Source organism: Neovison vison, chromosome 12 (genome assembly GCF_020171115.1).
Source record: "Neovison vison isolate M4711 chromosome 12, ASM_NN_V1, whole genome shotgun sequence".
Classification (NCBI taxonomy): Eukaryota; Metazoa; Chordata; class Mammalia; order Carnivora; family Mustelidae; genus Neogale; species Neogale vison.
In genome coordinates, this window is record NC_058102.1 from 85,252,870 (window position 1) to 85,514,015 (window position 261,146).

Genomic DNA, 261,146 nt, shown 5'->3' on the forward strand with positions numbered 1-261,146 from the left:
TCAACCCCAAGTCTGGAATCGCCTTCACCTAAATAGACCAACAGATAGGTAATAGATAGGTAGATGGATGGATAGATAGATAGATAGATAGGTCTTCTTGCATCATCTAGAAAAAAACCCATACAGTTCCTGACCCAGAGATGGGCAGAGAGAAAGGAATGAGGGTGTCTGGCAACTGGGGATGACATAGAAGAGGAGAACAAAGCAAACAAAGTCCCTCTTGGGCCAGATCACTTCTCACCCCATGCCTCACCACCAAGCAGGAGGTGCTTAAGGGTGTTTGTTCTGCCGCCCAGGGTCCTCTTCCTGGATGAATCAGGCACAGGTCCAGTTCCAGGTTGATACCTACTCATGCCGACACACTCTGTGTGTCATCTGGTTAGAGTCCAGACTGGAAGACTGGGCCTGGGACTCTGGGATCAGTAGGCTGGAGGGCAACCCAAGGTTGAGAGGAGCTACGTAACTGTCTACCAGCCCTGCCCCTCAGAGCCCTGGCATGTTAAGGAGCCTCTCCCCTAGTCAGAACTGTGGAATATACACAGCTTGAAAAGCCCACTGATTATTCAGGAACAAAAACAGTCTAAATAAGGCCTCTAGGAATTAGGAATTGGAGTAAAGCTGATCTTGGGCGAAAATGAGAGCACCCCAGAGTTTATCATTAGGTCCCTTCTCCTTTTCAGGCTTAGCACCTCTGGAGCTTGCTCTGGGTTTTGTCCCATTTGAGCTCTCTCTACCTTCATTGCTGTCCTACCCAGGCATGCTTCCCCTGATGTAAAGGATGTTTAGGGACGCCTGGGTGTCCAGGTGGTTGAGCATCAGCCTCCAGCATTGGTCATGATCTCCAGGTCCTGGGATCAAACTTCACCTCAGGCATCCAGTCAGCAGGGAGTTTGCTTCTCCCTCTCTCCCCCTGCTTATGCTCTTTCTCTCAAATGAGTAAATTTTAAAAATCTTTAAAAATTAAAATAAGAGGGCTCCTGGGTGGCTCAGTGGGTTAAAGCCTCTGCCTTCAGCTCGGGTCATGATCCCAGGGTCCTGGGATCGAGCCCCGCGTCGGGCTCTCTGCTCAGCAGGGAGCCTGCTTCCTCCTCTTTCTCTGCCTGCCTCTCTGCCTACTTGTGATCTCTGTCTGTCAAATAAATAAATAAAAATATTTTAAAAATAAATAAATAAATAAAATCTTTTTTTTTTTTTTATTAAAGTAAGAATAAAAATAAATAAATAGGGGCACCTGGGTGGCTCAGATGGTTAAGCATCTGCTTTTGGCTCAGGTCATGATCTCCATTTCCTGGGATAGAGGAAAGTCAGGCTCCCAGCTCAGCGAGCAGTCTGCTTCTCCCTCTCCCTCTGCCTCTCCTCCCTGCTCATGCTTTCTCTCCCTCTCTCTCTCTCTGTCTCAGATGTATAAATAAAATCTTGAAAAATAAATCAATGAATAAATAAAGGGTGTTTATAAACTTTTCCCCGACCCAAAGGGACAGACCTCTAAGAGTGAGCTTTCTAATGCGCACTATAGACTGGAGAACGGAAGGTATCTTGAGAATACAGCCTAACCTGTGTGCCTCTTGTCAAATCCTGTGGCATCCAGTCCAAACTACTTGGTTGAGGGCTCTGGGACTAAGTGTCGCATGGTCCTCTGCTCATCTCCTGAGACACCCCTTCCTAAGGGAATCTTAGAGTAGTAAGACTCATCTAGGGGCCACCATAACCTCCACTCCCAGGCTCTCCGGAAGTTTTTTCCCCCACTTCATCTCCAAGGCCTCATTCTCAGCCCTCAGATGATATTCTGGCTGTAGAGTTTGTCCTCTTCTTGCCCTTTTCCAGCAGGCTGACAGCCGCTCTGAACTGCCCATAAGTACACTTTGGGAGAGTTCCAGGAACAGCTGTAAGATTACAGACTGCCTCAACCTGGTGTCCTTTCCCTCAGCCTGACCTTTTCCTCCTCTTCTTCACCCTCAGTCTCATCTGGACTCAGTTCCGGAGCCCACATCCTCTTAACACTTAACTCGGTTAAGCATCCATTGGACCCCAAACCCCAAAGACTTTAGCCCTCTTTCTCCCCCATGTTCTCTACCAGCCTCCCCCCATCCACCCTCTCCACCAGCCACTCTGAAGAAACATTCCATGGAAGTGAAAACTGTTCCCTGCCACCCAAACAGCTTCCTCTGGCTTCTAACAAGATTGCTATTCTGGAGCTCCTCTGAGACAGGAATTCTGGGAGGCTGTGCTAACACTGATTCCTGCCTGGGTGGCTGTGTCTCAGGGCATGGCAGCAGGAAGCCTGAGCTATGAGATAAAGCAGCCCCCATCATGGTTGATTTGCAAGACAGTTAGTGGGTCACGTGGTTATGAGTTGTGGTGGGAAAAGAGATGTGTATGTATGTCTGTGTGTGAGTTCAGAACGCAGCGTGGCAACTTGAAGAGAGAACGGAGTCAAAGTTCAGCAGGTGTGGGTTTTGGACCCTGCTCCGCCCTTAACAAGCTGTTAGGATGTTTGCCTAAGTCACTTCCTTCTCTGGGCTCATACCTTGCATGTAAGTGAAGGGTTTGGGTTGAAGAATGGGGTTCTTAGCTTTCCTTTCTCTTCCTTCCTTCCTTCCTTCCTTTCTCTCTCTTTCTTTCTTTCTTTCTTGTTAGACTCCCTTCCCTATGTTTGTTTAAACCTTTCCCAAGTCTCTTTATTTAAAAATCCATAACCAGAGTAATAAATTTACAAGGTGGCTCTTTACTATCAAGAAAGAGGTTATACTTGAAAACCTTATCCTAAAGTGGAAGAAGCTGGGCACAGAAGACCACATATTGTCTGATTCCATTTGTGTGAAATATTCCGAGTAGATGGACTGAAGAAACAGCAGATAGGTGAGTGGCTGCCTGGGGCTATCAGGATCAGGGGAATGGGGAGTGACTGCTACTGGATTCAAGGTGTCTTTGGTGGGGGGGGTGATGAAAATCTAAATTTGATTAGGTGATGGGTGCACAATTCTATGAAAATACTAAAAACCACTGAATTGTACAGTTCAAATTGGCCAATTATATGGTATGTAAATCATATCTTGATAAATCTGTTCCTTTAAAAAATAAGGTTATAATCCCAAATCTTTTTTTTTTAAAGATTTTATTTATTTATTTGACAGAGAGAGATCACAAGTAGGCAGAGAGGCAGGCAGAGAGAGAGAGGAGGAAGCAGACTCCCTGCCGAGCAGAGAGCCCCATGCGGGACTCGATCCCAGAACCCTGAGATCATGACCTGAGCCGAAGGCAGCAGCTTAACCCACTGAGCCACCCAGGCGCCCCTATAATCCCAAATCTTATTCATATAGTCTCCTTTACCTTATTTTTTTTTAGAAGGCTTTCTGGGTGTGTGTGGAAATATTCAAACATTTAAAAAGAGAGAAAGAAGGGGCACCTGGCTGGCTCAGTCATTAAGCGTCTGCCTTCGGCTCAGGTCATGATCCCAGGGTCCTGGGATTGAGTCCCACATTGGGGTCCCTGCTTGGTGGGAAGCCTGCTTCTTCCTCTCCCACTCCCCCTTCTTGTGTTCCCTCTCTCACGTGTCTCTCTGTCATATAAATAAATAAAATATTTTTTATAAATAAAGGGGAGAAAGAATAACACAATGTATCCCTATGCACCTGTTATCTAACTTCAATAATTACCACCATAATCTTGCTCCATTTATTCCCCCAATCCACCTCCCCCCATTACACCTGTACTAGCTGACTTCCAAACATGCATTAGACATTATATCGTTTAATCCATAGATATGTCAGTACTCATCTCCAACAGCAATGTGTTAACATAACCGTGATACCATGATCACAACTAAAAATAAATAACTCACTCCTTAGTATCATCAAATATCCAGTCGGTGTTACTATTTTCCCAACTGGGTCATACATTGATTTAATCTAAAACGAGGCACACAAGTTGAATCTGGTTGATATGGCTCTTAAATGTCTTCTATTTCATAGGTTCTATCTCCCTTTTTTCCCCTTGTGATTCATTTGTCGAAAAAAGCAAGTTGTTTATTCTACAGTGTCCTCCAGATTTGGGATTTTGCTGATTACATCTTCATGGTGTTGTTTACATGTAGTAAAGCTCCTTATGTAGCATCCCAAAACACAAAGTCTTATGTAGCATCCCAAAACACACACAAAAAAAGATGAAAAACTAAACATCTCTGGTTGTATCAGAACAGAGATGTTGGAGTGGGACTCAAAGATGAAGAACCAAAACGGCTCTGGTTGAATGAGACTGAGGGACTTGCAGTGGGGCTCAGTCAGTCTCCCCTCCCCAAACTACAGGGGACTTGGTTTAAAAACCACTAGCCTGGATAGGATAGCATGGTGTAGGGTGTGTGTGTGTGTGTGTGTACCACAGGTTCAAAGCTCAGGACTGCCCTATCTTTTTTTGGCTCTGATTACTCTGATAAATTCCTTATCTGGGACAGTGACATAATACACAAAGGTGTTCAGGGTGATGGCAAATTCAAATTCACTCAGACTCTTACCAGAGGGTATACAAGCCCAGTCTTTCTCTGCCCAGGGGATTCTTACAAAGAGCTCCCAGGCAACCTGCCACCTACAACCCCTATGAGTATGGCGGGACAATGCCCTTTCTCTTTCTTAAGGGGACCAGAGTTCCCCTCATAGGACTCTGGTGCCCTGTTCTTTAGCCTAAAGCCAAAACTTCTCATGATCTCAAAGATCTCTGGCTCCAAGCACTGGGGAGCCCCTGACCTTTGGGCATTTTAGCTGGAGCAACCCCTGGAGTGCTAACCAAGTTTTAAAGACTCAGTGCTTGCTTCAGAGAGTTTACAGATAGATGTGAGGCAGAAGAAAGCAAGACCTCTTTGGGTAATTAACACCAAGTGCGGTAGGAGTAATGAGGAGGGAGGGTTCAGATCTGGTTACATTATCAGGAAGGTGATAGAAGAGGGTCTCAATTCTTTCTAAAAATATTTTATGTATGTATGTATGTATGTATGTATGTATTTGAGAGAGAGAGAGGTACAAGCAGACTCTGAGCTGAGCATGGAGCCTGATGCGAAGATCTGTCCCATGACACCAAGATCATGACATGAGCTAAAAACAAAAGTCTTAACCAAGTCAGACATTTAACTGAATGAGCCACCCGGGTGCCCCCAGGATCTTGATTCTGATATAAGACTGGTGAGGGAAGAGGAAGGATGCAGGCAAATACTAAGTCTCCCAAGGACTGAAGAATCCATCCAATTGACCGGAAGGATGAGTCAGGGTAGGGAGTGGGGCGCTTTGCCTGAGAACAGGATTAGGAAAGGAAATCTGGTGCTAAAATATCATAAAATGGGGGCTGGCTCAGTCAGAGGAGCATGTGACTCTTGATTGTGGGGTCATGAGTTCAAGCCCCACATTAGGTGTAGAGATTACTTAAATAAATATAAACTTTTTAAAAAATTAAATAAATAAAATACCATAGAATGCACTTAAAACCAAAATATAGGAGTCTGTAGTTTAAAAACATTACATATGGGCGCCTGGGTGACTCAGTGGGTTAAAGCCTCTGCCTTCAGCTCAGGTCATGATCTCAGGGTCCTGGGATGGAGCCCTGCATCGGCCGGGCTCTCTGCTCAGCAGGGAGCCTGCTTCCTCCCCTCTCTCTCTCTCTCTGTCTGCCTCTCTGCCTACTTGTGATCTCTGTCTGTCAAATAAATAAATAAAATCTTTTTTAAAAAAATTACATAAAGTGTATACCTATATGTGGCTCCTGATTCTCAATGCCCTCCAGCCAAAGACCAGCAACAGTGTTGGTGGAACAAAGCTGGGTGTAGGGATTCATTTCAACAACGGGAACACGCACCGTGGTGGAGCTGTGGGCATCCAGGGAAAGGGGGGTAGAAAGGACCTGGGATTTGGACTTTTATTTGTTGTTTTAGGGAGAGATCAAAGAAGCGAGGCTTTGCTCTGTTATCAGAAAGCTGGGGAATTCTGTGATTGGGAAATTTAATACATCTTATGAGAAGGTGGGAGGGGTACGACTGGGCCAAAAGTGGGATGGGTGGAAGAAAAAGCAGCCACTGCCATGGGCTGGGATGGGGGGTGTTTGGTCATATTTGTGGCTTGGACAATGTTCTTGTTTTTGTCTGAGTTTGGGTGTGACTACAGGGAAGTCTTGTTTTTGACCTAGCATGGTGAGAGAATGGCCTGGTTTGATGGTGATATTCTGGGAAATTGTTTATGTTCCCCGGGAGAAAACCGAAGCCAAGGTGTGAGTGCCAGGCCCATTCCTGGGGCTTTTCCCCTTCTCATGCTTTTCTGCACTCCTCTTCCTGGGAGCTGGGTATTGTTACAGGAGTCTGGTGAGAGACGAAGGAGAAACAAAAGGAAAGAGGAGAATTTCCCAAGAAAACTTTCTAGAGGAAGTAGAACTAAGCTAGAAAGTAAAACAAGAATGAGATGCTGAAGGGGTCAGGTGGGTTCCTGGGTGGCTCAGTTGGTTAAGTGTCTGCCTTTGGCTCAGGTTATGATCCCGGCGTCCTGGGATCAAGCCCCCATCTGGCTCCCTACTTGGCAGGAAGCCTGCTTCTCCCTCTGTCACGCATTCTCTCTCTCTCTCTCTCTCTAATAAGGAAATAAAAATTTATTAAAAAAAAAAGTGGGGCCAGGGTATAGGGAATATTCTAGGGGAATAGGGTAGCTTGGAAGCAAGAGATAGAAGTCTGGAAAGAGGACCTGGGAATGCATGTACACATGTGTGTGAGTAAAGATGTACATGGGAGGCGAAAAGACACACACACAAAGTTCTGTGAGCTGGACTGAGATTTAGGAGGAAGGTATGGGAATGGCAGAGGGTGGGGCAGTCGGGGAAATGGGAAAAAGTCTGTGTTCTGTCTGGTTCCAACCTGGCTGGAGGAATGGAGGAGCAGAAGGTAGCCAGAGGAAGCACAGCTATAACCAGAGCAGGCACTTGGAGCGGGAGACTGGTGAGACCACAGCTGCAGGCCTGCCTGCCTTCTCTCGCCATCACCAGGGCTGGGGCAGGACCGAGGTGGCCACTTGCTGGGTGAGTAGTAGGGAGGCCTCGTGCCGGGTTTGGGGGCCAGAATCCTCAGGGAGGAGAAGACCTCAGGAACATGAGAGTGAGCTGGACGAGGGCAGGGACTCTAAGCCAGACCTACTGTCAAGCCCATCCTCCCATGCAGCAATTACCTTGGCCTCCTCTGCTTCTCTCCGCCTTCTTACCACCTCCCTGGGGAGCCTTACCTGGGTTCCTTGATCTGGTCCCTCTTGATCAGGCAAAGATGGACATAAGTGTAACTCCCCTCTACCTCTCTCCATATATCTTATCTGCAAAAGTGAGGCAAATGTGTTCTGGCAGGAGCTCCAAGGAGACTGTTGTATCTCTACATGGCTAGATTCAAAACAAAACCAAGAAACTACATAGATCATGGCCATCCTCGGGTTAAGCCTTCACGTGGGGTCCGGTTCACCTTGAATGAAATCCAAGTTCTTATCCTGGCTTCTGGAGCCATGCATGACCTGCCCCTGACCTGCCCTTGCCCCCAGCTGGCCTCCTCCCCTGCAGTCTTCTTCCCTCCCACTATGCTCCAGCCATACTGAATTTGGTTTGATTCCTCCAACAATGGCTTTCCAACTTTCTGTCGACAAGTCACAGCCAGTAATAACATGTTAATCACAACCCAAAACATATACACACTCATGCTTATATACATACCCATTTATGTATATATACACACATAGATAGTGCACAGACTCCATTCCTCCTTAAAATGTGCCAAAGCGTTTACTTTGGAAATTAGGTTCAGGCCTTTTACTGCTCTCCCTGTGCCAGGAATTCCCTTCTTGAAGGTCCCAGTTGGTACCTTTTCATCCCTTAGATCTCATGTTTAGCGTCACCTACCCAGAGAGGTCACTTAGGCTAAAGTTGCCATGCAATCATTCGCTTTCATGTTCTCTGGCATTTGTCACTACAATATTTTCTGGTTTATGTTCTTTGTCGACTGATTTTCTTTTTTTTTAACTGCTTGTCTTTCTCCTCTGTTCTGACAAGGTGCGGGGGGAGGGGAGTGCAGCTGAGCCTTTTCCGTGAGGTTCCTGCCTTTCCCTGGGGCCTTAACAGTGCTGGGATCATAGCAGGTGCTCAGGAAGTATTTGCAGACCTGAAGGAATGACCCAATCAAGACCCTTTCTCCCTTTGGGCCCTAGTATTGTCATCTACAGAATTCGAACTTGGACTTGCTCTCTGAGAGCCCTTATAGTTGTACCTACAGTCAGTCTTCAAGGACACACCAGAGAATGCTCTCCAGACAGCAGGGTCCAGCAGGGAGAGAGGAAGACTGGAGGGTCTGATGGTCAGGCAGTCACCCGTCGACCTGCAATCCTATGTCCCACTGAAGACAGGTCCTTACTTCCAGGCTGGCAAGAGCCAAAGGTAGAAGCCCAGGCGCCAAGCAAATGATGAGAAGGCACAACTGGAGGCAGGCAGACACAATGAAACCAGCCCTGTTGGCTTCTCTCTGTGTCCTGTGCTCCACCTGCATCGTCTCACTCAGTCCTCAGTGCTCCGGGGGCAGAAGGGGATCGTCAGCATGCTGGCTCCGGAGTCAGCCAGGCCACATTCCCGGCCTGACTCCCACACCTCCAGAGGCAGCACAGGTAGGAGTGCTGGCTGGAGCCCCTGGCCTGCCTGGATCCAAGTCCGGACCCTCACAGTCACTAGTCATCAGAATCTCTAGTCATGGCACCTTGGGTAGGTTACCTGACCTCTCCCCCAGCTTTCTTTAGTATTGCAAGGCATTACTGGCCTTACCTCACGTTCTTTCCAGGCCTCCCTATGGGGTGCAAGTCTTAAGTGAACTGGGAGTCTACATGCAGCCCACCTTCCACCTGCCCACAGGGCCCCGCCAGCCTCCGGGGCAGGAGCTTACGGGAGCCTGGCCTCAGCGCTGGGTGGGTTGAGGTCCTGTCCAGGGCACAGCGCAGTCTAACTTGTGACCTTCCTTAAGCCTTGACCTCTGGGAGCCTCAGCTTCCCCAGCAAGGACTTTGGATTTCCTGAGCCAGAGGTTTCATCCACAGCTAGGACATTCTTTGTGGGCCAGCCTCAGTCTCTCCAACCCTTCCATTTCCTCTTCCCGAAGGAGTCAGGAGAGTTGCCAGAGAGCCCCAAAGGCTGTTCTTAGGAAGCCTGTCCTTCCCTCTTCCGGTTTTGTGCGGACTGAGTGAGTCCCTTTCTCTGTCTCCCCAGGCAAGTTCTCAGCCCTTCCCACATCTTTCCTTCACAACTTCCCTGTGTCACCCGTGCCTTCTGACACTGGTGGCTGCTGGGAGTCCATCCAGGTGACTCTGGCTGCTGGGAGAACTGAATTGGGGGAAACAGGGCTACGAAACAGCCCTGCGTCCTGGGGGTCCCTCTGTTGGGGGAGTAAGAGCTTCACCATCGAGGCCTCTGCCACTGCAGGGCACTGCGCTGGGGGCTCTCCTCAAATTATTGTGCTGAGATCTCTCTGCAGCTGTCCTAGGTAAAATCGGTTTTCCTGAGGATGAAGCCTCAAAATAACCGGGGGAAGAGGGGTGCCGGTCCCTAGCTCCTCTGATGCCCCAGCTCCTTCTTTGAATCAGTGGGACCAGCCAAGAGCTGCCTGGATAGAGTTGCCTCTTCCGAAGGGAGAAAAAAATGCAACAGTGGGGGAAGTTTCCAGGAGGGAAGCAAGATAAAAATATAACCAGGATAAAAGACCCAGAGGCACGTACAGTTCAGAATTGCCGTTACAATCTGCTTTGATTGGTGCTGAAGGGGCGGGAGAGGCAGAGTGATGAAAGATGGGTGGGGTAAGTCTGGGAATTTTCAACTGAAGGTAGGGAGGTAGCTGCAGGAGGTTGAGTTGAAGACCGGTCAGGGGAAACAAAGGCCCCCACCCTCAGGCCTGCGAGGAACCCAACCATCAGGAAGGTGTTAGTGTGTGAACTGTGTTTATTTTTTCCTAAGTCTAAAAATACAGTGAAAAGGAAACACACACACACACACACACACACACACACAAAACTAACCAGAAATGGGGAAAAGTGGTCAGAGCCACGGCAGAGAAACCAGAGGCAGGAATTTCAGGAACTGGGATCTCAGTGACCGGAGCATGGAAATTCCAACCCATGACGAGTTCAGGAGAGCAGCCAGCTTCCGATAAGAGTCCTGTGAGCACTTTCCAGAAGCCCTGGGTGGGGCAGAGAGGGAAGCCAGCCCACCGTGGCTTGGGGGGAGGTTCATGCCTCCCAGGTTAAGGACCTGACACCTTGAGGGCTATCAGTGTGGAGCGGAAAAGCTGTGGGGGTCTACCATTTCACCATCTCTCACAGTAACAAATACTCTTAACAACAGCCCCTTACTCATTGCTCAGCGGATGCCACCAAGCTTGAGATACGAAACCCCTTTACACATGAGGACCAGGAGGCACAGAGAGGTTAAGTAATTTGCCTAAGGTCTCACAGCTGGCAAATGGCGGAGCTAGGGACCATTTGGAGCTCACAGATCCCTTTTGTGGATCTGATAGAAACTGTGTACCCAGTACCCCAAAAAAGGCTTGTAATGAACTTCTATACAACATTTTCGATTCACTTCCCTTCAAAGAGCCCCTGAACCCATTCCACAGTAAAGCAATGGATAGTAGGGTCAATGTCGAAGTATCAGCCACCCCAGCCCCAACCAGGAAACAAAGCAACAGTGTACATGCGGGAGGGTGCCCACCGCCCCTCAGAACCCCCGCTATCCTGGGACCTGGGGTTTGCCCTCGCTGGTTCACAAGGTCTCCCCAGCCCGCTCTGGTTGGGGTGGGGACAGGGGTGGCAGGTGGGAGGGGGCGGGCTGGGAAAGCTATAATGGGCTATGCGGAGAAGCCAGAATTGTGCTGTGCTGGAGGACAATGCTTCTCCTCACCCCCTCAGGGTATCCTTTTCGGGTAGAGATTTGGAACTGCCTGGACTAGAAGAGATGAAGGCCTCCTCCCTTAATTAAATGCCCAGGGGTTGCTATGGAAACCAGAGCTTCCAAATCCTGGCCAGACAATGGGGAGAGGAGCTGCCTCCCGCCCAGACAAGTGAAGCTATAGGGGCCTTGCTGGGGACAAGATTGGGGGCCAGAGGGTGAGAAAAAGGGGGTGCCAGCAACGAGCTCAGGCTCTCCTCTCCCTGGAACTGTGGGAAGGGGCCTCTCAGAAGCCAGGGGTCTGCCTGAGACAAGGAGGGGCGATGCTCCTGGAAAGGGAAGGGAGTGGGGGTGGGGAAGTGGGAGCCAGGCACTACCCAGAACTGAACACCTCCTTTGTTCCCAGAGGAGAAAGCCAGCCAAGTTGGTAAACAAAAGGAAGAGGCCAGAGGGCAGACGGCTAAGTGATAAGGCCTGGAACTGTGAAAAGCTGAGTAATGGAGCCTGACAGAGGGAGGGGAATCTTGAGTCCCACTGAGACCGGTAGAAGGTTCGCACACGGTGTCATTCTGACGCAAAGAGTCAGCAGAGCTGTGTGGGGCCCACAGAGACACACACCCTGCAGAAGCAGCGTGTGCCAAAGCATGATGGGGCTTTGGTGACACTCAGACCCCCTATGCCCTTGTCCCCCTAACTCTCCTCTGGAGTCCCCTCTTCGAAGCCATCCTTTGGAATGCCTCTTTAGGATAGCAGAGGACTGACTGTCTTCACCGTCATCAGCTTGGACTCCCTTCCACATATGGGAACAGGGCCGGCTGGCTTCAGGGACTTTAGCCTGTCACCTCAGTGGAGGGGGAAGACCCCCATTCTGAAAACATGACAATACACATCCCCCATCAGTGTTCCTGTGCCAGGCACCATGCTGAAGGCAACAAGCAATCTCTCTTTCATGCCCCCTCCAACTCTGTTAGGTAAAAACTACCGTCCTCCTTAGAGAAAGGAGGCCTAGGGGAAGTTAGATCAAGCCAGCAGGTCTCAACAAACATTAAGTGCAGAGCTGAGATTTAAACGGAGGTTTGTCTGAGGTTTGTCTGACTAACGCCTGTGTGCCTTACCACTTTCACCATCTTTGCTCCAAAAACCTCTTGGAAACTTCTCTGAGCAAGCCCACTCTGTTCTCATCCCTTCACTCTCCCACTCGGTGTTACCTAAATACTTCTATAGAAGCAGTTCCCAATCCGTAAGCTGGTTATCTAAAGGGTTTATATATAACTTGGCTGTTTGGAACCCAAACACATTTTTCCCAGAGAAAAAGTATTAAATGGGTCCAGAAAGACCATTTGACCCAGAACGAAGCTGACAATGGTACATCTAGTTCAGGACTAGCCCGGGGCCCCAACCATCCCTAATAACATTGTTTCCTGGGGAAATACATCCCCAGTTACACTGGGGAGGAAGAAACAGCTCTCTTTTCTCACTTTCTCCTCCCTGTTCCCCCTTATCCTGCTGGCCTTGTATTCCAGGTGGGGGTGGCTGGGGAGGATGATAATAATTCATAAATCAGGCTACATCCTGTGTGCTGACCAAAGGGGGTGTTTCTTGAGAAAGGGGAACAGGGTAGAGAAGGGCTAAGAAACTGGGCCTACCAAAACTGAAAGAACTGTTTAGGTGACCCAGAGAAGGATCGAGGGCAGAAGGAGTGAACATGATGGCTGCCTGCAGCTCTGTAATACAAAGACTATCTTGATTGTATCCAGCTGCAAAGGGCCAAACTAGGACCAAGAAGTAACAAGGAGTCCAATTTTTCTTTGATAAGGAAGACTGTCTAACTATTGAATCTCTTCAAAAGTAGAACGGTCCTCTTGGTGACACAGTGAGTTCTCTGTCACTGGTAGTATTCAAGGAGAAGGGAGAAGCATCAGACAAGTAGGCCTCTGAGATCCCTCTAAATTCATGAACGCATTAAGCAAAACGTTACAGAGTATCCCTGTGTGCCCAACGCGATGCCAGGAGCATGGCTTCCAGTGGAGAAGAAGAAGGGATCCTTGCCTTCAACGAGCTCATAGTCTAATGGGAGAGTCAGGCATTAAACGAACAATCGGATCTATCATGTCAACTGATGACATGGGTGATAAAGGAAAATAATCTGACACTACTATGAGACAATAACAAAAGAAATCTAATTCAGAGGTTGACTCCCAGAAGGCCTCTCTGAAGAACCCACAGTGAGGCTGAGATCTGAAGGATGAGTTGGGGGGGTCAGCCTGGGAAAAGTGGGGACAGTGCGTATGCTTGTCGGCAAAGTGTTCAGGGCAGATTCAAGAGCAAGTAAGAATGCCCTGGGGCAGGAAAGAACAGTGTGATGAGAAGCTTGTGAGTGAGGAGAGAATGGGAAGAGATGAAGTTGACAAGAGAGAAAGAGACTAGACCTCCTAGGTCACAGTAGGAGTTTCCATTTTGCCCAGCCCCTTGACCTTCTTTCTTAACTCCTTGCCCCTCCCTCTCCAGTTCTGGATCCCCAGGCCTTGGTCTCCAGCAGCTCTCCCCAGTTGCAAAGCCCCACCATTCCCCATAGCGTCTCCCACTGCCCTGGGCCCTCCCACATAGAGGGTGCTCCTTGTACTTTCTCAGTGTCCTAGGAGGTGCAATGGTGGAATTCTCATGGGTCTTATGTGGGAGGCCGGGGTTCAGTTGTTTGGTTTTTTTTAAAGATTTTATTTATTTGACAGAGAGATCACAAGTAGGCAGAGAGACAGGCAGAGAGAAGAAGGGAAGCAGGCTCCCCGCTGAGCAGGAAACCCGATGCGGGGCTCCATCCCAGGGCCCTGAGATCATGACCTGAGCCGAAGGCAGAGGGTTAACCCACTGAGCCACCCAGGTGCCCCCCGGGGTTCAATTCTTAACTCTTGCAATTGCCTTTTCTCTTAAGAGATAGCATGGTTTAGTTGTGAAGAGCCCAGACTCTGGACCCAGGCAGGCTGGGTTCAGACGGTGGCTCTTTGCCACTTACTTGATCTTTCCAAGTTACTTAACTGCTCTGTGCCTCAATTTCTCCATGTGTGAAATGGGGATGATGATCATGCCTATCTCCTAGGTCATGAGTTAACATTTAGTAAGTGTTTAGGACAGTGCATGGCATGTAGTAAGCACAATATGAGTGTTTGTTAAGTCAAATCATTGGCAATAAATGATGGCGACATCTGCTTCTCTGTCTCATTCCATGCTCTCCCAGTCACCCCGCCCCACTCTCAGACCTCCAGCCAGGGACCAAGCCTACTGCTCTCTCTCCTTCTCTGCTTTTCTAGCTATGGCTGTCTCTGGCCACAAGTCTGGTACTTTAAAAAGGAGGCAGAGCTGAGTTCATTCCCACCCAGCCCTGGTCACCCGAAGAATAAAAGGTGTGCGGAATGGTAGGCTGCAGTCAAATGACGGTGCACTTGGGACTCCTCCCAGCCTTTTCCCCATCCAGCTGTTTTCAGAAGCTGAGGGTGTTCTGGGTACACGGAGTATATCACTGAGCCCCATTTCCTGGGCCTGGGTCTGATCCCCAAAACTGAACTTAAAGCTCCTCCCACTGCTCGCCTATGACTCTGTCTTCATTCCCAGTGTGCCACTGACCGCCCACATCGTCACTGCCGGCTTTCTTATGCATGTCCTTGAGGGCCACAACTGTCCCCTTTTCTCTGTTCTACCCCTAAACTGGCACTCATCCCTCCAGCCTCATTTCTTTTTCTTTCTTTCTTTCTTTCTTTAAGATTTTATACATTGGTGAGAGAAACAGAGAGCACAAGCAGGGAAGGGGCAGGCAGAGGGACAGGGAGAAGCAGGCCCCCCACTAAGCAAGCAGCCCATGCAGAACTCAGTTCCAGGACCCTGGGATCATGACCTGAGCTGAAGGCAGACTCTTAACCCACTAAGACACCCAGACATCCCCTTCCAATCTCATTTCTCTCCAGTCCCCCATCTGGCATGTCTGGGCCAAGCCACACAAGCCTGCTCTCAGAGTCTCAGGACGGCTGTTCAACCTCCTTGGGACCTTCCCATGTGCTCTTTTCCCCTGCCCAGTCTTCTTCCTCAGGTCTTTGCCTGGCCAGCTCCTACTCCTTCTACGGGTCTCAGCTGCTTCCTCCAGGAAGGCTTCGGTAAGTCTCCTGGTCTAGGCCAGTGGGTCTCCTAGCATCTGGATTTCCCTGCTGTACTTTAAGCATCCCTTTACTTTTTTTTTTTTTTAAAGATTTTATTTATTTTTTTGACAGAGAAGGATCATAAATAGGCAGAGAGGCAGGCAGAGAGAGAGAGGAGGAAGCAGGCTCCCCGCTGAGCAGAGAGCCTGATGCGGGACTTGATCCCAGGACCCTGAGATCATGACCTGAGCTGAAGGCAGCGGCTTAACCCACTGAGCCACCCAGGCGCCCAAGCATCCCTTTACTTAGCTATGTCTCCCACTAGCCTGCCAAACTCAGGCTGGGCAGAGATCATATTTATCTCATCTGCTATTGGATCCTCAGAGCCCAACACAGGGCCCATAACAGACAGGAGCTTATGCCCTGGGGCCCATGGATGAGCTTCCAAGGGTTCACAAGGCTCCTCAAATCATACGAAAATGTTTATGGATCCGTACTGTGTCCTTCCTGGGAGACAGTCTGTATTTTTTATCATAATCTCAAAGGACAGGTAACCCCCTTCTCCAGCCCCCACCAAAACAAGGTTGAGAACCACAGAGTAGGCAGCAGTAAACACTTGTCTTTGATTGCATTCATCCATCCATGAATAGAGTTGTTGATACTCAATGAACAGTTACTGAATGGATGACTATGCCTCCACCTCGGGGTTGGGGTGTTTCAAATATGTTCAACGGATCCAGTCCAACCTCAGAAGAAACCTTTGCCAGTCCAGCCCCTAACTCCGTGGCCTCAAACATCCCTCCCGCCATGGGGCCCACGGCTTCAGACCAAAGCTCCAGTGGCCGGAACCCATCTCCAGTCCCGACATAACCTACTGCGCCTTTGCAGCCTGTCGCTGAAAATAATCGTGGCGAGAGCAGGGGGGCAGGGGTGGCGGAGGAGAGGACAGAGTCCTGTAGGAACTCTGAACGAGGAAGACTCTGCCCCCTGCCGGCTGCCTTTCTCCCCTTCAGCGCCGCGCAAAGAATGAGGTCAGAGCCCGAAAGCCGAGAGTCAGGCAAAACATTGCAGGCGGTGGAGAGGGTGGGGTTGTGGGTGTGTGGTGGGTGGTTTGAGGGGTCCCCGGCAGGGGGCGGCCCCCCACCGGGCAGTCTTTCCCTGCAAAGGAAGGCTTTATTTTCCATCGAGGCAAGGCCAGCGGCTTCTGCTTTGGAGCTCTCACCGCTTCCCTTCCCAAGGGTCCCAACTTCTCCCAAATTGGGAGTTTGGGGAGGGCCGGGGGCGCTGTGGGGGTGGAGGTTCTTCTAGAACTCCAGTTCCTCCAGTCACTCGGCTTTCTGAGAGATCCATCTTCTTTCCCGGAGCCTGGCTACTGCCGACACCTTTGGATCCGGAGCCAATTCTCTGCATCGCCTGCCTACACTTGGCGTGGGGGTGCACCAGCCTCCCTCCCGGCATCACCATGGAAACAGGAGCCTCTGCGTCCATCCCAGAGCTGATTTGTGAAGCTATGAGAAGAATCTGGATTGGGGTGGGGGGTGGACGGTGCAGAGGAAGGCCAAAGAGATAACGTTCACAGAAACGGGAGAGGAGGAGAGACCTGGGCGGGGGCGGGCAGAAACGGGAGAGGAGGAGAGACCTGGGCGGGGGCGGGTTTGCTTGATCCGGGTTATTAGCATACTTTGTGCCCTGTGAGGAGAGGCATCTTCGTGGACAGGCCATAAGTGCAGTCGACTCCTGGCCCACTGGTCAGTCCCAACTGACCAACCCCTCCCCGTGGGCCGGGCAGTCCTTCCTAGAGGGGTGAACTCGGGTGACTTACTTGACCCCCTAAGCATCACACTTCTCATCTGTAAATGTAAAATAAAAATACTAGCAGCACTTAATTCTGCTAAGTGCTGGTAAGTACTTCTGGTAAGTACTTCCCCGGGTTATTGCAAGAATCCAATGAGGGGATGCATATACAACATTGCAAACAGTTATTACCACACAGTGAGTACTCAGAAATATGGTTATTGTTGTCCATGTCTAGCTATCATGTGTGTCTCTCTAGCTCAACCGGCAACCCTTCGCTAATAACACCTTAACACTTTACAATTTTCGAAGCGCTTTCACACCATTCTTTCATGTCCCACCTCCATCCTGAAAAAGAGAAAAGAGCTTATTCTCCCCACTTGGCAGACAAAGATGCAGATTAAGAGTTTAAGCTTGTCTAAAAGCTCAGCTCTAACCTGAGGCTGTAACTCAGGGTTCTTGAAAGCCTGAGTTCATTGCCCTATTCACTCATCTCCTGTCTGTGTCTCTGTGCCCAGGGCAGGGCACATTGCTGACACTGAGCCTGGAGCAGGAGTCTCAGGGAAGAGCTTATCCTGGAATGTAGGCATTGGGTTTGACCCTGAAGGAAGCAAAAACTCTTAACTGAATCTGTAATTTAAAACAGTCCCACAAGATACCTGGGTGGCTCAGTTGGGTAAGCCATGGCCTTCAGCTCAGGTCATGATCCGGGAATCAGGGATCGAGTTCTGCATTGGGTTCCGGGCTCCACGGAGAGTCTGCTTCTTGCTCTGACCTTCTCTCCTCTTATGCTGCCTCTCTCAAATAAATAAATAAAATCCTTATATAAAATAAAACAGTCCCACAAAAGGGGAGTGACTGCCAATGGTTTGGGGTTCTTTTGGGAGTGGTGAGAATGTTCCCGAATTGATTGTGGTGATGACTGCCTCACTCTGTGAATGTACTAAAACCCTCTGAATTGCATATTTTAAGTGGGTGAATTGTATAGTATGTGGCTTACATCTCAATAAAGCTCTTATTTTAAAAATTCCCACAAGGGGCGCCTGGTTGGCTCAGTGGGTTAAGCCTCTGCATGGTCTCAGAGTCCTGGGATCCAGCCCTGCATCGGGCTCTCTGCTCAGCAGGGAGCCTGCTTCCCCCTCTGTCTCTGCCTGCCTCTCTGCCTACTTGTGATCTCTGTCTGTCAAATAAATAAATAAAATCTTTAAAAAAATAAAAATAAAAATCCCCACAAATCAAATACCAGGCCCTGAAGTGGCACTAGTGAGCTCCACCAAATATTTAAGGGGAAAATGCCAATTGAACACAAATTCTTCCAAATAATAGAGGAAAAGTCTACTCTCTTCAACTCATTTTATAAGGCAAGCATAACCTTGATATCAAAACTGACAAAGACATTATGAGAAAGGGAAATTAGATTCCTGATCACAGATGCAAAGTCCAATAAGCAAAGTCTTCTAATCATTTATAGTATAAACACTTATGATTGCCATTTATTTTTCTTTTTTTTTTTTAAGATTTTATTTATTTATTTGACAGACAGAGATCACAAGCAGGTACAGAGGCAGGCAGAGAGAGAGAGAGGAGGAAGCAGGCTCCCTGCTGAGCAGAGAGCCCGATGTGGGACTTGATCCCAGGACCCTGAGATCATGACCTGAGCCAAAGGCAGAGGCTTAACCCTCTGAGCTACCCAGGCGCCCCAAGTAAAAAATCTTATTTTTTTAAAAGACTTTATTCATTTGTCAGAGAGAGAGTGCACAAGCAGGGGGAGTGGCAGGCAGTGGGAGAAGCAGGCTCCGCACTGAACAGGGAACCCGATGTGGGACTCGATCCTACGACCCTGGCATCATGACCTGAGCTGAAGGCAGATGCTAAGCTGACTGAGCCACCCAGGCATCCCTATACTAGACATTTATAAAAAGAATAATACATCATGATTATGTTTACCTCAGTCAAAAAATGAAGTTATTTTACCATTTGAAAATCAGTGTAATTCACTGTATGAACCAAACACTGAGAAAAATGAAATAAGTGTGCCCACATATATGGACACTTGATTCATGACAAAGGAGACAGCACAGAGAAATTGATGCAGAAGAGTGGTAAAATTCCACATCCATCCATGATTTAAAACAGTCAAATATAATAAACTAAGGAATAGATGAAAAGTTTCTTCATTTGATACAGAATAATTTCAAAGTCCCCATGACCAAACATCACACACTTGGCAGTGAAATGTTGAAACTTTTCCCTTGGAGGTCAACAACAAAATGCCCCTATCATTTTTCTATTCAATTTTGCTTGATGCTGTCCTGGAGGTCTTAACCAATGCAAGAAAAGGGCGTAAAAGATTTAAGGAAAAGGAGAAATAAACTTGTCATTATTCACAGATGATATAATTGTGATATAGAAAATCTACAGAAACCTACAAATAAATGAAGAATTAAGAGAGTCCTTTTAGCAATATAGCTGAATATAAGATCAGTTTCCAAAAATCAATGTTTCATATAAATCAATATATCAGCAACAAACAGGAAAAGTAAGTTATAAAATATACCATTTACATTTGAATTAGAAATATCAAATATCATAGAATAATTCTAACAAAATATGTTTAAGACTTCTAATAGGAAACCTATATAATAATATTAAAAGAAATTAAAGAAAACCTAAAGAAATCGAGGGATATATGATGTCCAAGAAGTGGAAGACTCAATATTATAAAGATGGCAATTCTCCCTCAACTTATCTAGAGATTCACTGCAATGCCCTGTAAAATACCAACAGGTTGATACTGACAAGCTGGTTCATAATTTTACATAGAGACTCAAAAGGCCAGGAATAACCAAGACACTCTCCAAGAAGATGTGAGTTCTTGGTGTAGCATATATAAAGACTTGTAACAAAGCTATCAGGATTGAGACAATGTGGTACAGGAATATAGAAACAGGCCAGCAAAATAGAACAAATAACTAAAACACAAACCCACATATATATGGACATTTGGTTTATGATAAAGGGGACAGTGCAGAGTAATGAGGAAATATCCCTGAGGGATATAGAAAATTACAATATGCAAAAATCAACTTCAGGTGAATTATAGACATAAATGTAAAAGGCAGAACAATAAAGCCTCTAGAAAGTAAGGCAGGAAAATATCCTGAAAACCTTAGGATAAGGAAAGATATATTTTTTTTATTTTTAAGATTTTATTTATTTGAGAGAGAAAGCACAAGAGTGGGGAGACCCAGAGGGGAGAGACAAGCAGACTCCCCGCTGAGCAGGGAACTCTGACACAGGACTCCATCAGATCCAGGTAAAAGGCAGACACTTACCCAACTGAGCCACCCAAGCACCCTGGGAAAGACATCTTAAACAGTATACAAAAGGAAATGATAAGCCTATAGAAAAACACCAGTACATTTGCCCACATGAAACTTTTAAAATATTCTGTTGGCTAGAAACAAGCAAAACATAATTAAAATGGGACACCTGGCTGGCTCAGTTGGTTAAGCCTCGGCCTCTGGCTCAGGTCATGATTCCAGGGTCCCGGGATCGAGCTCCATATCCGGCTCCTTGCTCAATGGGGACCCTGCTTCTCCCTCTCCCTCTCTCTCTCCCTCTGCCCCTGCTCATGTGCACTCACTCTCTCTCTTTCTCTCTCCCTCTGTCAAATAAATAAACAAAATCTTTAAAAAAAATTGAAATATGAAAAGGAAAAGGGTTAATAACATAGTACATGAATTAAACTTTGTAAAAACGAAAAGAAAGTGCACAGAGAAATATACAAAGGTGTTGAATCACTGTATTATACACCTGAACCTGATATAACACTGTATGCTAACTGCATTTGAATAGAGAAGGAAAAGAAAGTGAAAAGTTCAGCTACAAAGTAGAACAAATTTGGAACACATATCCTGATAAAGGACCTCCCTCTGGTATATAAAACAAAGTATTACAAATCAATGAGACAAAGACCTAAAACCCAACATAAGGGGCACCAGGTGGCTCAGTGGGTTAAGCCTCTGCCTTCAGCTCAGGTCATGATCTCAGGGTCCTGGGATCAAGCCTGCCTGGCATCCACTCTCTGCTCGGCAGGGAGCCTGCTCCCCTACCACCACCACCACCCCCCCCCCCGCGCTCTCTGCCTGCCTCTCTGCCTACTTGTGATCTCTGTCTGTCAAATAAATAAATAAATAATCTTAAAAAAAAAAAATAACATAAAAATGAGCAAGAATTTTGCATGGCTATCCTGCAAAATTGGATGCCCAGACGGCAAGTAAACAGTGGAAAGGGTGTTTGACTTCATTAATCATTAAGAAAATACACACCCACCAGAAACACTCAAATTAAAAAGATTGAAAATAACAAGTGCGGGGAGGATGTGAAGCACCAGGAACTCTCATACACTGCTGGTGGGTGTAGAAACTGACACAGCCACTTTGGAAAATAGCTCAGTCTATTCTGATGAAGTTTCATGTGTGCACAGTCTGTGAACCGGTGTTCGTACAGACTCATAGCAATACATGCACATGTGCCCCCAAGGAACATGTATGAGAATATTCCCCATCCCATTATTTGTGACAGCTCTAAACGGGAAACGACCCCAATGTGCACTGACAGCAGAACAGGAACAATATACAAGTCATATAAGCTTATTGCTTTTATTTACATACATTTCAATAAAAGGCAATACCACACTACAGCTTGTTGACTACTAATCTGGGGACTTCTTAGCCCCCATAAACACATGAGTCAATTTCCTTTTTTTTTTTTTTAAAGATTTTATTTATTTATTTGACAGAGAGAGATTACAAGTAGGCAGAGAGGCAGGCAGAGAGACATAGGAGGAAGCAGGCTCCCTGCTGAGCAGAGAGCCCGATGCGGGACTCGATCCCAGGACCCTGAGATCATGACCTGAGCCGAAGGCAGCGGCTTAACCCACTGAGCCACCCAGGCACCCCGTCAATTTCCTTTAATAAATCTGTCATGTCTCTCTCTCTCTATCTATCATTTATCTAATCTATCTCTCATTGGTTCTGTTTCCCTGGAGAATCCTGACTACTACAGATTTGGGTTGGTAGTGGGAGTGGTTCTTGATGAAGAGAGCTTTAAAGCTGAGTTTTCTGAATTGGTTCTGGGGTTTCTGGAATAGACTCTCTAATCTGATGAGATATAAAGACACTCATGATTCTGTTTCCATTGATAAAGAGAACACTGATCGTCCAGGGCATGATCTGGCAAGAGAGGTATGCAAAATATTACCACTGGATGTCTTTTTTTTTTTTTAATTTTTAATTTTTTATTAATTTTTGAATTTTATATATATATATATTTTAAAGATTTTATTTATTTATTTGACAGAGAGAGGTCACAAGTAGGCAGAGAGGCAGGCAGAGAGAGAGGAGAAAGCAGGCTCCCTGCTGAGCAGAGAGCCCGATGCGGGACTCAATCCCAGGACCCTGAGATCATGACCTAAGCCGAAGGCAGCGGCTCAACCCACTGAGCCACCCAGGCGCCCCTTAAATATATATTTTTAAATAATTCACTGGATGTTCTTAATCAACCCCCTATAAGAAGCAAGGACCTGGGTGCTGTGTATATGATACTCTAACATTTTTGGCAAACTAACAAAAATAATGACATTAGCTTCTTGCTCTGATTGTTACTGGACAAATGAGGAAAGAAAAGGAAGAGCTTAGAGATTCAAATTCTGAGCTCAAGTGCCACATAAGTGACCTCTAAGCTACTACGTGTGTCCTCAAAGAGCCCCTCTCTCCTCTGGCAGCAGGGTGGACACGGCTGAAAACCTAACACAGATTCTCATCTGAATTACAACACAACTTGAACTCCCAGTCTCCCAGGGTGTCTACTGTTAAAGCAAGGCAGTGTTTGGCAAGGAATGGGATCTTCAAAGCTGGAATGGGGATGTGTGGGAAGGCCCTGATGAAGGTGTGGTCATTGAGCCCCTAAATTCCAACAAGTCTTCAGAAAAGGCCTCTCTATCCCTGTGGTATTGGCCTCCCTATCCCCCCATCTGAGGAAATTGACCTTGCATTTCCTGAGGAACCGGGATTGGCCTCCCCTGAGGCAGTTGTCATGCAAGACAAGGCCTATTCTCTTCAGGACACACATGCACCACCCCTCTTTGCTTCAGGCTTATAACCAGACTCAAGTCCCAGCAGGTCCCTAAAGGTGAGGTGCAAAGTGGGTCCCACAACGTGTACTACATTCCAAAAGAACCACTTGAGTATTTTAATTTATACTGACAGAAATTTAGAGAACATGTGTGAAAATGGATATTAAGGGTATGGTGTAATGATGGAGGAAACATTCAAGTTGGCTCTGGCTCAGTTTATTGACATGAGCTCATTAAGCACGGATTCTGCAATTAATATTGCTTCCTGGGAGATTAGAAAGGATTTTAACAGTTTGACTGGTTGTCAGAAACATGGACCAGAAGGTGACCCACACTGAGCAAGCTGAAAATGCCAGCCCTGACTTGGTTTCACGTAGAGAAAGGGATTCAAAGGGTTAGGAGAACTGGAATGTTAGGATGGAGTTGTCATTTAAGATCTACTCACACATATCGGGACGGTTCGGATGACATAACCTTCACCATGACTGCGGAGGGGGTGGGGGGGATAGAAGTTGTGACGGGAGCGTCAGCATCCTTATACAGCTTTGTGATGGCTCTTCTCTGTGGGCCAGACCTTATGGTGGGAACGGCAGTCACCAAATTAGTAAAACAAAATGAAATAAAAGTAACTGGGTGTGGTGAAAAAATAATGAATACTGTTTTTCTGAAAATAAATAAATTGGGGAAAAAAAAAAAAAAAAAAGTAACTGGATCCCAGGGCGGCCGACACCAAGTGGTTGCCCTCAACCACCAAAGGCAACATGGGAGCAGTTACTGTAATGGACAGCAGAGTCAAAGCAGAAATTAAAACAGTCTGATTTGGCGCCCCTGAATGACTTGGTCAGAAGAGCACGCTACGCTTGATCTCAGGTTCATGAGTTCAAGCCCTGTGTTGGGTGTAGAGATTACAAATAATAATAATAATAATTAATAATTGTGTGTTTTTAAAAAACACACAACAGTGTGATTTACAAAGACTTATGGCATTGGCTAGTTGATCATGGTGAGATAGAAGTGAGATAGATAAGAGGCTTACTAAATTCTCACTTGATCTATATGAACAGAAAAGTTCTAGGCCAAGTGAACAAAATTCTAATCTGAATCACAAAATCAGAGTTTCCAGACTTGAGCCAATGGATAGACCAGTAATCCCCCAAACGAAGGGGAGGTTGGGTCCTCTTAAGGGAGGACCCCAGGACACTGCCAAAAATTTATACTGTTAATCTTTCTCCTAGCCTTCCTCCCCGCCAGAACCAATGGCCTTTTATCAGGGTAACTGTGCACTGGGGGAAAGGAAATCATCAGACTTTGGGGGAACTACTGGACACTGGCTGGGAACAGACACAAATTCCAGGAGACCCAAAATGTCGCTGTGGCCCACCAGTGACAGTAGGGGTTTATGGAGTTCAGGTGATCACAGAGTTTCAGCTCAAGTCCAACCCACAGTGGGACAATGGGTCCTTGAACCCATCTTATGGTTAATTTCCCAGCTCTGGATACCTAACTGGACTAGATGCAATCGGCATTTGTCAGAATCCCCGGCTTGCTTCTCTGACCCATGGAGTTAAGGAAAGACCAAGTAGAAGTGACTGGAACTGCCTTTTCCTAGAAAAATAGTAAACCAAGAGCAATACTGCACTCCCAGAGGGATTACAGAAATTAGTACCATCAAGGGTTTGAAAGATGCAGGGTGGTCATTCCTACCACACTCCTATTCAACTCATCTATTTGTTCTGTGCAGAAGACAGATGGCTCTTGGAGAATGACAGCAGGTCATCCTAAGCTTTACCGGGTCGTGACTCTGTTGTAGCTGTTATGCCAGATGTGGTTGCATTGCTTGAACAAATTACTGTGTCCTCTGGTACCTGGTGGGCATATGGTGATCTGGCAAATGCATTTTTCCTCCATGCCTATCAATAAGGACCACCAGGAGTAGTCTGCTTTCAGCTGGCAAGGTTAGCAATACACCTTCACTCTCTTATCTCTGGGCCTTACCTCCAGGCCTATATCATAATCTAGTTCACAAGAATCTTGATCACCCTTTGCAGAAAAGACAATCTCATGCTTGCAGCCTTTCCACTGCTGCTCAGCCACGTAAGAATGGACCTTGGGCCTGCAACACTTCCTTACCCAGAGCTAAAGAGCCCACACAGCCTGTGCTAGACTTATCACCTTGTATGGGAATATCTTTGCTTGTTTCATACTGTGTGTACTCCTTTGTTCTGCTGAAGTGTGAATATCAGTGGCCCTCAGGCATGCCCCCCAGCTGTCAGACTCCACGGGTGAGATGGGGAGATCCTTCTACTATGGTGCCATGGGGTACACGTCAGTCAACTGCCCTGCATTGGCTTCCAGGAGGCACCTGTTAGCCTGGGGGACCAAAGCCCATGACCAAAGCTGAGCTTGTTCTATATCTTCTCTCTGCAGAAAAAACATCGTTTCATCCAGTGCTTGACTGCATTGTGTTTCCTTGGTGACTCTGACACCCAGATGCAGTGGGCAGAAGTGTTTGGATTTCTGTTTCTGGTGACTGGCACTGTGATGATCTTTGCTAGCCTCCATGTCATTGGCACCATCCCCTGACACTGGTAACAAGTTCATATTATTCTGCTTAACACCTTTTCCTTCCACAAGATACCACACTTGTCCATTACATTGATGACATCATACTGATCGGATTTAGTGAGCAACAAATAGCAACTACTCTAGAATTACTGGTAAGACATTTGTATGTCAGGGACACTTGGGTGGCTCAGTCTGTTAAGCATCTGCCTTTGGCTCAAGTCATGATCCCAGCGTCCTGGGATCAAAACCCGCATGGGGCTCCTTGCTCAGCGGGGAGCCTGCTTCTCCCTCTTCTCTTTGTCCCTCCCCTGCTGAGCTCTCTCTCTCTCTCCCTGACAAATAAATAAAATCTTAAAAAGGAAAATAAAGACATTTGTATATCATAGGGTGGAAAATAAATCTGACCAAAAATTCAGAGGCCTTCTACTCAGTGATATTTCTAGGGGGTCTAGTGGGATGGGACATGTTGAGATATTCCTCCCGAGGTGAAAGATAACTTTTCCCACCCGGCCCCTTTTATAACCAAAAAAAGGCACAACACCTACTTGGGCCTCTTTGGATTTTGGAGGCAACACCTTCCTCCTGTGGTTGTGTCATTCTGGCCCATTTTCTGAGCGACCAGTAAAGCTGCTAAATTTGAGTGGGACACGGAAGAGGAGAAGGCTCTGCAACATATCAGACTGCCGTGCAAGCTGCTCTGTCCCTTGTGCCACTGGATGTGGTTGATTTCGTGGTGCTGGAAGCAGCAGGTCAGACCACATGCTGGTCAGACCACATTTGAAGACTTGGTCAGCCCCCTCTGGGTGAACTGCAGCAAAAGCCTTTAGGATTTTGGAGCAAAGCCTTGCCATCCTCCACAGATAATGACTCTTCTTTTTCAAAACAGCTCTTGGGGAGCACCTGGGTGGCTCAGTCATTGAGCATCTGCCTGCTCAGGTCATGGTCCCAGGGTCCTGGGATGGAGCCCTGCATCAGGCTCCCCCCTCGGCAGGAAGCCTGCTTCTCCCTCTCCCACTTCCCGTGCTTGTGTTCCCTCTCTCGCTGTGTCTCTGTCAAGTAAATAAATAAAATCTTCAAAAACAAAACAAAACAAAAACAGCTCTTGGCTTGCTAATGGGTCCTAGTAGGGACTGAGTGCTTAACAAAGGACCAAGTTACTCTGTGACCGGAGCTGTCCATCCTGAACCAGGTGTTAGCTGACCCACCACGCCATGGAAGCTGGGCGTGTAAAACCGCATTCTGTCCGCAAATGAAATTGGAATAGATGAGACTGGGTCCATGTGGGCCCTGATGGCATAAGTGAGTTACGTGGAGATGGGGCCCAACTGCCCCTGGTCCCCGTGGTGCTCCAGCCTGCACCCCGTCCTCCGGGGCACTTCTCTGGGGTCATTTCACAAAGGAAGAAAACACTAGGGCCTGGCTGACAGATTATTCGGCACAATACGCAAGCACCACCCAAGAGTGAACAGTTGTAACACCACAGTCCCTTTTAGGGACGTCCCTGTAGGACGGGGGTGAAGGGGAAGCCTCCCAGTGGGCAGAACTGTGAGCAGGTCTCCCGGTTGTTCACTTTCCTTGGAGGTAGAAATGGCCAGATGCAGTGGGCTGTGGCTAAGGGTTGGCTGGATGGTCAGGGACTTGGAAGAAACATGGTTGGAAAATGGTGACAAGGAAATTTGAGAAGGTATGTAGATAGGTCTCTCTGAATGAGAAAAACAAAAAACACCCACAAAGAAACAAACAAGCAAACCCACGAAGACAGCGGGTCTCGGTCTCGTGTGAGTGCTTATAAAGGGCAGCCTCCGCAGGAGAAGATTTTAACAATCAGTGGATAGGATGATCCGTACTGTGGAGACCAGTCAGCTTTTTCCCCCAGCCACTCCTGTCATCCGCCAACGGGCTCATGAACAAAGCAGACATGGTCGCCGGCAACAGAGACCAACACTGGGCCCCTGACATCAGATCATTCCCTGGGCTGAGCAGGTTGATTACACCAGCCCTCTTCCACTGTGGAGGGGGGATAGGTGTTGACTCCGGCTGCAGATTTGCCTTCCCTGCCCATAATGCATCTTACCCAAACTACCATTCACAGACTTGCCATCGTCGTGGTAATCCCCACAGCACTGCTTCTGATTACGGAATTCACTTCAGAACAAGTGAAGCATTGCAACAGGCCGGTGCTCATGGAAATCACTGGTCTTATGTTCCCTACCATCCTGAAGCAGCTGGTTTGAGAGAACAGTGGACTGGCCTTTTGAAGACTCAGTTACAGTACCACTTAGGTGGCAATACCTTGCAGAGCAGGGGCAAGGTTCTCCGGAGGGCTGAAAGTGCTCCGAATCAAAGTCCAACATGTGAGGCTATTTTTTCTGACAGCCAGGATTCACAGGTCCAGGAATCAAGGGGGCAGAAACGGGAGTGGCACCAAGAACTATGATCCCTAGTGAACCACTAACACAAATTTTTGCCCCTGTCCTGTGCTGGCTTAGAGGTCTTAGCTCCAATGGAGGAATCCTTCCATCAGGTGACACAATAACGATTCCGTTGAACTAGAAGAAGTTAAGACTGTCACCCAGCCACTTAGCGCTCCTCATGCGACTGAGTCAACAGGGAAAGAAGGGAGTCACTTTGCTGGCTGGGATTGGTCCTGACTACCAAGGCAGAAATTGCATGACTGCTCCACAACGGAGGTAAGGAAAAGCATGTCTGGGATACAGGCGATCCTTCAGGGTGTCTCCTAGCATTACTATGCCCCATGTTTGGGTCAATGGGCAGGACTACTAATGGCCCAGTTTCTTTAGGAATGAGAGTCTGACCAACAGAGATGTTTGCTGAAGGCAAAGAGAATACAGAATGGGTAGTGGAAGAAGGTAGTTATAAATTGTCAGCTACAACCACATGACCGTTACAGAAATGTAATTTCTGTAATTACAGAACTATAATTGTCATAAGGGTTCCTCCTTGTTTTGCTATGAATATGTGTATGTGTGTGTGTATAAAAATATCTTTGTTTTCTTTTGTCTCTTATTTCCTTATCACCATCCTTAGTATCCTATGACTTTATATCATAGTATTTAAGTATTATATCTTGTTATTGTCTTTATTTGGAGTTTAAATATAGTTTAAGAAGATGTGAACTGAGAAAAGGTAGACCTGTGATGATTAATTTTCTGTTCAACTTGACTGAGCCACAAGGTGTCCAGACATTTTGGTCAAATATTATCCTGGGTATGTCTGTGAAGGTATTTCTGGATGACATTAACATCTGAATCAGTAGACTGAGTAAAGATTGCCTTCTATACTGTGGGTGAGCCTCAACCAATTAACTGAAGGCCTGAATAGGAAAAAAAGTGCTGAGCAAGAGGGAATTCTTCCTGTTTGACTGTTGAGCTAGAATATGGTCTTTTAAGGCCTTTGAACTCAGACGAAAACATCAGATGTGTGTGCATGTACATACATCCTATGGGTTCTGTTTCTTTGGAGAACCCTAATGCATCATTATATCTCACATTTAAAACAACTTTATTGGAGGTGCAGGATGGGGTAACTGGGTGATAGACATTAAGGAAGGCACACGATATAATGAGCACTGAATATTATATAAGGCTGATGAATCATTGACCTCTACCTCTGAAACCAATAATACATTATATGTTAATTAACTGAATTTAAATTTAAAAATAATAAATAAAATAAAATGATGTTTTTTTCATTAAGGACTTTTTGCATTAATTTAGATATTCAAAATATTGCATTAAAATTGTATTTGTCAGGTACCTGGGTGTCTCAGTCCAGTAAGCATCTGCCTTTGGCTCAGGTCATGACCTCAGAGTCCTGGAATTGAGCTCCTCATCTGGCTCCCTGCTCAGTGGGGAACCTGCTTCTCCCTCTCCCTCTGCCTGCCACTCCCCCTGCTTGTGCCCTCTCTCCCTCAATCTCTCTCTGTCAAATAGGTAAATAAAATCTTTTTAAAAAAATAAAAATAAAATTGTATTTGTCTTAAAAAAAAAGACTTTATTGAGGTACATGTTGCCTATCATATAATTTGCCCCTTTCAAATATCAATTCAATTCTTTTTTTAAACCAAATTCATCAAGTTGTCCAACATAAATCAATTTTATTTTCATTTATTTTTTAATTTTTCTTAGAGAAAGAGTGTGTGTGTGGGAGAGGGGAAGGGCATAGGGAGAGGGAGAGACAAAAAGCTTGATCTTATGACCCCAAGACCATAACCTGAGCCAAACTCAAGAGTTTGACACTTAACTGAGCTACCCAGACACCCCCATAATTCAATTTTAGGACATTTTCATCAACCCAATATAATCTCTCATGCACATGTTGTATTAATCTCTCCTCTCCCTCTTCCAAGCAATTGGTAGTCTACTTTCTGACTTTAGCTTTGCCTTTTCTGGATATTTCATATAAATGGAAACTTACAATATGTGGTCTCTTGTATGTGGCTCCTTTCACTGAGTGTGTTTTTGTAGTTCATCCACGTGGTAGTATGCACCCGTAATTTGTTCCTTTTTATTGCATAATAGTATTCCATTGTATGAAAAGAGCATATTTTGTCTACCCATTCACACATTGGTGGACACTTGCGTTTTTTCCAGTTGGGCTATTATGAGGCATGCCGCTAAAAACAGTTCTGTGCAACTCTTTGTGTTGGATACGTTTCCACTTCTTTTAGACAGATATGTAATGGCGAAATTGCTGGACCACACAGTAAATTTCTGTTTAACATTTTAAGAAACTGCCAAACTGTTTTCCAAAGTGCCTACACCATTTTACATTCCCACAGCGAAGTGTGAAGGTTCCCATTTCTCCACATTCTCTTCAATATCTGTTATTACCTGTATGCTAAAATATGGACACTCTATGAAAAATAACACCCCCAAAAAAGTTTTAAAATGTTCAGTGAGGAGGCTACCTTTATCCAGGTCAAACGACCATCTCTCAAAAACTGACTGCAGTCCTCCAGCCAGCAGAGGGCGCCCCAAGCCAAGGTCTCTCCTCCTAGCCTTTCGCAGCGCCATCTTAGCGAGATCTCGTTGCTAGGAGACGTAGACGCGTCTTTGGGCTCCAGACCCCAGCCTCACCGCTGTCCCAAGTTCTTTCTCTTGTGTGAGGACTGAGATCTAAGGTCCCACTACCATCCAGGGGAGGTTCCGCAAGGCCCTCTCTGGGGGCGTTTTCCTCCTCCTTCTTCTAAAGAGGACCAAAGCGGACTAGGATCCTCGACTAGCTCCAGTCCCTTCGCCCCCGCTATGGCTAAGAAAGGGAAAAAGGCCAAGTTGCCCCTGTCCGATGAGGAGCAGCTGCTTCTGTTTCAGCAGAAGTTGCTGGCAGAGGAGGAGATGGCCAAGAAGAAAGAAAGGCTCCTGAGCCAGTTCTTGAAGGTGATGGCTTTCTGCATTACTCTCTGCCCAACCCCACCCACTCCCTGCACGGCCCTGTCGCCTGGACCCTCTCGTTGTGGCAGCCTGTGTTCATGCTGGCCTCCCCTGCTCCGGAAATCTTGAAACCCAAATATACTCAGATTTCTGGCAACACTGTTTGGGGAGGAGGCAGTCCTTTGTGAAGCACGGAGTGGGGCAAGAGGCTGACAGTCACAGCTGAGCCCCAGACTGGGACAAGAGGTGTTATCAGCTGTCTGAGCTGTCTGAAATTCTGATATATTCCCTAGAGATTACAAACAACATCCTGCTCTGATGTCTTCACCTGAAAGAAATTCACACTTGCCCTCCCTAACGTGCCATCAGGCTGTTCCTGTCTTACTTCAGACCCTCCCAAAAACAAGAACAGGAACTCCCTGAGTGTTAGTCATCAGGAACTTTGGTCTTTTATGAAAAAAAAAAAAAAAAGACAAAGGGTAAGGTGTCAGTGACAATCTGTGACCTTGTTTGTTTTACCGTAACATGGCTTCATGCCTGACCTTCTGGGGGCGTATTTATTCCTTCACACAGGACAAGTTGGCCAAGGAGGAGCACAATAGTGCTCTGAACCTTAACAAGATTAACACACAGTGGAGAACCGTCCTTAGGGAAGTCAAGACCAGAGAGCTTCATAAGGACATTGAGATCCTCAGCCAGACATTTGAACGAGTGGTGGACTGCAAGGACAGTGTCATCAAGGTAGGCACTCTTCCCAAGGAAACACTTAAACCTGGCTGCCTTGATCTCTTAATAGAATGGGCCTACTGAATTAATTTATTAATCAATTTTGGGGGGAAGAGGGGGAGAGGGATGGGAGAGGGGCAGAGGGACAGAGAGAGAGAGAATCTTAAGCAGGCTCTATGCCCAGAGTGGAGCCTGACATGGGGCTCAGAGGTCTTTCAACCCTGAGATCATGACCTGAGCTGAAATCAAGAGTTAGACGCTTAACCGACAGAGTCACCCAGGCACCCCTAATTTTTTAATCAATCTTAAAGCCCTTACAAGATGCAGACTGTAATGAAGCCAGCATTAGTAATGCCAGTTTTCACTGAAATGAAAAGTGGGCTCCTGGGCTGTCCTCCCTCTCCCCTGCTTCAGCGTAGCCATCTTCCTTGGTCATCTACCGCCTGAAACCAGCGCTATACAATATTAGAGTTGCAAGGCACAGCAGACGTCACCCAGTGACTTGAACTTAGTCTCGCACCTTCACTTCGATATGAGAAGACTTGGTTCCAGAGAAGGGAAGTGGCTTGCCCAATGTCACACAGCCAGTCAGGAAGAGAGCTGGAACGAGAGCATGAGTTTCTTGATTCCTCCTACTCCAATGCTTTAACCAAACTGTTTGGCCTCTTTAATTCAAGTTCACTGGCCCTGGGTGAATCTGAGATATCCATGGGTAAGGGCTCTCTAAGCATCTCAATCACAGCCATATGCTCTTGGGAGACCTTCTTTCACCTATTTTTAACCTCTGTTTACCACTCCTCCTTAGTCTTTTCAATCTTAAAACAACAACAGAAATCCCACAGTAACAGCAAAATATACCTTATCGGCCTGGCATGGCCCTATTGAAAAGACGCATCTCTCCTTCACACCCTAACCCCTGAGGGAAAAAAATTTCAGTAGACCTGGGCAAGCTTTCAAGTGATATATATTAAGAGTCCCCAGATTTGCAAAAACCACTATATATTAGAATTCCTTACCCCACTCATCGTACATTATGGCTTTTTAAGTGACTTCTTCAGCCCCTTATTGGCAGTTATCAAATACTTGAGGAGAAGAGAACCAGCAGGGTTCATTTAAGGACACTGAGCTGTGGCCAGTCTCACCCTCCAGCCAGTTAGCTTCCAGCTTTGTAGCTAATGCTGCCGGTCCCCCCTTAGGAAAGTCACACACTGCTAATTAAGCGCCTTCAGGGTCATTCCTGAGGAACCGAACCTACCCGTGTTAAATGTGCAAATGTTAGCGGTCTTGCTGACTCTTGCTATCTCCACTTCTTCACTTCCTCTGGACCCTGAATCCCACAACTGCTTTCCCCTCTTCCCTAGGAACTTGCTCTGGTAAAGACTACCAGGCCCGAATCACAGATACTTTCCATCATTTAGTCTTCATCTAACCCGAGTCCTCTGTGGCATGGATACTTTATTTTATTTTATTATTATTTTCTAATGTATTAGAGAGAGAGAGGCCCCGAGCGGGGGGCAGGGAGGGGGCAGAGGGAGAGGGCCAGACAGACTCCCCTAGGAGCAAGGAGCCCTACATGGGACTCGATTCCAGGATCCTGAGATCACCACCTGAGCCGAAGTCAGAGGCTCAACCAGCAAAGCCACCCAGGTGCCCCTGTGGCACTGACTTTCTTATTCATGCCCTCCTTGAAACTCCCCTTTGGTTTCCATGACTTCATTCTTTTCTGGCTTTTCTCCTGCCTCGGGAATATATATCGAATCCTCTTTGTGAGTTTATCTTCCTTTCTTCCAATGCCTGAACTTAATTTTGCACGTTTCTGAGTCTGGCCATCTCGCCCTTTAACCACATGTCTAGGGCCTAGACAGTCGTGCTCATTACCCTGACTTAACTTTTTTAGATTTCATTTATTTATTTCTTTTAGAGAGAACACGAATTGGGGAGAGGGGGAGAATCTCAAGCTGACTCCTCACTGAGTGCGGAGCCTGACGCAGGGCTCAATCTCACAGCCCTAGCTGAAATAAAGAGTCAGCTACATAACAGACTGAGCCACCCAGGTGCCCCTCATTACCCTGACCTTTAATGCCACTTTTATATCAATGACTTCCAGGTTCTCCAACACCAGCCTGGATTTCTTTCGCGAGTTCCACATCATTCTATTCAAGATTCCTAGATATCTGTTCCGTGCTGTTGCATTGTCCTCCAACCAAGCTCAGGAGCTTCCTCTTCCCTGGCCAGGCCCAAACCAATTTTTCCACAATCTGGTCTTCCTTACACTCAATTCAGGTGGCCAGTGCCATTCATTCACCAAACCACTCAAACACAGAAATCTGGGAATCATCCTAGGCTTTGCTTCCATCCCTGACTTCTGTTCCAAGTTTTGTATAAATCCTCTGCTTAAATATTTTTCAAAGCTATACTCTGCTCTCCTTCCCCACTGTCCTGCTGCAGGGGAGACCTGGGCATCTTCTCTTACATGGACTGTTCCAACAGTCTCCTATCTTCCAGCCTTCATGCCCAGCCACCTGAGATGACACAACTGTTGACACAACTACCAGGATCATCTTTTTGGAACAAAAATCTGATTCTGTTATTCCACTGCCTAAATTTTAGTGGCTTCCCACTTCCACAGGAAAAAGTCCACAAACTCCAGGGAAAGGACATCAAAGCCCTTCATGATCTGGCCTCTCCTTGTACCTTTCACACACCCCACATTGTTTCTTTCTTTTTATTTTATTTTATTTTATTTATTTGACAGAGAGAGATCACAAGTAGGAAGAGAGGCAGGCAGAGAGAGAGGAGGAAGCAGGCTCCCTGCTGAGCAGAGAGCCCGATGCGGGACTCGATCCCAGGACCCTGAGATCATGACCTGAGCCGAAGGCAGCGGCTTAACCCACTGAGCCACCCAGGTGCCCCCCCACTTTGTTTCTTACCTGTGATTTTGCACATGCTGTTCCCTCTATCTGGAAGTCTCTCTTCCCCATCTCATCAGTCTTCCTGGCAAACTCTTAACTCCTTCAGGAGTGCTACAAATGACATCTGTCCTGTGAAGCCTTCCATGGTGCTCTTAGTCAGACTCAGGCATTCAGTCTTTTATATCCCATTGGCACTGGTCAGTCATCAACCTCATAGCAATTTCCAGGTTATACAGTAAGTTTCTGTTTATGTAACTCCTTTCCTACTGCAAGACTGCAAGCTCCTTTGGAGGGCACTGAGCATGTCTTTTCATCCCCAAATCCTTGGCACCCAGCACAGTGCCAGTAATGACAGGTTTAGTAAACATTGGATGAGTGAATGAAGAGGCTTCCATTATCAGCATCTATCTCAAAAGATCCTATTTCATACCAAACATATAAGGTAAAAGCTAGCTCTGTACAGAGGTTGTGGTAGTTTACAGTGAGTGTCTCAATGTGTCTGATCATGTAGGCATTCACTAAATCCTTTTTTGTTTGTTTATTTCATTTACTTTTTTAAAGAGATTTTATATTTAAGTTACCTCCACACCCAACATGGGGCTTGAACTCACAACTCCAAGATCAAGAGTTGCATGCTCCACCGAGAGAGCCAGCCAGGCACCCATTTCTTTCATGTTAATTTTAATTTGTTTTACTTTTTTGAATAGGTAATACACTCACATTATTCAAAATTGAAAAGATAAAGTTATACAGAGAAAAGTGCCCTCCCACTAGTGCCTTTCAGCCACGCGGGGCCTCTCTCAATCATTGTAGTTTCATGAGTAAACCTTTTTTTACACAAATGGTAGAACTACATACTGTTCTGCCCCTTGTCTTTTTCAAACAATTTATCCTAGGGACTATTCCACATTAGCCCATAAAGATCTTCTCTTTTTCTTTTAATAACTGCATCATATTCTATATTGTAGTTTAACAAATACTTTGTATTCTGTATTTCCTAGATTTTGGTAATTAAATCTAGAAGGTTGGAGGTGTTGTATTCTTCCATATTCTTCCATCAACCAGGGACATATGTCTGGTTATCTCTTTTTTTTTTAAAGATTTATTCATTTGAGAGCAACCAAGCATGGGTGAGTAGGGGAAGGGGCAGAAGAAGAGAATCTTCGGGCAAACTCCTTGCTGAACGTGGAGCCCAGGGGTGTGTGTGGGGGGGCTCAGTGGCACTATCCCGAGATCGTGACCTGACCCAAAATCAAGAGTCAGACGCTCAACTGACTGAGGCACCCAGGCACCCTGCCTGGTTATCTCTTTTTGTGATGTTAGTAGCTGTTGATTATCCATTAATTCATTGGGGGTTGCAAAATGCTGATTTTTAAAAATTAAAATGTAATGTATTATTAGCCCCAGGGTCTGTGAATCACCAGGTTTACACACTTCCCAGCACTCACCATAGCATATACCCTTCCCAATGTCCATAACCCAACCACCCTCTCTCTACCCCCATTCCCTCCACAACCCTCAGTTTGTTTTGTGAGATTAAGAGTCTCTTATAGTTTGTCTCCCTCCTGATCCCATCTTGTTTAAAATACTGATTTTCTAATAGTATCATTCCTTTTTCATTTATTAGGTTGAATACTGCTATAAAGAGATACCTTCTGTCATTGAGCATTCAGTTACCAGGAGGTATAGTTTATACAATAAAGGCAGCATAAATACTTGATTATTTCTTTGCCCTTTATACACCATTAAGGAAAAAAAAAACAAACAATGGGTTGTCTGGTATTCTCAATGGTAATTGATTTTTTTAAGTATCCTTATGAATTCATAAACATAACTGATATTATTCAGTCCATTGTAGTTTTTACCCTTATCAATGCTCACATTGCCCCCTTTCTGCCAGTGAAGTGTTCCAGTTATCCAATACCGCATAACATGGCATCCCTAAATTAGTGACTTAAAACAACAATTTATTTTATTATTTCTCATGATTCGTTGATCTAGTTCACCCGCTTGGTGCTCGCTTGCTGTCTCTCCTACAGTGTTCAGTCAGATGTCAGCTGGGGCTACAGTCACCTGAAGGCTTGACTGGGCTCGATGTCTAAGGCGGCCAGCGGTTGATTCTGTCAGCTGGCAGGGAGTTTAGGGGGGGCTGTTGACTAGAACGCCTTAATGTGGCTCCTCTCCGAGCACTGCCCTGCTCACACTGTGATAGCTGGATTCCTGGAGGGAGTGTCCCAAGAACAAGCATTCCAAAGGGCAGGAAGCAGAAGCTGCCAGGTCCCATAAGGGCTATGCCTGCAGCTGGAACAGTGTCACTTCCACCATATTCTCATGGTCCAAGAGTCACAGCATCTCCCCACATTCAAGGAGACAGAAGGAGAGAATACCTCTTGATGGAGGAATGGCAAGGTCATGTTGCAGAAGACTGCAGGATAGCAAATATTGTCATGCCCATCTTTGGAAGATACAATCTGCTCCAGTGAGACACTTTTCTTGGTTTCTGAGTTCTTCTGACATGACGCCATTGGTCTTTCATAGCTGCTCTGCTATCTTGTACGAGATACCTTAGGTTCTACTCGCTTATGTTCTGCCTCAGACCTTGGAGCAGCCATTTCTCCAAGAATCCTCAATCCCTTTTATTATTTTTTTAAAGATTTTATTTGACAGGTATCACAGGTAGGCAGAGAGGCAGGCAGAGAGAGAGGGGAAGCAGGCTCCCCGCTGAGCAGAGAGCCCGACTGGGGGCTCAATCCCAGGACCCTGAGATCATGACCTGAGCCAAAGGCAGAGGCTTAACACACTAAGCCACGCAGGCGTCCTCCTCAATCCCTTTTAGTGGTAGCCTCATTGTTAGAAATATCTTTTGTCCCTAGGATACTGCCTGGCTCCATGGGGTCCCATGATGTCACTTATACTTTCCAATCATGAGTAGGAGAACCAGCCCTCCTAGAGCCAGAGAGCTGGCATTAGGAACTCGGGGGAAATGCCATTCACGCCATCCAGCTGAATACACTTTTATGTTCCCGTACTGATGCCATTCAGCCAAAATAGGAACTCTGTTTCTTACCCAGTCTTTAGCCAAGGACCTGTCGGAAGCAGAGGAGCAGTACGCCCATGCCCTGCGCAGCCACCTGCACAGCATTGACCAGCTCTTAGCCCTGCAGAGACGCCGGCTCCGTCTCTTAGAGGAAAGCTACAACATGGAGCTGGAGGCCCTAACCAAGGAGTTTGAGACCGAAAGGTATGGAGGCCTACAAGGAAATCGGGGATTGAGTCCAGGAGGGGATCCAGAACCTGTGTCAAGGAGCTACCTCTACGGAGGCAGCCAGCAACCTGGAGCATCCCACCTTGCTTATGACACGACCCCCACAGAGAACATCCAGAGTTCCTTCTGAACTAACGCAGGTTTAAGCTCGTAGCCGTAGCTTCCCTATGCCCGTGCCAGGTCTCTCCCTCTAACACCCTCACCACCTACTTTCAACTATCAAAATCCAACCCATCTGGCAGGGGACAGGGAGGGGAGGGAGACCTCTCACTATAACCTTTTATACTTCTCTGCTTTTCGTGTCATATGAATGTATTCCCTGTTCAAAGATGAAAATGATCTTATTTACTCTTTCTGACCCTAATATGAATAGAGCCTACCCTCCCTCTGTGATCCTTCAAGTACCTAGGAGTTTGTACCACTCATACAGTTCTACATACTGCGCTGAATGGTCGTTATTGGTCCATAAGCTTTATCCCTCAGAGCAGGGACAGTGTCTTATCTCCTGCAGGAAGACAATTATTGATCAGCATGAAAAAGAGATTCACTACCTACAGGATGTCTTCATGGCCATGGAGCAGAACTATATAGATTCTGAGTATGAAAGTAAGCTGGAGTTCCAGAGCATGTGGGATGATCTCAAAAACAAGGTATGGAGGGAGAGTACCTGGGCAAGAGCTGGGAGAGAAGGGAGAGAAAAATGCTCAAGGCCACTGGAGGGCCTACAGACACTTAACCAAAACAACCAAGAATATGCCTGTATCCCTACTGCATTTTGTAATTTTGTAGAAATTAGCTGGGAATACTATTCCAAAATGTCAAGGAAATGCACTTTAGAGCTAAAAGGCACCAAGGAGATCATCTGGATTCACCCTGTGATTTGCAGATGAACAAACTAAGGCCCAAAGAAGTAAAATGATCTGCTAAAGTCATGCTGCTGCACTGTGGTAGAACCAGGAAAATCCAGGTCTGCCCTTGTCCCAAAGTGCTTTCCACCATCCTAGAGGCTGCAAATTTAGGTATCCTGCAGACCTGGGTTTGAGCATGGGTTTTGTTTTGTTTTGCTCCACAGTGTTTTTTAAATTTTTAAAATAAGCTTCCTACATTTAAAAACTGGGAAATTTCAGTGGTGGCGCCTGGCTGGCTCAGTTTGTAGAGCATAAGACTCTTGATCTCAGGGTCATAAGGTCAAGCCCCATGTTGGGCATGGAGCCTACTTAATTAAAAAAAAAAAAATGGGGTCCCTGGGTGGCTCAGTTGGTTGGGCGACTGTCTTCGGCTCAGGTCATGATCCTGGAATCCTGGGATCGAGTCCTGCATTGGGCTCCCAGCTCCATGGGGAGTCTGCTTCTCCCTCTGACCTCTCCCTCTCATGTGCTCTCTCTCTCTCAAATAAATAAATAAAATCTTAAAAGAAATTTTTTTTAAACAAAACTAAAAATGGGGGAAACCCATAAAACCCCAAAATTTTAGCTTCTCTTGGAAAAAAAAAAGATCTGGTAATACTGGGTCCCATTTCCAAATGGGGACACTGGTGTGGAGCTGAGCAGATATGTTCTGCACCACCCCCAAAGCCCATGAAACATTTCTTCTCTGGTTCACCACAGGCCTCCTCCTCTAGCTTACAGCACTTATTTACATCATCTGCCTAGTCTTTGTAGGCACTCTCATTGGTGACCTCTGCACTGTACTAGGTTATAAACCATTCAAGAGGGGGAGGGTGCTGGAGGCAAGGCATCCAAGCACTGGCTATTTTGGTGCCACTTCCTAGAATCTAGAAGAGAAGCATTTTCTAAGACTGCAACTGGAGAACATAGTAGAAGACCTGTGGAGAAGGTTCCAGGAGGCACTCAAGAATTACACCGATGCCACAGAAGACCAAAAGATTGCCTTTGAGACTCTGAAGGTGAAAGATGAGAAGAGCTCCAAAGAGATTGAAGCACAGATGAAAAAAATACAGAGACTACAGGTGAGTGCAGCCAACTGGAAATACTCACTGCTTTCAGTGCTCCATTATCCCCTGGTCATCTTCTCCCAATTTCCACTGGACCCTGTCACTGGTTGGGGAAAAACGAGATCCTTGGATTTCAGTCCCCAGATTGTCCTTTTACCTGTCTCATTGAAGGCCTTTAGCTCATCAAGGGTTTCCTCCTACCTCTATCCCTCCAGGACTCCATAATTATTTTAAAAAGCAAGATCATGATGCACAACCGTGAGAGAGAAGAACAGAACCAGTACCTCCGTAAGGACAAGGAGCTGGTCCTTGCCCAGCTGCGAAAACTTAAAGCCCAAAGGACTCAGGCCCGGGAACTATCACAGGAAAACTTAGTCAAACTCACCTTGGAAAGTAATGCCACCCTCAAGGCCCTGAGAAAGATCGTCAATAAGGTAACAGGGGAGAGGACAGTCAAAAAAAACAAAAAAACAAAAAAACAAGGAACTTGGATCCTTGCAAAGTGAAAGGGGTTTGAGAGAGGTAGAGGGCTTTCTCCTGCTTTCTGCCTGCATGGATGTCTGGACTACCTTTTGTCTTCCATGTTCCCTCCCCTCTTATGTTTTAAATTAAATGAATAATGAATTTGCTCAGACTGTAAAGTACTTGGAATAGTGCTTGGCACGTAGTAAGCACTCTGTGTTAGATGCAGTCATTACTCTAGTCTCACATTTGGGTGAATAGCTTCCCTGGGTTTAAGCAGGGGAACCACCTCCCCTATTTCCCCTCCCCACCCCATTTCCTAATAAAAGGTCTCTTCCTGCTTCTGACAGGGTGAAAAGATCCTGAAACTTGCTGAAATATGTAGGAAGTTTGAAACCGAGGAAGAAAAAGTGCTGCCTTTTTATTCAACAGTTTTGACTCCCGAGGAGCAGAAGGAGATAGAAGAAATTTACCCAGAGGAGCTTACTGAGGAGCTCACAAAGGTAAAAGATCCTAGGGTCCTGGGGCCACCACCCGAGGCTGGGGATCACGGGCCATGGGGACTGCATTTGGGAATGGGCCTCAACATGCACCTTTCTCCACCCTCAGGTGATAGTGAACTACATAGGGATGGAGAATTTCTGGAAGAGGTACAACAAAGTGAAACTGGAGCAACTGAGCCTCCAGCACAGACATGCCCAGTTGTCAGAAATCAATAGGAAGCTGCGGGAGATGCTGAAGCAGTACTTGGATGGCATCTCAGTGAGTGACGAAGTGCTAAGCCAGCTCAACCCACTCTTTATCGTCAACCATCGCAGTAACTTACCCCAGCATTTGTCCACACCTACCACCCAGCCAGGTGACAAACCACCTCCAGCCACTTACAACATCATTGAAGCAGCCCACGTGATCTCCCACATCCTGTGATAGAAGGAGAAGATTGCTTTTCAAACCCCAATTTTTTGAAAGAACTGAAGACCTTGCTATTAAAAATTTCCAAGAGGGTTTATGAGCTCCTTCTATATTCGCTATATTGGAGAACGCAGTCTATTTGGAAGATACTAGGAATACAGTGGCCCCAGAGAGTGAAGAGAATAGCCAGGCAATTATCAGGAGGCTCGCTGTTCAAGAAGCACTGCTTCTTTGAGTTCTGGGCACTAAGAGGGCCAGAACCCATACCTTTGGGATGTAGAGATCCTACGGGAACATTCAAGTGCAGGTCCTTGGCAGTAAGTTAGGACAAGAGGAGGCAGGGGAAGAGGTGATCCAGAGCCTCCAACCACCCCAATGTCAGGCAGGATCCAACTCAGAATGCCTTTTTCCCCAGCCCTTTCCCTCATTCCCACTTACAGAAGTAGCCTCAGAAAGTATCAGGTGAAGAATCCAGAGAAATTTTTAAAAATTATTTATTATTTCTTTTTGCTCTTGTTTCGTTTCTCTTCCTTGAGCTTCTTTTTGGAGACTTTAGGTCTGTTGGCCTTTTTGTATAGGTGATACCCAATGAGGCCCAGGAGGGCTGGCACCATGGCCATGCCTACCAGAGGCAGAATGCCCTTCACCAGCTTTTGCCAGTAGTTGGCTCGGATCAGTGCAATCAGCTCCACATCAAACTGCAGCACTGCATCCGCTGAAGGCAGAGAGGAGGCGAGGGTTAGAATCTCTGCATTTTATCCAGGGCTCCGAATCTAAATGAAAGCAGGGAGGGCAGGCCACACAAAAGCAACAACTACGAAGGTGGCAAGATTTAAACATGGTGAGTTCCTCTAGACAAAAGCAGAGAAGGGTTATGTGCAGACTCTACTGATAGTTATGTTTACCCCAAATCTATAAATGTGGCTTGTGTTCAGTGACAAGTCTAAGGACAGGAAAACTCTGTGGATCTAAGACATACAGGCTGTTCTCCATTGGTAAGTCCGAGAACCCCTCTACCGAGAACTCCCATTTCCAAATAGCCACATTGACAGAATCTTTGCAGAGCTGAAATGAACTGGCTTTAACCTAGACATTTTAAAATGTTACCAACCAATGAGCCCATGCAATGTGACTGTTAGAAAACACAGATGTTTCATCACAGAGGAAGGAGGTGGCTTAAGAAGTAAGGAGCAGGTGAATGAACAGGAGTGAGTCAGGGGAGAAAGGCAAATACTAGAAAGGGGGAGGTCGTAGAGCTTTGGGTGAAAGAGCTTTTCTTTAGTCTCATGACCCTCTTTGCTGTTCTTCCTCTAAGTTGGAACTAGGATAAGAACTTTTATCCTAATACTCTGAAGTACAAAACATTTTAGCTAATAGAACATCTGTTATAACCCAAAGCAAGAGATCTGCATGTTGGGAAATCTTTCCCAGGACCTGTTGACAGCTTTTAAAGTTATAGGGTGGGCTTGGCTTTTTTTTCTTTTTAAAATTTTTTTAAAGATTTTATTTATTTATTTGACAGAGAGATAGAGAACACAAGTAAGCAGAGTGGCAGGCAGAGGGAGAGAGACAAGCAGGCCCTTTATTGAGCTGGAAGCCCGAAGCGGGCCTCAATCCCAGGACCCTGAAATCATGACCCAAGCCAAAGGCAGATGCTTAACCAATTAAACCACCCAGAAACCCCTGGGCTTGGCTTTTAAAAGTTGTTTTTTGTTTTGCTTTTTTTTTTTTTTAAAGATTTTATTTATTTATTTGACAGACAGAGATCACAAGTAGGCAGAGAGGCAGGAAGAGAGAGGAGGAAGCAGGCTCCCCGCTGAGCAGAGAGCCTGATGCAGGGCTCAATCCCAGGACTCGGGGATCATTTCCTGAGCCAAAGGCAGAGGCTTCAACCCACTGAGCCACCCAGGTGCCCCTGTTTTGCTTTTTTTTTTTTAATTACTTTACTGTGATGATTTTTACTGCCTCTTCGTGGAGGCTGAAAGGAGGGGTGGAGATGTGGTGAGAAGCCACACCAACAGCACAAATGACACGGGTTGGAGTTGTGGAGAAAAGGCATGAAAGAGAGCTAGCAGAGGCAACAGACCCAAGTGGCTCAAGTCAGTATTTCTTCCCTAACAAGGTGCTATCTGCCAGAGGGAAGCCAGGGAGCCTTAACGAGTTCTATGTGTCTAGTCCCTATTGGTGATCTGAAAAGGAAAAAAGCAGCAGCCCTACAGAAGGAGGCCCCAGCCATCCCTGGCCTTTTCAGCAAACTGGATTTAGACTATCTCAAGCCCCAGACAAAGCTCTGAGGGACTGGGTACTTTGACTGCCTGACAGAGAGGACTAGACAGATTACCTGGGATAGACGGTGGAAATCCCCGCTTTCCATAGGCCAAGTGAGAGGGAATGATTGCCCTTCTCTTCTCTCTGAGGGAAGGAATATGAATCATAGCTGGGGTGGGATCAGGTGGGCTAGGAGCCTCAGTCCATCCTCAGCCCCACCAGCAACACACTCTGGATATTCACCCCAAATGATGAACTCTCCCAGCTGAGCACCAAACAGGTTGACCAGGAAAGGTCTGTCCCCCCACATGCCTCAGCTCCTCCAACAGAACCCACAGCCAGAGAGGCACAGTGGCTCTGGATGCCCTTCAGGTTCCCAATGACCTGGACCTGCCCAGTGCAAAGCCTTTATCACACATTCTTCTGCCTCTCTGAGGAGCAAGGACAGCAAAGTAAGCCTCCACCCATGCAAAGGGGGTGCCCAAGCCCACCCCTGCCCTGATACTCACCCCACACACATGTCTAGAAGGCTCTGCTCCAGACCTTGAGGAAGAAGACACAACTGAAAGGAAGCTACCTACATCCCCCAAAGCCCAGGAGAGGAGAATCAAACGCTCCCTACGACCTTCAACTAAGCTCCCCACTTCTCAAATCCCTGGTCATCCGTGGGGTGTGGGCCAAAGGGAGTGTCAGAAGCCGGGTTTGAACCTCAGGAGGTGACTGGTATTGTCCTGGTGGCATTTTCAACGTATTTTAGGGATTGAGGAGGCTAAGAAGGGCTTAGGTCAGGAAGAAACAGAATGGGAGGCGCAGGTCACATACCTGGGATCACCTGCTTTTGGCCAAGTTCTATAACCAGAGGATCTCTGGTCAGGGAAGTGTCAATAATGCGTCCATCTACCAAGCTGCCCTGTGGGGAGAGAGCAGCAGGAGCGCACACCTCGCAGGGCACCACACACCTGGGCCCCGGGGCAGCGGCGGCAACCCCCTCGCAGCTGCAGCCCAGCATTCCCCTCCGGGCAGAAAGCAACAGGAAGCCCCAAAGGGCTGGCGCTTCTCGGAGATCTCCCCACCCTCCGCTTCTCTGAGCCGGGGCGGAACTGGCGGAAAAGCTGGGAAGGGAAATGGGCAGGCAGGAGGCGCGCCCCTCCCCCCGCCACGTGCTCGACGACCCCGGAGCTCCAGCTTCACTCCCGAACTGCTTGCCACGTGTCCCAGACAGCGCTGACGTGTTCCAGCAGGGCACCGCCCCCTCCCGGGCCCCGCCCCGCCCCGCCCCCCCCCCCGATCCCTCACCGTGTAGTGTATGTGCAGCGTGTCTCCAAAAGCAGCGGGCTCCGCGCACGGCTCGGGGGGCTCCACCTGCGAGCGGACTACAGGAGTCACGCAGGCTCCTCCAGAGATTCCGTTCCCGCCCCGACACCCAGCACTCCCTAGATCAGTTCCCGCACTCGCTCTCCTCCCGGCTCCCAGGTTCGTTCCGATCCCCTCGTTCCCCACCAAGGCCCGGCCGCCGCAGCACCGGGACACCCTCTCCTCACCAGGGTCTCCACTTGGAGGGTCCGGACGGGACTTTCGGTTTCAAACCCAGCCTCAGCCCGGCACATCACCCCACTGAGCAGCAGCAGCAGCAGACGGAGCGGGAGAAGTGAGGGGCGCAGGGTCATGACTGGACGCGGGGCAAGGCACGGGGCACCAGGACAGGCTGCTCCGGTGACGGCGCCTAGGACAGCGATTCCCTTGGAGCCCAGGCCGGAGTGGACGGGACGGGGCGGGTCGCAACGCGCCAGCTCCTCCTCCAGCAGCCCTTCCGCCACCTTGTCCCCACCTCCTGGAGGGAGGCCGCCGGGAGCCCTTCCCTACCCTCAGAGATCGGGAGGTCGCGTTTTAGGATCCATCCGTTGGCCGTTCTGTCCCATAGCGAGGGGGACTGGGTCACTTAATGGCACCCACTTACGATGACCTATTGTGTGCCAGTCACTTTTCTGTAATCCTCAAAGCCACCCTGAAAGGTAGGCATAACTGTTTCCATTTTACAGATGAGTTCAGGTTAAGAAACCTGCCCAAGGTCTTCTAGCTAGGTGGCGCCAGAGACAAGATTCAAACTTACGACGGCCTGAGTCCCGCCTGTTGGGTCTTTTGGTTTTTCCTCTTTTAAGATACAGGTGTCTTCACACCTGTCCTGGCAGTGTCTGTTTGGCCCAACCCACCCCAGCGGTTGTTAAAGAGGGCACCCCTGTCCCTCTTCCAGCCATTCACCTTGAATTCTGGAGGTCACAGGAGGCAGGGAGCTGTCTTGTATGCCTGTTCTTTGGAAAGATAATTTCAAACAACCAGGAGCTATTTTCCTGCAAGGATGGGGCGAATCCCTGATCTTTTCCTCACACCGACCTATCCCTCCTCCTTTATCAGCAAGCTTGTAAAAAGGGCAACTTACGACCTTTTTATGTTTATTTTGCCCAACCTAGGGCTTGACCTCACCCCAATATCGTCTCAAGCTCTATAGACTGAGCCAGCCAGGTACCCCCAAGGACTTCAATTTCTTAAAGGGGTTTTAAAAAGTGTTCCGGGCAACACAACCAGTCCCCTTTTGTATGATTTAAATCCTCACTGCCCACTCAGGCCATGGCACCTGAATTCTGCTCCCTCCAAAAGTCATCATTAAGCTCAGTCACCAAATTCTTGTGTCATTTCTTGGTCCCTGTCCTCTTCAGCATCTCTCTCGTATTTGATGCCCTCCCAAGCTCTAGATACAACTAACTGCCTGCTGGGTATCTCCACCTGGGTGTTTGACCAGTACATCAAATCAATACACCCAATACTGTACTCTCATTCCTTTTTTTCCATCCATCCCATCTGTAACAATCTAGAATTCCCTCCCGATTTTCTGTTTCTGTTAGTGGCTCTGCTGTTAGCATTCTCCTAAATTCTCCTCTCATTCATACCAGTCTCCTTTGATTTGTCCTTCCATCACCTCTCCAAGCTTTCCTTCCATTCCCAAGGCTACTACCCTAATTAAGCCATTACCTCTTTGGAATTGTTGAAAAAGTCCCCTCAGGAGGAGGGGATTTCTAGGGATGATGGAATGCTCTATATCTTGATAGGGAGGTGGCTAACATGGGTGTAGCATTTGTTAAAACTTGTTAGAACTATATGAGAAGATCTGTGCGTTGCACTGCACAAATTATACTTCAAATTATACTTCCAATTAAAAAATAATAATAAACACAAAACTACATTTTCAAGTCTTCCTCAAAGCTGGATAAGGCCATGTGACTAAGTTCTGGCCAGTAAGACATAAGCAGAAGTGTTGGAAATATTGTCCTGGACTTCCAGCAAGGCCCCTTAAAGAAAATTAATTCAGCTAAGAAGTGTGTCATTGTGTGCTCCTCCTCCTCTCCTCCAGCTCCTTCCCTTCCTTTGTTCTGCTGCCTGGCATATAGATGAGATGAATTACACTCTAGCAGTCACATCAGACCATGAGGTGACCATGAGGATGAAGCTATGTGCGAGGACGGTGAAGCAAAAAGAAGTCTGAGCCCTGGGCGCCTGGGCGGCTCAGTGGGTTAAGCATCTGCCTTTGCCTCAAGCCATGATCCCAGGGTCTTGGGACTGAGCCCTGCCCAGGGCTCTCTGCTCAGCATGGAGTCTGCTTCTCCCTCTCCCTCTCTCAAATAAATTAATTTTTAAAAGATCTTATTTATCTGTCGGAAAGAGAGCACAAGCAGGAGTGGCAAGCAGAGGGAGAAGCAGGTTCCCCACTGAGCAGAAGCCTGATGCGGGACTTAATCCCAGGACCCTGGGATCATGACCTGAGCCAAAGGCAGACACTTAACCAACTGAGCCACTCAGGCATACCTAAAGTCCTTAAAAAAAAAAAAAAAAAAAAAAATTCATCATCTAAGCTTTGATAACCATAGAGTCACCATTCCAGTCCTGGACTGCCTACCACTTTTTTTCTTTTAAGATTATTTATTTGCGAGAGTGCACACAAGCAGGGGGAGCAGCAGAGGGACAAGCAGACTCCCCACTGAGCAGGGAGTCCAACCCAGGGCTCAATCCCAGGACACTGCGATCATGACCTAAGCAGAAAGCAGATGCTCAACCCACTGAGCCAGCCAGGGGCCTCCACCAGACACTTTTTAACTAAGGTAGAAATGAATTGCTACCTGGTTTTAAAAAGAGAGAGAGAGCACTCTAAGCCCCCCAATCCCTAGCGTCTCCCTACTTTAGCCCATTCTGTACACTGCCGCTATCTGCTCAGCTCCAGTTATGGAGCCTATGGCCCCACACTGCCCAGCGAGCGAATAAAATTCAGACTCCATGACATGCCAGTTGAAAACTTTTATCATCTGGTCCTAATCTGCCTTTCCAAACTTGGCTTTTATTCCATTAAATTGAAGGCCTTTTAATGACAGCAACCTCATCTTTCTCATTTCTATATTCTCGTTGCCTAGTATAGTGTTTGATACATAGACAGATTGATAAACATTTATGAACTGACCCAAATCCTCTTCCTGCTCACAGACTATACTCTGACATCAGATGAACCTGCATCAATATGTTTCCATCTCTGTGCCCTGGCTCATGCTGTTCCTTCACCTGTCATGCTTCCTCCAAACCAAGCTCAAATATTACTTCCTCTGTAAAGTCCTGATTCCCTTATTAAGAAGTCACTTATTTCTGAACATTCAGCACACTCTGGGGGACATTATTACATTTTCCTTTGTGTTGCTGTTGTGTATGCCCCACTTTTCCCTATCTCCAAAGAGCCAGCTCACTGATGGCAAGGACAAGGTTATGATCATGCCTGGAGACCCCTCGGTACTAGCTGTACAATACCCCCCCATAACAGATTCTAGACAAATGTCTTTTATACTGAATAAGTATTATGCTATGCAATACTTCCAACAGAATTAAAAATATCTAACTATATTGGGGTGCCTGAGTGGCATAGTTGGTTAAGCAACTCTTGGTTTCAGCTCAGGTCATGATCTCAGTGTTGTTGAGATCAAGCCCTGAGTTAAGCTCTGTGCTCAGCATGGAATCTGCTTGAGATTCTCTCCTTCTCTAAAAATAAATCTGTAAAAAATACATATATAACTATACTAACTTGGAAAACCTCCAAGACAAATGTATGTGTGTATGTATGTATGTGTGTGTGTGTATATATATATATATATATATATATATATATATATATATCTCCTTATGTTAAAAAAAAAAAAGGCAAAATAGGGACAAGATTAGAGCCTGGATGGCTGAGTTGGTTAAGTTCAGGGTCCTGGAATCAAGGCCCACACTGGGTTCTTTGCTCAGCGGGCTCTCCTCCCTCTGCCTGCTGCTTCCCCTGCTTTTGAACTCTCTCTGATAAATAAAATCTTTAAAAAAATAAATTTTTTATAATAATAATAATAGATATGAAAGGAGTACACTTATATTTTAATCCTTCCCCAAGTGTGTGGAGGTATATATATATTTACAAAAGAAACTACCAAAAGGAGGCACACTAAGCAGCCATGGGTGGTTACTTTGGGAATGGGAGTGAGAAAAGTAGAGGGGGAACAGGTTTCACATGTTGCTCTGTATACTTATGTATTGTTTGGATGTTCCACAATGAAAATTACTTTGGTTACAAAAATAAATTTTAAAATTAAATAGTAAATGAATGAACACAATATATAGTAATACAAGGGAATGTATGGGAGGTGTTGAATGAGTTGTGCTAATGAAACTAAAGGAGCGGGGAAGAGTCTTTGTGATTAGAGAGGTCATGGCAGCTTTGCAGATCTTAAAGAAAAATGGTATTCTTTAAAAAGTGAGAAAAAGGGGCACCTGGGTGGCTTAGTGGGTTAAAGCCTCTGCTTTCGGCTCAGGTTATGATCCCAGGGTCCTGGGATCGAGCCCCACGTGGGGTTCTCTGCTCAGCGGGGAGCCTGCTTCCTCCTCTCTCTCTGTCTGCCTCTCTGCCTACTTGTAATCTCTGTCAAATAAATAAAATATTTTTTTTTAAAAAGTGAGAAAAGGGGGGCACCTGGGTGGCTCAATGGGTTGAGCCTCTACCTTTGGCTCAGGTCATGATTTCAGGGTCCTGGGATCAAGCCCCCATTGGGCTCTCTGCTCGGTGGGGAGTCTGCTTCCCACTCTCTCTCTGCCTGCCTCTCTGCTTTATTGTGATGTCTCTGTCAAATAATTAAAATCTTAAAAATAAATAAATAGAAAAAGAAAAAGGGATAAAGGCAGCAGGTCGGATATTTGGGAAAAATGAGTGGACAATTTTGGTTAAAGTAATGAATTCAGGCAGAGGAGCAGAGATAGTTCGAGAATGAAGCAAGAGCTAGTTGTGGAGAGCTTGAATGTCAGATGAAAGCAGCAGGAACCCACTGAAGGTTTCCGAGCAAAGCTGTGACCATGCGCACTGGTGTGTGGGGTGACTGGAATGGTGTCATGAAGATGGAAGGCTACTGCCCAGTCCAGATCTGACACTCTGTCAGGAATGGGAAGGGGAAGTGGAGGTGGAGTTGGGGCAGGGGGTAGATAGTGGGAATCAGGCAAAACTAAGACAACACTCTCACCCACAGAGGGCTGCGCAAGCCCACCTGAGCCCAGAAGGGAACAGGAAGGAAGGAGCTTTCTCCTTGGATCAAGTTAAGAGGAACCTGAAGGCCAGAGAAAGGCAAAATTGTTCCGGGAAAGGCAGGGGAGTTGGCACAACCCTGACTGGAGGCACAACTTTGAAATCAGAGGGCCACTCCTGGAAAGGCCTCCACCTTCAAAGGTGTCTCTATCAGCGAGAAGATGAAACTCTACCACAGCCCCCTGGACTCACAGGGTACCCGCCAGGATCCAGTTTGGTCAAGGACAATGATTTTTATTCATTCATCAAGGCTGAATGCTTATTACGTGCCAGATCGTAAGCAGGGCACTGCTTTCTAAATATTTTTAATATGTTTACTTTTAACAGACTGTTAATAAACAAAAAGCCTGTGAGTCAGCATATGTAAATCTGGATCCAAAATCTAATGTTGCTTTTTCAAGGGCAGGTATACCTTGGATGACAAAATGTTTTCTTTTTAGGTATGGTTATGCCCTCATTCAGCCCACTCTCTTCTGCAGCTTACAGCCAAAGTGACACACACAAGCAGACACTCACCTTCAAGCCATGATGGTGAATAGTCCTGACCCAAGTTCCTCACTTCCAGACCTTCAGGCACTGCATTGCTCCCTTTCCTAAGGTTTGGATTTCCTCAGACTTAACCTTCTCTTCCCTTTGCTCAGGAACTTGGGGTCATTCTTACCCAATCCCAGCAACCACAGCCAGGAAACCCAATTAGATTGAAAACCTTTAGAGGAAGGCAGGCCTCTGGATCCTATCCCTACTTACTCTATCCCTCCAGTTAACCAGGTTAGAACGTAGAGAGCTGGACTTTGGCCTTCCTATCTCCACACCCTTCAGAACTGGAAAAGAAGTGTTCCTAGTATTGTGACTACCTGCCCAAAGACACCACGCTGTGCACCAAGCAGCAGCAAAGGGGTATCCCCCCCACAGTTATTCCCCAACTCTCACTGCCCCACGTGCTGCACTATGGATATCCCAAAGGATTTCAGAGCATCCCAGAAGTGGATTGCCAGGTCTCTCCACCAGGACAGTGGTTAGACTTCCTTCTTAACACAGGTCTGGAACCATAAAAGGTACTAAGTAAGTACCTGTCAATTTTCTGCTCTGACCAATCTAGGCACTTGAACTAGAAGTGATGCAGTGAACCCCCAGAGCCTTCAGACCTTATACCTCAAGTCTGAGAAACTCCTGCATACCACACTCATTTTCCCTGTCACTGTCCCCAAACTCTGAAATGAAAGCGACAGTCTGTCCTCCACCCCAGCCAGACCAATCCAAGGCTTTCCACTGGCTCTCTCTAGGCTCATGTTGGAAACTCCCTTGCCCAGAATATTCTGAGGTAGATCCTGGGCCCAAGTCTTCTGTCAAGCCATAACTGAAGAGCTATTCAAGTTCTGGGCAGATATGGTTGCTATTTGTCCTAAGAGCTGGATGCTGAACACTTATCTTCCAGGTTAAGTCTCTCCCTCATCCTACCATGTGCCCCTAAAAGAAGCTGAAAAGTTTAAGCAACAGCCACAAGGGACTGTGCTCTGACATCAGATGATGTCAACTCATTCCTGGCACCTTAAATGGAGCACTGAGGGGCAAAATGGACTAGGTCATCCTCTTCAGGAGTCAAAAAGACACCCACTGACCTGCCATCCAGCTAAAGTCCTCTCCATTATCACTATCTTACGATGGGCTATAGTACTAGAAAGAATATGCTTATTAATGTACAAATAAAGCACTTGGTAAAGGTGTTCTTATCAGTAATTGTGAAGTCACCAAGCAGGACTTTTGAGGAGCACAGACGTAACTGAATACAAATGATTTTCTTCACACTGGTACTTGGGGCTCTCAAACTTACTGTATGCCTAAATCCTGTCTCTTTCCCATAACGTCAGGATTGGAAGGTCTCTGTCTCCAAAGCTTAAGAAAGTGGTGAGAGTGAAGAACGCCTGCCTAACTAACCTAGCCTTCACCCACCAAAGGAAGGAGAGAACCATCTCTTTCTTTTCCTAGAGCCAGACAATAGTAGCAGGAGAGGAAGAGATTAGCGGCAGGAGTGGGCTGGGAGGGCAGAGGCTTGTCCTTTCCCTCAGGACACTTTGGAATCTCTGGATGAGGCTTGGCATCCTGACAATGGGGAACTGCATGCCTGAAGCAGAGGTGATACAGGGCCATAGCTGTAAGGAGGATCAAGTTCATTACACTATCCAGACCTTTACCCTTCATGTTTACTCACTGCTAAAGTCCAGAAATAGTTGGGTGAGGGGACTCCAATCTATGGATGAGGGAACCCTGTTCCAACTAGAAGCCCCTGATTGCACAGGGCTGGGAAGATCTGAGAATGGAGGCAGGGTGGGTCACTCCAAGTTCAGGGCCCTCTAGCCACTGAAGTCCCTAATGACTACCAACAGGTGATAAATAAGGCTAAGAATAGGATGAAAGCCTTTATAACTAAAAGAGCACAGTCAAGAAGCCTTCACATTTGGTGCCCGATTCATTTAGTCTCCCCTTCAAAGTATGATGGAAAATAGTAAGCAGTGTAGAAATAAGCCTAAGTCCCTCCATAACCTCACTCTCCCCCTGTCAAGTGTACCCTTTACCCCTCTGCTGAGAGAAGGAGCAGTCTAGAGAGAGGAACCAGAGATAGGAATACCCTCACGATTAAAATACTGCCCAATGGCTGCTGCACATCAAGGATGAAGGTCTGCTCCAAAGCTGCATAAAACAAGTTTAATTTCCAACCAGGGTCACAGTCGTCGTGTATCCCACATTTTGGGCAAGGAGAGAGAAGGTGAGTTATTAAACATATACAGTCTACATTCCAGAGGGGGAAAAAAAAGAAGAGAAAAACCAGGACTGCAGTTACCACTGTAACACCACAAAACAAACTTCGGAGGGGAGGGAGGCAGAGGGGAATCTCTAGGGGAAAAGAAAGGCTGTAACAGAGGAAAGCATAAAATTAAATCTACCAGAGGAGAGTGTGGGAGGGAGCAGGCAAAAATGGAATGAGAAACCCAATCCAAAAAGAGCTTTTAGGAGAATGGGACTGTAGCAAGGACCACCCCTGCCAAGGGCCTAGCAGCCAAGGACACTACCACGATCACTTACTGCCCCCTGCTGGATGGATCCTTAAGCAACACCAAGGCAACCTCCAAGGCTGCTGCCTAACACCCTCAGGCCCACTGGTCTCTGGAGCCCCCCAAAACAAGGTAGGGGTGGGCCTTAAATAAGAAAAACATAATTGGGACTGCCATCTAACTAGGGACGGTCAGACTGGGAGGCAGGAGAAGAGGCAAAATCCTCAGCTACTGAAGAGACCAAGAGTGGAAAATCCTAAGTAGGAACGAAACAAGGAAAGGGGAGACAGATAGGCAACAGCAGTGAATGAGTTGAGAAGGCAAAGGAGGCAAAGGAAAGAATTCAGGAGGGGAGAGGCAACAAGTGCAGGAGCAAAAAAAAAAAAAAAAAAAGAGGGAACAGAGGCAGAGGCAGAGGCAAAGGAAAGGGGCGGGGGAATGCATCCACGGGGTCAGGGGAGTGAATACATGTTAAAATGAACTAGAAGCTCCAGCACACCTCTCCCCTTACCCCTGCCACCAAATACACACATGTGCACGCACACACACACACACACACACACACACATACACAGGCCTAGAGATCAGGAGACCTGCACACTTCCACTGCATCTTGGGTAAACAGTACATCACTAAGGAACTGGCACTGAGGGAGACACCCTTGGAACCTCTCTTTCACAGTTCAACCTGGAGTAGGGTGGGGGTACTGATCTGCCTGTTGTAGACAAAGGTGGCAGGAAGCCTGGCCCCATGGGTTGGGCTTGGGACAGTCCTTCTGGGAAGGGGCCCCTCAGCCATGTTGTGGGGGAAGGAGCGGACAGGGGGCCTGGGCCCGGACCATAGCAGAAAGGTCATGGGCGGCTGTTTTGGAGCTCAGGGCGCAGCCAGCACACACGGGAGCCCACAGAAAAGCCACGGCTTCATAGAAACCGCAAAGTCAGGACCCAGGCCAGGACCTCAGGGACAAGCGCCCCCTGTAAACAGAGAGACGCAGTAGCAGCAGTTTCTGAACAACTACATAATGGTGGGAGGACCCTGAAGACCACTACATCCCACCAGCACCAACAACTACTTCAGAGTTCTAATTTCCTCCACTCCAAGCCTCAAACTGATTCATGGGAAGGGGCTGAAATGGGCAGAAGAAAACTGTTGGGGTGGTGTGAGGAGGGACAGCAGGATAGTCTGAGGGTCTAAAAACAGAAAAGAAGATTTTCAGCCTTCAGCACATCCCAGACTAGAAAAAGAGAGAAGTGGAGAACAGGGGAATTGAAACTGAGGCCTGCCATGTCACCCCCACTCCCCTGCTCCCCATTAAACCACCCAGCCAGCCCTGGTCAGGTCAGCAGGACTACTAGCATGAGGACACTCTGACAAAGGAGAGATGAACCACCCAGTCCCCGAGATCAGAAGATGAGGAAGGGGGGGCATGGGAAGGCAAGAGTAGACTGATCCATGCCTCACCTTCTCCTAACAACACAAAAGGATGAAGATGGAAAACCTGAGGCCCACCCGCCCCGTGCCCTGGATCCCAAACATACCCCATGGTCTTGTTCCCCTTCACCATCCTCCTCACAGGCTCCTGAGGAACAGATCTAAGGATGAGGAGGAGGATCAGCTGAATACTGGGCTGATAAGAGTGAGTGGGCTCTTCTCTCCTTCCCACTGGCAAGGCAGGGCAGAATGGCATCTCCTTGGGAACAGTCATCTAGCTATAAACACCACCCCCCTGCCCTGAACGGGGTGGAGAGAGGGGTACAAGAAAGATGGTGGTGGAAAATCCATCATCTGTCCTATCATCCAGAAAAACCTACACACAGAGAGGAGAGGAACCAGTGCAAGACTGCGGCAGCCTTCCCTCTACCTTCCTGCCTCTACCTTCTTCCCTTTATCTCACCAGCATGGGAGGGGCAAATGATAGACTGGAGTGGGCAGTGTGACCTGGCCCCCAGCACTGAGTCTCACCCCACCCCTCCACCCTTCCCCCTGCATATACATCTCTCTATACACGTATATACACGCGCACACACGCACGCACACACAAAGAGAGGCCCGTGCAATTTCCATGTAGAACAGGAAGAAAGGGGCAAAGGAAAGGAAGATGGGGAGTAGGAGAGGAAGCGGTGGGGAGAGGGAAGAGACTGAGATGCCAAGAGCACAGCAACCAGAGCCAAATGAAGTGAACGGAGAGAATACCCCACCCCACCACCCCTCCCAAACCCCAGAGGATGGGGGGGCCACCCATGAAACCATAACAACCTTGTTTTTGTTTTAAAGCCGATAAATTGGAATGATTCATCATCAGGACAGCAACTGGGGACTGGTCATGGACAGGGGAGTGGAGGAAGGGCAGGGGGCAAGGCTCTTGTTGGGCATGCGAACATGATACCCAGGGCCCTGGCCACACTGGCAATGGGAAGGAAGGGGCAGGGCTGGGGCAGGGAGACAGTAGGTGCGTCAGGGGTGGGTAGGGTGGTCGGATAGGGCTGTCTGGCTCTCACTTCTTGTTTTTGAGCTGATTGGCCAGCCAGTCCAGGCCTTCGTACAGCCCGTCCCCGCTGGTGGCACAGGTGGCCTGAATGTACCAGTTGCGGTGACGCAGGGAATGCAGGCCCAACTTGTCTGTGATCTCAGCAGCGTTCATAGCATTAGGCAAATCCTGGAGCACGAGGGAGACACACAGAAAGGAGGCTCAGGATCTTTCAAAAGCTTCTAGGGCACCAATCTACCAAAGCAATGTGTACCAGCACCCTCTCCTCCTCCTTCATTGTAGGTACCAGAACCCAGGTCCGAAAAAGCTGCTATGGTTCTATCCCAGAACCATAGATCTATGCGCTAAAGGTCATTCCACTGGGGAGCTGCAAACCAAATATGGGGTTGGTAGAAAAGTGAAGAGGTGATTCAGACTGGACAAAGAATCAGGTCTGTCTGACTGCAGGAGTGAGGGCAGTTGCAACAGGAAAGATAAAGGAGGGATCTGAGGTATCTCCCACCCCAAGCCCTGAGGACAAAAGTGATGCTGACTAAAGCTGGGTAGGGGACAAGAAGAGGAACATCAATAAGCCAGGTAATCATAATCCCCCCACTTTCAAAACTCACAACACAGTCACAGGGCTTCCCCTACAGTCACAGGGAGCCCCAACACCCATGATTTCCATAGCCAGGCTGATCTCTCTCAAATCCACGGGTAGGGAAAAGTCTCACCTGTTTGTTTGCAAAGACAAGGAGTACTGCATCCCGGAGCTCATCCTCCGCCAGCATCCGCATCAGCTCCTCCCGGGCCTCATTTACTCGCTCCCGGTCATTACTGTCGACCACAAATATTAAGCCTAGGGAGGCAGAGCATGGGCTGCATAAGACAGCAGATGAACTCCCCTCATCCCTACCACCAAATGCCAACACCACTCTCTGTACACCCTCCAAATATGTGCTCCCTTTCCTCCTGTTCTCCCACCTCTAGGAGCTACGGCAGGGTGAGGACTGGTTGGCTAAAACCAAGAATCACGGCCACACCTTCTGCTCACACCAAACCAACCCATGCCCAGCTGGGCAATTCGTATGCCGTACCTTGGGTGTTCTGGAAGTAGTGTCTCCAGAGAGGTCGAATCTTGTCCTGGCCACCCACATCCCAAACTGTGAAGCTGATATTCTTGTACTCCACTGTCTCCACGTTGAACCCTTGGAAAAAAACAGACAATGGCAGTGGACAATACCCCTGCAAACAATACCCCAGTAGTTTGTTTCTGTTTCCCCCAGCACAGCTGTGATCCTAGCAAAGGAAAGAAAGCTAAGGCTTCCTCAGGCCTAGTATCCCCTGACCTAGTAGCCTAAAGGCCAAAAAGAAAACCTTAGAGAAAAAATGGAAGAGGACCAGGAGGGCCAGTTAGGAGGTTCACAATCCCCTTGGTAACGTGAGCTAACCTCCACTCATTCTGTTTTTGCCGCTCCCTCCTGCAAAGAAATGACTCAGCCCCACTCCTGTACCTCAGTCATCACAGTCTGCCGCAGCTAAAATGTGGGCCTTGGGAAACACAGTGAGGGAAAAGTGAGCTGAGTGAAATAAGTCAAGCAGAGAGAGTCAATTATCATATGATTTCAATTATTAGTGGAGCATAACAAATATCATGGAGGACAAGGGGTGTTAGAGAGGAGAAGGGAGTTGGGGTAAATTGGAAGGGGAGGTGAATCATGAGAGACTATGGACTCTGAAAAACAATCTGAGGGGTTTGAAGTGGCGGGGGTGGGGATGGGAGGTTGGGGTACCAGGTAGTGGGTATTATAGAGGACACGGATTGCATGGAGCACTGGGTGTGGTGAAAAAATAATGAATACTGTTTTTCTGAAAATAAATAAATCAATTTAATTTAAAAAAAAAAAAAAGTGAGCTCTAGTCCTGGAGGCCCAAATGTAGAACCAGTGGACAAAGACGATCTGGAGCCCCATCTGGAAGACAAACGTTCTCCCTCGCACAGGCAGGTCTTAACCAGGATCAGGGCCACTGAGGATCTAAACTGAAACAACTCCTGGCCTCTGGCAGGAACATCAAAGCCTTTCACCCTCTTTCTAAACAACACAGAGAACAAACTAGCTCAGTGCCTGAGGGCAACTGTTCAGTGCCAGGCTGCGGAAGTTCCCGCATCAGAGAAGGCCCCGGGAGGTGGGCAAATGGCAGCCCCAGCACCTGCTAGTAAGCTAAATAACCATCCTTCCCTGAATCCCCCAAGTTGCATGGACTTGCCTGGTGGCCAGGTGGGGGATCTAGGAATAGGCCCTTGCCTGGCCCAGCTGTTGGCATGAAAGCCTCCATCTAAGCTGTGTCCTTACCAATGGTGGGGATGGTGGTGACGATCTCACCCAGTTTCAGCTTATACAGGATGGTGGTCTTCCCTGCAGCATCCAAGCCCACCATCAGGATGCGCATCTCCTTCTTCCCAATCAGGCTCTTCAGAAGGTTTCCGAAGATATTACCCATGATCACAGCAACCACTTTCTGAGGACAGGAGGGCTCAAGTGCGGGCAGTGGCAGTCTGGTTTTGGCCCGGGCCCTGGTATGGAGAACACGATCCTAGGCAAAGAAACACATTCATTACCACCATCTGCTAGTCAGGATTTCATGTAAATGGGATTTGTCAAAGTCATGGCTGAAATTCATAACAAGCTATGAAAATCAAGTCCCACTCAGACATATCCTGAGTCTTTGGGAGCAGAAACAAAGCCGTGAACACTCAGGACACCTGTTCTGCCACAATGTACCTGTGGGACTTTGGATGAGCTTTTCTCCCTATCCATATCTGCCCCTATAAATGGAGGGGATTGAACTAGATGACTTCTGAAGTCCCTTCAATTCTCTCACTCTATACCATACAAGGCCTTGCAAGACCATGAATGCCCCTCCCTCCCCCAACCTTACCCTGAGACTCCTGGAAAGGCTGAAAGAGGAAGGAGCAGATGAGGAGTGGCTCTTTGTGACTCCTGACAAAGTTCAGGCTTGTCAGGTTCCCAAGGTCCATGCTCAATCAAGAGACTCCACTTCTTCCCTTTCTATCTGCCTACAATTCCATCTTCCTTCCACACACCAAAATTAATCAGGAAGAAATAAGGTCAAGCTGTGCCCTGTTCATACAACGGAGCACCTAGGCTAACCCTCACTCCCAGGCTCACTGTGGCCTATCCAAGGAGAGCTCCTCCACATTCTCACCTGCAATGAGGCAGTCACCTCACTCCGTGCCTCCTCCCTAACCCCTTTCAGTCTATTCCCCATATAGCAGCCAGACTACTTTTAACACCAAAATCAGGTCATGCTGCTTCTCTGTTCAAAACCCTCTCTTGGCTTCTTATCTTCCTTTCAGTAAAATCCAAAGCTACACCATGCTTACCAGGTCCTGACAATCTGCATTCCCCTGCTTCTCTCCTACTACTTTTCCCTTGGCTTACTCCACTTCAGTTTCCCAACACTTTCCTGTCTCAAAGCTTTCATACTTGCTATTTGCTCTGCCCTGAATATTCCTCTCCCAGAGAACCTTCACAGAGTATCCCCTCACTTCCTTCAGGTATCCACTGGAGGATCACCTTATCAACGAGGCCTTCCACAACCACCTCTAACACACACACACCACTCTTCACCCCATTTATCCCACTTCATTTTTCTTCATAGCATTTAGCACCACTGGATACATCACACATTTGTTTCTTGCTACACCATTTTTCTCCTACTACAATGTCAGCCCCTTATCTACTTTATTCACTGCTGTGTTCCCAGTACCTTGAATAGTGAGTGCCTGGTACACAGCAGTTGAACAAATGAACTCAAACTTCCAGGGTCTAATACTGACCTTACTAAGCAGCTCTCTCAGATGGACTGGAAGCTTATGCCTGATGCATACTAGGATCTTAACTAAGATCTGCAGAAAATACAAAGATGGCAGTAAGAAGCACTATGAAGCTACAAAATGCCCATCTTCCCACCCCACCTATTGCCCCCAAAGACAGAATCCTAGAGTCACTCATTCCCTCTCCTCCTCCCTCCCTTCTCTATGGCACAAGACAGCCAGAGAAATGCATCTCTGAGACAATGAAACAGGGGTTCAGAATCGCCCATGCCAGCCAGTTCTCTGTGCCTGCAGGAGACATGTGTCAGCGGGCAGCTTATTCAGCAATCACCATATGCCAGCTGCTGGCATTCTCTATAGAGTCTGGGAACTAGAGGCACACACACACACACACACCCCAAACCCAGCAGGCGAAGGAACAGGTCAAGACAGAGTGCACCCAAACCCAAGAATGTGAAAGGTGGATGGGGAGGAATCTGGTTTACAAGCTAAAGCATGGGGGTTTAGTGGGAGCTGAGCTGTTTTCTCAAAAACTATTTCAGTTTTGTTTGTTTCCTATTCTACTCAGTTTGCAGCAAATTCCAGACTAGTACAGAGGAGCCAGATCGACAGCCCCTGGAGACCAAAGTACTAGTTTGTCCAAAAAACAGAAACAATGACTGCTTATGGAGTGTTTCATCTTCAAAGGCCTTCCCAGACATCCACTAATGAGCCAGGCGTGGTGCTTCTGGTAGGTTCCTCAGATGAGCCCTGCCCCTGACCCAGAGGGCTCACACCCCAGGGAGAGGACCTGGCTCAACCCTAGGGCTCAACCTCAGCCAAGTCGCCCACTAGCCATCCTCCCTGCCCATCCTGCCTAAACCCACCCAGGCAGGCAGATCCCGGAAGATCCCTAGGCAAGAGGGGACCTCTGCCCAGCTAATAAGATCAGATTCCATCAACCCTGGCAATCTGTAGTAGTCAGACTTCTGGTTCTGCCACCCTCACCTCCAGAAATTTAAACCTTCCCCAAGTCTTCCTGGTCTTTATCTTGTTTCCTACTCAGGTCTCCTCTTCTCCAGCTCCAGATGATACTTTGCTTTAAGGCTTTGGTAATGGGCTTTGGCCCAGGTTTCCAACTGAATTTACACCTCGCATTTATCTTGCTGTCCTCATGAATGAAGCAACTGCTGACTGAGAGATTACCAACTGCAAGTGGCTGACAAATACCCCTCGCCCCAAAACATGCACACACTGTCCTCTGGTTTGCTTCTCTGCTAAGCTAATATGCTAACATCTTGGTTCAAAAGCCGATCCCAGTGTTATAGTCACTTCTCTTTCCTGGCATGTCCCTGAATTATCTGAGCCACTCATGTGGCACATACTACCTCATGGAGCTTTCTCTCTCTCTCTCAGAAGTCTGTACATTTACTGTCTCTACAGTTTAACTGTATTCTCCATGGGCAAGGACTATGCTTTTTACTTATTTTGGATCTGTCCCCACTCCAAGTACCAAGCCCTCTATAGCAGTTCAACCAAGCACATGGGCTAATTTGAGCCTCCTCTGAGGATGTCCCTATCATTTCCTCTGCGCTAGCAGTACTTGGTCTCTCTGTGTAATGCACAGCTGGTTTCTATGATATCCTGTCAATTCTTGGTCATCTTCCACACCATATCTGACCCCACGACTGGTTTGGAAACACCACAAAAGAACTAGAAGACCAAAATCGGTGGAATTTTCTGTCATTGAACACGCAATGGGACTGATGGATAACTGATGAAATGCCCACGTAGTCACTGCATGTCCTCTGGCGGCAGCGCCACGCCTTGAAATTACTGGACATTATGACTCCTCTTTAATATAATCAGGAACTGGACTCAGATGAGCATTCCAAAGTGGATGTTGGTTCTCTTGTCCTGGCCTTCTCTGTCCGTATCACCAGCTAGCACGTTGCCTCTACCACGAGGATGGTGGCAACTTACAGCTTTGTGTCACGAACACACCTCTTGGGTTATATAGCCAATTTTCACGTTCACCCATACTGCATTCCTAAAAAAGCTCTGGGAAGCAGCATGGCAAAAAATAAATAAATAAATAAACCCTGGATTGTTTCCCTATGTACTGCACAGCCTCTAGTTACTCTCTTCTACCACAGATGGCACTCCTGTGTCGATAGGGCAAAATGCCAGGGTTCCACGGGCTGTGAGAAACCAAGAATCGGCAGTCAAAACTGAAGATGAGTGGCTTCAGATGAAAAATGGGCTACGGCAATATCCCTATGATGAAATGTATCTCAACATTCTATTTTACAGCCACAAACTTTGTTATCGCTGGTACAAATAACAAGAAGAGCTCCTAAAGTGTGTTCCAGCACAATCTGTGTGGAACACTGCAGGAGCTCAATCAAGCACACTGCCTGATTTAAGCTTCATCTGAGGATGTCCTCACTGACGACAGCTTACCGCCCCCGAGCTGGTCCTCCCACCCCCTCAGAAGAGGCAGGCTGTTGCTGGGACTGCTCAGCCATCCTGACCTGCCTTACTCTCCAGGTGATTCTGAGAGTCACACTCACTCTGCCACACACAACACCCCCCCACCTAACTCTGCTGGCTGACTCGGGCTTGCCTCCGATGACACCTACCTCTCAGGGGACTTCTGACCTGGCACCTATTCCTCCTGTTTAGGCTACACGGGTCCAGGGAAAAGGAGACCAAGGTCTCTCAAACCCTCTGCTGCCAGGCAGGGTGCGCTAAAAGCAGCTTTGTTCCCAGACCATTTTCACACTGAGATATCACTAATAGAGATGCTATTTTTAGTAAAGCCAATGGAGCAGCCCAATAAAATATAAGGAAACAAAAGCAGGTTCTGCCCGTATTTAGTTTCCTTAGCACAGCTGGCTTGTGACCTCTATAAACTTTCCAAGTTTTTGTCTCAAGAGCACTGTAATCACAAGCACACAAGAACTAATAGATTAGAATCTCAATGACTTCTTCTGGACTCAGAGATTTCCCAAACCCAAGAAATAGCTTCTGATGGCAGCTTCCATCCATTCACTAAGCAATTATCGAGTATACAGAAATAGGGATAAAAAGAGGAAGACAGGGTGCCTGGGTGGCTCAGTGGCTTAAGCCGCTGCCTTCAGCTCAGGTCATGATCTCAGGGTCCTGGGATCAAGTCCTGCATCGGGCTCTCTGCTCAGCAGGGAGCCTGCTTCCCTCTCTCTCTCTCTCTCTGCCTGCCTCTCCATCTACTTGTGATCTCTGATAAATAAATAAATAAATAATCTTTTAAAAAAAAAAAAGGAAGACAACTTCTGCCTTCATGAAACTCAGTCAATGAGAGGGAAAGACTAGCAACCAGAGAATTACAGAACAGCATGAGGGTTAAGTGTAAAATAAGCACATAGTATTATGGGGACAGAAAACTAGAGCAATTCATCAAGACTGAGGGCTAAAGGGCAATCCCAGACACGATTCTCCAGTCACCCTTGAGCCGACTCCCAACAGAACAGGAAGTAATCAAACAATAAAGAAGAGGGAGTGGGGAAGAGGGAACAGTGTGTCAAAGGCATAAAGACTTGAATTAGAGGCAGCACTTTTTACTAGCCAAGCCAGGTGCAGTTGGAGTCAGTTTATTTGGGTGCCACATTGTGAGTAAAAGGAAGTGACCACAATGGAGAGATAAGAAGGGACTAGATCATGAAGAGCCTTAAAGGCCACACTGAGTAACATGATCAAGTATGTGCTTTAGGAAGACCATCCTTTCTGAGTACCTAGCTGACTCAGTCAGTAGAGGATGCAACTCTTTTTTTTTTTTTTAAGATTCTATTTATTTATTTGACAGAGATCACAAGTAGGCAAAGAGGCAGGCATGGGGGGGGGTGGAGAGCAGGCTCCCCGCTGAGCAGGAAGCCCAATGTGGGGCTCAATCCCAGGACCCTGAGATCATGACCTGAACCGAAGGCAGAGGCCCAATTCACTGAGCCTCCCTGGCGCCCCAAGGATGCAACTCTTGATCTCACAGTTGTGAGTTCAAGCCCCATGCTGGTTCTAAAGCTTGCTTTAAAAAAAAAGGACCATTCTGACATTCATTTAGGGTATAAATTAAAAGGAGAAAAGACTTGAGGCAGAGAGCCCCTGTGGGAGGTACAGTAATACAGCTGAGAAGTCAGAAGTTCTTAACCACAGATGGCAATAAAAACAAAACGACAGATTTGAAACATCAAAACAGGGCACCTAGGTGGCTCAGTCAGTTAAGCTACAGCCTTAGGCTCAGGTCATGATCCCGGAGTTCTGGGACTGAGCCCTACATTAGGCTCCCTGCTCAGTGGGGAGTCAGCTTCTCTCCCCACCACCCCCGTACCCAGCCTTGCGCATGAGCAAGCTCTCTTGCTCTCTCTCTCAAATAAGTAAATAAAATAATTTTTTAAAAAAAGAATAAAAAATAATTTTTAAAAAAAGCCATAGTGTTTTGGATATTCCAGGCTATAGTTGTAGGCATTGGAAGAGCCATGGAATATCAGGAGATGGAATGGTTGTAAGCTGGTCAGTTTTAAGAATAGGGCAGCTTTGGTTAGAGGGCAGTGCCACGGAATGTTCCACAGAAACAAATGAGTCTAGTTTTTATCTCATCACTTTTTAATCTGGCCATGTATTCTGAAACAGACCAGATTCTCTGTTCTGACTCACTTGCTGGTTGTCCACAGAAAAAGAGCTGTCCATGGGAAAAGCCAGACCCTGCCCAGGTGCTTGGGCCTCTCTAAGCAGACAGGGCAAGTTTGATCCTTTATTTCTTGATAATGTGGCCTCCTTTCAGGTTCTTCTGTACTGAAGTCATCTCAGACTAGAAGGAAAACTGGCATGATTCTGGCCTGAGCCTAAACACCGTTAATTGAGTTAAGCAGAGCCTAATTTTAATTAGATATGTTTTAATTTGTAAGAATATCATCAACTGTCTAGTAGCTAAGTCTAACAGATATCTCTCAGGCTTTTTAAGATTTTATTTATTTGTCTGTTTATTTGAGAGCGAGGGTATATGAGGGAACTGGAGGATGGGGGAGGAAGGAGAGGGGGAGGGAGAGGAAGGGGGAAAGAATCTCAAGCAGTTTCCACACTGAGTGTGAGCCGCAGTGGAGCTCAATCTCAACCCTGAGATCATGACCTGAGCTGAAACCAAGAGCGAGACTTAACCGACTGAGCCACTTAGGTGCCACTTTCAGGTCCTATTTTAATTTGCCCTTTCTACAGCCTTTGACTTTCCTGCCCTTTGTTTTTGTTTGTTTCTTTGTTTTTCAAAGATTTTATTTATTTATTTGACAGAGAAATCACAGTAGGCAGAGAGGCAGACAGAGACAGAGATGGGGGAAGCAGGCTCCCTGCTAGCAGAGAGCCCTATACGGGGCTCAATCCCAGGACCCTGAGATCAAGACCTGAGCCGAAGGCAGAGGCTTTAACCCACTGAGCCCGGTGCCCCCCCTCCCGCTTTTTTTAAGGTTTTTTCCTCATTGGTATCTATGCTGTCTTACTGTCTTGATGTCCTTTTGGCCACTCTGGTTGCTTCTTATTCTCCTTCCTGGCCTTCATTTTTGCCCACTGCTTTAAATGTTGATGTGCCCCAAGTTTCTGCCTTTGGCCTTTTCTCCTGTCCACTGTACTGACTCACACTAGATACATCAGTTAGAACAGCATCAGTTGCAAAAGACAAAAGACGCACCTGGGGCTTCAACGACATGTAAATTTATTAAAGCATATAGCTTGAAGTCTAAGTAAAATAAGCCAGACACAAAAGGACAAAATTGTATGATTCCATATATATGAAGCATCTAGAATAGTCAAATTCATAGAGATAGAAATAGAATGGTGGCTGCAAGGAGTTGGAGGTAGGAGAAATGCAGGTTATTATTTAACAATTACAAAATTTCTTGGGGCACCTGGGTGGCTCAGTGGGTTAAGCATCTGCCTTCGGCTCAGGTCATGATCCCAGGGTCCTGGGATCGAGTCCAGCATCGGGCTCCCTGCTCAGTGGGAAGCCTGCTTCTCCCTCTCTAACTCCCCCTGCTTGTGTTCCCTCTCTCACTCTGTGTGTGTGTGTGTGTGTTTCTCTCTCTGTGTCAAATAAATAAATAAAATCTTAACAAAAAGAAAAAAAAAAGAACAATTACAGAGTTCCAGTTTGGGAAGATGAAAAAGTTCTGAAGATAGATGGTGGCGATGGTTGCACAACAGTGTGAATGTACTTAATGCCACTCAACTGTGCACTTAAAAATGGTCAAAATGGTAAATTGTGTTATATATATTCCCCTACACACAGGAATCTACAGCTAGAACACTTGGGTTGTTGTTTTATTTTTTTAAGATTTTATTTATTTATTTGACAGAAAGACATCACAAGTAGGCAGAGATGCGAGCAGAGAGAGAGGGGGAAGCAGACTCCCCACTGAGCAGAAAGCCTGATAGGGGCTCGATCCCAGGACCCTGAGATCATGACCTGAGCCGAAGGCAGAGGCTTAACCCACTGAGCCACCCAGGAACCCAACACTTGGTTTTTTAATCTACCAGCTTTACAGCATTATTAAGGACCCAAATTTTCTCCATTTTTCTGCTCTGACATCCTAGAGTTCTTATGTCTGTCTCTTCATGCTCTCAGAATCACTCCAGCATCTCACTCTTCTACATAAACATCTGAAGCTGGAAAAGAGAATGTTGCCATACGTCTTTTTTTTTTTTAAGACTGAGGAAAACTTCCTCAGAAGCTCCCAGTAGACATTCCCCATATCTTATTGGCTAGAATTAGTACATGACCATTTGTGACTCAGTCAATGGCAAGGGAAATGGAATGCCCACATCCCTTAGGGCTGGGGAAGGGTATCTTTATGTCCCCCTCCCCAATACCTGTACACATTGGGGTTCTGTTAGAAGCAGGAAGGGGAAGAATGACTCTTTGGGTAGATAGCCAGTTAACTGCTGTCATCCTGATCTTGGTTTCTCTTATAGCTTCAGTTACTATCTGTGCAGATGATTCCCAAATACCCAGCCCAGACTTTCTCCTGAGCTCATACCTTAGCACCTCAAAATCCAAGTTTAATCTAAAAAATTATATCTTTGGGGCATTTGAGTGGCTCAGTCGATTAAGCATCTGCCTTCTGCTCAGCTCATGATCTCAAGGTCCTGGGATCAGCCCAGGGAGTGTGGAGATCCCTAATCAGTGGGCAGTCTGCTTCTCCCTCTCCCTTTGCCTCACCCCCCTTTGCTCATCCTCATGCTGTCTCTCTCAAGTAAAATCTTTCAAAAATACAAAAATAGGGGCGCCTTGGTGGCTCAGTCATTAAGTGTCTGCCTTCAGCTCCCATCATGATCCCAGTGTCTTGGGATTGAGCCCTTCATCGGTCTCCCTGCTTGGCGGGAAGCCTGCTTCTCCCTCTTCCACCCCCCTACTTGTGTTCCCTCTTTCCCTGTCTCTCTCTGTCAAATAAATAAAGTTCTTAAAAAAACAAACACAAAAAATAAAAACAAATACCTTCAATCTCAGATCTGTTCCTCTTGTAATTCTTGGCTAAAGAAGTGCCACCAGATCACCCAAGCCAGAAACCTGGGAATCATCTTTGACTCATCTACTCTTCCTTCCTATATTTAATCAGTCATTAAATCCTGTGGATTCTACTATTTTGATGTTTCACTATGCTTTCTTAATTACAAAAGCACTGAAATTCCAGAAGTAGTCATCCTAAAGCCCTAATAAATGTTGCCCCAATCTGGCTCCCACTTCACAGGTCAAAATGGAGCTGCTGGTGGTCAGATGACACAGGATGCTATGGTTTAGACAAGGCCCACCATTACAGAGCAGTCTAAGGATTCAGAATACAGGAAACTGACTAGCTTGGGGAATAACAGTTACCGATTACCCCTCAGCACCTCAAACACACTCCTACTCTAGGATTTAGTATGTTTTATTCATATTTGTCTGTTTTGCTTTCCAGAGCTAAAAGTTCCCAAATAATGTGCCTTTAATGCATTACAGGTCTGTCATACATCCCATCAGTACTGGATGGCTAGGCAGGGCTTAAGGTGGCTAAAGCCCAAGGGCCAGTCATCTAAGGCTGCAAGAACTATGTCTGTCTCACTATTACCATTTTCTGTTTATGCCATGATGACAAAAAGTTGAGGAATTACTTCCCTAAACTATGAGCCCCTTGTCAGCAGGGACCATGCCTTATTCATGTTTCATGTCCCCAGCACCATTACTAATCTGTAGCTGGTGACTAACATGCTTGCTTTTGAGGAGTATGGTTCCACTGATGGTGGTAAAATATTTCTGAGCTCGAGGAAGACAGTATTCTATAGGTGATCCCTGATCCTTTTCTTGTATCTGACAAACTCGAGAAATGGTTGCTATGTTCTCAGAGCTCTAGGGTTCCTTAGATGGGATTCATAGGCTTGGGGATGGGGGTACTATATAAGAGGCTCTAATTATGCTCCTCCCCTCTACACCACCACCAGAGCAGCCCATTTTTATCCACGTAACATATCAGACTTCAAATAAGACTTTATATAAGGTAACGTTTAATTGCTTTTACAGAAGAGTTAGAGGGGGGTCAAAAACCACTACAACAAAGAGCAGATGTTCTCTTGCATCCTAAATCATGCTAAAGTTTAAACATCCATGCCTGACACTCTAGTGTAAAAGCTCATAAAGGAAAGGTTATAGCAAGCTCTCATCAGTAATGAGGAGGTCAAGGGTAGGATGAGATCTGCTACACCCAGTCATCTCACCTTTCTTCAGGAATATGGTGATAATGATAATGGTGGATCCATGAAATCCCAAGCCATGTCCCTTCTGGTCCGTATGGCACAGCAGATCCTTTGTAAAAGTCCTATGCAAAGCTCTAAAACGTTTATGGAATCCCTACCTCAATCAGGTCTTTCCCAGACTATAATGCAAGCCTTCAAACATCTGTGGAACTTCTGAATGCTCCCCATGTCTTTTCAGTATCAAAAAGCTTTCCTAGCACTCTACCTGTATTTGCGACAGATGCTGAAAAGGTATAGCAGATAGAATTACACAAACATCACAATTCTGGGCCTTAATACAGTACATTCTGAAACATACTCAGAGGCAGACATTTAAAGGAGATATGACTAAATGAAAAGAGTGGCCCAGGAAATGGAGGATGCTGAAATACTGAGTGAGACCTAAGGTAAAGGGACCCAGGAATTTAAATCCCTGACCTAGGTCAATTAGAGTGCTCTTGTACAAAAGAGTCAACCATTACTTCAATCATGCTGACTTTCCTTTTTTTTTTTTTTAAGATTTTATTTATTTATTTGACACAGAGAGAGAGAGAGATAGCACAAGTAGGCAGAGAGGCAGGCAGAGAGAGGGGGAAGAAGGCTTCCCGCTGAGCAGAGAGCCCGATGGGGGGCTCAATCCCAGGACCCTGAGATCATGACCTGAGCCCAAGGCAGAGGCTTAACCCTGAGTTACCCAGGCAGCCCTCATGCTGACTTTCTAACATGAACACTATTCTTGAGCCCCCATGTCCTTACCCTGCATCCAAGTTGATGGTTAAGGGCCCCTGCCTTGCTCCAGCTTCACCTCCCACTCAGGCAGCAGGAGCTGCCTCTGTGAAGCTGATGCTGAAAAAAGATTTCATTGCTCATAAGCCTACGACCAGCAAAGAAAGTCATGGCAACAATCATCCCTCTACACAGGCGGCAAGTTACTCTTTTGTCAACCTCCTCTCCTTTGAGGCAGCCCTGAGTGCTCATATTATTATTACTATTATGATGATGATTATTAATAGCAACTAACACTTATTTGGGGCTTACTATGTGCTTTGTATGGTACTAAGCACTTTACACAGATTATCTCATTTAATTCACATGCCAATACTATGAAGTAGGCACTATCATTATCATGTTCTTTACTGATGAGGAAAATGAATCTAAGGGAGGACAAGTAATTTCACCAAACTCATAAAACTAGTAATTAGCAGAGGCAGGATGTGAACCCAATTTTGTCTGATTCCAAGGTCCACCTCTGAAAAACCACAACATATTGCCTCTAAATTGACCCACAACAAAAATGGTGAGGAGAGCCAAAAACGGTGATATGCTTTGAGTCTTGGGCTGCTTGGCATCCATTCTTAAACGTGTACGGGAAAGCAGATTCCACAATTTCCCTGTTATTTACTCAGCTTTAACAAACCTGGTTTTAAAGAAGTTCCTCCTTCAAGCAACAAATCCCACCCACTACCCTCTGAGTCCATTTCCTCTTATTATGACTCCAGGGCAAAAGAAATGAACACACACAATATGATCCTTGTGCACTTGAGACTTCACTTCCACTCTTTCCAGCCTGCTGTCACCCCTCCTTTATATTACATTCAGTTTAATAATAGCAGCTACCATTCACTGGCACCAGTTCTGTGCCAGGCACTACATACATACATTGGCTCTCTCCTCCGTGATCTCCAGAATTTCAATTTTGACAATACTCTGAAGGACTTAACATCTGATGGAGAACCCTTTGCCCATGATGGGGAAGTAGGAGATCTGGGATTTCAGATAGATAATGACTTTGTGTTCTAGTAATATTTTTCTTTATGTGTCTTAGTTTCCATTATCCAGGTCTGTACTGTGCCTCTTAGGAAGGTGGAGAGACCAAGATTTCTTAATTACAATGCCTAAGGGCCTTTGTACCCTCACTCAGCTATCTCCAGGCACTCTCCCTGACAACCAAACCACCTTCTTCTCTTTCCTTAAACTTTATTCCAAAAGCTCGTTGAGTTCACTCCATTCACATCCTGTATTCATCCTAGGGCCTACTGTTTGTGTTAGGCACTGTGGGAAATACAACATAAAATCCAATCCCTGCAATCAAAGTGTTTCATCTCTTCGGAAAAACAAGACTTACACATAAAATTTTTGATGATGCAAGGTAATAATTCTATGCTGTGGGGCACCTGGGTGGCTCAGTTGGTTAACTGGCTGCCTTCGGCTCAGGTTACCATCCCAGGGTCCTGAGATCAAGCCCTGCATCACACACTCTGCTCAGCAGGGAACCTGCTTCTCCCTCTGTCTCTACCCCTGCTCATGCTTTCTCTATCTCTAACAAATAAATAAAATCTTTAAAGTAATAATAATAGTAATTCTTCTATGCTGGGAGGCAGGAAGCATGTAAATGTGTGATACACAGGGGACCCTTCCCAGCTAAATCCAAGGTCAATGATTCATTCTGTGAAAAGGTGACCTCTGTGGATCAGTTTCTTCCTTAAAATGAGCTTCCAGAGACATGTTATTCAAACTCAGCTCTAATGGGCAAAACCCGATTTACTGCTCCACTCCAGTCATATTAAGTGGAGACACTTACCCCCGAGAAGCTCAAGACAAAATGGCAGCAAAGATGGTCACCAGCTGATTAAGGCCAGTGGAGAAAAGTATGCAGAGACTAGATTCTTTCCTGTTGCACTGACCAAGCAATCAGACTCCTGCAGCAGATCTCCTAGCCATAAAACTTTCATGCCATAGACCAGGGGTGACCCAATCCAACAGCACTGAGGTAGGTTTTGAGTTACGCTTCTCCCTCAACTGTATGACCTCACTATTTCTTCTCATTCCTGACCACATACCACACTCCTCCTGGCCTGGTCAGAGGGAGACCGGCTGTAATAAAATCCAGAAAGACGGGAACTCCCCCAAAAGAGGAGCGATCACTTTGCTATGCAAGTGGCCCGGGTTAACAGGGAACTCCACCTCCCCCTCCTTCCCTCAAACATTGGTGTAAGCAACGGCTCCATTTTCTGTTCCGGGAATCCTGGTACTTCCTAAAGAAGAATGCGGATTGGAAGACACAAACTCAGAGCCAGCGACAAGCTGCTCCCTCCTCCTGTGAGACCGCCCCCGCTTTGCCTGGGGCAGGAAGGCACCACCTCTGCTCTCCTAGCAAAGATATGATCTCCCCCTCCCACCCCCACCTTCTGACTCTCCTCCGCCCGCTCCCCACCTGCTGCCCTCATCCCAACGTGCGGTTCCCAAGACTCAAAGCGCAACCTCTACTGGAATAGTGCCCCTGGGGTGCCCCACTAGCTTGCCTGGCAGACTGATGCCTAAACCCCCTACGCACTCCTGCCCCACGAAGGGAGTACAGGGTGTCACTGCAGCAAGGCTCCGATCTCCTAGTACTAAGGTGGAGCAGGAGAGAGGATAGGAAAAAGCGGCATTCCCTAGACCTTTAACAGGAAAACGATACAAAACAGTCATCTCCGCCCCCGCATCACCTTCCTCCGGACTGTTCCTCCACCTCAAGCCCGACCCCCAGTAAGGCGGGTCCTGCAGGCGAGGGGAACCTAACTGCAGCCTGGGTCGCCCCCGCGTGCGAGGCAGAGCACAAATTCGTGTGCGCCCCCCACCCCCACGGCAGCTCCGCGTCCTTCAAATGTGGGGGCAGGCGAGAGACTGGCCCGGCGCCCCCTCCCCGAGCTCTCGGGTGGGAAAGACCACACCGCTCCATGGCCGGCTGTTCCGGGGGCGGGGGGGCGGTGGTGTCTGTCTCTTCAGCCCCCACCCCAAGCCTCTCCTCTACGGGGACCCGCCTTCCTTCCCCAGACCCTCACCTGTTCCTGCTCCCAGCTCCGCCGCCACAGCCACCGCCTCCGCCCCCGCAGGTTCCGCTCTGCACTGGTTCCGCTCCCTCCGACTCCCCCACGCCGATTTCGGCAAGGCTGCTCCCCTGGCCCCGCTCCCCAGCTCCCTCCTTCCTTTCCTCCACCTAGCACCGGAAGCCGCGACGGCAACGGGAGCTGTGCGGCGCCCCCCCACCCCTAGACCGGGATACTTCCCACCTCCCCGATCGCGCGAGAACTGCGCGGTAGTGAGCGGCAATTCTCGCGAGATCCATCACCATGGCAGCCGTTGCAGCAGAGGCAGCCGGGTGCTGGAGCTAAAGCCTGGGCGGGGGCGATGTGGGGGCTGCAGGTTGCGGGCGGCGGAGGCGGGAACCGGGAAGTGGGGATGAGGCCGTGGGCACTGAGGTGAGAATTCCAAGCTCCAGGACCATGCCTGGAATTTAAGGACCGGAGCTGCATGCTGGCCACACTGGAAGAGGCTGGGCGGAGAGGCAAAACCAGGAGCAGGGTATGAGTGCAGAGCCCTTGCTGTGGCCTACCCTGTTCTTCCAGACCAAAGGCTTATTTCTTAACCCTGGCTAGCTGCATCTCCCTGAGAGCCCTCGCTGCATCACTGTTGCTACTCACTCCTCCCAAGCTAAGGCTAGGTTACTCAGGGGTCTAAATCAGGAGATCCTTTCCCATGGGGAAGAAGAGAGAGAGAGTGATGAATTTAAGAGACTGAAGGAAAAAGCTGTATTCTGGTCCAGTTAGGAAGTCGGAAAGTGAAAGATAAACGGTGGAAACCTAATATTCAGAGGTATGGCTTGAGGGAGTGTACCTACATGACTATGACTTTTAGTATCCCAAAGAAAATGAGAGACTACACCCATGTTTCTCTACTCCTGCCCAGCCCCCACTTTCCTTACACTCATTTCTGCACCTGATCTAGACATGCAGAACTGCCTTGAAACAGTCTCTGCTATTCTAGAAGAAAGGCACTGGTAATACTAAGAAGAAGGTTCTTTAAGTGGCCTCTCTCCTCAGTGTATGGGAACGTATAGCTCCTCCCTAAGGCTTAGGCCAAAATTGTTGCTTTTCTGTTTTGGGTTTTTGGTTTTGGTTTTTTTTTGGTTTTGGTTTTGGTTTTTGTGGGTGTTTTTGTTTTTGTTTTTTGCCTTATTTCTTGTCTCTTTCAAGAAGAACCAGGTATGGGGCACCTGGGTGGCTCAGTCATTAAGCATCTGCCTTCGGCTAAGGTTATGATCCCAGGGTCCTGGGATCCAGCCTAACAGGCTCCCAGCACTGCCAGAAGCCTGCTTCTCCCTCTCCCACTCCCCCTGCTTGTGTTCCCTTTCTCACTGTGTCTCTCTCTCCCAAATAAATGAATAAAATCTTAAGAAAGAAGAAGAAGAAGAACCACCACCACCAGGTTGGTAAATAGAAGAAGAAGAAGAAGACGACGATGACGAAGAACCACCAGGTTGGTAGATAGCCACACTGTGTCTATCCCTTGTCCCCCATCAACCCCTGGTGTATACATTCATCACTCTCTTCCTCTTATCCCAGTCTGTTTTCTCTGTTATTTTAATGTGGAGAGTAACTACACCCTAGAATGTGAAGCCAAGAGGACCCTAATTTAAGATGGTGAGGGAAGATCTGGATAACAAGGAGCATGTTTATAACATGTATATGTCCTGGGCTGTTGCTATTAAGAGGCTTTGCCCTGATAAACTCTGTGTTGTAAATGGCAGAAGACTTCTTCAGTTTTATTGCAAACTATTGGATCAGGCCCTGGGATACTTCCACATGTACTCTTTCCCTTTCTTTTCCTAAAATTTTCACCCCACCAAGTTATGCCCCTACACCAACCACCAAAATTATGCTTTGTGGGATGCCTGGGTGGCTCAGTCATTTAAGCGGCTGACTTCGGCTCAGGCCACGATCCCAGAGTCCTAGGAACGAGTCCTACAAGGGGCTCCATACTCCACAGGGAGCCTGCTTCTCTCTCCGCCTCTGCCTGCCACTCTGCCTGCTTGTATGTGCTCTCTCTTTCTCTCTCTGATGAATAAATAAATAAATAAAATCTCAAAAAAAATTATGTTTTGCACTCCCCCCCCCTTCACTAGTGCCCCAACCATGCCAACATGCCTTTGGAAAATCTGACAGGAGGTAAGAATTCAATGTTCCTGCCCAAGACTTGTAGATCCTCTCGGGGTTGGATCTCAGGTGTTACAGAAGGATGGAAATGGTGACAGCCTAATATGGTTAGCAGCAAGTACCATGACATTTGAGTCAGAACTGATGGATGGAGGGTGCCAGGATGGCTCAGTTAAGTATCTGCCTTCAGCTCTGGTCATGATCCTGGGGTCCTGGACATCTGTCAGTCTCCCTGCTCAGTGAGGAGTCTGCTTCTCCCTCTCCCTCTGCACCATCCCTTTCCCCACTTATGCCCACTCTCTCTCTCAAATAAATAAAATAAAATAACTGATGAAAATCTCCCAGCCTTTCTGTCTTTCACCTGTCTAGAGTCTGGAGTCTGCTCCAGCATGACTGGGTGTTTTCCATTGAGCAGAGATAGCAGAGGTGCTGCCTAGTTGGCAATAAGCCAACCACTGCCACTCCCCAGCTTCCCAGCCACTTGAAAAGCTAAGGGAAAAGAGCTCATCCAGAGCTGAAAGAGGCCTAGAGGCCTCATCAGTCTTTCTCCCTCTGACTGTCAGTGGAGCTAAGTAAAAGCTGAAATTGTAGCCACCCGCTCTGTGGGTTGCACACTCCCACTCTCGTCACTGACCCCAGGCCTGGGTCTGAGCCCAGCGCGTGTGCCGGGAGCAGGGTTGGGGGGGGGGGTTGGCCTTGCTGACAAAATCCATTTGGAATTTCTCAAGGTTGTGGTTTGGGGCTTAAGTTTGCCACAGAGTGTGTGTGACGAAAGAGAAAGCTAGAAAGAGAGGGAGCCAAAGGGAATACAGAGGAAGGAAACAGGAAAAAGCTGAAATATTCTTGTTGTAATGCCATCAGAGAAATGAGAAATTCCCATTCTGGTTGCTCCTTAACATTATTCTCTCTCATATCCTATGCCCATTCTAGCTGCATCCCCTCTCTGCCCTATACACGCCAGGCTTAGTCAGTGACTGAAGTAAGGATGAGATATCTTCCCGCTTCCATCAGATTTCCAAGTCCAGGACTCTTAAGTGGAAATTCAGGACATAAGATTATGCCATAAAATACTGGCCTAACCCAACATTCCTCAAAATGCCCTTGCCACCTGAATAGCAAAATCACCTGATTTTGAGGGTAATTTGGGTAGCAGATATACCTATTGCCTAGAGAAATAGAGAAAACCATTTCTACATTCCACGGCCAAAGAGATGACCTGTTAGAGGCAGCATCTTGCAAACCCATAAACATTTAGTAATTTGTAAAGTTCTGAATGTGTGATGCCTGTCCCTTTTCTGAATTGAATGATAATGCTTTTCAAAGATACTGGGGTAGGAATAGATTATAATTGTTTAAAAATCTGTTTTCTCGGGACGCCTGGGTGGCTCAGTTGGTTAAGCAGCTGCCTTCGGCTCAGGTCATGATCCCAGCGTCCTGGGATCGAGTCCCACATCGGGCTCCTTGCTCAGCAGGGAGTCTGCTTCTCCCTCTGCCTCTAGCCTGCCACTCTGTCTGCCTGTGCTTGCGCTCTGTATCTCTCTCTCTCTAACAAATAAATAAAATCTTAAAAAAAAAAAATCTGTTTTCTCGGGGCACCTGGGTGGCTCAGTGGGTTAAAGCCTCTGCCTTCTGCTCAGGTCATGATCCCAGGGTCCTGGGATTGAGCCCCGCATCGGACTCTCTGCTCAGCAGGGAGCCTGCTTCCTCCTCTCTCTCTGCCTGCTTCTCTGCCTACTTGTGATCTCTGTCTGTCAAATAAATAAATAAAATCTTAAAAAAAAAATCTGTTTTCTCTAGTTTTGGTTATCTCCTAAAAGATAAAGGAATTATTTTGCTAAGATTAAATGCAGAAGAGCTTTGAATAAGGAAGGACAAAATACATATGCAAATAATTCAGTAGGAAAGCATGCTGGTTTCCAGAGCAAAGCACTCCCTTTCTGAGCTCTGGAATCTCTTTTATATGTGTCCCATTAGTCTTATATCCCCCTCCCAAGTTCTCTGATTTGGAGCCATAAAGAAAAGCACCTGCTCTTTTGGGTCCCAGCTTAATGTTGAGATCCGCTCAGGACTTGAAATCTCCAGAACAGAGGTAACCACATGCTGTAGGCAGAGGTCAACAAAGTACAGCCAGAGAACCTAATCTCACCCAAAATCGGGTTCTGTGAATTAAGCCTTGTTGGACACAGCCACACCCATTTGTTTATGTGTGGTCTATGGCTACTTCTGATTCACAACAACAGAGTTGAGTAATTATGGCAGAGTTGAGTAGTTGCAACAAACCCCACAAGCTTAATACAGCTGACCCTTGAATGACACAGGTTTGAACTGTGCAGGTCCACTTAATACGTAGATTTTTAAAAACAAATACCTTACACTACTGTAAATGTGTTTCATCTTATGATTTTTTTTTAAAGATTTTATTTATTTGACAGACAGAGATCACAAGTAGGCAGAGAGAGAGAGGAGGAAGCAGGCTCCCTGCTGATCAGAGAGCCTGATGTGGGGCTGATCCCAGGACCCTGGGATCATGACCTGAGCCAAAGGCAGAAGCTTTAACCCACTGAGCCACCCAGGCGCCCCTCCTTATTATTATTTTTTTTAAGATTTTTAAAATTTATTTGACAGAGATCACAAGTAGGCAGAGAGGCAGGCAGAGAGAGAGGAAGGGAAGCAGGCTCCCTGCTGAGCAGAGAGCCTGATGTGGGGCTGGATCCCAGGACCCTGGGATCATGACCTGAGCTGAAAGCAGAGGCTTTAACCCACTGAGCTACCCAGATGCCCCTCCTTATGATTTTAATAACATTTTCTTTTCTCTAACTTATTTTCTCATAAGTACACAGTTTATAAAACACGTGGCATACAAAGTATGTGTTAATCTGTTAATGGACTGTTTCTGTTATTGGTAAGGTCAACAGTAGGCTATAAGTAGTTAAGTTTTGGGAGACCCAAAAGTTACATACAGATTTTTGACTGCTTAGATAGTGGGGACACCCCCAAACCGCGGATGTTGTTTAAGGGTCAACTGTTTACTCACTATCAAGCCCTCTACAGGTAAAAGAAAAAATGCCAACCCTCGTTCTAGGGTAAGGACCAAAGTGAAGTCTGGAGTTGAAGCACATAAAAAGTAAATTGGGCTTATGTTTGGATATCCAGCCCCTACCCCCAACCTCAAAGTACCCTCTGGTTTTTCACAAAGAGAGATGCCAACTGAATCACTGAGGACCATTTCAAATCCTTTGTGGAACTAGGCAGGATACACGTAAATAAAGTCATTGGGTGTATGAGGGTAGAATTCACCTGGAAAAGAAGTGATGGACTGGGATCGCAAGTGTGAGCAGAAATAGAACCACCTGAAGCCACTGGTCCAGTAGTTTAATTTATTTTAGTTACAGACAGAAACCAAGAACAAGTCTCAGTACAATAAATTATCCATTCCCATCCCTCCTGCGAAGGAACAAATAAAAGGCTCAGAGAGTCTTAGGTAAAATTCTTCCTTTGGAGGGTTTCCTTTAACATCTGAATGGGGGAGACAGTTTTCCTAAGGGCCTAGACAACTCTCTGAGGACTCAAGGGAGAGCCCCCTCCAGCACTCTGTCCCTTCCCCAAGAAAAACCTCTACCACTGTCTCCTATTCCCCCACAAGAAGGCGCCCAGGCTGCTGTAGAGGAGTTTGGGATCAGCAGATAGGAAGGAGTGGTATCCCCGGTACAGGTCTATGGCTCCACACAATGCCTGGGGCTATTCCTCAAAGGAGAGGAGTGGTCAAACTACAAGGACACCCCAGCCAGAAGGAGTAAGAACCAGAGCTAAAGGGACTCCAGGATTGGGGAGAGGGAGACAATACAGTGCATGTAGTCTTCGTTCATTTCAGCTGTTTGAGGAGGCCCTCCTATCGTGGGGGAGAAGGCTGCACATCACAGACTCTGCCTGACCCCCACCACCCCCAGAGCTGCTTCCAGGCCGATGCTTTGAGCTTCTAGGAGCGGATATTGACCCTGGCCAGAAATCGGAGCAAAAGGCTGAAAAGGCGCTCCTGCCCTCTGCCAGCCCTGCGGTGAAGCCGCCCCTCACTTACACACGTTGACCCACTCTGTGACCTTGCACTCGTCGCACAGCACGTAGCAGCACCAATGGAAGCGGCAATGACAGCGCTCAACTCGCGTCTGCCGAAGCATATTGTGCCCACGGCCGCAGCACAGGCTGCCGCAGCCGTCCAGCAGACCGCTGGTCTTGTTGCATGCCCGGCCCCGAGTGCCGGGGGAGCCCACGGTAGGGTCTCGCTCACAGAAGTCGGGAGACTTCTCAAAGTAAACCAGCTCTCCCGAAAGGCGACGGGGACGCAGGCGGGGTTGGAAGGCTCCGGAGTTGCGGTTGTGGGTATCGATGAAGACGGCCCGACCCAGCCGCTCCCTCAGCGCTGCCCCCACCGCCCGGAACTCTGGGGCCGCCCTCCAGCAGGTTTTGAACTGGCAGCTGCCCGATGTGCCGTGACACTTGCATTTCCGCTTCAGGTTTTCAGTTACCACCTAGAGCGCCAGGGGTGGGGGGGGTGGGGGAGGAGAGGTGAAGGGAAGGGCAGCAAAGGGGCAGGGCACAGGGGCACAGCAGAGGGGAGGGAACAGAGAGCACAGGGAGGGGGAAATAGAGGCGAGAATGATCATGGAATATCAGAAGAGACAGGGCACTGCAGGGCTGGCTAACAGCTCAACTCTCTCATCTTCTGCTGGGAGGACTGAAGCCAGAGCAGAATGATTTGCCCATTTTTAATCCCTAGCCGGGAACAGAGACTCAGCTTAGACAACTAGATGTGAACAGAACTCAACTCCAGTTGTCCTGAGTCGCCATCCAGTCCTCTTTCCAGAGCGAGCACTAAAAATGAGCACCCTTCCCGTAGGAAGGCAGCTGTGATAATAGCTACCCTGTAATGAGCACCTGCCAAGGACGAGGCACTCTGCCCAGTGCCCTATTTGCTGGCTCACTCTTAGTCACATCGTTAAGGTGGGTATCATTAGATTCTTTTTACAGATGCAAAACTGAGGTTAAGTGACTTGCTTGAGGTCACTTAGATAGGTGAGTGGCCATCCCCCACCGCGGCCCGTCCTCCTTTCTGCCTGCGAAGCCTCTCTCTTTCTAGCCAGGCTCAAAAGCTAAGGAGACTCAGGACAAGTTGCACACACATACCTGTCGCCCCACCCTGTTGTTGTGGATTCGCATTCTTGCCTGGATGTCCCGGGGAGCTTCCCTGGAATCCAAGAAATCCCGAGAGAACTTCTCTCCAAAGTCCATGTCCTGGTTACAGCCACCCCATTCCCACGTGTCCTGGGGGCCGGGGCTGGGACCTAAGACGGGGCCAGGGCTGGGCAGGGAGTGGGGGAAACTCTTGCCCCGGGACAGAGCCTGCAGCTGCAGCAGCTTGGCCCTCAGCCGGTCCTGCTCACCACTGCCCTTCCAGCCGCAGCCGCAGCTCGCTAGCCTGCCCAGGCTGCAGGCCGTAGCGACCGCGTGCATGACCCCTGCCGCCAGCATGGAGAAGGAAAAAGCACTCTCCCGAAAACCTGGGGATAAAAGGGTATGACGGAGGCATAAGGTTGACAGGCAGCTGGAGTGGGGAGGTGGAAGGAAATAAGCAGCCACCCTTCAATTCCGGGAATTCCTAACTGAATCCTGACCCTGTCATTTACCAGCTGCATAATTTGGAAGAAAGTCACAGAGAAGGAAGGGAGCGGAAGCACGGAGCCTCAGTTTCCTCATTTATTAAGGGAGGGGCTGGCTGAGATTGATCTCTGAGCCCCAGCCTCCTTCTGTAAGTCTGGGATTTTCGGGTGCAGATGAAAGAACTAGCTGGAGGGCAAGAGCCCTAGGGTTGGCAGGTGACTGAGAGGGAGTCCCCGAGGTCTTTGAAGAAGTGATCACTGAGTTCTACATCTGAAAGCTTTAAAAATTCCCCAGCCCAGCAGGGAGCTTGGGTGGTGGGGTGAAAGCAGAGACTTTCAGGTTCTTTTTTTTTTTTTTTTTTAAGGGCCCTTTAACAAACCTTGCTCCACCACCCCAAAACCCCAAAGCACTGGAGCTATGGCACTATCCTTCCCCTTTCCAGTTTCTGGTTTTCTATTTGCCCTTTAAGACTGCCCTTCATGTTTATTCTAACCTGCTATATTACTCTATAAAATGATGGGGGGGGAGATGGGTGCAGGGTGATTTTCCCTGAGGCCCTCTTAAAATGTTGGCATCTTTGTTATGTTTTGGGGGTCACAGAGGCTCAAGATGACAAGCTTTTCCCATGCTTCTCATTTGGGGGGGGTCCCTTACTTCCTTTTAGGTAGGGGCTTTCTTGAGCCCTGAGAGGATGAGACACAGCACCTCCTTAGGGGCCGGGCCTCTCCCACCCCAGGATGCTGGGTTTTTGGCCCAGCCTCCCAATCCCCCCCAACCTCAACCCTCCAGGGGTGAAGCTGTTTGCACATGTCTTGGGAATTCCCCCGCAGATGGCAGCTGCCTATTAACCCTGTAGTCCCTGAAGTACTGCCCCCACCCTCTAGCTGAGCCCAGAATGGATCTTCACTCCTCCAGGGAGGAAACACGGGCATGGCCTGGCAAGAGGCAACGATGCCTTCCAGACCATACCTCCCAGACCAGACCAGCAGTGACCTGTTCTTCGCCCCTCCAGCCGTTCCTCACCTGCTCAGGTGAGAGCCACCTGGGGCCCCCACAGCACAGAGGAGGGGGCTGCTCCCCGGCTTCAAAGCCATCAGGGTCTTTGTTCCCAGCCTCTGCTCCTGGGAACCCCAGCAATTAGGGGAGTAGGTTTAACCCTTAAACGGTTGGGGGCGTCACCCCACCCCCGCTGAGGCTCTGGGGACACCAGCCTGGGCTTGTCCAAGGAGAGGGAGGGGGGAAGAAATTGGGGAAGGGAATGAGGGGGATGTTTGAAGCTTCCAGGGCTGGGGGCATCTCTGGCTCACAGGTGCAACCCAGATGAGCCCGGTGGAAAAAAGAAAGGGGGGCCCTAGGGTAGGGGAACAGCGACCCAGCTGCCTTGCCGGCAGCACGCAGGTGGAAGTGAGGCGCAGGGACCCAGACGGGTGGCCAGGCCCAGCTCTGTGGCTCCTGGGTGTGTGGGGGGTGGGTGGGGGGAATTCCCGGAGAGAGGCCCCTCCTGGAGTCGTGAACCGGTCTCTTCCCGCCTCCGCTCGCCTCGGCCTGGCCCCCACCCCCGGCCCCAGCGGCGCAGACCCTCCGGCCCCGCTCACCGCGCTTGAGGATTGCGCTGTGGTGCGGCAGGCGGCCGCCGCCCTCGAGAGCGGAGCAGTTCCAGCGCTGGTCGCGCAGCTGGTGCTGACACTCGTGGACCGCGATGTGCAGACCCTGAAGTGCGGATGCCGTCACGTCGGGGCTGCGCAGGCAGAGGCCCAGCTGCCGCTTGCTCAGGCCCGACAGCGTCAAGCACACGGTGTTGGCGGTCAGCGGCGGCTCGCCAGGCAGCTTCAGGCCCAGAATCTCATTGCTGAGGGCCCTGGGAACGCAGAAGGCGTTTCGGGGGTCTGTGGTCCAGGCCTCGCTCCCCCTCCGACTCCTCCCGTCCTAGGTCGGTGCTTTCAGCCTCCGGCTTTTTTTCGTGGCCAGGGTGACAGGGGGGATCTGCTCACCGACTGCACAACGCCAGGAACAGGAGACCCGCAAAGCCCGAGGGCGGAGGCCGCGGCCGGGGCTCCTCCGGCATTTCGAACCCCGGGCCCGAAGGCCCCGGTGGGAAGATCGATCAGGGCCTGCGGGACAAGGAGATTTGGGGGCTTCGGAATAGGGTGGGCTGGCCCCGAGGCAACCAAGGATTCCTAACTCACCAGTGCGCTCTAGGAACCCTTCTCATCTCTCCCCAAGCAAAACAAGAAGAATCACCCCTAACTCTGGACCCTGGAGGAAGAGTCTGGTTGTCGCAGCTGGGGCTTAGGCAAGAGCCACTGGAGCTGGACCCAGCCAGACACAATGCCTGGCACACACACACACTCAAGTGCAAACTCAGACATAACTGACTCACAAACACCACTCCACCATCTTGCCACCGCTCCCTCTTTGAGGGCCCCACGACTGGCTTCCCTCACCCAACAGAGCGAGGCTCTCAGGGCTAGAGGGCGGGATTGGGGGGGGCGGGATTAGAACAGGGTTCTGCACCACCTACAGATGGCGGGGTGTGGGGGAGGGTCACCTTCAGCTGCCGTCGAGGGCAGGCAGCTTTGGTGAGAGGGGTGGAGGAATGGGTTCCCAATCCTGCTCTACCCACTTTTTCCGCAGTCGGGAGAGAGGGGAGGCTCCAGGTGCGCCAGACAGGGAGGAGACCTGGTTCCCGCCTGAAAAGGACCGCGGCGCAGGCTGAGTCCTCTTCCTCCTCATCTGCCTTTCCTAACTAGTGTTTCCCTCGTCTGGGATGCCCGTCTGATCCCCGCGGGTCCCAGGCTCGTTCCCCACCCCTTTACTCCCTCGTTCAATGCCATTCTGATCTGGGGATATTCCTTTATTTGCTGTCTTTATCTCTGCCAATATCCCGGTCTCTCTCTGTGTCTCCATGCCCCAGTGGGCGGATGCGTGTCTGTCTGTCTGTCTGTCTGACTGACTATCCGTGTGCCTGTCTCGCCCATGTTCGTGTCCCTGCCCTCCCTGCTTTCCCGGCTCCGATTACCTGCTGCTCTGGTGCGAGGTGACTACCGGCAAGGTTGGGTCGCCTGGGCTCGGGCTTCTCAAACCGTGGGGAGACTGCGTCGGGTTCTGCCCCTTCGGCAGAGCCGCATTCTTCCAGGGCAGGGCCACTCCTCTTCGCTGCTTCCCCAGCGCCGCCGCAGCCGCCGGGAGGAAGGGAGGGAGGAAGGGAGGGAGTGATCGAAAAAGCTAGCGAGCGGTCTAGCAAGGAACTGGGGGCTCTGGCTCTACTCAACTCGTGCCGAGCTCATAGGCAGCTCTGCTGTGGCTGACAGAGCTGCGGCCCCTCCCCAAGCCCCGGGCATCCCCACCCCACTCCTCGCACCCCCCGCCTTGACCCAGGGAGCGCAGGCGCTCCCCCTCCTCCCAGCCTACACACACACCCTCTCCCCCGACGCCTGGGTTCACGCTTGGCCCCACTGAAGGGGGTGGTGACCAGAGTGCCTCTCACCTGCTCTGGGTAGCCAAGTCTGCAAGGACGGTGCAGTGCCCAGACTAGGGAGACAGGACTCTGGTCCCACGTGGTCATTTCTCTTTGCCTCAGTTTCTCCACCGAGAGCTGGATGGCTGGTGAGTGCCTCTGACAAGATGAATACGGAGCAGGGAATCAGCTTCCCTCCCTGGACAATGTTGGGAAGAGCCCTCAGCGACAGAGCGTGCCTCAGAGCACTCAGAGCCAGCAGGAAAAGCTCCCTTCTGGGTGGCTTGGCCTCCTCCCACCTCTGAGCTCTGCGCCTGCCCCTTGGGAGGGGTCAGACTTGGCCTCAGAGTTCGGTCCTAGCAAAGGCTCGGGTAGCCCCAAAGATCTCCAGCTTTCTCCTATGCTTCCCTTGGCTTATAGGCATCCTTGCCCACAGAGTTCTCCTGCCCCATCCCGAGATCCCAGCTCTGCACTAGGAGTGGCCCAGATTCTTGCTCCAGGCTTTCAGACTTGCTTCACATGGAACGAGGAGGGCCTTGGGATCCCAAACTGAGTCCAGCCTGAGGACAGCCAGGGAAAGTGTCTGATCTAGGGGTGCACAGACCAGAGCAAACCACCTTAGGGAGCTCCAGTGGCAGTGAAGGGGTTAGGCGTCACTGCGCTCCTGCCTGACTCACCCTCCCAGCTCTAACCACTGCGGGCTATTTTTGCCAGAGAGGGGCCCCAGGCTTCCCAGCCGCCCCCCGCCCCTGCCAGACCGCAGCCCAAGGCACGACTGGCCCCGCGCGCCCGAAGCTGGCACGTTGACTCAGAGACAGGCCCCCTGGGGAAGCAGAGCCACGGGGCCCGAAACCCACAGCCACAGTCATCTCTTCCTTGGTGGTGGCCTTGCAGCTCTTCTGGGGGCAGTCAGCCTCTGGCCTATGCTGCTGCAGGGCCTGCCCTGTGCTGCAGGGGGCACTGCTGTCTAGGGGGCAGAGCAGCCCGAGATCAGTGACATCCGTGGTCATATTATTTATTGACCACCTTTATGCACCAGGTCTCCAGCGGGCTGGGAGGTAAAAAAAAAAAAAAAAAAAAAAAAGCGCCATGGTTCCTAACACTGGACAGCTCTGGTGGCTTTTCTTTGCTTTCTCATCTCTGGGGGCAAGGAAGGTAGAAATAGCCCTAGAATTCCTGCCTCTCCTTCCTGTTCAGATGCCAAGACCCACACCATGTGTGGCTTTAGAGGCCACTAGAATCTGCAAGCTCTATCTCAGTAGCTTTCATCCTTACACCTGGATTCAGTGACCTTGTCCTCCTTCCTGCATGTCAGCCTGGGACTCCACTCAGTTCTCCAGAGGAAGGGGATGAGGTTTCCTATGCCTCTCTTCTCCCATGGACATTTGTATTTTTCCAGGTCTCTGGTTTTTTGTATTTCTCTCAGGTTTCTGATTGTTACTTCTGATTCCACCCTTGTCAGACTATAGAACAGTCAGGTGTCAAGGAAGACCTAAGGTCATAACAATTACCCTAGACTCCAACTTCTCCGTGGCTCCCGGGTTCCCCAGGCTGGTCTGTCACAAATCCAACGACCCACACTCCTGTTCCCTCTCCATGCAAAAGCCCAGCTCTGGGACAGGAGGCCACAGGCAGGCAGACTGGGTGGCCTGAACTGGCCCCCAGTGCCCTTGGCCCGACCGGCTGGCCTGAGCACTGACCCGCAGGCGGCTGGAGGGTGGTGGAGCAGGCGGGGTCTGGAGAGGGCTGTGGGTACACACCCATTGCCTAATACCCCAAGCACGCGGCCAGCTCCAGGAAAGGGGAGGGGCGGGAACCAGAGAGACCTTGACAGGGGTTGGGGCCATGACAGGAGGGGGAAAGTGAGGGGCTGTCATTACTTTGGGGAGGGAGTGGGAGCAAGCTGGTCCCCGTTCCCCTCAATGAGAAGATTGGAGTCTGCTTTCCCACCATGGGGATGTAGCAAGAACAAGCTGGGAAGAACACTGGGGCCCTGGAGGGCGGGGGTCAAAGAAAAGAGTGGGGGCCCTGGGAGATTGGGGGAATAGAGCAACTGAGGCGGCCACGAGAGCAGAGCAAAGGCTCGGAAGCCTCCTCCTCCCCTCATGTTTGCCTTGGCCCGGGGTCCCGGCTGACTCATCTATTGCTGAGCCGCTGATAGGGGCGGCCAAGCTCGGGGAACCCAAATTATAGGCCCGGGAGGGATGGATGCGCCCTCGGCGGTGAGCTCAGCTGCACTGCCCACCCTCCGCCTCTCACGCCTTCTGCTGCAGCACCACGGACCACCACCCGGAGGCACCAAAGAGTCTGCAGCCCCACTGCACTGGACTCCCTGGGGAAACCCCCAACAGTTAAACAGCCCCAACAAATCTGTGGGATTACCATAGACAGAACTTGGCCCCCTTCTCTACCAGAGGCTGATGTCTTCCCAGCATGAGGAGGCAGTGCCGCCTGCTGGTGCTTCAAAGGAAGGTAGGCCCCTCTGCCCACAGATTCTCAGCCCTGGTTCCCTGACTCCCCCTCACACTCCCAACAACAAGGTAAAGCCCCTTTCCCCTCCGACATCTTGCTCCTGTTCCCATTCCAGAGAGGTGGTTTGCTACTGATTTTCTACTTTGAGCCTTTAAAGTTCTCTGTGGTCAAAAGTGGTAGAAAAATAGAGCAAGGTAAAGGAGACAGGCAGCAGGATTCCATTTTATATAGGGGGAATGACAAAGAAAGTGAGGGAACCATTCTATGGAGCTATCTGAGGAAGGGTCTTCCAGAACACAGAAAAGCAGGTGCAAGTATCCCGAGACAGGAACTTGCTTGGTATGTTCAGGGAATCAGCAAGTAGGCCAGTGTGGCCAAAGGAAGGAACCCACAGGGGAGAGAGTGCAAGCAGTGAAGTTAGAGGACGAGGAAGGAGTAGGGTGAGATCATAGAGGGCCAAGTAGGCCACTGTAAAAAGCTCACCTTTTTTCTTTGACTGAGATGGGGAATCATTGGAAAATTCTGAGCAGAGGAATGAAGCGATCTGACTTGGGTTTTAGAAAGCATAGCTCTGGCTGCTATGTGGAGAAGAGAGTGTAGAGGGCAAAGGTAGGAGCAGGGAGTGCTGTCATGAGGCTAGTGCAGTAGTACAAGAGAGAGGGGATGGTGGCTTTGCCCAAGGATAAGAATGGGTCCAAGTTTGCATATATTTTAAATACAGAAGGACAGGATTTGTCCATGAACTTGACATGAAGTACTAGAGAACAGATGGATCAAGGATGAGTCTAAGGTTCTTGTCCTGAGAAACCAAAAGGATGGAGGTGCCATTTACTGAAATGGGACAACCAAAGAAAGAGCAGGTTAGGATGGGGGAAGACCCAGGCATTCGAGTTTTGACCATGTACATGCTTATTCAAGTGTTAGATGTGCAAGTCCAGAGTTCAGGGCCAGATGTATAAATTAGGGAGCGTGAGACTGAATAGTTCACCAAGAGAGTGAGTGTAGATTGAGAAGAAAGTCCAGATTGAATTGGGTTACAGTCTGAAGCTTAGAAATTGGTATAGAGGGTGAAACCAGGTAAGGAGACTGAGATGGTGAGCAGCTAGGGAGGTAGAAATGATGTTCTAGAACCCAAGTGAGAAAGAAGGAGGAAGTGTTTGATTCTGTCTGCTGTTCCTGGAAAGTTGATTAGGCTGAAAACTAAGAATTGACTGTAGAGCAATCCAGAGGTCATGGATGATTTTGATAAGGAGGTGTAGCAGGTTCAAAGATGTGATCAGGGTGGAAAGAGAGAATAAAGAAAAGAAATTAGTGCTAGTGATTAAAGCAACCCTTTTGAGCTTTGCTGTAAAAGAGAGCAGAGAAATGGGGCAATCCTGGGAGGTAATGTGGAGTCAAATGAAGCTTTGGCAGTTTTAGATGGGAAATATTACAGCACTTGGCATGCTGATAGGTATGATCTGGTACAGAGGTAAACTGAAGATGCAGGAAAGAAACAGGAAAAACAACAGAGCGATGATTTAATCTAAATAGAAATTTGGGCCAGGTCACTCACAGTGTGACCCAGACTTAGAGACTTCCCCTCCCACTCTTCCCCACTACTCCTGGTGGGTGGAATGGTAGAACAGAGGACACTAGCTCTTTCTTTTCTTTCTTTCTCTCTTCCTTCCTTCCTTCCTTCCTTTCTTTTCTGTCACCAATGGCCACAGATGGGACTTCCTGTCTTCCAGTGCATCTCCACCCTCTAGGCGGTTTTATCAGTCCGTAGACCAAAAAGACATGCTCCAGGTCCCAATGGGAATAAACTCCCAAGGGACAAAGGACAAGCTGCCCATCATTGTCTATTTACTTGAGCCATCTTGTACCCTCTCCAGGGTGTCCTCTGGAGAGATTACTGGCTTTTGGACCTGGGGAGGATGCTGGACCAATACACCTTGTCCTTCAGGGTTGAAATCTTGGAGGGACCAGGTACAGTGGATGGGGCAATAGGATTGGGAAGGATGTTGCCATCAAAAATAACCTCCCTCAGGCTCCATCTGGGTTAATCAGCATCTCATCTGAAATAGAATTGCCCCAGGAAGATAACTTAAACTCATCAGACATGTACTCCTTAGAGTGACTTCCCCACCTTGAAGGGGAAATTCTGAGACTTGGAACTTTTTTAGGATCAGACCTGGGTACATACTCATTTAGAAAGTACCCTGAAGGCAGAGGAGATGAAAAAGAGAAGATCCAAAAGGGAGACAGAAAAACCCTAAAGATCATTTTTATTTATCTGTCAATTTGGAGAAAGGCCCCCAGCTTTATTATTGCTGCACACTCAGAAATAGCTTGTAAGGTGGAAAGAACGTGGGCTTTGAGTCAAAATTATCTGGGTTTAATTCTAGCTCTACCGTTTATTCATTTTTTAAGAAAAAATGTATTTATTTATTTTAGAGAGAGTGTGTGCACACAGGGAGAGGGGCAGACGGAGAAGGAGAAGGAGAGGAGGAGAAGCAGACTCCCCACTACATGTGGAGCCCACACAGGGCTCAATCTCACGACCCTGAGATCATGACCTGAGCAGAAATCAAGATGCTTAACCAACTGAGCCACCCAAGTTCCCCCTGCCAAGTATTCATTTTCTAAAGATTTTACTTTTAAGCTATCTCTACACCCTATGGGGGGCTCCAACTTACAATCCCAAGGTCAACAAGAGTCACATGCTCCACTGACTGATCCAGCCAAGTGTCCCCATTTGGTCATTTATTGGCTGTGTGGACCTTGAACAATTTCTTAATCTACTTTTTCCTCTGTAAAGTGAGAGAAGGGAGAGACATAAAGGAGATCTTCCCTCCTTCCAGGGGCCATGTGTGTGTGCTGCTGGGGCATAATAACCAGGCTGGCAGTGCTCGTTATGCCCCACAGAGGGAACAGCTGCCACATCCTTAATAGGAGGCCAAGGTAGCCTTGAAACTGAGTTGGAGTCCCAGGGAGAAAAGAGAAAAGCATATAATGGAGGAGACCCTTACAAGCATTTTGGGTATCTCAATGTAGTAAGAGTGGAAAGAGCCAGAGGTTTTGGAGGAAGATGGAAATTTGACAGAAAAATCCAGAAAGAAGCAGTCATATGGAGGCATAAGTTCTCTATTCCGGGCTCAGTTCAGCCAGCAGCTCTTCTCTTCCCAGCCCTCCCTCCTGCACCCCTACACGCACCTGTCATCTACTGCACTGCGCTTCCTGAGCCTAATCCTCAGAGACTCAGCCACTCCGGGCCTTCTCTATCTTGATGCTGCCTTGGTTGCAGGCTCAGACCCCTCCCCTAGTGACATGCACAGGTTGACACATGCTGAGGGTGACGCACCATAGGATGACACAAGGTATACAAGGCGAGAGTGACACATATATGCATATTTAATCTCCCCAGCACACACACTCATCCACCCATCTACCCACCTCCACACACAGTTCCAGACACTCTAAGCCTCAGTCAATCATCTGGGTCTTTCCTGAGGGTGGCTGCCACCACCTTCCCCACAAACAGATGATGCACTGTCCTAGGTGGTGGCTGTGACAAGATGACTCCATCGATTGATCCCTTCTGACCTGAGCTAAATTCCAAGATTCCTTGGAAAGGTCCCTAACATCTCTCCTCAAAACAAGGAGTTTCCTTTCATGAGGACACACATGGGTGTGCACCCTCACGACACACTCACACATTCTCATACGCATTCAGGTTTGCATTGTGCCACTTAAACACACACACACACAGTCACTTGTGCACGCCTTCCAGCCCACAAACAAACTGCCACTGTCCCCGGTTTCTCTCCACAGCAGGCTCTGTTTGGTGAACTTACCCCCAACCCATGCACCCCCTGGGATTTCACGACCCCAGCGGCACCCTCAGGCTCCCGCTGATCTTTCCCTGTCAAGCCGTCGGGGCGGGCTGGGGGGGGGGTTCCTGGAAAGGAGGCGTCTCCCCGGAGTCGCTGCCCAGAACAAGCTTTCCTTTCCTTCCTCTACTCAGGAGTGGGGAGAGAGGGGACGCCAGCGGGGCCGGGCTGACGTCGAGGGACCCCCACAGCCGGCGATGGCGAAGCGGCTGGGCTACTGCAGACTCTCCCGGTAGCACACTATCGCCTCGCCCCCTGGCGGACGCTGGTCCCCGACGGGCTCCGGACGCGAAGAGGAGTGAGGCGAGCGCGCGTGGGAGGGCGTCCCAAGGGGAGGGGTCGGCGGCCAGTGCAGGCAGGGAGGCGGGAGCCACCGGGCAGGGGGCGGGGGTGAGCCCCGACGGCCAGCCCGTCAGCTCTTGGCTCAGACGGGCGGGAGCCACGGCCCCGCTCGCTGCCCATTGTCTGCGCCCCTGACCGGTGCGCCCTGGTGCCACAGTGTGGCCCGGCGGGGCAGCCTCCTATCGTCACTTCAGCCAGAGCCGCAACTATAAGAGGCGGTGCCGCCCGCCGTGGCTGCCACAGCCCACCAGCTGGGACCGCGAGCCATGCTGCCCGCCGCCCGCCCCCAGGGCTGTTAGAGCCAGACTGCGAACTCTCGCCACTGCCGCCACCGCCGCCACCGCCGCGTCCCGTCCCACCGTCGCGGGCAGCAGCCAAAGCCGCCCCAACTTCAGCACAGAGGCGGCGAGGCCGGGCAGGCCATGGGGCACTGGGCGCAGCTGCCCGGCTGGGTTTCTGCTACGCTGTTGCTGGCGCTGGCCGCTCTGCCTGCAGCCCTGGCCGCCAACAGCAGTGGCCGATGGTGGTAAGTGAGCTGGAGCGGGGTCGCCACTTGTCCCGGGGCGCAGAGCCAGGGGCCAGCCCCAGTCAGCTCCCACGCTCTGGGATCCATCCGCAGACAGGCTCCCTCCACCGCACTGACTTGCCTCCGAGACACCGAGGGGCGCTCTGGAGCGCAGCTGCTCCAAAGAATCTAGTTCTGATGAGGTGGGTGAATGGTCCGCCCGCCGCGGCCCACGGTTCTCCAGGCAGGGAGCCCACTCCCATCTAGCACCGCCCTTCATCCGTGAGCCCCAGACCAGCCTCACGGTGGTAGCCACACCACAGGTTTCCCTGCCTCGGGCAGCGAAGGGCCAGGCCTGAGCTCAGAAAGGAGAGAAGAAAAGGGTAGGACTCCTAAGCATTTCACCTCTTGGGTGGGCATGGACTCCAGGCCAGGATTCCCTCCCCAAGCTGCCCTGAAGCCGTCCCTCAGAGCCAAGGTGAACACCTGGTCTTCATGTTTCCCACGCCTTCTCTGTCCAGTCCCCAGAGCCAGGGCCCCCAGTGGTCCTGTGCAAAACTAGGGGCGCCCATTCCTTTCAAACTAGTGAGCCAGGGAGCCCGGAGTCTTTACCTCATCGCTGATGTCCTGTGGCTCTCCCAGGCAAATAGCCCCAGAAAGAGGACAGGGTAGACACGACTTTTTGCTTAGGGCGTAAGTCCCCTTCCAGAGCTTGAGCTCCTACCATGCACCTCACCAGGGGCATCGTGAACGTAGCCTCCTCCACGAACCTGCTGACCGACTCCAAGAGTCTACAACTGGTGCTGGAGCCCAGTCTTCAGCTGCTGAGCCGCAAACAGCGGCGGCTGATACGCCAGAACCCGGGGATCCTGCACAGCGTGAGCGGGGGACTGCAGAGCGCGGTGCGAGAGTGCAAGTGGCAGTTCCGCAACCGCCGCTGGAACTGCCCCACGGCTCCGGGGCCCCACCTCTTCGGCAAGATCGTCAATCGAGGTGGGTACCCAGGAAAGAGACGCTTCCGGGACCAGGGGAACGCAGGGTCACCCACAGGGCAGGGGCGGGCGAGTGTAGGGAAGATGTCCCGGGCGGCCAAAAGGTTACAAGATCAACCCGCCAAGAGCTTCATGCCCAGCGCCAGCTCTGGGCCAGACTCGTTCTGCCAGGCGTTTCCCAGCGGTGCACCTCGCGCGCGAAGCTGAACTTTTCTGCGCCACCGCCCGAGTAGAAGCAAGTTCTAAGTCGTAGACGCTGGCTGGCCCCCGCTTTCCCGGCCCCTCTGAAAGGCGCCCGGGAAGCTGATCTCTGCCAGAGCGTCTCGCCTCCAAGTCCAGCAAGGCTCGCATCGCTGACACGGGGCCGCAAGTCTGGGCTGCGGAAGAGGTCTTGACAGTGCAGAGTTCGTCCCCTCTCCTCTTCTCGGTTTTTCTTTCTGGAGCTGCCCCACTTCCACTGAGGAGCCAAGCGCGCCCCGACTCTCAGAATCTCAGGAGCGCGTGATCACAAGCGTGGTCAGGGTTGCGTGCCCACGCACGTGCTTTCTCTAGGAGCCCAGCTTCCCAGCGCAGCGGGCCGCCTGGCTCTCGGGACTCCAAGGGCGGAGTCGGGGCACCGGCCTCTAGGGTCCCGAACCCTCCATTGAGAAGGCTGGCCACCCCCCGCCCCCACCTCCCCCGACTCCCCTCGCGTTACCTTCTCGCTCATCCCCTCTCCCTTCCCTCACAGGCTGTCGGGAAACGGCGTTTATCTTCGCCATCACCTCCGCAGGGGTTACGCATTCAGTGGCACGCTCCTGCTCGGAGGGCTCCATCGAGTCTTGCACGTGCGACTACCGGCGGCGGGGTCCCGGGGGCCCCGATTGGCACTGGGGGGGCTGCAGCGACAACATCGACTTCGGCCGCCTCTTCGGCAGGGAGTTTGTGGACTCCGGGGAGAAGGGGCGGGACCTGCGCTTCCTCATGAACCTTCACAACAACGAGGCGGGCCGCACGGTGAGCGGGCTTCAGGGGTTCTGCCCGGAAGCGCAGTGGCGGGGATCTCCGAGTCCCTGAGCAGGGGCTGACCTCGAATCTGGGCAGTAACGGTGGGTGATAGGGCCAGGCGTCAGGGCAGGGAACCAGAAGAGGACGTCCAGAGGGTGCGGAAGTTTGGAAGGGAAGGCAGAGAATGGAAGAGAGTGCGCAGGTCAGGTAGAACTGAAGAGGTTAGAAGTCAGGCAGCCCGAGGAATGTATTGCCTACAGCCCTCTTCGGGTTAATAATTGGAAAAAAAAAAAAAAAACGAGGCTTGGAGGCCGGGACCACGTCCGGCGTGGAGCGTGGAGTTGGGCCTGGTGTCCAAATCTCGGCGCGACGACTTAACGCTTCCCTTCCCCTTCCTCCCTTCCGCGCTTGCGGAGGTCCTGGCAGGGTCCGGGAGGGGGCAGTATCTGGGATAATGGCTCTGGCTGTGACAGTGCCGTGGGACCCACTTTCTTCCCCTTTCCTCCCAGACCGTGTTCTCCGAGATGCGCCAGGAGTGCAAGTGCCACGGGATGTCGGGCTCGTGCACGGTGCGCACGTGCTGGATGCGGCTGCCCACGCTGCGTGCAGTGGGCGACGTGCTACGCGACAGATTCGATGGCGCCTCGCGCGTACTGTACGGCAACCGCGGCAGCAACCGCGCCTCGCGGGCAGAGCTGCTGCGCTTGGAGCCCGAAGACCCCGCGCACAAGCCGCCCTCCCCCCACGACCTCGTCTACTTTGAGAAATCGCCCAATTTCTGCACGTACAGCGGACGCCTGGGGACAGCGGGCACGGCGGGGCGCGCCTGCAACAGCTCGTCGCCCGCGCTGGACGGCTGCGAGCTGCTCTGTTGTGGCCGGGGCCACCGCACGCGCACACAGCGCGTCACGGAGCGCTGCAACTGCACCTTTCACTGGTGCTGCCACGTCAGTTGCCGCAACTGCACGCACACGCGTGTACTGCATGAGTGTCTGTGAACCGCCGCGCGGACTCGCCTCCAAGAGCGCTGTCCTCTCGCCCGCCTCCAAACAGTACACCCACCCCCCCCTTCGCACCCTCCGGGTCCCTCCAGCCGCACTCCCGGGGATTCCTATGTGCGCGATCATTTCCCCCACCTCCTCCTACCTGGGGACTCCTGAAACCACTTGCCTGGGTCGGCACCAACCCTCTTGCCATCCCGAAGGACCTGCCCCGGACCTACCTCCCTCCCTCTCCCGGGAGACCCCTTGTTGCACTGCCACCTGCTTGACCAGGAGGAGAGAGAAGGATTCTGTTCCCTCCCCTGTGGGGGTCAGCTTCTGACGGCGGCCCCGCTGGGCTTCCCCCACCAGGCCAGTGACCTCCTTGCCTCTCTCCACCTCCCCTTTAACCTCAGTTTTTCACCAGGGCCCATCGTGCTCTTCCCATTTTCCTGCCAAGGGCCCAGACCCTGAACACACACCTGGGCATCAGGGCCTTTCTCCTCCCCGCCCAGCTGAACCAGGAGGGGCCAGGGTGAGAGGGCAGCTGTGGTGATGTGGAAAACAAGGTTGGGGGGCCCAGGAGAAATACCCCCAATTCTCCCAGCCTCTGTCATGGAGCCATTGAACAGCTGTGAGCCATGCCTCCCTCAGCCACCTCCTACCCCTTCCTGTCCTGCCTCCTCATCAGTGTGTAAATAATTTGCACTGAATCGTGGATACAAAGCCACGAGTTTGGTTGTTGTAAATAAAACTATTTATTATGCTGGGTTCCAGCCTGGCTTGCAGAGACCACTTCCAGCCACCCCAATTCAATCCCTCTCCCTTCTTCTCCCCTTTTGCTCTCCAGCCTTTTTTTGATCCCTCTTCCCCTCTCCCCAATTTCTCAAAGATGCTGTTGCCTACCGGAATCAGTATTTCCTTCCATTGTAGCTATTAGTGGCTCCTCGCCCCCACCAATGTAGTATCTTCCTCTGCAAAATAAAATCTCTATTTTTATCAATGACTTGGTGGCTTTTCCTTGAATCCAGAACACGGTATGGCTTACCTCTCTTAAATAGGATCCCTTGTTGGGGGACTACTGTCATAGCCCTGCAAGAGGACCCTGGGATTCTGACCCTTGGATGACCTTAATGAGGCCATGGGGGACCAGTTCTCCAGAAGAACCTTTCCAGGAGCCGAGAGACCCTGTAGGATTCTTCTTCCTATTTGAACACCAACTGGCTGTGTGATATCGGGCAAGTCCAAACAGCCTCAGTCTCTTCCCTCGCTAAACGGGGATCAAACAAACAAACAAACAAACTCTGAGCCTGTCTTTCCTATCAGGAGTTGTGAAAATAGCCACAACTGATTGATAGCTATGACCGTGTTGTGAAAAGAAACCAAAGAAAGAGAAATCCAAGCAGAATGCGTGCTGCTGTATAGTGTTTGGTCCCTGAAGCGTATCTGCTTCATCTGTGGTCAGGGTATGGAGCAGTGGGGAAGGTACTTCCCTCCCCAAGAGAATGAAACACCTTATTAGACCCCAGCTCCCAACCTTGGGCTCAGGAGGAGTCAGGTCACATGATGAGCTCTAGTTCTGAACCCAAAAGCTCAGAGATGATGGTCAGGGAGCAGAAGGGAGCAGGAGGGCCAAGAATCCAAACAGAAGTTAGGGCTTAAACCCATGTAACCAAAAGGAAACCCAAGTGTGGTCCATAACCAAACCATTAAGTTAGCCATTCCCATAAAAAGCCTGAAAGAGGACTGTTACCAGTAATACAGATACCTCTGTGTGCATATTCACCAGAGAGGGCAGGAGTACTAAGCGCACCCACACCCTAAACCTTATCTCTAACCCTAATCCTCTCCCCAACCCTAGGTCTAGGTCTAACCTTAGCCTTAACCCTAACTTCAGACAAACACTAACCCCTTCCTAAGCTCTAATGCCTATCCCTAATCTTAATACTTCTCCCCAGGGAAGGACATAAGGGCGGCGGGGAGGGGGGAGCTATGAAGTACCCCCCCCCAGGGCAGCAACTGATCCCAGACAACTGGAGAATTTCCCCCTCTCCCCAGGACTCTTTTGCTGTTGTGGCCGCCTCCCACCTCTCCCTGGATATGTGAACTCTGACCCCTGTTGGCCTTTGGGGTATGTGTGGGGGTAGGGGAGGAGAGCCAGGATCTGCTCAAGCCTGCAAAAGACATCCCTTTCCCTTTTTCTGCATCTGCCAAGCCAGCACCAGCTCAGCTCTGATGGGCAGTTGGGGGGGGGGCGGGGATTGAAAACGTATTGATCCAGAGTAGAAGGCACCTCATAAGCCTTGGGTTTCCAGTAAAGAACCCCCTGCATAGAATGTCCAGTCTATAATCCAATGAATTATTAGGTCCCCGGGCTCCCAAAGCAAGAAGTTAATGGACTGCCAGAGGCAGGAGAGGGGGCTTGGGCCCCTGTTGGACAATGCCCAGAGTTGGGGAGAAGCAGTGGTTGGGGAGCTGAGGGCTTGGCAGCTGTCCTCGACCACTCTCACCTAACTCCGAACTCCAAGAGCTGGAACTGGTATCAGCTTTCAGGCCCACAAGCTGGGGCCTCTGAGCTGAGTTGACATGCAGCAGCTGGAAGAAGGGTAAAGGGAAGCAATGATTCCTGGTCTGGCTCCACTTAGATTTTCAACAAATATGTTGTTTTCTCAGCCTGTTACCTTGTCTATTGAACAGGGAGGGTTGTCAGTACAAGTCTTCTCCCTCCGGAAGGCGATGAGGTTCAGAAGAGATCATGTCCATGAAAATCAGGGTCATTTGAACACTGGCTGATGCCTCTTCTGTGCCAGGCATGTGCCAAATGCTGGGGATACGGGGCCCTAAGAGCCCACTTGGAGGAGTTTCCAATGTGGCCAGGGAATCAAGCACATCAATGCATATTGTTAGAATAATAGGGGGGTGCTGTGAAGGCTCGGTGGAGTAGAAAACCCTCTGCACACCCCTGAGGTTTAAGGACAGACCCCCATAACCAAGTCTGCTGCATGGAGGTCCTTCACTTCTAGGGGCTGGAAATTCATGGTGCGTAGGGAAGTGCAGAATAAGGCCTGGCCCTCGAAGGGCCACGCACTAAGGAAAAAGTTGGGGAGAAAAGCAAAGGGGGATAGGATCTGCAAAACATTACAAATAAGCTAATTCTCTCTCTCTCTTTTTTTAAGATTATTTATTTATTTATTTGAGAGCGAGAGCGAGAGAGCATGAGCAGAGGGGAGGGGTAGAGGGAGAGGGAGAAGCAGGCTTCCTGCTGAGCAGGGAGTCCAAGAAGGGGCTGGATTGCAGGACCCTGGGATCAAGACCTGAGCCAAAGGCAATTGCTTAACTGACTGAGCCACCCAGGAGCCCCAAAGCAAATTCTTTTGATGTTCCAATCTTCTGTGCCATCCTCACTGAGGGTTGTGCCTAGAGAGGCTAGTGCTGGCGTGAATCGGCCCAATGCCCTGCTCTGCCCTATCTGCTCTGGTTATCCTTCCGCCCACCTTTGATCTTAGGTGCCAGGTGCCACACATCCAGGGGGACCCGAGGCTGCCAGGGACCCCGGATGCACGGTTGGCCTCAGCAAGTGAGGGAGGCACCAGTACTGAAATATCCTGGGGGGGGGAGCGGAAAAGCTGAGAGGACCGAGATGGCAGGGCTGCACAGTCCCCAGGGGGTCAGCGAGCCAGCACCACACACACACACTCCACCACACGCACCCTGGAAAAACTCCGTCAGTGGGGCTGCAAATACCCCAGGGTCTAGCCCCCCCACACACACACCTCAGGCTGGCTCCGTCCTCCACTCCAGGCCAGAGGGAGAAAAATAACAAAATGAGGAGAAAATAAGCTGTTTGGCTGTGGTGTGAGCAGGAATATCCATACAGAGCTGCCCACCACTCACCCTTACTCACTCTTTCCACACCCAGCCGGGGCGCCCAGCAGGAGACAGACCACCCCCCGGCCCCCTCCCCCGTCTGGGCTAAAAGCAGACGCTGGTGAGCGAGCAGCAGGTTATAAATATGCCCGGGGAACTGCCGCCAACTCGCTCCCTTGTCATTCCCTGGGAGGGGATAGGGTGGGGTGGCTCCGAGGGAGGAGCCAGGGCTGCCCTGCTCCTGGGGCCCAGGAGGAAGTGGGGCTTCCAAGACGCTTCTGCACTTTTTTTTTTTTTCCTTTTTCAAAGCGAAGGAACCACCACCTCTTCATTTTTCCTGGACATTGGCTCATCTGCTCGGAGGTGGGGTTCCATTGCTCCCCCAGCCACAGTGGGGACCTCAGAAGGAGAGGGCCCAATGCCAACCTGGGTCATGGGGCAGCTCAGCACCCCTTCTCTTTCTCATACTCATACTCATTAACTCTCAGCAAAGCCGAAGTTCATTCATTCATTCAACGGGCACTCGCTAGGGGCTTGCTGAGCCTCAGGCCCCATGCATAAGCACACCAGCACGCATGAGTGTGTCTGCATTCATTCGTGCACACACAGCAGCCCCACTCCCACATGTTCACATCAGCGCCAAGTCCCCCTATGGACTTCTGGACTTGAACCTGGCAGTATCACCAGGAAGGGTAAAGCTCCAGGCTCCCAGTTCTGCCTCAGCAGGTTGGCAGAGCCAGGCGGGATGTGGAGAACCAGGGCCCTCAAACATTCTTGCTCCCACTATTCCCTAGAGAAATGAAAGATCCTTTCTTGCCTCCCTGCCCAGCTATCTCCCAGGGTAGGCCAGGAAGAAAGAGCCACTCTCTGAGATGTTGAGGGGACACCTGCCCAGGCCGCCAGAGCCTCCTGCTTCCCAGCCACTTGCCAAGTAGGTGCCAAGTTGGGCAAAAGGGGGCAGTGCCACCCTGGGAAGCTTCCAGCTCTCCTCCCCCAGGGCTGAACCCCTCCCCTCTCCCTCCTCCCTATTAATCCTCGGAAGTGAAGAGGCCGTCCCTGGCGGCCCCTGGGCCCTATTGTGGCCCCTCGCCCTCCTCGGCTGGCGTCTAATTAACTCCTCCTGCCCCCGGTTTTGTGTGCCCCCCTTACCCCACCTTGTCGGCCCCGCCCCTCCGCTCGGCGGGCTCCCCACCACGGACATTCCAGCCCGGCCGGGCTGGTGTGCCAGGGCAACCAGGGCCGGACCGAGGCCTAATCCTCCCGCCGCCTGGCCGGGCTGGGGGAGCCCCACTCACCTCCCCACTCTCTGGGGGCTGCCGGGCTCGGCTGCGGCGGAGACACACAATCAGGACAAAGGCGCAGCCCCCAGGGGGCTAACTCAGCCTTCACGCCCAGGTTGTGCGGCATTTGGGGAGTTTAATGAATTGTCCATCACGCCTTTCAGGGCCCGCCCGTCAGCCTGGATTAATCTTCGGAGCCCTGGTGGGGTAGGAGACACTAAGCCTGTATTTATTACTCTCCCATTGTCACTAATTGAGGTAATTATCTGTGACTCTGGCCTGGCCAACAATGCGGTATTCACTCCCGGGACCTCGATGGGCCTGGCTCCCACTCTCAGCACCAACCCTCCCTCCTCTCTTCTCCCAAACCCGCCAAGGGCTAAGTTGGGCCCTAGAGCATCTTGGGAAAGTGGACAATGTCCCACAATGCTTCACCTCCCAACCAGTGTCTCCCATAGCCATGACTATGGAGTTGCAGATAGGGAGAGGCCCGGTCCCCCCAAAGTGGATAGGAAAGGAAGGCAGCCTGGGACAGGTTTGGCTGACAGAGCCCCAGGCCACACAGGGACATGTTTCTGAGATTTTGGTTTTCTCCTCATCTCTGGACTGGTGACACCAGGGTCTCATAGGGCCCTTCTGCAGTTCCACCTTTGTGTTCCTGTAGTCTTCAGATCTGTAAAATATTGGGAGGCCCTAATCCATACCAGACATACTCTCGGGAGGTCCCTAGAGCCTCCAGAGCTGGCAGCATGGCTGTGGATGTGATGGGGGAGGTTGGGAGAGAGACTAGGAAAGGGCTGGTCAGGGAGATCAGAAAAGACAAAAAGAATCAGCCCAGGAGGGAACATCTAAGGGTCACACTAACGTGGCCATACAGTAACCTTAGGGATAAACGTGGATTTGGAAGGGTGAGCATGCCAAAGAGTAGATTTCATGTGGAGATGGCTTCCCAAGTCAAGGGCATTGGTCTGGGGAACAGGTGTGTGTATGTATCTGTGTGTGCATCTCTGTGTGTGTATGTGTGTGTAAAAGAGAGAAAGATAGCAAAGGAAGATTTGGGTTTTGATTAGGACTAGATGTTGATCTCTTTGGGAGCAGGAACTATGTCTTTGTCCCTGTTGGTTTTCCAAGACCCTAACACTGTACCTGACACATAGTAGGCACTGTCCAGGGAATGGATGGATAGATGAGGCCAGTTCTTACACTGGAGTTGGGGGTCTGTTGGCTCTTCATTTCCATAGCTGCACTTAGCCTTTTTATTCTGTCTCAGCACTTGCTGGAAGGAAATGTCTAGACGATCCAGGGACAGTTCTTGAATGGGCACTCCTCCAACTGCGAACATTTTAAGGACCTTGGCAGAACGCTGCGCTACAATTGGAACAGCGCCACCTTGTGGTGCCTCTTGGAAGAGCTCCTGGAGAGATTCCAGCAAAGGAAGCGGGGTTATTCCCTATGCCAGGAGGTTGGGAACACGAGGCAGCAGACCCTTCTCCTTCTGTACATCTGAGGCTGAATTGCTGTGCCAGTGTCCCTGTTACACGGTTTTATAATTTGTTCTTATCTTCTGCCAGCATTTACGGAAAGCCTGTTCCAGGTCAAGCCTGTAGGGGATATGGAGCTAAACCAAAGGCACTAGTCTTGAGCAACTCATGGTCCAGCAGGGGATTTCGCAACGTAACAAGACCAGTGAAGGTCATAACCAGGCAGCAGAGAAAACAATGATATAGGTGTTGAGGAGGCAACTGGGACATTCGCAGCTCAACAACTCTCTGCCCCTTCTCTCTTCTTCAATTCCTTTCACTAAAGCTTAAACGTTTATCCTTGCTTTCCAGGCCATTTCATGATTTAACCCACACACACTGTTCCCGAGTCCCTGCACCTCTGCATTCCCCAGTGCCTCTGTTCCCTGTGAAGCCTTCATGCTTTCCCACTTCTCTACCTTTGCCCATACCCTGGAATACGCCTCTTCCCCATTTTTCCCATTGAAACCCATCTGGAATGTCCCTCCCTCCATCAGGCCCTTCTAATTTCCCTTGGCAAGATGGCCTTCCTGAAGCAGCATCTTGGCAAGGCTTTGGTTAACAGCATATACAGGCCGTCCCATAGAAGGTTATCTGTGTAAGTTACTTATCCTCTTACTAGGCTTCTACCTTCCTGAGGACATGGGTTCATGTTTTGTTCATCTTGGCATTCTTTGTGGCATGGAGCTAGGCACATCAGATGTCATCATTAAGAGAAGAAAGAGGAGTGCCTGGGTGGCTCTGTGGGTTAAAGCCTCTGCCTTCAGCTCAGGTCATGATCCCAGGGTCCTGGGATCGAGCCCCGCATCGGGCTCTCTGTTCACCAGGGAGCCTGCTTCCTCTTCTCTCTCTGCCTGCCTCTCTGCCTACTTGTGACTTCTGTCTGTCAAATAAATAAATAAAATCTTTAAAAAAGAGAGAGAAGAAAGAGATGGCAGATGGTGGATATATGCATGAGTGAACGAATGGACGGATAAATGGCTGGCTGGACGACAGAGGGTTGGGAGATGGATGGATAAATGGATAGTGGGATGTATAGATGGGTGGATGCTTGCTGGGATGAACAGAAGGATGGAGGCATGCATGGATGGATAGACAGATGGATGAAGTAATTCTTCTTTAAAAGGGACTCATTAAAAGCTCTGTAGTATCAGGGGCTTCAAGGAAGGAAACCCACTCTATGTGAAGACATGGAGATGAGGGGCCAGTATCCAGACTGAGCCTTCCTACACTCAGTCTGGATGCACCTCAGTGACTCATCTCCCACTCCCTGAAGCCACCCATTGTCAGGGAACTGATCCTTCTAACAGGCTTGCCTAGATCCTCAGGAATGCCTTCATTAACATATATTATGTTGTACAGCCCACACTATAGTGATTTTGTGGGTTTCCTCTCCCATATCCCTTGCCCTGTCTCATACACACTCTAGACTGGAAGCCCCCTGAAAATAGGAGCCCTGTCTGAGTCCCTGGTGTGTCCCTAGGGCCTGGTATACAAGCTTAATGAAGGACTGACCAGATGAGTAACCGAGGGAGTGCTCCCCTTTCTCCACAGACACTCTCTACCCACTCCCTGTGTACTCATGTCCAGCCATCTCTCCTGGCCCTCTCCTCCTCACATGCCTTATGCTCACTCCTGACCCTGGATCCCCTAAAGTCCTGGAATTATGGCCTGGTTCTTTGTTACCCATTTGCGGCTGATTGAGGGAAGTCCCAGGCCTCTCAGGAGAGTCTGAAAGGAGAGGGAGTCCTTAGGCCCTCTAAAGCCGTATTAACCCGGCTTCAGGACAGAAAAGGGCTTCCATGGAAAGAACCTGGCTGTTGGCAGGGTAGTGGCCTGTGCTAACCTGAGAGCTGCTGCTCCAAGTGGACCGAGCCCTCCTGCGTCTGCTGTCACTACACCTGACCTGTGAGGCTGTCCCAAGGTTGGGGGTGGTTGTGGCCTCTGTTTCTGAGAGGCTGGCCAGCTGGCAGACGAAGCCAGATTTAGAAGTCATTTTCACAGCAGGGAGCCTCCAGCCTCCCACCCACAGTGCCATGTAGGGCCAGTCTGAGATATGGCTCACCAAGGGCAGGCCCCCAGACCTACAGTCACTCCTCCTCTTCTCTCTGTCCCTGTCTCCCCAGATCTTTAGCAGCCAGTGCTGACTCTACCCTTAGGCAAAGATGAAAGATGTTCTGGGGAAGCAGGGTATGTTTCCTTTCACCCTAACTCCCCAAATGTTCCCTGTACACCATCCGACCATTCAAAGGACCGCGTCTCCACCCCAGGGCCTTTTTCTCCTCTTGACCTGGTCTCTGCTGCCTGCTTCTGCTCTTCCCCAACCTCTACTTCTCTCCCTATCCCCTTCTGTTCTTATATCCCCAGTACTAAAGAAATAGCTCTAAAGAAATAATAACCAGAGCTTAACCCTTGTATATCCCTTATTAAGCACCAGTCATTTCTCTTTTCAAGTGCTCTTCATATTGAATGATTTAATCCTCCCAAGAAGCCTATGAATAAAAGCACTATTCATAACCCCATCCTATAACTGAGGACACCAAGACACAGAGAGATTGAGTAACTTGCCCAAGGTCACACAGCTAGTGTGAGACAGAGGCAAGATCTAAACGCAGGCTGCCAGGCCCCAGAGTCCATACTCTAAACACAACGCTGCCCTATTTCACCGACAATGATAGCAGTGTGGGTGAACTCTTCGAAACTGACCTCTTGCTTGTTCAACCTCACAGAGGTTTTGGCTGTATGGCGGAGTCTCCCTCCACAGGGCCAGCCCCTCCGCTACCCTCAGGGCTCACCTCTTCTACCACCCTGGGCTATAGCAAAATCCAGGCAGATGCCCTCACCACTGCCCTAGCCTTCTTCCATCTTCCTCCTGGGCTCAAGTCCATTCTCTTCTCAAGCCCAGAAGTCCAGGGCACACACTCCTGAGGGAGCCAGGCTCGCCTCAGCCTGTCCTCAGTTTTCACACCTGTCTTTATCTGAAGGTACCCTCAACTCCAGTCTAATCTGACTGGTAATTTCCTACACATACCCTGCTTCCCCACATCCATACCTCTGTTTATGCTCTTCCCTCTAGTTGGAGCTCCTTTCCCCAAATTCTATCTCAGATGCCACCTCCTTCAGGGAGCCCTTCCTGATCTCATAAAATCCACACAATCTCCCTTGTTTGACTCCTGATAATACTTATCACTTCCTGCTCACTACTGTCATTATTGGTGTGTTTTCATCTTCATTCCTCTCTTTCCTGGAGCCCAACCCAGGGCCTGCTTCCTCTCAGGTCCTCAGTAAATGCTTAGTACTTAGAATTGGTAGTAGTTAGACTTGCAGGTGAAAAGTAGACAGACTTCAGCAAACTTTGATCTCTTCCCAAAGGGAACCTCACTTCTTTTACTTCCTCCAGCAAGAACTAACTTGATTGAAACTCTACATTGTGGGTCCCAGGCAGGTTCTGAGATGAACTCTCCAGGGTAATTTTGATCACTGATGTCCCCTCAGGTTCAGAAGCCCAGAGAGACATCCCTACATACACACATACACACTGAACCAAGGTCAGCCTGCCCCAGCACAGGGTCCAGCCCAGGGACCTCCCAAACTTCTGTTCTCTCCTACCCCGTTCTGACCTGTACTGGTCGGGAGTGACATCGAGATAACTGAAGACCAAAATTATAAATGGCTTGAGAATGGGGCTGGGCTCTGAACGCAGAGCGGGAGTTGGAGTGACTCGGTAGGGATGGGGGCAGAGGCGGCTGGCCAGGACTCTGGGACTGAGTCTGGGCGAAGCCCCCGCGCCCGCCGAGTTGGCAGCTAAATTTACCCAGGCTGACTCAGCCCTTGCCCGGAATGGGGGGGTGGGGGGAGTGCGCCGGGGCACTGGGAAGAGCCAGCGGGGGTGGGGTGGGGGGCAAGGAAGGAAAGTCCGACTGGGGGTGATAGGGCTGCGCAGGGAGTTTCCATCAAAGAAAGGAGTTCCCCCCCACCAGCGCCCCACCAGGCGGGAAGAAACAGTGGAGTCCTGTGGGGAGACACAGGGGAGCGACTGGGCTGGTGAAAGGAAAGAGATGCCAAGGTTGGACAAAGGGAAGCTTAGATTTATTGAGCGCCTACTGTGTGCCAGGCACTGTGCAAGGCGCTTTACATACATTATCGCATAAAATCCTCACAACAACCCTGCGAGGTAGGTGTTTATAAACCCCCATTTGACAGATGAGGAAACTGAGGCTCAGGGAGGTGAAGTGATTTGGCCAAATTCACATGGCTAGTAAATAGAGACAGAACTGTCCAAGATTGGAGAGAAGAAAGACTTCAGTGTCTGGGTCCCAAGCCGGTTGGCGTGGGTAAGTACAAAGAGGGGCTCCGCGCGCTCCAGAGGCCTAGAGGCCAGAGGCCTGCTCCCGACCTAGCACGGCTGGAGGTGGCAAGGTGGGGGACCTGCGCGCAGAAACTGGGTATCAACTGGTTAACTAACAGTGCCCGGGTGTGGTGGGGGGGGGGGACTCGAGAATTAGCTACCGGGGAAATCCGCGACCTGCGCGCGCCCCGTAGTGGCTACAGCGAGTATCACACCCCACACCTACAGGCTTTTTGGGACCAACCTCCCCCTTCCACGACTGGCCAAGGTTTCTGGAATAGGCAGAGATGCAAGAAAGTTTCACGGTTCTTTCAGACGAGTGATACCACCGGGGTGGGAAATCGTGGTAACGATTTAGAGCATCACTAAGGAACACTGGGGAGGAGGAAATGGGGGAAGGCCTAAAGAGGTCCCAAGCTGATTCACTGGCTACCTTCCCTCCCCAGCTTGGACCACCACAGGCCAGGGACAGTGACAAGGCCACCATCCTGCTCTGCCTTGAGGAGCCCTCACCTACACCTAAGAGACTGGGATAGAAGCCCTTAAACTTGCTCAGATCTTCTGCAAATCCTGGACAGTCTCTTGAATATTGAGCATGAGTGCAGGTGACAATGAAGCCATCTGAGGGACACTTAGACTCTATTCATTTATTCCTAATTCTCTTTCTTGGCCTGTGGAGGAGAGGGTGAGATAGAACCCACCCCCAAGGACCCAAAGCATCAGGGATGAACTTATCCCAAGACAGGTGACTCCGAAGTGAGTCCTCTTCCTGTTTTGCTGGTTGTATCTGGATCCCTTCCTCTTCTGCCAAGGGCCTCTCCATCACCTGGTCACCTCAGTGGGAAGCCTCTCCATCACTTTCTCCCTCCAAACCCCAAGATCCTGCCCTAAAGTTGCCCTATGACTATAACATCCCTGCCCCCCTACCTGATCCTGGCCAAGCCGCTCTGCTCTGCTCTGAACCCAGTGCATGAGCCCCTGCTGAAGACCTTACCCCAGTGCCCTGAATGGAGCAGGTATTAAAGTCTATTGTTCATCCTCACCTGTCCTGAAAAAGAAGGAAAGAAAGAAAGAAAGAAAGAAAGAAAGAGGAAAAGGAAGGGAAAGGAAGGGAAGGAGAGGGGAGGGGAGGGGAAGGAAGGGAAGGGAAGGAGAGGGAAGGGAAGGGAGGTGGAGGGGAGGGGAGGGGAGGGGAGGGGAGGGGAGGAGAGGAGAGGAGAGGAGAGGAGAGGAGAGGAGAGGAGAGGAAAGGAAAGGAAAGGAAAGGAAAGGAAAGGAAAAAGAAAGGAAGGGATTAAATCGTGAATTGGCATATGTTCCCTTTCCTTTCATTTGGGCTGCTTCTATTTCAAGTATGGGAACGATTCTGGGGAAGGGGTAGAAGGAAGTCTGTGAGGAAAGAGGACCAGTGGTCCCAAGGATGGAAAAGTGGGGAACACAAATACAAGGAAGGGCCTGTCACTGCCGCTCCCTATTTCCCTGTGGGGTCCCCTTAGTGTCCCTCGTTCCGAAGAGGGCCTCCTCGGTTCGGCTGATGACATCTAGAATCTCTCGGATGCTGTCGCTCAGCTCTGCTGTCTTCCCGCCTTCCCCGGGCCGGGGTTGCTCATTTCGCCAGGAGGCGCCCGAGGCTTCTGTGTCGCTTCCATCAGAAGAGCCGCTATGGACGCTGAGCTCCGCAGCTTCGTCCGAGTCCGAGTCTGGGGCGGTGTGCCGGCGGATGCGGGATACGGCTTCCCGCAGGGCCCCGGCGTAGGGCCCTGGGGTCCGCGGCCAGCCCCGGCCAGCGCGCCGCGGGACCGCCGCCCCTTCCTCCGAGCCCTCGGCACCGACCGTGCCTCCTGAGGCCGCTGGGCCTGAGGCTGAGCGCTCTGGGCTACCCGGCTGCGGGGGAGCGTCCTGAAGGTTTACTTCGCCAACAGGGAGCCCCAAGATGCGGGAGGCGCGCTCCTCCAAGGAGGAGTCCGCGGGCTTCCCGCCCTCAGCTTCGAACCCGTGCCCTCCACCGAGTTGGTGTGAAAGGCGACTGCTCAAGAGCCGTTTCTGGCAAGGGGAGGGAAAGGCCGCGGCTCCCTCGCCCTCCTCCTTGTTGGGCTTCGATTGATTAGGGGCATCCCCTACGACGCGCGGAACCCCATCGGGCAAAAGCTGTACATGCTGGGTTCGAGGGGTTGGGACATACTGTGACCGTATCACCACGCACGTGGCGTCAATGACAAAGACGCCTTCTCCACGAGCAGGGCCGCGGGAACTGCGGGGTAGGGTGTGGGCGCGGCGTGTCCCCTTCCAACCCTCCAAGGTCTCAGGTCGAGCCCCCTCTCTATGACCCAGGGACTCTCTCCATCCCGTGCCTCCTGGAGCCCAGGGTCTGGGGAGGGTCTGGCTATGTCGGGGCGGCTGCTTTTTAAGGGAGGGAATCCAGCATTTGGGGAGCCAGCTCTGTTCCCTATTTTCTTTCCCTTCCCCGGAGCCCTTGAGATGGGGCCTGGACCTGGGAGCGGGACGCGGGGGGCTGGGAGTCGCAGCGGCCAAGCCCGCAGGAGCCGTCTCCGTGCTTGGGTTAACAGCAGCTTTGGCTTGGGAATGGCCGTCGCTACCACTAGTGGCCAGCCCCAGGCTTTTCTCCGCGGCCCCCTTGCCCAAGGACTCCAGCCTCGGCCCGGCTGTTCCACAGCCTGGGGATCCCCCCAAGAGACCCCGCCCCTGTCGGAGACCCCAAGCCCCGAGGACGTCCCGGTAGATCCGAGGATCCAGCCTCTTCTTTGTGCACCCTCCCTCTGTCCCGGCCGGAATCGGAGCAGAGGCTGCTGAGGTTGGCGCCTGGGAGGGCTCGGGGCCTCGCTTTGACCCCAAGGTCCTGTGGGGGCCTTCGTAAGAAGGTGGAGCCACGTAGGGTGGCGGGCGGTCCCAGCGTCGTCGCAGGGCTGTCCCGGCTGCGCCTCTCAGCAGCAGGTGAGCCTCGTAGCTGGGGGGCCCTGGCCTTCTACCTCCCCAGGGCCCCGCCCACGCCGCCCCTGGGTCGCTCTGCGGCTGCGCGGATGGACGGGGCGGTCGCCCCGCCGGCCCCAGGCGCTCGGGTCGTGAAGGAGCCGGGGGCCCTACAGGCTGGGCCACCCGAGGGGCGTTCCGAGGTTCCGGGCGGGGCCGACCGGGGGGGCTCCTTCGGGCCCCACCAGCCTTGCGCCTTTTTCGCTCGGTCTCCTTGGCCTCCCGCTCCTGCGATGCCGCTTTCCTTTTTTCTTGCTCCCGGGCTCGGGCCTCGGCCGGGGGCCCCGCCCGCCAGTTGGTCGCCTCCTGCAGCACCCTGGAGGCCCAGGGACGGCGGGGCGGCGGCTCAGGGGATCCCGGGCGCGGCCCACACCTGGGACAATGAGCAGGAACCCAGGTGAGCAGTTTGTGGGGGAAGGGAGCCGAGGCCCGGGGAGCTGGGAGCCCTGGAGACCATTTGGGGCAGCCGAGTGGAGGGGTGTGTGTGAGTGTGTGCCCGTGTGCACGTGCGTATATGTTAGGGCTGAAGTCGAAGGCGGACTCCTCACCATCCCTCCATGCACACTTTAACAACGTCTGCCCCATCTCACCTCCTGCCCTTTCTCACACCCACTCCTGCCCCCCAAAACAATGCGGGAAGAGTCAGGCCCCAGGCCTCGGAATGGGGTAGGGGGAGGCGTGGGAAAGAGAAAGGGGACCAGCAGCACTAGCTGGTGCCTGCGGGGAGGTCCGGACCCCACTCCCCGCCCCACCACTCTCTTCCCAACACCCGTCTCCTCTCCTTCACTCACGTGCGGCTCTGGGGCCCTCGGGCCCAGTGGCTGGCTTGGAAGTCCATGGGCTGTCGAGGAGGGGCGCGGCGACTATAATGACAGGAAATAGTCTTCACTTCGATCACCAGCAGCTTGGATTTCTGCACCCAGAGGCAGCTGCCAGACTCCTCATCCTGGGGCTCCCGGGGGCTGTCGGGCCCCTCGGAGAAGAGCTGGCCATCCAGCATCCTGCCCCACCCCACCCCGGCCCCCCACCCTCCCACCCGCCCCGAGAGCCCCCTCCCAGCCCGAGGAGCCGGCGCCCACTGCAGAGCGACGGGCCCAGCGACTGGGGACTATATATACCCGGGCACACGTGTGTGCCTGTCTGTGTGTGTGTGCGCGCGCATGTGACACGGTGCGGGCGCGGACGGCACAGCGCTGCTGCCTCCCCCATGTGCACGGCCGCCCCCTGGGGCCCGGGATTGGGCGCCCCTTCCCACTGTTCATGTCCCCCAAGCCTGATGGGACCTGCACGAGTGGGCAGGGGACTTCTTATTTTTGCCAAGCTGATGCTGCCCTTCCCCCACCCCCATTCCTTCAACCTCCCTGCCGTTTTTAACCCTTCACTCTTCTGCTTGTGGGGTGCCCCACCACCAGGGTTCTGCCACTGACTTCCTGCCTCGGACTTCAGTTTCCCTAACAGGGAGGTGACAGGAATGGAACTCAAGGTCTCTGCCTGCCACTCTCTGCTGGTTTCCATGGGGTTGGGGTGCAGGGGGTCTATTTTTAGCGGCAGTGGCTGTTCGGGTGCAGAGAGATGAGTAACCAGCTTCCATGCGGTGGAGGGAGGAGGCGGTGGCTTTCACGCAGCTTTTATGTGACTCTGGGCGAGAGCTGCCTCCCCAAGCTCAGAAAGGGTGACCCCCCACACCTTTAACTCCTTGCCCTCTGAGTGTTGCAGCCCAGGGCTGCTGGTAGGACACAAGGAGTCTGTCTTGGCCATCAACTGTCCCATGTTCCTATTCTAGATGTTTGTCCTTGGGCACGTATGGAGCCCTCTCCCCACAGCAGGCTCTCTCCCCCAATCCAGAAGCCAGGATCTGGGGGTCATACTGTTCTGTGCCCACACAGCTCTGCTCAGCCTTATGGAGGACAGACTAAGGTGCTTATGCATTTGCACTCTTTCAGAAGAGATGGAGGAGGAATGGTGTGCTCCCTTGGCAAAACCAATACCCTAGCAACTGAAATGATAACGAGTGGCTCCCGCTTCCCAGCACAGAGCTGCCCATCATCACTACTACCACAATGCCTAGCTCACTTAGCCCCCACCTGAAGTGGTGCTCAAGATGCTCACCTTTTACACTCATTCTGCCCAGGGGCAGGGGGTGTTGCTTACATCCACATGCTCCCACCCCCAAGCCTACACCAGGTGTCCCCTGATTCACCATGGTAATGTTAGTGGCAGCACAGCCCACGCCAACCCTTCCATGCAGAGACTTAGCAACCATCCTGGCAACCATGGCAGCAGCTCCAGTGGAGGGGAGGGGAGACGGGAGGTGGGAGAAGAGTGTGTATGGCAATAGTTCCTGAGGAAGAAGGGATAATTTGCCTCTTCTGAGAGGAATAGTTAAGAATAGGCTATGAGGCTCTGTAATTTTGTTCCTTGTCTTTCTTTCTGCTCCATTCTCAGATTTTGAGACTGACTGGGTTTTAGGGGAGAATGGGAGAGGCAAAAGATCATGCAGCCCTTTGGGTACAGACCCTTCCTTCTAAGAGGATGGGGCCTGGACGATTGTTGTGGCAGAGACTGACTTCATGAGAACCAGAGCAACCAAACCCAGGCTCCCTGCTCCCTAATATGAACCCTTAGAGATAACCCAAACAGCCCCTATGCCCTCCATTTGACCATACTCCCTCCCCCACTTTTCACACCTACCAGCTGCACTCTGGTGGCTCTTTGCTTGAAGGTGCTTCCTTCTACCCAGGTCCCACCAGAGTCCTAGGGCTTTTTAAAGCCCTTGCCTCCTCCCTAGACAAACCCTCAGTGATGGAATGTGACATAAGAAGACATCTGTCCTCTCCACCGTGCAGTCACCCCCACATGCATAAGCATACCCGAATTCTAATAACTTGGAAGCCTCCCTCCCCCAAGTCTGGGAATGTGCTGTGAGCTATGAAGAGGGGAATGCAGAAGCAGGGACTTTCTCCAAAGCCAGGAAGGCAGCCCTGACAAGCTGCCTTGACACTTTTCCCCATGAGCCATGAGGAAGCCTACTTTGGAGGAACCGGTATGGTATGCCAGGATTCATCAGAGTTCTTAGGTAGGTAGGGGCTAGAAGTCCTCCAAGATTACTTCTGGTCTTGGACAGGAAATGGTTTCAAACCTGCAAGTCAGTGGTGAGACGGTACCCCAAATCTGGCTCAGGCCCCGGAGACTAGCAGTCTTTATGGTATTTGGTTTTGACTGTTTGGTTCCAGCATTGGTGGAGTCTGCTCTCCACCCCCCACTTCATTCTCACCTTGGAAGAATGGTAAGGCATTTTGTAGATTCAAAGACAGTTCCAGCTCAGTAAAATTCAAACAAAGAGTCCAACCTTCCCTAAGAAAAGTTGATGACGGTAGCACATCTCTCTGGCTAAAGGAGACCCTCAGTCTCTCTATTCAGATCTAACACTGTTAGGAGATTTTCCTGGGGTCTCAGCTATGGTTCAGGCAGAGGGGAAAGTAAGGTAATATGGAGAATTGCGGGGGAATAGGGTGGGAAACAGTTATGAATGGAAAGTTGGAAAAGCAGTAAGTCTAGTGTAGTGGTGAAGAGCAGGAGCTCTGGGGCCGGACTGTTTGGGTACAAATCCTAGCTCTACATTTTCCTAGCTGTATGGCATTGGGCTGGTTACTTAGCCTTTCTGCCTCAGTTTTCTTTTTTTTTCAATCTGTAAAACTGGAATCATATCTACTATTGTTCTGAGGCTTAAATGAATTAATTGATGTAAAGCACTAAGAATGGTGCCTGACACAGTTTTACATATATATGTGTGTGTATGTATGTATGTGCCATTATTCCTGTTGCTAGTAATGGGTTGAAGAAGCCATATGAAGTAGAACGGTCGGTGGGGCACCTGGGTGGCTCAGTTGGTTAAGTGTCTGCCTTTGGCTTAGGTCATGATCCTGGGTCTGGGGATAGAGCCCCACACTGGACTCCCTGCTCGGCAGGGAGCCTGCTTCTCTCTCTCCCTCTGCGCACCATTCCCCTTGCTTTGCTTTCCCTCTGTCAAATAAATTTTAAAACATCTTAAAAAAAAAAAAGTCGAACAGTTGGAGCAGTAGTGTCTATGAAGTGCAAGAATCAGACACTGCAATACCATGAAGAGGTTCCTGTCATTTTAATTAGGCTTGCCATGAAAAGCAATAGCCTCAGCTAATCGCTCTGCCCTCCTCCTCCACATAACCCCCATCTCCCTTCATTTGCACATAGCACAGGAACCCAACGACCCTCCTCCCTACAATCCTCCCACCTCCCATTATGGGAAGAAATGTCACTAAATGGACTCAGCCTCCTCCATACAGCATGAAACAGGATGAATAAAAATATCTTTAGGAAGAGTTTTGTTGTGCTATTATCTTAGGGTGGAGTCAGGGACAGAGAGAGAGGTGAGGTCTGGGGATCTCTTAGAGATCAGAATTGGCCTGAGGGGCACACAGCCCATCATTCACCCAGAAAGGGGGCTCCATCTAAGAGGTCAAGGGCTAGGATGGGCTAGGCTGTGTTAGGATACGGATAGCTAAAAATCCATTCTCCTTCCTCTCCCCCAACCCCCCGCACCCTCCCTAGCTCCCGAGCAGGGAACAGAGTCACAATTCTCAAGGTTTCATCCATGGTTGCTAGAACATGGGGCAGGCAGTGAGTGGGGCATATCCCCTGGTGCTGCCTGACCCCTTCCCCAGCTCAGGGCTTCTCTCCTCCTGTGAGCACCAGGGCCTGCAGGATGTCAGACAGAGATACAATCCCTTTGACCACGTCATTCTCATCAACCACGACAAGTCGGTGAACCTGCATGGAGCAACAAGGGAGAAAAGGGGTTTAGTGATAGCCTCAGTTAGGATGAACCCTGCAACCCTTACCCACCTTGCCAAACCCCACTCTCAAGCTGCACCCCCAGCTCCTTCTGAGTCACTGGCCTCCCTACCTCTGCTTCCACCAATCTGTTGATGATGGTCTCCAGAGTCTCATGCAGGTAGCACTTGAGGACTCCCTCAAAGTAATGGGAGCGATGCTGCAAGGCTTTGGTCACAGACACATCTAGGTTGTTGTAGGTCTTTTCTGCTGCCAGATTCTGGGGAGAGAGAGGAAGGTGCTTGCAGGGAAGCAAGGGAGTCAAGCCTCCAAACCCTGAGCCCACCCGACCATACCAGAGGGATTCAGGGCAGTTGTTAGCCACAAACCACACCCAACCTATTCCTCTTCAAACTGGATTTGAAAACTCAGAAGCTTCTAAAACCCTTAGGTCCCAGAAGAGACTCAATTCTTCTCCCTCTCCACATTCAACACCCCACCCCTTTCCCTACCTCCCAGCCCCTCCACAATCACTCACGATAACATCAAACTTGGAGTAGATGTCCACCACACGCCCTAGGGGGACAAAGGCAGCTCAGCAAAGATGATCTGGCATCCCAGGCTCCCCCTGCCTATAGCATCACCCTTCAGGCTGAGCTGAAGGACAGATTTCCCAGAACCACCCTGATTTCCCTGGAGCCTTCCCTCTCTTGCACAATCTCTCACCTTTCTCATCTACTACTGGCAGTGCTGAGACTCGGTGTTGTACAAAGATCCCCAGAGCCACGTAAACAGGGGTGGTGGTGCGGACCATAGCAATGTTGGCATAGGTGCCAATCTGTAGCTCTTCCAGAGACTTAGACATGAACTCTGGCTTGGGGAACTCAGTGATCTGAGGAGAGAATCATCAGGGTCATCTTCAAGAACCCCACCACCGGGACGCCTGGGTGGCTCAGTTGGTTAAGCAGCTGCCTTCGGCTCAGGTCATGATCCCAGGGTCCTGGGATCGAGTCCCACATCGGGCTCCTTGCTCGGCAGGGAGCCTGCTTCTCCCTCTGCCTCTGCCTGCCTCTTTGTCTGCCTGTGCTCGCTCGCTCTCTCTCCCTCTGTCTCTGGCAAATAAATAAATAAAATCTTTAAAAAAAAAAAAAAAAAGAACCCCACCGCCACCACACTTTGTTACCCCTCGAACCCAGTATATAAGAAGTAAAAACCAGGGGCATGCAGTGGCTCAGTCGCTTAAGTGTATGACTCCTGATTTCAGCTCAGGTCATGATCCTAGTGCCCGGTGTCAGGCTCTGCATTGGGTGTGGAGCCTGCTTAAGATTCTCTCTCTCTCTCTCTCCATCTGCCCCCCGACTCCTCCACCCCTGCTGTCTCTCTTTGGAAAAAAAAAAAAAAAAGGAAGTAAAAACCAGGCTGAGGACACTTACAAACAATTTGAGGAACTTGAGGATGCGCTTGTGGGTGAGGATGTATAAGGTGTTGCCTGATTCCGGGTCAATAACTGGCAGCCTGTGGATCTTGTTTCGAATTAATGAAGAGACAGCATCAAACAAGCTGTGGGAAATTGGGCATAATGGTAAGTCCCACAGTGCTGAGCTTGAGATGAGTAAATAGCTTCTAAGAGTATGTTTATAAACAGGGAAAAGTGGTGATTGGGATAGGCGAGCAGTGTTCAAACTAGACCTTAAGAGTGTGTGAATGTGTGTGTGTTTGGGAGGAGAGTCTTTTTTCTCTTCTGCCTGGATCTTTAGGTATCTAGGGCTTTAGCTTCACTGGTGGCAAGGCTCCTCCCCTTATGGACAAATGGATAGCTGGAACTCACCTGGCATTAGGAGAAATGCAGACGAGTGGTTTGAAGGAGTCCTGTAGGTACACCTCTGAAGGGAAAAGGGAGGTCCACAAAATACCAGTATGGAAAACTCTCCAGCCTTTTCCCTTTTACCACCTTTTACCACCCCCAGTTCCCTACATACCTCTCCATGTTTCTATCTTGTGTTCTTCTAACTCATAGATCTGTACCTGGAAGCATAAGCACAGAACTTGAGACTTGATCTCTGTACTTCGTTGTTTGCTTGGAAGAAAGGAACTAGGAATGAGGAACTTTGGGTAGGCAAAAAAGGTTTGGTCATTGGGCTTCGGTACCAGTCTTACCAAGGCTGATTTATAGTAGCGATGCAGGATATTGATGAAATCAGTGATGGTCAGCATGCCTAGAAGCCAAGACAAGATTCCTCAGCACTGCTCAAAGCTTCTCTCCCTGCCCAGCACAAGGTGCCAATAATACTGTTCCAGAAAATTCTGCCTACCTACAAAACTTTGCTTCTTACTATCCCACAAAGGTGCAGCCCGTACACCATTAGTCACCAATGCAAAGAAAGCTTTCTTCACCTGTAGCCAAAAGAGTCATGATCACAAAGGAAAATTCACAGGGTGCAAGACTTTAAAAGAATGGGGGTTGGGTATGTTGGGAAAAACATGAAACTAAACCCATATAAGGACAAGGAAATTACCCTTAGGATGACATAGGATGAGAGTTTTTGAACCAGAGGCTCCTAGGAAGGGGGATGGGAGAAGAGGATTTCACCCACCTGCAGGGAAGTGTCAAATACAACCAATTTGGAGCTTGTGGGAATCAGGTCATAGCAGCGATGAGACTTCATGAAGGAAGTATACACACTATTGTTGGATTCTGGGGTCTCTGCATAGGGTGGGATAGTTAGAAGCTTCCTTCCATGCAACAACTCATAATCAACAGAGGCAGAAAATAAAAGTGTAGCTGTTCAAATATTTATAGCCTGATTTTTTTTTTAATAAGGCCCCTTTTCTATCTGTTTTGTTCTTACTGTTCCCAGAAAAACTAGATATACTCCTTAGAAACTATTTCATCCAACCCCCATATCCAGGTAGGACTCTATCTATTGGCTCCTCAGGCAAAAGACAACTACTAAAACAGAAAACCTATTAATAGCTTTCATTAACCTCTTCTAGCCTAAAGGTTTTTTCTCATCTTTAACTCAAATTTCCCCTTTCATATATTTAAGTGCATTTTCACTTGTTGTCTTTTCTCAATGAAGACGTTATTAAGCTTCTTAAAATGCAAGTAAGCTTCTTAAAGTTCTTCTAAGATCTGCAGATGAGAAAGTCATGGTCCAAGTTGGGCTGTTTCAGATCAACACTCAGTTGAAGCCCAGTGCTTAATTAACCTGGCTGCAAGCGCCCTGAGAGTCCATCTTGGGATGACCCCGTGAATCAAAAATCATCCCATTTACTCTAGACAAATGGGAGAGCCTGGCTATGTTCACCTGTCTATTCCTCTGATTTTAATTGCTTGCTCTAAACTTGAGAAGCAACCCAGAAAATAATAAACTTGAAGGTGCTATGTACTATGCTATGTGTACTTTAAAAATATCACATCATTTATTCCTTATGACAAATCTGTACAGCAAATACTGTCCTCATTTTTCAGATGAGAAAACAGGTGGGAAGCAGATAAACTGCTCAAGGTTGCACCATTAGTAAGTGGCAAGACAGACTTACACACAGACCTGATTCCAAAGTTCATGATCTTAAATGCTATGCCAGGTGTTTTTTAATGTTTAAGATTTTACCCATTAACACAAGTATACTGTTTAAAAAGCCAAACAATTCTAGAGATTTTGTTAAGAAAAACTGCAGTCCATGTCACCTACTGCCCTGTCCTACCCCTACCCGAATTGATTATTTTGGTACTTATATCTAGGTCCATAAATAACCTTTTCTTTTTTTTAATTCTTCCATTTGGGGGCATTATCTATTATCATTCAAGCAATATGAGAATTTTTAGTTCTCCTTCCTACTAGGACCCCAACACAAACATGTACTTCCTATCTCCCCATTCTTCCAGAAATTATGTTGGCTACATTAGTATTAAAATAATTTTGACGGAATTCCTTTTTCGGAGTGAAGCCCAGTGGTAAACTCCTGACTTTTTTTTTTCTTTCTTTCTTTGTTTTCCCTGGAGTTAATAACTGTCTTGTCTTTTTGTTTTTATAACTAATTCAAGTATTTATAACTAATTCAAATGTTCATAACTAATTCAACCCCAAACTCTTCACCAGTTGTTTAAATCTCTTCAAGAAATTCAGAAACTCTAGATAGTCTATCAATTTAAACCACCCAAAGAAGTTTCTCGTGAATCTTTTGACCTGCTCAAATCTGGGCTGGTTTGCTGGTGTGCACAGCTGCCTTCCAGAGATCTTCCTTCATCACCATCCAGGGGCCCCCTTTCATGTCTTTCTTGTTCTGGCACTCCTGTGTCCTATACTCTTGTGTTTTCAACTTTCTTTTTTTATTACTTCCTTGTTTTGGTGATATACATCTTCCTGTAGCTTCCTGAGAAAGGGTGCATGGGAGGTAAATTTTTGAGACCTCACAGCCTGCAGATATCTTTATTTTACCCTCATCTTTGATGTATAATTTGGCTGGATATAAATTCTAGGTTTGGATTTATTTTCCTAAAGAATGTTGAAGGCACTGCCCCCATTGCCTTCTAGTTTCTGGTGTGTTGGAGAGTCGGAGGCAATTCCAATTCCTTTTATGTAACATGTTTTTGTTTGTTTGTTTGTTTCCTTTCTGGAAGCTCAGGATCTTCTTTGTTTCCACTGTTTTGAAATCTCATGATGATTGTGCTTTGGGTAGGTCAATTTCATCCACTGTGCTGAATACTCAATGAATCTTTTCAGTATGAAAACTAATGTCCTTCAGTTCCAGGAAATGTTCTTGAATTATTTCCTTGATCATTTCCTTCCCTTTGTGTTGTCCTTTTCCTCTTTCTGTAACTCCTATTATTTAGAAATCAGACTTCCTAGACTGACCCTTTAAGGTTGTTTTGTTTTGTTTGGTGAGTTGTTTTTGTTGTTATTGTTGTTAAAAATATCTCTTCTAGTTTACACTTCTTTTTATTTCCTTTACTTCTTTGATTTTGGGGACTTTTTAGAAAGATTTTCTTTTTTAGTAATCTCTACACCTAACATGGGCTTGAAATCACAGCCCCTAAGATCAAGAGTCAACTGAGTCAATCAGGCACCCCACTTTGTTTTTTTTTTGTTGTTGTTGTTTTTAAAGATTTTATTTATTTATTTGACAGAGAGAGATCACAAGCAGACGGAGAGGCAGGCAGAGAGGGAGATAGAGGGAAGCAGGCTCCCTGCTGAGCAGAGAGCCCGATGTGGGACTCGATCCCAGGACCCCGAGATCATGACCTGAGCCGAAGGCAGCGGCTTAACCCACTGAGCCACCCAGGCGCCCCCCACTTTGTTTTTTGAGGGGGCAGAAGGGACAGAAGGAGAGTGAGAGAGAGAATCTTAAGCTGTCTCCACACCCAGCACAGAGCCCAACATGGGGCTCGATCTCATGACCCTGAGATCATGAACTGAACTGAAATCAACAGTCAGACGCTTAACCAACTGAGCCATCCAGGCACCACACTTCTTTGATTTTTAGTTCTACTTTTTGGGAGTCTTCCTCCACTTAATTTTCCAAACCTCCTACTTAGTTTAAAATTTTTCCTATTGTATTTTTAATGTCTAAGAGCTCCTCTTTGTTTTCTAAAAATTCTTAAAAAAAAAAAAAAAAAGAACAAGACATCCTCTATTTGTTGCATGGTGGAAATAGGTTATCTGGGTATATATTAACATTAATTTTTTTAAGTTTTCTTCTCTATGCATTGATTTCTTTCTGTTGTTTTTTCCCTCTGTTCTTCGAGGGGGCAGTTTGAATCACTTTTCTTTTTATTTTAGAGGCATTTTTTAGATGTCTGGTTATCCTTGGTTTAAAGGAGCATTCAAACCATACTCTAAGAGTGCAGTCTCTCTCTCTCTCTCTCTCTTTTTAAGACTTTATTTATTTTGGAGACAGAGGACAAGAGAGAGCAGAGGGCACAAACAAGGAGGGGGAGAGGGAGAAACAGGCTCCCCGCTGAACAGGGAGTCCAATGGCTGGATCCCAGGACCCTGAGATCACAACCTGAGCTGGAGACAGATGCTTAACCAACTGAGCCACCCAGGCGCCCCAAAGTGCAGGCTTTAAAGTTGACTGGTAGCTCAAATGTACACATAAGTCTTATTGACTATGAGCTGTGTAGATGGAGAACATTCAGTACTTTTATTTTTAGAGCTTTCCCTTCAAGGGGATTCTGCAGAAGATTATTTACTCAATTTTGTGCTTAGAGGGTGAAGACTTTTCTGTCAGCATTCGGGAAATTAGATTGGGGAAAGGACTGGGATCTCAGCATCCAGTGTAGTTCATTCATGCTCCTGTGTTTAGTATAGTACTACAGCCCTCAGCTGGGTGGACCTCCTCTCCAGACGTCCAGTCTTTTTTTTTTAACAGATTTTATTTATTTATTTGACAGAGATATCACAAGTAGGCAGAAAAGCAGGCAGAGAGAGAGAGAGAGAGAGAGAGGAAGCAGGCTCCCTGCGGAGCAGAGAGCCTGAAGTGGGGCTCGATCCCAAGGACCCTGAGATCATGACCCAAGCCGAAGGCAGAGGCTTAACCCACTGAGCCACCCAGGCACCCCAGACGTCCAGTCTTTGCCAGAGTTGGGAGGAGGAGTTTCCTAGCTGCACTCAATGGAGTAGGGAGTCTCTGAATCTAACTGCTTCTTAGATCTTCAATTCTTCTCTTGGCTTTCCCTGCTGCTAGTTTGTAATTCAGTTTTCTCAGGTCTGCTAAATGATTTACCACTCGTGCATCTGTTTTCCAGCTTCCAATTACTAATGTCTCCTCTCTTATTCTCTCTATTCTGGTGGGTTTGTTCCTTTTGAAAAAAATTCTTTTGTAGTGGTTTTAGTAGGTTTTTGTGAAGGAACAAAAGTAGATGCATGTATTCAGTCCACTATCTTTGACTGAAGCCTACTATTGTTTTTCAAAGGAAATCTCTTATGGCCCCGTGCTGCTGGCCTATGTGGGTCTCCAGTGTCCCACATCCAGTGTCCCCCATCTGGGGGACATCCGGGAACTCCCCAGCCTTGCCCAAGGGGCTGGTTTAAGGAGTTCCCAAGAACATGCCTTTTGATGCCAGTTTAAGACATGCTACACTGACAGTTAAATACCATCGATTTAGGCCACAGACTTATAAACACATTTGATTTGGCTTTCTCAGTACTTTAAAAATTATTTATTTATTTATTTATTTTTAAAAGATTTTATTTTATTTTATTTTGACAGACAGAGATCACAAGTAGGCATAGAGGCAGGCAGAGAGAGAGAGAGAGGGAAGCAGGCTCCCTGCTGAGCAGAGAGCCCGATGCGGGGCTCGATCCCAGGATCCTGGGATCATGACCTGAGCCAAAGGCAGAGGCTTTAACCCACTGAGCCACACAGGCACCCCTTTAAAAATAATTTAAATCAGTTTCTCAATTGTAAAAATCTGGAGATTGAGATAAAAATCCAAATTCTGAGCTTCTTTCAAAATCAGATCTTAGGCCTGAATTTCTGAAGAGTGATAACTGCCAAGACCTAGAAAGTTGCTGCGTCCTTTTAGATGTGACAAGATCTATAGGTTGTCGTAGTTGTATGCACTTACAGCACTGCTTGGTTCACAGTTGGAGTTTTTGAGCCTTGCCTTAGTGCTACTGCAGATGTACTCAGAAACATAAAATAGGCACTAGTATCATGCGGCAGTACTCAGTTATGAAGATATCACCCAGATAATTCAAATACGACTACGTTAACCTTTTAGGATATCAACAAAATGAAAACAGAACATTTAAAAATTCTTGTGGAGAACTCATAGATCCTTAATAATACGTCCTAAGATCTCAGCCCATATTTCAATTCTCTGAGAAAGTGTGTACTCTTAATGCCATCAACATGTCCTGGGAAGACCTAGAGGTGTTCCTGGATAAAATCCTTTAAGGGAGGCACCTGTAAGTTCTGCTTCTTTCTAGATAGTCTACAGCTGGACCCTACCATTCTAACCAGTTATTTGTGCAAGTGCTAGAACTGCCTTCTCCTCTGCCCTGGATTTTAGGGTTTAGTGCCTCTATTTCTAGATTAGTTTTAAGGGCTTTCAAGGCCTTTCTATAATTTCTCATGTACACTCAGTGGCTTTAGTGAGCTCACTGGATGATAAAATCCTAGTGGCATTTTTTCAGGGCTAATCAGAAAATACCATGCACCACTGATACATGGTTAGCCAGCCCAGAACTGCCTATGGAAGTTTTCCCTCAAAAATTTCAGTGGTTCGATAATTGAAAATATTAATCATTCCCATCCTGCCCAAGATTTATTCCTGGGTGATCCTGCCAAATTACTAATCCTGACTGGTATGGTTTGGCACATTATCTGGCCCAGTTTTGATTTTTCCCAGGGGGCATCCTGAGAGAAATTCAAAAGCATCGCTGAGGACAAGTTAGGATTGGGCTATTGCTTTCGTAGCAGTTTCCTTTCTTCAGTAAACTTACCTTGAGGATGCTCATTTTCCATAGCTGGGGAGCTATCTGAAGAAGTGACCTGGAGAGACAAGAGGAACAAAGATTCAGCCTATCCTGGGCTCCATCCATTTTAGCCGAGCATGATGAGAAGGGCTAATGAACTAACGATGTCATTTAAAGCACTATGAAGCCCACTTAAAATATTACCTCATTTAATCATAACAATCCTGAGGTAAAAACTAATTAGAAAACTGAGGTTCAAGAAATATTAAACAGCCTGCCCAACATCACATGGCTGGTAAGGGGTACAATACGAGTTTGAACACATATCTGTATGGTTCCAAAGCCTATGCCCTTAACCACACTGCCTAATGAAACATTCGACTTAAAAGCTTAGACTAGAAAATCTGAGAATCCACAAGGTTCTCACAGATCTACTTACAAAAACATGGAAGCCAGAGAGACAATACTGCTTTCCTCCAAATACTAAGTCTACTCTTAGACACTAGAATCATAGACATACCCCTTTACCATTAAGAGAGGACAACATCAGGGGCACCTAGGTGGCCTAGTGAGTTAACCGTCCAACTCTTGATTTCAGCTCAGGTCATGATCTTAGGGTCATGAAATCAAGTCCCACATCTGGCTCTATACTGGGCACAGAACCTGCTTAAGATTCTCTCTCTCTCCTCCACCACCCACCCTTCTAAAAAAAGAGAAAGAGAAAGAGAAAGAGAGAGACAGGACCACATCTGGGGAGGATCACAGCAGCTGACTGTTACAGAGAGTTAAAGCTTGACTGACTGAGGGTTGGAAGAGGACAATAAATGTTTTGAAACTGGGAGCCTGATTCCTCTTACTGCCCTTATGAGTTAAAGGCTCCTACAACCCAGAGGATGCTGGTTTTCCAAGTTGATTTGACCATGACAGTCTGACATCAGAGAACTCTGAATACAGAGAAAGCTTCAGAACCATCTCTGGGCTCCCTCAAGTGGGAACATTTGGAAATTTTCTTGTTATCTAGGAACCCAGGAGGGGTCATGATAATTTTAATCCGCTGGAATCAACAGTTTTGGCTCCATTTGTTCTGGGTAACATACCAAAACTAACTTAAAGTCGTACTTCACCTACATAGCTATGTATTAACATGAAATTGAAGGCCTTGGCTTGAACTTGGTAGGTTGGTGATAAACAGGGTCAAGTCTGCAGGACAGCTCTAAATTTCCCTCCTCTCATGGGCCAGGGTGGGGGCAGGAGGGAAGGGGAATAATCTCCCTCTTCTGTCTGGACTGCATAAGACTATCAGTTTGGCCCGGCATTTTGGCAAGGCTATCGGAACATACTGCCTCATCACTTTTAAGTGGGAGAGAGGGCTGTTCAGTGGTAAAGATACACACATGGGATAACGCAGTCTCACAAAGATCTATACAAAGACACAGAAACAGCTACTTGTGTAGCTGTTTATTATACCCATCATATAATACATACTACATTGTGCTACAGTTTTTTTGTTCGTTATCTATCCAAACAGGTTTTAAATTCCCGGAAGCTAGAACTATTTTATATTTCTTTGTATCACCCACATCACTTGGCATGGGGTTCTGCACATAAATCTGAACTATTTTGCTCTTTACTCTCAAATTGATAATGATAATGATGCATACTCCTATGAAGAGAGAGGCCTAAGATTAAGCTATAGAGGAAAAAAGTGATGTACAGCTAGAAATACAGAAACCTACACAAGAGAGTAAGACATTATTGAATATGACTTTACCTTTCTGCCTGTTTCTCCACACAGGAGAATAATTACTTCTCTTTGCTTTTAATAACATAGGAAACCTGGGAAAGTACCTATAACACGAGTACAAAATATTATGGAGACACAGGCTAGATCTGACACATGGACTTACAGTTTCTTCTGAACTCCCGATCCACATTTTAAAAAAAAATTATTTATTTTAGAGAGAGAACATGCACATGCTAGGGGGAGAGGGAGAGAAAAACTCAAGCAGACTTGGCACTGAGCACAAAGCCTGATGTGGGCTCAATCTTATGACCCCAAGATCATGACCTGAGCTAAAAGCAAGAGTGGAATGCTTAACCAACTGTGCCACCCAGTTACCCCCAATCCACATCTGATTGTTTGCTGGAATGCCACAGATATCACAAAAACTCCTCAAACACTTCAATACAAAACAGCATCTGTCCTTTCATCCTATTATTCTTACTGGGGTTCCCTTCTCTGTTTTTTCGCATTGCTCTCCTCTGAGTGCCTAGAACTGTAGTATTGATTCCTCCAAGAATGAGCTATGCCAATACGTCTGCTTGGACTTGCAGGGCAGGGCATGACCTAAACTTGTCCTTAATGTCTACCAACTAAACTGATATGTTAGAAATATCTCAAATCCATTTCTCTCCTTTCCACTTTCAGTTTCAACTTGGCTTTTACCTCTCACTTCTGCAACATTCTCTAAACTGGTCTCCCTGTCCGAAATCTATCTCCTTTTCATCCTTCATGCTTCCTCCAAGTTCTCTCACTAAGCATCTCAGGTTTGTAAGGAACTTTTTTATCTCCAGCACCTAGGAGGTCACTACTTTCTGAAGTGACTCCATCCATCTGCAGAAGCTGCTAAGAACATTCCTAAAGCACACTCCTTGCCTTGGTCACAGAGCATCCATCGCTCCCCTTATTACAAAACAAAGTTCAAACTTAGTGTGGTATGCTATACCTTCAACCTGACCTCAGCCTACTTTTCCAATCTTTTCTCCCAAGCAAGCAAAATCCAAAGCTTGAGCAACATCAAGCCACTGGCTCACCCCCAATTAATCCCTACATACCCCAGTTTCTATGCCTGTGCTCACACTGTTCTCTCAACCTGCAATGCCCTCTCCTAGGTCTATAATAATTTCTCCCTCCTCTATGTTTCCACAGTCCTTGCATCAAGTTTGCATCTTGATGATAGCATTCATTACAGTCTACCTTCGGTAATAACTGTCATTGGTTTGCCCTCACCCCCACTCCAGGCAGGCTAAGCATTTTCAAAGCAAGGGTTTTCTTTTCTTCTTTTTAAGATAATTTCTATCCCAAGAACCTAATCAATACAAAAAGTGTGAGGACTAAATTAGAAAAGCTATGTAAGGGCGCCTGGGTGGCTCAGTGGGTTAAGCCGCTGCCTTCGGCTCAGGTCATGATCTCAGGGTCCTGGGATCGAGTCCCGCATCGGGCTCTCTGCTCAGCAGGGAGCCTGCTTCCTCCTCTCTCTCTCTGCCTGCCTCTCTGCCTACTTGTGATTTCTCTCTGTCAAATAAATAAATAAAATCTTAAAAAAAAAAAAAAGCTATGTAAAAATGTTCTGTAAACCATACTACATTGACAAGTAAGTAAAATAAAAATTGATACATTATTTTGCATTTAATGGACTCAGACCTTTTATTAGTCGTTATTATTTATTTTTATTTTTAATGTAAACTCTATGCCTAACATGGAGCTAGCACTCATGACCCTGAGATCAAGAGTCACATGCTCTCCTGACTTGAGCCAGCCAGGTGTCCCAGACATTTTATTTTTGTTCAAACTTCTCTTAGTCTGTAAAAGCTGACTCCCTTGCCTGGGTGCCCAACTGCAAATCACTTGGCCACTTCTGTCTGTTTTCTCCTTTAAGACTTGAGGACAGGACTTCTCTGCAGGCAGAGAAAGGTGTGGTAAAGGAATTACTAAAGGCATAGGACTGACCCAAAGAAAGATGAACCTGCCAGTAACAGATGATAAAAACCAAGACACGGAAGAGTTACTCTGCCTGAGGGAGGATATATGGCTCCAGAGTACTAGAAAAGGTTCCTGATCGTCACACTGGATCCAAACATGTAAAAGGCTACCTGCAGCATCTCTGGGAGGATGACAAGGACCTGCCACAACTGGTAGTGCCTGCTGGCCAAGAATGATCTATGCCAACACGCCTGCTTAGAATCGCAGAACAGGGCATAACCTAAACTTGTCCAGGGACACAGCGGCCTCTAAACTGAAAGATTCCCTCCTTCAGGGAAAGCCCACTTTTCAGTCTTATTAAGGCAATGTGACTTCGCTAGACACCTCGAAGTAGTATAAAAGTCTTTCCCGTCTCCCTCCTGCCAGGGACTGCAGGGCTCACACTCAAGACAACCGGGGGCCAGGTGCTACCCTGCAAGCGGGAGACCCTCAGAAGCCCCCTGCCTTACCCAGGAAAGCCAGATCACAGCACAGCCCTGCACTCTCTGGCAAACCTCAGAAGGTTTGAGGTGCTAAGAGGAAAGGAGGTCCGAGATCGCCGAGGTAGGCTCGGGTTCCTAACCGAGAGCAAAGAGTCACTGCCAGCTCGGGCTGAGAGTACCACGGACGTGAGGTAGGCATCGCGCGGCCCAGTCCTAGATGCGCCCAGCGAAAGAGCAGAGGGGTAGGGTCACGGCATAGGACAGACACCGGCTTCTCGTGCAGCGTCGGTCCCTGCTCAGGCCTCCCTGTCCCCTAACGGGGGTCTCGGGCTCCACAGCGCCCCTCGCCGCCCTCCCGTGCTCCTCACCGTCTCCATTTCAAGAGGCGCTGACTGGGTTCGCTCGCTTTAGGAAGCTCTCTGATAGCGGGGCAGAAGGGGCGGAGGGGGCAGAGGCCCCGCCCCACATCCGGTACCGCGACACCACTTCCGCCTACGTCAGATACACGCAAGCCAAGGGCGGAAGGCGGGGACACCACTCTTCCGGCGTGGCCTGGCCTGCGTAACCGCCCTCCCCTGGGTGCTCTCGGACTTTACCGATCCGCTGCCGGCGAGGGTGACTGGACGGAGCCGCTTGTATTTAAAATGTTCTTTTTTTATTTGTCGTTTAAAAACAAACTTGGAAGAAGCAAAATCCAAAACTTGCCCTTTGCCTCTTGCAACATAAATTATGTACAGTTCAGAATGATCGCTGATACAAAACATGCCAAGGACAGGGCGCTGGGGGTGGAGGGAGAGAGGGCGCTTTAAAAAAGGGAATCATTTCATCCGTTGTTACGAAGGACCAATCTTGCTGTACAGGATACACACAACACAAAATAAAGTCTTCACGGGATTCACACTTGTCAGCGATTTATTTTTTAAAAAGGGGGAGGGTCCTGAAGGTGAGGGGAGAAGACTGTAAAAGGGAAAAACTGAAAACTGAATATGTGCAAGTGTAAACCAACCCAAAATACAAACACGGGGGGGGGGTGGGAAGAGGAGGGAATTCAGATGCAATTATACAGGCGGGGTACTTTAAAAACAAAACAAAACAAAACAAAAAACCAACAACCAAAATTCCAACCTTGTAGCTTGGGTCTGAGTTAGTTTATATAAAAATTAAAAACTGTATAAGGTTCTTCACTAAATTCTACAGGACTATCGGATACCTAGCATATGCTTACAAAGTCTGCCCCATCCCCTTTTCCCAATCCCAGGGCCCAAGCCCCAACCAGAGCCTAACTCACAGGAGCCAATCTCCCTCTCCCTATAGCCTAGACCTTTTGCTCTTGGGAAAGGAATATCCAATGGCTTTGGGGGGCAGCAGCCCAGTCTCCTCACTGCCTGATTTAATGACAGTGGTTTTTTGTGGGGGTGAAGGATGTTATTCTCTTTAAACATTTGCAGCTTGAAACAGTTGAGGAAGCAGCTTTAAAAAAAAAAAAAAAAAATCTCCCTACCCCCATCAATCCGCAACCCCCCAAATTCAAAAACAAAACAAAACAAAACCTAAAATCACAACAGCGACCTTGCTCCCCCTCCAGCAGGCCCGCCCATCCACCGCCACCAAGCCCACCCCTACACTCCAGACATTTGATTCTTGAAAATATTAATTACAAAATGCCCTTTGCCCACAGCCCCTAGGAGAGAACTGCATATAAGCTTCATCTTCATCCCCACACTCCCTACTCAAGAGGGGTCTGGGGCCTCACCCACCCCCAACCTACCCCTAAGCCCCAGGAAGAGGTTCAACTGCAGCACAAGCTTGGGCAGAAAGGGGAAGGAAAGGGAGGCAGGGAACCCATCACCCTCTGGCTCCCCCTGGGGCCAGCTCACTTTTGTGCGTTATAACATAGTCCAACTATACAAGGGGGGTGAGAACTGCCCAGCCTCTATACCCCCACCTTACAGCAGTCACAGCCAGGGGGTGGGGAGGGGGTGAGGAAAAGGGCGGTAGGTTGGGTAATGGAGGGGGCCCCCCCACAAGGGGAGCTCCATGTGTCCGCCCCACACCCCCCTACCATTTATAAACTGGTTTTGTAAAAAGAAAATAGATATATTTATATAGAATATATAAAGCACAAAAATTAGTAGTTTTACATTTGCTCTCCCCGGGGGTGGGGGGAGAGGGGAGGGTTCTTACCTCCAGCCGGCTCCCCCATTCCCCACAAGACTATGTACAATCCCATGTATAAATAGATAAATACCCCCCACCCTCCCCGCGCTGACACTAAGCTCCCCACCCCCACATCACCACCCCTTCCCACCAGACCAGCAGCAGTTTGGTGACTGAGGGAAAGTGGGAGCTCCGGGCCACACCCTGCCTCACTGGGTATGGGCATGCCACTCAGGGATAGCCCTCACCCGACCACCCACCCACCCCATCCAGGGGCTGGAGGGCAAATGGGCTCATGATGGGGTTGGGAAAACAGGAGGGCAATATCCTGGTCCTAGGTTTAGCACACCCCTCCTGCCCCCATGTCCAGATGGAGAAGGAAGTCCTAGAGCAACTAGGGGCCAGTTATCCCCAATCTTCATCAGCATTAGCCTCAACCACCATCCCATGCCCATAATTAAAAACAAAGATGGATTTTTTGTTGTTGTTTTTCTTCCTCTTCCTACCCCCTTTCCACCCACTTAGAAGAGGGCAGTGAGGTGGAAGAGAGGGTCGGGGCAGTAGGGGGCTTGGAGAGGGTCTCACATTTCAAAACAGCAAAAAATCCAACACTTAAATGAGGTAGGTGTGGGTGCGGGGTCTCCTTGCCCGGCTTGCCTGGCTTGCCCTCCTGGGCAGCTGGGCGCCTCTTTCCCGTTCATGTTGCATTTGTCAGAGTGGAAAACAAGGAAACACAACCCATAGAGAGACAGAAACACAGAGGAGAAGAGGGAGACAGAGACAGATTGAGAGGGAAGGGGATGGGAGTGAGGGTGGGGGCAGGACCCGGCAGGCAGGGCCAGGTGTGGGACCCGGCCTTTGGGATTGTCAAGCTTAGTCAAGTCTCTTTGCAGCCATGAGTTGGGCCGGAGAGGTCGGTGGGAGAAGCAGGGCTGTGAGGCCCGGCCACACATCCTCCTCCCCCCTCCCTGCTGCCTCCCAGTTGCTTCTGGGTAGTTCCCGGCCCATATCCCCCTCAAACCTGAGATGCCCAATGGCTGCTTCTGTCTGGCCCCTCCTGGAGCTGGGGGCAGAGATGCCAGCCTGGGGGCCGGTGGCGGGGAAGAGGGTTGTCCCTGGTGCCCAGGGTGGGCTTGGCCTAGGGCCCTCTGCCCCAGCCTCCTGCTCCAGGGGCTCCGGTCAGCCGGCAGCCCCAGCCCTGGGTCCTGGCTCTGGCTGCTACCTCTCTTCCCCCTCATCCCTTTCAGGGAAGAGGTTGGGGGTGGGGGGACTCCCCTGCCTGGTAGCCTCTAAGCTTCTTAGTTCATCCATTTTCGACAATTCCAGGCTCCACAGTGGCAGGGGATCTTGTGCTGATCGTCCTCAAAGTCAAACTGATAGTCATAGGTCAGCTGGAAAGAGAAGAGGGTAGAATCGATGACAGCCCCCCAGAGGGAGTGGGGGTTGGGCAGAGATCTGATCTGACAGCAGTGGCCAAAGGAACTTGGTTCTGGGGAATAGCAGAGAAGAGGGAGCTGCTTAGTCACTCACAAAGGACACTTCCTCTCACCTCCTCTCCTTTGGGGATTCGCCGGCTGGAGATGATGATGATTTTATCCTCCTTGTCAAACGTCACAACTTCCGCCACACAGTTAGGGGCACAGGAATGGTTAATGTACCTAAGCAGTGGGCCAGAGTCGGGGATGCCAGGCAACTGAGTCGGGATGCTTTTGGCTCCTTCTTGGCCCACCCTGAGTGTCACCCCCAGGGACCCCTAAAATTCCTCCTGCCTCATTTGTCTCTCACCTGGCAGGGCCTCCAGTCAACGTAGCATCAATCACATGTTCGTTGTTTATTCGGAACATGTAGATGCCTCGATTCTAGAAGGGAGGAAGTTGCAGAAGTGGGAAGAATGTCAAAGAATGGCAGCGGTGCTAGTGGTGGGATCGGGTACCAGACCTGGGCAGGGGGCTTATCTTCAGTTCCTATTCCGCCTTTTTCCCATCTCTCACCTCCCCCGCCTCCCACAACTTTCCACCTGCTCTCCTGACCTGACCCCGATTCACCCTCCCTCCTCCGCAGAGTGGGGGCCATATGCCAGCCCCTACCTGCTCCTCATAGATTTTCTCCCGCCGGTTGGCCACCTCATTGCGAATGATGGTACCAATATACTCGATGACCATTGTGTGCTTTTCTAGGTCCTTGGCAGCGTAGAGCCCCAGGCCCTGGATACGGGAGCGGGCCAGGTACACGTTGTTCTTCCACTCGGTGCGCAGGCGCCGGTACTGTGATGACTTGGAGTGCACAAACTGCTTGCTGTATGGGGTGTTGGTCTCGCCTGTGAAGGTGCTCTGATATGCCTTGGACATGCTGGTGCTGTTCAGGGTGTGAGGCCTGGGAGGTGACACAGGCCATGACAAGACAGCTCTCCCTCAGACCAAGCACATGCCACCTGCCTCTTCCCTGGGATGTGCAACATGCCGGCTAGGGGCATGTGCCGTCTTGAAAATGGGAGCAGAGGCATGTGGGTCTTGGCTTTGGTGTGATAGCCGCCAGTTGTGGGGACCCGTCCGACACCCTGAGTGGTGCAGAGAGCCCAGGATGGGGGACAGGGTGTGGGGGGGGCACCAATTCCCCTACACTGAGCCCGTTCTCCCATCTCCCTGCCTTATACCACCCTCCTGCCAAACATTACACAAGGCCACGCTCCTCTGGGAGGTCTTCCCCAAGCAGCCCAGGCCTGGCATGTAAGCTCATGCTTTGCTCAAATGTCTGAGTTCTACCTCTTGCACGTATTAGAAGCCCTGAAATTGGGGGCTGTGCCTACCACACTGGGCTGGATTTGAATTAAAAGTTGCTCTGAATTCACAGCCGAGAAGGTGGTACCCATTCCTTTCTTCACACTGTCCCCTTCTCTGACATAATGCTGGGCTCTGTACAGATGGCTCAGTGCAGGGGAATGACTGCTGCCTGGCAGGGATGCCTCTTCACCACCCTAGGGCACCAGCCAAAATCTTGCCCATCCCAGAGCAGTGGTTTTCAAACGTTTTCGATTCTTTTTGATTTAGAAGAGTTTTTTTTCTTTAATAAAATGTCATTGGAATTCCAATACATAAACTAGGTGAAAACACAATGCTTCTGGTTGAATCCAATTTGGGGAAGGGGGAGTTGTGCACGGGGAGAGCCAAGTTCTGCTCACTCAGTTTATGTGTTCCAAAACTTTCTGAAACACAGACAGTTTGAAAACCACTGTTGTAGAGCATCAAGGACTAGGGATGACTGGGTTAGTAGAGCCTGACGCTCTTTGCTAGCCCAAGGAGCAACAGAAGGCCTTTGTGAAAACCCTGATACCAAGATTCTGCCTCCCTCTACCCAGGGACCAAAGTCAGGCTACCATGGTACACAGAAAGAGCAGTGAACCACAGGTTGAGAGGTAAGTTCTGGTCCCAGCTGTGTGACCTTTGTCTAGTCACTTAACCTTTCTGGGTCTCAGTTTTCTCCGCTGTAAAACGGGGGTCATACCACCTGCCCTACCTACCTCATAAGGTTGTTGTGAGGATCAAATGAGATAATGGATGTGAAAACGCTTTGAAAAAAAAAGTATAAAGTGCTATACAAATGTAAGGTTTTATTATTTATCTACTATATTTCTAATTATTTTTGACACCAACTCAGCCTGGGGAAGGGAAGGTGACCCTAGCCTTATGGGGTGTCTCAGGTTTGGGAGAATCACAGGCCCCCTGGAAGCAAAATAAGAGAGGAAGGAGGAAACTGGCTCCCTTATCTACTTGACAGAATTTCACCATTGTCTACCCAGAACCTTCCCAAGTCATTCCCAGGGTGCCCAAGGTAAGTCTGTCCCAGACCCCAGGTCAACCCAGAACACCTGAGCAGGGTGGAGGAGGAAAGGAATAACCTAGGTGATCCCTGCATACCCTCTAGCCAGGAGGCCTAGAGTGAACCCCCAAACCTTCATAACTGGCCGGAGGGCCCCTGCCAACCCCCACTCCCACAACCCACAGCCCCCACCCCAAAAGCTCACCGTTTGTAGTGTGTGAGGATCTTAGGCTCTGATCGGGCACAACCAGTGGGATTGATCATGAGTGGCAGCTCCATCAGGGGGTGGCGTCCATAGCGGAATAAATAGTTTTGACAGCTCTCCACTCCGGGCAGCTGTGGACACAAGTCATGCTTCCCTTAGCCTGAGCATTTTGGGGGCACGGCCAGTGTCCCCAGTGCCCACATGGCGCCTGGCCCCCTCCTTACTGATTCAGCTATGCGCAGCACGGCATGCACCGTCAGCCCAAAGAGCTCCTCGCCTTTCAGGTACTCAGGGAAGAGCCGCAGCATGTCGGCCTCTTTTCTCATGGCAGCCACGGGCTCGATGATGCGATTCCACACCGCTAAGAGGCAAGGAAAGAGAGTGGCCCTCAGAGGCAACTTCTGTTGACTGACCTCAGCCTAACCTTGATCTGAAGCTACGGTCCTTTTCTGTAGCTTGCACACCTCTCTGTGACAAGGCTGTGTGGTTCTTTAGGACTCCCCACTGGCCTCCCAGTCCCACTCTCCCTCAACAAGCCAGAAGGCCTCCTACCCTGGAGGGGCACCAGAGAGAGCTCTAGGACACAAACACATGACCTCAGGGCCCAGGAGACCCAGCACAGGCCACCATGCCTAACCAAGAGCCAGAACACCAGGCCTGCTTTAGAGCTAGGAAGACTTGGGTTCAGGTTCTGATACTGGCTATGGGCCCTTATGCCAAATACCTAAATCTCTCTAAGGCTCTGGTTCTTTATGTATGCACTGGGCAATATGAAAGTACTCACCTCACAGGGCTGCCAGAAACAAAAGAGCCTAGGTCACTTACTTCAGTGTGTGGTGCACAGCACTTGCTCACTTATTTCTATCGTTAACGCTAGAGCTCAAAGCAAAAGAATTCTGAGCAGGGCAAAGCAATCATAAGGCCCTCATGGTTAGGAACAGGGTGAGGGAGCCAGGCGATGTGGTCTCAGAATGGTATTCCTTAGTTCCGCTGAGGCTAGGAAAAGGAGCTAGAATATGTGAAGCAGACAAGCAGAGTAGCTCCAATCACAAGGGAAGTAAGACAACTCAGAGAGGCTAGAACACTGTCTCTGGGGCTCTTAGAAGACCTCCACCTGCCTGAAGCCATGGGGGAAGATGACTCACAAAGACCCCATGGACCCCTTTCACTTGCACAGGAGTGTTTTGAGGGCCCAGTGCTCACCCTGGGGGGAGGCGTCAGTGAAGACCAGGTCCTCCAGGCCCTGCTCCATGACCTTGACGATGAACTCTGGCCTCCCGTTGTTCTCGCCGATGGAGCAGCGGTAGCAGCAGCGGCGGTTGTTGGTGCGGAGGCTCCAATAGATCCGTGTGGCCTCATAGCCCACGGGGTAGAGGGCCGTGGCGCTGTGGAAGTCGGCCATCTGATGCGGGAGCAGCTGTCCAATGGCGTGGAACACAAGGCCCCCTACACGGAACATGTGCAGCCTCTCTCCCCGCTGGATGATGCTGGCGATCTGCTTCACTTCGTCCCGCTCGATGTAGACCCGCCTGAAGACAGCAAAAGAGCTCAGCTCCTGCTCACAGGGCCCCTTGATCTTGTGCATTGGACACAGCATGGTCTTGTCCTTAAAGAACATGCACTTGGCGCGGATGGCGCAGGCAAAATGGTAGACGTTGGGGCAACGCATTCGATTGCAGCTGCTGGTGGCACCAGTGCGCTGGCACAGGGAGCACTTGGTCAGCAGCCCGCGGTGCAGAGCCACCTCCACGTTCATCAGCGCCCCACCCTGGGTCTCATAGACCTCCGTGGACCACAGGGCGCAGTTGAGGTGCACCCAGAGGTCCAGGTCTAGGTTCAGCAGGCGGGCGGGCCCATCAGTGGCCCCATCACCCTCCTCGTGACAGAAGCAGCAGCGCCTCATGTCACGAGGCACCTTGTCAGGCCGCAGGGCTGTGCCGAGCTGTTCCATAAACTCCGCCACTTCCCGCTCATCCTCCTGCCGCCCGCTGCCCTTCTGGATGGTCAGTAGCAGCCGCAGCCGCTTCCAGCGCACCCCCTTCCACTTCTTGAGACGAGGTGGCCGGGAATCTTCCCCTTCTTCGGGGGGCCGGGCTCGGGGCTTGGGTCGGGCCGATTCAGGGGATGAGGCCAGTGGCAGAGGTGACGGGACCGGTGGCTCAGCCAAGGGTTCGGCAGGGAGTTCTACCAGGGGTTCCGCAGGGGGGCTAGCCGGAGAGGGTGCCAAGGGGGATGGGGGCGGGGAGGGCTCTTCAGGAGGTGGGGCAGAGAGCTGTCGCACATCCAGGTTGGAGACATTGCAGGTGTAGCTGTGCTGGGCAGCTGGCTCTGGGGCAGGGCTCTCCTACGGAAGGGGACATGCCCGGTATCATCAGTGCCAGCTCCTTGCGCTGCAAGTCCCCTCCCTCCTCTTACCCAGGGTCCACTCTCCCCAAAGCCCTCCACCTTCTGTGCTCTCCGCACACCCACCCTCTTTTCTCCCCCACACCCACCTGTTTCAGGAGGCTCAAGATGTCCAGCTGGCTCTTGAGGGTATAGCCGGGCAGCACTGCATCAAACTGCTTTAGCCAGTCAGGGCCAGCTTCTGGGCTCTTGCCTCCCAGGCCCTTTTCTTTCCCTCCTACAGAAAGGAAGGGATCAGAACCTCCTAGCAGCATCCCTCCCTGCAGGTCCTGAGACTTCCTGCCGCACTCACCAGGGCCCTCAGCTTCTCCCTTCTTCGGCTCAGTGCCCGGCCGGGCAGGGCTCTCTGGGAACAGCACCTCATAGGAGTTGGGGATCTTCATGCTCAGCAGCTCTGCCACTGCCACCATCACACCATTCAGGTTCTGCCAGGGCAGGGAAGGGGCCAGGAAGACCGTGTCAGCAGCACGGGGCGCGCACTGCCACCACTCTGACGGGGACACAACACCCAGAACCCTGGTCCCGAGTGGCCTGTCAGTCCTGCCCTTCTCCCGTGCTTCCTTCACAGCACCTCTCCCAGACTGCTGCGGTCAGTAATTGGTGCTCCATGACAAGGGCCCCATGCCCACCAAGTGTAGAAACGACACACCCTACGTTCACCACTTGGGAGACTCACAATACACATTAGCAAACGAAAGAAACTGAGAAGTCCTGTAGTAAAGAAACTTGTTTTGTGGTTTCAACTGGGATTTCCAATTTTCTTTGACCACAAAACCCTGTCAACGTTAAAAAATAACAAAGAGTTCCACCAAATGTAACTGGGGACATGCTGTCTTGCAGCATTCGTCGCATTCTGTGTGCTCCCCGATTGGCTGACTTGCATCTATCACTAGACTGTGAGCTCTCTGACGGCAGGGACCTCACATGCGTTATTTACCCTAATCCTGCAGCCTTCAGCCCAGGCGCTCACACACAGTAGGTCCTAGTACATAGTTCTGAGCAATTGAACTTATCCACACACGCTCCAGGGACTGTCTTCTGACCAGGATCCCTTTGGCCTCCAAGGAACCCCCAAGACACACCTTGGCCGCAGCAGCAGAGACCGTCAGCATGACAGACACCTCACTTCCTTTGCCCTTTTCCCAAGTTGTGGCAGGCAGCTTTCCAGGGGCCTCCAGGTCCAGGGCCCCATAAGGTTTGGTATCTGGGAAGACTGGAATGTGAGAGGGACCCATGTAAACTCCCGCTGCCTCTCTCTCCCAGCTTCAGACAACCCAGCCCTGCCTGGCCCATGCCCAGAGCAGCGTCTACCTGGGATACTGGCCCGAGGAATGATGGGGATGACAGGGGAAAGAGCCCGGTCTTCCTGCTCCCACCGGCCTGAGCCCAGCTGAGGGAAACGGGGAGCCTCCTCCCCCAAGATGCTTTCCGGGGATGAAGCCGGCACAATGCTATCAGGAGAATCGCTGTCCTCATCACTTTCCATCCTATGGGCCAAAAGTAGACATTTGTTGGTATAGCCTTGTAGACATTCCCTCCCAAATTTAGAAATTAGTAGATGTCATAGCCTTATGTGAAATCTGCCACTGGCCAAAGGAAAAAAATAGGCAACCTGCCCCCCATCCCTATTCCTTATCCCCATTTCCAGGCCCACCCCGTACCTGACATCCTCAGTCTGATTGTGAGGGGGTGTAGGCAAGGCAGCCAGCAGGTCTAGACTCTTCACCTCTGAAGCATCTGAAGGGTAGGAGGGGAGAAGAAAAGTCAGGCTGGTGGCCAGAGATGACGGGACAATCTGCCCCATGTTTCAGGCCTAACTACTACAAGACCTAGTCTAGCTCTCATAACCAGTGCTGTCTACCCACCCACCTACCTACAACCCTGGGTAAATGAGCTGTATTTATCAAGACTTTCCCATGTGCCAGGCACTGGGCTTTGTTTATCAACTTTAACAACTCCTGCATAAGAATATTCTAACACCTATTTACAGTGAGGAAACTGGGGCCCACACAAGTCGGTCATGTTACTTAGCGGTGCTAATACAGACAGATGAATACAGGCACCAGAGAATTCAAATCCACAGCTCACTGTAGTTCTATACTCACTAAGGCACTATAGGCTGTGCCTTGTGAACAAAAGCCTCATCGACACCCTTCCCGCCATCCACCTCCTCTGTTGCCTGTGCTCTGGAGCCCTGGCTTCCAACGAATCCGCCCTGAAGAGGCCAGGCCCTTCCTTAGATCAGGTACCCTGTCATGTGCCGCACAGGACCACACGCAATCCTTCCCATCTCAAATTGAGCAACTTGGATCCCAGCTGCCAAATCCTACCGGAGGAGGAGAGGCCCACTCTGCTCCTGACTTACCCCTCAGCGTCCCTTCAGTATCCCGGGCAGAGGCAGCATCCTTGGGGTGCTCCCCCAGCTCTTCAGATGGGGTGACGCCATTCACCATCTTCTGCTGCACCGATGGGGGTGGGGTGGGGGGCAGCGACGAGGGTGGTGTCGGCGGGTTACTCAGGTTATTCTGGGGGTGGGGTGGGGTGTTGTGTGCAAGATGGCAGAGGGAGAATGACGTAATCTCCTGACCCCACACGACATCAGCAATTTCCTCATCTTCCACTCCCACCTCCACCTCCCCAAGGACCTTGTCAGCCCCAAAAGGTATTGCCGTTTTTCTGACCTTGGTAAGCAGCTGGGAATAGTAGTCGGGGCCAGTGGGCAGTGCCCCACTTCCAAAGGCCCCCCTCAGCTGGCACTGCCCGTTGACCGGGCAGCCACTGCCGAAGGGAGCAAAGAGGCTAAAATTGGCGGTGATAGTAGGCTCCGTTAGGGGCAGCAGGGACAGCTCCTAGGAGGGGCAAGATGACAAAATTGGAAACCCGCAGTGTGTACATCTCTGCCACCGCACAGCTGGGGGCCAGGATGCCCCCATCCTGGGATGGGACCAGGGGGCTTGCTCCTGGGGATCACCTGTTTCAGCTGTTTCAGCAAGGCCTCGCTGGCCCTGACCCCGTCCTCCTTCCGCAGCTTCTTTCGGGAGCTCACCAACCTGTCACCTGCCTTCTGTACCCGCTTGGGCTTTGGTGTCACAGGCTTCCTTGCTGTTGTGTCCTAGGCCAGAAAAACCCACAGTGAAGGCTGCGGTCTTCCTCCAAGCCCTCACCTCTTCTGGGTGAACCAGATCTGCTCACAGTGCCCTGGGTTGAAATCCCCACTCTATCTTCTCCAATCTCTCTAGAGCACTCACCTCTTTATTGCTGGGGGTACCCTGTAGTTTCTGCTCCAGCCCAGCCAGCTTGCTGTCAATGTGCCCGTTGATCTCAGCTCGCAGCCCCTCGGGCCCCCGCCCAGTGCTGAGTTGCACATTCTTTGCACGTAGAAGCTTCTGCAAGAGCAGATGCCCGGCCTCTGAGCGGGGGCCAGCCAGCAGGAGGTGGTTGCTGGTACCTGGTGCCCCTATTGGCTCCCCATTGGCCTCCCTCTTCACCGCCTGGGCTCCCAGGGCACATGGCTCCTCCCGAGGCTCCTGCTTGATGCTGAGATGGGGTGGCTCAGTCACTGCCTGCCCATTCACCTGCTCCAGATGCCCAGGTACCAGGCTGCTCTGATCTGGCTTCCGGGCTTCCACTAGGTTGTCTGGGGGGTCCCAAGGTCCCAGCCCCTTGCCAAAGAAGGTATCTGCAAGCTGGGCAGCAGCAGGTGAGACCCTCCCAGGAGGCAGCTCCAACGATGGCCCCTGGGGTTTTGGGGTCCCTGGCTGGGTGGGGGGGAGCTGGGCCTCAGAGGGGAGCTGGGATGGGACCAGAGGGCTGGCTCCGGGGGGCTGTGAGGAAGGTCTCTTTGGCTCTTGGGGGCTGGATGGTGGAGGTGTGGGATGAACAGGGCCGAGGACCGGTCCTGCAGCTAAGGCTCCTTGTGGGGCAGGGAGCCGGGGTGGGCCCTGAGGTCGAAGCCCCGCCCCTAACTCCTGGAGAGGGCCTGTCTGGGATCCAGAGAAGCCCCCAAGTTGAGGCTGGCGACCCAGGAGGCCCTGGAGGGGAGAGGGCTGGGCCCCAGGCTCCTGGTAGGGGGGGGCCTGGCGCACTGCCTGACTCTGCTGCAGCTGCCGCTGCACGAGGAGCGCTTGTAGCTGCTGCTGCTGCTGCGGGCTCAAGTGCCGCAGCTGGGGGTTTTTGGCCAGGACCCCTTGGAGCTGCGCTCGAAGCTGCCCCATTGTTGGCATAACTCCAGGCCCGGGCAGGCCCGGCCCCGGCGGGAGGCCAGATCCTGCTTTGGCAGGCTGTGGCCCTGCGTTATTTTGCACGGGCCGCTCCAGTCCAAGGGCCTGTTGGGAGCCCAGAAGGTTCTGGGTCATGGTCCCAGGCTGCTCCCCTAAAGGAACAGAGGACTGGGCCAGCAGATGGGGCATGGATGAGGCCTCCGAGGATGAGCCACTGCCCACTGGCCCGTGGCTTCCCACACCTGCTGAATGGAGCAAGTTAACTTGCTGCTGCTGTGGAACTGGGAGCCTCAGGGGTGGCTGCAACTGTGCAGGGCCAGGCTGTGGCTGGGCCTGCGGCGGGACAAGCAGGAGCTGCGAGTCCCCGGACAGTGAGGGCTTCACCTCCCCAGGTTCGGTGGCCGCCGACTCGGGAACAGCCCCTAGGGCTAGCGGCGCCCCCGGATGTGTGGACGGCCCCTCTGCGGCCTCTGGAGGAACAGCTGTGTCTACCATGCTCTGCTCCTTGCCCGTCAGGACGGCAGCGCCCAGGGCTCCGGGGCTAGAAAAGTGTTGTGCAGGCTTGGCGGGCATGCCGGGGCCAAGGGGCACCTGCTGCTGCGGCGGCGGTGGCTGCGGCGGAGACAGTAAAGTTCGACTCTGGTTCAAGAGGCCCATCTGCTGCTGCTGCTGAAATTGTTGGAGCTGCTGCTGTTGTTGGAGCTGCTGCTGCTGCTGTTGAAGCTGCTGCTGTTGGTGCTGCTGCTGTTGGAACTGCTGCTGCTGCTGCTGGAGCTGCTGCTGTTGATGCTGCTGCTGCTGCTGTTGCTGTTGGTGCTGCTGCTGTTGGTGCTGCTGCTGTTGGTGCTGCTGCTGCTGCTGCTGTTGGTGCTGCTGCTGTTGGTGCTGCTGCTGTTGAAGCTGCTGCTGTTGCTGCTGCTGCTGTTGCTGCTGCTGCTGTTGCTGCTGCTGCTGCTGTTGGAGGTGCTGCTGCTGCTGCTGCTGTTGGAGGTGCTGCTGCTGCTGCTGTTGGAGGTGCTGCTGCTGCTGCTGCTGCTGTTGGAGCTGCTGCTGCTGCTGCTGTTGGAGGTGCTGCTGCTGCTGCTGCTGTTGGAGCTGCTGCTGTTGGAGGTGCTGCTGCTGCTGCTGCTGCTGCTGCTGCAAGGTGGCCATGGGCTGAGTGCTGAGTTTGGGCTGCCCACCGTGTGGCATCAGGCCCTGCTGCAGATGGGAAAGGCCTGCCATGGATCCCTGCTGTTGGTGCTGCTGTTGCTGCTGCTGGGCTGTGACCAGCCGGTGTCCCATAAGGCCCTGACCCTGCTGTGCCAGCTGGGGGGAACTCAGCACCCGGGACTGGGTCAGAAGCACCTGTCTGTGAGGACCCTGGGGGCCCAAGGCTCCAGGGTGCTGCTGTTGCTGCTGCAACACTGCCACTTGGGCAGGGCCCAGCATGCCCTGGGGCCCCTGGGGTGGTTGTGGGGACAGTTGCTGGACCAAGAGGCCCGGATGGCTGCTGGGAGGCAGAAGCCCCTGGGGCTTGGGACCCAGAGCTTGGTTTGCTTGTACGCCCAGGCTCTGCTGCTGTTGCTGCTGGACCGCCACCTGTCCTAGGAGGTGCTGCTGCTGCTGCTGCTGCTGCTGCTGCTGCAGTTTCTGGGCTAGCTGCATGCGCTGCTGCTGCAGCTGCAGCTGCCTTTCCTGGAGAAGTCTCGAATCGGGTCCTAGGCCTCGAAGAGCCAGGTTGCCAGGGAAGAAGCCTCCTGAGGGGCCAGCCAAGGGCCCAGCCCCACCAGAATGTTGCTGTTGCTGCTGCTGGGCCAGAGAAGTGTTGAGGAAAGGGCCACCAGGCTGTCCGGGAAGTGTCATGCCCCCTGGGGGCAGGCGAAGACCTGCAGCTTGCCCTCCTGGAGGCCCCTGTGGTGGCTGCAGTCCGTGGCCTGGGAGCAGCTGGCCGGGGAGCTTGGTGAGGAGTCGGGGACTCTGAGAAGGACTCAGTGCCAGCACGGCTGAGTGCTGCTGCTGTTGTTGCTGCTGCTGCTGCTGTTTACTCCGGTATTCTGCCATGAGGTTGGTGTGCTCCTTCTGCTGCTTCCGGACCTAACACAGGAGAGTCAGGGCTCAGCCTGGAGCCTGCCCACCCGTGCCCTCCCTCTTCTGGGCTCCTGGTTACCAGGCTGAAGTCTGCTTTCCCTACCTGATCCAGTTGTTTCTGGATCTTGCTCTGCTGCTCTGTAACCAGCTTGAGCTTCTCAGCATCAGCCTCTGGGAACTCCCGGCCAGCCTTTTTGGCAGTGCGCTGCTTGGCGCACAGAGCCTTCCGGGACTTGCGGTGCACACCAATCTGCTCCTCTAGCACCTTCAGTTGCATCTGTAGGAGCTGCTGGGTATGAAACAGCCACTCCTCATACTGCCGCTGGTCAGCTTCATCTGGGAAGGAAAACAGGATGTCAGGACCCACAAAAGGGAGATCAGAGTCCCTCCTCCTCCAACATCTGCCCCAAGCCACTCCCATGCACACTCCTCCCCATCCCCATACTCACTGATCACTCCCTGGGCAAAAGTGGGTGGGTTGGGACGAGGCTGGGAGGGGTCACCAGCACTCCGCTCCTGTGGTGAGAGAAACCGCTAAAGGGTCATTGTCACAAATCAAGCCCTAAGAAGAGTGGCCCAATTGTGGAAGACACACGTTCCTCCTCCCACCCTGATCACTTACCTGGCCACTCCCAGCTGCCACATGGTTCTGCAGATCACTGCCAGGGCCCCCTGAGAGCCTCTGGGCTAGTAGGGACACTTGTTGCCTGGAGCCCGCCAAAACAGGGGGGATGTGTAGGTCATGGGGAAAGTTGAAAGACAAAGAGATGGGACAAGTAAGGAGGGGGAAACAGGAAGGAGAGGCAAAGGACTGTTGAAAGGAAAAGTGCCAACCACCCCCCACCTCCCAAGTCTTACCTGTTCATACCAGGTGCCACTCCAATGCTGCCCTGAGCCATCACCTTCTTGATGCCCTTCAAAGCCACCATCTTGGCCTTTGCAATGGGATCAATTATATCTTCTGCTGCAAATTTGTCCAGATCTGGAAAGAGGAGAGCCAAGTAAGCTAGACACTGGATTCAATACTCTGCTCTACATCTGCTATGCCTTCCAACATCTTGACCTCCACTGAACCAAGTAGAACAAAGGAATGGCAAAAAAGTGGTGAGAAGACCACTAAGGAGCCAGGCAGCATGGGTGACTCAGCTTTACTATTCACAAGACAGGGTGGCCCTGTTTTCACTTGCATGGTGCTAAGAGATACTCAGCAAATATCTGTAGGGCCAACACATCAATGTCACTTGATTTCTCTGACCCTCAGTTTCCTCCTCTGACAGAGCTCATGATTACCTACTCTGCCTTCCTCATGCAACTACTGAATCAAATATGACCAAGACTGTGAATGCACTCTACGCCCTAGAAAACATTCTTCAAAGGCAACTACTGCAGCCCCAAAACTCAAGATATGGGCACTGTGCCAAAGTCCTAGATGTCAGAGCTGTTTTGGGCACAATATGCATCACCTCCGGCCCACTTTCGTGCCTGTTCAGGTTGCTGGGTAAAAAAAGGAGGAATAAGCAACCTCCCAAAACAAAATCTTCCTAAAATCCTGCACATGTGTATTTCTCCACTACTCACAAAACCACCTCTCCATTTTTTAAAGGATCAACCAAACTCCCTCTCCTCGTATTTTGAGACAATAAAAAAGTTAAGAGGATCAGAAAGCCAGGACTCAGAACTCTCACTCTGTCAGCTGTACAATCTGGGCAAGACACTTAACCTCCACGCCTGTATCCCTTTCTATAACTGAAGACAACAGCAGTACCTATTTAGTGAATTTGCTGTGACTCAATCAGATAATGGGCACAAAGTACTTGGCACACTGTTTAGCAAACAGGAATTCAATAAATGCTATTGTAATTTGAGATCTCCCACAATCTGGCCCCTCTCTCACATCCTCAAAATCAGGGTAATGCCCACTCACCTCCCGCCATAGAGTCCACTCCAGCCTAGCCACTCCACTGCTGTATCCAAATGTACCCACTGGCTCCCCACCAGCAGCCTCACGCAAGCACTCGCACCTACCTGGACTGCTCTGCCTCACACCATGACTCTCCAGCTCCTCACCTCCTGGTCTCGCCACAGCTACGAAGCCTTCGCTATCAAGATCCGCACGCTCAATCCATGCACTCCAACATCTGAATGCCTGCTCTACGCCAAGCACTGTCCCTCCCTTTGCAAAAGCTACACCACCTCTGCCTGCACTGTTAGTATGGCATTTAGCCCATGCTCTGTGTCCCCCACTCCCCTTAACTGGGGATTATCTTAGGTCTCCAGCCTCGGTGTCCACTTGGTGGTAACAGTGATCAGCCCTGAGGAACTAAGCCAGTGGCCCTGAAGTTACCTGTATCCGGGAAGAAGCTGTTAGCCAGCTGCTGCTGCATGGCCAGCTGCTGAGGTTTCATGCACATGGAAGGTGGCATGGTACCCATGGGCTTCTGTGCCAGCACTGGCTGGGAACTCTGCTGGGGCACCAAGCCTGCCTGCCCCCCGTGCTGCCCACTTAGAATATGCCCTTGACTGGACACCATGGCCATGGATGGGGCCAGGCGCTGCTGCAGGGCATGTGCAGGTGGCTGGGTGGGCATCAGGGGTTGGGCCAAGCCTGGCTGTCGGGAACCTCCAAGTCCTAGGGCAAGCTGCTGCTGGGGCCCAGCCAAACTGGGAGAAGAGCCCTCGTGTGGCAAAGACATGGCCTGGGCAGGGCCTGGTGTGGACAGTAAGGAGTGCTGTTGCTGCTGTTGCTGGGCAGGCTGAAGCTGTGCTGAAAGCTGCTGCTTCTTCTGCAGCTCCTTCTTCTCATGCTCCAGCAGGTCCTCAATGAGCAGGGGTAACTCACTGGCTACAAGTGAGCTCTCCATCTTGTCCAGCTCATCCCCAGATGCTGCATGGCCACTGGGCAATGTCAAAGCCTCACTTTCTAGCTCAAACTTTTCCAGCAGGGAGGACCCTCCTGGGCCACTCAGAGGGCTGGGGGTCAGCAGGTGAGCTGGTGGTCCTCCTGTGGCCCCAAAGGGACCCTTCTCAGTTGTGTGCCCACTGCTGGAAAAGGGTCCTGTGCCCATCCGGGTGTCCCGGATGCCCATCACGCTCTGTGCTGGCTTCAGCCCCAGGCCCAGGGAGGTGGTGGCAGGTGCTGGCTCTACCTTGGGGGTGGTAATGGCGAACTGGCAAGGGGAAGGGTGGCGCCCACCTTCCTCCACCTTGGGCTTCACCTCAGGAAGCCCTGATGCCAGACGGGGCTCACAGGCATCAGTAGCAGGAGGAGGGCGCTCCTCAGGACCCAAGGGTACTGGCTCCACCCCTCGTAGCAGGGCCTCCCGCTCAGCCTTCTCATTGGCTGACTCCACCAGCCTTAGGTGCTCATTGAAAATGTCCTTCTTGTCCCCTGTGTCCAGCTCAGGATCAGTATAGGCCAGCAGATCAAACTCATCCCCATTGAGCAGGTCATCCAGGTGGGGGTCATTGGTCTCCAGGTTTTCCAGGGTGCCCAGCTCATCATCTCCCTTGGCCACGTCCACACCCAGGCCCAGGTGAGCAAGCTCCTCATCATCCTCTAGGGCCTTGTGGGCATCAAAGTCATCGTCCAGCTCGGGATCCTCGCAGGGTAACTTCCCAGCTTCCAGGGCCAGAGGAGGAGGGCGGCCAAGCTCAGTGCTTGAGGGGGGGCGGCTAACCAGCTCCAAGCCAGTGGGCAGGGAGGGACCTTTGGTGTGGGGCATTGGATGGAGACTGTTGCTCAGTTCAGGAACCGGAGGAACTGAGGGTTTCTGTGGGGGAAGGCCAGATACCGCTAGGCCTCGAAGCCCTTCAGGAGCCATTCGGTGGGAGTCCTCATTTACTGGGTAAAAACGGGGTCTCTGAGGGGGGCCCTGACCAGGAAACGGAGCCCCCCCGGGTCCTAGTCCTTTCTGTACATTGTGCCGCAACTCAATGAACTGGGCCGGGCCAGCTGGACCAGGTACTGGCTCCCCAGGGCCAGGCAGGCGGGTGGGAATCCCCGCCAGGGAGGAACCTAGGGCTTGGCGGCCAAGTTCAGGCCCAGGAGTTGATGGAAAGCGAGTAGACATGGCAAGTCGCATGGAGGTGGCTGCTGTTGCCTGCTGCTGCTGCTGCTGCTGCTGCTGCTGCCATAGTTGCTGCTGCTGCTGCTGCTGCTGCTGCTGCTGTAAGGGCAGGGACCCAGGGTAGGGTGCTCGCTGATAGAAGGCTTGGGAGCCTCCCACCAGTTGCCTGGAAGAACATGCAGTAGTCAGTACAACGAAATCAGGACGATGAGCTAGAACACGGGCTGCGGGCAGCGGGGAAGGATGGAGTCGCCGCAGTCAGAGGGAACGGGGAAGAGTGAGTGACACCGGACGAGGGTCAGCCACGGGAAAACCAGGGGCAGCACACTGCAGCGGTGAAGTCTGTTCCCTTGCTTTACCCCGAGGGAACCCCCTTGGAGCCTCACCGGTTGTTCACATCCATAGAAGAAGGGGTAGCTGGTGGAGGGGGCCGGGAAAGTCGGTCGTCACTGGGGAAAGCCCCTGGCCCCAGGATGGGGCCACCCAACTTGCTTGTGGGGAGCCCCACAAGGTTACTCTTGTCCTAGGAGAGACAAAGGTACATGAGGGTGGACACCTTCAGCACCTGGGACACCCACCCCCCCTTTGCCACTCTACCTACCTGGGTCCCGGTGAATGGGGTCTGGCCGCGACTCAGCTGCTCAAAGGCAGGGCTGCTGGGCTCAGCACCCCAGCTGCCCGGGGGTCCTACCACTCCTGCAGCTGCCGCAGCTGTCTCCTTCTCCTGCCGCAGGGTGTTGCGCTGGATCTGCTGCCGAATCAGCAGCTCCCGGAGTCGCTGGCGCTGTGCGGAGGACAGACAAGCGGGGTCAGTCCATTCTATTCCAATCACAGGGCTGGCATAGGGACAGCAGAGGGATGGGGGTGTGGGAGGTTCACTCCCAGATGTCCACCCACCTGCCGCTGCTTCTCCAGTTCTGTTTGGCTGAGGCTGGACATGCTCGGGTCCTGGGTACCTGGAAGTTCGGGTGCTGCCAAAGAGCTGCCCATTCCAGCCCCTGGGTCTTCTCGCTTATCGACCGGCGAGGTGATGCCTGCCCGCTGTGAGGCTCCATGGGACAGGTAGGGGAGGGATCCATCGGGTGTAGGCGGCGGTAGGACTGATGGGGGGCGTAGTGGGGACAGCCCGAAGCCCTCTCCTGTGGACCCGCTGCTGGATCCCAGGGGGCTGCCCGATGGGTGGAAGTTCCCTGTGGCTACTGCGTAGTTTGTGCTTTGAGGCTTGCCCAAGGTAGGGCCGGGCCCAAAATGGCTGTTGATCCCATGGGGTGGAGGGAGACCAGGCTGAGGGACAGGGGGTTTCAGGGAAGGCTCCCCTACTGCCTGAGGGAAAGTGAAACGCATGGGAGAGGGAGTGCCCACAAAAGCACCCGTCCCAGGGGACCGGGCGAAATTAGGCGGCTGCCCACTTGGGACCTTAGCATGGAGCTCACCTGCCGGCCCTGAGGGCAGGGCTGCTGGGAAGCCCCCAGCCCCCAGAGGAGTGTGGGCTAGAGGACCAGCCTTGAAGGCAACTTCAGGGGGCTGGGGTCGGGGTGGCTTATGCAAGGGGGCAAATGGGTCACGGGACTGAGGGCGTGAGGGTGGACGGGAATAGGGATCAGGGGACTGGAAGCGAGGGGTAACGGGGGATGGGCAAAAAGCCTCAGCAGACAAAGGACGGGGTGTTAATGGGGACTGGGAGCTGGACTGGGACTGGGGACTGGCGGGCACTCGGGAGAAAGGGTCGGAGGGCAATGAGCGAGGGGGCAGGCCACAGCAGCTCTCAGGGGGTGGGGGTTGGGGCCGAGGGGTCAATGGGGGCTGGGCATAAGGGTCAGGGTAGGGGCCAGGGCGAAAGATGTCCGAGTGGCTGGGGGAAGAAGGGGCCAAAGCCTGGGCAGGGGGTGGCTCCTGGGGCCTTAGGCCCAAGCCCGGGCTCTGGGGCTCTACCTGAGATGCCCGAGGGGTTAGGGGGGCTTTGAAGACATCAGGTGCCTTTAACTCCAGGCTGCCCAGGTGGGGGCCTGAGGAAGGTGAGTCAACAAAGCCTAGGTTTGGGGGCCCATAACTAGGAGAGGATGCCCCGAGCTCTTCCTTCTTCACCTCTAGGGCCTTCCGAGACTCTCCAAAAGGCGGGGGCGACAGCAGGGGCTCGGTAGCCTTGCCTCCCCCTATCCCTGGGCTCTCAGGCACAGCCAGGTTGTCCAGTGAGGGGCAGCGGGGCTTGAGAAAGGGGTCAGGTGTGGAGGGCTGGTGTCGGGGGGTGCCAGGTGGGGTAGTGTGGAATTCCCCTGGCTGGCCAGTCCCAGGACGAGACGAGGTGCCCAGTGTCAGGGGCTGCGCGGGGACCCCAGTCGGACTAGGATAAGGAGGATAGGTAGGTGGTGCCGTGGGGAAGCGGGGCTCCAGAGCGTAGGCGGGGGCCAGTCCAAAGGGGTCCTGCGAAGGCACTTGGGCGGGCACCTGGGGTGGGAGCTTGAGGAAGAGCTCACCGGGCGAGTCGGGGCCGGGCACTGTGCCCGCTGGCGGCTTCAGGAACCCATCCGCAGAGGTAGACAAGCCGGCGGGGGTTGTGGGGCTGCCAATGAAAATGGTGGGGGCAGCAGCAGGGGGCGGACTGCCCAGTGCCCCTGGCTGGGGGGGAATGCGGAGATGTAGGGCCGGTCGGTCAGTCTTACGGGCCATGTCGCCCACCTTGGTCTGCTTGTTGATCTGGCTCTCAGCCTGCTACAGGGGGAGACCAGGCACAGAGCAGTCAGGCTGCTGGGGCAGGTGCTATGTCCCCCATACCCTCCGAGAGCCCCCAGCTACAGGACATGGATGGCACCGCCCAGCCCAGCCCAGCCCCCACTCACCTTTTGCACCTTGTTGATGCGGTGAGCCGCCCGGTTATCTTTGGCCTTTTGCTGAGGGAGACAGGACACAATCTTAGGCCTACCAGGGCTCAGTTTCATGCCCAGCACCCATTCCTCATGTCCCTCACTCCCTACCCAGAAGGGGATCCCTTCTGGCCCAGTCACTTTGGGAGTGGGGAATGGCAAAAATTGAGGTGAATTTCCCCAAGACACCCCCGAGCCCCAGTTCCCACCCTGACCCAGGCTCCCTTCCATCTAACCAGGTAGGGGGCTTTGTCAGCAGCTGGAACTTTCCTCCAGAGCTTCATGATTTGTTTGCAACGGCTAGACCAGTCTGAAGGGCAGAAGTATCTCATTAGAGGAGACCTGGCAGGTGACCCCTGTGCCCACCACATTACCAGGTGGTTTCCCCTCCCCTATTCCATGGGTACCTGGGTAATCCTGCTTGAGGTTGGGAAAGTTAATGTTGGCATAGAGCACAGGCGAGATGGTGGAGAGCTGGCCCAACTCCTCATCCTTCTCCCAGCGCTGAAGGCTCCGCTGGTTATAGGAGAGCCCGTCGCCCTCACCCTCCGTGGTGGGGGTGGTGGGGGTGGAGGGCGTGGTGCCCCCCGAGCCTGTCCAGGGGCTGTCTGGCTCACCGGGTTCCGGGCTAAAGAAGCCCCCGCGCTCCCTGGGGCGCAGGGGCAGAGAGTCACAGAGGGCAGGGATGCCAAGCCCCACACCCAGACAAACTGCCTGGAGCCCCCAGGCCACTGCCCTGCCCCTCCCCCGCCCAGAAGGGTCACTAACTAAGGAGCAGAGGGAAATGTTGCTACAGTAGCATGGAGAAGTCCAAGGTCTCCTCCCTAAGCATGACCCCAGTGGGAGGGAAGGGACAACAGGGACTGCCTACTGAGGTTAAGCACAGATACCAACCTAGAATCCAGGAATGGGGACTGGCAGAGGCCCGGGTAGGAGTCCATTGGGCTGCTGGAGGGGAGATTGCCCAAAGGGAGTCCACCTACAAGAGGCACAGGATCAGAGAAAGGGAGGAAGAGGCCCATCCTGGGGCAACCTTGCCCAAACCTAGCTACCCAGTCTTCACACCACTCCCATCCACATCACCTTGAAGGAAGGGTCTCTGCAGCGGTGTCCGGCTGCCATCTGGGCCAGGGGTCCCACAACCCAAGTGCTGCTCTCGTTCAGAACCCAGAACATCCTTGAAGAGTTGCTGCAGGTCCTTAGATTCCATCTTGGGCAGTTCTGTGGGGGGATTGATGAAGGATGCCACTGAGGAAGACTAAGAATTTGAGGGGACACCACAGGCTACAAAAGGCCATGGTCAGAGAAGGTGCCCAGGACTCCCCACCAAAGATGCTGTGCAGATGGCAGTCCCACAGGTAGGACCTTGTCCTTCTTCCACAGAAGACCCTTACCCATGAAGAGAGCGGGCCATAGCCTCACCTTCTGTGGGAATCCTATCTAAGTCAGAGCTGAGCATCCCTTCACCCGGAGTGCCTGGCTTCTCGGGGTCACTGGGTACTGGGGATGCCTTGACGCCTCCATCTTCAGGTCCTGCAATTGCCAGGACAAACCCATCAGCCAAGGACAATGCAGAGGCCCTAGCCCGGCCACCCTGAACCACAGAGGGCGGGACACAGCTGCCAACCTCCAACCCAGGTGGTGCTCAGTGGCAAAACCAAGACAGGACACAGTCCTCCCAACACCCCTCACCTGGTGTATCAGCCTTGCCCTCAGGGCCTCGGGATTCTTCATCTGCAACATCTGGGCCATCATCTCCTATGAGCAACAGACCCCACTCCAGTCAGAGATGCCCCACACCTGGTGCCCAGAATGGGCCTCCAGCTCCACATGCCAGGGCGTAGGCCCACCTTCACTTTTGGGAGAAAAGCCTATGCCCTACCAGATTCCCTCACCAGCTCCCAAGCACAGGAAAGTGGGATCCCTTCAGACCACCTCACCCCTACATGACTGACCTTTCTGTGAGGTAGGGAGCTCCTTCCTATCTGAGCCTCCATCCCCCTTGGCTTTGGGGGTTCCTAGTCCAAAACTTGGCCGGCCCACCCCAACTGCAAAAAGGGCCTTTCGGCTCAGGTCCAGCAGCTCCTTCCCAAAGAAAGCTTCCTGCAGGAGAAGTAAGAGAAACAAGCTTCTTCACGGTCTGCAGGGCAGGTGCTTCCCTCCCCACACGGAGCCTCAGACCCACCTGCAGATAAGCGGGAAACATGTCTTCCAGTTTGCTCTTTTTGCGCCCTCGCCGCTGCTGCTTCTTCTTCTCATCCCCGTCAGCTAAGTTCTGGTCCACAGGGCCCTCAACAGGCAAGTCTATAGGCATCACTGGGAAGAGAAGGGGGGTGTCATCCCCTCTCAGGGGATATAAGGCATGTTGCTCCTCACTTGGCTGAGGATTGCTCTCTGCCTATTCTCTCCCCAATGGAGTTGAACCCACCAACCTCTCGGCCCTTCGTGAGCCCTCACCCCCTGGGCCTCCCTGGCAGCGCCCCCTAGTCCCTGTGATCCCCACCTTCTCCCAGACCCCACTGGAGCCCTCACCCGTCTCACCCTCGTCGGGCTGCCCATCCCCACTCAACACCTCCGCCTGTGCAGCAGGCCCCTTTTTCACACGTGTGTGAGATTTCCGCTGTCGCACCATGAAACCACCGATGCCTATGAGGAGGCAGAGCAGAGACTGAGAAGCTGGGGGGGGACCTGGTAAGCTCTCTCTCCCCACGCACCTTCCCCATCCCTGGGCCTCACCAGGCCGATAGGGTTTGCGTTTGCGTTTCTTGCTTTCCTCTGTCTCCTCTCTGCCAGGCTCCACATCAGGGCTGATGGGGCCCTCCAGCTTCATTTCACATTCCATGTGCTCCACGCCACCTGTGGTTGGGGACGAGAGAGAGACATGGAGGGAGAGAGAGAGGGGGGAAGATCAGAGGCATGGACCCTTTTAACTTTGTCATCCTGCCACCCAAGAACACAGAGCCCAGGCCTTGCCACAGAGCCACCTAGCAAGACCAACAGTGGCTTGAGGGGGACCAGGAGTAGCAATGCTGCCCCACCCAACATCCCACTCTCCCAGGCATGTTCCTGCTCCTTAGCCACTCCCTGGGATTCCCCAGCCTGACCTTCACCCTTCAGCAGCTCATCAGTGTCCAGGTCCCCATCCTTCTTGTCATCAGGGCCGAGGGCATCCGAGGGCTCAGAGCCCTCCAGCCCTGCCTCGCCTGGAAGGCCAAGCCGTCCTCGCCGCTGGCGCCGCTTATGCAGAGGGGACATGGTCAGGTTACGCAGCACGGCCATGCCCGTTTCTGTCAGCCATACACCCTCAAAGCGGAAGTACTGAGGCTCTGCACAAAGGAGAAGAGTACATCACCCCTGGATGGAAGCCCCAGAGAAACCAGAGCTCCCAGTTCTAGCCTAAGTCCCCAGCTGGGACAAAAGCAGCCAAAGACAGACCAAAACCAACACTGGGGTGTGAGGGCTGGAGAGACAGGCCACCAACGGGTGCCAGCTGTGGCCCGAGTTCTCCATCAGTGACCCAGAAGGGTTCACAGGCTACTACAGAAGCCTGACTTTGCTCATGACTAACACCAGTTCACCAGTATATTCTCTAGAAGCCTGGGCCTGCAGAATGCCAGCACATGGGGCCCTGGATGCCAGGAGTAGTGCCCGTATCATGATGGAGGAGGAGATGGCCCCAGCCTCCTTCCTGGAGAAGAACAAGTCATTTTCTGTGCTCTCTGGAAAAGAGATTCTGGCAGTGCAAAGGCCATGTTGCCTAGTGGAATGAACTCTGCCTGGGAAAATGGAAGCCTTGGTTCTCGTCCTAAGCTAACCACTAACCTACTGGGTTGACCCTGGGCAGGCCACTCAACCTCCAAGGATCTTAGTTTCCTCCTCTGAAAATGAGGAGATGAAGCTGGTGGGGGTGGGGTGGAGGGAGGCTGGTGAGAGCCAGACCAGACAGTGTCTGGGTCTCCTCCGGCCTTGGCACTTGGGATTTCTGGGACTCACCTGGCTCTTTCACCTTCATAGGCACCAACTCTGGGGGGGCAACAGGCGCTGTGGAAGAGACAGGCAAACCAAGGCCGCTTGAGGCCCTGCCCCAAAGCAAGGCAGCCCTGCCCTGAACTCTTTGCCCCTCTCCCCAGCACCTGGCACTCACCAGCAGGCTTTACCACGTACGGCTGGCAGGAGACACAGTCAAAGCCCTCGTCAGCAGCCTGCTCCACATCGTCTTCCGTGAAGAGGCTCTCGCAGCCAGCATGCATCCACCTGTAGGAAAGGAGACAGGAAGCAATAAATGTAGACAGAGCAAGGAGGAGAATAGGGAGAAGGCCTCTATGAGGCAAGGGGGCACCCTCACCGTTCACAGTGGCGGCACTGGATGAGCAGGTCCTCTTCCACATATGGGGCATGACAGATAGGGCAGGTCACCAGGCTGGCACAGGGCCCGCAGTGTGTATAACTGTTCTGCCATTCACAGTGGAAGCCAGGGGAGGCAGCCCCACACTGCATACAGGACACACACCTGGTGGTAGCAGACACACAGACCTTCAGCGCCTAAGCTGCCCAAGGCAACCAGAGGCACCGAAACAACCAGCCCCTGGCTTTCTACACCCAGGCTCTGTCATGTTAGCAACATCCCAACCCTCCAGCATCTCTGGCCCCGGCCCCTCAAGAGCCCAGGCCTCCTTACCACTTGCACTTCCAGCCACCCTTGGGTACAGTGAGCAGTGGCGGGTCCAAGCAGTATGTGTGGTAGCTAATGTCACAGTCATCACAGAGCAGCAGGCGTGAGGGGTCCGAAGCTTGGCCACACACCTCACACACGATGCACTCCACACAACGCCAGCCCTTCAGCAGCATCACCTTGGTGATCTGGTATATGATACAGCAACTCCTCAGAGTAGGACACACAAGACAGGGCAGACCGCTCGGGGCAGGTGGGACATGCCATGGAGGGTTGAAGGACCTCAGGGCTCATCTCAGCACAGGAAGGCCATGCCGAGCACACTCGTCCCCAAAAGCAATGGTTCTAAACTTAGGCTCTTGGGGATCGCCACCGATCAGAGAACAGCCTCACCCAGCCACTGCCTCATGACCATCTCTCACTAGCCAACTCTCCAGAAAGACAGAAAGACTGTGGGTAGAATCAGGTTGTATTTCCCCCAATTTTTCTTAAACATTTAGAACCTACCACTGTTAAAAGTTAATGAATGTTAGCAGTGAACAAGTTCTAAATTAACAATGAAAACCCCAAAACAAGTGATCCCACTTGGGTCTAAAGCACTGCTTTCTCCTTGTACACACGTGTTTCTGATTTTGATTTTATACTTTATCTCCAGGCCATATCACATTTCCTATTAGTAAAGCTCTCACAGCTTATACAATAGATTAAATTATACCAGTAAATCATGGTCTACCACTGAGAAACTTAATAAAGACCACCATGATTTCCAGAGTACTTTGCCCCATGATGAGTCTGATAACCACTAGTAACTGGTAAGTAAATTCTATGACCAAAAGCCACTTTAAATAGTGTGACCATGGGGCGCCTGGGCGGCTCAGTGGGTTAAAGCCTCTGCCTTCGGCTCGGGTCATGATCCCAGGGTCCTGGGATCAAGCCCCACATTGGGCTCTCTGCTCAGCAGGCAGCCTGCTTCCTCCTGTCTCTCTGCCTGTCTCTCTGCCTACTTATGATCTTTGTCAAAACAAATAAATACAATCTTAAAAAATAAAGTAAAATAAAAATAAATAGTGTGACCACGTGTCAACTCTACTCAAATTTAAAAAAAAAGAAAAAAGATAGTATGATAAGAACCGGGGCCTAAGACGAGAAGTAACTGACTCCATTCCCTAGCCCAGGCTTCTTGGGCCTTGAACTCACCTTGCTGTTGACACAGTAAGGGTGATAGCACTGAGAACACTGGGAACAGGCAAGAAGGTGGCCCTCTGCCCCCCGGCCAAAGCTGCCACATACCACGCACATGTCCTAGAGAAACACACAAAAAACCCCCAATGACCTAGTCTCCTCATCTCAATCAGTCCCAGAGACCAACTACAACACTAATCTGAAAGGAGGGAGTCCCACACCCCATCATCAAACACTTAGCCATCACCAACCTGTTCCTTCCTAGCATGCCTTGCTCATCTGCCCATGACCATGTACCATTTGAATTGGTACATCCTGACATGGGTAGAAGGAAGGAGAAGTAAAAGGAAGATAAGAAAGGTAAAGACTAGTCAGGATGAGAGAACAGCATATCTGACAAAAGTCTATGAGCTCTGAGATAATTCAGGTGAGAACGTACGTGAACCTCCCTAAACCACAAGCTTCAATAAGGCAGGTACCATTTCTTGCCTTTTTCACTGCTATACCCCTTGCTATCCTAGCTCAGTGCCAAGCTCAGAGAAGACACTAAAGAGAAATTTGATGGATGGACAAACAAATGAGCACCATGATCCTGATTCACTGTTTTCTCATTAGCTCACTATCCCCAAAGAAACAGGTCCTTGGTTTGGTTTTCCTCATTTACCCTCCCACCGCAATACGCACACCCACTGCTGGGTCGGCCAGGTCTCAGTGCTGAGAACAGGGCACCAGACAGGTAGAGTACCTGCATGAGGACAAACTTGTCTGTGTTGGAGAAGAGAACCACAGTATTTTGCATGGTGTCGTCATCGTCGTCTTCCTCCTCTTTGCTGGGAGAGCTATCGATATCAGCAACCTTACAGGCAGAGAGTTGTGGCAAGTGAGGCAGCTGGGTCTCGCCCCGCTAAGCTGCTTTCCCCTTTGGTGTTGGGGGAAGGAGGCGTGAACCTCTGGCTAAGATGAAGGCCAGGAGCCAGGACTAAGAAGCAGAAGAACACCCTAGCTCCCAAACCGGGCCTCAGCCTGACAGCAGAGATTTCAGAGAAGCCTGGGGGCCGGGTGGACAGAAGGAGCACAGGCAGAGCTGGCCAGGCCCTAGGCTAGCAGGTAGGTAGGTGAGCGTGCAGGGGACTGGCAGGATTTAAAGGGTGTTTAATCCTGAAGGGGCCAGCTGAAGCATGTTTGGGAAATGGGAAACCTCTCCTTACTACCAGAGTCTCAATGGAAGAAGTAGTTGATTTTAGCCGGGCCCGTCCTCTCCCACGTCCTCCATGTGCTCCTCCACGAGGTCGGCGTCTTCCTGGGAAACTACTGCTGCGACCCTGAGTGATGGAAGAGGATGATTACAGCAAGTCAGGAGCTTGTCATCCCACAGGGTGTTGGTTCCATGGGCTTGGGGAGCGGGGAGAGAGGAAAGGAGTGGACAGAGCATGATAGGTGATAAGGCCCAGGAGTCCCAGTCTGGGCAGGGGAAAAGCCAAGCTCTCAGTCAGCAACATGGAGGTAGGTCCAGCTCAAACCATTCCCCTATCCCAAGGAGAAAGAGTGGCCAACATGGCACAATGAGAAAAACAGTAGCTAGAGAGACCTGTATTTCTAGTCCTTACTCTCCTACTGGGTAACCACGAACCCGGACAATTCACCTCCCCCTCTATCGGTATTCCCCTTATAGAAGTTACAGAATGAACCAAAGGATCTCTGAGAGTCTACGATTCAATAAACCAGGTGGGAAGCTAACAGTGACGCAGGACCACACCCCTGAGAGTGGCATCACACTGACCACAACCAGCGGCCAGAGAGTCTCTCACCTGTTTGATGCGGGAACGAGCTGGGGAGCTGCGCCGCCTCCCCTTGTCCCCCTCAGCTTTGCCTCCGCCAATAGCTGTCCCGGCATCACACAGTAGCGAGTCATCAGTCTCTGGCAGCGAGTCAGTACAGAGCCGCAGGGAGCCCTCATCTCGGGCTGGACTAACGTCTGTAGATACCCCCAGCTCCATGGACAAGGAGCCGCCCCCCTCGGGGTCGGGAGAGCCTAGTAGGGGCTCTGAGCCAGGAAAACTGGCACTGGCATCACCCTGGCTCAGATTAGAAATCTCATTAACAATGTCGGATTTGATGAGAGTGGGTGGGGTAGGGGCCACTGGGACACGTGGCTCCTCTTGCTCTTCACAGGGTGAACCCTGCCCTGCCTGCTTGCCTTCTGGGCCGTAGACCTCCATAGGGGTCACAGGGGCCAGCTCCTCGGGGTCCAGGAGCACAGGGGAACCCTTAAGTTCACTAGCCAAGCTGCCAGGGGTCTGTCCAGCCTCTGGCTGTGAACCAGGAGTGTCAGTCCCATCCAGGGGGGCTGTGTCTTCCCCCAGACCAGAGAAGTCATCCAGAGGTGGGGCAGGGCTGGGTGCAGGGCAGGACAGGTTCCCCATGGGGGAGGGGAGAGGACTAGTAGGGCTGGGTTCCAAGGCTGGACACTCAGGCTCTGGGACTTTCTCAGTCTCCATCTCATGTGGCTCAGCCTCCTCTGAGACCTCCACTGCCTTCTCCATGGGACTCAGTGGGGAGGGAATGGACAGTGGCAGAGCAGGAAGAGAGCACTGGGAAGGAGGGGAATTTGGGGGAGGCAGGGAATGCTGCAGGAGTGGAGAACACCGAGAGGGAAGTGGCTCCATCAGGATGGGAGAGGCTGGTCCCACTGGGGAACCTGGTGATGGGGGGAGGATCATAGGGGGTACAGGCTCAGGGTCAGTGCAGTTAGCTTCTGGTGGGGGGCTGATGGGCGTCTCAAGGATGGGGGCAGCCAATGGCGACTCAGGGTCACTGTCCCCTTTGGCACCAAAGGGGTACTCTAACTCCCCCAAAGGAGACAGAGCCGGTGGGGCCACAGCTGTGATAATGGGTGAGAGCGGAGGAGGAAGAGGATCTGGAGAGAAAGAGAAAAAGAGAGGCTCTTAGATTAGATGTGCCATAAAGAATTAAGACTGTCCCAGATAAGGGGTTACTAACATCCCCTTACCTGGTGGCATGAGCTGAGGTGACAGGGATGGCTCCCCGGATGGGGACACCCGCAACTCCTCCGGTAGGGGGGACAGAGGTGGTTCCCCAGGCTCAGACAGGGTCGACTCTCCAAGCAAGGGGGATAAAGGTGGCTCCCCAGGTGGGAGGAACAAGGGCGATTCCTCAGGTGCAGGACATAGGCCCAGCTCCTCAGGGGGCTCTTCAGGTCGAGGGGACAGGCGTGGTTCCGTAGTCTGGGGGGACAGGCCCAACTCCTTGCACCGGGGGGACAGGCGCAACTCCTCAGGCCGGGGGGACAGGCGTGGCTCCTCTGGCTGGGGGGACAGGCACGGCTCCTCAGACCCAAGAGACAGGCGCAGCTCCTCAGGCACAGGGGACAGCTGCGGCTCCTTAGGCACGGGGGACAGGCATGGCTCCTCAGGCCGGGGGGACAGGTGCGGCTCCTCAGGCCGGGGGGACAGGCATGGCTCCTCAGGCCGGGGGGACAGACAGGGCTCCTCAGGCCCAGGGGACAGGTGCAGCTCCTCAGGGGCAGGGGACAGGCATGGCTTCTCAGGCCGGGGGGACAGACGCGGCTCCTCAAGCCAAGGGGACAGACACAGTTCCTTAGGCGCGGGAGACAGGCATGGTTCCTCAAGTACAGGGGACAGGCGCGGCTCCTCAGGCCGAGGGGACAGGTGCGGCTCCTCAGGCTGAGGGGAGAGGTGGGGCTCCTCAGGCTGAGGGGAGAGGTGGGGCTCCTCAGGCCGAGGGGACAGGCACGGCTCCTCAGGCTGAGGGCAGAGTCGTGGCTCCTCAGGCAGTGGCAACAGGGATGACTCCTCTAGCGGTAGGGTCACAAGTAAGTCCTCCGGGGGTGGAGAAGCAGGAGAGTCGTCAGGAGGCGGGGAAGTGGGTGAGTCCTCAGGTGGTGGGAATAGGCGTGAAGCCTCGGGTGGAGGGGACGTAGGAGACTCCTCAGGTGGTGGGGACAGGGGAGATTCCTCAGGTGGTGGGGACAGGCGTGACACCTCAGGCAGGGAGGACAGGCATGATACCTCAGGCGGGGGGGACATAGGTGAGTCTTCAGGTGGTGGGGACATGGGCGAGTCCTCAGGTGGTGGGGACAGACGTGATGCCTCAGGTGGTGGCGAGAGGGGAGACTCCTCTGGCGGCGGGGATAGGGGTGATTCTTCAAATGGTGGGAACAGACGCGATGCCTCAGGCGGTGGAGACATAGGTGACTCTTCAGGTGGAGGAGACATGGGTGACTCCTCAGGAGGTGGAGAGAGGCGAGATGCTTCAGGTGGTGGGGAAGTGGGCAACTCCTCAGGTGGGGGAGAAAGGGGAGACTCTTCAAATGGTGGGGACAGGGGTGACGCTTCAGGCGGTGGAGACAGGGGTGTCTCAAGTGGAGGAGATGGGGGTGACTCCTCTGGTGGAGAGAACGGTGACTCCTCCAGTGGAGAAAAAGGTGATGATTCAGGTGGAGGAGACAGAGGAGACTCCTCAGGCGGTGGAGAGAGGGGTGATTCCTCTGGTGGCGGGGACAGGCGCGATGCCTCAGGTGGAGGGGATGTGGGCGATTCCTCAGGTGGTGGGGACAGGGGTGACTCCTCAGGTGGGGGCAGCAGTGGCATCTCCTCGTTTAGGGGGCCCTCCAACCGGGGCTCAAGTTGGGCCCCTGCTCTCCCTGCAGACATAACACACTATGTTCCCACCTAGCCCAGCTCCACTGCACTGAGTAGGCAAAGCAGACACCACCCCTTGCCACAGAACAGACAGGAATCACTTTCAAGGACCTGCAAACCCCACTCACCTAGTGGTTTGGCTTCACAATGCAGGGGCCCCGGTTCCTTGGGTTGCATGGAGGTCATGTGCCCACCCTTTGGCTGCCCTTGGCATGTGACATACAGAGCTTCAGGCTCATCGGTGGGGGTATCGCTAGGCTCTGAGGGTGAGAACCTGCAGAGGGTACAGAGGGTACACCACGGCTCTTGTCAATTCTCAGTCCCTACAGAGCACCCTGGAGCAAGGTGTGAATACTGTGGATCCTACTGCCCACCTTGGGGCTCTCCTCTCAAAGTCACATGTCCCCTGCAGATCTCAGTACTTCCAAACCCCCCAACCCTCTCTCTTCCGGTCCATTTACCTGCTACAGGTGGGGCGATGCTGCTCAGCGACAGAACCAACAAGCTGTCCTCCCTGGGCTTTGTGACAGCGGTGACACAGTGAGTAGTTTTCAAACCACTCAGAGTTGGGATTCAGCTCGGCTGAGCCTGCCCCACAAGCCCGGCATACCCGGCATGCCTAGGGGGGAGTAAGCAGGTGAAACAGGCACTGGTCAGAGAGCAGCCCGGAAGAGAGCGCAAGACTCTGCACAACACAGAAACAGGAGGTTGTAGAAGGCAGAGTTAGGGGAGGATGGCCGGCTTGGGGGGACAGTCACCTTGCACTTCCAAGAGTGAGCAGGCAGTTCCTCCATTGGTGGTTTTAGGCAGAAAGTGTGGTATCCTTTGTCGCATGTCTCACAGACCAACATCTTAGAGTCATTCCCAGGTTTCCTGCAGGAACGTGGGGCACACAACAGGGTCCCACCTCCCCTTATTTTCAACCCTAACTCCTGCTTCACCTGAGGGTTCTCTCCTGGCCCCCTTGTCTTACCTGCAGGCTTGGCACACTTTGCACTCAGGGCACTGCCACCCAGCACGCTTGCGGGCAGTAAGAGCAGTGTCCAGGCAGGCCCCGTGATAGTGATGCCCACAACTGGTGCAGAAGAACAGGTCACACAATTCCCCAGGCCCCTCACATACTGCACAGCGAGCCTCCTCTGGAGCGGGAAGACAGAGGACATGGGTCAGCTATCGGTTCCTTGCAGGACTCAGCAGAGCGCTCTCTCCATCAGGCATTCCGGAGACACAGAATGAACCAGAAACACCACCGTAAGGGAGATAGGCAAGAAGTCCCTGTGCTCACAGAGCCCCCCTCTATTCTAGTGCGGCATACAGATGGTGCACTGCAGAGCACAAAGCCCCGGGGGCACACATGGCCCCCTCATGCGCCCTATGGCCAGAGGGCAGGGCTTCTTACCCAGATGTGCAGCCCCCTCACTGTGCTCTGGGCATAGCAGCTGCAGTGTTTTCATGGACAAGAAGGAACCGCTGGCAGTCGCACAGGGGAAGTGGTAAAGCCGTGGACATCCAGGCGAGCGGCAAGGGATGGAGGCACCGAACCTGGTGCAGTGGGAGCAGCGCTGCCAGGTTGGAGACAGAGTGTCAGGGCCCCCCCCCCGCTCTCTCCAGAGCAACAGATCAGGCACCAGCTCTGCCTCCATCTACCCACTGCCCTTCTCACCCTACCCTCTCACAAGCCCACTGGCCCTGCTCGCTCCGCCCTTTGCCTACGCAATCTCTAGGCCCCAGCCCCACCTGTGAGATCCCTGAGAAGATGGCCTTGTCCACACCACATAGTTCTGGGCCCTCCTGCCCCCATACGCCTGCCGACCACGAAGCACACCAATGGTGAGCCCAGCAGGACCCTGTATAATGGAAAGGGGTAAACAGAAAGGACAGAGTTAACAAAAAGGTAATCACTGGCTCAGGACCAGCCAGCCCTTACCCCCTTTGCCACCCAAGTCAGCTACCCCTCTTCCCCTCACTTACCTCCAGGTTCTCCTAGGTGGGCAGGTGTCAGGCCCTCAGGGAAACCGATCTGTGACAGGTCCTCACTAGGCAGCGCTGCCTCGTTGGGCCCTGGGTTCCCCCCAGGGGACACCACTGGACACTGGGGCCAGTCAAATGGCAACTCAAAGCGCCGTAGTTCCCGCTGCCCATGTAGACTGGGCTCCCCACAGTTACAGAGAGCACAACGCCGCGCTGGACCCCCACTGTGGACACACAAGCGTCAGCACCATAGCAGGCCCCTGCCCAAAGGTGACCCTAACAGCCCCGTGAATTGGCATGCCTAATTCCCACTCATCTTCCTCAATCTTCCTCCTTAAAAGCTGAGACCCTCAAATCAAATCTTTGTGTGCCCTTATATCCTCATTTCCCCAAACTAGTTACCTGCAGTCCTGGGGAGGATCCTGAAGCCTAGGACCGCCAGAATTGGGCACAGAGACCTCCCCCACATGTGGGTTGGGAAGGTCTGGCTCAGTGGTGCCTGACTCCTCAGAGGCCGCAGGTCCATCAGCTGAATGAACAGACAGAGAAACATAAGCATACATCCAGCCTCATCCTCTGTGTTATGTTAGTCCACCCATCAGACCCATGAGAGTAACCAAAACCCTTGGTGGATCATAGTGATGGCAATTTGCCTTTTGTTCCAAAGAACAAAGTCCTTCAATTACCCATCTATTACACAGACTTAGCTCCTGAAACCTAAGGTTGTCTGGGGAGGGCAGAAGGCTACCAGCAAATGCAGAATTTGTCCCACTCACCTGCCGGTTCTGAATCTTTATCCTCACCAGGCGGCTTCTGGCTGTCCATCCCTCTCTCCGACTGGGCAGGGCCCTCTCGGGGAGACCTGTCAGAGCCAAAAATAAAAGATCTACATGTCTAGTAAGTCTTCCCAACTAAACACTTTCCCCAGAATCCTAGAAGGAAAACAGCTATTGCTAACTAGACTTTACAGAAAGCTGAGAAAAGCCATACCTACAAATTCCTGTTCTAAGGACAAGGAAGGTCTTTCTCCCTAATCCTTATCCCACTGCCTTCCTTCCTTCCCAGATAAACTCATACCCTATTCTCCCACTCTGGATTCTCAGGGGATCCACTCCCCTCTCCCCCTTCCTACCTCCTGCATAAGAATTCCCAGGGTAAGAGCATCCAATTAGAAGCACATCCAATCTATATCTAGTACCACCCTTTGCCTCATGTCTGAGTTCTTGGCTCCTGGTGGGCCCTATTCCCTGGAGTTTTTCCTCGGATCTCAAGTCAGCTACCATCCTAGAGGTATGTCAGTGCCAATTCAAGGGTAGCCATAACCCAGAAAGTCTTAGTCCAGTCAAAATCCCTCTCCCAGAGATAGAGTCTGAGGCCTTGTAGGATGGAGAATACATTACTGAAACTAAAGCCCAGCTAGGGATGATCTCTCCCACTTCCACTGGTTTCAACTAGGAGATCCCAATCACAACAGAAGAAACTCCCCAATTTCCCCCGGATTGCCTATCCAAATCCAGCTCAGACCCCTGCTGTGACTGAGCTCAGGATCTCACCCAGCCTGAAGGCCTCAGGTCGTTGCCCTTAGCAACGCCAACTGCCCTTCCTCCTCAGATGTCCCTAGTAGTTAACAGAAGTGGGCCTTAAGAGTTACTGAGCATGTGTAGCCAGGCCTGAGGCTAAGGCATGCTGGGAGTTGTAGTCTCAGGAAGCACACCACCACTTGGAGGAGTTCTAAACCAGGGAGGACACAGCAGAGCAGACTAGCTTCCTTCCTCTTCCGTCAAGCAGGGTTTCCACACACACTATGGGGGTGGGGGTAACGGTCCCCTCTTCTACAATATGCCTACCTATATCAATCCAAATGAAACACACTAAAGTTATACCTAAGAAGGTTGAGACCCACCTTTTGGGCATATTTTCCTAAACTCCAGAGGGAACTAAGCACAGTACAAAAAAGAGAGAAGTGAAGAGTTACAGAGGTGAGGAAAAAAGACATCTTACAGAAGAAGGAAGAAAGGGATAGGTGCCTGTAGCTCTTAATGGGAAGAGTAACGGTTTAAGCAGAGAAAGAAAGCATAGTGTTCCAAAGGACTGGGGGGAGTGGTATGCACAGGAAGGGGGAAATCCCTAAAATAACTCTAAATAAAAGTTTGAGAAATTTATCTCCCCCATCTTTTCCACTCCTCTTATTTAACTAGAGGGATCACACAAACCTGAATAAGGACAAGTGTCTCTTCCCAAACCAAACACCCCAGTGGTTGGCCACTGGGGTTGAGTGACGGGGGCAGATGAGACGGGGAACCCTCACAGGTGGCCAGGATTGGTAAATCAATTTCCCAAGAATCACAATTAACAATCCTCTTTCCCTGAGCTCACACTCCATTTCCAGAGACTGGCAATGCACCTTCTGTGACGTATCACAGGAAAAGAAATTGTATTTTACCCCCCCCCACCCTGCCCCACTATCAGAATCTACTAGATTGAGAAAGATACAATGTTACCTCCTTTCCCAGGTCGTCTCTTTCCCAAACCTGCCACACAACCACCCCTGAAAGGAAAGTAGGTTGGTCATCTGGCCAGCCCACAGAAAAGTTGCTCTGGAACTTCAAGGGGCCCTTAGAAGCCACTGCTAGGAAGCAGGGGTTGGAAGGCAGGGCACCAGCCAGGCCCCTCTTCCTACTGAGTCCTTCAAGGCCTGACCACACCCAGAGACTTCAAAGTTGCCTAAATGTGTGCATCTTACTGTACCTTACCACTACATGCCCCGAAGATCCTCCACCAGCTCTGCTCTCAAAGTTAAGGCCAAAGGAGTCACAAACAGTAAGAAATAAAAAGCAACAGTGATAATATAGGAGGTGGGAGGAGGACTGCCTCACACAAGGCCAGAGGGACAAATTCCTCTGCCCTCCCCCGAGCGCAGCCCTCTCAAGCTGGTAAGGTTGCCACTGCTCGGGGAGGTACAGAAACCACCTCTGTCCAACCTTGGAAGATAGAGTACCAATATCCTCCAAAGCCAGAGCCTCATTCATGGGGCCATGGAAGACAGACCAAGAAGCAAAGAGTATAATGTCCTCCAAGCTGTACCAAAAAGAATCTAGAGGTCCCTCCAAGAAGCCTGGGCTCCATTTCTCTACCCCCGCAGTCTAGCACCTGCACCCCAATGCTGAGTCCCAGGTCCCTGAACGGATCAAAACAAAAAAAGACCACAAGTTCCCTTGTCCCATCCTTCACAGCTAGAAACCACACACACACACACACACACACACACACCCTCCAAAGGTTTTTTTCCCCTGGATCTAAATTGGGTTAATGCCTACCTAGCCTTCCTCTGGGGAACTAGAGATCCCAGACAAGCACAGATCTAGGGAGTAAAACTGTGCTGGCTTCCACTTCCCTTAGTCCTGGGCCTAAGAGGCCCAAAACAGTAAGGAAGGAGAAATGGGTTCATCTCAATCCACTCTTCCCCCTGCCTCCATCCCAGACCCATAGCTTTAACTCCATTTTCCCAGCCAAAGGGGAAATGGAGACTTGGAGAGGTGAAAGGCTGAAACAGGCCCTTGAGTGAACAGCTCTTCTGTAGGACTCAGGACTTCCTGGTTCCCAGCCTGAGAATCAAACCACACCTCTCCCCACCCCCATTTTGGGCCGGCCCTCCATTAAGAATCCAAATGGCAACACTGGCCCTGTGGACCCTCTGGACTGTCTCTGGGTCATCCTGGGGTTAGCCACAGCTAACAAGGAGAGGTCCCTCCTAAGGAAGTTCTCTGGGGACAGACAACAGAAGGGACGCTCCTGAGGAGGCAGGGGCAGAGAGCATGGGTGACAGCTAGTCTCATTCCACCACCTCTACCAGTACCTCTCACCCTCAGGGTTATCACCCAGAAGTCTTTCCAGAGCAAAATCCCTATTTTCTCCTTTCCAAGACCAGGCTGGAAGAGATCTAGCATATGTATGTTAGAGGCAGTGGAGTGAAGGAGCAAAACACACCAGGCAAATCCCTGCTGGGCAGCATGACAGCTGTGAGAGGGGCTGTCCCAGCCCAGGGCCCGGAGGCATGAGGCTCATGCTGCACCCTTCATACACTCACATACACACCCCTTCTCCCCAATACCTCCTGCCAGGGTTGGAAACACAGGCTTCAGCAGAAACAACTCTGATCAGGTCATTTCTCCTCCAAAGAGGGACAGGCCACCCTATTCTGCAGCCTTGGGACGGGATCAAAGGACCAGTTAACATTCCCTGATTGAAAAAGGTTGGAAAGATCTGGGAGGGGCCTGTGGGACTGGCCAGGGACTTACGGGCAACAGCTCTCCACACCAGGCCCAGAGAAAGCGGGAGACAAAAGCCATTTTTTGCAGCCCACATTCGCAGGGAGCAAATCTCAACAGCCTCCTCTATAATCCCCTAGAGATTATGTCCATCCCCAAAGGAGGGGAGGCAAAGCAGGCTAAGACAGCACTAGGCCTCACTGGGGTCACTTTGCCAGGCAGGGGCAGTTTAAAGTTGAACAGCAAGGCCAGAGCTGACCCCAGCCCCGCCTCCTTCTTGCCCCAGCTATCCCCTTCCTCACACTAGTCAATTTCCACACACTCTACCCTCTGCAGAGTCAAATAAGGCCTGGTGAAAGATCTAGGGTTCCTGGAGTCTCCCAGACCCTGCTTCTGGGTGCCCCGATGGGCAAGAACAACCTTAAAGTCCAACCTGGCAGTAAGTCTGACCTGGCAGTGGCACTCTATCCTCCCTCTTAAAGTTGTTCTGTTCCCAAGGCCCACAAGGAACCCTGAGGGAGAAGCAGCCAACTGGGATTGGTGCTGGCATCAGGGCCTGGGTCCTAGTTTAGCAGAGCTTCCCCCCAACACAAAAATAAACAGGCAGAAAGGCGATCTGGCCAGGTTCCCAAACTCCCGTGGTTCCCTGAACCCCCAGTCTTTAAAGAGGCACACCCCAGACACCAGGCCTCAGTTCTGCCTCAGTTCTGCCCCAGCGACTGGCTCAGGTTCCCTTGACAGACCTTGCCAAAGGAACCCTCCTCAGCTCTGGCACCCCTTTCTCCAACCTAAAGGCCAGCTCAGGCCAAGATAGTCCATCTGGCTATGCCCCCAGTCCAACCCTTTCTGGGCCCTGGCCGGGCAGACTCACTCACCTCTTCACAGGGCGATCCAGAAATCTTCATCCGAGAACATGGCCAGAGCCCGGGCCGCTCCCCGACCTCCAACCGCCAGAGCGATCACAGCCGCCCCCCGCACGGGGGGGCTTAGGGGGGCCAAGAACGGTAAATCCAGGTCGGAGTGGCCACCCTCCTCCCCCCAAAAAAGCAAGACGCCAAAGAGGGGTTCTCTGCCTCGGGTTCCAGCAGTTTAGGTTTCCATGGACAGCCCCAGGGCGGCGAATCCCGAGCGGACACAAAGAGAGCACCGGTGGCTTTGATCTTGGGCGAGCAGGCTCCGCATCCGCGTCGCCGGGCGGCCTCTGAGTCCTAGGGCCGGGCCAGCGCCCCGGCCGCCCGCGCCGGGCTCGGGCGGAACGTCGAGGCTCTCCAGATGGAACGTCGAGGCGCCTCCCCAGCAGCCCGGAAGGAATGCCGCGCCGCCCCGCGCCGGGCCCGGATGGAACGTGAGACCCTCGCTGGAGCGGCGAGTCCCTCTCCCCGCCCGGGCCGGCGCCCCGGGGCCGCGCGAGCTACGGCGACGCGGAGCCGGCGGGGCCGCGGGGCTGAACCTGACACACACCCAACGCCGGGCTCCTCGACCCCGAGCGTTCGCCCTCTGAGGCTTCGAGCCCCCCACCTTCTGCTCCCCCCCGGGGAAGGGAGGAGGGTAGGTGGGCGAGGAAGAGGAAGGGGCGGGCGGTGCGAGCCCTCTGCCCGCTCCCCTCCGGCCGCTCCAGGCCCTGCGCTCGCCTCCCTTCCCCTCTGGCCTCGGGAGCTGCCCCGCCCCCGGCCTGGCCGGCTCTGATCGGCGGCACCCCCTCGACCCCCGGCTGGCTGTGATCGCGGGGGGCCTAGAGGTGCATGGCCCAACCCCGGCTCCCGGCACCGGGGGGTCAGGAAACTGAGCGGAAAGTGGGGAACGAGGCAGCCATTTGCAACCGGAGAGGAAAGTAGTGCAGCGCGGCGCCGCTCCGCCTCCCCCCCTCCGCCTCCTGTTCGGCCGGTAGGGTGGTTCCTGCGAAGGGGCTATTTCCTGGCCCAAGATCTCGGCAGCGGTCGTGGAGATTCAGGAAGCCTCCGGCGCGAGATCCGGGGGGGGCCTTTTGCCTGGGGAACCCCACTCGAGAAGCGGAGAAAGGAGAAGACGCGGCCCTATTTTGTGTTGGAGCGGAGCGGCGGAGGGATACGGCCCTCTCGGAGGAAAGGTTGTGACTCTGCAGTTCTACGCACACGCTGCGGGATCCCTCCGCCTCGGGTTAACCCCGACTGCGCCGGGCCGGCCACCGTGCAGACACGTGGGAAAGAAGCCCCCCTCCTCTGCACTCCGGCCCTGGACCTGCCTCCTTCACTGCCCGGCTGGTGAAACTAGGACTCCGGACACTTTCTAGTTCCGTTTCCTTGCAGTTCTCGGTCCCTGAAAGCACCTGCCCCCTTGCCTTGTCCAGGGGCAATCTTTCGCGGGAGGGGGATGGAAGAAGAGCCAGGAGATTGGCCGCTGCTCTGCATCCTGGGAACTGGAGTCCGCAAATGGAGAAAGTGAGGCAAGGCGCCTGGCGCTGCAATGGGTGGGTTCTTGCCACGTCCGGGAGCCCGAAGGAAAGCGGGACAAGTCCCTATTCGTTCTTTCTACCTTTCAGAACCCCTCGTGAGGAAAGAAGAGCCAGTGCCCCCAGAATCACCACACACACCTCCCCCATCAAAACATAAATGTGGAGTTTCCTTCCTTTCCTGGGTGCTCCCATTCCCAACCCCAGTCTTTCCCTCGGGACCTTCAGGCCCTGTGTCCCCCTTTTTAGTAAACAGAGGGGATGTACCTTGGAGCCTTGCTGCTACCTGGCCGGAGTGCTGTTACTCTAGACAAGATCCCAAAACACTACTTGCAGGCATTTCCTCCACCCCACCCCCCCATAAGTCTGGGTGAGATGGGATTGGAATGCCTTTTCTGCATTAGCTGTAACCACGGATGACCAGAAGGAGACAAATTAACTATGTGCTAGATACTTTATATATTCTTAGTTATTTCTCACCCTCATTATGAACTACGTGGAATTAAGTCTATGAAGATGAGATTGAGGCTAAATAGGTAAAATTTCCCAGTGAACCACATCGGGTAACCTCCATGATTCAAACCAATGGCCATGTTTTTCCTAAGATTGTATATATTTATAAATCAGAAAAAAAATTTTAAGGATGTGGAGAAAGAGGCAAATCATGTACAGGGCTGGTTTTGGGGGAAAGGGTTTATAGTGCTGTCCAACAGAATTTTCTGCAATGATGGAAATGCAGTATAGCTACACTGTCTAATTTGGCTTAGCCACATGTAGCTGTTGAGCACTTTGAAATGTAGGTGGTGCAACTGAGGAACTTTTTGTTTAATTTTAATACTAAATTAAACTATGCGAATTGTAGCTTCCAAACTGGACAGTGCAGAAAACCTAAATCCCGACAGACCAGCCAGGTTCATAGGAGGGATCAGAACTAAGCATATCCTGTGCTAGCCACACAGTGGCATCATATAACCTGCTCTGACCATGCAGGTCTAGTTCAGCAAAAAAGTCCCAACAGTGACCCCACACATGTCCCAGCTATATTGAATAAATTAACGGAGATAGAAGTAGGGAAATGGGAGCACCTGGCTGGCTCGGTTGGTAGAGCATGCGATCCTATCTCGGGGTTATAAGTTCAAGTCCTACATTGGGTGTAGAGATTACTTAAAAATAAAATCTTTAGAGATGCCTGGGTGGCTCAGGTGTTAAGTGTCTGCCTTCAGCTCGGTGCATGGTCCTGGGGTCTTGGGATGAAGCTCTGCATAGCATCCAGCTCCCTGCTCAGCGGGAAGCTTGCTTCTCCCTCTCCCACTCCCCCTTCTGTGTTCCCTCTCTCACTGTGTCCCTCTCTGTCAAATAAATAAATAAAATCTTTTTAAAAAATAACATAAAATCTTTAGGGGCACTGGGTGGCTCAGTCAATTGGGTGTCTGCCTTTGGCTCAAGTCGTGATCCCAGGGTTCTGGGACGGAGCCCTGCAGTGGGCTCCCTGCCCATTGGGGAGTCTGCTTCTCTCTCCCCCTGCCTCTCACCCTGCTTGTGCTCTGTCAAATAAATTTATTTTTTAAAAAAAAACTTTTAAAAAACGAAAATCTTTAAACAAACACTTTTTCTAAAAAGCTGGGAAATGGAAGGTCCCTCTCTATACCTGGAGGCAGGGAGGCTGACCTTCACCAAAAAGACCTCCAGTAACACTATAGCCACCGTTTCTTAAGGATTATTTATGTATGAGAGACTGTACTAAGCATTTCATATATCACCTCAATCTAATTCTCACCTCAACCCTATGAAGGTGTAACTACACTTCATAAATGAGAAACTGAGGCTCAGCCAGGCTAGTAACTCTAAGTGACTCTCAGGGTCACACAGCTAAGTGGAAAAGCATTCCAACCTAGCCTTTAACTACTATTCATTACTTTCATCAGGGCTTTGAGATTGCTTGACACACTTTTAGAAAACGTCAAACATTTGTAAGTCTATCCAGAACCTCATAGAAATGGCAGCAGGGCAATAGATAACCTATAATGAATATTCCAGGTCAGACATGCAAAAGGACCTAATTTTTACGTAAGGAAAGAGTGTGGTGACAACCTTATAAAGAATCCTAAACTACTGAGATTGCTCTTTGGAGAATGCTTCTTCCGGCAGCCCTTATTTTTTTAGATTCTAGATTAGAGATGCAAAAGCAGCTGGCAGAACTTCTGAAAACTAGCATGATAATCACCCCAACTGTAAGCCCAACTAGCTTAGAGTTGGTCACTAGCAAGATCACAGCTGAGATTTTGGCCATTCTCCACAGCTAAGTGCATTGACAGAGTACCTCAGACTTCCCTCAGGTAGCAAGAGAAGTCTGTGTTCTCCCTGTGAAGGATGCCATTCCAATAACCCTAATAAATCTTTGGAGGAGGTATTGGGCCAGTTAGGCCCTATGTCTGGTGGGAATGGGGGGGTAAGCAGAAAGGGTAGAAGCAGAGAGGACCAATTCTTGCTAGCTGAAATGTCCATCCTCCCACTGAGATGACAGGTCAATAAGAAAGAGTATAAGTAGGGGCGACTGGGGAGCTCAGTTGAGCAGTCGGCTCTTGATTTTGGCTCAGGTCATAATCTCAGGGTCGTGAGATCGAGCCCCTGGAATCTCCTTGAGAGTCTCTCTCTTTCTCTCCCTCTGCCCCTCCTTCCCCAGGCTCAGGCACATGCACGCTGACTTGTATACACACTCTCTCTCTCTAATAAATAATCTTAAAAAAAAAAATAGAAGCAATATCTTTTGACAACTAAAAAGGTAGCATAATTCCAAAGGTGTGAAGGGTGTGAAAAGGTCACCCAAGGTATGAAAAGACCAAAGAACATTGATAGAATGAATGGCTCTGGGGATATGGGGAGCAGAAGGATGGATATACACTGGGAGCATTATTTCTTACTTTACTCAACTCTCTTAGAAAGCCAAAATCTTCACCAACACTTCAGTCCCTGCCTCTATGCTCCTTTTCTATTACATCACTAGGATGAGGGGCTTCCTTCCTCCCTAAAGCTTAGCCTCTCTCTGAGGGCCAGCCAATGCCAAGGCCCCAGGAGGGAAGCTAGGGCAGCATGTGGCAGCTGGCCACTAGAGGGTGGTGTTTCTGTAGTTAAGGGGATCTTGAGAGTCTGCAATCTTGGATGGGAGTGGCTGCCAACTGGCACCTGTAGAGCAGAACTCAGCAGAAAAGAAAGGTGAAAAAAGCTAAGTAGTAAGTCTTAGGGTAATGGTCCTCCCGAATGAGTGAGGAGTAAGGAATAGGAATGAAGTAGGAGGAAAGCATTAGCCCTGACTCCCCACCATAAGTCACAGTCCCCACTCCTTGGAAAAGGAGATATTGGCCCTGAGCTCTCCCCCCATACAGAGAAGCCAACGACAAAAAGATTTCTCAGTTTATTTGCATATATACATAGTCACCCTAGGGAGCCTGCTCCACTTAAGGAATCCCAAGCTCCCTTCACCCAGCCAACACCCAAAACCTGCACAGAAGAGTGGGTCCTAAATAAACAATGCTTAGGACTCACAGTGCAACCCCGCAGGTTGTAACAATTCATTTAGCAAAAACAGAGGACTAGAGGCCAGAGCCTATGAGACATCCTTGGCCCATTGTAAACATTGACAACCAGGCCACTGGAGCCTGGAAAAATGTGCAAACATGAGGGTACCACACTGTGTGACCTCAGAGGACTGGGGACACAGCTGGCAACCATACCCGTGAAGTCCTAAGGGCCTACACCCATTGGAGCCTGGCAAGTGCCAGGGGCAGAATCAAGGCAGCAACCCAATGCCTGAGGGCTCACATGAGCTGGCAGCGGCGCTCTTGCCCATAGGAATTCTCCACCCGGGCAATCTCCTGGATGACTTTGGTGAAGATGCCTCGAGTCAGCTGCAAGGGACAGAGATTCAGGGCAAATAAATAAATAAATAAATAAATCAGTTCATTGCCAATACAACTCAGCTCTGAGGTGTATACCCCACTCCCCCACCATCCTCACCACCAAGCAGTGCCATAAGAAAAACACCGCTACCCTGATTTTGCCCATAATCTTCAGGCCAAACACCTGGTTCTCTCGAGCAGATGACTCCATAAACGTCGCACCCCAGGACTCTGCCAGCTTCTTCCCTTCAACTGCCTGGACCTCCCTAGAAGCAAATTTGGAACATGAAGATGGAAGATAGCAATGTCCCCAGGTTCTCTGCAAAATCATTATAGAATCTAGACTTCTTCTTCTTCTTTTTTTTTTTTTTTAATTTATTTGCCAGAGAGAGAGAGCAAGAGAGTACACACAAGCAGGCAGAAAGGCAGGCAGAGGCAGAGAGAGAAACAGGCTCCCCGCTGAGCAAGGAGTCCAATGCGGGACTCGATCCCAGGACCCTTGGATCATGACCTGAGCCAAAGGCAGTGGCTTAACCCACTGAGTCACCCAGGCATCCCTAGAATCTAGACTTCTGACCCATCTGTCTTCTAAGGTCTGAGAGATGGGTTGGGGAAGGAGAAAAATAAAGGAGACCTCAGAAACCTAGGACTGAGACTAGAAATATGAAATTATAGCTTTTGCAATAGAGGAGGTATCTCATCTTAACTTTCGAGTTAGAAATGAAAAGAGGTGAAATGATTTGTTCAAGTCCATGGCAGAGCCAGGACTACAGCCTGACTGATTGCTAGACCATCTCACTTTCCTTTGCCTTGAGCTATAGAGATCTCTGTACCTGTCTGGAGAGAGATCTGCCTTGTTCCCCACTAGCACCACCGGCAGCCTGTGAAGAAATAACAGTTACTACTGGATCCCCTCCCACTCCCCATGGAACCCAACTTCCTTCACATCATGGCTGGACAACTCCCCCAGAAGATCAGACAGGATCTGTCCTGGCCTCCTCCCTCACTTGGACCCTCCACTCTCTTCCATTCCCTCATGTCCATACTAGGTTTCTATCTTCCAGGGCCGCTTACCGAGTTTTGCCATGGCCTTCATGTAGCTTTTGGTACAGACTCTCAATGACTTGGAAGCTTTAAACATAAGAAATGGAGCTATAAACTTATTCTGGGACAGCCCTCAGATCCTCCTATGTCCCCCTCTCATAACCTTGGTCACTTACCTATGCAGAGAGGTGACAGAATACACAAGCACATAACCATGGACCCCAATGATGAATGAATAGGGCAGAATGCTGTACTCATCCTGACAAGAAACAGAAACATCAACACCTAGATACACAACACTCAGATGGCAAAGGTCGGTGGGTTGCATCCTGGGGACCCTCCCTGGGGCGCTCCCTACTCCAGTCATTTCTATTCAACAAGTATTTACAGAGTAGTTCCAATGTGGATTGAATACTACCAGCTGCTAAAACACTTCTCTTTTAATACCACTTTACAGATGAGCCACAGAAGCAAGCAGACCTCATCTCCCAAGATTGACTGCCACATTTAGATTACCCTGCCCCAAACTGGTACCTGCCCTGCTGTGTCCACCAGGTGTAGGTGAAACTCATCTTTGCCAAGAGTCACTATCTTGCTGTAAGCTGAAAAGAAAAGAAAACTTGACTGTGAGGTGCCTTGTAGGGCTAGCAATGTGTGCCCCGATCTGTTCTTAACCCTAGAGGTGATATAGAGATGGACGAGGTCCAGGGAGCTCTCCAGGCAGCTGGAGAGACAATGTTAAGGTTCTTATTGCCTGGTCTACACCATCCTGCATGCAGATTCCTGCAAAATCCACACTCTAGCTCAACTAAGAGACAGGATTGCTAGAGAAGAGATTAGATTTAATGGCTAATTAAATCAGCCCCTTGGCACCAGGAAAATCCCAAATTACGGAATTGGATGGGGCAACAAAGACCTCCCTGCCCCACCCCTAGGGGAGAAATCTACTCACTGTTCTCCACTGTAGGATCATAGCCTTCCAGGAACTCGCCCTCCACAAACTGATGTGCCAAAGATGTCTTCCCTGTGGGAAGCAGTGGTAGTTGTATCCAAATCATCCGTCCACATTTACATCCTCTGTCCTTTCGGGCTGTGGCCCAGGACTAAAGAGGACCCCAAATTAGCACCCTAGCCTGTGGGTGCCATGCAATATTTTTCCTTAGCCTACCCTCACCCTCTTTTCGCCTTGGGTCTCTGCACCCTGGCCACCGGATGCATTCAGTAGCGCCGCAGGAAGCCTTTCCCGCTGCCTTTCCCCACCCACCCCTAGGAAGATCCGGGATTCCCCTAGGATCAGGTCTGCCCCGCACCCGGACACCTGAGACTTGCCATCCACACAGACCGCACCCCCGCCATCAAAGCCTGACCCCATCCCCACCCCTTCCAAGGTAACACTGGGGGCCACTCTGGTGTTCCTGCAACCAAGCCCACTTTAACCCTTACATGCTCCTACTTCCTGCAGCCCTCCACACATTACCACCACCCCAGGCTTTCCTCCTCCATCCTTTCAGTACTCGTCCTACAACCCCGTTCTAACGATGCCACCATTCCTCTCCGGGTCGTGTTCCCGCGACAGCGCGCCTCCTCTGGCCACAAAGCCGCGGTGCGTTCGTGCTCTCCCCAAGGCGGAGACTCACCTACAGAGCGGTACCCGAGGATGACCACCTTCCTGTAGCGAACTAGCGGCATGGCAGTAACCGGCCCCGAGGGGCTTGCCGAACCGCGGGCTGAAAGAGCCCTAAGAAGAGGAGATCTGAGTGTAAGACAGGCGCAGCAACCGGCACAGTAAAGTCGCTCACCCTGAAGCTGCCAGGGACAAGCTAGAGGGAAACCAAAACAAGCGCCGCGCCCGGAGCTGGCCACGTGATCACAACACAGCAAGACTAACGCGAGGGAGTCTGGCGCCGGGGGATCTACAGTGCCGCGCCGCTCCGGGCTCCGCCTCCCAGGTCGCTTGTCATTGGTTCATTAGAAAGGATAAGGGCGGGGCCGCCAGCGGGAGGGAAGGGTGGGCCTCACGTGGAGCCGGAGAACCAGGAGCTGCGCCTGCGCAGACTAGAGCCGGTTCATTCATAAAGAAACAGAAAGGAACCCGGGGTCCTAGAGGTGCTTGCGCATTTTCAACCTAGCAGAAGTGGCCGCTAAGAATTGAAAAATGGAAAAATACCCGTTGTGGATCGGTTGGAATTTCTTCTCAGAAGATTCTAGGCTTCCCTTTTGCAAAGTCTCTGAGGTGCTTGGATAGGGGGAAAAAAGGGCCCAAAATTCCAATAGATTATCTCTGCTTCCCCTAGACTTTGGCCCCAGATCTTTTATTGTCAATTTCCATAGTCTACCAGGATCTTCGGAAATGCGATTCTTATTCTTGAGAAAGTTGTTAGGATTTGTGGCCAGGTCGTCTAAAGTTTTGTAGTCATCCTAATAATCAATGCATTCATTTATTCAACAAATATTTATTATGCATATACTATATGTTTCAGGCATTGTTCTAGCTTTGGGGATAGAGCGAAGAACATGACAGATGGCTCTCTGCTCACAATGCTTAAAGCCTAGTCTGAAGAAACAAACATATAATTAAGGAAATATTAGATAGTATTAAGTGCTATAAAAGGTAGTATAAGGGGCACCTGGGTGGCTCAGTGGGTTAAAGCCTCTGCTTTCAGCTCAGGTCATGGCCCCAGGGTCCTGGGATCTAGCCCCACATCGGGCTCTCTGCTCAGCAGGGAGCCTGCTTTCTTCTCTATGCCTGCCTCTCTGCCTGCTTGTGATCTCTGTCAAATAATAAAATCTTAAAAAAAAAAAAAAGGTAGTATAATAAGAAATGGCCACATTAGATTAGTAATAAATCCTCTCAAGGAACCCCTATTTAAACTGAGGTCCGAAAGACAATAAGGAGCCAGCGAGAACAAAATTCTGACAGAAGAAACCATTAGCGCTATGGGTGCTACAATGAAAATAAATTTGTTAACTTCCAGGAGAATGGGAGGGAGAGAGAGTGTGTGCATCAACCTAAAGCAGGTGAAATCTAAGAGGATGGCAGGGTCCTGGCCATGTAAAGAAGTTTGGGTACCCAGAAAGCAGATGATGATCTGAATATCTGAATTGTGTTTCGAAAATATTTCCCTGGTTGAGGGACGCCTGGGTGGCTCAGCCGGTTAAGCTGCTGCCTTCCGCTCGGGTCATGATCCCAGAGCCCTGGGATCCAGTCCCACATCAGGCTCCTTGCTTAGCGGGGAGCCTGCTTCTGCCTCTGCCTGCCATTATGCCTGCTTGTGCGCTTGCTCTCTCTCTCTCTCTAATAAATAAAATCTTTAAAAAAAAAAAAGAAAAAAGATTTCCCTGGTTAAAAATAAATAAATGAATCTTTCTAATTGTGAAGAAATGAGGCGAACAGGAGCAAGAGGGGAAGAAGAGCAGTTGGGAGACTTACTTGCAGTCCAGGTGAAAGGTGAAGCAGGCTTGACTAGCGTGGTAGAGATGAATTAAGTGGAGAATTCTGGATGCATTTTGAGGCTGAGGTCAATCTGACTTGCTAAAGGATTGGATATAGGAGGTGAGGGAGGGAAAAAGAAGAAAGAAAACAGCTAGGTTTATGGAGCGCTGCTTGGTGCCAGGTGCATTTTATTATTATCTCATTTAATATTCACAACAGCCCTAAAGTTGGTAATTGGTGTTATATATCCATTCATTAACAAATATTTATCACACAGTCATCATATCCCATGTACCTTTCTAGACGCTGGGAATAGAACAGCAAACAACACAGACAGGGTCATTTGCTCATAAGGACCAAGTATTCTTTTGGGACAAGACCAACAATCTACAAATAAATAATAAATAAGCTGTGGTAGAAAAATAATAACTGCAGTGGGAGGAAAAACAAGGTGTTAATGGGTTAGGGAGTAATGGGGTGTAGTATTCCTCTTATTTTATATGATATCCTAGAAATCCTGAGGAGGTGACATTTGTACCTGAGGCTTGAATGATGGGTAGCTATTATCACCCTTATCTTACAGATGTGGAAACTGAGATTTGGCCATATAGATAGCACACAGAAGGTAGTTCTTCTGGAAGGGCCTGATGAAGTGGGTGTGCAGTAGTTAGATTGTACTGGAGGGGAGTGCCTGGGTGGCTCAGTGGGTTAAAGCTTCTGCCTTCAGCTCAGGTCATGATCTCAGGGTCCTGGGATAGAGCCCCGAGTTGGGCTCTCTGCTCAGCAGGGAACCTGCTTCCCTTCCTCTCTCTCTGCCTGCCTCTCTGCCTACTTGTGATCTCTATCTGCCAAATAAATAAAGTCTTTTAAAAGTAATAAAAAAAAGATTGTACTGGAGGATACACTTTGTATAACTGTGGAACTGTCTAATACTTTAGGAAGTCTAGATCTACAAGAGTTGTTTCAAAGAGCCACTTATGGGCGCCTGGGTGGCTCAGTGGGTTAAGCCGCTGCCTTCGGCTCAGGTCATGATCTCAGGGTCCTGGGATCGAGTCCCACATCGTGCTCTCTGCTCTGCAGGGAGCCTGCTTCCTCCTCTGCCTCTCTGTCTGCTTGTGATCTCTGTCTGTCAAATAAATAAATAAAATCTTTAAAAAAAAAAAAAAGAGCCACTTACTCTGAGGAACCTAAATAGTTTCTTTTTTTTTTTTTTAAAGATTTTATTTATTTATTTGAGAGAGAGAGACAGTGAGAGAGAGCATGAGCGAGGAGAAGGTCAGAGAGCAAAGCAGACTCCCCATGGAGCTGGGAGCCCGATGTGGGACTCCATCCCGGGACTCCAGGATCATGACCTGAGCCGAAGGCAGTTGTCCAACCAATTGAGCCACCCAGGCGTCCCCCTAAATAGTTTCTTGACTGGGTAAAGGAAGTTCCTTGCAGACCAGCAATTTTATGTTGAATTATTTGGCCTGAGTGGAGGTTGGTGGAGATTCCAGATTGGGTCTTTTTTTTTTTTTTTTAAGATTTTATTTATTTATTTGACAGAGAGAGATCACAAGTAGATGGAAAGGCAGGCAGAGAGAAAGAGAGAGAGGGAAGCAGGCTCCCTGCTAAGCAGAGAGCCCGATGTGGGACTCGATCCCAGGACCCTGAGATCATGACCTGAGCTGAAGGCAGCGGCTTAACCCACTGAGCCACCCAGGCCCCCCCCGGATTGGGTCTTAAAGGCACTGCAGGGTAGAACAAAGAACTAGATTCAGTGAAATTCAGTAAAAAAATTTGTTCACCTCCTATTTTGTACCAGATAGTCTCACCATGTGTCATACAGCATGGATATAAAGATAAGTGAGATGCCTTTTATGCTGTTTGTCTTTCTAGATTAACTATTCTTGGGGCACCTGGGTGGCTCAGTTGTTAAGCATCTGCCTGAGGCTCAGGTCATGATCCCAGAGTCCTGGGATCGGACCTTGCAATGGGCTCCCTGCTTGATGGGAAGCCTGCTTCTCTCTCCCCCTTGCTTGTGTTCCCTCTTTGGCTGTTTCTCTCTGTCAAATAAATAAATAAAATATTATTAAAAAAAAAAAGAGTCTCTATTCTTTTTCACCCAGATTTGTTTCCAGGAGACACACCTTGTCCCCTGGATCTCAGCAGAATTCAGCCTAAGGGAAGCCCTCACAGAAGGTCAGATGGAGTGGGGAGAGTATCTGTGACCCCACTGAAGGTCCTAGAACCTCTCAAGTCACTCCCTCTACACACACACCCTCAACGCATACACTTCTCTCGTGCTGTTTCTAGTTGCTCCCTCCCCTTCAGGCCTGCTTTGGTAACAGCTTCTCTGATACTCACCCCAATAATACTACTGTACCCCTGTGGTTTCCCTATACCTTTGTAAATAATCTCTTTATTAAATCATTCTCAAATTCTCTTGTTTTCAAACAGGAGGAAAACAAAAGGCCTAAGACAAAGGGTTTTCTCCTCTTGTGTCTTCTTCTTTTTATACAAGAGGAGAAGATCTAACAGCAGATTTTCACCTCCATCTCCTTAAACCAAACTATTGAATGGCTATCTCTAGCTGCAAGGGAACCTGGAAATTTTAGCATTTTCTTTTCTACCCTTTATAGTAAAGGAAGGCAAAAGAGAGGTGATTAAGAATAAATGTTCAGTGAGCCAAATCTATAAGACCTGCACATGTCAGGAATAAGATATTTGTTTATTAAATATCAATCCCCTTAAAGATTAATGCATAAATGGTTACTTTCTAGATATCACAGGTATACAAAGATCACCAATACAGGATCAACTCAAGAAAGTAAACCTTTTTTTTTTTTTTTTGTCAGAGAGAGAGAGAGAGAGAGAAAGCGCGCACATGCACACAAGTAGGGGAAAGAGGCAGGCAGAGGGAGAAGCAGGCTCCCCACCAAGTCCTGGGATAGAGCCCCGCATCAGGCTCTCTGCTCAGCAGGGAGCCTGCTTCCCTCTCTCTCTTTCCCTCTTGTGATTCTGTCTTCTGTCAAATAAGTAAATAAAATCTTTTAAAAAAAAGAATTTTATCTTTATTTTGTATTTTTTAAATATTTTATTTATTTATCTGACAAAGAGAGAGAAACCGAAAGAAGGAACACAAGCAGGAGGAGTAAGAGAGGGAGAAGCAGGCTTCCTGCTGAGCAGAGAGCCTGATGTGGGGCTTGATCCCAGGACGCCGGGATCAGGACCCAAGCTGAAAGCAGACACTTAAAGACTGAGCCACCCAGGCACCCCAGAATTTGACCTTTATTCAGTATCCAGCATTCTTTTTTTTTTTTTTTAAAGATTTTATTTATTTGACAGAGAGAAATCACAAGTAGGCAGAGAGGCAGGCAGAGAGAGAGAGGGGAGGAAGCAGGCTCCCTGCTGAGCAGAGAGCCCGACGCGGGGCTCGATCCCAGGACCCTGACCTGAGCCGAAGGCAGAGGCTTTAACCCACTGAGCCACCCAGGCGCCCCAGTATCCAGCATTCTTGAAATATAGCACTAGTGGTATGTAAGATGATTCATGTAACATACACACTTTAAAATTTTGTTTTGTTATGTAATTTTTTTTGTTATGTAATTTTTAAAAAGATTTTATTCATTTACTTGACAGAGATCACAAGTAGGCAGAGAGGCAGGCAGAGAGAGAGAGAGAGGAGGAAGCAGGTTCCCAGCAGAGCAGAGAGCCCGATGTGGGGCTCAATCCCAGGACCCTGGGATCACGACCTGAGCCGAAGGCAGAGGCTTTAACCCACTGAGCCACCCAGGCACCCCTGTTATGTAATTTTTAATGTGTGGTGGGAAAAACAATAGTCATAATGTCAAAACTATGATTTCCCAAATATTCTTGCACAGAAGCTAAAGCTGATAGTAAGAAAAGCCAACAGAATTTGAGAAGAATAGTAAACATTTATAGGGGTGGACAGACACTATGGACATCATCATGAATACAGTACAAGGCTTCAGTAGCACTGCAGTGAGCGATGGGATCTTTGCCATTACATTCGTGGGCTAATGGGGAGAGGCAGTACCACAAGGAAAGCTGGGCTTTATGACGTAGAGGATGTAGGACCAAGAGAGGTTGGGGCTGGAGGTGGAAGTTCTATTAGGAGGCCAATACTCAGAAAGGAGATGATGGCCTGGACCAGGTAACAACCAAAACAATAGTGAAGACTCATAGAGAAGGCACTCCAGATAGAAGTTGTGAAGTTAAAGATCTAATTAAAGCAGACGAAGAGAAGGAAGATGGCAATTCCATAAACAGGATCAGAAGACATAGGAAGAATAGGAATGTTTTAGCAGGGGTAAGGAGAGAGAGTACTGAATTAATGCATTTATTTTTGACATATATTTGATATTTGGGGCTCCTTCCAGATATTCACATGCTGATGGGCCAATGAAGGATGTGTGTCTCTAGCACTCCACAGAAAAATAACCAGGATATACATGCAGGCCTCTTCCTTGCATGTTCCCTAGGTCTGGTTCTCCTCTCACTCCTGCACCTACACTTGACTTCTGCTAGTATGGAGATGATAAATACCAGTCCCTTTCAGGAAAATGGGAAGTACTTAGGTCCTCTCAGGGGAACTTGCTCAATCCAGGGACCATAAATAGCAATATGCAAAATAATTGAATCATCACCTATTAGAGCTGGAGGATCTTGGTGATCACCTGGTATCACAATTTTCTCCAGACTATAGGCTGAGAAACAACAGCCTTGGAGAAATAAAGTAGTTCACAGCAGCAGAACATAGTGGAAAGAACATGGATCTTGCAGTCAACCAGACCTGGTGTCAAATCTTAACTTATTCCCTATGAGATCTTAAGCGATTTACTTCACTACTCTGAGCCTCAGTTTCTCACGATAACAGATGTCTGCCATTCTTTCTGGCTGCTGGCAGAAAGATAGAGCTCCAGGAGGCCCGTGGCAGTGGTGTCAGCAACGCCGTCCAGCATCCGTGGCAGTGTCAGCATTGGGCTGTAAGCTACAGTGTCCAGTGTTCAGTGGCGGTTGCCACCGTGCCCCCACCGGCTGGGTTCAGTGATTTGAGGCATTTTTTCTGGCTGCATAGCCTCAAAAACGCAGGTCTCCAGTGGTCCCTGTGACCTGCTTAAATCCTTCTGGAATCGAATACTTATTTTTGCACAACGGTTGTGAGAAGTAGATGTGATCCTGTATGTGATATGTATTTCTTAACAGAGTATTACGAAGTATTCTATTAAGAAAGAGTTGGTACTCCCTGAATTAACACCATCATAATAACTGTCATTATTAGTCTAAAAGTGAATTCACAGTTTGGCTAGAGAGGTATGCCCAGAGGAAGGCAGATGGGCGGGCTCCCTCCCCGACACCACCGAGAAAGATGATACTGGGAAGAATACTCAGTCTAGCCAATTTGCAAACTGGATTTGCTCAGGACACCTCCAAATATTTGTATGCCAGGGAAGCCTTGCAGTAATTCCCAAGTTCCTGATCTGGGTCCTCCCATGCCAGTGTATCCATCTCATTCTCTATCCACTGCCCAGAATGCCTGTGTCCTCTATCTAGGGTACTCTCTTTTCTTTCTTTCTTTCTTTTTTTTTAAGATTTTATTTATTTATTTGACACAGAGAGAGACAGATCACAAGTAGGCAGAGAGAGAGGGAGAAGCAGGCTCTCTGCGGAGCAGAGAGCCCGATGTAGGACTCGATCCCAGGACCCTGAGATCATGACCCAAGCCGAAGGCAGAGGCTTAACCCACTGAGCCACCCAGGCGCCCTGGGTACTCTCTTTTCCAGTGAGGTACCAGATTGCTGCCTGATGAATAGAAAATTAGGACTCTCTCAGTGGGGTATTTCAGAAAGTCGTCTGGAGGCCTGAAGAACCATTCCTGCCCCACCAATGACTATGTTGGGTACCTCTCTCATCAAGATCATTCTGGGCACATAGTAACAATTCTTATTGACTGAGTTACTCATTTTGCCACACTCCATTTTGGATTAATAGAGTGATATTAGCTGATCAATTATTCTTTCTCATCTATTTCATTTTATTTTTTTAAGATTTATTTATATATTTTGAGAGAGAGTGAGCGGGGGAAGGGAGGGACAGAAGGAGAGGACCTTAAGCAGATTCCATGCTGAGCATGGAGTCAGACTAGAGGCTCGATCTCATGACTCTGAGATCATGCCCTGAGCCGAAATCAAGAGTCAGACACTCAACTGACTGAGCCACCCAGGTGCCCCCTTCTCTTTCATTTTAGATACACTAATATCACACAGTCTTTTTCTCCTCCACCTTACTCTTCGCTCCCTACTTCATCCTATGAACTACTAGGTCCTACCAATTCCGCAAATATAAATATTGCCTACAACTGTCCCTTCTCTCCATCTCCACTGCCATCTCTTTATCTCCCAGGATCATCTCTCATCTGCACCACTGCACTACCCTTTCTCCTTTTGCTTTCCTCCCTGGGCTCACTAACTCCTTTCTAGTCTGTTCTCCACTCAGGAACTAAAAAAATCTTTCTAAAATCCAAACTTGATCAGGCCATTCCACAAAGCTAAAACCTAATTAGATTAATTTAATCTATTCAAATGACTGTTTCTCTAGAAAAATATTTTTTCAATATTTAGCATAGTAAAATGTCTATTAGTACTTGCAGAGGCCTAATAAATATTTGTTGACGGAGGGAGTCAAATGTCTGAGCCTGGGAGGAAATGCCTTGTTCTTTTGTGTGTTAATTCACCTTGTTCAAATCTCAGGGCACCTCCTTCTTTCCAACTACTTGGAAGTACCTCATTGTGGACTCTGGCCATCTCTTACATAGTGATTTCCTCAAGGTCACACAGCTGGTGCAAAAGCACCAAGTAGAATATACAGCCCTATTGTTCGCAACTGTAGAATCACAGTTAAGGGAGAAGCAAGTGCGGTTGAAAAGTGACAACCACCCATATGAGGTCTGATCCTCCTGTAACACTCCCACCAAGTTTCTAGGTCTTGCTATAGAGTTTTTCCAAGATAAAGGAAATCTACCTCCTCATCCCACCAAAGCAGCCCCTTCTTCTTTAGACAATTCTAACAGTTATTGAAAAGCAGACAAGTCAAAGAATAATCCATCCTAGCCCACTTATCAGAGAATAGAGAAAATGAGGGAAAGAAGGTTGGGTGTGACAGAGACCCACATCCTCCTTCCTGGGCTGGTCCGAAGGTGTTTTGGGTCAGCTTCCTCTAAGAGGAAGGTGGATGACTTTGGCTCACAAGGCAGACTTGTGACATTTAGCCTCAAAACCTCCAAGATATACTATAGACTAGCCAGGGACTAGAACAGGGAAGGGATGTGTGTGGAGGAAATGGGATTAATCCCAGCTCAAATGTTGGGTGGAATCCCAGCTGCTGCAGCTGCTGAGGGCTTAACCAGCTGTTTCCTGGGCAGCTGCAATGTCCAGCCCAGGCCTGGCTCTTGGGGTGGCAGCTCTGTCTCAGCTTAGGGTCATCAGCTCCAAACTAAGCCAGACTCTGCCAAGAGAATGGCTGGAAAGCAAAAGAGAAGAGCAGAATAAGAGTTCCCAGTTCCAAGAGCTTCTTCTGTTTGGACACCACGTGGTGTGAAGCCAAATAACTATGTTCTTAGGTGATGTGGTCCCCAGGAGAGAAGCTGAGAAGACAATTTGGGTTTAGGTTTCGGAGAGAAGCAAAGCCAGGGCTGGAGGTATCGCCTTCAAATCTGTCCCCATCTTATCCTGCCCTGCTCCAATACCCCTATGCTGTCCCCCACTGTCTGCTCCCATAACACACCATGTGGGGATGGAAGCATTTACTTGCAATCAGAACTTGCAACGCTCACACACACAGAAGAGGACCAACTGACTTAGGGATTAAAGATGACCCCAAAAGGCCATCCAATTGCCAGTTTCTTTTTTAAAATGCAAGTTTGATTCCCACTCCCACTCCCAGCTCTTTCAAATCCTACAGTTGCTTTTCACGTTCAGGACAAAACTGAAAATCTTTGAAGTATATCACGCCTCCCTTTCACTAAACTGAGCTTACTGATGCTCCTATACTCTTGAATTGATGTTCAGTTTACTCTTGCTCCCCAACTCCAGGCCTTTGAAGATGCCGTTCCCTCTGCTTGAACAACTCTTACCCATCTTTCAGGTCTCAGCTTCAACATCACTCTTCACCTTCCACCACATTCAACAACCGTCTGACCACTGTTTCTTGCCAGGTGAACTGTGAGAGCCATGCCTGCCTTACCGTTCTCTCCCCAAGGTAGGAACTCAGTAAGATCTGCCTAAGATATCCCCCCAATCTAATGGGAGATGTTCATGTGCATACAACAACCAATTCACATACAAAGACAGTAGCAGGTAGAAGAGGAGAGTCTGAATGTGCTAACTGCCCACACAATCCCACAGAGAAATACCCTGACCAGCCATAGCCTTCTTCCCATAGACAGCTGCTCCAGTCTTCCAGCCAGAGAAGGCTTCCTCTAATAGTAGAGACCACACAGGTACCGTCAGGGATAAAGGCTCTAGGTCGGAAATGCTCACTTTTCAGAGTTCATTATATTCACTAAGTAAAGACCCCATCTTGGCACTGGATTTTTTTTTTTTTTACTTCACACAGCTCTGGAAGATTGGATTAGTCCACTACGGCTGTCATAACACAATAACATCAAGTGGGTGGCTTAGACATCAAACATTTATTTTCTCACTATTTTGGAGGCTGGAAAAGCCCAAGATCAAAGTTCTGGCCAATTTGGTTTCTGGTGAGAACTCTCTTCCTGGCCTGCCCATGGCTGCCTTCTCACAACGTGTTTGCATGGCCTTGCCTTGGTGCATGCAAAGAGAGAAAGCACCTTTCTGATGTCTCTTCTTAGGAAGACACCAGTCCTATCAGATCGACCCTACTCTTGGGACTTCATTTGACCTTAGTTACTTCCTTAGAGGCCTCACCTCCCAAAACAGTCACACAGGGGCACCTGAGTGGTTCAGTGGATTAAGCTTCTGCTTCAGCTCGGGTCATGGTCTCAGGGTCCTGGGATCAAGCCCCACATCAGGCTCCCTGCTCAGCGGGGAGCCTGCTTCCCTCCTTCTCTCTCTGCCTACTTGTGATCTCTGCAAATAAATAAAATCTTAAAAAAAAAAAGTCACACAGGCATTAGGGTTTGCCCATGTGAATTTGGAGGGGAAGGCATCTATTTAATCCATAACAAAGTATGATCTCCCCTCTCCTCTAATCTGCAGGATTTCCTTTATTGGCTAGATAACTTTAGTTAAGGAAGGCAGTGATCCAGGCAGGAGAAAGAAGAGCCAATGAAAATGAGAAATAGCTGTCAAAAAGCTGGGACTAACTAGTGACTCAGTGAAGGGAAGGAGAGTCCAAAACTTTTTATTTATTTATTTTAGAGCAAGTAAGAGGCAGAGGGAGAATCTTCAGCAAACTCCCCGCTGAGCTCAGAGCCCGACACGGGGCCCAATCCTGCAACCCTGAGATCATGACCTGAGCCCTAACACCAAGAATCAGACGCTTAACCGACTGAGCCACCCAGATGCACCAAGTCAAAAACTTCTTAAGGCCCTTTCGGATGTGATCTTTTCCATCAAGGCAGTCTTATTTCTTGTTATTCCTGCTCCAGGTCTCCCACTTACTAGCTGCGGTCACTTGAGCCAGTGACTTAAACCTGTCTTTGCCTCGGTGTCCTCTTCTGTAATACAGTCCCACAGGGTTATCGTAAAGAGGAAATGAGAATGCATGGAAAGAGCTAGCACAGGGTCTGACATGTAGTAAATTCTCAAGAAACACGAGCTACATATAGTTACAATCCCAGATCTCCCACTCCAGCCAGCTTGCTAGATTCCAGATTCCAAGTGCCTGTTCATGTCGTTACTTCTGCCTGGAATGCCCTCTCTGGTCTCCTCCACCTACATGCCTCAACATCCTAGCCAGGCCCTACTTTCTCCACAAGGCTTTCTCTGTACTAACATGACATTTTCCACCCATTCAGTTCACCCTGATTAAGTAACAGTGTTGTTTTGGTAGTTAAACATCTTATACCTTTCCTCCCAGAGGGAGCTCTTTCTTAATATTTTGTGTGGTTTTCATGCCTAATGCAGCGCTACACTGTAGATGTCCAGTAAATCCAGCTTGAAGAGAGGCTGGCAGGGGGGGAGTCTGGATTTTGGGGGTTAAAAAGGTCAACTGAACCTTGAAGCGGTGGTTCTCAAGTCTGGTTTCCCAGGACGCAGAGAGCTCTTGCTGAGATAATCATAAAATACTCTGTAAATTCTCAAAACAAGATCACTTTTAATTATTCTTTAGTTCTAAAGCAAGCCCAACTCTTTCACACAGCACCTTCTGAAGGAGTGTTATGAAATCAAACAATTATGGGGGCAACACCCCCCCAAATATTTGGGAACCATGGATAAATCCTGCTTCTAGTGGAGTGGTGAGGAGAGAAGCACACAAGCAGCGGAAAACAGCAAAGGCAGTGAGAAATGGGAGCAGAGTGTAGAAAACCTTGACCGAGTGCCTTGTCTACACTGGGCACAGACACTGATCTTGTCAACAGTCCTTCTGGGGTGGCGTCAGTATCTGCAGATCTGCCTGACTTTCAGGCCATGCTCTGGGAAAGATCCACAACTTGGACTGTGAGATCAGAAGAGGGGTGGGAGGTGGCAACAGGTACCTGGTAGGGACAGAAGGAAATGGTGGGTGGGAGGACACTAAAGTTAAGGTAAACTTACTCTGCTTCCTGTTGCTTTTATCAAGCACTTCCTGGAAGCCTAAGTATGATTTTATCTCTAGACATTGAACTCCAGGGTCACAAGGTGAGGGAGATGAGGTGGCAACTTGGACATGCACAGAATCTGGCTACAAGTATACCTCCAGTTTCTGGGAGCCATAAAGCTAAACCAGGTAGGAAGGATGCAAAAATGCCAGGCTCCGACGGGTTTTCACAAGGAGAGGCGTGTGGGCTCCTTACCAGCTCTTGACACCTGTGGCTTAGCCCTGGCAGCTTACCAAGCCCCACCCACCATCTCAGGCCTCCTGAGACAAGGCTCCTCCACGCAGGTCCAGCCCACTCATCCCTGCAGTCTAGTTCTCTCTTCTTTAGTCTGGAAAAGAACTAATCTTGACGGCCACCAGAGGGCGGTGTATAGCAGGGACCCTGTGGACTGAAAACGCACAGCTGCTACGGGCCAGGGCTGGCTCCTTGGTTTCACCACCAAACTTCTCTCCCCCTGAACCCAGACATTCCCCTTCTACTGAAGTCCAACTTCCTCTGAGCTTCCATTCTTTTTTTTTTTCTAAGATTTTATTTATTTATTTGACAGAGAGAGAGAGAGATCACAAGTAGGCAGAGAGGCAAGCAGAGAGAGAGGGGGAAGCAGGCTCCCAGACGAGCAGAGAGCCCAATGCGTTACTTGATCCCAGGACCCTGAGATCATGACATGAGCGGAAGGCAGAGTCTTAACCCACCCAAGCACCCCCCTCCGAGCTTCCATTCTAGCTCAGGAGCACCTGACTGTCTGAGTTCCTGCCTGTCTGCTGCATTGGAACCTGAAGGTTCTCAGAATACCCAGCCCAGGGAAGCAGAGCCAGGAGAAGAGGAGAGGAAAGAAGAGGGGTGGGGTGTGGGGTGGAGGAAGCCAGTAGAAACAACAACTAGGACAGGCGATCAAGAAGAGGGTTCCAGTTGTAATGCCTATATGCTCCTTGCTTGGAGAGCCTCCCTATCTTCCCCTAAACACACACACCAGGGCTTGAAGCTATTCTCTGCCCCCAGCCCTTCAGGAGAGATAGGTTCCAGCCCTCTGATCCCATTCTTTCTCTTGACCAAGAGTGTGTAGGGAGTATCAGTTATAAATTAACTGGGGATTCCCACGGATCACCAGTTGGTCCAGTGACATCCCAGAATAAAACATCACCCCCCTTCAGACCGTGGCACCTGATTCAGGGCCTTCAGGGAGGGACCAAGACTGCAGGCTACCAATCATGGGCCAGAATTCTCTGAGTATCAGTAATGCAATAGCCTGTGACCTCGCCGGAGCCTCTGTAAATGAGAAAGGACATGTGCAGACCCTCTTGCTCCTTCAACAACCCTGGCCCCTCCAACATTCGGTATGCAAGCATGCGGACAGAATGCTGGTCCTCTCTGGGTGGGAGAAGGAACCAGCAGCCTAGAAAAGCACACGACTCTCTGCTCTCTTTGCTGATCAATAGGGACGCCCCCTCCGATGGGAGGAAGCAGGCAGGAAGACTTGCTGGGCAAGGAGGGAGGAGTCGGAAGTAAGGTATTGACTCAGAGTTGGTCCCCTTCTCTCCTCCTCTCGAGGTGAATCCCCCTCTGAACAGAGATATTTTCCAATAAGCTCCTGCAAGCCTTCCCTTTATTAGGCCACCTGTAGGAAAATGTCAGACATCAGATTGGCTGGCTGTGTCAAACAGTGTTAACGCCGTGCCCTGGACCCTCACCTCGCCAGGCGGGACAAGCAGATCATTATATTACAATTTATAAATAGAAAATAAAATAAAATAATTGGTTGGGGCTGAGGCACTCGGGAAAAAGAGGTGAAATAGTCCTCTTCAAGGAGTATCCACCATCGACCCCAACTACCTAGGGCCAGGGATCTCCTCTCCGCTCCGGTGGAGGTTGCCCCTAAACCAAGCAGTCCGGTCTCGCGTCCATTTTTCTCCCTATCCCCTCCTCCCTGCCTTCCCGAGTCACCATCCTCTGTTGCCCACACCCCCAGATCTCAGGCCACACGGCCGGTTTCCGCAGGCGCCTCGAGGTTTCTACGCCGGACGCATTCAGCCCAGTAGCTCCTCCGCCAAGCGATAGAGGAACCGAGAGTACCAGTGCATGCCGGTGGGCTGGACTGCCCCGCCCGGAAGCAGCGCCCCCAGCGCATGCAGCAGGCGCAAAGGAGCGAAGGCGCGGTGTGCCCACTGGTGACTCTCCAGAACCGCATAGCACGAGGCCAGGACGTCGTTGACCAGCAGCGTCCCGTGTGCTGTGAGTGGCGCGAACACGCCCACGGCCTCCTCGCGCGCCACGCGGGCCACGCGCGCCGGCCGGAGCGCGTCCCCGCCGGGCGCCAGCACCGAGTCCCCCGCGCGCAGCCGGCGCGCGAACACCGGCGCAAAGTCGCCCGGCGCGGGAGCGGGCCCTCGAGCAGCGAACACCAGGTGCCAAGGCGTGAGCAACAGCTTGCGCGGGGGCCGCTCGGTCTCCACAGCCACGAAGGAGGCCCGGCGCTGCAAGTCCCGGTCCAGGAAGAGCAGAACGGGCGTGGGCACCACCCGGCCTGCCGCGTCTGCCGCCAACACCCAGTCACCGCGGTGCAGTTCTCGAAGCCCCTTCCGCTCGCCGCTCCGCAGGCGCACGGTGGCATTTCCCGGAAAGCAGCCGCCTGCCCTGACGGCCAGGGAGTTATCTGCAAGGAACAAGCACAGCGATGATCCCGGGATGTTGGTACGGATTCTCAAAGATGTGGGTCAAGCCCAGAGCAGACCTCGCCAGTCCTGGGACATGTAATTTCTCACGGATCTGGCCCCAACATGGGCAGAGATACAAGGATGGTTTACAACACTAACGGCCAGTTGGTCTCCCCTAGGGTCGCACCAGAGCTACGCAGCCTCAGTTTCCCAGAAAGAGCCCCCTTTGGGCAGACTTCACCACCCACCCCCTACTGTACCGGCTTTGACCGACACGTGGACGTGGTTGCGGGACTCGTAGTAGACCCAGTCGAAGCCGGCTTCCACTGCCAGGCGCGCCAGCAACCCATACTTATTGCGGTCGCGGTCAGACGTGGTGATGTCCAAGGCACGACCTTCGTAGTGGAGAGAGTCCTGAGCATGGTGGCCGTCCTCGTCCCAGCCCTCGGTCACCCGCAGGCGCACTCCGGGCCACATATTCATCACGGCAATGGCCAGCGCGTTCACCCGCTCCTTACAGCGCTGGCGGGGAATCAAAGAGTCAGTCTCCTCACTACCACGACCACCGCAGGGGCAAAAGGGACCTGAAAGGGAGGGTCGATTCTTCTTTGTTTTCCTGGCCCCACACCACTTCCTCCCAGCTTTTCAGTGTCCTGGAGAAGTGAGAACCCGAAGAGGTGGCGTCGTCAATACCCACTCCCGTTTCAGAGCACTGTGGGAGAACTGTGGGGTCACTTCAGAGATTGAGAGGGGTCCTGTACCTAACTAACTCTTTCCCTACTTTGGACCCCTGCCCCTCACTCGTTATGGGATCTCGGCTCAACCTGGGAGAGGGCAGGAGCTGAAAGGGCGGGTGGAAGCTCTGTCAGGGAGGGTTGAGCTGCCTGGCTCCCCGAGAGGAGCCCCTGTTTGGGCCTGGCCCCCGCCCCAAGCCCCGGCTGCCCTCCCTCCGCCTGATTCATCTTTTGTTTCGTTGCCTTCCCTGGCACCGGGCATCGCTTCCTTCCTTCCTTCCTCCTCCTCCTCCTTTCGGCCCCTAGCATTAACCCCTTCATGGTGCGAGTACCCCCCACAGAGGTGCCCAAAGCGTAGCCGTGAGGAATCAAGGCTACTGGAAAAAGGGTTTGGATGGCGGGGGCTGCGCGAAGTACAATGGCCATTCTCCGGGATGACTTAACCGAGCGAGAATCCCGGGCCGAGGCCGGGGACTCGCCGGGAGAAGCGGACTCAGCAGCTCCATCCACAAAGGCGCTTTTCAGCCGCCCCGGCTCCGGGAGAGGAAAGGGCAGAAAGCCGCGCCCCCCATGCCTGCTCCCGCCCGCCGGGGCCCCCTCCCCCAGTGCGACCAGCCCTCCCAGTTCCAGCTCAGGCTCTGCCAGCCCTGAGCCCCCGTCTCTCCATCTCTGTTCCAGATGCAGCCCAGAAAGGCGTGGGAGTAGCACCTGAAATTAATGGGAGCTGCCCTAGCGCGGAACTGGGGGGCCCCCTGCAGGGTGGGAGTGGAGAGGAGGAAAAGCAGCGGGCTGGAAGCCTGCACCCGGGGGAGTGAGATCGCGGTTATCTGGGCTGCTCTAGTCTGGGAGCTGGAGACCTTGGCGCGCACCATACCACGGACGCGGCGGGAGGAGGCGCAGAGAGGACAGTTTCCTTTTCTTCTCCCCGCTCCGACCTCTCACCTCAGACTTGGTTTTCTCCTAAGTGCCAGAGGGGCATTTCCCTCCTTCCCTTCTTCCCGCGTTTTCTACACCTCCGCAGGGTTGGAGAGCAGGGGAGGGGAAGACAGGAAAAGTGGTAACTCCATCCAACTTTTTGTCGTTTTGTCCCCTAAGGAGGCCCTGAGGCCTTGACCTGCGGGGGCAGCAGCCCAGTGCAGAGCCAACTCAATGGAGGCCTTTTGCAGCCAGGGTGTGGGAGATAAGCAGGATGGAGGGGTTCCCAGGCCTTGTCAGAGCCCCTCCAAGGCCTGTCCCTTGTTCTGGCCCCTCTGCTGCAGGTGGCAGCCAGGGAAAAGGGCCACAATATCCCACGGCCAAGGAGGGAAGAGTGTCCCCTTCCCAATCTCTGAGTAGTAGTAGAAGGAATTCTTTCTCCCCTGGACAGGTTTTCCTAACAAAGTAACCTGGAAAACTATGGCAATTAATCAGAGGAAATCCGTCCCCCTCCCTCTCCTCCCACTTCTCCACTCCATACACAATTAGGTGGTGTAATGGAAAGTGTATAGACTTAGAATCAGGAGTCCTGAATTCTAGTCCCAGCCATGCCACTAATTAGTTTTAAGACTTTGATTAAATTGCCTTTCCTCTTGGGGCCCAGCTCTCAGCCGCAAAATTAAAGCGAGGAGGTGGAAGAATGTGATTTCCAAGTTTCCTTCCAGGTCTGACTTTGAGATCACTGGCCAGAGATGGTCCTTCACTCCCAAGGCATTGCTCACCTCATCCTAGGTCAGCTGGGTTCTAGTTGCCGTAGATGCTCAATACATGCTAGTTGAATGGGAACACTTTGATTCTCAGGTTGGCCCATCTGTTTTTCCCACTGAGAACTACTTTTCACCCAAAACAGTCATTTAGACTCTAGAATAGTCTTGCCTTGCTTCTAGGACTCCCCCAACCCCCATGCTGAAGACAATTCCTGCCCAGCCCCTTCTCAGGTACATTGCCTGGTGACCTAACCCTTGGCCACCTCTTTCCCAGTCTCCTTCAATCTCTTTAGCCTACAGATCTTTTCCACAATCAGGTCAGGAGCCAGGCTAAGGGTAGAGCTTTCTGTCCGCTGCCTCGCCAGCTCCTGGCCCCCAGCTCACCCCAGCCCTTCCTGCCTGGCTCGGTAGCTGACCCCCGGTCCACGCCTCAGCCATTTCCCGTCTCGCCTGCCGCCATCCTCTTTTCCCCGCCCTCGCTGTCTCTCCCAGCTTCACTCTCACTAGTCCCTCCTCCCCTCCCCATTCCAGCTTCTCCCCGTTGGAATCGCTCCTATCACTGAGCCCAGTAAGCACTGGTTTAGAGTCTTTTTTTGTTTTGTTTTGTTTTGTTTTGTTTTGGTTGGGGGGAGAGGGAAGGTGGAAAAGTAGGGAGAGGAGATCTTTGGGATTAAGGTGTCTATAGATGATACCCAGCTTACCCTCCCAGGCTGCCACAGGAGTTGGCAATGCCCTGGCGCAGGTGGGGAGAGGTCCTCCTTACCTCGGTCATCAGGCGGTCTGCACCACTATTCTCCTCATCCTTGAAGATGATGTCGGGGTTGTAGTTGGGCACCAGATCCCGGAAGCGCTCAGAGCCCCTTGCCACTCTCCCCTCGGCAGGCCCACTGGCGCCCAGGGTCCGCTCGGGCACGCTGGGCACAAATTGCTTGTAGAGCAACGGCACGAGCTGCTTGCGCACGTAGCGGCGCCGGCCAACCGGCCCCCGGCCGGGCCCGCAGCTCTGAGCGGGCAGCGCCAAAAGTGCCAAGCAGCACAGGGGCACCAGCCTGGCCGGCAGCGCCATGGATGCAGAGGACTCGGGCCAAAGGGAACGTTCTTGTCCTCACCAGCTCGCCCGTCAGTTGGGCATTTCCCCAGGCACCAGAGAGCGCAGCAGGCAGAGCTGCCCCCAGAGTGCCCTAGAGCTCTTGTGGCTCTGCGCACCTGGCTGCCGCTAGCTCAGCCTACATGCTCCCGGGGGGTCTGGAACCTGCTACTGACGGGCCATCATAGCAGGGAAGGGGGGTCGTGGGTGAGTGCCAGCCCAGCCTGGCTCTGCTGCCCGGCTCCTGTGCTGCCAGAACCCGGCTCCGCCTTAAGTGGCCCCTGGCCCCGCCCCCCGCCCTTCTCCCAGGACCGTCCCGCCCCCTCCCACCGGGGCGGGGGCTCTAGCCGGTGACCGCTGGTCCACTTCGCGACTGAAGCGTGTTCCATCCTGGAAACCAGGCAGGCACCTGTCTAAGAAATCCTAGTAGCTTTTCAGTCCTTAGCTGCCTGGATAAGCATCCTTCTATTTCCAAGCCTAAGCTTGGCATCAAACCACCCTCCTCTGATACTTGAATTGGATCTTTACTCTCCCAAAGCCTATCCTGGCAGGCCATTGTCCTCTGCTCTCCTCCAGGAAGTATGGGTTCCAGTTTCCACCCAAGGCTAGCCAATTCCTTTGGGCATACAACCAGAAACTTTCTTCTCTGTGGTCCTCCCAAAGCCGTCCCCACTTTCATCTCTCCTTGGCAGTAGTAACCAGAACTGGAAGGGGTGGGTACCAGTGGACCATTTTCTCTGGTAACTTTGCAGCCTTCTGCTGAGAGCTTCCCCCAGAATCAGGGACAGCTCTCAGTAGTTATAATTTGGTTCTGGACTTCAAACATCTACCCCGTCTTGTCCTTGCCAGACATCCAATGGCTACTTCTTTTCAAATGTATAACCTGTCAACTGGAAGATTCTGGAGGGCAGTGGGTATTTAAGGTCATAGTCTTAACAGGCTAAGGGGCTCTTCCCTTCACCTTCCATCTAGGCACCTCTCTAGCTTTCTCCCTCTGGACCTCCTGGGGCTCTGCTTCCAACCACTCAGGTCTCATCTCAGAGGACTGGAGCCTGCAATACTTCACCCACCAATTCACTATTGTTCAGAGGCTTCTGCCTTTGGCTTGCATCACAGTCCCAGGTCCTGGGACAGAGCCCCACATCAGGCTCCCTGCTCAGTGGGAGGCCTGCTTCTCCCTCTCCCACTCCCCCTGCTTATGTTTCCTCTCTTGCAGTCTCTCTCTCTGTGTCAAATCAATCAATCTATCTATCTAATGATCTTTAGAAAAAAAAAAAAACACTTTCTCAGGGGGCCTGGGTGGGCTCAGTCAGTTAAATGTCTGCCTTTGGCTCAGGTCATGATCCCAGGGTCCTGGGATCAAGCCACAGATTAGGCTCCCTACTCCATGTGGGGCCTGCTTCTCCCTCTCTCTCTGCCTGCTGCTCCTCCTGCTTGTGCTGTCAAATAAATGAATAAAATCTTAAAAAAAGAAATCACTTTCTCTAAGAAGGCTTCCCTGATGTCCTGACACTGCCCAGCTGTTTCCCTGAGAACCAGGAATGAACTGCCAACCATCGTGGTGTTAGAATTATATCACCCTTATTAGACAAAGCAATTCTTAAACACGAAACTGTTTACCATGAATCCCCACGGCTCAGTGCCTGGCCTATAGTAAGTGCTCAGCTAAGTATTTGTAGCATCCACACTTTTTTGCTGTTCAATACCCACCCCCCAGCCCCATGGCTAGCACTTAGAGCAACTCTGTATACATTAGAAAAAAGTGCTCCTTCCTCAAGACACCTAACTGCCATCTGCAAGAAAATAGTCATAGCAACTGTATATAAGACTACAAGGTGAATGATACCCCTCCAGAAGTTGCACAATACACAAATCTGTATCCTCTTGAGCAGAAACTTTGTCCTTGCCCCACCCCCCAGCACAGAAGTGGGGCTCACACAATCTTCTAGGCACTGACAGCCTCTGGAAAGACGGAGTTATGTTCTTTTCTGGGAACCACAAACCCATGTCAGCCAGCCGCCTTTTACTTTGCGTCCAACCCAAGTCAGGGAGGAAAGGGCTGAGGATGCTGTGTGCATACAGGGAGAAGTTATCCCATTCTTACAGCCATGCCCACTTACCGCCAATAACCAAAGCACAGAAACAAGCTTTGAGTACAAGATTCAGACGACCAGCCAGCTTTAAGCAAGGCTAAAGGAGGAGGAGGTTCCCACTGCCTAATTGTATGACCTAATACTAGACCCAAGTCCCTAAAAGGTACTAAGAATGCAGATGGAGGAAAGGGGAAAGGATGTTAGGCAGGATCTCTCTGTTCTTCTCAGCTGGTAGACTCAGAATTGGTGGGAATAAGGCTGTTCAACAGACACAGAGACAGGCCCTTTAAAAAACCAAAGCAAACCCTGGGATCAACTTTATTGCTGATGGTTGTGGTCTCTTCTTTCCTACACCCTTGTGTCTCTGATGGTCCAAAGCCCCTAAAGGATAGCACAGTGCTTAGGCTCTGCTGGGCCAGAGGCAAGGGAGACAAGCTGCCTCCCAAGTCTGCCTCCAGCTCAGTTTCTCCCCTGTCCCCACCCCACCCTATTGCACATCAAATCATGTAAACATGGCTACGGGCATGGCCCTGAACAGCAGTGAGGCAGATTGATGTGTAAACAGATTTGGGACCAGGAGCCAGACCCAGTCACCCAGCCCCACCCCATGCTGAGGCCCTCAGTTACATTTGGAAAAGCAGGGGGGCCTGGTCCCAAACTCTGGCTCAGATTATGCAACAGTGCAGACAGCTCAGCTCCCCTCTACCACCCTCTCAGATTCCAGGTTCTGAGGTCCACCCACCCTTGGGCACCCCTCCAGGCCTGGGCAGCAGATGGCAGTGTCCAGTTTTCTCCCTCCCACCCCCAGCTGGAAGTCATTGGTGCTGGCTCTTCCGAGATGCCCGGGGAAAACCGGAGACAGGCAACGGCAATCTGTCCAGCCCTGGAGAGGAGGGAGGGTGGGCAGTCAAAAGCAGGGCATGGGCCCAGTCTCAGGGAATAAGACAACCAAGCCATAGAAGGGGTATATGAAGTACATAACAAACAAAGCAGACAGCATGCCACCTCTCCTGCTTGGATGACCCCAGTTCCAGAGGGCCCCACTTCACAACCACCCCATTAGCCTGCACCCCCACTCTCTCTCACCAAAGGCCCGGATCAGCTCTGCCCGCACAGCTGCAGTAAAGGTCTTCACCAGACAGAGAGTGGTGAGGCCTGCGAAGGCTGCGTTGTAGAGGAACACGATGTAGAAATTGCCCAGCCAGTTGAAGCGTCCAAAGTCACCCAGCAGGTCAAAGCGAGTGAGCCCTGAAGTACAAAGGCTGGTATGGGAGTGGGCTCCTCAGTTCCAACTTGGCTCAGAGCCCCGTTTTCTGCTGCCTCCTAGTGGCCACATCTCAACACTGCAATTGACAGGCTGGCCTTTCCTATGTATTAACTCATCCTCCTTCCCAACTTGTTCTCAGAGGGAGTTATGGCTGTTGAAGAAAGTGTCAGCAGCTAGGCTTGCTCCAACTTCCCTTCCAGAGTTCGGCATCTTCTCCAGTGGGACCCTCTCTGGCACCATGTGTCCCGAAGAGCAACCTGGGCCCGCCACTTGTTCCTGGGCCGGAAACCTAAAAGCTGGTCACCCTGTGTAGAGGCTAAAGAGCTTCAACTCAGATCAGGCTGGTTTGGTTCAGATAAAACTCCACCCCTAACTGATTGTGTGATCTGCAGCAGATTCCATAAATTTCTGTGCCTCAGTTTCTTGGACTATAAAGTAGGGAAAATAATGGGACTGTGAGAATTAAATGAAACAACACATACAAAGCACAGTATGTGCCAGGCACTATTCTAACACTTGAGCCCTTAATCATCATAATAATGTTATCACAAGTCCAAATTCTGGGGCCATCACCCACTTAAAAAATATTCTTACCTGCATCCAATCTAAAGGAACTAACTAGTGGACCCATAAGCCTAGTTTCCTACTGAAAACCCATGGCATAAATACAATGGTACAGTGGAGACAGTGTGAACAGAAAAGAACCAAACAAAACTGATGTAAATACTAAATCACTTAGGAAATGTGGTTCATGATGTGGTGAAGGGAGAACTCCCATACTACCCTAGGGAGAACTATTACTTTTGAACTTTTGAACATTTTTTACCAGGAAATTCTAGATGATAGCTCTGAACGTGGGAGAAGGACTGAGTGTGTTGTTCATGTCCCAGTGTGTAGAAAAAGCACTGGACTGGTGTTTAAGAGACAAGGGTTCTAGCCTGACTTGGCCTTGCTTTAAGTGAGCTGTATAGCTAGGTACACTGATCAGCTTCCCTCTTTTTTGTCTTTAGAAGATGAGAATGTTTACTGAGGATCCAGCTCACAGGAAGATTTGGGGGAAAACGGTGCTTCTCCACCAAAAAATGGAAGTAAACAGGGGAGGCTTGTGGGATACAACTAATGGGAAGGTATGAGCTTTATAGCAACACTATTCTGAAGCTCAACAGAGGCATTTTACAGAGCCTCAATTTCTCCATCTCTATAATGGGGGTACTATCTCCTCATAGGTTGTTGTGGGAATTAGAGAGAGAATATATATAAAATGTATGCTTAGCACCAGTAGGTACTCAAGAAAAGCCAATTCCCTTACCTCCTCTTGGTACTTACCCAGGGTTCGAGAAAAGACAGGAAGCGCTGAGCTTAGGACCAGGAGACAGACACAGTTCCCAATTATCTAGGTGGGATGGGAGGAAGGAAAGGGAAGGTGAAGGTAGCAGAGCTGTCAGTACCTCGCACCCATGCACGCCCCCAGGAGGCTTCCTTTATTCCCGCCTAGCTACCTGTGTCATGGCTGTGTCGTGCCATCTGGGCCGCAAACTCCGGAAGAATGGAGAGCTGTAGAATCCCACAACTGAGGATACCATCAGGTAACTGCCACGAAGTTAAGGAAAAACTGGCCAGGTCCTAAGGATGAACGCCTCATCTCAAAGGGAATGGACCTCTCCCCTAACCTTCCTTTCAAATAAAGTCTTTTTTTCCTTCTTCCTGAGCTGCAAGGTGGGTGAAGACTTGCCCCCTTCCCCATCATTCCCACCACACCTCCCCACCACAGTCCCAGGAGACAGGTTCAGTGAACAGAGGCAATGGTGGGTTTCCAGAAGGATACAAGATGAGTATAACCTGAATGACGGCACCAAAGGCGCCCAGCTTGGAGAAGGAGACCTGGCCCAGGGAGGCATCCTGAGAGATAGAGTGGCACCACTATGGAGTACTCCCTGCCAGGAACATCACCCAGCACCCAGCACCCAGCACCCAGACTTCCCTCCGGTCTCAGCTTTTGTCTCCCACCCCAGCCTTTCTTAAGCCCTCCCCAAAAGATACACAGTCCAGTACCTGCATGCCCCGGGGCATGGCAGCCTCATCAATGAGCAGCTCCAGGATGTGGATGGCCACAATGAGCACAGAGAGGCCCTGTGGGAAGCAAGGTCATGGACTCCCATTCCTGCCCCAGCCCACAGCTATCCTGAGAGCTGAATGTTAAGAACAGACACTCTAGGGGCACTTGGGTGGCTCAGTGGGTAAAAGCCTCTGCCTTCGGCTCAGGTCATGATCCCAGGACCCTGGGACTGAGCGCCGCATTGGGCTCTCTGTTCAGCGGGGAACCTGCTTCTCTTCCTCTCTCTGCCTGCCTCTCTGCCTACTTGTGATCTCTGTCTGTCAAATAAATAAATAAATAAATAAATACAAACGAACAGACACTCTAGTCCAACATTTCCTTTCCCACTAGCTGTGTGGGACCTCTTCAAGGTTATTGTTAGCAGCAGAGCACCTTAGAGGGTAGTGTAAGACACGCCCTTTCCCGGTGGGAGGATGGCAAGAAATTTGACTAGAAAAACGTACCTCCTCCCCCAGATTGATGAAACTTATTTCCAAGTCCAGAACATGGCATGGCAAGTGGAGGGATGGACAGATTTCAACCCTTATTTTCACCCCAGAGAAAACCTGCGTAACTACTCAGTGGCCATCTATGACCTTAGGCAAACTCCTTCAGTCCTGTTTCTTCACCTACAAAATGGGTATCAGTGGGCTCAGTACAGGGCAGGACACAAAGGAGGCAATAAGGGAGAGGCGACTGCTATTACTGATGATAACTGGGTCCATGCATCTCCTCCCTCCTCCCTGAGAAGACCTACAGTAGTCAAGAGCCTGCCATTCCTCACCCCCACCGGGAATGGAATACCTACCGTTAGCACCAGCAAGCACAGCATGGCCAGAGGGTAGCCCAGATTCCGCTGCCAGGCTGAGGCCTTCCGCCGCTTCTCTGCGTGGAGATGGAAAGCTGTTAGTGAGGGCCTAGACTGACGGGCTACTCTCCCTGGGGAAACACAGGTATCCTCATCCTACCAACCTACATACCCAGCAGGACCCTCTGTGTCTGCAGAGCCAGGACCTGTCTGTGCAGCAGCTCCACATCCAAATGCAGCCAGCAAGAGGTGGGATCTGAGGGCAGAGAAGATGGGGCGGCCTCCCAGTCCTGTAGCCCCCACCCAAGCCATAGCCCCTAACCCAGCCAGGGGGAACCACGACTCACTGCAAATCCTGCGGGTTAAAGCTGCCTCCTCAAAGGCTGAGCAGTACAGCTGCTCCTCTAGGTCTTCTAGCAGCTGGGGACAGGGGAAAGGGAGGGACTAACTGTCAGAGGCTCCCCGATCCTGAGGGCACCAAGGAGACCCCTGCTCATCCCAGGCTCCACAGTCTCATTCACCACCCTGTGGTCAGAAGCTTGATCCAGGCCCTCCCAACTGCCTTTTGCTCTGCCTTGCATGTCTGGTGACCAGCCCCAGATGGCGGGAAGGGGTGAAGGATACAGGAGCCCGCAAAGGCTGTGGCCTTCCACAAGGTGTGTACTACACAACTGTAGGGTAGCTTTACTGTCTGGCTCTAGCTTTGCAGGAATCAAAGGGCAAAGAGCACTACATACCCGAGGCTTGACCAGTAGCTTCCCAGTGACCGAGAACATGCGGGCGAGACCTAGTGGAGTACACACTGTGGGAACAGAAGCCAGTTACCAACCAGACCCTTCTCTCCACCACTTCCCCTACCCACCCTTCTATTCCCTCTCCTTCCACCCTGGTTACTTTGATCCACGGACCTTGCCCATTCCCTCCAAGACCCTCAACACTCACCCAGGAGTAGCAGGACCCCAAGAAAGGAGATACAGGAGTAGAGGTAGGGGAGGTAGTACTCCCAGAAGTCTAAGGGTAAAAAAGAAGTATGTCAGTTTTTCTTCCTGGGGGCTGCTGGGCCTCAGCGACTAGCAAGGACACCACACATAAGCCTACAAGGGTTAGGAAAGTAATGGTGAATGAGGAAAGCTGGCCTAGTGTCAGCAGAAGAGGGAGCAGTAGGGCTACAGCAAACTGGAGGCCCTAAGTCGTATCTAGAGAACACAGCTACAGGGGTGCCGGGTGGCTCAGCCAGTTAAGTGTTTGCCTTTGACTCAGGTCATGATCCCAGGGTCCTGAGATCAAAGACTGTATCGGGCTCCCTGCTCAGTGGAGAAACTACTTCTCCCTCTCCCTCGGGCCCTTCCCCTTCCATTCATGCTCTCTCTCTCTCACATAAATAAATAAAATCTTTAAAAAATAAGATGGGGGACGCCTGGGTGGCTCAGTTGGTTAAGCAGCTGCCTTTGGCTCAGGTCATGATCCCAGGGTCCTGGGATCGAGCCCCACATCGGGCTCCTTGCTTGGCAGGGAGCCTGCTTCTCCCTCTGCCTCTGCCTGCCTCTTTGCCTGCCTGTGCTCGCTGGCTCTCTCTCCCTCTGTCTCTGGCAAATAAATAAATAAAATCTTTAAAAAAAAAACAACAAAAAAAGATGGAAGGGGTGCCTGGGTGGGTTAAAGCCTCTGCTTTTCGGCTCAGGTCATGATCTCAGGGTCCTGGGATCGAGCCCCGCATCGGGCTCTCTGCTCAGCAGGGAGCCTGCTTCCCTTCTTCTCTCTGCCTGTCTCTCTGACTATTTGTGATCTCTGTCTGTCAAATCAATCAATCAATCAATCAATAAAAAAGATGGCAGGGGAGGAACATAACTGCTATTAGGCCCAGTCCCCAGGGTCTAGTGAGGCTGGATCCTCAACCTTGTCAGGCAAAGCCACAAATCTGGATATTAATGTGAAATCTCTCCACTTTTGCATGTCAGCAACTGACTCATTTATATTTTTAATCATTGCGTGGGCCTGAGGGATCATTTCTGCAGGTTGGACTTGTCCTGATGTCCATCAGTTTGAAACTTCAGTCGAAGGAACACCGTCCCAACCTTCCCCACCTGAGAGGGATACGGTTGCTCTAGGCAGGGGAGCGCATCAGCCAAGTGCAGAGCCACTCAGCCTGGAGAGAGGAGAGGAAGCCGGCCCTCTCACCATAGAGTGACTCCCTGCTGGCCTTGTTGTTGTCCACAATGGCCGATGCCACCCATACCATACCCAGCACCAGTAGGGTGAGGAGCATCAACATCACCACCGTCTCGTAGACCCGGCCCAGGACACCCTATAGGAGGAAGCAACACGTGAGGGGCAGGATCAACACCAGGGGAAGGAAGGAGACATGGGCTGGCATGGGCTAGGGAAACCAGAGACAGCTGGATTCAGGAGATAGGGAAGGGCATCTCCCTCTTATTGCGCCAAATTGCTCCATCCTCCGACCCTACATCTAGGGCCAATCCTCATGCCAGACAGTCCTCATGGGCAACCCCCACTCCCCAGATCCCTTCTGCATCCTGCATCCTGCCTTGCCATGGGAGGCTGACCCCAGAGGGCTGCATCACACAAGCTCTTTGCCCTCTGGTTCAGCCTGCCCAGCGAGGAGGATAGGCAGGGCAGTGGAATGTAGAGAGAGAGGGGGATCGGTAGTTCAGTTTCCTTCAATCTCTGTTACTATGGTTTTGGCAGTAGCTGTGAAGTACCTCCCAGCTTCAACTATCAGCGGGTTCCAGAAACTATGTCCTCCTTTCGTTTTCACAGGCCTAAGGGTGGTAATGACTTCCAGCTAACAGTAGTACCTCAAATTCATTATTGATCCCTTTAACTCTGACTGAACCTCTGCAAATCGTCTTTGTTAAAATCTCTTCAGTGGGGCACCTGGGTGGCTCAATCAGTTAAGTACCCGACTCTTCTTTCGGCTCAGGTCATGACCTCAGGGTTGTGAGACTGAGCCCCATGTCAGGCTCTGCACTGGGTGTGGAGCCTGCTTAAGACTGTCTCTCTCCCTCTGTTCCTCCTCCTCCCTATCTAAAATAAATAAATAAATAAATAAGATAAAATTAAGTAAATCTCTTCAGTTGACCCATCTGAGTAGAATTCTGTTTCCTGCCTAAATTGATTGATATATTCCCCCACTCACCTTTCTGGAGCCAGCGAAGCCCTCAGACTCAGTGAAGAAGTATGCAAAGGGCATGAGGAAGATGAGGGACAGGTTGGAGAAGAGAAAAATGAGGTTCCAGAGGCCTAGAGCAAAAAAGGAAAAGCAGAGGTGGTTGGGCGGGGGGAAGATGGGGCAACGACTTATGGGGGACTGACCATGTGGTGGAGGAGGGGGCAAGGACAGGGTGATATAGGACTCATTAGCTGAGGCTGCCCATGTCTGCATGAACCTAGGCTGTTCCCTATCACCACCCCAAGCTGCAATCTGAGCCACGTACCATGGATGAGGGAGCCATTAAGCCACTGGATATAGTAGTTCCGAGGCAGTGAGAGGAGCACCTCGTTGCTGATAATGGAGAAGGGCAGGAGCAGGACAGCACCCAGGGCGACGGCCAGGGTAAAGGTGCAGAGCTCGAACCTGGGCAGGGAAATGGGTAATGCCCTTGCTTAGTTCAGACACTCACTTCCTGGGCCCAAGAATTCCCTGCTCATCCCCCTCGGTACCTATGGTTTCTCCTGAACTACCTGCAGCAGCGAAAGACAGAGGGAAGGAGCCATGCACCTGAGGCTCTACCGACTGCCCCCTAAACTCCCCCCCCCCCCCCGCAGCAGCAAAGTCTTGCCACAGGGACGGGTACACCTTAGGCATTCATGTCATGGGTCATGACACTTGCCCAGACTATCCCCAGGAATGCACTTCTCCTACACACACCTGCCTGGTACAGTAGGCATGCCAAGCTAAGGGGCTTGTCTTCTATTCTCTGCTCAAAGATATGGGTTTCTGAGTTTGCTTTCTCTAGCCTAAACAAGAGCAGGGTCACCCCATATGGCTAGCCCCTGCACGAAGGCACCAGGCAAAGGGGGAAAAGAAGAACCTGAAACCCAGCTTCATAGCCAAGGCTTGTGTCCATGGCTGCCTCAGGTGAAAAGAAGAGACACTTTTACTTAGTTGGCCCACCAAGGGGGGAAGGTTGCCTTCTTTTAATCTGCTGACTGGAGGGGTCGTCTCTGTATTTTCCCTGTATGTGCTAAAGAATAATAACCGCCTGCAGCAAGGGCCATCCTGTCAGAACCAAGCCCCCCTGCCCCTGAGGGTTCCACCTTCCACATCCCCTGCTCTAGTCCATTTGTCTACATCCCTGCCCCACTCCTTCCCTGATGACCACTGGGAAGCGAAGCCAAGCTGGAACCATTTCCGGTGACTCAGGCCCCAGCTCACAGTTCCTGGCCAAGAGGCTCCCAGAAACTCCTGGCCTAACTGGGGAGACAGGAACAACAACTTTTCCAAGCGTCCCCAGGGTGAGGTAAAGCCGGAAGAAGCCAGAAATGGGGTGGAAGCAGGAACCTTCTCTTCACTGTGTGACACCCCATTCTCCCCCTAGCTCCAAGAGTCACACTATCCCAGCTTCTAAAGGCTCCTAGTACCAGAAGCTGGGGCAGCAACACTTACGCAATCTTGTTGACTGTGGCATCTTCATCGTCTACTACGAAAGAGAGAGAGAGAGAAAGGCATGGGGAAAAGGCAAGACATCAGTGGGCAGCTCTGGGGACCATCTGTGCTGCCGTGTGCCCTCCTGTCCCCTCCCTGCCCCAGAAGAAGGGCCTGGGCTACACAGGCAGAGTTGGCCTGAGGCTCTGGGAGAGTTCACACTATGAACCCCGCAACATATTCTCTGGCCAAGGTGGCATGTTAAAGATCTGTGTCCCAGGTGGAAAGAGTACAGGCCAGAAATTCTCTCACTTCTGTCTCTCCCCATTATCTCTCTCTTTGTAGGTTCCTCTTTGTAAGCTGGAAATATCAGAAACAACCAGTCTGGGCAGCTGATGACATCAGTGGCTGGGGGCAGCAAAGGGAAATGAGGCAGGTGGGGGGGCGGGATTCACAGGGAAAGTCCTCAGGAGAATTATACTGAGGAGTAGCTGCCTTCTTGGGTGGGGGTTCATGAAGCCTTCTGGAGGGGAGGAAAGACTGAGGCCAGGACAGAATGATCTGGACAGGCTGGGGCTAGGAACTGGGGCCAACGTGTCCCCCCAAATCGTACAATGCCTACAGAAGGAAAGCTCCAATCTGAGCACATTTATGCCCTCTATAAAGAGAAAGGCCACCATCACCAGGTACTAGGGTCCCCAGTGGTCAGGTAGGTCTCTGTTCCTGGGTGTAAGTGTTCTAGATGAGGACAGAGTTTGTGCCCATGATTACACTGTCCATTTTAGGTTCCCAGAGGGCTTTCACATTAACTATCTCACACGAGGTCAGTGAACTGGTTAGAGACTGTTAGGCCCATTTTGTAGAGAAGGGTCAGGAAAGTTACAGGACTTTCCCGGGGGCTTTATTCATTGCAGACCCTTCTGTATAGAATACCACCTTGCCCCAGGCTGTGGAAGAAGTGAAGCAGAACAAGCGAAGTTTCCAGAACAGCCATCCTTTCTTTCCCTGCAGGCACCATGGGCCCACTCCCCTGAGGCTGGCCCCATGGCAACAGGAACATCGGCAACGAGCAGGGAAAAGGGAGGGCAGTCACAGGTACCTGTGGTGAACTCAGCAGGCTTCCTGAAGTGGGTCAGGGCGATGTGGCAGAGGATGTAGAGTGTCGCAAACAGAAGTGTTGAGATCTGCGGCAGAGTGTGAGCTGGGATGAGAAGCTCTTATCTCCAACATATTCCAGAGCCCCACTGGCCTCTCTGTTAATTCTATGGAGTCACTTTCCCAAAACAAGGCTCCACACTTCTAGGGGTTCCATCTTTCTCCCCAGCATTTCCTTCTAGTCAGGGTCCTCAGGGACTTCTAAGAAGCAGCAGACAGAGGATAGGGAGACAGTACTATGTCCTGCCCTATGAAGCTTTGCCCTGGAGAAAACAGTTTCAGCTGAAGCCTGGTTGGTAAATAGAGAAAACTCTTAGAGATGCACAAACACACATACCTGAAACGGGCCACAGAATCAGAGGGAATTTACTCCTGGCACATTATTGAAAAGGGAAGTAGGTTTCAAGGAAGAAGGGGATGTGTGCACTGTCCTGACACTCTGCTCCTCCTCCCATTCCTCCCTTGCCCCTGCTGCCACTTTGACCCAAGCTCCAGGGAAGAGTAAGTAGGAATCATGTTCCTAGACTAAGTCAGAGTTTCTAGGGGTGCCTGGGTGGCTCAGTTGGTTGGGCATCGTCTGCCTTTGGCTCAAGTCATGATCCTGGGGTCCTGGGATCAAGTCCTGTGTCGGACTCCCTGCTCCATGGGGAGTCTGCTTTTCCCTCTCCCATTGCCTCTCTTGCCAGCTTGTGCTCTCACTCTCTCTCTTTCAAATAAATAAATAAAATCTTAAAAAAAACAAAAAAGAATTTCTACTCTGTGTTTATTCAGGGGCCCTGAAAGATCAGGTCTGCTCTGGGCCAACCCAGAGCCTCATTTAATCCCCCACCCCTAAGAGTGGACCTTAGTTGGGGCCCAACATCTAAAACCTACAATGTTTCTAGAGCCACATCAGACCTTTTAAAGGTTGTCAATTCCTGGTCCTTATTAAGTGACTTCCAGCTCTAGAGCCAGGTTGTCCCCATGCCCCTGGGCAACTGGACTTCCAATCCACAGGCAGCACTTGGCCAGGTTAGTCTGCACATGCATGCATCCCTACACTGCCCCAGGTAAGCTACTGTTGCCAAAGGGAGGAGTCGCCGGTCAGCCTGGCCCTACAATCAATGCCAGAGAGCCTTGAGATATTATTGCATGTATTTTTTATTTTTTTAACTAGTTTATTTAAGTAATCTCTACAGTTGACACGGGGCTTGAACTCACAACTCTGAGATTATGAGTTGCACACTCGGGGCATCTGAGTGGCTCAGTCAGTTCAGCATCTGCCTTCAGCTCAGGTCATGATTCCAGGTTCCTGGGATCAAGCCCCATATTGGGCTTCCTGCTCAGCAGAGACTGCTTCTCCCTCTCCCTCTGCCTGACGCTCTGCCTACTTGTGCTCTCTCTCTGTCAAAAATAAATAAATAAAATCTTTAAAAAAAAAAGAAAGAAAAGGAGTTGCACACTCTTCCAACTGAGCTAGCCAGGCACCCTGCCATGTTATTGCATATAAAGTATGCCAAGAGGGGCGATGGGTGGCTCAACTGGTTAAGTTAAGCCACCTGCCTTTGGCTCAGGTGATGATTCCAGGTTCCTGGGGCTCCCTACTCAGCAGGGAGCCTGCTTCTGCCTCTCCTCTGCCCCTCCCCACCCCTGCTCCTCTTTTCTGTCTCCCACTCTCTCTCATTCAAATAAATACATAAAACCTTTTTAAAAAATGAATAAAGTAAGCTAAGAAAGCAGGATCAGTCTCCTGGGTCCTATAGTCTCCAAGAGGAGCTGACCCCCCAAGGAATCTGCACACACTTATCTACACACGGAAGGAAGAAGTCAAAGAGACCCAAGGAGAGTGACAAGTCTAGAACAAAATTTTAGCTTTTAGCATTAGGGAAGTGGAGTAGAATGAGTTACTCAGATTGTACTGAAGATTTTCTACTGCCTAGTGCTCCCTCTGCCCTTGGGCTTGCGTAATAGCCAGGAAGGTGGGAGGGCTCAAAAGGTCAGGCTGGAGCTCCACGCAGTTTCAGCAGAGGCTAGGTCATTCTCTAGAGCAGGGGATGGGAGCCAGGTGGGGGAGGCACCAGAAGTCTACAAGCTGCCCTTGGCCAGCACTGATGTCCTCAACTAATAGGACTAAAGAATGGGGGAGACATTTAGGAGGCTGCTTCTCTGTCCAAGGTCTCATCCCTCCCTGTTCTCTAGGAATGTGGGCCTCTGTCCCTACAATGTTTCAAGGCCTGGGTGTGTCTTCATAACATGCCCAACCTTACCATGTGGGACTATCCATTAAGGATCACACAAGGAAAGCTGATCTGGAGTTCCACACATGGACGGGTACATTCCCTACTTTTCAGTCCTCCCAGATAAGAACAGACCTAGTTAGGTGGTGGCTCACTTTGCTCCTCCCTCCAGTCTGAGGCTGCAGGGCAGACTGAGGAAAAATAAAGGATGACCCTATCAGTGGGTTCCCTCTACTCATTAATACTTCTGTCCTTCCAAACCTTTCTTTTTTTCCTTCCATTTAGTGTTTGGGGGTGAGGGCTACTCTGAGGAACTCTGAGGAAAGACATAGGGGAGAGATGAGAATTGAAAGCAGGCCTGAGAAATCTGCAGCTCCCTAAGTACCCCGCCCCGGGGGTTCCCCTGGGCCCCAGAAACAAGGAGTCCATCGCTGTGTGGCAAATTCAGCTGTTGCACAAGGTGGCAGTGGGGGAGTGGGGAACGCAGCCTGCTGCCTCTGGAGCTCTGGGGAGGAGGGGGACCACTCAGAGGGAAAATCCCTGAATGGCTGGGGAGCTAGAAACCTCGGCTTACGGAGTTTCCAACAAGCATCAGTGAGGATGCAAAGAAGGAGGTTAACTTAGTAGTTCTCCATCTCTGCACAGTAAAATCCACTCCACAAGAGGCCTTCCTTCCGAAGTGGGAGACCAACCAAAGTGCCCCGTTCCTCTGGCATGCCACCCCTAAAACTCCCAAGTCTTTTCTGGAACGTAGTTCAGCTTTTGGACGTCTCCGCTTCGTCAAACATCAGCGGAATTTGCGGGGTCTCCACAATTAAGCCCATCCCTCTCAGACTATCCGATTACGATCGAAATCACTCGACTCGCAGACCCGTGCCCGGAGGCCCCGCAGGCTCCGCAGGGGTGGGGGACTGGAGGGCGGGCGGGGGGAGGGGCGTGCAGACGGGAGGAACGGAAACCGACCCGCGGCTTTGTTTATCGCGCAGCTCCCCAACTGATCCGATCTAGAGGTTTACCAGCCCGAGCGCGGGTCTTTCTGTCACACCGGGGCCATCCGTCGCTCGCCCCTAGACCACGCAGGACCTGACGGCGCTCTGAGCCCGGGTGGTCGCACTCCGAGCCGAACTTCTCCCTCTCCCGCGACACCCTTGCTTCTCCCCCGCTCGGTCCCAGGTATCGTTCCTGCCCAAGTCCCGTACTCACAATGCACTCGCGAACCCTCTCGTGGAAGAGCTGCTCTCGCACGGATAGCACTTCGTAGTCAGCTGCTTCCATACTCCGTTCAGCATGACTGGGGCGGGGGTGTCTCCGGGCCCGGGGTGGACGAGCGGGGATGAAGCCGCCGCTGCCAAGCACCCGGACCCAACCAAGGACCTTTCCTCGCAGCCTGCGACGGAAACTCGGGGTAATCTGGAGCTCAGATTCAGTCGTCCGGACGCCTTAAAGGGGCAGGTACTACGCGCCTCGTTTTAAAGGGCCCCGGCCCCCTCCGCTCCCTCCCCTTTAAGGTCCGGACTCCTACAACTTTAACGCAAACACCCTCCAACAAGCTCGCAACGAGGAAGCGCAGGTGCTGGTTCTATCTACCGGAGATCCCCTGACGCCACAAGGGATGGGCGGGTTTCTTCCAGAGAGCGGGGTTCATTGGCTCCTAAGCGCTGCCCCTCATCGCTAGAGGAACGTTGATTGGCTTGCCTCGAGGAGGGGGGCAGGATCTTTGGGGCCTTTGAGCGCTAGCTCTGAAACTAAGCAGCCGTCTCGTTCAGCTCCTGCGGTTGGGAGAGGACGGTTCCTGCATTTTCCGAGCAAGCAAGATTTTAATTTGACTGTGGTTAAATGAACCATTTGGATCCGGCCAGCCAGGCAGGATGTGAGGGCACCAAGGGGGTTCCGAAAGGTACTGCTGCTCAGTAACCCAAGGCCTGTAGCAGCATTTTCTGAAACCGAGTTTCTGTTGGTGTGGGACCCCTCCCTTCCACTGCTAGGAGTTTTCACGCACTTTCGTGGGAAGCCTAGTGCTTGCTGGAACAAATACTGAAGAAAAGTGGGTAAAGAACCACAGGAATATCCTTCTGAAACTTTGAGGAACTACCCCTGGGGGACTATTGCTTAATGGGGCTGAGTCAAATGTTAGCTGACCTCCTACTCGGAGCCACTCACCTTACAGACTTTTATCTCCTTTGGACATCACCAGCCTTTCAGAGGAAGGTATGATTAGCATTGTAGAGATTAGAAAATGGTGAGACGTTGTTACGCGCCAAGGTCACACAATTAAGGAATGCCAGTTACCTTCCTGAGACCTTGGAATATGTACCGTTGGGGAGGTTCCACCTTTATGGACTTGAACGCCTTCCTCTAAATTGGATAAGCAAGGGAAACTCCAGAGAAGGACAGAGTTTTGCAAACTGCCCTAGTGATGGGTAAGAGCCCAATTGTAAAGGCGTAGAGTGCATCCAGTTATAACTGAACGAGAGTCAGAGGCCAGAATTAACAGCTGAATTCTGTACCCTGGTAACTTTGACAGAGCAAGTTATTTTTGTCCCTTTTTTGCTTCCCCACTGATTTGCAGCTGAAACGTGGGAAATAAAAAGCATGTACGTGTATATACGTATATGTACACAGATATATATCTGTGTATACACATTTGTCTTTGGTGATAGCAAGATAATGAGAGGAGGTAAAGAGCTGATTTCCCTCTTAGCAACCAAGCTTGGGGTGAACTGAGCTCCAGCAGGAAGAGTGGATAGTTAGAAAGAGATGAAGCTAACTGGCTGGGTCCTGGCATCTGCTGCAAGGAAGAAAAGGAGAGCACAGGGAGGCAGTTTGGGCCTATCGAGTGTGTTTTAGGAATAAACATACTGTGTTTCATTTGGCTTAAGGTGGTTTTTTTTTTTTTTTTTAAGATTTTATTTATTTCTTTGACAAACAGAGATCACAGGTACGCAGAGAGAGAGGAAGGGAAGCAGGCTCCCCGCTGAGCAGAGAGCCTGATGTGGCTAGATGCCAGAACCCTGGGATCATGATTGAGCCAAAGGCAGAGGCTTTAACCCACTGAGCCACCCAGGCTTAAGGTGTTTTTAACAAATCAGAACAAACATTTAAAAATCAGGATACCGGGGTGCCTGGGTGGCGAAGTGGTTTAAAGCCTCTGCCTTCGGCTCAGGTCATGATCCCAGAGTCCTGGGATGGAGCCCAGAGCCCCAGGGAGCCTGCTTCCCTTCCTCTCTCTGCCTGCCTCTCTGCCTACTTGTGATCTCTGTCAAATAAATAAATAAAATCTTTAAAAAAAAAAAGAAAAATAAAAATCAGGATACCTTAGGGGCGCCTGGGTGGCTCAGTGGGTTAAAGCCTCTGCCTTTGGCTCGGGTCATGATCCCAGGGTCCTGGGATCAAGCCCCACATGGCATAGGGCTCTTTGCTCAGCAGGGAGCCTGCTTCCTCCTCTCTCTCTGCCTGCCTCTCTGCCTGCTTGTAATCTCTGCCTGTCAAATAAATAAAATCTTTAAAAAAAAAAATCAGGGGCGCCTGGGTGGCTCAGTGGGTTAAGCCGCTGCCTTCGGCTCAGGTCATGATCTCGGTGTCCTGGGATCGAGTCCCGCATCGGGCTCTCTGCACAGCGGGGAGCCTGCTTCCCCCTCTCTCTCTCTCTGCCTGCCTCTCCGTCTACTTGTGATTTCTCTCTGTCAAATAAATAAATAAAATCTTTAAAAAAAAAATCAGGATACCTTAAAAATTCAGATTTCTGTCTCTTAGAAGATCCGGCAGAACTGGGCAACAAGGACATACGGCACAGTAGATGGGGCAGGATGTGCTCCGGTCTTCCACAGTCCCTATCACTTGGGTAAAACCTCCCCAGTTTTTCCATTTATATTGTCACCCCAGCTGTGCATTGGAGGTTGTGACCTATGCTAACTCCTCTCTACTGCTTCAACTTACTGCCATCTTCACCCCGGCCTTTGGTCACTTCTGGGTGGATCCTGCCAAGCTCTTTCCTTCCTTAAGGTTCTGTACTTGATATTTCCTCTTCCTCTTCCCCTTCCCAGTTTGTTTTGGCTGACTTCAGTCGCTTTCAGGTTGATACCTGTTCAGTCTTATCCCACTACATTATCTAAAGCAACCTAATTTTGTCACATTATTTATAACAAGTTACCTTAACTTAATTTGCTTGCATTTGTTTGTCTGCCTCCTCCATATAGGCTTGTAAAGGGAAACAATCTTACTTGTCTTTTTATTTTTTTCAAAGGAGGTCCCAGAATGGAATCCAATACAGGGCTTAAACTCCTGACCTTGAGATCAAGGCCTGAGCTGAAATCGAGAGTCAGATGCTTAACAGACTGAGCCACACCGGCACCCCATATTTGTCTTGGTTGTAGTTATTTCCCTAGACCTTAGCCTGATACACAATACATGTAGACACTCAAATATTTACAGATGTGATTAGAAAAGATAGCAGGCATTGCTGGTAATCAGAAGAGCTGGGTTCTGGGTCTAGCACTGTCATCCTGGGCTATACTTAATGTCAATTGCAAAGCTGGAACACCCTTCAGATTGCTTCTAAATCTAAAAATCAAATGTTCACAGTCCTTTGCAGTTTACAAAGTGCTGTGACATCACCAAAACGACAGACTATTAAATCTGATTCGTACAACAGCTGGTTAGTATAGACTCTGCTTAGAGATTTATCATCCAGAATGTACAGTGATGTACAACTGAAGTAAACTTTAAAAGGCAAAATATCAATAAACATATGAACTTGGAACTGCATAATAGAAGACAAGCTCAAGGTCAGAACAGAGAGAAGAAATCTAGAATACTTTCTAGAGAAAGTAGTTTTGAGCCCAGTGACAATCTGATTTATTTGCTCACAAGTCCTTGAGCCCTTGTTTTCAAATCCACTGAAAGCCCAATAACTTTCTTTTCAATGCCTATGTTTAGGGGTGAGAGATTTTCTGGTTACTGTGTTACTACTCAAAAACTATGCAGAAAGACACTCCATAATAAATTTTTAAACTTACCACATCCCACTTAGTCCAAATCCTATCTACTTGCAAGGCTCAACACTAATAATGTCTTCTCTTCCATTCTTTCCTGAAGGGATTTCTGCCTGTATAGTTTCAGTTATTTAGTTCGGTGAACAATTAGGCATATATGTGGTGTTTCATAACATTATCTTGAGCTATTATTTAAATCTTTTGTATTGTTTAAATTTACCTCCATTTATGTATTTTCTCCTTTCCCCTCTCCTTCAAGAATTGGAAAACCTGGGTGCCTGGGTGGCTCAGTGGGTTAAGCTGCTGCCTTCGGCTCAGGTCACGATCTCAGGGTCCTGGGATCAAGTCCCACATCGGGCTCTCTGCTCAGCAGGGAGCCTGCTTCCTCCTCTCTCTCTCTCTGCCTGCCTCTCTGCCTACTTGTGATCTCTCTCTATCAAATAAATAAATAAAATCTTAAAAAAAAAAGAATTGGAAAACCTGTATTTGGCTTCTAATTAATTAATTCCTTTCCTGCCAACCTCAGTGCAGTTCTAGTAGTAAACACTCAATGTTTGTGGATTCAATCTGCTTATGAGATTAGTAACCCATTCTTCATAAGGAAGAGGCTACCTTGATTATGGAGGGTTAATTTCAACTTCTTCAAGCAACACAAAGAATGGAATTAATCCATACTGAGCCTCCACCAAGTGCTAATTTTTTTTTTAAGATTTTTATTTATTTGACACACAGAGAAATCACAAGTAGGCAGAGAGGCAGGCAGAGAGAGAAGAGGAAGCAGGCTCACCGCTGAGCAGAGAGCCTGATGCTGGACTTGATCCCAAGACCCTGAGATCATGACCCAAGCCAAAGGCAGAAGCTTAACCCACTGAGCCACCCAGGCGCCCCCTCAAGTGCTAGTTATTAATAGATACTTTACAGGGGCGCCTGGGTGGCTCAGTGGGTTAAGCCTCTGCCTTTGGCTCAGGTCATGATCTCAGGGTCCTGGGATAGAGCCCCGCATCAGGAATCTCTGCTCAGTGGGGAGCCTGCTTCCCCCTCTCTCTCTCTGCCTGCCTCTCTGCCTACTTGTAATTTCTGTCTGTCAAAAAAATAAATAAAATCTTTAAAAAAAAAATAAAGGGGCGCCTGGGTGGCTCAGTGGGTTAAAGCGTTTGCCTTCGGCTAAGGTCATGATCCCGGGGTCCTCGGATCGAGCCCCACATTGGGATCTCTGCTCGGCAGGGAGCCTGCTTCCTCCCCTCTCTCTGCCTGCCTCTCTGCCTGCCTCTCTGCCTACTTGTGATCTCTGTCTGTCAAATAAATAAATAAAATCTTTTTTAAAAAAAAGAGTAAAAAAAAAATAAATTAAAAAATAGATACTTTACATAGATTATTTTGTTCAGTGTCAAAAGGACCCTAGAAAATAGACTTTATTGTTTTTAGAGATGAGGAGGAGTCAGTTCAAAGAGATTGAGTAATGTACAAGGGCCAACACCACCAGGTGGTGGAGCTAGGGTTTGAACTTGGCCTGTTTGATTCCAAAGCCTTCCTTTTTCCTGGTATTTTGCTGTTGTCTCTTAGTGGATATATCCCCCACTTCTGTATTCTCCTCATTACTATATTGCTTAGATATTCAGTGTAGTAGAAAGCTAAAACTTGAACTTCAATACCTTCAAGAGCCCTGGAACCCTTCCATCTATATCTTCGAGGCCACTTTTGAGCTTCTCAAGATTTACTGCTGAACAGTAAATCTGCAGCGTGAGAGGAGCAGATAGAAGGCCAGAGGCATCCACTCCCCAAGGTGACTGGGGCAGGAGAGGGACAGAGAGGAGGATTAGGAAAAGTTGCCCTTTTCTTTAAACAGAGATTTCAGAAACCTTCCAGATTATGGATTATCTTCATTTGCTCTTTGCTTACCTACATTTCCTAATTTTTCCCCATAATTTCCTGGGTCCTCAGGAAGAGTTCCTCTGGGGTGAAAATGCTATAGGCTATGCTACTTTGTGTGAATTTTGTTTCCAGGTGTCCCAAATTAATGGTAGTCAAATTATACCTCAAAAAATTCATATTTTTAAAAAGATTTTATTTATTTACTTGAGAGAGAGAGAGAGAGAGAGAGCATGAAAGGGGAGAAGGTCTGAGGGAGAAGCAGACGCCCCGCTGAGCCAGGAGTCTGATTGATGCAGGACTCGATTCCTGGACTTCAGGACCACGACCCAAGCTGAAGGCAGCCACTCAACCAACTGAGCCACCCAGACGCCCCGGACAAAGTGATGATATTAGGAGGTGGGGCCTTTAAGAGGTAATTATGTTTAGATAAAGTACACCTCCCTTGATGGGATTAATGTCCTTCTAAGAAAAGAAAGAGACTAGAGCTTTCTCTCTTCGTCCTGTGAGAGTAGAGCAAAAATGCAAGCTAGGGAGAGCACTCTCACCAGACACTGATTTAAGACTTCCCAGCCTCCAGAACTGTGAAAAATAAGTCTGTTGGTTAAGCCATCCAGTCTAAGGTATTTTGTCGTAGCAGCCCAAGCTAAGGCTGTAAACCTCCTCCTTTCTTTCTGATGGAAATTGGACCAGTTCCTAGAAATGGACCCTCAACTTTGGGATTGCCTTCCTCTCTAGGGTGCCAGGGAAGCTAGAAAACTAGAGGTTTCTTTTAGGTGGAACTACCTGGATCTGAGAGCCTGTTGTTGTCAGCAGGGGTTGGGCAAGGGTTTAAGAAACATGCTTTGAGATATTCTGTTCCTTTGTCCCTACCTATCTCTGACTTTTCAAAAAAATATTTGAGAGGATAGTTGTAATGAAAGATAGGCTTGAAATAGCAGAAAAATTTGAAATCCTGGACTCTGGGAATGGATAGGGATCTTAGAAATCTTCAGTTCTCCCTGTTTGCCATTCATGACATGGATGGCACAGTGGCCCACTGTTGATCCTAGCTGATTATTAGAATGTGAGATGCAGTGTTTTCCCCCCATCTGTTGCTGTGCCCTCTGGGTTTTTGAGAAATGAGGCTGCTGCCATTTCTGGATAGCAGATTTTCATTGGGTTTCTCTATTCTAATCTAAACATCCTCAGTTCTCTGAGTTCCTCTACCCAAGGCTACTTAGCATTCCACTCAGCCCTTGGAGGGAACTCTCTTGCCTTTCTGTATCTTTTTTGAGGTGCCCAGAACTGCATAAACAGTTTGCATAGCAGAACAAATAGTGAAGAGGATTGTGGGAGTGCTCAGCTGCGTAACTTTGCATACTGATGTAAAGATGGAATGTCTAGGGTGACACCTGCCTGCTCTGGCAGCTGGGCCACACTTTGGCCCCTGGCACACATTCATTTAGTCAGTGTGAGCTGGCAGAAATTCCTGCATGCTAGTATCATAAGACACTTGAGAGGGTGAGGGGTCTTATTTATGAAGAATCAGATCTTATTTATGAAGAATGTTGGAAACAATTTTCCCTTCTACCTTTATTTGATATCACTGTCTACCTTTTGGTGTCTTCCTGAGGCATCTTAGATCTTTGGGCCTGGAAAAAGTGGAAAAAAGGGAAGAGAGTGGAGGGGTAGTCATCTCTAGCTTGCAGAGTTAAAAGTTTGAATCTTGGTCCTGGGTGGCTCAGTCAGTTAAACAGCTGCCCTCAGCTCAGGTCATGACCCCAGGGTCCTCAGGTTGAGCCCCGCATCAGGCTCCCCGCTCCACAGAGAGCCTGCTTCTCCCTCTCCCTCTGCCTGTCGTTCTGCTTACTTGTGCTCTCTATCTCTCTGTCAAATAAATAAGTAAAATCTTAAGGAAAAAAAAAAAGTTGAGGGATGTCTGGGTGGCTCAGTTGGTTAAGTGGCTGCCTTCAGCTCAGGTCATGATCCCAGGGTCCTGGGATTGAGTTCCACATCGGGCTCCTTGCTCAGCGGGGAGCCTGCTTCTCCCTCTGCCTCTGCCTGCCACTCTGCCTGACTGTGCTCTCTCTCTCTCTCTGACAAATAAATAAATAAAATCTTAAAAGAAAAAAAAGTTTGAATCTTTGTTCTTGCCCCAAATTAATTCTTGGAATATTTATTGAGTGCCAGTTATGCACTAAGCACCAAGCTAGGTACAGGCCATAGAAGGGTAAACACAATAGATGTAGAGCTTATAAAATCCGACAGGGGGAAAATATATTAATTAAATAATCACACAAATAAATAACTCCAAAATACGATTAATGCTTTGAGAGAAAAAGTGGAAGCTTCTATGCAAATATTTAATGGGGACTCTGAGTCTGATCTATTCTTTAAGTCCTTGAAGAGGTAATACTTCAGTTTCCATCATCAAAGAAAGAGTATGAGAAAGTGAGCAAAGATGGAGGGGGCAGTTATGGCTGTAAAAGGTATTATATAGGTGGAGGGAAGAGTGAAGGCCCCAGGCAGGAATGAGATGAACTCTACTCCATCACAGCTGGACACAGTAACATTTGACAAGCTGTTAGTTGGGAGATGGGTTGGTCAGTTGAGGGATGGGTGGGAAGGGCATTTATTTTGATGTATGGACCAAATGGCAGAGAAGAAATAGCTGGGCCTCACAACACAAAGATACCAGTATCTACATGATAATGTCCACATCATCAGATGGTTATTGACTTTGTGTCAATGAGTTCAGATTGATCTGGCAATCTCCCTTCCTACATGTTGACCCAAGACCACATTTTTATACCCATCCCATCCTGAGGAGTAGAGGCAGGAGTTGAAGTTAAGAGCTTGAGTATGGGAGTTCCTAAATCCTGTGGCTGCCTGATTCATAATGCCCTAGCATGAGGCCTAGGTGCCTCTAGGGATGGACAGAACAACAACAAAAAATGACAAGCCAGAGATGCCAAGTCAGTTACTTCCTGTTTGTTACGTATCTTCTAGGCTCAGCTCCAAGGTGACAGGACAGAGTTCACAAATCTGAGCTCTACTCTTCTGGGCAGAGAACTCGTTGTCAGTGGTGCCATCTGCAGGACATTAAGGAATTTGCCAGGAATTTGATGGGATTGGGAGGGGAAAATGCCATCTCTTCTCTCTCATTCGAGCCTCTTAATCTGACCATGCTCATGTGTCATGATCACAGTTAAAAGTGAAGACAATCTAACCAGAAAGCCCTTCATAGAGCTGAAAGACTCCTATTCCTTCTGAACTTTTAGCAGGCAATATTTAAGGCCCTTGGTCCATCTCTTCTCTCTCATTCGAGCCTCTTAATCTGACCATGCTCATGTGTCATGATCACAGTTAAAAGTGAAGACAATCTAACCAGAAAGCCCTTCATAGAGCTGAAAGACTCCTATTCCTTCTGAACTTTTAGCAGGCAATATTTAAGGCCCTTGGTCCTACAAGACAGGACACAGGGCTATAGTATCACTTCCCTTCTCTGCCAATTAAATCTGTCATTTGTTTAAAAAAAAAATGCACTGGGCTCCTCTCATTTTAAGGTCATCTCAAGGAGGTTAGGAATGCTACATTGTAAAGGCATTTAAGTACTCTGGTGTTTAAAAAAAAGTAGGTGGGAGTAAATCCAGTCTTGATGTGCTAAGGTTAATTATCATCATCATACTCACCATCTGTATGTAAACCCTCCTTGGGCTTATTTCTATTTCTTTTCAAAATAAACTGCTCATTTTTCCTTGGCAGTGGCTTTGGTGTCTCACTGAGTAGAGCTGTCAATTCCTGGGGTGCCCTGTTCCTCATTTCCGAAGCTTAGATGTACATCACTAAGCTTCAAGTCCTTCCAGACTTAATTGTCCTATTTGCCACCCTCTTTTGAAAAAGGCAGAATGGGAATCCGGAGTGCAAAAGGGAAGATAGGTCGGGGTGCCTGGGTAGCTCAGTCATTAAGCACCTGCCTTCAGCTCAGGTCATGGTCCCAGGGTCCTGGGATGGAGCTTGGCATCAGGCTCCCTGCTCAGGGAAAAGCCTGCTTCTCCCACTCCTCCTGCTTGTGTTCCCTCTCTCTCTCTGTCCAATAAATAAATAAAATCTTTGGGGGGGTAGGGAAAATAGGCCTAGAAGGTTAAGGAGAGCCTAATGACAGAAGAAAGAGTCAAGTGACTCAACCTGTTTCCTAGGCCTCTCTACCCTGAAACTCAACTCAGAAGGTGCTTAAAGAGACCTGGGCCTGAAAAGAGAGTGAATATCTTTTACAAAACCCTCAGGTTCGATGTTTGTAGTGGATAGAATAATCTGTCCTAAGAAGGAAATAAATAATCCTTGTTTTTACTTCCATTAGAGCAATCCGTGGGCCATAATCATACCAGGAATTGTGTTGCTGCCAGGTATCAGACCTCGGGGGCCCCCAAAGGAATGCTTCATGACATTTCCTGGCTGCCTTGGCATTTCGTTATAGGCAGCCCCTTCCTCCCCACCCCAGTCCCACACTTGATATTTCATGTCACCAAAGGTTTTGACTGTTAGTAACTACTAATCATTATGTTGCATATAAGATGATTAGGAACGGAGGGAACGGAGGGAATACTGAATTCAAGCAGCCGGTTGGATCAATAACCAAATAATTAGAGAATAAAGAGGATTGGGTAGTTCAAGAAGAAGGTAGATAGGAAGTGTCTCTTCTGAAGATAGCTTAAATTAAAACAACCACAAAGGTTGAAATTTGAGTTTGTACTATAGAAAATGGAAAATCTTTCTAAATTAGAGGTTTCCTCCCTTTTATTTATTTTTAAGACTTTATTTTTAAGTAATCTCTGTACCCAACATGGGGCTCAAACTCACAACCAGGAGATCAAGTCGCACGCTCCTCTGAGACAGCCAGGCATCCAGGTTTCCTCCCTTTAAAAAAAAATGAAATATATCAAGTGTACTGGGAAAAAAAGATTAATATAACCATTATTGTTCTATCCTATAAAAACATTAAATCTTGGGGTTTGTCTGTAACTCCCCCTGATTCTTGCCTCCTGTCAATGTGAAGTTTTCTCACAGACTAAACAGGACTGACATGTGTAACAAATGGGATACTGTAGAAATGAGACAGTGTGACTTACAAGGTTAAGTCATAACATTGCGGTTTCCAACTTACCTTCTCTTGGATCACTCACTCTGGGGGAAAGCCTGCCCCCATGTTCTGAAGACACTCAAGTAGCCCTATTGGAGAAAGGTCCACGTGTGAACTAAGCCCACCTGCCAACAACCAGCACTCATTTGCAAGGCAGGTGGATGAACTGTCCCAATGAAGCACACAGGGAACTGTAGCCTCAGTCAACACCTTGACTTGCAACCTTATGAGAAATCCCAAGACAGAACTAGCCAGCTAAACCACTCCTTAATTCCTGACCCTCAGAAACTGCATGAAGTAATACATATATATTGTCTTAAACCACAGAGTTTTGGGGCAATTTGTTGTGATAATAGGTAATAAAATTCCAAACAACTAAGTGCCTTACACCAGCCTGTCATCTTATTTTGCTTTATTACAGATTAATCTTAAAAATACAACCTCCACCCCACCCCAACACACACACACAAAACCCAAACAAAATAAAACATCGGGGGCACCTGGATGGCTCAGTTGGTTAAGCAGCTGCCTTGGGCTTGGGTTGTGATCCCAGGGGCCTGAGGTGGAGCCCCAGATCAGGCTCCTTGTTCAATGGGGAGACTGCTTCTCTCTCTCCCTCCGGCTGCTGCTCCCCCTGCTTGTGTTTGCTCTCGCCCTACCTCTGTCAAGTAAAATCTTTTTTTTTTTTTTAAGATTTTATTTATTTATTTGACAGAGACAGAGATCACAAGTAGGCAGAGAGGCCTGCAGAGAGAGGGGGGGGGAACAGGCTCCCTGCTGAGCAGAGAGCCCAATGTGGGGCTCAATCCCAGGACCCTGAGATCATGACCTGAGCGGAAGGCAGAGGCTTAACCCCTTAAGCCACCCAAGCGCCCCTGTCAAGTAAAATCTTAAAAAAAAAAAATTAGATGCAGTTGAAATGCTGACTTCTTGATCCTGTCCCTGCCTTGTGCCCCAGAACTCTGAAAATGCTCACGGCACACTGCAGACTGAATGTGTGCTTCTCTGATTTCAAGCACCCAGGACATCTTTCTGAAAAGCAAGCTCTTCTCTGCATTACTTTGCTGCTGTTTCCAGGGCTCTAGTGTAGCTACCTTTCCCTCTTGTTTTGCAGGAAGGAAGAGAGGGATATATCAGAGGGTTTTCAGATATTTCTCAAAACCGCCTTTGCAATCAGCACTAACTCAAAACCTTCAGTCCCCATTTTGTCAGTAATGCAGTTTAGGATTTCCCCGTAGCGCTTTACAGTCCTGGCATCTGCCTTCCCCAGGGACCTGTGGTGCCTCCATTTGTGTTGCTATGCTCACAAATCAGATTGTTTCAGGAGCCAAGAATGCTTCTGTAAATTTGTAGGCAAAACAACTGGGAGAACTTTGGTATTTTTTTAAACTAAGGATCAACATCTCCAGAACTTTAGTCACTGTACTTCTGTTCCACTGTGCATTTTCTCTGCGATAACACTATTTGCATCCTGTTTTCCTATCTACTATAGTTTAGATGTAGCCAAACTATATACTTGAAAGAATGTAAATGATGCCAAAGGCATTGTAAACTCTTACCCTACAGAAGTGTTGCCACTTCACCCTCCAGGAAAAGTAGTGCTTTTCTACAAACATCCTCAGCCTTGTTTTTTAAGCACACAGCTTATTATTTGGTTTTCTTGTAGAATTTTTGCTATCAGCAGGTATTATGATCCCGCAACTTATGACAGGGCTGTAAACAGCTTTTACCTCATCATGCTCAAGTCTCTCTATCCGTTTTCCTGTAGAAGGGTCATTTTGAAACTCTTAGTTACATTGGTAGATTAGCACTCCTTTAAAGAGCAGTCATGGGTTTGTAGGACATTTAAAACTTCCCTGTATCTGACCAATAAGAAGCTAGATTAGCTCTTAACTAACATTTTTCTAAGCTCCTTTCAGATTTTAACACTGGTTGAGGTGATATTAACAGATCAGTGTCAGAATCCAGCTCTCCTGCTTTTCTAAGTCCAGTGTGCTCCCTTGTTCCCAGAGGTGGCTACACAGCAAACAGGATTCTTGGTATTACCACCCTACAGCTATATTCCAGACATGATGAATGGTAGGACATCCTGAATTGGAGAAAGCAATTTAGAAAAAGCACACAAGTCAAACTTTTCTTTCTTAAAGCCTTTACTTTGAGACATGATGGAGAAATGCAACAGGTACACATGGAAAAGACATGATCACAGTTAAAAGTGAAGACAATCTAACCAGAAAGCTTTAACGCCTGTCAGCTAATGTTGAAGCTTAAGTTCTGAGTGTGACATGCTGCAGGGCTGAAAGGAATGGTAATTAGTATTCCTCTCCTTCTTCTTCACCCTCTCCTTCAACAGAATCCACACCAACCTCCTCATAATCCTTCTCAAGGGCAGCCATGTCCTCACGGGCCTCAGAAAACTCTCCTTCCTCCATGCCCTCCCCCACATACCAGTGAACAAAGGCACGCTTGGCATACATCAGGTCAAACTTGTGGTCCAGGCGAGCCCAGGCCTCAGCGATGGCTGTGGTGTTGCTCAGCATGCACACAGCTCGCTGGACTTTGGCCAGGTCTCCACCGGGCACCACAGTGGGAGGCTGGTAATTAATGCCCACTTTGAAGCCAGTGGGGCACCAGTCCACAAACTGGATGCTGCGCTTGGTCTTGATGGTGGCAATGGCGGCATTGACATCTTTGGGAACGACATCACCCCTGTACAATAGGCAGCAAGCCATGTATTTACCATGGCGAGGGTCACATTTCACCATCTGGTTGGCTGGCTCAAAGCACGCGTTGGTGATCTCTGCTACAGAAAGCTGTTCATGGTAGGCTTTCTCAGCAGAGATGACGGGGGCATAGGTGGCCAGAGGGAAGTGGATACGGGGATAGGGCACCAGGTTGGTCTGGAATTCTGTCAGATCAACATTCAGGGCTCCATCAAATCTGAGGGAAGCAGTGATGGAGGACACAATCTGGCTAATAAGGCGGTTAAGGTTAGTGTAGGTTGGGCGTTCGATATCGAGGTTTCTACGACAGATGTCATAGATGGCCTCGTTGTCTACCATGAAGGCACAATCAGAGTGCTCCAGGGTGGTGTGGGTAGTGAGGATGGAGTTGTAGGGCTCAACTACAGCTGTGGAAACCTGAGGGGCTGGGTAGATGGAGAACTCCAGCTTGGACTTCTTGCCATAATCGACAGAGAGACGTTCCATCAGCAGGGAGGTGAACCCGGAACCAGTTCCCCCTCCAAAGCTGTGGAAAACCAAGAAGCCCTGAAGACCTGTGCACTGGTCAGCCTGGTAGAAAAAAGAAATAGAGAAAACGTAGATTACTGCCCTTTGCAACATATCCCAAGTAAATATATTGTCACTTTTCCTACAAGTCCAAGAATACAGATCTTATTTTGACAAGAAACGCTTACATGGAGACCTTCGTAGAATTACTAAGCATTTTCCTACTTACATGACACCAAATAGTTCATGCTTTAATTGGATTTTTAAAGAAAAACTATAAAGGAATAGTTTACCTCACTCCATTACACTTTAATTCGGTGTCTGAGATGAAAAGAACCTATTTCAAGTGTCTTTCTTAGGATCATTATTTACTTCTTGAGAATAAACATACCAGCTTCCGAATTCGGTCCAAGACAAGGTCAATGATCTCCTTGCCAATGGTGTAGTGCCCTCGGGCGTAGTTGTTGGCAGCATCTTCCTTGCCTGTGATGAGCTGCTCAGGGTGGAAGAGCTGGCGGTAGGTGCCGGTGCGAACTTCATCTGGAAAAGGCAAACACAGCAGTCCCCCATCACTCATCACCAGCACAAGCCTGCTCAACCTCACGGGGGTCCCTGGAGCCCCAAGACAGACCTCCTGTCCCAGACCCCCCGGGGGGCTCACCGGGTTACAGAGGCCAACTCACCAATGACCGTGGGTTCCAGGTCTACAAACACGGCCCTGGGCACATGCTTGCCAGCGCCCGTCTCACTGAAGAAGGTGTTGAAGGAGTCATCTCCTCCCCCGATGGTCTTGTCACTTGGCATCTGGCCATCGGGCTGAATACCATGCTCCAGGCAATAGAGCTCCCAGCAGGCATTGCCGATCTGGACACCAGCCTGGCCGACGTGGATGGAGATACACTCACGCTGTGAAAAGTAGATTAAAAAAAGATAATTAATACTAAGCCAATCTAGTAAAGACTGTAAAGCAGAACAAAATAATTTGTATAACCAATCTCACAAACTTCCCCTTCTAAAATGAACTAAAATTTAATACTCTTCTAGGAGAGAATCACTATACTTTTCGAACTGCATTGCTTTTAACGAATTTCTTCTCCGTACCTAAATTGGGAAGGCCTCTTTCCAGACCAAGAGCGCTTAGTCACAGCTTCCTCCTTTGAAGAGGAAGATAGGGAGGCCATTCATTCAGTGCTCAGGCCTCATAATTCCATTTTAGACTAGGCGGCCAGATTTCCGGGCAGCTACCATCGCAGGAAGCACGTGGCCAGAACAGTGCAGAGGAAATGTCTGGCCGCAGGGACAAAGGGCGGGGCTTTGCGGCATAGGATGAATGAGCAATTCAGGGTGAGCGCGCGTCCGCGCCCCTGTGGCCACCGGGGCCGCGCAACCGCAGCCACACGCAGCAGCCACGTCTGCGGAGGCGCCTGCCATGGCCAACCATCTTCTGCTCCCCCAGGCGTTGGGCTAAGCCCAGCACGTTCACATCTGTCAGGGCACAGCAGGGGATTATCGGCGGCCCAGATCTGGACCAAGATCCGATTTCTGTCCCCTCAAAATCCCTCACCGCCACCACCTGCCTCTCTGCGCATTCCTAAACTCTGACCAAGGAAAAACAGATGGCCTCTTGAAGCCGTTGGGAGCTAATTGACCTAATTCTCTGACGTAGTGCAACATACCCAACAAGGAGTCGTTCTTTACATTCACCTTATCGCTCTCGTTAAAAAACAACAAAAAACCCCCAAAACTGAGGCTAACAGAGACACGCCCTACAGCAGTAGACCCGCAGCTCCTCCGCGCGCACGCGCAGACTGCAGGGGCGGGCTCCCGCCACTCCCTGGCGGGAAGGTAACGGTTGCGCCTGCGCTTTCGTGTCGGGCTCCTTCCCGCCTCCGCGTTTCTGGCAGAGAGGAAGTGAGGGCGTGGAGAGCCCGCGCGCGCGCACCCGCGCCCGCGCCCGCCAAAAGCTGGGGAAGGAAAGGGGGATGGGAATGCGCGGGAAAAGACCGTAGGGTCTCGGGTCTCGCGCCCAAAAGGTAAGGGCTAATTGAGAACCCCAACCACGGTGTGGGGAGCCGGCGTCCGGCCATGCCCTCCCAGAGTCCGAGAAGAAAACGCGGCGGCCCCCCTTGGGCCCCAACCATTCTCACTAGTCCCACCCTTGCCTCTCGCCTCGCTTTTCTAGCCTTCCAAAACCACAGCGCTGATCCCTTACTAACGCCCCCCGCGAGACGGTCCGGCTCACTTTTCCCGAGCGAGGGCGGCGCCCCGAGCGGCCCACTCACCATGATGGCTACGGGTTAGCAGGCGCAGGCGACAGGAGCAGACACCGCGTCCCGGTTACCGTCCCCGACAAGCTAAGAGTCGAGGTAAGTAACGCACTGGGTCGGGGGCGGTGCTGGAGCCACTTAAGTAGCGGTCCGGGGAGGGGCGGGCGGGTCCAGGCGGTGCCACGGCCGCGGGCCCCTCCTCCGGCCCGGCGCGCCCACTCGGCGCCCAGCTCCGCCGCCGCAGAGGCGGGTTCCTGGCTCAGAGCCCCCTCCCCGCGCCGGCTCTACCGGGCGGGGTCCTCCGCGCCTGCGGACAGAGAGCTCGGGTGCTGCAGTCTGCGGCGCATGGCCGCCAGGGCCTGGGCGTGGGGGCGGTCGCAGGTTCAGAAACCAACCAAATGGGAACCGGAAAGGAAGCTTGCCTTAATTTGGACGAACCGTAAGACTTAAGAAGTCTGTCCAGTTTTAAAAAGGTGAAGCACCATGAGATGCAGAAAATTCTGGTCCGGATAGCTCAGCTGATTATTTTCATGTTGCCACAATTTGTCAGTGAGTTTTCCCTTTTATCCGCCCTCGGTTCTTTTAAAGGCAGTGCATTCTTTACCTACCTGATAATGTGGAGGATGCAAGGTTTAGAAAACAGAACAGCTTTATTTGGTTTATTGTAATGACTTGTTCGTTAAACTAATGTGCCAGAGGTTGGAAGCAGAAATATTTCAGTCATTCAAAGAGTAGTACATAAGCATTGAACATCAAAGTTGTTAAAAGGGCCCACTAGGCCCCATTTTTAGACATAACCAACAACTTTGTGAGACAGTCCCAGGGGTTTCTAAAAAGGGGGATACAAAGATACATTTCAGATTTGGTAGCTGAATTGTAGAAGTGAGGACAGAAACTTGGGTAGTGAGGAAATTGACAATGAAGGACATTAGGAAGTAGGGAATCCTTGTGTTATACAGAGCTTTGTAAAACTCGATAAAATAATTGCTTTCTGTTACATCATGATAGATCAATTGGTTATAGCCTCCTTCTAGGAGGCCCCGATTGTAGCTGATACCCTCTTTCCCATCTCTGCCTTTCAGGAGACTCTATTCCAAGACCATAAACTTTGTAAACCCTTGGGAATGCATGAAGTGGTTAGTTAGGGTTAAAGTGTGGCTTTAAAATGGTCCTAGTGGAAACCTGTTGTTACACTATTCAAAATATCCTCCCACTAATAGCATGTAACAAAAAAGTAAATACGAAACTAACAGTCCACAGTTCATATTCAGTTATTACCATGCTCAGATTTGGTGAGGGCTTCACCCTCCATATCAGACAAATAACAGATTTACATTGTTAATATGTGTGTGTGGCTTGTAAGGATATGTATTTGTATACACACAAACACACACACACACATTTTTACTTTCTTGTATATGTAAAATTTCCAGTCATATGAACCTGGAATACAAACAAGGAGGTTTCCTTTTATTTCTAATAAATATATTTTTTGTACTCCTTTTTTTTTCTTGGTATGATGATTTTCTGTTAAAAGGTTTCAACTCAAGATAAAAATTTGCACATATTTTCCAAACTAGGTTACTGGAAACAGGAATATTTTTGAATATTGTCTCACTTATTCTTAAAGAAGATGGAAAATAATTAGTTTGTCTGGATCAGGAAAAGAATGTTAGGGAACCACCCTGCTTAACTCCATTTTGCTGTCTGCTCTGGATGAAAGCCTTTGGAAGCAGGCACCTCCCTCCTTCTAGCTCTCCGCAGAACCTTAGAGCTTTCACTGCAGAGATTTGCTCCTGTGGGCCTGTATGTGTCCCCAGATATCTCCCTAAAATCATTAGCTTTGCTAGCCTTGTTTCTGTGAATTCCCCTGTTGTGAATGAGGAAGTATTTGAGGGTTTTTTAGGTCCCTGATGACACCATACTTTTCAGAGAGTAATTTAGATCCAAATGGACTTTTAAATATAATCTAATCTGGTATCTTTATGCCAGAAAAATACTGAATAATGGTAAGTTTATTTTGTTACCTCTTTAGTACCTAAGAGGAAAGGCTGACATTTTTTTCTTTTTTTACCCATATTAATTTACATAGGTTTATTTGTTTATATCATATATAAGATGCATATACTTTGTGTATATTTAACAACTAAATAGTAGTTATCTATTGCTGGAATATAAACACAGTATTGTTCACTGTCTTAACATTTTAACTGATTATTAGGTGTTTGTTTTGTTGGACTGTTACAGGGCCTGTAACTATTTCTTTTAAGTTTTTGGTGTAATGGGAAACTCTGTGTTGCTATTTGAGCCACTCCCATTTTTGCTACTTAATATCATGGCCATTTGCTACTCTTCTACGCAGTCAGCAACATTTCTAATAGTTCCATATTATGGTTTTAACACAATAGTTCACAACATATTTTGTTCCTTTAACCACCTCTATAGGGAAAGAAAAAAAATAAGTAGCAATTAAATTACCAAACATCAAATATTTTCAAATATTTGACCTTTTATTCTTATTTATTGCAGTGTTTTAAATTTACATATACTGTTTTGTGTTCTCTCTCCCTCTACCCCCTACCCTCTACCCCCACCCCCACAAGTAGATGGTATAGGGGAAAGAAAATGGATTTTGGTTTCAGATAGTACTAGATGCAGTTTTAACGTTGTCAGTTAATAGTGGTATGACTTTAGACCCTTAAATATCTTTCTCCAACTTCATTTATAAATGGGAATCAGTGAATTTGAATCATCTTTTTCTCATACTGTCACATTCAAACCCATTAGTATATTTTATCAGTTTTATTTTCAAAATATGCCCATCTTTTTTTTTTAATCACATCGCCTTATTTTGTAGCATTTATAGAACCTGAAATTATCTTCTTTGTATATTAATTTACTTGTTTAAAATTTCTCCCTAATTACACGCAAGCTCCATGTCTGTTTTTGTGGAAACCAATCTTGGTTGCCCCTCCAAAAAACACCTTCTTCCATTCTTTGCCAAGATAATCTCTCTTTCTCTCTCTCTTTAAAGGATATTTATGTGCTCAATCCCAGGGGATAAATCAAAGGGAACCCTATTTCCCTTTACCAGATTTTTACTTGCTTTTTCAGTCTCTTTCATAATTGGACCTAGTTCTGGGAAGTTGGCTAGGGTATTTCTGCAAATGGATTTGAAAGAGGACTTTAACTACCGACATTTTTTTTTTTTTTAAGATTTTATTTTTTTAGTTGACAGAGATCACAGGCAGGCAGAGAGAGAGAGAGAGGAGGAAGCAGGCTCCCCGCCGAGCAGAGAGCCCGATGCGGGACTCGATCCCAGAATCCTGAGATCATGACCTGAGCCGAAGGCAGCGGCTTAACCCACTGAGCCACCCAGGCGCCCCGAACTACCTCCATTTTTAAAAAAATATATTTTATTTATTTATTTGACAGAGATCACTAGTAGCCAGAGAGGCAAGCAGAGAGAGAAGGGGTGAAGCAGGCTCCCCGATGAGCAGAGATCCCAATCCAGGGCTAAATCTCAGGACTCTGGGATCATGACCTGAGCCAAAAGCAGAGGCTTTAACCCACTGAGCCACCCAGATGCCCCTCAACTACCTCCATTTTGATCTCAGCCTTTACCTTTTTTCTTTTTTTTTTTTTTTAAAGATTTATTTATTTATTTATTTGAGAGTGAGAGTGAGAGAGAGAGAGAGAAAGTGAGAGCATGAGAGGGGAGAAGGTCGGAGGGAGAAGCAGACTCCCTGCAGAGCTGAGAGCCCAATGTGGGACTCTATACTGGCAATTCCAAAGGCAGTTGCTTAACCAACTGAGCCACCCAGGCATCCCAGTCTGTACTTTCTAAGGGATTAACTTCTTTTTTCCAAACTTATCTCTTTTTTTAGGATTTTATTTTTTTATTATTATTTTTTAAGATTTTATTTATTTGACAGACAGAGATCACAAATAGATAGAGAGGCAGGCAGAGAGGGGGGCCGGGAAGCAGGCTTCCCGCTGAGCAGAGAGCCCAAAGGGGCTCAATCCCAGGAGCCTAGGATCATGACCTGAGCGGAAGACAGAGACTTTAACCCACTGCCCCACCCAGGTGCCCCTAGGATTTTATTTTTAAGTAATCTCTACACCCAATGTGGGGCTCGAATTTATAACCCCAAGATTGAGAGTCACAGCCTGCCAGGCGGCCCATACCAAACTTCTCTCTCTCTTTTTTTTTTAAGATTTTATTTATTAATTTGACAGACAGAGATCACAAGCAGGCAGAGAGGCAGGTAGAGAGAGAGAGGAAGGGAAGCAGGCACCCTGCTGAGCAGAGAGCCCGATGTGGGGCTCATCCCAGGACCGTGAGATCATGACCTGAGCCATGACCTGAGCCGAAGGCAGAAGCTTAACCCACTGAGCCACCCAGGCGACCCCCCACAAACTTATCTCTCAACTGAGGCAAAAGACCTTGTGGGCAAAGCATCCCCTGATGGGAACCCAAACTACCCTTTTGAGCAATAAGGACTGCCTGAGCCAGCAAGACCCCTCATGACTGACCATAAGACAATGATCAATTTAACCTTCACTGCCTACCTCTATGTACCCACCAACCTTTGTTCCACACTTTCCTTATATATACCTGGAAATATTTTCAACACTTCGGAGTCAGTCTTTGAGATGCTGGTCTGCTATCTTCCTGGTGTTGGCCTCACTGAAATAAACTCCTTTCTTGTTTCACCACCACTCTTTCCTCTGCCTTTGGATTTTGTCAGTGATGAGTGGCTGAACCTGATGTGTTTGGGACCCCCAGAGCCAGGTGCTTTTCCACCCTTGTGCCCTGGCTGCAGTTTTCCTCCCTGATCAAAAGAGATTGCATCTTTGAGGACCTTTTGTTTCACTCCTTCCCCTTCCTTTCTGCTTTTGGAAATGTTTTGTGAAGGTGTGTTGCCTATAGCCAATTAAGATTTTCAGGGTCTTAATATAAAGAGAATCAAAGAGATGGTAACTCAGTTCTCTGACACTCTGAAGCTGCTGAGCCAACCTTGAAACCAGCTACCTCCAGATTTTTATTTATTTATGAAAATATTTTATTTATTTTAGAGAGCATGTACACGCTGCATGGGGGAGATGAGCAGAGGGGGCAGAAGGAGGAGGAAAGAATATCAAACAGAACCCCCCCAAACCCCCACCCCCCATCTGTCCCATCTCCCATACACAGGGCTGGGTCCCATGACCCTGAGACCATGACCTGAGCCGAAACCAAGAAGAGTCAAGAGTTGGTCCTCAATGGACGGAGGCACCCAGGGGCCCCCAAATTTATTATTACAGTAAATGCCTAATTTGTTGTTAAATCTCAGACTTGGTGATTGGATACAGGATTTGAAGGAAACTGAGCAATGGAAGTTAATTTTTAGTTTGGGGGGTTAAATAACTAATTGAATGGTGGTGTTTTTTTGTTTTTTTTTTTTCACTGATATCAGAATACTGAAGGAAGAAGTGGATGGGAACTGAAGAAGAGACACAGGAGAAGCTAACAATTCAGCTTTTGACATGTCTTGAGCTTTAAGTGTCTGTGGTACAGGTACCTGGAGAAGTCCATTAGTTAGTCATATATGCAGATATGAAGAGAGGAGTGGGATACAGATTTGAGAGTCTTCAGCATAAAGATAAGTAAATGATGGGAGATGGATAAGACCACTCATGGGGAATGCACTGAGCTTGTAGAGTGGTGGTCTTAGAGAACTTGGCCTTAGTAGGGAATCTGAAGAATGGTCATATTTAAAGCAGAGAAAAGAAACCTATAAAAGAAGTCTGAGAAGGAATGATCAGAGAGGTAGTACTGGGGGTTTCACAGTCCGAGGAAAAGGAGAGTTTCCTGAAGGAGAACTGGTACAATGCCAAATGCTGCAGAGAAGTTAAGCAGGGTAAAGACTGGAAAGTGTCCATTGTGTGTATATAGAAAACAATATCTGTTTTTTTTTTAAAGATTTTATTTATTTATTTGACACAGAGATATCACAAGTAGGCAGAGAGGCAGGCAAAGAGAGAGAGGAAAGCAGGCTCCCCACTGAGCAGAGAGCCCGATACGGGACTCGACCCCAGGACCCTGGGATTATGACCAGAGCAGAAGGCAGAGGCTTAACCCACTGAGCCACCCAGGTGCCCCACAATATCTGTTTTTATTTATTTATGGGACAAATTTACTGAGAGCTTACAATGCAAATATTCCTTTTAAGTGTTGGATGGATATAACAATGAACAAAATATGTCCTTCCTCTCATGGAATTTATGTTTTAGTGAAGGAGAAAGAAAATAGGTATATAACAAAGAGATGTGAAATATGGGGCGCCTGGGTGGCTCAGTGGGTTAAAGCCTCTGCCTTCAGCTCAGGTCATGATCCCAGGGTCCTGGGATTGAGCCCCACATCAGCCTCTCTGCTCAGCAGGGAGCCTGCTTCCTCCTATCTCTCTGCCTGCTGCTCTGCCTACTTGTGATCTCTGTCTGTCAAATAAATAAGTAAAATCTTTAAAAAAAAAAAAGAGATGTGAAATATAATGTCAGGTGCTTTTGGGTGCTATGAAGAAAAATAAAGTGTGGAAAAGAAATTAAAGTTACAGAGGAAGGCTATTTTAGTTAAAGTGACCTGAGAATGCCTCTCTGAGGAGGTAGCTATTTGAACAAAGACCTCGATTAGGTGGTAGAGTAGAAATTTCAAGCAGAGGAACATCAGGAGCAAAAGCCTGAGGTTGAGTGTGTATGTCTTTTTTAAAGCAATATTAATAAAGTCAGTGAGATAAAAGCAGAGGAAGTGATAGAAAGGGTATTTTGAAATGAGATCAGAGAAGTATATCAATGTCTAGATCATGTAAGTGTCTTTCTTATTAGTCCTGGGAAGACTTTTTTATTCTAAAATCAGGGAAACCATTTCATAGTTTTGAGCATAGATGTGACATATTCTACTTTGAGATTTTAAAAGGATTGTCTAGCTGTTATGAGAATAAACTATAAGGGGTTAAGAGTGGAATAAAAAAGGGGCACCTGGATGGCTCAGTCGGCTAAGCATCTGCCTTTAGCTCAGGTCATGATCCCGGAGTCCTGGGATTGAGCCCCTTATCAGGCTCCTTGCTCAGTGGGGAGCCTTCTTCTCCCTCTCCTTCTGCATGCCGCTCCCCCTGCTTGTGCTTTCTCTCCCTCACTCTCTCTGTAAAATAAGTAAATAAAATATTATTTTTTTTAAAAATGTGGAATAAATAATATGAGTTGGAAAGGAATTGTAGTAATGCAGATAAGAGATGATAATTACTTGGACCAGGGTGGACCAGTGGTGGAGGTGGTAAAAGGAGGTCAGTGTATGGACATATTTTTGAAGGTAGCATTGGTAGAATTTATTAATGCATGGAATGTAGAGTGAGAAACAAAGAGAGGAGTCAAGCATGATCCTAAGGTTTTTGGCTTGAGCAACAATGGGGAATACTGAAGAAGGAACAGGTTTAAGGAAACAGAGGGAATCAGGTGTCAGTTTTGGACATGTTAAGTTTGAGATGTAGGGTATTAGTCATTTGAGTAGAAATGATGAGGCAGTAGGCTAAAGTGTAAAGAAGTCACAGTGGAGATAAATTTAGGAGTCATCAGCATAGAAACTGGGTAACATCACCTAGGAAGAAAGTATAGATTAAAAGAAGACCAAGGGGCGCCTGGGTGGCTCAGTGGGTTAAGCTGCTGCCTTCGGCTCAGGTCATGATCTCAGGGTCCTGGGATCGAGTCCCACATCGGGCTCTCTGCTCAGCAGGGAGCCTGCTTCCTCCTCTCTCTCTCTCTCTGCCTGCCTCTCTGCCTACTTGTGATCTCTCTCTGTCAAATAAATAAATAAAATCTTAAAAAAAAAAAAAAGAAGAAGACCAAAACAATAAAATAAAAGAAGACCAAGGATTGAATGCCGGAGCACTTCAGCTTTTAAAAATTAGGAAGTGCATCCTGTAGTCAAAGTGGGAGGGAGCAGCCAGCGGTGTAAGAAGAAAAACATGAGGAATGTGGTGTCCTGGAAACCAAGTGAAAAAAATGTTTCAAGTAGGAAAGTGATAACTGTGTCAAACTCTTTTTTTTTTAAAGATTTTATTTATTTATTTGACAGAGAGCGATTACAAGTGGGCATACAGACAGGCAGAGAGAGAGAGGGAAGCAGGTTCCCTGCTGAGCAGAGAGCTGGATGGTTGGGTGGGGGGGCTCCATCCCAGGACCCTGAGATCATGACCTGAGCCGAAGGCAGAAGCTTAACCCATTGAGCCCCTCAGGTGTCCCTCTTTTTTTTTTTTTTTTAAGGTTTTATTTATTTATTTGACAGAGAGAGACACAGAGTGAGAGGGAACACAAGTAGGGGAAGTGGGAGAGGGAGAAACAGGCTTCCCACTGAGCAGGGAACCCAATAGGACTCCATCCCTGGACGCTGGGATCATGATCTGAGCCAAAGGCAGACCCTTAATGACTGAACCACCTAGGCACCCCCAAAGGAAATATTTTTTTTTTTAAAGATGGGAGATACTTTCACATGTTTGTTTGCAAGTGAGAATAAACAAAAGGGAGGGGAAAATTGATGATGTGAGGAAAAGGGAATGAATTCAGGAGCGAAGTTTTAGAATAGTGAAATGGGAAGGGGTTTAGTGCGCCACTCAAAGGGTTAACATTGGAAAGGAGTATGATAGTTTAGCCACTGACACATAGGAGGAAGCCAGAGGATGAGCACAGATTTGGGCTGGCCATTAGATTTGGTGGTAGGAATGTTGGAATTTCTCTTCTGGTTGCTTCTTTTTCCTTCTAGTGAAAGAGGAAAACAGGTAGTTTGTCCTTATTCTCTCTCTGTTTGTTTGTTTGAGAGGGAGAGAGACAGGGGTGGGGAGTGGCAGAGGGAGAGGGAAAGAGAGAATTGTAAGCAGGATGCACACCCAGTTCAGAGCCCAACATGGGACTCCCCCGATCTCACAACCCTGAGGTTATGACCGGAGCTGAAATCAAAAGTTGGAGGCTTAACAGACTGAGCCACCCAGGTGCCCCTCTCCCTGTTTCTCAATAACAATAGAACCCTGATTTTGTTGGGAGCAGGGTACCAAGCTTCTATTCCAACTACAGAAGGGATGTCTATGTGACTCAGTTCGGGTGAGTTGTTAGTGGAAGTTGTCTTGTGGGGCTTCTGAACTGGTTTATGTTTTTGGTCTTTTCTCTTATTCTTGCTTAGCCTGTAGACATGATAACTGAAGATCAACCATCTTATGACAATAAAGTGTACCTAAACCATTGCTAAGGGTGAAGGAAGATAGAGTCTTGGTCCCTGATGACATTGTAGAGCTGTAGCACAAGTCCAGATTGCCTATCTCTGAACTTCTCATTATGGGAGGAAATAAAACAATTTGTTTAAGTCACACTAATCTTTTCCCCTTTTTTTCCTTTTTCTGGGATGTATGTGTCTGTTATTTGCAGCTGATTGACTTTACAACTGATGTGGTGGTGGGATCTTGTGGAATTTTTCTTCTGTATTTAAATTTTTTTCTTTTTTCCAGAGATACGGTGATGGGGAAGGATCACTGGCTAAATGTGAGGATTGGGGAGGAAGTGTGGGAGGTCTGAAGAGAATAAATGTATAAAATAGTCATCTCTGAGAGAGGGACAGTAAATCAACTAGGGAAATGTAGTAGTAGAATTTTCAAGTATTGTTGAAGGCATAGTAGGTTTTTCAGACATTTGTGGCTGTAAATATAAAATAATATCAGTCATCCTGGTTATGTTTTTCTCTAGTCAGTTCAGCTGCTCAAGTGAGGTATGAAATAGATGGAGAGATGGATTTAACCAGGATTGGTATTTTGCTGAAACTGCTGGATCACACTGTAAAGTAAAAGACAAAGTAGATGTTAGTCACTGAGAAGACAATTGAATATCTGAATGGATTTTAAAAAAACATGTAGTAAAAACAATAGACTTGAAAGCAAAACTTAAACACATTTTGTGACTTGTTAAAAATTCTCATGGTTTGGGGCGCCTGGGTGGCTCAGTGGGTTAAAGCCTCTGCCTTCGGCTCGGGTCATGATCTCAGGGTCCTGGGATCGAGCCCCACATCAGGCTCTCTGCTCAGCAGGGAGCCTGCTTCCTCCTCTCTCTCTGCCTGCCTCTGTCTACTTGCAATCTCTGTCTGTCAAATAAATAAATCTTTAAAAAAAAATTCTCATGGTTCAAAGTTGAAGAGAGGGACAACTCAGTTAAGTTAAGGTTAGGGTTAGGATTAGGCTCAGGTTGTGATCCAGGGGTCTTGGGATCGCTCCCTGCTGAACCTGCTTCTCCCTCTCCTGCTCCTCCTGCTTGTGCTCTCTTTCTCTGTGTCAAATAAATAAATAAAATCTTTTTAAAAACAAACAAACAAAAAACAAGTTGAAGAGGGGTGCCTGGGTGGCTCAGTGGGTTAAAGCCTCTGCCTTCGTTTTCTTGACTGTTTCCTTTGCTGTGCAGAAGCTTTTGATTTTGATGAAGTCCCAAAAGTTCATCTTTGCTTTTGTTTCCTTTGCCTTTGGAGACATATCTTGAAAGAAGTTGCTGTGGCTGATATCGAAGAGATTACTGCCTATGTTCTCCTCTAGGATTGCCTATGTTCTCCTCTGAGTTTTGAAGGGGCGGGGGGGTGGGTGGGAGGTCGAGGTACCAGGTGGTGGGTATTATAGAGGGCACGGATTGCGTGGAGCACTGGGTGTGGGCAAAAATAATGAATACTGTTATGCTGAAAATAAAAAATAAAAAAGCCTCTGCCTTCGGCTCTGGTCATGATCCCAAGTCACTGAGAAGACAATTGAATATCTGAATGGATTTTAAAAAAACATGTAGTAAAAACAATAGACTTGAAAGCAAAACTTAAACACATTTTGTGACTAGTTAAAAATTCTCATGGTTTGGGGCGCCTGGGTGGCTCAGTGGGTTAAAGCCTCTGCCTTCGGCTCAGGTCATGATCTCAGGGTCCTGGGATCGAGCCCCACATCAGGCTCTCTGCTCAGCGGGGAGCCTGCTTCCCTTCTCTGTCTCTGCCTGCCTCTCTGCCTGCTTGTGATCTGTGTCTATCAAATAAATAAATAAAATATTAAAAAAAATTTGAAGAGATAAGCAGGTATACATTGAGAAGTTTTGTTTCTACCTTGTGATGGTGAATTTTATGTGTTAGCTTGACTCGGCCAAGGGATGCTCAGATAGTTGGTTAAATATTATTTTTGTTTATGTCTGTGAAGGTGTTTCCAGAAGAGATTAACATTTGAATTTGGTGGACTGATAAAGTAGTTGGCCCTCTCCCGGGGGAGCAGACGTTATTCAAACCACTGAGGGCCTGGGATTCCTGGCTAACTCAGTCAGTAGAGCATGTGAGTTCAAGGCCCATTTGGACGTAGAACTTACTTAAAACAAAACAAAAAAAGTTGAGGTCCTGAATAGAACAAAAAGGCAAAGGAAGGTTGAATTTACTTTCTGTCTGACTATCTGAGCTGAGGCATCAGTCTTCTGTCCTCAGTGCTCCTCGTTCTCAGGCTTCAGATCCAGATAGGAATCTAAACCATTACCTCTCCAGCCATTGAACTACATGACTGGCTTCCCTAGGTCTCTAATTTGTAAACAGCACCTAGTGGGACTTCTTAGCCTCAATAATCATGTGAGCCAATACTTTATAATCTAGATAGATAGATAGATAGATAGTAGATAGATGATAGATAGGTAGATCAATCAATCGATCAATCCTGTTGGTTCTCTTTCTCTGGATAACCTTGCCTAAACACACTTCTGTGCTCATTCATGCCATTCCTCTCCACTAGCCCTACAGATAAGCATTTGTATTAGTTTGTTGTGAATTTGTTCAATGTTTCTTTGTGACAATATAAACAAATATTGATTGATTAATCTGTTCTTATTTCACCCCTTTCTTATGTACAAAAGTGTATCAAATTATGGTGCCTGCTATTTTACACCTTGCTTTTTTCACTTTTTTCACTTATTTTTCCATATCAACAACTCCTAAAGAGTATCTTCATTATTTTTATTTTTATATTCCATCTACAAAATGTTGATGAAAAATGAACAAGCCTTTTATGATATCTAAACATAAGAAAGAAAGGGTTATTTGAGGGGCACCTGGGTTGCTCAGTGGGTTAAGCCTCTGCCTTCAGCTCAGGTCATGATCTCAGGGTCTTGGGATCGAGCCCCACATCGGGCTCTGTTTTCAGCAGAGAGCCTGCTTCCCCCTCTCTCTCTGCCTACTTGTGATCTCTGTCTGTCAAATAAATTAATAAAATCTTAAAAAAAAAAAGTAAGCGTTATTTGAGTCCAAGTTAGGACAGCTGCCCAGGAAACATGATCTTCACAGGGAAGGTGCTCTGAGAATGAATAATTTTTACAGGGTTATATACTTTTTACATCTCGTGAAAGCTGAAAGGATTATAGATAAGTATATAGGCAGGAATCACAAGTTTTATCATAAAAGAATGCAGGGAGTAGGAGCATTGATGGATATCTCAAGGACAAGATGGTTTTTCTTTAGGCTAGTTGTTCACAAAGCAGATGTACAATGCATCCGTGGCAGATCATAAATCAGGCTTTTGGTTTGAAAGAAGTTTATGTACAGTCATGCTGACTTAGAAAAAAAATCTAAAATGGCTTCTCTTGTGTATCAGGCCTTTAAAGAGTTTTTCTGTCATCAAGAGTATTCTTTTGTTATAGGTGTATCATGATTTATTTAATGAATATTTTGAAAGCAAGGCCTTTTTTTGAAGGAACTTTTTTTTTCTTTTTTCAAGGCTTTGTGGTTTCCAAGGAGTCAGTATAGCAGGACTTCATGTTTAAAGTTCATGCCAGGGCACCTGGGTGGCTCAGTGGGTTAAAGCCTCTGCTTTCGGCTCAGGTCATGATCCCAGGGTCCTGGGATCAAGGCCCGCATTGGGTTCTCTGCTCAGCGGGGATCCTGCTTCCCCCTCTCTCTCTGCCTGCCTCTCTGCCTACTTGTGATCTCTGTCTGTCAAATAAATAAAATCTTTAAAAAAAAATAATAAAGTTCATGCCGGGGGTTGGAGGGGAGTGGGGTGCCTGGGTGGCTCAGTGGGTTGAGCCTCTGCTTTTGGCTCAGGTCATGATCTCAGGGTCCCTAGGATCGAGCCCCTCATCCGGCTCTCTGCTCAGCGGGGAACCTGCTTCTCCTGCCCCCTCTGCCTCTCTCTGCCTACTTGTGATCTCCCTCTCTGTCAAATAAATAAATAAAATCTTTAAAAAAAAAAACAAAGTTCATGCCAGGATCCATAGAATTGTGAAGAATGTGTGGTGATGAACAAAATCATTATCTCTACGAAAAGAAGTAAGGATTCAATCAACAGACAGGAAGTGGTAAATCTAAAGCAGAATGGTTAAAGTTGAGCTGCTTATGGGTTCCTAAAACCAGATCCAGATTCTCATATCTTAAGATTTTCTTACTTTACTTCACTAGGCCTTGGTCCTGGCAGTTGAGATTACAGTAGATCAGCCAGTTGAGGAGATAGTCTAAGTAGAGAAATCTTGTGTTTCACTTTCTCTGGTATAGGTTGGAGGACTGTAAGATTCTTAAAGAAGCCCAACGTCTGACATAGTGCCTGAGTAGTTGAGTAGCCTTGGCTATAAGGGGGCATGCCTAGGCAGCTGGGACTAAAAGCAACCACACAAAAATTTTCCCTACATGCCACCATGATGGCAAAAGAGAGCAGAGAGCACCCAAGTACCTAGTGAAATGCAGAATTTCTGAGAAGGCCGGCAAACTGAAAAAGACTTTGAATTAGAGTAAGGACTCTGACTAGAAACCAAGGCAGGAACTTAGATCCCAGTACAAGTCAGAAGACAAGTGAGGTGAACAACTCATCAGAGACCATCAAGGTTGGAAGAGAATATAGGGATCAGATTCTGTTCTTCCATTCAAGAACAATACCTAAGCCCCTCTAGGAACTTAGATCACTTTAGAGAAGATAAGAGGAAAGGAGAAAGAGTTTAAATCTTGATTTAGACTAAATATTTACTCAAATGAGACCATTTTAAACAAGAAGTAACTGATTTACCTTGAAGTAGTATTTCTGTTTTCTGTCCTTGCTGAGTGTTTGTGAGATATTGAATTTCAGCTATTGACAAGGGAAATCCAAAGGAACAAGAACAAAAATGCAATTAATACCACTAATGGACTTTTGGTAGAGAGGTGGGAGTATTTGGAAAATTTTATATGAAAAATCAAGCAAAGATTGACGCAGTTATGAGGTTTAGGAAAAATAAAAGTTTGTATAAGAAAGGAAGTGTGATTATAGTGGACTATTTGCTTCAGCAATGAATAATTTTTAAATAATCACAATAATACAAACACTGGCTCATTTCTGTTTATTTATTTATTTATTTATCACTGGCTGATTTCAATTAAAACTATGTTTAGATAGGAGGTGAAGTGTGATGAGTATAAAAGAACTAAGTTCTCAATTGACATGATGAAAAGTAAGTAGATAATGTCTAAAATTGATAAATTAAGAAATAGCAGCATAGGGGCACCTGGGTAGCTCAGTGGGTTAAAGCCACTGAGAAGGAGACTCCTCTGGAGCTGGAAGCCCAATGAGGGACTCGATCCCGGTACTCCAGGATCATGACCTGAGCGGAAGGCAGTTGCTTAACCAACTGAGCCACCCAGGTGCCTGAGAACTATTATTTTAAAACAATATTATTTGATTTTTGGTTTTTGTGAATTTTTTGTTGAACTCTAAGATATATGTAACAAGCTACATATAGAAAAGAGTGTAACTCACAAATGTACAACTTGATAAATTAAACACACCTGTGTAAATTAGCACCCAGATCAAGAGTATTTTATTTTTAAATCATGTACATGGATTCTTTGTTATATGTTTAAAATTAATAATAATAATAAAGAGTTAAGATATCAGGAGGGATTAAATGCTTTTTTAAAAGATTTTATTTTTTTATTTGACAGACAGAGAACACAAGTAGGCTGAGAGGCAGGCAGAAAGAGAGAGGAGGAAGCAGGCTCCCCGCGGAGCAGAGAGTCCGATGCGGGGCTTGATCCGAGGACCCTGGGATCATGACCTGAGCTGAAGGCAGAGGCTTAACCCACTTAGCCACCCAGGCACCCCTATTTTTATTTATTTCATTATTATTTTTTAAAGTAAGCTCTATGCCCAATGTGGGGCTCAAACTCATGACCCTGAGATTGAGAGCTGAATGCTCTTCCAACTGAGCCAGGCAGATGCCCCTTGAATTTTAATTTTTATTGTTGAGTTATATTTCTTTATATAGTTTGGATATAAGTCCTTTCTCTGATAATTGATTTGCAAATATTTCCTCCCATTAAAAGGGTTTTCACTTGTTTGATGGTGTCTTTTGGAGCACAAAAGTTTTAAATTTAATGAAGTCCAATGTGTCTTTCTTTTTCTTCTGCTGCTTGTAATCTAAAACCATATTTACTCTGATGTTTTTTTCTAAGAGCTTTACAGTTTTAGCTCTTATATCTAGATCTTTGATCCATTTAAAGTTAATTTTGTATATGGTGTGAGATAGGAGTCTGTATTAGTTTCCTAAGGTGCTATAACAAAATACCATAAACTGGGTAGCAGCAGAAATTTATTCTTTCATACATGGTTCTGTAGGCTAGAAGTCTGAAATCAAGGTATTGACCAGGTTGGTTTCTTCTGGAGGCTCTGAAGGAGAATCTGTTCCATGTTTTTCTCCTAGTTTTGGTAGTTGCTGGCAATCCTTGGCCTTCCTTGTCTTGTGACATATCACTACAATTTCTGCCTTCCATCACTACGTGGCATTCTCCCTGTCCATCTATGTCTTCATGTGGCCTTCTTTTTTTTTTAGGATTTTATTTATTTATTTGACAGAGAGAGACACAGCAAGAGAGGGAACACAAGGAGGGAGAGTGGGAGAGGGAGAAGCAGGCTCCCCGCTGGGCAGGAAGCCAGATGCGGGGGTTGGAGCCCAGGACCCTGGGATCATGACCTGAGCCAAAAGCAGAGGCTTAACCCACTGAGCCACCCAGGCGCCCCTTCGTGTGGCCTTCTTATAAGGATACTTGTCACTGAATGGTCCACTCTAATCCAGTAATACTTCATCTTACCTAACTACATCTACAAACACCCATTTCCAAATAAGGTCCACTCTGAGGTTGTAGGTAGAGATGAATTTTGGGGAACATGATACAATAAAATAAATACAGGATCTAGCTTCATTCATTTGCATGTGGATAGCCACTTGTCCCACCACTGTTTTCAGAAAAGCAAATTCTTTGGGGCACCTTGTTATAGCCTGGCAAAGGTTAAAATCTAGGTTCCCCAGTCAGCGTTGTTGGCATGAGTGGGGGTGGGATCACAGATTTTTCTGTGGTGCTTGTCTGGAGAAGAGCACTACTTACCTAAAATTTTCTGTTTTGCTATACTGCTCCTTCCCTGATCCTTTGGCTAGGGAGAACAGGTTTGTTGTTTTATCTGTACCTTTTGGTTGACATTTCTAGATTATCAACTTCTTCAGCTCCAAGGAAATCAAAGCAGAAAGAAAGCCCAGGGAACTCACACCATGTTGTTTCTTGGATGCAAGTTGTCTAGCCAGATGCCTCCTCTCTGTCTTTCAAAGTCTTTTTTTTTTTTTTTTAAGACTTGATTTATTTGACAGACAGAGATCACAAGTAGGCAGAGAGGCAGGCAGAGAGAGAGGGGGAGGCAGGCTTCCTTCTGAGCAGAGAACCTGATGTGGGGCTCCATCCCAGGACCCTGGGATCATGACCTGAGCTGAAGGCAGAGGCTTTAACCCACTGAGCCACCCAGGCGCCCCCTTATGTTTATTTTATATGTAATGTCTAGAGTTAGAGGGAGGAATTGGGGAAATACTCCACTATTTTACTTCTCGAATGCAATGAATTTACAGATCAAATTTAGGTAGAACTTACATCTTTTTAACTTGATAATTCCAAATCATGAATGTGATATATCTCTCAGTATATTGATTATAATATCTCTTAATGAAATTTAAAAATTTTCCCTTAGCTGTCCTGTTCATTTTTTTGTTAGATTTAATCATAGATTAAATTTATTAAATTTATCTATGTACATAGTGTATTTGAAAACTTTTCATTTTATGTTCATAGTGACTATATACAATACAGTTGATTTTTGTATATTAATTTTGTACCTAACAACAACCTTGCTGAACTCTTAAATTCTAATGTAAACTTTATTTTTGGAAGTTTGTATATGTAACCACTCTGTAAGATTCTTTCTGACACCATGGCATTTTCCATACCAATTTTTGATTCTCTGACGCCACCTTGGTGTTTAGCATTCAATTCAATTCTGATGCTAACTATATAGAATTAGTGAAGACCCCAGTCAAGGGCTCAGTCAAACAAGACTATCCCCACTTCAGGTGCCAGTTGCAAGTCCCAGTTTGCCACCTATACTTCTGACCTACCAACTATAAATTCAGGAGTTCCTGTGACCCTATTTCTCAGGTTCAATAATTTGCTAGAAGGACTCAGTGATCTCTGAAAACACTATGTTTTTTTTTTTTTAAAGATTTTATTTATTTATTTGACAGACAGAGATCACAAATAGGCAGAGAGGCAGGCAGAGAGAGAGAGGAGGAAGCAGGCTCCCTGCTGAGCAGAAAGCCCGATGCGGGACTTGATCCCAGGACCCTGAGATCATGACCTGAGCCGAAGGCAGCGGCTTAACCCACTGAGCCACCCAGGCGCCCTGAAAACACTATGTTTACATTTGCCAGATTATTGTAAAGGATACAACTCAGGAACAGCCAGGTGGAAGAGATGCATAGGGCAAGGTATGGAAAGAGCATGAAACTGCCATGCCTTCTCTTTGTATACTACCTCCCAGCACTTTCATGTGTTCACCAACCCAGAACTCTCTAAATCCTGTCATTTAATTTTTGTGGAGATTTTATTTCCACAGATGCTCAACTGACTGGCCACCCAGGCACCCCTAATTCAGACTTTTAATTTCTTCTTTAAGTTCTTTTCTCAGTTTGTCTTTGTTTACAAATTTATTGGAATTAAATTATTTATAATATCCTACTTTGTCTTTTTAACTCATACGACTTCTGTGGTGATGGCCTTTTCATTCCTTATATTGGTTATTTACACCAACTGTTTTTTTTTTTCTTAACCAGTTTTGTCAGAGGTTTTGTCAATTGCATTATTATTTTCAAGGGATGAACTTTTGGCTTTATTTGATACTCTTTTTTTAAAAAATTTTTTTTAAAGATTTTAAAAAATTTATTTGACAGAGAGAGATCACAAGTAGGCATACAGACAGGAAGAGAGAGAGGAGGAAGCAGGCTCCCTGCCAAGCAGAGTGCCCGATGCAGGACTCGATCCCAGAACCCTGAGATCATGACCTGAGCCGAAGACAGAGGCTTAACCTACTGAGCCACCCAGGCACCCTATTTGATACTCTTTATGTGGATTTGTTTTTTTACCTTATAAATTTAGCTTTTAACTTGATTATTTTCTTCCATTTTTTCTTCTTCTTCTTCTTATTATCATCATTATTATTTTAGTAATCTCCACCCCCAGGGTGGGGCTAGAACTCATAACCCTGAGATCCAGAGTCACATGATCTACTGACTGAGCCAGCCAAGCACCCCTCTAATATTTTAAGATGAGTACTTAGATCTTTACTATTTAGCTTTCATTCTTTTCTGATATATACATTTAAGGCTATAATTCTTCATGTGCACGCTTACACAAAAAAGCCCTATATACTATAGTCATTGAGTAAAATGTTCTCTACAGATCCAGTAAATCGAATTTGTTCACCACAATATTGAACTATTTTATATCTTTACTATTCTTCGTATGCTTGTTTTGTTTTGTTTTTAGATTTATTTATTTATTTTGAGAGATAGAGAGTGAGCCAGTGTGGGGAGAAGCAGAAGAAGAGGGAGAGAGAGAATCCCAAGTAGACTTCCTGCTACTGTGGATCCCAGCTTGGGGCTTGATCCCAGCACCCTGAGATCATGACCTGAGCCAAAATCAAGAATCGGAAGCTTAACTGATGGAGCCGCCCAGGCACCCCTAAATGCTTGTTATTGAGATGTGTTTGTGGTAATTTGCTATGGCAGCTCTAGGAAATTAATACAATAATTTTAATTTTTATCTCTACTATTTCTGTTTTTTTTCTTTTTTCTAATCTGTTTGCTCATCTTTTCTTTTTTCTTTTTTAAGATTTTATTTATTTATTTGACAGAGAGATATCACAAGTAGGAAGAGGCAGGCAGAGAGAGGAGGAAGTAGGCTCCCTGCTGAGAAGAGAGCCCGATGCAGTTCTCAATCCCAGGACCCTGGGATCATGACCTGAGCCAAAGGCAGAGGCTTAACCCACTGAGCCACCCAGGCGTCCTGCTCATCTTTTCTTTTTTTTTTTTTTAAAGATTTTATTTATTTATTTGTCAGAGACAGAGGGAGAGAGAGCGAGTGAGCACAGGCAGAGAGGCAGGCAGAGGCAGAGGGAGAAGCAGGCTCCCTGCCGAGCAAGGAGCCCGATGTGGGACTCGATCCCAGAACCCTGGGATCATGACCTGAGCCGAAGGCAGCGGCTCAACCCACTGAGCCACCCAGGCGTCTTTTCTTATTTTCTATTTCTTACAGACATTTTCAAGCTTATCTTCTTTTTTTAAATACAGTATACAATTATTTTATAATCTGGATCTAGTAATTCTAATATCCAAAACATTTGCTGAACTATTTCTATCCTATGTTTATACTGGGTGATGCCTTATTTCCTTGCATTGGATAACATTTTTTTTTTACCATGAAAATTCAATTTCCTCGAGAGATTTGATTTTTCAATGCTTCCTTTTCTAAAAATTAATTTTAATTTTAATTACAGTGTAGTTAACATACAGTGTTATGTTAGTTTCAGGTGTACAATATAGTGATTCAACAATTCCATACATCACCCAGTGCTCATGATGACAAGTACACTCCTTAATCCCCATCACCTGTCCTCTGGTAACCATCAGTTTGTTCTCTGTAGTTAACAGTCTGTTTTTTTGGTTTGTCTCTCTCTGTCTTTTTCTTTTGCCCATTTGTTTTGCTTCTTAAATTCCACATATGAGAATGCCTGGGTGGCTCAGTCAGTTAAGTGTCTGCCTTCGGCTCGGGTCATGATCCCTGGGTCCTGGGATCAAGCCCCACGTTGGGATCCCTGCTCGGTGAGGGGTCTGCTTCTCTCTCTCTCTGCCTGCTGCTCCCCCTTTGTGTGCTTTCTCTCTCTCTCTGTCAAATGAATAAATAAAATCCTTTTTTAAAAATCCACTTATGAGGGGCGCCTGGGTGGCTCAGTGGATTAAAGCCCCTGCCTTCCGCTCAGGTCATGACCCCAGGGTCCTGGGATCAAGCCCCGAGTCTGGCTCTCTGCTTAGCAGGGAGCCTGCTTCCCTTCCTCTCTCTCTGACTGCCTCTCTGCCTGCTTGTGATTTCTGTCTGTCAAAGAAATAAATAAAATCTTAAAAAAAAATCCACATATGAGTGACATGGTATTTTTCTTTCTCTGACTGATTTATTTCACTTAGCATTATACTCTCTAGCTCCACCCACATGTCATTGCAAATGGTAAGATTTCATTCTTTTTTATGGCTGAATAATATTCCAGTGTATTTGTATGCCATATTTTTCTATATCCATTCATCTGTTGATGGACACTTGGGCTGCTTTCATAATTTGTCTATAAACATAGTGTGCATGTATCCCTTTGAATTAGTATTTTTGTAGTTTTTGGGTAAATACCCAGTAATGTAATTACTGGATCATAGGGTAGTTCTATTTTCAAACTTTGTTCAATCTATTTTTATTTTTTTATTTTATTATTATTGTTAAATTTTATTTATTTGACAGAGAGTGAGAGCACAAGCAGGGGGAACAGCAGATGGGAAGGGAGAAACAGACTCCCCACAGCCCAGTGCAGGGCATGATCCCAGGACTCTGAGATCATAACCTGAGCTGAAGGCAGACGCTTAACCATCTGAGCCACCCAAGTGTCCCTCAAACTTTTTTAAAAAAATATTTATTTATTTATTTGAGAGAGAGAAAGAGAATGAGTGGGAGGGGCAGAGGGAGAGGGAGGGAGAATCGCAAGCAAACTCTGAGCTGAGTGCAGAGCCCCACCTGAGGCTCAAACTCATAACCCTGAAATCATGACCCGAGCTGAAACCAAAAGTAGGTTGTGTAACTGCACCACCCAGGCACCCCTATTTTTAACTTTTTGAGGAACCTCCATGCTGTGATAAATTAGATTTTGAGGGTGGAATTCCTTGATGCCTAAGATAAGGATTTGCTTTATCTTCTGCCAGATGCCTGAGGGTACTACCAATCTAAGATGACTTTAAACTTACAGCTTTAGGACTTTTTGGAAGATCCAAGTTATGTGGATTAGAGCTGCAAATCCATGCAAGAACTGGTTGTTTTAGACATATCTCAGGTATTCTTGTTTATTTGTTTTTCCCCTTTACCTTGCTCACCAAGGCAATTTTTTTTTAAAGATTTTATTTATTTATTTGACAAAGAGAGAGATCACAAGCAGGCAGAGAGGCAGGCAGAGAGAGAGAGGGGGAAGCACGCTCTCTGCTGAGCAGAGAGCCTGACATGGGGCTTGATCTCAGGACCCTGAGATCATGACCTGAGCCGAAGGTAGAGGCTTAACCTTCTGAGCTACCCAGGTGCCTCACCAAGGCAATTTTCATCACAACTTTCTGGACAAAGGGGTTGGTGTAGATTTAATTCTGGATCACTCTTAACACTGAAGACTTAGCCCTTTGGAGTTCCAACATTTTGAGCAGGTTCTTCACTGATTGTACTTATCGTTTTGGGTGACCCTAAGCTTTACATTCCATTCTAGCACTTAAAAGGTCTTAGAAAAAATGGCGTTAGTGTTCCATTTCCCCCTGCCTTAAAGATTCCTGTCATACCAGCTTTTTAAAACTTTTAAGAAAATGCTTTTATCATTTTATCCATCACTTTTAGTTTTTATCGGAAGGCACATTGGAATATCTAGTCTACCATATTTTTGGAAACCCAGTTTTCTCTTACCTTTTAAAAAATGGGTGATGGCACATATTGAGTTACTGTTTTTAGGGGCACCTGGGTGGCTTAGTTGGTTAAGCATCTGACTATGGCTCAGGTCATGATCTCGGGGTCCTAGGATTGAGCTCAGGGTCCTGGGATTGAGCCTTGTGTCAGACTCCATGCTTAGCAGAGTCTACTTGTCCCTATCCCTCTACCTTTCCCTTTGGTCATGTTCTCATGCTTTCTCTCTCTCAAATAAATAAATAAAATCTTTTTAAAAGTTATTGTGTTTTTAGATTCCATTAGATGTAACAAAATGGTTTAAGTTTTACTTTAAAAAATGTCAAAATATAATATGCTTATAATTGCATTCTTTTTAGCCATTTAAATTTAACTTGAACAATTTAGATAGCCACTTGGGTGGCTCAGTAGGTTAAGCGTCTGACTTGATTTTGGGTCAGGTCATGATCTTAGGGCTGTGAGAGTACTGTGTTGGGCTCTAGGCTGGGCAAGAAGCCTGATTAAGATTCTCTCTCTCCTTCTGTCTTCCCCCTCCCCACCTTATGCACATGAATACTCTCTCTCTTTTTCTAAAAAGAAAATGTCTGAAGAGGTATGTAGTTTTCAAAAAATTTTAGGTGGTACACACGCAAAACATGAAGACCACTGATCTAGAGAAATGGTCACATAAGTTTAAAAGAAGACATATATACCTATCTGGTCTCATGGCTTTAACTGTTATCTGTACTCTGGTTACTACCAAATTTTATCTTTTTTTTTTAAGTAAAGATTTTATTTACTTATTTGACAGACAGAGATCACAAGTAGGCAGAGAGGCAGGCAGAGAGAGAGGGGGAAGCAGGCTCCCCACGGAGCAGAGAGCCCCGCTAGCCCAATGCAGGGCTCCATCCCAGGACCCTGGGATCATGACCTGAGCTGAAGGCAGAAGCTTTAACCCACTGAGCCACCCAGGCACCCTACCAAATTTTATCTTTTACCCAGGCCTTTCTCCTATTCCCTGAAGCACATATCCAGCTGACTACTCAACATCTCCAACAGGATGTTAATAAGCATCCTAGATTTATCATGTCTACTTCCTCCCTGTACTCACATGCACACAACCTACTTCTTTCCACTCCTAGTGTTCTTTCTCTGTGTTCTCCCTCTAAGTAAATGTTCTCTCTGTTCACCCAGTTGCGTAGGCCAAAGACCTTTGAGGAATTAAAGAAAAAAAACAGCCGGTAGAAATACCAGTCACATTATGTAACATAATTTTGCATAGGTATTAAACTTGGTAACTCAAAAGGAATAGCAGTTATGTTGAGTCAGTAGTGAAGAAGCTGATTTTTACCTTTGGTGTTTTTTTTTATTAAAAAGATTTTATTTATTTATTAGACAGAGATCACAAGTAGGCAGACAGGCAGAGAGAGAGAGTGGAGAAAGGCTCCCTGACAAGCAGAGAGTCCGACGTGGAACTCGATCCCAGGACCCCGAGATCACGACCCCAGCAGAAGGCCGAGGCTTTAACCCACTGAGCCACCCAGGTGCCCCTTTGGTGTTTTTGAAGGGAAGATAAACTATTAAAAACAGATGAGAGGCTGGTAATTTTGAAGTACTCATTCATTAATTATCATTAATAAAAGTTTAAAACAGTATAGTTCATTTAAGAAGGAAAAGAATCAATGTTTAGTTCCGTATAGGTTTTTTTTTTTAAGATTTTATTTTAGAGAGAGAACACGTTTGTGTGTGTGCATGCATGAGAATGGGAAAGGGCAGAAGGAGTGTGTGAGAGAGAATTCCAAGCAGAGTCTGTGCTGATGGGGCTCAATCCCATGACTCATAAGATCATGACCTGAACCAAACCCAAGAGTCGAATGTTTAACCAATTGAGCCACCCAGGCTCTTCTAGTTCTGTACAGTTTTTTTTTTTTTTAAAGAGATGAATGTTTTATTTTTTAAATTAGTTTTATTAACATATAATGTATTATTTGCCCCATGGGTACAGGTGTGTGAATCATCAGGCTTAGGCATTTCACAGCACTCCCTATACCACATACCGCCCCCCCCCAATGTCCATAACCCAACTGTGTACAGTTTTTTGAATTATCTAAGGTTTTTCTTTTTTTAATTTAAAAAAATTATTTATTTATTTAAATAAATAGGCTCTATGTCCAAAGTGGGGTTTGAATTCACAACCCCGAGATAAGAGCCTCCTGTTCTACTAACTGAGCTAACCAAGTGTCCCAAGAAAGGTTTTTCTTTAAATTTAATGAAATTTATAATGCCCTGAGTATACTAGATTATATACCCCTAAAAACATAAACTGGGAGTTATAAAATATGTACTGCTGAAGCCATGTAAGTTATGAAGAATGTTGGCATTTATTCTTTTTTTTTTTTTAAAGATTTTATTTATTTATTTGACAGAGAGAGATCACAAGTAGGCAGAGAGGCAGGCAGAGAGAGAGGAGGAAGCAGGCTCCCTGCTGAGCAGAGAGCCCGATGCGGGGCTCAATCCCAGGACCCTGAGATCATGACCCGAGCCGAAGGCAGCGGCTTAACCCACTGAGCCACCCAGGCGCCTGTTGGCATTTATTCTACCAAACAACATATGATTATGTCGGAGAAGCAGGCAGATATTCTGCTTCTCTCTATATATATATGTGGAAGAAAATTATGCTGTGTTTAACTTACCATCTGGCAGAACTTAAGGTTCAGAATATCAAATAAGGATTTTTTAAAAGTTAACTTTCTCTCTTAAACAAATTAGAAACATATCTTGCCCCATTTAACTGATTCTACAGAAGGTGTCTTAATCCTCTTCTGTATAACAGCTGCAGAATAAGATGTTCTACTTAATAATAAACCCAAGGGGGGGAAGAGTCCCTGCATCTTATCACAGATGTAAAAAGCCATCCCAGTCAAACAAGTACATTGGACCCCAATGAATATAGAGAATATGTTGTGTGTAGCACACTGGTGTTTCTTTAGAGAAGTTAAGACCACACAAAAGTAAGAAACTTAGCCAAACATGGGATAGAAATTTAGTTGTCCAGAAATGAAAAAATATGGGGATGGGACAGAAAATCTAAATTGGAAATACACTAAGGTTTTAAAAGTTTTTCATTCTGTATGACAAATAAATCTCTTCAAAATCTTGTAAAAGGACTGAGAGACTTGAATTATAATTACTACTTTTTCTAATAATAGATAATATTTCAGTTAAAATCATGGAATAACTCTAAAACATTGTTGAGAGAAATTAAAGACAATGTAAATAAATAGATATTTTATGTATAAGGATTGGAGGAATTAATATTATTAAGATGGCGGTATTGCCCAAGTTGATAAGTGGATGCATTGTAATCCCTATCAAAATCCACAGCAGGCTTTTTTACAGAAATTAACAAACTGGTCCTAAAATTCATTTGAAAATTCAAGAAACCTAGAGGAGCCAAAACAATCTTGAAAAGGAAGAACAGAGTTAGAGGAGTCATGCTTCCTGATTTCAAAACTTTCTGAAAAGCTACAGTAATCATGACTATGCAATAGTCATGTAACAATAGATTTAATAGATTAATGGAATGGAATTGAGAGTCTAGAAATAAACTTTAACATTTATAGTCAATTAATTTTTTTTGACAAGGGTTCCAAGACAAATCAATTAGGTAAAAATAGTCTTTTCAACATAGAGTGCTGGGACAACTGGATATTCATATGCAAGAGCATAAAGTTGGGTCCTTTCCTTACACATACACAAAAATTAGCTCAAAATGGATTATAGACCTAATGTTTTGGATAAAATGATAAAACTTATACGGAAATTTGGAAGTAAATCTTAATGACCTTGGGTTAGGCAGAGCCTTAAGTAGATACAACACCCAAGGTGTAAGCAACAAAAGAAAAAATTAGATAAATTATATTGCATCATACTTAAAAACATCTGTGCTTGGGGCGCCTGGGTGGCTCAGTGGGTTAAGCCTCTGCCTCCGGCTCGGGTCATGATCCCAGGGTCCTGGGATCGAGCCCTGAGTCGGGCTCTCTGCTCTGTAGGGAGCCTGCTTCCTCCTTTCTCTCTGCCCGCCTCTCTGCCTACTTGTGATCTCTGTCAGATAAATAAAGAAAAAATCTTAAAAAAAAAATCTGTGCTTCAAAAGACACTATCAAGGAAGTAAAAATACAACCTACAGAATATAAAGAGAAAATATTTGCAAATCATAAATATTTTAATAAATATTAATAATAAATATTTTAATATACTTGTATCTGGAAGATATGAAGAACTATATAACTCAATAACAAAAGATAATCTAATTTTTAAAAGGGCAAAAAAATGGACAAAGAATCTGAATATATAGTTCTCCAAAGAAGATGTACAAATGACCAGTAAGCACATGGAAAAGTGCTCAATATTATTAACCATCAGGGAAATGCAAATCAAAACCCCAATGAGATACCACATCACACCCATTAGGATGACTACAATAAAAAAGACCAATAACAGCAAGTTTTGGAGAGAATTTGGGAAACTTGGAACCTTATGCACTACTGATAGGAATATAAATGGTGCAACCACTTTGGAAAACAGTGTGTCAGTTCCACAGAATATTAAGCACATAGATACACTATAACTCAGAAATTTCACTTCTAGTTATACACCCAAGAGAAATAAAAACATAGCCACATAAAAACTTATACACAAATGTTCATGGCAGCTGTGTGGGGAAGAATATTTTTTTCTTTTTCCCTTCTGGGTTCTTGGCTGGGACTCTGTAACAAAAGACAAATTAACAAGAGAAAAAAATGGAAATTTATTAACATGTATATCTCATATATACATAGGAGAAACTCGGGGATAGTAACTCAAAGGCTTGGGTAGAACTTGGACTTACGTAACATCATAGCAAGGAAATAAATCTTTAGAGAAGTGACAAGACAAAGGAAGAGAGCCTTGAGTCTCTAGGGGCAGCAAATTGTAAATATAAGGGAGCCTAATGGAAGATAATTGGACTGGTCAGTAAGGTTTGTGATGTAGAGTCCTCTTGTGCTGTCTCTGGGCTGACAAAAGTTTAGGGTTATTAGTGATTAATTCTGTACAAATTTATGTCTTGCTTTTAGGCAAATAGGGAGAGGACAGAGAGTCCTCTCTCTCTCTCTCTTTTAAAATCTGCTTCTCTATTGCCTTCAATTCAAAACAGTTGTTGTGTAAAAGTGACATGTGTTGGGGTAGCAAATTCTGCTATCCTTTACAGTATTATTCGTAGTAGCCAAAACGTGGAAACAACCCAAATGCCCATCAACTGATGAATGAATAAAGGGAATGTTGTATACTGATACAATTGAATATTATTTGGCAATAAAAAGAAATGAAGTACTGATACATGTCATAACATAGCTGAACCTTGAAAACATTATGCTACGTGAAAGAAGCTGCCCATTGAATGGTTCCATTTACATGAAATTTCCAGAATAGGCAAATCCATAGAAACAGAAAAACATGGATTAGTGTTTGCCATGGGCTGGGGTCAGGGGTAATTGAATGGGGAATGACTGCTAATGGATACAGAAGTTTGGGGAATTTTTTGTTGTAGAATGATGAATGATAAAAATGTTTGGAATTCCATGGTGGTAGTGGTTGCACAACCTGGTGACTATACTAAAAACTTAAATTGTACACTAAAGGATGAATTTTATAGCATATGAATTATATATCAATTAATAATGCAAAGAAATTGCTGTATTCTTTTTTTTTTAAAGATTTTATTTATGTATTTGACAGAGATTACAAGTAGGCAGAGAGGCAGGTAGAGAGAGAGGGGGAAAGCAGGCTCCCTGCTGAGCAGAGAGCCCGACGCAGGGCTCGATCCCAGGACTCTGGGATCGTGACCTGAGCCGAAGGCAGAGGCTTTAACCCACTGAGCCACCCAGGCGCCCCAGAAATTGCTGTATTCTAAAATTTCATGCCCTACTGATATTTCCTATAACAATTTGGATCGATGAAATGGAAATATATCTACTTAAGTTGATTTTTTAAAAAACAAAGAAGCCAGTTACAAATGCCTACATGCGGGGCGCCTGGGTGGCTCAGTGGGTTAAAGCCTCTGCCTTCAGCTCAGGTCATGATCTCAGGGTCCTGGGATCGATTCCCATATTGGGCTCTCTGCTCAGCGGGGAGCCTGCTTTCTCCTCTCTCTCTCTCTGCCTGCCTCTCTGCCTACTGGTGATCTCTGTCTGTCAAGTAAATAAATGAAATCTTTAAAAAAAACACAAAAACAAATGCCTACATGCTGAATGATACCATTTACATCAAGAGTCCAGAATAGGAAAATATATAACGCAGAAAGTTTTCATTCCATAAATTCTTTGTTTTTATCTGCTCTCACATATCCTTAAATGTAAGCTCTTATTATTTACCAGGATTTACCTTCATATTTGCCCTTTTAATTTTTATTTATTTACTTTTAAGATTTTATTTATTTATTTGACAGAGATAGAGCACAGCAGGGGGAGAAGTAGGCAGAGGCAGAAGCAGGCTTCTCGCTGAACAAAGAGCCTGACGTGGGACTTGATCCCAAGACCCTGGGATCATGACCTGACCTGAAGGCAGGTACCTGACCGACTGAGCCACCCATGTGCCCCCATATTTGCCCTTTTTTTTTTTTTAAGATTTTATTTATTTATTTGACAGAGATCACAAGTAGGCAGAGAGGCAGGCAGAGAGAGAGAGGAGGAAGCAGGCTCCCTGCTGAGCAGAGAGCCCGATGCGGGACTCGATCCCAGGACCCTGAGATCATGACCTGAGCCGAAGGCAGCGGCTTAACCCACTGAGCCACCCAGGCTCCCGTATTTGCCCTTTTTATTGCTCTTAATTTCCTTCTGCATATCTATCCTTCTATTTGGGATCATTTTCCCTTTGGTAGAACTCCCTTTGGTATTCCTTGAATGAAGGTCTACTGGTGGCAAGTTTTCTGTTTTTATTTGTCTGAAAATATATGAATTTGTCTTCATTTCTGAAGAACTGTTGTTACTGAGTGTAGAATTCTCTACACTGAGTGTAGAATTATACCACTTTGAACATATCATTCCATTATCTTTTGGCTTCCATCAATTTGTTGTGAAGCTAACTATTAGCCCTATTGTTCTTTTGAAGATATGTCTCTCTACCAAACCACCCCCCACAACTTCTTCTAAGGTTTTATCTTTATGGGTGGTTCTGTCAGTTTAATGGTTAAGCATCTGACTCTTTTAAAAAATTAATTAATATATTTATTTATTTTTAAAGTTCATTTTTAAAATTATTAACATATAATATATTATTTATTCCAGGGGTACAAGTCTGTGATTCATCAGTCTTACACAATACACAGCACTCACCACAACGTCCATCATCCAGTTACTCCATTCCTCCCACCCCACTCCCATCCAGCAACCCTCAGTTTGTTTCTTGAGATTAAGATTCTCTTATGGTTTGTCTCTCTCTCTGGTTTCATCTTGTTTCATTTTTTCCTCTCTTCCCCTTTGATCCTCTGCCTTGTTTCTTAAATTCCATGTATCAGTGAGATCATATGATAATTATCTTTCTCTGATTGACTTATTTCACCTAGCATAATACCTTCGTTGCAAATAGCAAGATTTTTTTGATGGCTACATAATATTCCATTATATATATATATATATATATTATACATATATATTCCATTATATATATATTCCATTATATATATATCTATATATATCACATCTTCTTTATCCATTCATCTGTCAAGGGACATCTGGGCTCTTTCCATAGTTTGGCTATTGTGACATTGCTGTTATAAACATTGGGGTTCAGGTGCCCCTTCAGATCACTACTTTTATATCTCTGGAGTTCATACCCAGTAGTGCAATTGCTGGGTCATAGGGTAGTTCTATTTTCAACTTGTTGAGGAATCTCCATACTGTTTTCCAGAGTGGCTACACTAGCTTGCATTCCCACCAACAGTGTAGGAGGGTTCTCCTTTCTTCACATCTTTGCCAACATCTGTCATTTCCTGACTTGTCAATTTTAACTATTCTGACTGGTGTGATGTGAGGTGGTATCTCATTTTCATTTTGATTTGAATTTCCCTGAAAGCATTTGACTCTTAGATCTCAGCTGTGCCGACTGAACCATGGTTGTGAGGTCAAGCCCTGTCTTGGGCTCTATGCCCAGCATGGAACTCACTTAAAAAAAGAAAGAAAGGAAGAAAGAAAGAGAGAAAGAGAGAAAGAAAATGAGTTTAAGATTTTATCTTTATCTTTGGTTTTTAGCAACTTCACTATGACATGCCTAAAGTATGCTTTTCTTTGTATTTGTTCTGCTTTATTTCAGAGAATTTGTCATATTTGTGACTCTGGTTGTTTCACTACTTTTGGAAAAATTTTGGTCATTTTCTCTTCAAATTTTATTTCTATCCCATTGTCTCCCTCTTGTTTTTGGATCTCTAATTAGGTGTGTATTAAATTTTTTTTTACAGTGTCTCATCTGTATTTTATGTTCTTTTTTGTATTTTTCTTTCTTCCTTCCTTCCTTTCTTTCTTTCTTTTTTTTTTTGTCTTTGTGGTTCAGTCTGGATAATTTCTTCTGACCTGTCTTAGTTCACTAATTACCTCTTTATATGTGTCCAATGTGCTATTTAGTCCTATTGACTTCATGTGATTACTTTTTGGTTCTGGAGTTTTCATTTTATATTTCATACAGCTTCCTCTGCTGAATTTCTCTATCTTGTCATTTAACTTCCTAAACCTGGTCATAATGGTTATTTTATTTTTATTTTTTTTAATTGTTTAAGTGATTCTTTACACTTAACATGGAACTTGAACTCATGACCCAGAGATCAAGAGTCACATTCTCTACTGACTGAGCCAGCCAGGCATACCTCATTATACTTATTTTAAAGTCCATGCATGATAATTCCAATATCTGACTCTTCTATGGATCTGTTTCTGTTCTTTGATAGTGCTTCAGTTTTTGTCATTTTATCTTGTCTGTGGAAAACTGGTAATATTTTTGTTTAATTCTGAAAATGGTTTATGAAAAATTAAAGAGAGAATTCTAGGCCCTGGATGGTATTATCTTTCTCTAGCAAGAGTTTACTTTTGCTTCTGGCAGTCAGTGGGGGTAAGATTAGACCATTTTAATCAAATGAGGGATTGAGTTGATGAGAAGCTGAGCTTTGGTATTTATAACGGCTGGTCTCTTCTAAGGTAAAGGCCTTTTTTTTTTTAAAAAGATTTTTATTTATTTATTTGACACAGAGAGAGATCACAAGTAGGCAGAGAAGCAGGCAGAGAGAGAGGGGGGAAGCAGGCTCCCCGCTGAGCAGAGAGCCTGATGTGGGGCTTGGTCCCAGGACCCTGAGATCATGACCTGAGCCGAAGGCAGAGGCTTAACCCACTGAGCCACCCAAGTGCCGCAAGTTGTAGGCCTTTTGGGGTCCAAACTAAAAGTAAAGGAGTTTACCAAAGTTCTGTTATCTTAGTGGGTCCCGAACATCCAGTTTTCCCCACCATGCTCTGTAAGACTACAGGTAGACCAGTTCTCAGTCTTTAGCTACTGCTTTCTGCTCAGCTTCTCAAACTATCATTATTCCTTTGAATCACAAAAGCGGCATCAAATGTCAGGTTTACCTCTTTGCACTTCTTTTCTGTCTGAGATTTTAGCTCCTCAGCTGGCTTGGTAGCTCTCTGATTCCTATGCATAGATTTTTAAATTTTATTTTTATTTTATGTTTTTAAATTTATTTCAGTAATCTCTATACCCCATTGGGGCTTGAACTCATGAACCTGAGATCAAGAGTCACATGCCCTTCTGAGTCAGCCAGAATCTCCTAGATTTTTAAATTTTAAATTTTGTCCATATTTTCCAGTTGTTTTTTACTGTAGGTTTGGCCTACAGCAAGATACTCTATCATTACTGAGAACAGAATGCCCTGAAGAACACACACACAAAAAATAAGAAAACAATTGAAGAAAAGCAGTGATACTCAAATCTACCTTAAGTTATTTACCTTTGTGTAAATATTGTATCAATGTCAGCAAAGCTGATTTTCTTTCTTTTTCTTTTTTTCAAAGATTTTATTTTATTTTAAGATTTTGTTTATTTATTTGACACAGAGAGATATCCCAAGTAGCCAGAGAGGCAGGCAGAGAGAGAGAGATCCTGCTGAGCAGAGAGCCCAGTGCAGGGCTCAATCCCAGGACCCTGGGATCATGACCAGAGCTGAAGGCAGAGGCTTTAACCCGCTGAGCCACCCAGGCGCCCCTCAAAGATTTTAACTAATCTCTACCCTCAATGTGGGACTTGAACTCACAACCCTGAAATCAAGAGTCACATGCTGCGCTGACTGAGCCAGCCAGATGCCCCAAAGAGGATTTTCTATTTACCTTTGAGATGCCTTGAGTTTCAAGGGCATCAAGTGATTTTTTCATTTGAAATTTCTCCTTACTGGTCTTATTTCTACTATAGCCATTATTTTCTTCATTTTTTCCCCACCCCCTTCCTTCATAGCTCTGAGAGTCTTCCAATTTTGCTTAGACAAGACTTATCTAAATTATCCTGTTAAATTGTATCTACAGGTGATAAAATGATGCTTACTCTCTCCCTTTAGCTCTAGAGAACAAGGCAGTCATGAAACTGATTGAAAACATGCCATAGCTTTATTTCCCAATACTCAGTCTCAAATTAATCTTTTTAGTTTTTACACAGTTCTTTTTTTTTTTTAAGATTTTATTTATTTATTTGACAGACAGAGATCACAAGGAGGCAGAGAGGCAGGCAGAGAGGAAGGGAAGCAGGCTCCCTGCTGAGCAGAGAGCTCAACATGGGGTTTGATCCCAGGACCCTGGGATCATGACCTGAGCTGAAGGCAGAGGCTTCAACCCACTGAGCCACGCAGGTGCCCCTTTTACACAGTTCTAATAATAGCTTGATAGTGTGTCTTTGTAACACATTTTCATGTGGCTAATAGGCCTACAACAATTTCCTATTCCCTAGAAATGGCTTATATTCGTTGCCCCTTCTAGTCAAGGCTGATCAACTGACAGAAGAAGACTTGACCCACACTGGGCCAATGAGATCATTACTCCCAGGAATCTGACATTCGCAGCAATTAAAAACAGGGATAGAATTTTTAGAGCTGAGTAATTATGATACACAACTCTAAGATGGTCCCCATTGTTCCTTCTCCTCATATTCATGTCCTTATGTAGTGCTTTCTCCTTGACTGTGGGCTGGATCTAGTATTTTTCCAATAGACTACAGCAAAAATAAAAAGATGTCACTTCTGAGGTAGGTTACGAAACAACTGTGGCTTCTGTTTTGGGGGCCCTCTTTTGCTTTCTTTCTTACTTGCTCTGAGGGAATCTAGTTGCCATGTTGCATACTACCCTTTGAAGAGGCCCATGTGTTAAGGAAATGCAGAGCTCCAGCCAATAGACAGCAAAGAACCAAGGCCCTCAGTTGAACAGCAAGGAGCTGAGGCTCTCAAAATAGGTAATGAATTCTGCCAACAACCAGAGGAAATGAGAAGGGAAGCGAATCTGCCCTCAGTTGGGCCTTCAGATTGACTGCAGCCCTGGCCAACAACTGAAACCTTATGAGAGATCTTAAGCCAGAGGGACTCAGCTTAAGTGCACCCAAATTTCTGACCCTCACTGTTTCTCTTCAAATGCTTGTTGCTCTAATCTCTCCTGTGTAGCATTCCAACTGATCAGCTCTTTTAGTTCTCACCTCATTTTCCTCTTTTTCATCATCAAGGGTTTCTCCATGAGTTCTGGCATTTAACTCATTTGGTCTGCTTTCCAGGAAATTCTCACTGGGCTGGGCCTTTTTATGATATGCTATAGCAAGGATTACTATTAATGCCACCCAGAATCCTTGGTTTTGCCTTCCTCTCCAGGTCAGACCTTTGTATATTTTGACCTTCAATAACATGGACACTTGAAAATCTGCTGCTTTCTATGGGACACCTGGGTGACTAAGTGGGTTAAGCCTCTGCCTTCAGCTGGGGTCATGATCTCAGGGCCCTGGAATCAAGCCGGGCGTCAGGCTCTCTGCTCATCGGGGAGCCTGCTTCCCCCTTTCTCTGCCTGCCTCTCTGCCTACTTGTGATCTCTCTCTCTTTCTGTCAAATAAATGAATAAATATCTTAAAAAAAAAAAAAGAAAGAGAAAAAGAGAGGAAGAAAGAAAGAAAAAATCTGCTGCTTCCCGAAATATGGGAACATGCAAGTCAGACATTCTGCCTAGCAAGCCTCTGCCCAGGTACTTGAAACATTCTCTTTGAACTATTTCTGAGTTTCTGGCCTGATCTCTTTAAGCTCTTTTTCCCAGGGTTAGCTTCTCTTTGCTATATTATCTTCTACCCTTCTGATCCGTTTCATCTTTTGCTGGATTAAAACTAATGGCCTACAGTATTGTCATATTCCTTCAAACCCTCTGCCTTACCCCACCCCATTCACCAGATGGAAGCAATGCTCTATGTCTCAGTCATTTTTTATTTAGACTCTGTGGGGATAGGCTCTAACTCAGTTTTATATCACATTGACTTCCCATGATGGCTGTTTTGATGATAGTTTTGATGGTAGTTGAATACATCCAGCTGGTTCATATATGCAAACACTTTTTACCATATTTTATGGTATAGAATTTTGGGTCTGCTTTTGTTCATTTCCATTTGTATAACTTTTGGTTGTATATTTTCAGCATGTTCCTGCATATATTTTTTTGTGAAGCATTTTGGTCTAGCCCTAAAATACCACCTAAACTTACTTCAGAGTAGAGAAGAGATGGTCCAGTATGTTTTCTCATTTTTTACCATAGGTTGTCAGTCTCTTTAGATTGCTAAGCATATGACTTTTCATTTAATGGCCAAATTCAATGCCTTTACTCTACTTACTCAGGTCAAAAGATTATAATCTTGAGCACACTGCTATTAATATATACCAAAAACACTGAAGAAAAAGGGTATTTATGAGGTATTTCCCAAATAATCTTTAGTATTTAATTTCTCTGGTGGTTTTAATCATTTTAGAGAATCTGATGAAAATTGTATATGTTTTCTCAAGATGTATGTGTAACTTTGTTTCAGTTATCTGAAACAAATTTATCATCCCACCCCAAAACTTAGTGACTTAAAACAACTATTTATTATTTCTCATGATTCCATGGGTCATGGACAGCTCCTCTGTTTCACAGAGTGTCATCTGGCTCATTCCCATAGTTGCATTCAGCTGGGATCTTAGCTGGGGCGAGAATGCCTAGGATAGTGGCATTTGCAGGTCTGGGGTCTATTTGGTGGCTCTTGGGTAGGGTGCCCTGGTTGTTTTTCACCTGACCTCTCTGATTGAAAAGAAGCTGCCAGGCTTCTTAAGAGATTGACCTGGATCTGGCACAGCTTCCTTCTGTCACGTTCTATTAATCAAAGCAATCATAAGGCCAATGAAGATTTATAGAGAGAGGAATAGACTTTGTTTCTTGATAGGAGAAATACCATGTACCTACAGGAATGAGAGAAATGGTTAGAAATTTGAAAGTGCTAATGGTAGATTGTCTTTGGTTTCATACTCAAAAAGCAATGAATCAAATTCACCATATGAATAAAATTAAAAACCACCCATATGATCATCTCAGTAGATGCATGCAGAAAAAGAATTTGACAAAATCCAACATCCATTAATTTAAAAAAACTCCAAACTTTCAGCAAACTACAAATAGAAGGAAATGTCCTCGATCCAATTAAGAACATCTATGAAAAACTGACAGCTGACTTTATACTCAATAGTGAAATATTCAACACTCCCTAAGATTGGAAACAAGACAAAGATATCTGTTCTCATCACTTCTAGCCATCAAGATTGAACTCCTGATTTTGATACTCTAAATTCTGTCTCTGAATTGAGTTTGATGATCAAAGGTCTACTTGCCCAGACTGCACTTTTTTTTCTTTCTGTTATGTGCTGTGGTGTGATGCCACAGTCTATATTAAAAAATAACATAAGACTCAGCAGTATGCTAACATACACTGCTGGTGGGAGTGAAAATTCACATTATTAGACAGAATCTAGCAACATACTAGAAGAATAATCATTATAAATTAGTTTTTTGAACTGGAAATGCCATGATGATCTAACATTAGGAAAGATTTTAAAATAATTCATCATAGGAGCCCTTGGGTGACTCCGTTGGTTAAGGATCTGACTCTTGATTTTGGCTCAACTCATGACTTCAGTGTTGTGAGATCGAGTCTGCTGAAGATTTTCTCCCTCTCTCTTTATACTCCCTCTCCCTCTCTTAAAAAAATAATAAGTAAAATAAAATAATTCATCATAATATGTTGAAGAAGAAAAATGATGTCAATCTCCAAATATTGCTGAAGACATTTAATAAAATTCAACATACTTTCAGGGCACCTGGGTGGCTCAGTTGGTTAAGTGACAAATTCTTGGTTTCCGCTCAGGTCATGATCTCAGGGTCTTGGGATCAAGCCCTCTGTCAGGTTCCACACTCAGTGGAGAGTCTGCTTGTTCTGCTTCCTCCCCCTCTGCTCTGCCCCTGCTCACATGTGTGCATACATGCACAAGCACTTTCTCTCTCAAATAAACAATCTTTAAAAAATTCGACATCCTTTCTGATAAAAATTCTTAACATATAAATAATATAGAAGTTCTATATTTTTAAAGAGATTTTATTTATTTATTTGAGAGAGAGAGAGAGAGCATGCACACGTCTAAGTGAGAGAGCATGAGAGAGAGAGAGAGTGCACAAGCAGGGGGGAGTGGTAGAACAGGAAGCAACTTCCCTGCTGAGCAGAGAGCATGAAGCAGGACTTGATCCCGGGACCCTGGATCATGACCTTAACCAAAAGCAGGCGCTTAACTGACTGAGCCACCCAGGAGCCCCAGAAGTTTCTATATTGATATGTGTTTTTCCATATATTGATAAAAACCTATGTATTTTTATTTACTTATTTATTTATTTGACAGACAGAGATCACAAGTAGGCAGAGAGGCAGGCAGAGAGAGAGAGGAAGGGAAGCAGGCTCCCTGCTGAGCAGAGAGCCCAATGTGGAGCTCGATCCCAGGACCCTGAGACCATGACCTGAGCCGAAGGCAGAGGCTTAACCCACTGAGCCACCCAGGTGCCCCAAAACTAATGTATTTTTTTGTTTATAATGTCTTAAGACCAAAAGCTACATTCTAGTTAAAGATAGAAAAAAGGATAGGATAGATATCATAGCCACCACTGTTACTTTTTATTTTTTAATATGAAGGAATTAATACATAGGGGAAAACTATAAAGTTTATATAATGGTATCAAGAAAAACATTTACTTTGTTGTCAATGTTTAATATTTTACATTTTAATTATCTCAAAATTCTTAGAGCCCCATAGATTAAATAGCAAGATAAAAACATTTTAATTAGGGGTGCCTGGGTGGCTCAGTGGGTTAAGCTTCTGCCTTTGGCTTGGGTCATGATCCCAGGGTCCCAGGATTGAGCCCCACATTGGGCTTTCTGCTCAGCAGGGAGTCTGCTTTCCTCTTCTCTCTGCCTGCCTCTCTGCCTACATGTGATCTCTGTCTGTCAAATAAATAAATAAAATCTTTTTAAAAACATTTTATTTATTTATTTTTAAAAGATTTTATTTATTTATTTGAGAGAGAGACAGTGAGAGAGAGCATGAGCAAGGAGAAGGTCAGAGAGAGAAGTAGACTCCCCGTGGAGCTGGTAGCCCAATGCGGGACTTGATCCCAGGACTCCGGGATCATGACCTGAGCCGAAGGCAGTCATCCAACCAACTGAGCCACCCAGGCGTCCCTAAAAAAACATTTTAATATAAACAATCCAGTTAAAAGGTGAACAAATTTTAGGCATAGCAAACAGATGAGTGATTGCCAGAGGTGGGGGAGGTGGGGTCATAGGTGGTCAAAATGGGTGAAGGTGGTCAAAAGGTATAAATTTTCAATTGTAAATAACTCATAGGGATATATAACATGCAGCATGGTAACTGTAGTTAATGATACTATATTGAATGTTTAAAAATTGCTGTTAGGGGCACCTGGGTGGCTCAGTGTTAAGTTAAGCCTCTGCTTTTGGCTCAGGTCATGATCTCAGGGTCTTGGGATCGAGCCCTGCATCAGGCTCTCTGCTCAGTGGG

The 261,146-nt window shown here is 48.9% G+C and overlaps 12 protein-coding genes across 16 annotated transcripts; 2 read left to right on the top strand and 10 right to left on the bottom strand.

Annotated features, from left to right (window-relative positions):
* Window positions 1–30,599: 30,599 nt before the first annotated feature.
* On the top strand, window positions 30,600–41,262 carry CCDC65 (coiled-coil domain containing 65). The gene is made up of 8 exons (XM_044228508.1): window positions 30,600–30,937; window positions 31,505–31,672; window positions 37,641–37,810; window positions 38,346–38,484; window positions 39,606–39,803; window positions 40,004–40,222; window positions 40,601–40,753; window positions 40,860–41,262. Exons 1-8 carry the CDS (start codon window positions 30,806–30,808, stop codon window positions 41,175–41,177), a joined length of 1,497 nt encoding a protein of 498 aa, XP_044084443.1. The 5' UTR covers window positions 30,600–30,805; the 3' UTR covers window positions 41,178–41,262.
* Window positions 41,263–41,639: 377 nt separating this feature from the next.
* On the bottom strand, window positions 41,640–47,005 carry FKBP11 (FKBP prolyl isomerase 11). The gene is made up of 6 exons (XM_044228509.1): window positions 44,972–47,005; window positions 44,727–44,792; window positions 44,253–44,340; window positions 43,940–43,973; window positions 43,504–43,574; window positions 41,640–41,877 (listed from the first exon to the last, which is right to left on the bottom strand). Exons 1-6 carry the CDS (start codon window positions 45,095–45,097, stop codon window positions 41,660–41,662), a joined length of 603 nt encoding a protein of 200 aa, XP_044084444.1. The 5' UTR covers window positions 45,098–47,005; the 3' UTR covers window positions 41,640–41,659.
* Window positions 47,006–52,756: 5,751 nt separating this feature from the next.
* ARF3 (ADP ribosylation factor 3) lies at window positions 52,757–72,228 on the bottom strand. Its single transcript, XM_044228510.1, has 5 exons — window positions 72,034–72,228; window positions 57,939–58,179; window positions 56,682–56,792; window positions 56,319–56,443; window positions 52,757–55,773 (listed from the first exon to the last, which is right to left on the bottom strand). The coding sequence occupies exons 2-5, from the start codon at window positions 58,084–58,086 to the stop codon at window positions 55,612–55,614; spliced, it is 546 nt and encodes a 181-aa protein (XP_044084445.1). The 5' UTR covers window positions 58,087–58,179; window positions 72,034–72,228; the 3' UTR covers window positions 52,757–55,611.
* Window positions 72,229–77,555: 5,327 nt separating this feature from the next.
* Window positions 77,556–91,235, bottom strand: WNT10B (Wnt family member 10B). The gene is made up of 7 exons (XM_044226866.1): window positions 91,100–91,235; window positions 83,327–83,455; window positions 82,859–82,995; window positions 81,831–81,950; window positions 81,435–81,697; window positions 79,366–79,739; window positions 77,556–78,710 (listed from the first exon to the last, which is right to left on the bottom strand). The coding sequence occupies exons 4-7, from the start codon at window positions 81,902–81,904 to the stop codon at window positions 78,252–78,254; spliced, it is 1,170 nt and encodes a 389-aa protein (XP_044082801.1). The 5' UTR covers window positions 81,905–81,950; window positions 82,859–82,995; window positions 83,327–83,455; window positions 91,100–91,235; the 3' UTR covers window positions 77,556–78,251.
* WNT1 (Wnt family member 1) lies at window positions 90,405–93,507 on the top strand. Its single transcript, XM_044226867.1, has 4 exons — window positions 90,405–90,508; window positions 91,227–91,480; window positions 92,210–92,475; window positions 92,976–93,507. The coding sequence occupies exons 1-4, from the start codon at window positions 90,405–90,407 to the stop codon at window positions 93,462–93,464; spliced, it is 1,113 nt and encodes a 370-aa protein (XP_044082802.1). The 3' UTR covers window positions 93,465–93,507.
* Window positions 93,508–105,679: 12,172 nt separating this feature from the next.
* DDN (dendrin) lies at window positions 105,680–108,460 on the bottom strand. The gene is made up of 2 exons (XM_044226781.1): window positions 108,241–108,460; window positions 105,680–107,822 (listed from the first exon to the last, which is right to left on the bottom strand). The coding sequence occupies exons 1-2, from the start codon at window positions 108,447–108,449 to the stop codon at window positions 105,920–105,922; spliced, it is 2,112 nt and encodes a 703-aa protein (XP_044082716.1). The 5' UTR covers window positions 108,450–108,460; the 3' UTR covers window positions 105,680–105,919.
* Window positions 108,461–111,563: 3,103 nt separating this feature from the next.
* On the bottom strand, window positions 111,564–125,334 carry PRKAG1 (protein kinase AMP-activated non-catalytic subunit gamma 1). 3 transcript variants are annotated; one of them, XM_044226778.1, is made up of 12 exons: window positions 125,238–125,334; window positions 120,712–120,760; window positions 114,853–114,962; window positions 114,571–114,652; window positions 114,416–114,474; window positions 114,238–114,283; window positions 114,087–114,141; window positions 113,692–113,818; window positions 112,985–113,150; window positions 112,797–112,834; window positions 112,392–112,538; window positions 111,564–112,255 (listed from the first exon to the last, which is right to left on the bottom strand). In XM_044226778.1, the coding sequence occupies exons 1-12, from the start codon at window positions 125,244–125,246 to the stop codon at window positions 112,151–112,153; spliced, it is 993 nt and encodes a 330-aa protein (XP_044082713.1). In that variant the 5' UTR covers window positions 125,247–125,334; the 3' UTR covers window positions 111,564–112,150. The 3 variants fall into 3 exon arrangements, with proteins under 3 accessions (XP_044082713.1, XP_044082714.1, XP_044082715.1); XM_044226779.1 differs by lacking the exon at window positions 125,238–125,334 and adding an exon at window positions 124,897–124,938; XM_044226780.1 differs by lacking the exons at window positions 114,853–114,962; window positions 125,238–125,334 and adding an exon at window positions 124,897–124,913.
* Window positions 125,335–125,505: 171 nt separating this feature from the next.
* On the bottom strand, window positions 125,506–165,083 carry KMT2D (lysine methyltransferase 2D). The gene is made up of 56 exons (XM_044227463.1): window positions 164,319–165,083; window positions 159,952–160,037; window positions 159,578–159,704; window positions 159,176–159,399; window positions 158,942–159,051; window positions 158,604–158,766; window positions 158,178–158,343; window positions 157,963–158,077; window positions 157,666–157,823; window positions 157,333–157,478; window positions 155,533–157,206; window positions 154,331–155,439; window positions 153,731–153,844; window positions 153,268–153,378; window positions 152,538–152,642; window positions 151,347–151,528; window positions 151,014–151,178; window positions 150,813–150,922; window positions 150,662–150,709; window positions 149,773–149,994; window positions 149,405–149,524; window positions 149,210–149,314; window positions 148,854–148,984; window positions 148,624–148,771; window positions 148,361–148,426; window positions 148,091–148,201; window positions 147,752–147,889; window positions 147,563–147,647; window positions 147,076–147,317; window positions 146,905–146,978; window positions 146,645–146,695; window positions 144,705–146,516; window positions 144,409–144,591; window positions 144,194–144,330; window positions 142,085–143,973; window positions 140,599–140,722; window positions 140,363–140,447; window positions 140,190–140,256; window positions 139,844–140,076; window positions 138,571–139,746; window positions 136,699–138,369; window positions 136,422–136,562; window positions 136,132–136,299; window positions 135,816–135,975; window positions 135,112–135,187; window positions 134,762–134,937; window positions 134,533–134,663; window positions 133,743–133,875; window positions 133,540–133,667; window positions 132,251–133,391; window positions 131,272–131,408; window positions 131,048–131,178; window positions 129,114–129,399; window positions 128,812–128,885; window positions 128,576–128,684; window positions 125,506–128,417 (listed from the first exon to the last, which is right to left on the bottom strand). Exons 2-56 carry the CDS (start codon window positions 159,998–160,000, stop codon window positions 128,325–128,327), a joined length of 16,830 nt encoding a protein of 5,609 aa, XP_044083398.1. The 5' UTR covers window positions 160,001–160,037; window positions 164,319–165,083; the 3' UTR covers window positions 125,506–128,324.
* A 4,187-nt stretch (window positions 165,084–169,270) lies between these two features.
* On the bottom strand, window positions 169,271–172,681 carry RHEBL1 (RHEB like 1). 2 transcript variants are annotated; one of them, XM_044226896.1, is made up of 8 exons: window positions 172,449–172,681; window positions 171,764–171,835; window positions 171,346–171,413; window positions 170,988–171,070; window positions 170,842–170,898; window positions 170,601–170,648; window positions 169,952–170,033; window positions 169,271–169,776 (listed from the first exon to the last, which is right to left on the bottom strand). In XM_044226896.1, the coding sequence occupies exons 1-8, from the start codon at window positions 172,498–172,500 to the stop codon at window positions 169,687–169,689; spliced, it is 552 nt and encodes a 183-aa protein (XP_044082831.1). In that variant the 5' UTR covers window positions 172,501–172,681; the 3' UTR covers window positions 169,271–169,686. The 2 variants fall into 2 exon arrangements, with proteins under 2 accessions (XP_044082831.1, XP_044082830.1); XM_044226895.1 differs by having other exon boundaries at window positions 169,919–170,033.
* A 14,053-nt stretch (window positions 172,682–186,734) lies between these two features.
* On the bottom strand, window positions 186,735–191,187 carry DHH (desert hedgehog signaling molecule). The gene is made up of 3 exons (XM_044228317.1): window positions 190,855–191,187; window positions 187,936–188,197; window positions 186,735–187,674 (listed from the first exon to the last, which is right to left on the bottom strand). The coding sequence occupies exons 1-3, from the start codon at window positions 191,155–191,157 to the stop codon at window positions 187,049–187,051; spliced, it is 1,191 nt and encodes a 396-aa protein (XP_044084252.1). The 5' UTR covers window positions 191,158–191,187; the 3' UTR covers window positions 186,735–187,048.
* Window positions 191,188–193,556: 2,369 nt separating this feature from the next.
* On the bottom strand, window positions 193,557–206,996 carry LMBR1L (limb development membrane protein 1 like). Of its 2 annotated transcripts, none has more exons than XM_044227439.1 (17): window positions 206,622–206,996; window positions 203,147–203,231; window positions 202,069–202,099; window positions 200,897–201,036; window positions 200,599–200,702; window positions 199,620–199,746; window positions 198,384–198,452; window positions 198,179–198,243; window positions 197,789–197,861; window positions 197,614–197,697; window positions 197,442–197,518; window positions 196,591–196,668; window positions 196,364–196,437; window positions 196,038–196,128; window positions 195,865–195,931; window positions 194,358–194,519; window positions 193,557–194,154 (listed from the first exon to the last, which is right to left on the bottom strand). In XM_044227439.1, the coding sequence occupies exons 1-17, from the start codon at window positions 206,691–206,693 to the stop codon at window positions 194,087–194,089; spliced, it is 1,467 nt and encodes a 488-aa protein (XP_044083374.1). In that variant the 5' UTR covers window positions 206,694–206,996; the 3' UTR covers window positions 193,557–194,086. The 2 variants fall into 2 exon arrangements, with proteins under 2 accessions (XP_044083374.1, XP_044083373.1); XM_044227438.1 differs by having other exon boundaries at window positions 202,069–202,102.
* A 12,536-nt stretch (window positions 206,997–219,532) lies between these two features.
* On the bottom strand, window positions 219,533–223,023 carry TUBA1B (tubulin alpha 1b). The gene is made up of 4 exons (XM_044229252.1): window positions 222,913–223,023; window positions 221,314–221,536; window positions 221,022–221,170; window positions 219,533–220,693 (listed from the first exon to the last, which is right to left on the bottom strand). The coding sequence occupies exons 1-4, from the start codon at window positions 222,913–222,915 to the stop codon at window positions 219,713–219,715; spliced, it is 1,356 nt and encodes a 451-aa protein (XP_044085187.1). The 5' UTR covers window positions 222,916–223,023; the 3' UTR covers window positions 219,533–219,712.
* Between the last annotated feature and the right edge of the window lie 38,123 nt (window positions 223,024–261,146).

Bases quoted from the DNA above. Each gene is read 5' to 3' on its own strand.
- CCDC65 (XM_044228508.1), top strand. From the start codon at position 30,806: ATGGCTAAGAAAGGGAAAAAGGCCAAGTTGCCCCTGTCCGATGAGGAG. The intron at 30,938-31,504 runs GTGATGGCTTTC...TCCTTCACACAG, and splicing joins TCCTGAGCCAGTTCTTGAAG to GACAAGTTGGCCAAGGAGGA. The intron at 40,223-40,600 runs GTAACAGGGGAG...TGCTTCTGACAG, and splicing joins TGAGAAAGATCGTCAATAAG to GGTGAAAAGATCCTGAAACT.
- FKBP11 (XM_044228509.1), bottom strand. From the start codon at position 45,097: ATGACCCTGCGCCCCTCACTTCTCCCGCTCCGTCTGCTGCTGCTGCTG. The intron at 44,341-44,726 runs GTGAGGGATCGG...CTCTCCCCACAG, and splicing joins CGCTGCACATACACTACACG to GGCAGCTTGGTAGATGGACG. The intron at 43,974-44,252 runs GTATGTGACCTG...TTCTTCCTCAAG, and splicing joins CCAAAAGCAGGTGATCCCAG to GTCTGGAGCAGAGCCTTCTA.
- ARF3 (XM_044228510.1), bottom strand. From the start codon at position 58,086: ATGGGTAATATCTTCGGAAACCTTCTGAAGAGCCTGATTGGGAAGAAG. The intron at 56,793-57,938 runs GTAAGGACACAG...TTTTTTTCCAAG, and splicing joins CACCACCATCCCCACCATTG to GGTTCAACGTGGAGACAGTG. The intron at 56,444-56,681 runs GTACGGCATACG...CTGCCTCCCTAG, and splicing joins CTACTTCCAGAACACCCAAG to GCTTAATATTTGTGGTCGAC.
- WNT10B (XM_044226866.1), bottom strand. From the start codon at position 81,904: ATGCCGGAGGAGCCCCGGCCGCGGCCTCCGCCCTCGGGCTTTGCGGGT. The intron at 81,698-81,830 runs GTGAGCAGATCC...CTGCGTTCCCAG, and splicing joins TTCCTGGCGTTGTGCAGTCG to GGCCCTCAGCAATGAGATTC. The intron at 78,711-79,365 runs GTATGTGTGTGC...CTGGCGCTCTAG, and splicing joins ACAACAGGGTGGGGCGACAG to GTGGTAACTGAAAACCTGAA.
- WNT1 (XM_044226867.1), top strand. From the start codon at position 90,405: ATGGGGCACTGGGCGCAGCTGCCCGGCTGGGTTTCTGCTACGCTGTTG. The intron at 90,509-91,226 runs GTAAGTGAGCTG...GCACCTCACCAG, and splicing joins AACAGCAGTGGCCGATGGTG to GGGCATCGTGAACGTAGCCT. The intron at 92,476-92,975 runs GTGAGCGGGCTT...CTTTCCTCCCAG, and splicing joins ACAACGAGGCGGGCCGCACG to ACCGTGTTCTCCGAGATGCG.
- DDN (XM_044226781.1), bottom strand. From the start codon at position 108,449: ATGCTGGATGGCCAGCTCTTCTCCGAGGGGCCCGACAGCCCCCGGGAG. The intron at 107,823-108,240 runs GTGAGTGAAGGA...TCATTGTCCCAG, and splicing joins CGAGGGCCCCAGAGCCGCAC to GTGTGGGCCGCGCCCGGGAT.
- PRKAG1 (XM_044226778.1), bottom strand. The intron at 114,963-120,711 runs GTAAGTTTACTG...CACCCTATGCAG, and splicing joins GGAAAATGAGCATCCTCAAG to AGACCCCAGAATCCAACAAT. The intron at 113,819-114,086 runs GTGAGTTCCAGC...AATTTCCCACAG, and splicing joins TGCATTTCTCCTAATGCCAG to CTTGTTTGATGCTGTCTCTT.
- KMT2D (XM_044227463.1), bottom strand. From the start codon at position 160,000: ATGGACAGCCAGAAGCCGCCTGGTGAGGATAAAGATTCAGAACCGGCA. The intron at 159,705-159,951 runs GTGAGTGGGACA...CTGTTCATTCAG, and splicing joins TAAAGATTCAGAACCGGCAG to CTGATGGACCTGCGGCCTCT. The intron at 128,685-128,811 runs GTGAGAGACAAA...CCCACTGCTTAG, and splicing joins TTGACTGGAGGCCCTGCCAG to GTACATTAACCATTCCTGTG.
- RHEBL1 (XM_044226895.1), bottom strand. From the start codon at position 172,500: ATGCCGCTAGTTCGCTACAGGAAGGTGGTCATCCTCGGGTACCGCTCT. The intron at 171,071-171,345 runs GTACCAGTTTGG...GTTTCTTGTCAG, and splicing joins TGGTGGACACAGCAGGGCAG to GATGAGTACAGCATTCTGCC. The intron at 169,777-169,918 runs GTAGCGGTGTTT...TGTCCCTTGCAG, and splicing joins AGATTATGGGCAAAATCAGG to CTGACTCGAGGCATCTTCAC.
- DHH (XM_044228317.1), bottom strand. From the start codon at position 191,157: ATGGCGCTGCCGGCCAGGCTGGTGCCCCTGTGCTGCTTGGCACTTTTG. The intron at 188,198-190,854 runs GTAAGGAGGACC...ATTCCCCGCCAG, and splicing joins CAGACCGCCTGATGACCGAG to CGCTGTAAGGAGCGGGTGAA. The intron at 187,675-187,935 runs GTACAGTAGGGG...TGTTCCTTGCAG, and splicing joins CCACGTGTCGGTCAAAGCCG to ATAACTCCCTGGCCGTCAGG.
- LMBR1L (XM_044227438.1), bottom strand. From the start codon at position 206,693: ATGGAAGCAGCTGACTACGAAGTGCTATCCGTGCGAGAGCAGCTCTTC. The intron at 200,703-200,896 runs GTACGTGGCTCA...TTTTTGCTCTAG, and splicing joins TAATGGCTCCCTCATCCATG to GCCTCTGGAACCTCATTTTT. The intron at 194,155-194,357 runs GTGAGAGAGAGT...CCTCCTCTCCAG, and splicing joins AGAGCTGATCCGGGCCTTTG to GGCTGGACAGATTGCCGTTG.
- TUBA1B (XM_044229252.1), bottom strand. The intron at 221,171-221,313 runs GTGAGTTGGCCT...TGCCTTTTCCAG, and splicing joins CCTGGAACCCACGGTCATTG to ATGAAGTTCGCACCGGCACC. The intron at 220,694-221,021 runs GTATGTTTATTC...TTTTTCTACCAG, and splicing joins TGGACCGAATTCGGAAGCTG to GCTGACCAGTGCACAGGTCT.